The sequence below is a fragment of the Mauremys mutica genome, chromosome 1, assembly GCF_020497125.1.
Source record: "Mauremys mutica isolate MM-2020 ecotype Southern chromosome 1, ASM2049712v1, whole genome shotgun sequence".
Lineage (NCBI taxonomy): Eukaryota > Metazoa > Chordata > Testudines > Geoemydidae > Mauremys > Mauremys mutica.
Genome location: NC_059072.1, coordinates 47,510,813 through 47,774,119, shown reverse-complemented (window position 1 = coordinate 47,774,119; position 263,307 = coordinate 47,510,813). Strand labels below are relative to the sequence as shown.

General features: G+C 43.2%; 1 protein-coding gene across 4 annotated transcripts; it reads left to right on the top strand.

Moving 5' to 3' along the window:
* The first annotated feature begins 25,041 nt into the window (after nt 1–25,041).
* On the top strand, nt 25,042–258,046 carry ST7 (suppression of tumorigenicity 7). Of its 4 annotated transcripts, none has more exons than XM_045002252.1 (15): nt 25,042–25,232; nt 140,676–140,758; nt 152,427–152,586; nt 162,516–162,570; nt 163,130–163,245; nt 164,570–164,645; nt 166,914–167,068; nt 172,880–172,977; nt 203,986–204,100; nt 216,990–217,062; nt 218,654–218,756; nt 236,263–236,398; nt 243,513–243,605; nt 246,840–246,979; nt 257,715–258,046. In XM_045002252.1, the coding sequence occupies exons 1-15, from the start codon at nt 25,082–25,084 to the stop codon at nt 257,808–257,810; spliced, it is 1,650 nt and encodes a 549-aa protein (XP_044858187.1). In that variant the 5' UTR covers nt 25,042–25,081; the 3' UTR covers nt 257,811–258,046. The 4 variants fall into 4 exon arrangements, with proteins under 4 accessions (XP_044858187.1, XP_044858186.1, XP_044858189.1 ...); XM_045002251.1 differs by having other exon boundaries at nt 25,044–25,232; nt 236,263–236,413; XM_045002254.1 differs by lacking the exon at nt 25,042–25,232 and adding an exon at nt 26,064–26,082 and having other exon boundaries at nt 236,263–236,413.
* Nucleotides 258,047–263,307: the final 5,261 nt, after the last annotated feature.

Genomic DNA, 263,307 nt, shown 5'->3' with positions numbered 1-263,307 from the left:
CCCCTGGAGTGGCGCCGCTATAGCAGTAGATATATACCCCTGCCGACCCGTCTGCTCCTCAGTTCCTTCTTACCGCCCGTGACGGTCGTTGGAACAGTGGAGTGCGGCACTGCTGACCTCCACAGCCCTAGCTTCTCACTTGTTTCTCTAACATAGTTGTTGTATATAGTTCGATTAGTATAGTTAGATTTAGTTTACTAGTTTAGTTGTAGTTAGCAGATAGTTACTCGGGGAAATTGGGGAGCTAGCCCCTTCCTTTTTCCCCAACCCGGTGTGGGCCCATGCCCAAGGCACCGGGGTTTAAGCCGTGCTTGGCCTGCCAGAAGCCGATGCCGGTTGGAAATGCTCACGATTCTTGCCTGCGGTGCTTAGGAGAGTCTCACCTTCCAGATAAGTGCCGCATTTGCAAGTCTTTCACGCCGAGGACAAAAAAGGAGCGGGACTTTTGCTTGAAGCAGCTCCTAATGGAGTCCGCGCTTAGCCCTGCGGCACCGGCACCAGCCGCCCCGCAGTCAGCTTCGGTGCGGAGCGCGCCGGCGGTTCCAGTTCGTTCCGGTACCGAGGTCCAGCGGAAACAACAGCCGGCACCCCGGCACCGTTCCCTCTCTCCGTCGGGGCAACGCAAGGCGCCTAAGAAGCCATCTGCGCCTGGACCTGCTACCCGACCTCCGGCACCGACAGCGCAACAAGCTGGCGCTGTACCATTGACTCCGGCACCACAAGGGCCGTCGAGTCCGGTACCACCTTGCTCCCCGGTGCACACCACGGTCGAGCTCGCTCTCCCGTCGATGCCTGAGACCTTTTCGACGGCGAGAAAGCTTATAGCGTTGACAGAGCCAACGCATTCTCAACCCCCGGCACCGCCGGTGCGGGTTGTTAAATTGCGGGGTAAGCCGGCTATAATGAGGCCTCCTTCCCCTGACCAGCAGGACAGACGTTACTCCAGGTCCTGGTCCCAAAAACGTTCCCGTCGCTCCAGATCTCGACACCGCTCGCAGTCCCGGTACCGCTCTCCATCGCGGTACCGGACATACTCACGGAGACGATCCCGGTCCTGGTCTCCGGACAGGCGCCATCGGCACTGATCCGGCTCGCGGTACCGCTCCCGGTACCGGTCCTCCCGCAGCCGTTCCCACCATTGGGACTCGAGATCCCGGTCGACCTCCCGGCACTGGCATGGTAGATGGTCCCGGTCTCGCTCCCGGCACCACAAAGAGCGGCACCGTTCCCCGGCCAGAGACAGAACGGCGGCGGCGCAGTCGCACAGTCTTTCTGCACCGCCTTGGCCTTCGAGACAGCCATCCGTCTCTTCCCAGTCTGACAGTGCTGCTGACCAGCGCACCGAGCCCCAAGGCCAAGACCAAGGTCCTCCTCAATGGGCCTTCTGGACTCCATGGGCGTACCATGAGGCGCAAGGAGCCCCCTTTGCCACCCAGCACTCCAGGCCCTCTGACCACCGAGCGCCTGAGGCCACGATCAGCAGACCTCCTCCCACAACCGTGGAAGAGGGGCCGCTGACGTCCGTTGATGCTGAGCATCCCCCTGTCAGAGGCTCCACAACACCTCACTGAGCCCCCGCAGGACACCCTGGTCCCGGGCCTGTCATCCTCTTCCTCCCCGGATGAGGCGGTGGCAGGAGCGTCCGCCTCGGGCCCTCCTCCGATTGACCTTCGGGGCCCATCAGGACTTGTTGCGGAGGGTGGCTCAGAACATAAATCTGCCAATTGAGGAGGTGGCCGAAGATGACGACCCAGTCGTCAATATAATCTCGGCGGATGCGCCTCTTCGAGTGGCCCTGCCATTTATCCACACTATCCAGTGGAATGCGGAGACCGTATGGCAGTCGCCGGCTTCCATCCCTCCGACCGCCCGAGGGGTGGAAAGAAAGTACATGGTCCCGTCCAAGGGATACGAGTACCTCTATACGCACCCGGCTCCATGCTCGTTGGTGGTCCAATCGGTTAACGACCGTGAACGCCATTGCCAACAAGCGCCGGCGCCTAAGTCTAAGGAGGCGTGGCGCATGGACCTTTTGGGCCGTAAGGTCTACTCAGCCGGTGGCCTTCAGTTACGGGTTGCCAACCAACTGGCCCTCCTCAGCAGATACACCTTTAACACCTTGGTGTCTGTCGAAGTTCTCCGAGCTTGTGCCACAGGAGTCCCGTCCTGAGTTCACGGCCCTTGTGGAGGAGGGTAAGAAAGCGTCCCGATCGGCCCTCCAAGCCTCTCTGGACTCAGCAGATTCGGGAGCCAGGACCTTGGCCCCTAGGGTGACAATGAGGCGCATTTCGTGGTTCCAGGCCTCGACGCTGCCGCCGGAAGTCCAACATACCATTCAGGACTTGCCATTTGATGGCCAGGGTCTCTTCTCTGAGAAGACTGACTCAAGGCTGCAGACCCTTAAGGATGGGCGCTTCACGATGCGCTCCCTGGGCATGCACACCCCGGTTACCCAGAGGAGATCGTTCCGGCCACAGCCATACCGCCCGTACAACCAGCCCAGGCCGCGGCCGGATAATAGTTGCCGGGGCAATGTGAACCGGCTCAGACAGTCGGACAATCAGGGGCATCAGCCCCAACCGCCCTCGAAGCCCTCTTCGGGGCCAAAACAGAACATTTGATGGGACGCCTGAGGACGGCCCACCAGTTTCATCACCGGATCCTTCCCTGTTGTTTTCCAACTGCCTCTCCCAATTCCTACCGGCGTGGTCCCAGATAACATCAGACAGCTGGGTTCTTCGCACGATGCAATCTGGTTACCGCCTCCAGTTTGCTTCGCCCCCTCCCTCCCTCCCACCTACCCTACCCGTCCCTCTTCAGGAACCCCTCTCATGAGCAATTCCTCATGCAAGAGGTTGAGTCTCTGAGTTTGGGTGCCATAGAGGAGGTGCCGGAAGCCATGCGGGGCAGGGGTTTCTACTCCCGCTACTTCCTGATCCCCAAGGCGAAGGGAGGTCTGCGTCCAATCCTGGACCTCCGCGAGCTCAACAGATTTCTGATCAAGCTCAAGTTCCGCATGGTAACCCTGGGGACCATTATTCCCTCCCTGGATCCGGGAGACTGGTTTGCTGCCCTCAATATGAAGGACGCGTATTTCCATATCGCCATTTACCCGCCTCATCGACGCTACCTTCGTTTTGTCGTCAACCACCAGCACTACCAGTTTACGGTGCTTCCCTTCGGTCTCTCCACGGCACCGAGGGTCTTCACTAAGTGCATGGCGGTGGTCGCCGCGGCCCTCCGCCGTCGTCGGATACATGTCTACCCGTATCTCGACGACTGGCTGATCCGCGGTACGTCCCAGCAGCTCGTAACACAACAAATGTCCGTGATCATAGGGCTGTTTCAAAAGCTAGGCCTTATGATCAACGCCGAGAAGTCTACCTTGACTCCAACGCAGAGGATAGAGTTCATCGGCGCAGTCCTGGACTCCAATCCTGCCAGGGCCTGCCTCCCTCTGCCTCGGCACCAGTTCCTGGCTTCCATCATCCGAAGCCTGCAGTCCTTTCTGACGACAACGGTGCGCACCTGCCTCAGCCTCCTAGGCCACATGGCAGCATGCACTTTCGTGACCCTATATGCGAAGCTCCGCCTTCGCACCTTTCAAACTTGGCTGGCATCGGTTTACCGCCCTCACAGGGACTCTATAGACATGGTGGTCACGATCCCGAGGTCGACCCTCGCATCGCTCAACTGGTGGTTGGATCCAGAGGTGGTGTGTGCCGGGGTCCCGTTCCACACACACACCCCCGCCCCTCCATCACTCTGACCACGGACGCCTCGGCCATGGGGTGGGGTCCGCACCTCGGCAGCCTACACACCCAGGGCCTCTGGTCACCCCGCGAGCTGACCCTGCATATCAACATCAGGGAACTGTGAGCGGTTCGCTTGGCGTGTCAGACCTTTCGCTTCCACCTCCAAGGTCGCTGCGTGTCCGTCTTCACAGACAACACGACAGCGATGTTCTACATAAACAAGCAGGGCGGGGCACGTTCCTCCCTACTTTGCACGGAAGCGATGCAACTGTGGGACTTCTGCATAGCCCACTCCATACACCTGGTAGCATCGTTTCTTCTGGGAGTACAGAACACGCTGGCGGACCATCTCAGCAGGTCATTCCTCTTCCACGAGTGGTCGATTCGCCCCGATGTTATCCACACAGTTTTTTCCAAAGGTGGGGGTTTCCCCAAATAGACCTGTTTGTCTCCAAAGAGAACAGGAAATGTCACCAATTCTGCTCCTACCAGGGACGCTCCCAGGGCTCCCTATCGGACGCGTTCCTCCTGCCGTGGACAGACCACCTCCTGTATGCCTTCCCTCCATTCCCCCTCATACACCGGGTGCTACTCAAGCTCCGGAGGGACAGGGCCCGCCTCATTCTCATTGCTCCGGCTTGGCCGAGACAGCACTGGTACACCCTGCTGTTCGACCTCTCAGTGCGGGATCCCATTCCCCTCCCGTTATGGCCGGACCTCATAACACAGGACTTCGGCAGGCTTTGCCACCCGGACCTGCAGTCCCTTCACCTTATGGCTTGGTTCCTGAGTGGCTAACCCGAGCAGAGCGTGACTGTTCCACTGCAGTACAGCAGGTGCTGCTGGAAAGCAGGAAACCCTCCACTCGGTCGACTTACCTCGCCAAGTGGAAGCGTTTCGCACACTGGTGCATTCAGGAGGATATGAACCCTCTCCTGGTGCCTATTCCCAAGATATTGGACTACCTCTGGTCCCTCAAGGAGCAAGGCCTCACGGTCTCCTCCTTGAAGGTGCACCTGGTGGCTATTTCCGCCTTTAGGCCCAGCATAGGGGAACGATCCATCTTCTCCAATCAGATGGTTTCCCGCTTCCTTAAGGGGCTAGAACGTTTGTACCCACAGGTACGGCGCCCTACACCTACCTGGGATTTGAACTTGGTTTTAGCCAAGCTTATGGGACCCCCCTTTGAGCCTCTGGCCACGTGTTCCCTACTCTATTTGTCCTGGAAAACGGCCTTCCTCGTCGCTATTACTTCAGCGAGACGAGTTTCTGAACTTCGCGCCCTAACGGCTGACCCGCCGTATACCATCTTCCATAAGAACAAGGTGCAGCTTCAGCCACACCCCGCCTTCCTCCCGAAAGTGATGTCGGCTTTCCATGTGAACCAGGACATCTTCCTCCCGGTTTTCTTCCCGAAGCCGCATGCATCACGTCGGGAACAACAGCTTCATAGCCTCGACGTGCGTAGGTCCCTCGCTTTTTATATAGAGCGAACGAAACCCTTCCGGCGTTCGCCCCAGCTCTTTGTAGCGGTCGCAGATCGCATGAAGGGCAAGCCAGTCTCTGCTCAGCGAATTTCGTCCTGGGTGATGTCATGTATCAGGACATGCTACGAGCTTGCTCGGGTTCCAGCCAACCATTTCACCGCTCATTCTACAAGAGCGCAAGCCTCTTCTGCCGCCTTCCTGGCCCATGTCCCCATCCAGGACATCTGTCGGGCGGCTACATGGTCTTCCGTTCACACCTTTGCTTCCCACTACGCATTGGTGCAACAATCCAGAGACGATGCAGCCTTTGGCTCAGTGGTCTTGCATTCTGCCACGTCTCACTCCGACCCCACCGCCTAGGTAAGGCTTGGGAATCACCTAACTGGAATGCATATGAGCAATCACTCGAAGAAAAGACAGTTACTCGCCATTGTAACTGTTGTTCTTCGAGATGTGTTGCTCATATCCATTCTAGACCCGCCCTCCTTCCCCACTGTCGGAGTAGCCGGCAAGAAGGAACTGAGGAGCGGACAGGTCGGCAGGGGGTATATATCTAGCGCTATAGCGGCGCCACTCCAGGGGGCGCCCAGCCGACCCACCGAGTGTTGCTAGGGTAAAAATCTTCTGATGAGCGTGCACGCGGCGCGCGCACACCTAACTGGAATGGATATGAGCAACACATCTCGAAGAACAACAGTTACAACGGTGAGTAACCGTCTTTTGCTTTTTTTAAAAAGATGGTGCTATGTCAAGAATGGTATATTGAAAATCTAACTTTTTTAACCACTAAGGCCTGGTCTACACTGGGGGGCGGGGGTCGACGTAAGATATGCAACTTCAGCTACGAGAATAGCGTAGCTGAAGTCAACATATCTTAGGCTATGGCTACACTTAGTGCTGCACAGCGCTGCCACGGGAGCGCTCCCACAGCAGCGCTTTGAAGCGCGAGTGTGATCGGAGCACCAGCGCTGGAAGAGAGCTCTCCCAGCACTGTCCGTACTCCACCTCCCTATGGGGATTAACGTATAGCGCTGGGAGCCGTGCTCCCAGTGCTGGGGCTCTGATCACATTGGCGCTTTGCAGCGCCGCAACTTGCAGCGCTGGAGGGGGTGTTTTTTCACACCCTGCTGCAGCGCTGCAAATCTGCAAGTGTAGCCATGGCCTTAGTTCGATTTACCTCGCGTCTTCACGGCTCGGGGTCGATCAGTGCGGCACCCCTGTTAACTTTGCTTCTGCCTCTCTCACCGAGCTGGGAGAGCAATCGGGGATCGATTTATTGCATGCACACTACGTGTTATAAATTGATCCCCAATAGATAGATCGCTACCCGTCGATCCGGCGGGTAGCATAGACATACTCTGTTACAAATAATTGGATTTTTATAGCTGTTAAGCTTTACTTAAATTGTGGGAATTTTTGTAGAGAATAAGTGTGATGTGAATTAAGGCACTACTGGAAGATTCATAGATTCATAGACTCTAGGACTGGAAGGGACCTCGAGAGGTCATCGAGTCCAGTCCCCTGCCCTCATGGCAGGACCAAATATTGTCTAGACCATCCCGGATAGACATTTATCTAACCTACTCTTAAATATCTCCAGAGATGGAGATTCCACAACCTCCCTAGGCAATTTAATCCAGTGTTTAACCACCCTCACAGGAACTTTTTCCTAATGTCCAACCTAAACCTCCCTTGCTGCAGTTTAAGCCCATTGCTTCTTGTTCTATCCTTAGAGGCTAAGGTGAACAAGTTTTCTCCCTCCTCCTGATGACACCCTTTTAGATACCTGAAAACTGCTATCATGTCCCATCTCAGTCTTTTTTCCAAACTAAACAAACCCAATTCTTTCAGCCTTCCTTCATAGGTCATGTTCTCAAGATCTTTAATCATTCTTGTTGCTCTTCTCTGGACCCTCTCCAATTTCTCCACATCTTTCTTGAAATGCGGTGCCCAGAACTGGACACAATACTCCAGTTGAGGCCTAACCAGCTCAGAGTAGAGCAGAAGAATGACTTCTTGTGTCTTGCTCACAACACACCTGTTAATGCTTTTGAATCACGTTTGCTTTTTTTGCAACAGCATCACACTGACTCATATTTAGCTTGTGGTCCACTATAACCCCTAGATCCCTTTCTGCCGTACTCCTTCCTAAACAGTCTCTTCCCATTCTGTATGTGTGAACCAGATTGTTCCTTCCTAAGTGGAGCACTTTGCATTTGTCTTTGTTAAACTTCATCCTGTTTACCTCAGACCATTTCTTCAATTTGTCCAGATCATTTTGAATTATGACCCTGTCCTAAATGCTCAGATACAATGATGATGAGTGCAGTATCAAAACCTGAACAGAATTCTCATGTTTACAGCATGATCCATTCACTTACGTTTAAGTTGTAGTTCATGGCATAGTAAGAAAAGGATGATGAACGTAGGCTTATGCAAACTTTGTTTATATTTTATAGTAAAATGCTATTGTATTTGTACAGTAATCACAGTAGTGATTAAGATGGCACACCTTTCTGTGGAAGGCTATAAAACTGTTAGTAACTTCAAGAATTTGAGCTCTGCAACTCTACAGTCTCAATACTGTAAAGAGCTGATTTTCCTCAGCTGCATACTCTTTCAAAATTTAACTAATTAGTCACTTTTTTTAGTGTTTTGCCTACCTGAATACTATATTGAAAATGTATTGCAAACTAGCTATATTGTTCAATAAACACTGGCAGGATAACAGCTTATAGCAGCTGCAACTGAACAATGATTTATTGTATAACAAATCTGCAATCCTTTTTTAAGATCTATATACAAATTTTACAGCATTTTTTTTTCCTGACATACTTGCTGATTAGAAGAACCAGCCAAGGGAAGAATGGGGAGGTGACTGGATGGTTCAGGAGAATTGTTAGACTCCAGACCGTGTTTTTTTTTTTTTTTTTCTCCATTTCTAGGTCAGTGGTTTGTGTGGTCTAGGTCAGTGGTTTTCAAACTGCAGGTTGCAACCCAGTACTGGATCACGGAATGTAACTGTGTCATGGTGGCTCCGGTCAGCACTGCCGACCGGGCTGTTAAAAGTCCCTTCAGGGGTGCTACCCGGCTAAGGCAGGCTAGTCCCTACCTGTTCTGACACCGCGCTGCGCTCTGCAAGCAGCCAGCAGCAGGTCTGACTTCTAGGCGGGGGGTGGGGGTGGGGACCATGGGTCTCTGCATGCTGCCTGAGCACGGGCTCTGAACTCCCAGCCAATGGGAGCGGGGGGGGCCGGGCGGAGTGCCTGTGGGGGAAAGCCATGCAGAGCTGCTTGCACACCTCCATCTAGGAGCCCGACCTACTGCTGGATGCTTCTGGGTGCAGCACAGTCTGGAGCCTGCCTTAGCACCCCTCTGTGCTGCTGACTGGGAGCCATCTGAGGTAAGCCTGCACCCCAATTCCAAGCCCCAACCCTGGGCCCCCCCAACCCTGGAGCCCCTTCCTGCACTCCAAACCCCTCATCCCTGGCCCCAGCCCAGAGCCTGCAGCCCCAGCCCAGAGCCCTGACCCCCTCCTAGACCCCAACCTGCCCCAGCCCAGAGCCTCCTCCCACACCCTGAACCCCTCATTCCTGCAGCCCTCATCCCTACACTCCAACCCTCTGCCCCAACCCTGAGCCCCTCCCACACCCCAACCCCCTCATCCCCAGCTCCATTGGGTCATAGGCATCAACAGTTTACTTCAACTAGGTCGCCAGAAAAAAGTTTGAAAACCACTGGTCTAGGGCAACGAGCCTTGACTTTGTACTCACCTATCTGAAATCAGCTTTTGATCTCAGTTCAGTTCCTCGTACACAGACACAGGTAATCACACATAAAAATTGTACTTTTTGTTTGGGAAGACCCACCAAGGAGTGAATAACCACAGATAGTTTACTAGCACCTTGCCCTCTGATGTGGTCCCGCCAGGATCAGATATATTGGAGAGATCATGAGTAGGCAAAGCATTAGCCAATGCAGTCTTGCTGTGTGAATTTCAGACTCTGGCTGTTTCTCCAACACACTCATTTTTACTTTGGAATTTGCATGATTCAATTCCAACCATGTGGAATAACATTGTATGTTGATTCACACCTTCAGTTACACATTGTACCTAATATGCCATCAATGGGGTCTATGATGTCACTAACTGTAGCAGATATTTTAGTTGCTTTTCTCAAATGGGACAGATTCAGAATGTCTAAATTCTCTTCAGATTCTGCCACGTACCTGCAGGATGGCTTTGAATGGCACTTCACCTCTGTATCTTTCTCAGTATGTAAAATGGAGATAATACTTGGCTACCTCACAGGCTTTTGAATATTCATCAGAACAACACAAAAGTCTTGCGGGGGTGTGGTAATAGACTTATGTGCATTGTTCTTTTTCTCACAGGACTTCTACTTTTGGAATATAAAGAATCAAACTTGTTTTGTACTGTGCTGTATTAGAAACACTTGGAAGTGACTTGTAAAACAACCCATGTTCATGCTTTTTCCTTGGTTACATGCCACTTAGTGCAGTTTATGCAGCTCTGACATTATGCCATCTGCTGGTTGTACATTTATTTTTCACTTCCATTAAGAGCTCAGTGATATTTCTGTACAATCTACAGTAGGATAGTCCTTCCTCCAGTCACGTTTACCTTTATATGCATTAGTTTGTGTTCAGCTACACTAGACCTCTGGCCAATTCACAATGGCTCATTTTTTGTATGTCCTGCTTAAAATTGATGAGCATACATGATGGAATAATCTATGTATAATCCTAAATTGTACACTGTACTGTGCCAACAACCAGTCTTCATACTAATGATCCCATATCCCTAAGCCAGTCAGTGTGTGAAATGAGCATGTCATGCACATAGCTGGCAATAAGTAGATGCTGGCTTAACTTTGTTCCTTGTTTCTAGGCCAAGTGTGATGAATGCGGTAGTAGTAACTTCATACTTCAGAAATAAAAACTTATCTTAGCTGTATCGGGGAAAGGCTATGGAACCTTAGTAGGAAAGAGTGAAATTATTCTGAGTACCATAAAGCCAGTCTGCCTACAATCGTAGACTTGGTTTGGATTATTTGTTCAAAAAGCTTGCGTTTTTTCCTTGGAATGCAAGTGTCAAGGCTATACAATCAAAATGGGTAGTAATTAGGTGCAGGAATTACAAATGGAAGCTAACTGTCCATTCCCCCTCAGATTTCCCCTCACTGTTCTGTGTGGGGTGCAGGGAAAGAAGTAGTTTGCTTCTCCACTTCAGAAAAGCACCCAAAACGAAACATAACAGATGTGCTCTAATTCCCTAGCAGTGTGGTGGCTCTTGATCACTGCTACCACTGCCAATGTGGTACCCCATATGTGGAGAGGCTTCTGGATTTTGGTGGTGGGAACAGTGTCACACAGGTCCCTAGCCATGTGATGATTAGTGGGATGGAAAAAGAATATGATCAGATCCAAGTGTTATGGGACAAAGGAGAACCTGCACTTCAGACAAGTTTAAGTGAGGCTGGGGAGACTTAAAAAAAAAAAGTGTTAATTCCATTCTTGGCTACGAATTTGTATCTATAACTTAGTTTAGTCAGATAAAGCAACAAAATTTAAAGTATATTAATGGCTTTTCTCACACTTGTCTTTCCTTGCTAAGCTGAAACTATGCAGCTGCAAGTCCGTTCTTGTGGTGGTGTTTTTTTCCAAATGCTTGGGTCCAGAGGAGCATGCAAGATTTAGAATCTGAACAGTTCTAGTTTGAAATCACTCAGTGAAAAGAAATCAAATAATTCTCAGCTACCCTGTAGCTTGTTCATCTGTTGATAGAAGCAAAGTATGACTCATAAAATCATGGTGTTCAGTTGGATTTGTAATTTACTACTAAAAGAAATGAGCATTTCTGTTGGTGACTATATGGACTATTGTTAGAGCTCATTACTATTGCAATTCTTTAAGTTTCTGCTCAGTAAGAATTGCTAAGAATGCCTTTTTGTTTTGAAATATGTAATCTCCAATACTGAAATGTATAAATATTACTTTTAATTTTAGTAATGCTATCACATATTGAAGATTGTTTGTTTTAACAGAGAGACTAAAATGACTGACGCAAAATGGAATTATGTCCAAGTCAGGTAAACCACCATTGTGAGATGACCAACTGACAAGAAATAAGCCATAACCTCCAGTTTGCTTGTGCTTGTTACCTGAGCATTAGGGGCTAGAAACTGAAGTGTAATATGGGGAGGGATGTTTTGTTGAACCAACAACCTAAACTGTCTACTTAGTTCCATAATGACAGACTAATAGCCTTAAATACAGATCTGAGTACTACTAAAGTTGTAACTCAGTGCGTGAAATTTTAAAGGAAAGGACAAACCTGTAATCCAACCTAGAAGAAAAAATATCAGGTATGATGTCATTAGCATTTTTGTATGGTAACTAGTAAAGTGCACCATTCCAGTCCAATAGGTGTGCTGTTGACTTAGGCTATGGCTACACTAGAGACCTTACTGCTGTAGTGCCGCTAGTGCAGACACTCTAAGCCAACGGGTGGGAGCTCTCCTGTTGACTTAATTAATCCACTCCAATGAGTTGCTATGGCGGTGGGAGAAGCTCTCCCGCTGACATAGTGCTGTCCACACCAGCGCTTAGCTCGGTGTACCTTATGTCACTCATGAGGGTGGCTTATTGATACCCCTGAGTGACATAAATTGTATCAACCTAAGCCGTAGTATAGCCATAGCCTAAATTAGTGAGAGCATAATCAGGCCTCCAATGTCCTGGGCTTAGTGGAGGCAAGCAGGCATCTAACATAACAGCCATCCTTTTATAAAGCTGCTTGAAAATTTCATAAAAGCAGTGAATCAGGTTGGTCATTCAAACTTTCCTTCCCCTGTCCCCAAACACAGCTCTTTGTCATTTAAAAGTTTTATTTAAAATTTTCAGAGGCAGGAAAAGCTAAACTTCAACTAAAATAAGCTGAAAGTACTTCACTACTACTATTTTGAGCAGTACAGGAGGAAAGAAATGTGTTTAGAAACATCTCCCTCTATACCAGTTTGGTACTTCAGTGGCTCCTATTCTTAAAGAATTCATCTCTACCCTGGGCAATAATGCAGGAGAACTATCCCTGGGGAAGACATGAGGGAGGAAGGAGCGAGAGTGGAGGTGGACTGTGTTTTGAAGTGGATTATCTCCATCACGCCATACTCTTTGGCAAATGTGGCAAATTATCTGTAAATGAAAGAATTGAAGGGAGGAAATGCAGAGTGGGTATATGCTCCAGGTCAACCTGTCAAATTTGAGTCTTGGTGTGGGTTAAGGACACATTAACAGCAAAAAAAATTTGGCTGTTAAGTCTCTTTTTTACTGACCTGTCTTCTGTTGCAGTTGAGAGGGCTGAAGAGGAGGCAGTTGAAAGATGACAAAGTCAGAAACTTTTTCTACTTAGAGGTGTAAAAGGGTATTTGCTGTCAGTCTCCTAGACGAAAATATTTGAGCTGAGGAGTTATCTTGCACCAAATTACATGGTACAAAAGTAAGGTAGGCCCCTGCAACAATACTATATGGAGCCTTTGGTAGGAGCAATTATCTTATGATGGGGGTTGGATGAAACATCATTGAAGATGGTGGGCATAATAGCTTCCCTTTATACAAGATAAATATAAGCAGTTAAGCTACTTTTGAACTAAGATAGCTGAAACAATAGAAGCTGCTACCCAAAACACAGTCCATGCAAGGCCAGTTAGGAGTTAAGCTTAGTGAGTGGAGGAGTTTCTCTGAGACCTGAGCGTTTAGTTTTGGTGCAGCTGTGTGTCTGGGAACAGACCCAGCCAGAAACACTATAGAAGTACTGAGAAGGTAACAGGAAGCCAAGAACAGCCAGAGAAGCACTTGTAATGTGACCTTGAGAAAGAGAGAGCTCAGAAACAGCTTTTTGCATAGAATCCTCACTGGGAAAAAAAGGCATGGAATATTAAGCAAGGAAACTGTCTGCTGTTTGATTCCTACTGTGTTCAGGGAAACAGGACTTTGCATATATTTGGTCTACACTACAGAGAGTTAGGTAGACTCAAGGCAGCTTATGTCGACCTAAGTGTCTACACTAAAAATTGGCTCCTGCTGATGTAACCCCTGCTACACCGACTTAACTCCACCTCCATGAGAGGTGTAGAGTCAGCAGTAGCTAGGTTGGTGTAGTTAAGTCAATGCAGTGTCAGTATATACTTACATCAACTGTTACTGGCTTTCAGAAGCCATCCCACAATGCTCTGCACTAACAGTACAGTTGGTACAAATGCTCCTGGTGATGAGCACCACCGCTGCAAGGAGCATAGTATGGCCATGCAAAAGTGATTTAATTACATCAGCATCCAGCTTCTGAACTTAGGTTGACTTAATTTTGTAGTTTAGACATTCCCTGAGGGAGCCCTACATCAACTCAGTGGTTAGAGCACTTGCCTGCCAGACAACAGACCCCCTGCTCAAATCCTTTCTCCCTCTGATGCGGGAAGAGGGGGGGAGCAGCATATCCCACATCTTGGACAAGTGTGCTGAAAGTTACAAGATGGGCACCACCACCTCCTCTGGCCATTTTGTGTGGAGTAAAGCAAGTGCCTAACTCATTCTCTCAAGAAACACTTTAGGTGCCTAAGCTGCCTGATTCCAGGAGATGGGTTCCTGTTTGCGGATCTCTGACAGAGATAGGTGCCTCCCTGCAGCCTGGAATTAGGTGCCATCTCTTAGGTGTGGGGAGGGGGGGGGGAGTGCTTTAGGACACTTATCTCCCAGTGTTTCTGTTGACAGATGGAAAGTTAAGGTAAGTGCTATATGTGTTAATTGCAGGAATTTTGGAAAGAAAAGTCAAAGTGGGAGACATGCTTCACAATAGGTGTACTAAAGAAACTAGCAAGTCTTCACTAACTGAATAACCACACTGAACATATTATTCCACACAAAAAGATGAAATATTTAATGCCCGGAAAAGTCAGTGTCCCTTCTACCTTCCCCATCCTCTAAATTTCTTTCAGGAAAGTAAACTTTGGCTTCTCTCAGACTGATTTATTGTCCTTCCCTTCAACCTAAAATGGGAAGGGAGAAAATGCTTCTGGTTTCTCTCCAGTCTTTCAGCCATCTGTCTCTGCCTCCTTTCTCCCACAGCCTCAGTTGCCTTTGGGGATGCACTGAACGTGTGTGGAGATGCCAAATTCTGACTTGCCAAGAGCTCTTTTTGACCAAAGGCCAACCTTGCTTTCATTATTTCTTTATCAATCCTAAGCATGCACATTCCCATTGGCTTCATACAGCTCCTGGGTTTTATGGAGGGAACAGGCTTTCTTCATAAAATACTTCACAGAATACATGGCTCAGCATGATTGATAAGAAATATGTAAATGTTGCTGGCTAATATTTTGATGGGATGCTTTCAAGAAAACTTCAGTGTGCTTTAGTAAGTAATGTTGGGGGGTTCAGTGGTTGGCAGACCACCTACAGTTGACCTGAGAAATGTGAGTGCCCCAGGTGAAATTCCTTCTTGGTTCTAAAACAAAAAAGGATGAAAATATTACAATGTGTGTTTCAAGCCTGAAAGGTAAAGAAAAAAGCAAAACAAGTGTAAAGCCTTTTTCTGATTTAAGGATAACCTTACACTGCCTGAAAATATTTTATTCCATTTTGAACGTTTATTGCTCATTCTAATAACTCCTTTAAGTTGTGTTTGAATTGATTATTTCACTAACACTGCATAGGAGCTGGATCAAATTCCATTTTCCTGTCTTTTTCATGGCATTGCTTTTCTATAAAGATTTAAAACATAAGGCTTTCTTCCCCCTGCACCTTTGCCAACTTTCAAAGTGTGTTCTTGCTCACCTCCTTTGGCAAGGTCTCTAGTGACCTGGAAAGCCTTCAGTAGGTGTTTTGGTGGAGACTGGTCTGCTGTTCACTTTCTCCATCCTCCTCCAATTTAAACATGTCTTCAGTAAGTTAGGGATCCTGCTCCCTCTAATCGGACAGTCTCTCAGTCTGTCTCCGTTACCAGTTGCAATGCTGGGGATAAGATTGGCAACACTGCATTCTCCATTTGCCGAGTTATTTGTCAGATCAATATCATTACTCTGGCTTGCTTGAGAAGTAGGGAATGAACACAATTCTCCCTTTTTATGGTCTTCTCTGAAATGTGACACACTCGGTGTGTAAAAGCTCCCCTTGAATGAATACTGGCAGATTTTATACTACTACTATCCTCCTTTTCTAAAGCTTGAGATTGGGCCTGCAGTGCCATGAATATGAGTTTAAGATTCTGGGTGACAGAAAAATTCCAGACTGAACACTCAGTTTAGAAATCTGTATTAGGACTGTCGAGATTTAAAACAAATTAATTGCGCGATTAATCGCACTGTTAAACAATAGAATACCATTTATTTAAATATTTTTGATGTTTTCTACATTTAAGTATACTGATTTCAATTAAAACAGAAAAGTATACAGTGCTCATTTATATTTTTTATTACAAGTACTTGCACTGTAAAAAAAAAAAATTTTTCAATTCACCTAATACAAGTACTGTAGTGCACTCTTTCTATCATGAGTTGAACTTACAAATGTAGAATTATGTACAAAAAATAACTGCATTCAAAAATAAAACAATGTAAAACTTCAGAGCCTACAAGTGCACTCAGTCCTACTTCTTGTTCAGCCACTCACTAAGACAAACAAGTTTGTTTACATATACAGGAGATAATGCTGCCTACTTCTTGTTTGCAATGTCACCTGAAAGTAAGAACAGGCCTTCACATGGCATTGGTGTAGCCGGCATTGCAAGATATTTATGTGCCTGATGTGCTAAAGATTCATATGTGCCTTCATGCTTCAACCACCATTCCAGGGGATGTGTGTCCATGCTGATGATGGGTTCTGCTCGATAACAATCCAAAGCAGTGCAGACCGATGCATGTTCATTTTCTGAGTCAGATGCCACCAGCCAAAGATTGATTTTTTTGTTGGTTGGTCGGATTCTGTAGTTTCATCATCAGAATGTTGCTCTTTTAAGACTTTTGAAAGCATGCTCCACTCCTCGTCCCTCTCAGATTTTGGAAGGCACTTCAGATTCTTTGTGTTTTGTGAAATTGGCTGTGAAAGCATAGGCGCCAACTTTCTCCGTCCCCTGACTCCACCCCATCCCCACCCTTGGCCCCGCCCCATTCCAACTCCACCCCCAAAGTCCCCGCCCTAACTCTGCCCCCTCCCTGCACCTATTGGATCCCTTCCCCAAATCCCCGCCCTGGCCCCGCCTCTTCCCCCCGCCCCACGAATCAGCTGTTTCGCAGTGCAAGCACTGGGCTGGAGGGGGAGCAGGAGGATGCGGCGGCATGATCAAGGAGGAGGTGGAGGTAAGCTGGAGCAGAGCGGGGCTATGAGGAGCTGCTGGTGGGTGCTGAGCACCCACCAATTTTTTTCCGTGGGTGCTCCAGGCCCAGAGCACCCACAGAGTTGGCGCCTATGAGTTAAAGTGTTCTTAAAATTAACATGTGCTGGGTCATCATCCGTAACTGCTATAACATTAAATATATGGCAGAATGCAGGTAAAACAGAGCAGGGGACATAGAATTCTCCCCCAAAGGAGTTCAGTCACAAATTTAATTAACACTTTTTTAATGAGCGTCAACAGCATGGAAGCATGTTCTCTGGAATGGTGGCCGAAGCATGCAGGGGCATACGGATGTTTAGCGTATTTGGCACATAAATACCCTGCAATGCTAGCTACAAAAGTGCCATGCAAATGCCTGTTCTCACTTTCTGGTGACACTGTAAACAAGAAGTAGGCAGCATTATCTCCTGGATATGTAAACAAACTTGTTTGTCTTAGTGATTGGCTGACCAAGAAGTAGGACTGAGTGGACTTGTAGGCTGTGAAGTTTTACATTGTTTTGTTTGAGTGCAGTTATGTAACAATCTATATTTGTAAATTGCACTTTTATGAGAGAAATTGCACTAAAGTACTTGTATGAGGAGAATTGAAAAATACTATTTCTTCTTTTACAGTGCAAATATTTGTAATCAAGAATAATACTTTGATTTTCAATTACAACACAGAATATAATATGAAAATGTAGAAAAACATCCAAAATATGTAAATTTTCAATTGGTATTCTATCAGTGTGATTAAAACTGGGAATAATTTTTGTAATAGTGATTAATTTTTTGAGTTAATCGTGTGAGTTAACTGTGATTAATCGACAGCTCTAATCTGTACATTTAAACACTTGTTCAACTTACCTTGTTTTATCTCAGCAAAAATGCATTAAAAACTCAGCACTAAGTTTACGCTTCAGTCTATATCAGCATATTTTAAATTCCCTGGTGTGACAAAGTTCCTCCTCTACCTTGGTGGGTCCTGTGCTTATTGGCAGACTTGCACACCTCAGTGTTCTTCCCCACAGTCTGGGTCAACTCCTCATGTGTCTGATCAGGAGTTGGGACGTTTGGGGGGGAACCCGGGCCCACCCTCTACTTCAGGTTCTAGCCCAGGGCCCTGTGGATTGCAGCTGTCTATAGTGCCTCCTGGAACAGCTGCATGACAGCTACAACTCCCTGGGCTACTTCCCCATGGCCTCCTCCCAACACCTTCTTTATCCTCACCACAGGACCTTCCTCCTGGTGTATGATAACGCTTGTACTCCTTAGTCCTCCAGCAGCACTCCCTCTCAATCTCAGCTCCTTGTGCCTCTTGCTCCCAGCTCCTCACGTGCACTTCCTCTCCTCTGGCTCCCTCTCGCCTGACTGGAGTGAGCTCCTTTTTAAACCCAGGTGCCCTGATTAGCCTGCCTTGATTAGCTGCAGGTGTTCTAATCAGCCTGTCTGCCTTAATTGGTTCTAGCAGGTTCCTGATTACTCTAGTGCAGCCCCTACTCTGGTCACTCAGGGACCAGAAAACTACTCATCCAGTGACCAGTATATTTGCCTTCTACCAGACTCCTGTGTCACACTGGGTAATGCACATGTTCTACTCCAATACAGACTTTTGTGTCTCTGATATCAGACATTTGACTGATATGAGCTGAAAACTGTTGGTTACGTTACCCCACTAACTTTCCTCAAATGCTTGTGTGATGGGTTTGGTTACAGAAACCCCCTTGGGACTGTCATCTGATGTGCTAAAACTACCTCTGAGCCCATTTTCCCTGTCAGCTTGGGACTCCAGCACCCTATCTTGTTGAGCCAGACATGCAAGCCTGCTGCAACACAGACCCAGTGTCTGAACCTCGTCCCCAAAGCTGCAGGCTTTAACTGAAAACTACTCAGCAGGTACTCTTGTCTCCAGCACCCAGACACACAGCTCCCAATGGGATCCAAACTCCAAATCAATCCGTTTTACTCTGTATAAAGCTTATACAGGGTAAACTCAAACTATCTGCCCTCTATAACACCGGCCGAGAGAGATGCACAGCTGTTTGCTCCCCTAGGTATTAATCACTTACTCTGGGTTCAATAATAAAAGTGATTTTATTAAGGAAAAAAAAGTAGGATTTAAGTGGTTCCAAGTAATAACAGACAGAACAAAGTAAGTTACCAAGCAAAATAAAACAACACACATGTCTAAGCCTAATACAGTTAAGAAACTGAATACAGGTAAATCTCACCCTCAGAGATGTTCCCATAAGCTTCTTTCACAGACTAGACTCCTCCTTAGTCTCGGCGCCCAATCCTTTCCCCTGGTACAGTCCTTGTTCCAGCTCAGATGGTAGCTAAGGGATTTCTCATGACTGCTGCCTTTGTTCTGTTCCACCCCCTTCTATAGCTTTGGCCCAAGGCAGGAATCTTTTGTCTGTCTGTCTGTTCCCACCCTTCCTTTAAATGGAAAAGCACCAGGTTTAAGATGGATTCCAGTACCAGGTGACAGGATCACGTGTCACTGTAAGACCCCATTCTCCATTCTTTCAGGGTTGGCCTGCATGTACCCAGGAAGGTTTGCGAGTAAACAGACCCATTTACAACCAATTGTCCTGGTTAACAGGAGCCATCAAGATTCCATTAATGGCACACTTTGCACTTTGCATAGTTACAACAGGACTTTAGAATAATACTTCATATTTTTAGCTAGATACAAGAATGACACCTACATACAAATAGGATGAACACACACACTAGATTATAAACTTTGTAATGATACCTTACAAGAGACTTTTTGCATGAAGCATATTCCAGTTACATTATATTCACATTAATTAGCATATTTCCATAAAACACATGGAGTGCAACATCACAGCTTGAACTCCAGTTAGGATGATTTTAACAAACCATCACAGCTTCCACTGTCAGACTGTCTTCTCCCACTCACCCATTGATCCTTAATTGTTTGATTTGTATCTACATTAGATTAAAAAGTAATTTGGAGCAGACCTCTCTTACATATTTATTCAGTGCCATGTTGCATCTAAAGTGCTATAAATATTTACTAACCTTATTTATCAAGCTAATTGCTATGGGTAGATGAAAAATTAGGAGATAGAATTACTGAAAAAGAAATTAACTCTAGTACTACAGTTAATGGGCCATGTAACTCTTGCCCTGGACATGATCAATAATCAGATATAAATGTACACTGAGGTGAGCATCAAGATTTATTGACCCAGGAAGACAATTCCTGATGTTCACTGACACATGAAGCCAATGTATATGTTGTTTTCAGATACGTCTGAGGGGGGTGTTCAGAATGTCTGGCAATCTCTCTGGTCTGGCCAAGAATTTCTTAAGTGTCACATTTTTTAAAAATGTGACATTCTAAAGAGGATATAAATTAGAGGCCCAGAAAAAGCTATTGGCCTCTGAGCCAGTCAGAGAGCAGAGACTTCAAGGTTTACTGAAACGTTTGTAAAATTACATTAACATGGGTAGACTTAAACTACACATTTATTTTAAAATAACATTTGACAATAACTTTTTTCTTACATGCCAGGACCTGAGTTCAAGATTCAGTATTTCTGCTGAAAGAGCTGCTGACATCACTAACACCTAAATTGGACAAGAAAACTTTAATTTCCTGCCCTGTTTTAGATATTATAAAAGATCATCAACAATTTCAGGAGAAACAAACTCCTGAATTTAGGTTATGGCACATAAACTAGGAGTAGTTGGGTTATAAACTATTTGGGGCTGGAACGGGTGCATTTTCTGGTTGTGCACAGCATAAAGAAGTCTATTAGCACTTAAAATATTGGATAATTTGGGTCTAAGCAGGTAAGTAAAAAAAATATTTTCTGTTTATTTTTAAAATACATTTCTTTTATAATGAAGACTACAGTTGTATTCTGTTATGGCCTGACTGCCTCAATCACTTGGCTTCTGAACAATTTGTTTTTGCTTTTTAAAATGTCATTTCATTATTAGGATCCCTCTTCAATGGAAGACAAAATGGAAATATTGTGCGCGTAATGAGAGACTAGGAACTGAAGATTCAACATGTCTCTGAAGAGCATTTTAGTTCACCTTTCATGCAAAAATGCTCAGAATAGAGTCATTTGCACACATTATTATCTAATGAGCTAACTTTCTCCAAACCTCAGTGTTATTGGCAATAGTAATGTATTAATTTGTTCACGATTGTTTTCAGTCAGTCATGATCAAGCATAGCTTATAAGTATGTGTACTTAAAATGTAAAACAAGTTAAGCTATTTTATACATATGGGTAGATGTAATACCTGTTTTTGTTTCTTGTTTACCTTTCACTGCCTCCTGTATACGTATTCATTAGAGAGAGCGTGCTACCAGGAATCTGCAAAGTATTAATTATTAATAGAATTCTGGTGGAAATAGAAAGGGTCATACATAATTAAGTAGGAAGCAAGGTAAAAGACTACTTAAAATACACACTTAAAATGTTTTGATGTTCTGGCCTTTTTGGTATTGTGGAGAAAACAGAACTGAATGACCTAAAGAAGCCAAAACAATTCACTCTAGTTTTCAACTATAAGAATTAGAAAGATCAGAGGTTAATGTATAAACATTTTAAAATTCTTTACAATTAATCCTGACCAAAATCTTGGAATAATATCAGATAAGAGCTCTACATCATAGGATAGAAAACAATGATAGACAGTAAGACATATCTAGTGGGGTCCATCCAGGGTCCGTACAATTCATTATTTTAATTAATGACTTTGATAATGAAATGGCGAATAAGCTTATAAAATCTGCAGATGACACCAAACTGGGAGGGGTTGCAAGCACTTTGGGGGACAGGATTAGAATTCAAAACAACCTGGAAAAATTAGAGAATTGATCTGAAATCAACAAGATGAAATTCAATCAAGACAAGTGCAAAGTACTTCAAGTAGGAAGGAAAAAATAAATGTACAACCACAAAACGGGGAATAACTGGCTAGATGGCAGTACAGCTGAAAGTGAACTGGGGATTATAGTGGGCACAAACTAATATTCTGGGGTGCATAAGCAGGATTGTTATATGTAAGACACGGGAGGTAATTGTCCCACTCTACTCAGTACCGGTGAGGCTTTCGCTGGAGAACTATGCCCAATACTGGGTTTCCACACTTTAGGAAAGATGTGGACAAACTGGAGAGTTCCGTGAACAGCAACCAAAACGATAAAAGGTTTAGAAAACCTGATCTATAAGAAAAGGTTAAAAAAAAAAACTGAGCAAATTTTGACTTGAGAAATGACGACTCATAACAGTCTTCAAAAATGTTAAGTGCTGATATATAGAGACGGTGATCATCGTCATGTCCACTAAAGGTAGGTCAAGTAGTAATTGGCTTAATCTGCAGCTAGGGAGATTTAGGTTAGATATTAAGAAAAACTTTCCAATTATAAGGGTAGTTGAGCTCTTGAATTGACTTCCAAGGGCCATTGTAGAATCCCCATCAGTTTTTAAGATGAGGTTGAACAAATACCCGTCAGGGACGATCTAGGCTTACTTGGTTCTGCCTTAGTGGGGGGACTGAACTTGATGACCTCTTGAGATCCCTTTCATCCCTACATTTATGATCCTATGTTTAGTTCTGTAATACAAAGAATAATAGTTTCAAACTATGTAGGGGAAATTTATTTTAGTCAAAGAGTGCACTGTCTTTTATGATTACAAAGAGGACCAAGGTTTATTGCCACAAAATAAGAAATAACTGCGTTATTGGAATAATACTGATATTAGTTTGCAGACAAGCTTGTGGTGCCTTAATCTTCCTTTCCTTTTTAAAACCAAGAAAGAGAAGCTCAAACATTCAAAATGCAGTGCTGTTTTATATATAGATGGCTGCTTTTCATTTTCTGACTATAACCTAACTATAAACATGGATGTTGTAACAGACCTTTCCAAATTGATCATATTTTCTGATTAATGGCTTTGGTGATTCATTTAGTGCCACCCATCCCTCTGAATCACCGTCGCACCAATGCTCCAGTAGATTAATTTGGTCATCACGTGACATTGAAGCACCATTTTTGGATGAGACATAAAGATGATGTCCTAAACCCTTTTCATTGATTAAAAATCCCATGGCACTGTTTGAAAAAAAAAAATAGAGGTGTTGACCTTGATGTCTTGGCTTAACAAGGTGTAGGCCTGGCTTGACATGAGTCATGAAAAATGTAGGAGGCCTCATTTCTTGGAAGACAGGATTAGGGAGGTAAATAGATCAGCAGATTGAAAACAGAATATTTGTACTAAGATAGGAAAATGGGTCAGTGAGCTAGAAGACAGAACCTCTAAACCAGATAAGATAAGGGGAGGGACCACCCAGGGAACCACTTACAGAAAACAAAATAACAATTGTCAAGATAAGTCAGGAATGTAAGAATGAGGTAAAAGAGTAGGCCGAACGTGGACAGCGAGTGGACAAAGCACGCTATACAGGGACTGGTTCCTACACAGTAGCCGAGCCAATCCCAAAAGGTGTAAAGCAATTAATTGTGTAAATGTATATTAAGTGAGAGGGTTTCTGTGTAACTTTGGAGCTATAATGTACCCTGCATTCTCCCCCTGCATTTTCATCTGATTAACTTAGTGTTGTGTTGTTGTATGCCAAATAAAAATACCTGAGTGACATCTGAAGTCTGAGTTCTTGGGTAGTCGAGTGGAAAGAGATCTAGAAGAAAATCCCGGCACATGAGCTAATTGCAATCTGTTTACCAAAGCTTTATGCAATTTTATTTGGCCACTGAAGTATTCATAACCTACTGTCTTAGAGAAAAGTTTAACTTTTCTATTTCCTGTTGGAGTTGTCACTTTTCACCCATGAGGGCCACATTTCAGTGATATGTACATAAAGTAAACCTTGAGTACAGTTGGTATATCAGTTTGCTTGTAAAATTCTATGATTATTTCTATTCTGTTATTGCCCATATTGTACTAGGCACTGTCCCAACTCCAAGGAAGACATCATCCCAATCCAAAGGCATTAGTCTAATGAGACAAGCAATATACAGAGGAAAGAGGGGGGAAATCATAAATACATGCACCCTAATAATTCCTAGCTTATATGTATCACATACATCTTTTTAAAAAATAAGAATCAATTATGCCCAACAGTCTCTGCGTTCTGCCAGCACTACTAGTAGTAATTTCTTGTGTCATGGCAGAAATGTGTCTTAGAGACAAAATGGATGAGAAATGCACTTTATTAATGTAAAGAATGTTATTACTGTAGGGTTATGCTTGATCTACACCTTTATAAAACTCATTTATTTTTACTGTGGTAGTGCCTAAAGACTAGAGATTCTTATGGATCAAGACCCATTGGGCATTATTCAGACAAGTATAGACAGGTTGGGAAAAACAAGTAACAATGCATTTTTATTTTGACATTATTAACTTAGCAATAGTTTGCAAAGAACCTGATCCCATGTGAAATCATGGTGGGTTTGGAGCTCAGCTGGATTTGAGAACATCAGCCCAGGCTTTGGAATAACGTGGAAACCCGGGATGCAGTTGTTTTTTTACAACCCCATGTCCTTTATTACAGGTACCTCTGCTCCACTTTCATAAGGTAGCAAACAGGCTGCTACCATTGCCCCATGCCTCAGTGACTGATTTACAGACAACCCATCAACCTTAGCACATAGAACTAGGGAGCCAATGGGATTCTATTATAACTGTGCTAGAGATTATACTCTCAGAGATGCTTCCAAAACTCTCTTCCCCTTTCAAAAGGGTTGAACTGTCTGGGTGGGGGAAGGTATCTTCTTTTCTCTCTTCACCCTCATCCCCCAGAATCTGAGCCCTGAGAGGGTCTTTCCCCGTCTGCAGAGGTTAGGCCCTCCTCCCTACCCCTAATCTAGTGTGGAAGGTGGTGGTGGAGAGAAAATCCCTAAAAAGGTTCATTCTTTAGAGGTTCAGCTTTGTGCAGAATCCAACCACTATGCCAGCCAGTTTGCTACGAGCACCTGCAAATAGACCTCAGAGGCTGTTCAGTATCAGAGGGGTAGCCGTGTTAGTCTGGTTCTGTAAAAGCAGCAAAGAATCCTGTGGCACCTTATAGACTAACAGACGTTTTGCAGCATGAGCTTTCGTGGGTGAATACCCACTTCTTCGGATGCAAGAGGCTGTTCAGTTCATGTGGTTTTTCGGTGAAATCAGTTTAATTGGGACCACCCAGCTGCAGCTGTAAACTGGAGCACTACAGGCACAGGGAAAAAGGCAGACAGAGTTGGGGTGGGGCTATTTTGCGTATGTAGGGTTTTTAAAATATATTTTTCTTCATTATGTTGCGGCTGGAAGAGATGCCTGTATGGAAACCCTAGGGGAGGGGGGAGTCTACTTTGGGAGGCATGAATCATCCCATAAATACACACTGAGAGGTTGTGGCAGCAGAGAGCAGGGTTGGCTTTTTTTCTTCTTCAAAAACATGGCTGAAGCTGGGACAGGCTTTCTGGAGCAGCTCAAGTCCTGCATCGTCTGGTCATGGACTTACCTCTGGACCCTGTGGTTCTTCATCATGCTTTTCCTGGTCTACATCCTGAGGGTGCCTTTGAAAATCAATGACAATCTAACCACAGGTAAACCCTATTCTCCTCGGAAACCTCGCGGGCGCTTTCCCGCAGCCCCCCCCCCTTTCCCCCAAGTTAGTGCAACTTGTGCTGGAGAGAGGGACACGTCTTCAGGCTGAGCCCGTCCGCGAGCCGCGCAAGGGGCTCGCTGAGGAGCCGCAGGGCGGGGAGGCGGATTATATTGGAAAACTGAACCCACCCCCCCTCGCCCCAGTTCAGACTCCTGATCTCCCTTTGCAGCCTGGCACATGAGCCCTGGATTCCCCCTCCTCCCCCCTCGCCTGTTGCAGGCTCCTCAGGTGCCCTTTGGCTGCTGGCGCTGGAGGGGGGGGAGGGACTGCCCGCTGCCTAGACCCCCCCTTGCAGCTGGCTGCTCCCCAGCCTAGGCCAGGCGGGAGAGACGCGGGGCAGCCCTCGCTCTGCGTCTGTGCACGGAGCAGGGGCAGTTTATTGCCCTGCTCCGCCCGCCGCGACCGGGTTGCTGCAGCTGGCTGAGAACCTGCCCCTCCGATGGGGTTCAGAACCGCCCCCCCGCAGCGCTGCCTCCGGGAGCCCCAGGGCTGCCTGCCTGCCCCGGGCAAGCCCCCTGCCCCTCCCCCGCGTCTGCTGGCAGCTGGAACCAGCTTCTCCCGTCCCTGCGGCTCCTTCTCTCCGCCAGGGGCCGGGCAAGCGCGCGCTGCACGGGGCAGTGCCGGGTGCGCCTAGGGCTGCCCGCCGGGGCGTGGGAGGGTCCGCCGGGGGGCACAGCTGGGGAATAGCCACAGGCCGGAGAGCAGAGCCAAGCTTGCCTTGAGGAGAAGGACAGCCGGGTCCCTCTCCGGGGCACATGGTGCTGTGTATGTGGCAGGGGCATGGCTAGGTGCGTATGGGGCTGCCTCTCCAGCCAGAGAAGCGTTCCCATGAGGAGAGATTTATTCAAAGCTGAGGCTTTGCCCGGGAGAAGTGCAACAGCCCGAATCTCTCTTGCAGGAGGGTGCTGCTTTTAGCAAGTGGCTGCCCTACGTGAGGATCAGTGGGAGTCCGCCTCCCTGAACATCGCAGTGTAGTGCACTTGTGAGCCGCACAGCTCAGGGCTGATGCCATCCTAAAGGCACTTTTAAAAAGAAACTCGAAATCAGGTGTTCAAGCTGCTGAACATTGCAGAGCCTGTTTTAAAAGATCCGGTTACAAAAGTCAAATGTTATGATAAGCCAGTTCTAATCATGGTGGTTTTCCTAATATTTTGTTAAAGAAATTCATGGATATGGTGAGGCGATTTGGTTTAGCAGAGGAAAGAGTTTGGCCTGGTGGCTGATACAGAGCAAGGTTTGCATGTGTGGTGTGGTATGTATGAATCCTTAGTGGCATCTGCTTCCTGCCCACCAACCAGCAGTTCATCGCCCCAAATCCTATGTGAATTGGGAGATTGCTCCCAGAATATGGGGCATTGTGGAATATGAGAAAAAATCAAAAGTGAGTATTGGAGACAAATGGGGCTGTGTAAGTGGCATAACACTTAAGTGGCTACTGTAGCACTGCAATAAGTTTGTTTTAGGAAATCTTGTAAAGCATATTATATAGCCTTCATTGCTAAGGAAGTCCAAAACTGTGTATCAATAAGGCCCTATTAAATGTGTTAACACAATAACCTCCGTGGCTTACAATAGTATAAATAGTATAAATGTACTGGGAAAATTGACCTAATAAAATAATAGTGTTATTATATACACTAGTGTTATAGACTGCCTGACCCAGTGCCTGGGTGAGACTGGGGCATGGATGAGAGCTAGTTGGCTGAAACTCAGTCTAGAGTTGCTGGTAGCTTGAGGAAGCAACTGGAAGTTATAGTGAGGATTTGTCTTGATAGTGTGTGTCCACTTCTCACAGTCTGGGGTCTTGGATCCTGGGTCTCCAGTTGCTGTTAAATTGTCATCTAATAATTTTGTGGGCAGCTTTTTTTCCTTCTTTGTCTGGCTAGGAGACTGCATCCATTTCTTTCACATGTGAACCCTGGTTACTGTGATCCATCCCTTTCCCACTTCAAGACTAGATTACTGTAAAGCTACACTTTAAGACAATCCAGAAACTGAAGCTGGTGTAGAATGTGGTAGTCAGTTTATTAGGTCATGCAAGCTGCGAGCACACCACCAGTGGTCCATGATCAGCATGGGCTGCCCGGTGGAGTTTAACGTGCTGGTTTATAAAGGCAAAATGGCCAGGGATTTACCTACGTGAGAGACTGTTATTCTCCCCATGCCATATTGCTACATTTCCCATTAGTGAATGTATTTGAGCTGAAACCCCCTAAGTATTAGAGTGGGAGTTCTGGAAGAGCAGTCATCATGAGAGGCCCTCCACTTTGCAGCCTACTATCTTTCCTATTTCTCCTCACCCCTGTTGTCTGCAGTAGCCTGAATTGGTTGAACTAATGGGCATGCTGCAAGGCCTATTTATTTACCCAGGTTGTTGAGGAGGGTATAATGATGGCTGATGTGTTGGAGGGAGGAGGCTATTGGTTGAGCTTGATTTGCTGTAGTTGGTTATTTTATCTTTTGGTTTTGAGGTGAGGAACAACTGTTGATTTTACTTTTTCTTTGATTGTATTTTTAATTTTTGGCAAAGGTGCCTGAGGCCCTGAATAGACTCTTTTTAGTGTATATTTGTTATAAATTAAAATGTATAGTGTCAGCAGTGTGCTAGGCATTTACAGATATGGTCTCTGCTTTCAAGAGCTTACAGTCCTTTGAAGAATCAGGTCTAAGATGTAATGAGAAGCGATCTGATTGAATGGTGATATTTTACATACAGCAGGTTAGTTTTATCCTTTTGATTGGACTTGTGTGGGGGTGGGGAAGTGTGATAGGAAGGTTCTAACCTTTTATTATTTAACTTTCCTCTCCACTCTGTGACTGTGGGGCAGTCACAGACAATAAGGTGGAAGAGTGCCCAACCTGACATCTGGAGGACGGTCCACAATGCCTAGCCTCCTTTGGTGCAGAGCACATCCTCTGGTTATGGAACCTGGGCATCGAGCTCTGACGTCCGCATACAAGAGAGCGGTGGTGGGAAGTTAGAACTCTCTAGGATGGACTTAAGGGTGTAGCCAGAGAAAATCTTTTAAATTGAGAGTTTACTGCCCGTTCATAGGGAAGGAGCATTGAGTAACTGTGCTGCTCCAAGACCAGTCTGAGAATCACAATTCTACCCCAGCTTCCCCTAACTCCCCCCAGAGCAATCTGCTACTGTCCTATACCAATTTACTTCCCTGCTTTGCTAAGATACGCTGGCCAGTGGCATATTGGAGAGGCAGAGTCAAGGCTCTGCTGGTTTCTTGCACCTAGCCACCTGCTTCCTACCTGCCTCTATGGGACGGAGTATAGTGGCCCCATGGAGACTACTTTATCCCCCCTCTCCACACTGACCCACAGCCTGTTCACGGGACTATAGGGGGTACCTTATGGTGCATTATGATCTTGCTCTAAGTGAAAAATTACATATTTATTTTAGAAAATAGCAAAACCCTCTTAAAGTGTAGTTTTTAAAGAGAAGACATTTAATTAGATTGAAAGCTCTTTGGGATGGGGACTGTACAAAAAATAAACAACATACATTTGATGTAAAAAGGCAATATTTTTTCTGTACTACTATTAAGAAGAACTTGGGATATTGGGTACCCAGGCATAGATTCAGAGCCTTACACCTTTTTCCAATTCACTGGCCCAAATCAATAGTGGCCAAAAGCCATTAACTTCTGATGAATGGCTGGTCTCAGGCAGCCTTGCTGACCTCTCTGCTGATGATATTGTCAAGAATTGAATGGTTCTAGAGACTGAGCAGTCCTCTGTTGCAGAGAGACTGCTCATGGTTGGAACTGAGTCCCAGTGGTTGGGCAGCATTGAGAAGCTTGCCTCTACTGCCCAGGCTGTACGTATTCTGTGGATAAATAGGAAATTTCAGTTCCAGGGCTGTCGATCCTTAACCCTTGGATCATATGAATAATTGGTGGCATATTCAGGGATGGGGAAGGGAGTGGGACAAAAGGGAAATATATTTATAAAACATTCTTAGTTTCTTTGAGAGAAGCAGACTGGGCACTGTGGCGAGGGTGAAATCCTTGGCTTGATGTAAATTGTAAAAATAGAAATAAATAATGTGTGCATATATATAAGGCCTCTTAGCACTTTACAAATGCTATTCAAAGTTTTCAGCAGGCCTCAGGCAAAGATTAGAAACCAGGTCATTCTTTTGAATGAAAATGAGAAGTAAAAGATAGCAGAAAGGTTTCTAGAAGATCATCATTGTAGCAGAAGGTTCCCTGCCCATACTATTAAGCCTGGTATATGCCAAAAATCCCATTAGTTTACTGAACCAGCAGTAATTTACATAGTGTTAGCCAGTCTGAACTGGGGAGTCTTACCCATATTAAAGATAAAGCTGTATCTTTTCCCTCTTCAACTCTATCAACTGTGACTCTTTTATTTTTCCTGCATTTGAGGAAGGTAATTGTCTCCTCGAAAGCTGTAATACAACACAACAGCTTTTTGGGGAGTAGAAAGTGTGAGATATGCAAAACCCTTCCCTCTGGGAAGCTGAGAATATTATCTCCACAATGTTTGCCAGCCCCATTTGGTTTGAGAAGGAAATACATTGAGATCTGGCTTGATCCAAGGACTCCTACCTGCACACAGCAGATTCAAAGCACTACCGACTTCACATCATAGTGTAGAGTAAACAGGATTTAAAAAACATTAAGACCTCAGGTAGATAGCCTAAATGTGCCACTTCAACATGCATGCAGTTTGTTTTTTGGACACTTCCAATGAATTATTCTAATTATTTCATTCTTTTATTCTTGTTCACATATTTATAATGTTGGCAGAATTTGATTTTTATTTATTTATAATTTCAACTGATAATATTTATGTTAAGCATTTTTTGTTTATTTAAAAGTTCACAGTTGCACAAAATTATGGGATTTAAGCATTTGTTTTTTATTTTTATAGCTGTAAGTTTCCACAGTTGTGGGAAGTTATATGGGGATCAGGCAACCAGGTATCAGACAATAATTGTTTAATGACAGTAGATGTTGAAACTCAAAAAGTTAAAGCTTTATAACCACAAAAACTTAAATTTTTAACATCACATGTCTAAATATACAAAGTAAATATCCTTACATTGAATTCTAATCTGCTCTCAAACAGCATTTTTCTTCTTTGCCTATCTAAAATTTTAATTATTCATAGAAATATTTTTCCATCAACTTGTGTAAGGTGAAATCAACAATAACTGATAAAAATCTAATCCTCCCAAACCTACAATGATAACATGTATAAGATCGACTGTACTATATAGCAGTATCCAGCAGATATGTTTGAACACTTTTTATAGCATCTTCTCTATTTGGGAAAACTGTGGAGTCATATGAGAACTAATCAAATGTGTGTTGCTGCTACTTTTTTTTTTCTGAGATTGAAATATCTCATTCACTGTTCTGCTATTTCAGTTGAAATACGTTATTATAGCAGCCTTCAGATGAGTCACCGTGTTTTTCATTGAAATGACCCAGACACAACTGATGTGCCAGTATGAAGGCTAAAAATGGGAAAAGCCTTTCACAGCTGTGGCTTTTAAGGCAAACAGTAAAGAACCCTCTGCAGCCACAAGCAAGTCCTAAACTTTGCAATGAAAATTAGTTACAGTGGGAGAACAGTATGCAAAATTATACTTTATCTGTTCCCATATAGTACCACACAGCATTCTGATTAGAATATTAGCACAGTACATCTCAGTAAAGTGTATGTTAAATAGATTAAAAACTGGCTAACTTGTGGATCTCAAAAAGTAGTCAGCTGTCAATGGGGAACCGTCATCAAGTACTAGATTGGTACTAGACCTGATACTACTATTCCTCATTTTCATCAGTGATCTGAAAGTAAATATGAAAACACTCGGCACACTAGGCCCATATAGGAAAAAAAATTCAGGACATACCTCCAGTATGGAGGACTGTACTCTGGGAAGCAATGACTCTAAAAAGAATTTAGGGGTCATAGTGGACAAGTAACTCAATATGAGTTCCCAGTGCAAAGCTGTGGCAAAACTGGCTAATGTGATCCTTGGATGGATAAATGGGAGTAGGGAGGTGATTTTATCATTTTATCTCTATATACAGCATTGGTGAGTCTGATAGTAGACTACTGTGTCTGCTGTTCCAGTGTCCACGGTTTAAAAAGAATGTTGAAAAATTGGAGAAGGTACAGAAAAGAGCCATAAAATGATTTAAGGGCTGGAGAATATACCTGCCAGTGAGAGACAAGAGAGCTCAGTTTGTTTAGTTGATCAAACAGAAGACTGAGAAGTGACTCGATTACAGTGTAAGTGGAGAATATACTGAATACTAAGGAGCTCTTTAATCTATGGGAGAAAGACACAGCAAGAACTAGTGTCAGAAAGCTGAAGTCAGACACATTCAAACTAGAAATAAGGCATACATGTTTAAGAGTGAAGGTTGTACCCCTCCATACCCCTGTCCACGCCCCCCCCCCAAGGCTGTGACTCCTGGGGGGTGGGGGAGATGCGGGGGATGCAGACAGAGATAATAAGGACAAGGCTGGGGGTGGGGCTGGGGCTGGGAGCAGAGTCCTGGCTGAGGCTGAGGGCAGGGCCAGAGCAGAGCTGGGGGCGGAACAGGGCTGGGTGGTACTCCCTTCCCGCCCCTCATGGGGGCTGGCCTGAGCTCTGCTGCATCCCCCTGTATGTTCCTCTGTGCCCTCCTAGAGGGGTGCGCCCCACAGTTTGGGGGGATTAAGCACTGAAACAGACCGTGAAGGAAAGTGATGGATTCTCCGTCTTTTGATGTCTTCAAATCAAGACTGGATGCCTTTCTCAAAGATAAGACTACTTTTAATGAAACACAAGTTATTGGGCTCAATCCTGGGGTAACTTGATGAAATGTAATGACCTGTGATATACAGGAGGTCAGACTAGGTGATCTAATGGTCCCTTCTGGCTTTAAACTCTATGAATATCGAGTGTGGGATTATTTTCCTTTTGATGTGTATTCCGTATATACTCGATCATAAGCCGGTTTGTTTATAAACTGCCCCTCCCCCCCAAGATGGATAAGTAAAAATGGAAATTTTTTATAACCCGTTCATAAGCCGACCCTATAATTCAGGGGTCAGCAAACTTTGGCTCCCAGGCCATCAGGATGAGCCTCTGGTGGGCCGAGATGGTTTGTTTACCTCGAGCGTCCGCAGGCAGGGAGATAAACCTAAGTAAACAAAGTGTCTCGGCGCGCCAGCTGCTTACCTTGATGGGCCAGGACAGCAATTGGTGGGGAAATTTTTTCGGGGGGAGAAGCTGGGAGTCAGGGGAGTAACCTTTGTGACCACCCCCCACATGACCCCACCCCTAGCCCAGGACCCCCAGACTCTCGCCATCCCATCCCTTCCCACCTTATCTGGGGAGGGCCAGGGGAGGATGTCTCTGGCCTGGCTGGAGCTGCTCCGGGCGGTGTGGCCGCGGCATGTTCCAGTGGGTTGGGCCAGGCAGCACGGCTGCAGCGTGGGCTGGGTGGCATGGCCACAGCCTGCTTTGCGGGGCGCGGCTGAGCTGCATGGCTGCAGCCTGCCAGCCCTGGAGCTGCAGCTTCTTTGGAGGCTGAGGGGAGAGCAGCGTGGCCAGAAGTGGAGAGAGACTGGCCCCACCTCTTCCCTTCTGTCTCTGCTGGCTGTGCTGCCTCTCCTTGTGCCCTCTGTTGGGGGGAGGGGCTGTGTCCCACCTCTCCCTCTCTATACCCATTCATAAGCAGACCCCCTTCTCTGGTGCTTACCTTTTTTACTAAAACAATTCGGCTTATGAATGAGTATATATGGTATATTAGTACTCCTATCATTCTGGGGCTTTGTTGGGGCTGGCAATGCTGGTTAGTCTTGTTTTAAATTAGTAGGAAGTGCAATCTATGAATCCATGTCAGGCCTGATAGTCCTTTCAATTACACCATTTTTACATCAATGCAACTGCAATATTTTCAGTGGAGTTACTTCTTGCAGTGGGAATCGGGCCAATGATATAACACTACACCCATTCCATTTGATCTCAGTAAAATTTAAAAAACTAAATGCCAAAGTTAGATTTTTAAATTAATCATCAACAATAACCTTTGAACTACTGTAGCCATGACATGCTTTAACCAGGAAACAATACAGCATATTCAGGCTAGAATACTAAAAATAAAACAAGCATTTAAATAAGGAATGTGATGTTGTCTTAGTCCAAAATAAATAGAATACACTTGATTATTTTTATAAATAGTTTCCCTTCAAGTCAGCAGCTACAGTCAACATCAATGTGAATTGGATTGGGACACACCTTTTATACAAATGTACAACTTGTCCCCTCACACCAGCTATAACAGTTCTGCCCTTTATTCCTTTTCTGAAATAAATAGTGTTTAACTTTTGAGACTCAATTACTGATCACTGTATATTTCCTTTTGAGGGTATCAGAAAGATAGATTTAATTACTAGGGTATTAAACATCATTTGTTGCACTTGGCTTGTGACAAGACAGATAAGCAAACTCTTCAGAGGCTTTTGTGAGTCGCTGAAAGTAGAGAAGTCTAGAGATCTGACTTCCTAAAAATGGACATAACTATAGAAATTTTTTCAATATCACTTGTTCCACCTCCCCATTAATCTAATGTTTTGTCTGCATCTTATTACTGGGTACCTATCTCCATCCCAGCTGAGTGGAGGGAAAAACTCTAACCAGTGGAGAGCACTGTTACCCAGTTCAGCATCCAGCCATGAGAATGCTCCATAATCCCTGGCATACAGGGAAAAGGAAATTGTATCCTCATGAGAGAACCAGGCTCATGGGAGGCAGAGAGAAGATGCCTGTACATAGCAGACCAGAGGCTGCAGCCTGTGAGGAAATGTCAGGCTGCCTAGACAACTGGGTTAGGAACTGCTAAGTAATTTGCATTGGGTTTTTGCATCCTTTGATTCTGGCAGCATACATGGAATCTGAATATTCATAGGATTCCACTGAAGGCAACAGCTGAATGCTTGGGGCACCAGACATGTAGAGAGAACAGGTCTACCTCAACACTTATCGCAACACCCTGCAGTAGATGGGTTGGTTACTGCAGGGTTAAAAAGCAATAATAAAAACCCTGTCATGAGAGCTAGCCCATATTTGGGCCAGATTCAGCAATCAGAGCATTAGACTGGGACTTGGAAACCACAGCTTTGATACAGACTTCTGGTGTGCGCTTGGGAAAGTCACTTAGGGTGGAGTTCTGCCCCATTGAAGTCAATGGGAGTATGGGGCTAGGATTTCAGCTTCTATATGTATCTTCACTGCAGAGTTAACTCAGACTCTTATTCAGGTGTTGTCCCTAACCCCCTCCCATCCACACACACAACCCTCTCACCTGAGTTGGATGGCCCTTTCAGCCTGGGCTATCTGCCCCAGCTGGGGTATAGGTTAGAGCCTGGGTTCTGCTTTAAGTCGGGCTGGTAACCCACCCACTTTGCAGTGAGGATACAGGCTAACTCTCTTGAGTGCTGACAATCTTCCAATGCCTGTCCAGAAGAATAGGCAGGCTCTCCCACAATTCACTGAGAAAGAATCAAAGAGTGACTCATCTTGCAGCAGTGCAAAGAACGATGGGATATGCCCCCAGTAGTGCTAGTAACACATGCAGGGGAGTGCAGCACCAGTGAGGACTCAGTAATTTGGGTAGGGCTTTGCAGAGTGGCTGCTCACCCCTGGGCTAGGCTAACCTGGGTGTTCGGAGCCAGGTGCCAATCACCCAGGCTAAGTTTGCAGTGAACACATAATCTAAAACGTTCAGTGCCTCAGTTCTCCATCTGTGAAATGGGGACAACGGTACTTTCCTACATCACAGGGGTGTTGTAAGGATAGATACACAGAGTGAGGCACAGACACTACGGTGATGGGGTCCACGCAAGATAGATTCACTGGTATGTTCTGCTATATGTATGGCTCTGGTTGAGCAGCTGGAGTAGACCAGTGAATCTAGCCCTTTAAGTCTTTATGTTAAGTAATCCATTTTAAAAAAAATGAAAACAAATTGTGTCTGATTCTATAAGTGGTAATGTTGTGGGAGATGCATGTGGGCAAAATGGAGCCCTCCTCACAGTTTCTGAAAGCAAGAATATACTGATTTTTGGGGCATTATTTGTGAGTGAAAAATGTAGTTTCTAATCTCTGCCTCCCAGATTTATAGACAACAAAGGAAGGGTTAGCATAGCACAACACATAGCGCAGGGGCGGGCAAACTCTTTGGCCTGAGGGCCACATCAGGTTTCATAAATTGTATGGAGGGCTGGTTAGGGGAGGGGGTCGTAGCCTGGCCCCCACCTCCTATGTGCCTCCCTCCCCGGGACTCCTGTCCCATCCAACACCCCCTGTTCCTTGACGGCGCCTCTGGGACCCCTGCCCCATCCACCCCCCCTGCTCCCTGTCCCCTGACTGCCCCCGGACCCCCTGCTCCTGACTGCCCCTGCCACCCCATCCAACCCCTCCTCTCATTCCTGACGGCCCCCCGGGACCCCTGCCCCATCCAACCACCCCTTCTCCCTGTCCCCTGACTGCCCCCTGCCACCCCATCCAACCCCTCCTCCTTCCTGACTGCCCCCCAGGACCCCTGTTTCCCCTGGGGCCACCATCCATACCTCTGCCCCTTGACCACCATCCCGAACTCCCCTGCCCTCGATCCAACTCTCCCTGCCCCAGGAGCTCACAGCCCTGCCATCCGGAGCATTGCGCTGGCAGTGGAGCGTGCGATTTGAGGCTGTGGGCAAGGGGGAACAGCGGTGGAGGGGCCGGGGGCAAGAGCTCAGGGGCTGGACAGGACAGTCCTGCGGGCCGCATGTGGCCCGCGGCCCGTAGTTTGCCCATCCCTGACGTCGCGGGTACCCAAATGGGTTGACCTGAAGAAGAACTGTGTGTAGCTCAAAATCTGGTCTTTTTCACCAATAAAAGATACTCCTTCACCCACTTGTCACCCAGTAATCAGTCATATTATACAAGATTAAAATTATAGTAGAAAATGTAATTTATATCTACTCCTAAAACTACCTTTAAACTAGTGGCCACTTCGTGTTATCTACTGTGGCTAGGGTTGCCAGTTTTGGTTGGCAGTATTCCTGGTGATTTTATTATGACATAATCTTTAATTAAAGATTAATCTTTAATTCCCAGAGACTCCAGGCCAATCCTGGAGAGTTGGCAACCCTAACTGTGGGTGTTTTGGGCCCCTGGATCTACATAAGTGAAGATCTAGGCTGACATCCTGATTCTATTGAAGTCAATGGAGATTTTGCTATTAACGTAAATGGGGACAGGATTTCACTCTTAGGGATCTCTTCGCCTAGTTCAAGAATGATTCCCTCCAGGCAGTGTTTTTCAGAACTGTCCTGGAGCCCATTGCCAAGTGTGGGGGTGGGAGGGGAAGGACAGCAGAAACTACTCTGCCCACAGTACCTTCATGGAGGGGTAAGGCAGGGTTTTAGTGGTGTAGAAGGCCATCAGCTCTTGATCCGAATTAATTTCAAAATATATTGTCTGAGACTGCATCAAAAAGGTGTCTTGACTGTGTGGCCAGAGTGATCGTTACTGCTCATTCCAGTTCAAATCAAGACTATTAATAATTAGAATCTGAAACTATTAGTTTTAAAAAGCAGAAGGGAAAGGACTTTCAGTTTTGTATAACTTGAAGAAAAAAAAAAAAAGAGATCATGATCAGCCTGTTTTTCGTTGGGGGAGGATTGGGGTCTTTTGTTTCTATATTGACCAGATGGTCAGTAATAACTTAGCTCAATTTCAAAGCCTGCTTTCTTTTATGGTCTTGTTCTCATAATACTGTTATTGTGTGAATTATGGAAATGTGCTTATTATTGCAACAACCACAAATCTCGGGTGAAATCCTGATACCATTAAAGTCAATGGCAGAACACCCATTGATTTCAGTGGGGCCAGATTTCACCCCAACAATGAAATGGTGTTTTTTCTTTTTTAAGTTGAATTGCTTAATGTAAAGCGTTAACGATAGCTAAGGCTCCGTGTTTGTCATGGAAATCATGGATTCTGTGAACTCTGTGACTTCTGCAGAGGCTGGTGTGCCTGGCCCGGGGTCTGAGCTCGGCCGCTGCTGGGGCAATCTCGGGCTCCCCCGGCATAGGAGTTTGAGTGCGGGGGGTCTCATGGCTGGTGGTTGGAGTATGGGGCGGTGCTTACCTGGGGGGCTCCCCGGAAGGGCAACAGCAACTCCCCTCCCTCAGCTCCTAGCTCCACATGCTGCATCCGCCTGCAGGCACCGCCCCCACAGCTCCCATTGGCCTCGGTTCCCAGCCAATGGAGCTGCAGAACTGGGGATTGGGATGGAGCAGAGGCAGCATGTGGAGCTAGGAGCTGGGGTCCCTGCTTCCCAGGAGCTGGGTAGGGAGCCTGCCCCAGCCTCACTAACCCTTCCACCCCTGAGCACCTGTGGTGTGCCCCCCCAGGATGTGCCCCCCTGCCCAGCACCCAGGGTGCCCCACCCAGGCCGCGCCCCCCTCCCCAGCACCTGCAGCTCCCCTCCCCGTGCTGCGCCCCAGCACCCGTGGCACTCCAGAGCCAACCACCCCAAGTTTTAGTCAGGGGTATACAGTAAAAGTCATGGACTGGTGACGGGCCGTGAATTTTTGTTTTTACTGCCCATGACCTGTCCATTACTTTTACTAAAATTGCCCGTGACTAAAACGTAGCTTTAATGATATTCAAAGTGGTGCTATATCAATTTTAATCCTGCACAGAGAGCTTTTTAAAACAAGAAATCTAATCAGTTTATTTAGATTTTATTTAGATTTTATTTGTGATCTTGGCTCGGTTTTTTTGCAGATTGCATACATCTGATAGTATATGCAGCTAGTTTTGAACAACACTATTAATTACTTTTCTTTAATTTTGTTGTTTGTAATATTTTTATTAAAATGAAAATTGTTTTTTCTTTTTAAATAAACACTGATTTTTTTTCTGCATTTCTAATGAATCTGAAACAAACACCTTTTTGTTTATTGTTCACCACCATCTTCGATTATGTCAGTTACAGCTCTGGGAAGTGTTAGTTGTGCTGCAGAGCCTATAAGCAGTGTTTGCATATTAGGTGTTTTTGTTTGCTTGTCTTTGTCCTGCAAAAATGGTGGCAATTTGGATTGTTAATATTAAGTATAGATTAAGATTCAAGTGGATACTGCACACCAGATTTTAACAATTTTAAGGTATGTAAAATTTTGGGCATGATCAGTTTGGAAAGTGTCCTTTTAAGTTTTAAAGGAGAGACTATTGCCTGCAGAAATGAAGCATACTATTTGCAACATAGATTTCTGTTTCAAAGACATCAGATTAGGTCTACCTTAAAAAAATTAAAATTTGTCATCTGATAAGTGGATCATGTAGTGGTATAGTAGAAGACTTCTGACCTAGAAATTTAAATATTTCCTTTCAGAGTTTGTTAGTTTTGTTTTTAACTCAGAGATATGGTTTTTACAGTTATTTGGCAAAAAAAACTCTCAAATGAAAGCAGCTGTTAATGAAGTTCAAATCTAATGCAGAGATAGCAAAAATATTTTAAGGTGTTTAAGAAACTGGCTTTTTTCCAGAGGGGTTGTAATATGATGAATTGTCAATATTTCAGAAGAAACATGCAAACCAGGCTCTTTGAAGCACTGCATGATAAAATCTTGAACAGAGGTACTCTGGACTAGTCCTGACTGATGTATAAATGCTGAATTGTACTATAAGCTCTTAACTAAACTGCAAGATCATCTGGGCAGGGACCTTGGTTAAAATTTTCAGAATTGCCTAAACCCCATTTTCAAAACTGACGGTAGCGGGGTGGTCATCCATTCCTGCCTTAAAAAGCTTAAAACAGCCCGGGGAGAGGGCTGTGGCATGGAAGGAAAAGCTAGGCTGATTGGGGGAAGTAGCCACAGATGGGGCCACGCCCCAATCAGGCCACAGCTGGCCCTATAAGAGGGCTGAGGGCCAGAGATTGAGAGACTCTCTCTTAGCTTTGAGAAGGAGGGACCTGGCTGCAGGGAGCTGAGAGAGGGTACCTGGAGTGGAGTAGGGCTGGGGGAAGGCCAAGTGAGCTGGGGAGCTCCGGCTTGGAAACCCCCCAGGCTGAGGCCTAGTGAAAGGCCAATTGGGTACTGGGATTGAAGGGGGAAGCCCATGGGTAGGCAGAGGCAGCAGGTCCAACCCCCCCTTGCCTATGATGAGTGGCTTTTACACTGCAGTCTGCCCCAGTGAGTGGTGGCTAGGTGGTGACTGGCAGTAGCCCATGACTGAGGCAAGGTGGGGATAAAGGGTTGGGGGTTCCCCTGGGTGGGGATACCCTGAGACTTAGGGGGGTATTGCCAGGAGGCAGCACCCCAAAGACTGGGAGGGACATGGGGCCAGCGGCAGCAGGACACTGGCCTGCAAAGGGCGCTCCGGAGGCGGGAAATGCTAATTCCCTGAGATGATCAGCAGGAGGCACTGCAGCAGTGAGTCACGCACCACGACACTGACTTTAGGCACGTTGGACCATATGGAAAAGGTATTTAGGCACCTAAAGATGCAGATAGGTGCCCAGTAAGATTTTTCAAAAGCTATTATGCACCTAACTCCCATGTCTTTGAAAATTCTACAAACTGCCTATCTGTTTCTTGAGGTGCCTACATATTTTTGATTCTCAGTGGGACCTAGGCTCCTAAGTGTTTGTCAATTTTGAAAATGAAAGAGGCTCCTGAGTAAACTTTTCAGATGACTTATCTTTTGGTATGTTTAAAAATTGAATATGGCCTTATTTGCATAGATAAAATAAAAGTAATAGCTTTGCATAAATCGATGCAGTAAGTTTGCATATACAGAAGAAACAATAGCTTACACACAAAAGCACTATATATTAAACTAGCAAAAAGGGCTAACATGATACTTGAATGCATTAATACGAATATTGGTAGGAACAGGAGTAGGTAGCTAATATCACTTCTGCATACAGTACTGGTGAGGTCATTCATGGAATACTGTGCCCTGTTCTGGCATCCACACTTTAAAAGGGATGTTGAAAAGTTGGAGAGGGTACAGAGAAGAGTCATGAAAATGATTCACGGTTTGGAAAACAGACGGTACAAAGACTAATGGTGCTCGATCTATTTAGCTAATCAAATAAATGGTGAAGAGGTGACTTGACCACAGTGTATAATTACCTACACAGGAAGACAATATCTGATAGCAGAGGGTTCTTTAATCTAGCAGGCAAAGGTGTAACCAGAAACATGAGCTGGAAGTTGAAGACAGCAAAGTTCAAACTGGAAACAAGGCTCACACTTTTTAACAGTGAGCATAATCAGCTGTTGGGAACTCTCCAGCCCTTGGAGTCTTTAAATTGTGATTGGCTCTCTCTGTCTCTCTGAAACATATGCTGTAGTTCAACCACAAGTTGTTGGGCTGGAGGTCTCATAGATTCTAGGACTAGAAGGGACCTCGAGAGGTCATCTAGTCCAGTCCCCTGCCCTCATGGCAGGACCAAATACTGTCTAGACCATCCCGGATAGACATTTATCTAACCTACTCTTAAATATCTCCAGAGATGGAGATTCCACAACCGCCCTAGGCAATTTATTCCAGTGTTTAACCACCCTGACAGTTAGGAACTTTTTCCTAATGTCCAACCTAAACCTCCCTTGCTGCAGTTTAAGCCCATTGCTTCTTGTTCTATCCTTAGAGGCTAAGGTGAACAAGTTTTCTCCCTCCTCCTAATGACACCCTTTTAGATACCTGAAAACTGCTATCATGTCCCCTCTCAGTCTTCTCTTTTCCAAACTAAACAAACCCAATTCTTTCAGCCTTCCTTCATAGGTCATGTTCTCTAGACCTTTAATCATTCTTGTTGCTCTTCTCTGGACCCTCTCCAATTTCTCCACATCTTTCTTGAAATGCGGTGCCCAGAACTGGACACAATACTGCAGTTGAGGCCTAACAAGCCCAGAGTAGAGCGGAAGAATGACTTCTCGTGTCTTGCTCACAACACACCCGTTAATGCATCCCAGAATCACGTTTGCTTTTTTTGCAACAGCATCACACTGTTGACTCATATTTAGCTTGTGGTCCACTATAACCCCTAGATCCCTTTCTGCTGTACTCCTTCCTAGACATTCTCTTCCCATTTTGTATGTGTGAAACTGATTTTTCCTTCCTAAGTGGAGCACTTTGCATTTGTCTTTGTTAAACTTCATCCTGTTTACCTCAGACCATTTCTCCAATTAGTTAGGAATCACTGAGTGAAATATGGCCTGTGTTATGCAGATGGTGAGACTAGACTATCATTATCTTTGGCCTTAATATCTCTGAGTTTATGCAACATTAAGGCCCTGGCCATGCAGGCTCTTATGAACATGCTTAACTGGAGTACAAGGTATGTCACTCAAGTACCACATGCTTAAAACTGAGCACTTCTGTAAGAGTTTACAGGATTGAGGCCTCAGGTTACAAAATGATTTGAGAGATGAAGAAAATGCCATACTTAATGAGCTCAATCCATTTCATTTATCACAAGATGGAGAGGTGACTTGATTTCAGTGCATAAATACTTTCAAATGGAGAAAATACTGATTACTAAAGGGCTCTTTAATCTAGCAGATTAAGAGATAACAAGAACCAGTGGCTGAAAGCTCAAGCCATAAAAATTCAAATAAGAAATAAGGTACATATTTTTAATAATGAGGGTGATTCATCATTGGAACATACCACCAGGGGTAGTGGTGGATTTTCCATCTCTTAAAGTCTTCAAATCAAGACTGGATCCCTTTCTGAAAGATGCATGTTAGCCAAACACAAGTCATGCTTTAGTGAAACATAATTTACTGGGCTCAGTACAGGGTAACTGTGGGAAATTTAATGGCCTGTGACATCTGCTTGACTTTACACACGAGTCAATGAGACTAAGTTAAAATTAAGAATGTGCATAAGTATTTGCAGGAGTGAAACTTAAATAATTTGCAGGGTTGGGAAAACCTGTGGCATAGAACCCAGATCTCCTGAGTCCCAAGACAATCTTTTCCTACATTTTTCTGCTTGCCACCTGTAACACCTCTTGTCTTCTCAAAGGGGTTTGAGTATTTGATGAAGAATTTTGATGAAACTGTAGCTTGATTTCTCTAGCCAAGCTATGAGCTACTTGTGGAATATTATTACTCTGTTATTTGTTAGTGTACTTTTGAAGCCCTCTTCCACCTGTTTTTAAATTAGCTCCCAGTGGCATTGGAGGCCTCTACTAAAAGATTGTATTATAAGCTCTAGCTTGTCTTCTCAGGTCTGTAAAGTGCCATGTGCACCAATGATGCTGAATAAAAACTAATGAAGTACTGTTGCATTGTAAATTACCAGTAGAGACTAATTGGATTTTTTTTGTTTTGTTTGTTTCTTGGTCTTGTATTGCAGAAGGACACCCATTTTTAACACTGAAAAAATTAAGCTTAAACAAGGATAATGCATTTAATGGGAACAGTGTCACACTTTCAAAAGACAGAACTAACAAGTTGTTACTGTTAAGCCTGAGGAAAGGATAAAAATTCAAAGTCTGAATCAAAACTAGCCAGCTGCTAAGAGAAGACAAAGATTTATTATTGCCTCGTCTAAAGTGAAGATTTATCACTATGGTCAATTCAATGCTTAAGTGATTAAGTGCATTTAAATATAGCAATTAGAAGGATAAAAGTAACAGGGAAAAATGAAATTGTTTATAGTTGTCATAAGCAAGATTCCTTTTCTGCAAAGCTCTGCCAACTGCTACCGTGCAGTGTTGTAATTTCCAGCTCACTTTCCAGAAGTAAATTTGGCTTTGGAGTGAAATGTAAAGCCTATTGGCTTGTTCTGTTAGCATTTTGCTGCTGAGAATACAAACTAAGAGAGCAAATTAAAACGTGGAATAGCACTTGAATTATATGTAGATTTTCTTTTTTAAATTTTTTTAAAATCTTATAAGTTGTCTGTTTCACTTAAAATGCTGGTAATGTGAGAATGCTGCAAACGTTTGTCTTCACATAAACAAATGGCTTGGTGTCACTATGGATATATTTCATGCTGAGGATTTACTTTTTTTTATATCAGAGGGGTAGCCGTGTTAGTCTGGTTCTGTAGAAGCAGCAAAGAATCCTGTGGCACCTTATAGACTAACAGACGTTTTGCAGCATGAGCTTTCGTGGGTGAATACCCACTTCTTCGGATGCAAGAAGTGGGTATTCACCCACGAAAGCTCATGCTGCAAAACGTCTGTTAGTCTATAAGGTGCCACAGGATTCTTTGCTTTTTTTTATACTACAGGCCTGGCACGTGGTTATCTGATCTACTAATCCATGCCACCTTCCATGTGATATCAACCATTGCTATATTTGAATTAACATGATAGTGTTGATCCTAATCGGAGAGCTTCAACACAAATTGCAATTTAATACATAAGGCCTGATCAGCCCCTCTTCTTCCACAAATGAAGGGTAAAGCAGATCTTGGTTGGGTAGCATAGAAGGGGAAGAGTACCAGGACTTCAGTATACTAGTTTCTCTTCCCCTACACATGAAAACCCGTATGTGGGTGTTCTGTAGATTAAGATAGGGCAGAGCTGGGTGGGGTACAAGACAGACATCTGTTCTCTGTAGCAGTAAGCCTTATCCTCCCTGTCTTCTCCATACACCATTGTTCAAAAGGTCCTGTAAAGAAACTTGTGGTTGAAGTGTTGGTGACATCAGGTAAACAGCGATGACAGCCAGACATCTTTGGAGTGTGTCAGAGAGAGAGAGAGAGAGAGCATCAACCAGTGGAGAGGCATCATTGGAAGCATGGCTTTTAAAAAGCCATACTGTCCTACAGGGCAGTAAGAGATGCATGGAGCCCACTGTGGAAAATCTTGGCCCCCATTGAAGTTTTGTCTTCGACTTCAGTGGAGCCAGAATTTCATCCCTGATGTCCATGGATTAACCTTCCTTCCCCAAGGTAATAATGCTATGAAAACTCAATGAGAGGGAAATCATTAAATATCCAGTGCCCTGAGGGGTTTTACCAGCACAAAACTAATATGTCCCTAATTATTTAAATATAAGATGACAGATTGCCACGTATGGGACATAGACTGATTTTCCACTTCTTCTAGAACACTTCAAGATGAAATTTTGATCCCATTAAAGGCAATGTCAGAACTCCTTTTGACTACGATAGGGTCAGGATTTCATCCTTAGACTCTTTCATTCTCAGAGTCTCGTATGTGCAGAAATAACAGTGCAACTCATTTTGATCTTTGTTTTTTAAAACAAATGACTGGAAAATGACTGTTCAGTCACCTTTTTATGCAGCTTAATTTGATGTTTAAAAATTGAGCTCCAAAACAGTTCATTTAAATAAAGAAAACCCATCTTTTTTTTTAGTGGGGCACAGTTGCTCATACTGGAGGATATTTAGCTTAAACCCCAACACTTCAAACTAAGTATATGCCTATGTATTCTGTATCTAATCTTTCTGAATGCATCTGGAGCATAAGGCTGTACAGAAACTGAAAACCGGAGGCAATGCTGAATATGTGGTCTCCATTTCTTAAGTACCGTATGCTGAAAGAGCTGACTCGTTGGCATCTAAACCACAAAGTTTCTCTTTTTTATCCTTTCTAAAGGATTTCATAATCAGTGACTTCCCATATGGCCCTTGAAATTCTCACTGGCTTTTAAGATAAATTATCGTATCGGTTCAGCCGGTATAGCAAGCTTATCATCGAGACTATTAATTGTTGGTGTTGGTGTATATTGCATAAAGTTTCTAATATTGTTAGAAACAACAAACCCTCAGCTAAAACACCTTTTTGTGAGTGATTCAGATACTCTCTCTAGTTCTGCTCTTGAGCTATGTGCTAAAGCACAAATAAATCTATGGTTTTCAGCTATGATAAACTCTAAATCAAGCTGGCACTGGTTGATTCTGAATGGAATAACCCACTCATTAGATGATCATTAGTTTTATTTAAACTTCTGGATTCTTATACATTTTAGGTACTTCTGTGGCCCCCATCATCTTAGTGAGTGCTTCATAATCTTTAATCTATTTATGCTCCCAGTACCCCTGTGAGATAGGATTATCTCCATTTTGCACACAATACCCCAGTGTGTGCAACTTCTGCATCCCCACGGGATAATGTGTTCAGGGATGTGACACAAAATATGAACATTAGGCGTCCTTGACAGCATTCCTGTAGGTGTTTGTGTTCTCTATGGAACACTTGCAGGCTGCTCGAACCTTTGAGCAAGTCTCCACTCCTCAGCCTCCCACCCATTGGCAAAGCTTTCCCACTTGCTCGCTCAAATATTGTGCGAAACCCAACATGCAGTGATAATGGTTGGAACATTTTTTTTTCTCTTGCTTCCAACCTATTCTGTAAGCAGTGCCATCTGCCTTTCCAATGGCCAAATGCACACTTGGCTATCATTCTGAAACTACTCAGGCAACATATTCCTTCCTTCTGACCAAGCGGCCTGTGTATGGCTTCATTAGCCAGGGCATCAGGGGATAAACCGGGTCTCCCAGAATAGCTGGACCAACCTCCACACCATTAATATCTGCAGTGCTCCTGGGGGCAAACAGTACTTTCTTCATTAATTTAAATAATACTGAGTTCCAAAAGATCTTAGCATCATGGACCCTTTCAGACCACCTTGCATTTATGTCTGTAAACCTGCTGCTCAGTGGTGCAATAGGCAAAGTCAGGTGCAGAAGTTGTCTGGCTCTTGGAGCACCATGGAGAAATACCCCTTTTTGTTTATAAATGCTGTGCCTTGGCAGGGGTAGAGAAGCAAATAATAGGCACATGGGTTCCATCAGTTGCCCCAATACAGTGTGGGAACCCCATGCATGCAAAGTCATCAGTAACTTCCTGAGCATTACCCAGCTTTGTGACCTGGTTAGATAGCATCTTATCAATGGCATAGCAGAGAATGGCCCCAACAGTTGATCTCCCCATGCTAAATTGGTTGGCTACAGAATGGTAATGTTCTGGGGTGACCAACTTCCAGATGGCAATGGCGACCCATTTCTCCACGGGTATGCTGGTATGCTGTTGCTAAAGCTCCAGAGTCAGTTCTGCACAGATCTTAAAAAAGTTAGTCCCCCCTCTCCTGAAGTTTTCTCACCACTGTTGGTTATTCCAACTCTTCAGAATGATCCTCTCCCACCAATCCACACTGATTTCCCAGGCCCAGAAATGGCACTGAACACTGCGTAGGTGATCCAGGAATGGGTTCTCTTGTTCCAACAGCTCGGCACCCTCCTCATCTTCTGCCTTGTCCTGCTGCCACTGCTGCAGAGTAGCTTCTTGCTGCTGGAGGAGCTGCTGCTCCTGCCATAGAATATTCTCCTGTTCCCGCATCATCTGCTCGGTGGTGCAATAGGCAAAGTTCGGTGCAGAAGTTGTCTGGCTGTGAATGCTGTAATACAGCCCAAGCAACCTGTTTATATTCACGCTTGTCACTGTAACGGCATGGAGCATTGTTGAGTCCATGCTAGCTGACAGCAATTCAAAAATAGCATGAGCCAGTCCAGTAAGGAAGTGTGGGGTGGAGACAGAGGAATCATGGGATATTTAAAAAAAATTTTTTTACCTACCTGGCTTCCCACAATTCACAGCAAAAACAATCCCAGGATTCATGCTGCACAGCAAAAAAACAAAGGACCGTTGGATACCTCTGGCAAATGCTATGCACTTGGCTCACAGCAAAAATTGCTACTTTGTGTTCACAACATGCAAACTGAAAATGGTACAGGTATTTTGTGTGCATGCTATTGGTGTGATTTGCGTACTATGAATTATCTGATGCATCAAAAAGCTTTAGATTAAACTCTCTGTATAGACACAACCAGACAGACAAAGTGACTTGCCTAGAGACACACAGCATGTTTGTGGTGGAAGAGGAATTGAATCCTGGTGTCCTAAAGTCCAGGCTAGCACTCTGACCACTAGGCTATCCTTCCCTATCGTGTCCTCTCCAAGATATTTCCATCACTATGGTGTCTGGGTGCCAGATCCACAACGGAGACTTAGAGTCACTGTTGCAATGCCTACTGTTTAGGTGCCCTGCTGTCCAGTGGAATCCACAACTCTGGTAAGTGCCCAGGCTCCCTATACAATGCATGGAGAGAGTCAGGTGCCTAAGAAAAGGATTCACAGAAGCCAGCCAGTTGAGCAGGGAGCTGCCTTAGCAGGCCAGTAGGAAATGCCAAGAGGGGTGTGGCCTAAGCCTCCCCCTCAAAGGGAGTTAGATGCCTAGCTCTGGGCCACGGAGAGATGCCTTCCAGCTCTTCCCAGCCATGAACCCTCTCATGGAGTTAAGCACCTAAGGTGGGTCAGCTGTTTCTCACAAAAAAAAATTCCAAGGAGGCAGTGGCGGTCCTCTTATGCCTAATAACCCAGTGGTCATAGCACTCACCCAGAATGTAGGACAGGCAGGTTCAAATCCCCACTCTGCCTAATGTGGAGCAACGACTTGAACCCAGGTCTCCTACTTCCTAAGAGTGCCCTGACCACTGGGGTATAGGATATGCTGGAGTGGGCGTCTTTCAACCATTCCTGTAAAAGCTGGTCCACGGTGTATGAAATACTTCACTGGAGTAGGGACTGGAACTTGCATCTCCCCAGGTGAGTGCCCTAGCCACTCGCCTGTAGAGTCATACTCATGCTCTCTAGCCCAGTGAGAAGCCTCTGAGCAGCCTACTGGTTCAGGCTTCTCAGGCAGGGAAATGACTAGTTTGAGGAACCTGTTGTGAGTTAGGTATCAAGCAGCTCAGCAGTGTCAGTAACTGGGCGGCTTGTGCATGCCCAAAGGCAGAAATTTAGGAGATTCTGCCAGCAGAAATGTAGGTGCTTAGGGGCTTTAGGTGACTCCCGGGTTTGAATATATTGGTAGCACTTTATGGCTACTTCACAAACCCTCTGTCTGTGGTACAGTGTAAATAATGTGCATGCTGGGCTATAATACTTGCATATTAATTTTCTAAATGACTTAATAATACCTTACAGGATTGTTCCCTCCCCCTTAAATACTCTCTTAGTTATAAATCAATTTGCTCACCTCTGGGAAAGTTGCACTCAGCACAAGACTCAATATGAGGTAATTAATCATGGCTTTACATGCCTTCTTAGTACTTCACTGATACTGGGACCAGTTGAAGGCAATTAGGAACCTGGTTGAAATCAGAGCAACCACAGAACTGCTCTAAGTTACTGTGGCTGTGGCTGCCCTGTCACTAGGTGCCAATGTACCAGTCCGGGATCAGCTCCAGTGCAGTAGCACCCCATCCATGCTGCCTTTCTTAGCCACGTTCTGGTATGCTGTGAGGGGTGCTCTGTGCTATCCTGGGGAATCCTCCAAGCTGGGGGTAAATTCCCAGGTAGCTGTTTAAGCCAGCACTATGGCTCCTTTGCACCAGTGTAGCAGTGTAATAGTCACAGTGGGATCTTATCAGAGTTATCCCAATGTGTGCCACACAGGACTTTATAATGACTCATGAAGAACTGAAGCAGCTGTTTTTCCCCCCTTGAATACTCAATGCTTAGCTTGAGAAAACAGATTAGAACAGTTCTCTTTTAATGTGCGATCTGTATATATAGGCACTGGAATCAATAACACTGGAACAGGCAGAAATGAATAATAAATGTCAACCCAAAATATACCTGGTTTTGTTTTTACTGGTTTTTTTTTTCCAATGTGACAGAGCAGCATTGAGGGAAAATGGTGACAGGACCAATGCAATTTTTATGAAGCTTTTCTCACAAACATCTTTGTATTAATACCACAGCAAATTCTGTTGGTGGTAGGAAACTGTGATGCCTGCTCATGGACCTCCCCCTAGAGAAATTTCACAACGTAGCAACTGAAAACGTTGGCTTATCTGGGGAGAAAACTTCATAACATCTAAGTGCTCTGTACTTTTATGTAATAAAGGAGAAACCTGCTGGCAATAAAGTATTTCTTTAGCAGGTTGTTTGCTAAAGTTGTTCTGCTGTTCTGTGAAATGTTTCTGTGTCCCAACCCAAAATACAATATACTATAGCTCTGTTTCTATCTGGTTGCTTTGGATTTTTTTTAAATCTACATTTTTACCCCAAGGATCACTGGACATTTTTTTTTCTAGATGCCTTTTTTTAGGTAGTAGTTTAAGTGGGATTAACAATACTTCTGTAAACTTTATCTTTTGGCGCGCTAATTCATTTATAGGACTATAACATTCCTGTAATTGGTATATTAAATCTAACTACTTCTGTATAGACTAATAATAAATGTTAGGGGGCTTATTCCTTCACCCTCTCACTTTCCTGGTCCTTCTCGCATGAACAGAGACCAACAATATCCGAAGTCCAAAGGCGCAAACAATTCAATGTTTATTGGGGTGAACTTCCAGCAAGCATGATTCCAGTTTCCTTCCTCAGTGTCCCCCTTCCCAGCTCTGACACCACAGAGCCTTGCCTGTGTCCCTGTTCCTGGTCCCATTCCCCCCTTTAGCAAAACATGATCCCAATTCCCCCACCCCCATCCCCAGTCCCTGTTCCCATCCCCTCCTTACTTCCTGATTGACTGCAGACTATATAGTAAAACTTGAGTTCTGCTTAGCTATACCTTAACCAATCATTTTACTGAAATTTAACTAACCAATCCTAACATATTGTAACATGGTTATTTAACCAATTATATCCTACCACCTTAATTGGTTTACACCCAACAAAATTAATTATACAGCAGACAGAAACAATCACAGAACCAGACAGAGATTATACAGACAAACAATAGGGAAGTGAAGACTACAGTGATAGAACAATACAGAAATGAGGATTTCACATCCCAGCTATTGATAAGTGAGTTCTTGTCAGACAGGATGCTATCAAACTAAATTTCCTTTTACATCTTCTAGGCTCTTCCCTTTCTCTGGAGGTGATAGGAATATCAGGACAGGATTGTATTCCTAATAGCCCAATAGCACCTTATTTCAGTGTGACTAGTTTGAAATGTGAGGATGTGACCATACACTTCCCATTTTATGGCTGGCCTCTGCTGCTTAGCTGAAGAACCAGGCCTCAGACAGTCACAGTAACAAAAGGCCATTACACAGACAGACAGTGATATTTTTTAATTCTTTCTTTTATACCTCTGTAACTAGCTAAGTGATAAGAATACACCTAAATTCTTAAAAGTATAGACCTTTGCAAACAGGCCTGAATATCTATATCCTAACAATATACACTAGGTAAAACTATAAGGATAACCTTTTCAAAAGTGCATAAGTGATTTAGTCACCTTTTGAAAATGGGACTGCCACTTGCAAATTGTATCCATAATTACTATGTGTATATATCTAGAGTGTCACAGATTTATCTAAAAAAAAGTGTTTTTATATATATAGTGCGTGTATATATGTATTGTGTACTTTGAAGAAGTACACCTCTACTTCCATATAACGTGACCCGATATAACACGAATTCGGATGTAAAGAGGTGCTCTGGGAGGGCGGGGCTGTGCACTCCGGTGGATCAAAGCAAGTTCAATGTAATGTGGTTTCACCTATAATGCGGTAAGATTTTTTTGGCTCCCGAGGACAGCGTTATATCGAGGTAGAGGTGTATATGATCTCAGGTTAGAATTATAGTCCGCACTGATGATGCATTCTAAGTAGAGGGGAGTGAATACTGCAAAGAGAAAACAATGCACTAAAATATTTAGAATTTTTAAACAAATTTTCATGTACTCTGTTCCCTTTCTGTGAATATTCTGCTTCATTGGGAGGATTACTTGCTTACTTGCTGGTTACTTGATTACTTGATTACTTGCTGATTCAGGTAACAAATGCTAAGATCATATTACAGAATGTGAATTACAGAATGTGAATGTCTACAAATGAATTAAGAATGATTAATTAGGAGTATTCACATCTGAAGCCTGACTCTTAAGAGTTACACTCATCAGTTAAGGAACTGAAACAATGTGTGACCTCTCTCAAATCAAAGCAGCTTGCCTTTTGATACTTACTACAAATTGCTTGTGAAGAAGCTACAGCCCAAAGCTTATTCACAGAAATTATTTGTTGATGACATGAAATTGTTCAGATAAATTATTCATTACAAATGATTCACCCTTTTCTGAAGATGAACCAGATAAAATTAGAGTTCCAGTTCTGCAGATGTTTTGACCACGTACAATGATGATTAAAACCCAGATCAAACAGATTTTTAGTTATTTTCAGTTCCAAATGATTGTTGTACAGACATGAACCTTAATATAAAGCTTTGTTGGTTTTTAGGGAGTTTTCTTGTCTTTGCCCAATTCCCTTCAAAATCTTTGGTTCACACTGCAGGTTACATGCAAATTGTCTGGTTTATTTCATCTCAATGAGAGATTTTACATTTAGTGTACAATTGTGGGAACAAAAATAGTAATGGTTATATATGTTGTGAACACTAGAGGGCAACCTTTAAAAGATTCATATAAGTCAACATCATTGACTCCTGCAGTCTTTAAGAGGTAGCTGAGGAAGGATTGTAGGAGGTGTAGTTTAAAAAACAAGATTGTGTTCTGACATCATAAATTTAGAAGCACAGATAATGAAAACAAGCAATGGATATAGAGGGGATTTGCCATTGCATCTTCAGTTGTCCTTTCCTACTGAGTGAGAATAGTGTCAGACAATGGTGGATGTGCTGATTTCTGAAAAGAGTATATTAAGCAATACGTTTGTGAAGGTGCTGGGCTTTTCCTTTAATGCCTAAAAGGAGAGAAATTCTTGATTTTCATTTTGAGTATCACCAACAAATTGAAGATGCAGGGGTGGGGCATCTAATTAAACAGTGACCAGAATCTAGTTAGTGTTGTAATTCTGATTCTGGAAGAAGCTAAAGTCAGAAAAGACCTGGAGGAACTGCAAGAACTTCTGAGAGAAGAGCATTTTTAATGCTTCACAGCAGTATATGTACAAATACCACAACGATCAGCTAACAGCACACACTACCTGTGTTCTGAGAGATAAAATCCATTGGGCCTGATCCTCAGCTGCTGTAAATTTGTGTAGCTCTGTTGGCTCCAATGTAGCTATGCTGGTTTACTTTAGCTGAAGATCTGGCCCATAAAAGACAGGCCCAAGATTAACAGATTTGTTTTTTTTAAACTAAAGGAGCCTCTCTACAATAAGCACAGCCAATAAAGAAAATCTGCTATGTCAGAGAATCTGACATATTCCAGTCATTAGAGAGTAGTCAACAGTACATTGTTTGCTTAGTATTATTTGTATTACAACAGTGTTTCAGAGCACGAGTCGTAGACCAGCACCCCATCGTGCCTGGTGCTGTACACTTTTTCTTTATTACCATCTTTACCAAGAAAATGGTATCAATTAACTGCTTACTTCTGATAACATTTTTGTCATGGGCTGGAAAGAAACAAGTTGCCTTGCCATGATATTGATGCTATTGATGATGTATATCTTGCTAAAACTTACTGGGGATTCTGAAGGAGGGAAACTAAGGTAGGCACAGCTGTTGCAGAAGCAATAGGTGGGTGAAATTAATGAGTTGGTGGGAGAGGGAAAGAGTTGGAGTAACTGTATTTAAAAAAAAATGGTTTTAACACAGGTTACCAACTGTGGAAACAATCTATCAGTAATCACAATTCACCACCAGCCTAGCTGTTATAACATGAATAACACCCCCCCACACCTTGTATGTGGTGGTGGTGGTGGTTTGTGTGTGTGTACACAGATGAAGGTATCTGATTTCTTGTAAGAGGATCACCCCCCGAGAAGTACTCACCTGGGGAGATTTAAACTTAAGCACAGTATACATCTACAACACAGTTTTTTGTTGTTGTTTTGTTTTGTTTTTTTAATCAAACTCATACACATCATTGAATCAACTGAACTTAAATATCCCAGCACTATTTAACATAGAAAAAACATGTCTATTCAGTATCGTGGTTGCAGTGGTCTCAAACCATAATTGAAATGGGGCCAGTGCTAACAGTCTGTGTATGTCAAGCCAAGGAAGAGTCCTTGGAATTCAAGTTGACTATAACAAGACTTCTGTGTTTTCTTTTAGAGAATAGTTTTGAATTTGTTTAAATGATCAACAAAAACTCATACCATGTACAAAATGTTTAGGATTAAGTGTTCTCTCCCTGATGCTTAGATGATATAAGAAATTGCAATTGGTAGTGTTAGTTACATTAGCTTCCTGACTTTCCCAATTTACTATTCATTCAACTATAAACCATGGTGAGAAAATTAAGAAAATTAAGATCAAATTTATTTTTATTAGGTATTCTATTCTGACATTATTTCTAATGCCTAAAAACTCTCTAATCTGAATACCTAAAACTATGAATGACTAATGGGAAAACACAAATTGCACTAAGTTCACATTTTGCAAGAGAAACTTTTATATACCAGAAAAACAATGCCAAATAACTCTTATTGTACTGATACACATCCCAGGTCTTATCAAAGCCTCCTTCACTAACACACTTCCACAGGGCTTTTAAACACCTAGGAACTGCCAACACTCATCCCTTTTCTCTTCACAGAAAGCAAGTGTGTCAGGTTAGGATGTCAGCCTCTTCTGGGACTATTCAGGATGTCTCAGTTTTTCCCAAACACTTGTTCTACTACTCAAGTTCCAGTATAGAATCTCTCAAACTCTGATTTGATCTCCAGTTTTCAAATGGTTACCACCTGAAAAATTTAAATTCTTTTTTTAAAAGGGTCTATTAAATTTACTTTTCTAGTAATGAGTGCAAAGATAATAATAAAGGATTTTGTATTACTCGTAAATTGCACTATTGCCATTTTAAAAGAATAACCTAAATATAAAGCCATACCCCCTGGGTTTGCAGAAAGTGGGAGGACACATGGTTGCATTCTAGGGCTTGCAATTATTCATGTGATCATGAAAAAGCTATCACAAATAATGTAAAATGCGCTGTGTCTTTGAGGGCATTTGCTATATCATCTATTTTTATGGTACCTGGAATTTGGGTGTCTGTTTTCGTGGAAAGGGTGCTTTTATTCAAGATACATAGGCAGCAAGATTGGGTTTTAATCTCCATGCAAGTTAATATCTGGTAATTAACTATAATGTCAGTCAGTAGGTCCCAGGCAGAAAAAGATAATTTAACTTTTCCTGGGGAAGGTTAAGTTCTAAAAGCAATTACTCTTTTAGTCTAATAGCAATTAGTCTTTCAAACGTATCTGTGGTAGAATTTAGTTACTTTTCTGACCAAAATGTCAAACTAAAGCACAAGATTTTTGGGTTGGAATGATTTTCCTGATACTGTCATAGTTTGCACCTACAAAAAGATAGAATTATCATCGTGGAAGCCTTCCTTCCATGTTCAGAATGTTTTCTCTGCACAGATGGTAGACATGTAAAAATAAATGAGTCTGAAGTGTGATTAGAACATGGTCCTAACTCTACTGCTAATGGCCTTTTCTGTACATTCCAGGATTCTCAGCATCTTTCAGTCTTGATAAGTTTACATCAAGGAAGAAAACATTGGTGAATATCTCAACGAAGAGATGCTGTTACTGCAGTGAATAACTCCTCTTCATTAGCCTCTCATAATTGCAAAGAACTATTGGTTGCATAGCTGAAATAATAAAAATGACTTGTGCTGATTTTAGAACAAGTTTGGTATTGGAGGAAAAAGTTATCTCTTGTACAGACATTATGTAATATATCTTTAAATCCTGCAGGGTAATCTGAAAGCTGTTTTGGCTCTTTTTTGTATCTGAAGCAGAGTTTGTGTGCTTTCACCCAGGAAGTCATTATTCCTGGTATTTTTGGCTAGTGGATGCTTTTTGTATATATTAGGAGACTTGTGTTTAGGAAACTATCCATAGGAACCTAGGAATAGCCATATTGCAGTAGACCCAAGGTCTGTCTTGTCCAGTGTCCTGTCTCCAACACTGGCCAGCACCAAATAATTTAGAGGAAGGTGCAAGAAGCCTGCAATAGACAAATGTGGGGTAATCTGCCCCCCACCCCAAAGGTCTCATTGTGAGGCCTAACAGATAAGTCCTGAAGCATGAGGTTTGAATCCCTTCCAATAGTCTTCTTTTAGCATTGACTGTTATACTCTGGATGTTCTTATTATCCATCTAATCATCCAGTTCCTCTTTGAATGTTGCTAAATTGCTGGCCTCGTTGATATCCTGTGGTGATTGAATTCTACAGTTTAATCACATTTTGAGTGAAAAACATATTTCCTTTGGTCAGTTTTAAATTTGTCACTTTTAAATTGAATTGAATGTCTCCTTGTTCTTGCATTATGAGAATGGGGGCTTCTGTTCTCCCAGTCTACCTTCTCCAGACTATCCATTATTTTATATACTTTTATGTACTGTGGCAAACCAGGGAACTAATTAGGTTCAGCTGGCCCCAATTGCTGGAGACCTTTTTAAACCCTCCCTGGCAGGGAAACAGGTGGGGAGTGAGAGAAGCAGAGAAGCTGCCAGCGAGTAGGTGCAGCAAGACTCTGACCTCTTCCAGCAAGGAAGACTGCACTCTGTCCCCAGAAGGGGAGAAAAACAGCAAGGGACTGACTGAGAAAAGGATCAGCCAGACCCTGCGTGACCAGGAAGGACTTTGCTTTGCCCAAGCCTGTGTCTCCAAGGCAAAAAGGGACTGAGCCAGCCAAGGAGAAGCAGGTACTTTGCCACACGTGGTATCAGGAGTGGGATGTGATAGTGAATGAGGCTCTGTGGCAAGCCATCTCAGGGCAAAGTAAATCACAAAAAAAAAAAAATGGAGGACGTAGTGAAGGCGTTGATACAGGCCACTGCGGCTCAACAAGAGGCTACCAGAGTACAGGTGGCGGCCCAGCAAGAGTCAGTACGTGTCCAACAGGAGACAAACCAGCTGCTGATGAACCAGGCGGCACAAGATCGAGCCACTCTGAATGAAGTAGTGAACCAGTTGAAAGCCCTGGCCACGCTGACGCACGGGGCCCAGGGGACCCGGCTGCTACGGGCGAGCAACTATTTACAGAAGATGACAACAGACGACGATATAGAGGCATATCTCCTTGCATTCGAGAGGACAGCACTGCGGGAGGCCTGGCCCCAAGACCAGTGGGCAGGCCTCCTGGCTCCATTCCTGTGTGGGGAGACCCAGAAGGCCTACTTTGACTTGACCACAGAAGCAGCTATGGATTACCCCCAGCTGAAGGCGGAAATCCTGGCGAGGACAGGCGTGATGCCGGCCATAAGGGCCCAGCGCTTCCATGAGTGGAAGTACCGGGATGACAAAGCACCAAGGTCCCAGCTATTTGACTTGATACACCTTGCCCGGAAGTGGCTCCGCCCCGAGACCCATGGGCCGGAGAAGGTAGTGGAAATCCTGGTATTGGACAGGTACATGAGGGGGTTGCCGCCAGACATACGAGGGTGGGTCCGCCAAAATGATCCCTCCTCTTATGATGAACTAGTTGCTCTTGTAGAGAGACACTTAGCAGCCCAAGAACTTTCTCGGACCACCGAGGAAGGGAGGCGCCAGAATCGGAGACCAGTCTCTGCGCCGAGGCCCCGATTTGCCCTAGCGCCAGGCCGGACAATGGAGGGGAAGAAGGAGGCGGGAGAGCTTCCGGCAGTCCCGGAGAGGCTAGAGGTCTGGGGGAGAAAGACTCGGGGGATAAATCCCAGCAGCCTGAAAAATAGGGGGCTGCCCCGAGCGGGGTACCGATGCTATGCCTGTGGCGAACTGGGGCATATTGCTGCCCAATGCCCAAATCTAGGAGAGCCTATGCAATGTGAACTGGGAGATTTAGGGGGACCATGTGATCTAATAAGTCTGGTCGGGGTTGCGATGGTCCCTCATAGATACACTAGGCCCGTTAAGATGAATGGTATAGAGACCACAGCATTAATTGACTCAGGAAGTGCAATCACATTAGTCTCGGGGAAGCTGGTCAGGCAGGACCAACTATCCCGGGCCAAACTCTCGGGAATATCCTGTGTGCATGGGGATGTCAACTATTATCCAACCATCCCCATAAGCATAGAAGTTCTCGGAAACCCCACTAAGTTGACGGTGGGAGTAGTTCCGAAACTCCCTTACCCTGTCCTTATCGGACGAGACTTCCCGGGGTTTGATGGCCTACTCCCTGGGGACGAGGTAGAAGAAAATAATGATCCTGGGACCCAAGGTGTGGCCCAGATAGATGACCCTCCCCCAGCCTTCCATGAGTTTAGCCAGAATTTGTTCTCCCCGCCGGGGAAGTCCAGGAAGACTCGGAGGGAACGGAGGGCGGATAAAAGGAGGGGGACGAGGATCCTGATCCAGTACCAGAAGTCTACGCTGGCAGGGGAAAGAAGGGGCTCAGCTGACAGCGGGACTGGGTCGGCCATCAACAACCCTATCGTTGGACCTGGTTCCCCAGGGGCTTTCCCCGACGGGGAGACAGAGGTAGACCCCCCAGAATTTGGACAAATGGGGACCGCATGTGGGAATTTTGGTCAGGATCAGGCCAATGATCCCATATACCACAATATTCATAAGGAAGTAGTCGAGGTAAATGGGGTCCCTGTGGAGGGGAGAGTTAAGAGCCCAGGGCCATATTATATGATTAAGAAAGATCTACTAGATAGAGTAGTCCGGGTCCAAGAGCAAGTCATAGAACAACTCTTGGTCCCCCGGAAGCATCAGAGGGCGGTAATGGATCTGGCCCACAGTCATCTGTTCGGGGCCCATCTAGGGGTAGATAAGACCCTTGATCGGATTCTACAGAGGTTCTTTTGGCCTGGCATTTATGCGGCAGTCCGGCGATATTGTACCTCCTGTCCAGAATGCCAAATACATGGGCCCCGACCATACTTAAGGGCCCCTCTGGTACCTCTGCCAATTATCGAGGTTCCATTTAAGCGAATATCTATGGACACAGTAAGGCCATTAGAGAAGTCAGCCCAGGGCCATCAGTACATTCTGGTAGTGCTAGATTATGCCACCCAGTACCCCGAGGCCATACCCCTACGGAATACCATGTCCAAGACCATAGCCAAAGAATTAGTCCAGATTTTTTCCAGAGTAGGAATACCTAAGGAGATCCTGACGGACCAAGGGACCCCCTTTGTGTCTAAACTGATGAAGGACCTATGTACCATGCTCCACATACGGACCCTTAGAACATGGGTCTACTATCCCCAGACCGATGGCCTTGTCGAACGTTTTAATAGGACATTGAAAAACATGTTACGGAAAGTGATTAGTCGTGACGGGAAAGACTGGGATGCCCTGCTGCCTTATGTACTGTTTGCCGTACGGGAGGTTCATCAGGCTTCCACTGGATTCTCCCCCTTCGAGCTGTTATATGGTTGCCACCCCAGGGGCATACTGGACCTGGCTAAAGAAGACTGGGAAGAACAGCCAAACCCGGGGAGAAACGTTGTGGAACACGTGCTGCAGATGAAAGAATAGCCCGAGTCGCTCCCCTTGTGCGCGAACACATGGAGAAGGCCCAAGGGGCACAACGGACGTACTACAATCGTCGAGCAATGACCCGGAAGTTCCAAGTAGGGGACCGGGTGATGGTGCTCATACCCACAGCGGAGAGCAAGCTCCTGGCCAGGTGGCAGGGGCCATATGAGGTAATAGAAGCTATAGGAGAAGTCGACTATAAGGTCCGACAGCCAGGTCGCCGGAAGCTGGAGCAGATCTACCATATAAATCTGCTGAAACCTTGGCAGGATAGAGAAGCTCCGGTGGTTGCGCTGGGGGCACCATCCCCTAAAAGCAACCAGCCCGACCTGGTGGGAATATCCTCGGAGTTGACTCCGGAACAACGATCAGAAGTGATCAGCCTGATCAAACGCAACCAGGATGTGTTCTTGGAAAAGCCAGGCAGGACGACTGAGGTTCACCATCACATCTTCACAGAGCCTGGAGTGAAGGTGAACGTCAAGCCATACCGGATCCCGGAGGCCAAGAGAGAAGAGATTAGGGGAGAGGTCAGGAAGATGCTGACCTTAGGAGTCATCGAAGAATCTCATAGTCAATGGTCCAGTCCCGTGGTTTTAGTGCCTAAACTGGACGGCAGTATGAGGTTCTGCAATGACTTCCACAAGCTGAATGAGGTGTCCCGATTTGATGCATACCCTATACCCAGGATAGATGAGCTGATTGACTGATTGGGAAAGGCATGGTTTATGTCTACCCTTGACCTCACCAAGGACTATTGGCAGATCCCCCCTGGCCAAGGCCGACAAGGAGAAGACGGCCTTTGCAACTCCAGAAGGACTATATCAGTACACTGTTCTCCCCTTTGGGTAGCATGGGACCCCCGCTACTTTCCAACGGCTAATGGACAAACTGTTACGACCCCATGGAAAGTACGCGGCAGCCTATCTCGACGACGTCATCATATATAGCCCCGACTGGGAGACGCACATGGAGAAGGTAGAAGCAGTCCTGGACACCCTGAGGAAGGCAGGACTGACTGCAAATCCCTCCAAATGTTCGATCGGGTTAGCTGAGGCCAAGTACCTTGGGTATATAGTGGAGGGGCGTGGTGAAGCCCCAACTCAACAAGTTAGAAGCTATACAGAAGTGGCCCCGACCACTCCGGAAAAAACAGGTCAGAGCATTCCCGGGACTAGTGGGGTACTATAGACGGTTCATTCCCCACTTCGCCACCAGGGCATGCCCATTAACGGACCTAACCAAAGCTCAGGGCCCAGACATAGTAAAATGGTCTGCTGCAGCTGAAGCCGCTTTTGCAGATCTGAGGACGGCCCTCTGCACAGACCCCGTACTAGTAGCCCTGGACTGGGGGAAGGAGTTTATCCTACAAACGGATGCCTCTGAAGTAGGTTGGTGCTTTCACAAATGGTTGGAGATGATGAACACCCCGTCCACTTCCTCAGTAGGAAGCTCCTACCTAGGGAACGGAAATACGCCATAGTGGAGAAGGAATGCCTGGCAGTAAAATGGGCCATAGAAAGCCTCCACTACTATCTACTTGGGCGGAGGTTTACTCTGGTCACGGACCATGCCCCTTTGCAGTGGATGCACCAAAACAAGGACAAAAATGCGAGAGTAACAAGATGGTTTCTGTCGCTTCAACCCTTCCACTTCAAAGTACGACATAGGTCTGGAGCCCAACATGGCAATGCAGATGGCCTGTCGAGGGTGCACTGCTTTCCGACCCAAGTAGCCCAACCCCGTAGTGTTGAGCGGGGAGGCGGGGGGCATATGTGGCAAACCAGGGAACTAATTAGGTTCAGCTGGCCCCAATTGCTGGAGACCTTTTTAAACCCTCCCTGGCAGGGAAACGGGGGGAGTGAGAGAAGCAGAGAAGCTGCCAGTGAGTAGGTACAGCAAGACTCTGACCTCTTCCAGCAAGGAAGACTGCACTCTGTCCCCAGAAGGGGAGAAAAACAGCAAGGGACTGACTGAGAAAAGGATCAGCCAGACCCTGCGTGACCGGGAAGGACTTTGCTTTGCCCAAGCCTGTGTCTCCAAGGCAAAAAGGGACTGAGCCAGCCGAGGAGAAGCTGGTACTTTGCCACAATACTTTTATCATGTCCTCTCTTATTCATCAACTTAGTAAACCTGATCTTTTCCATATCTCCTCATATAAGACCTTTTCCCAGCCCGTATTCGTTTATTTTACCCCCTCTCATTCTATAATATTGGTTTTGAGAGAGGGCGACCAATACAGCACACAGAACTCTTGGTCAGGCCACGTCATCAATTTATATAATGGCATCATAATATTTTCCATCCCTTTCCTTATGCATCCTAATATCTTGTTTGCTTTTTTGACCACAGCTGCGCAATGAACAAAGATCTTCGTTAAGACGTGTACAATGATGCTCAGGTCCCTTTCCTGAGTTGACATGGTTAATTGAGACCCCTGTAAGGTGTATGGATAGTTGATGTTTTGAAAATGTGTGTTGAAATGCTTGATCCTTTTATATATGTAAGACCAAGATGAAATTTTTGATGTCATTTAAAAATATTCTGATTACAAAGAAATCCTATTGTTTAGAAATGTTTGACTAGAGAGTGTAATTCTATTCCAAATTTAGAACAGGATGAAGAGCCTTTGGGAAAGAAAATAGGGTCCAGCTTTTGCATTCTTAACCATAAAAGGAAAAACAGAGGCCAGAGATTTTAATTCTACAACTCTTCTAACCAAGATAAAAGATTATTTCCTAAAAATTGTCTCAGATTTAGTTATTTTCCATACATTAAAGTGGAGATTCTTTTAGCGCTCCATAGGTGTCTGAAATCCCAGACAGTCCCATGTATCTGATGTTGCTATGGAAAGCAGATATTACAGAAATATTAATATGAATAGTTGCTATTTGTACTCTGGTATGAAAGAATGAGATGATCCAGTATTACTGGTGGTGAGAAAGTAAGAATATCTTGTTGTTTTTGCTGACTGCAAATTGAGAATTTTTTCCACTTGGCAGAATTCTGTTTACTCAAATTGCTGGTTTGTTTTGAAGCCAACTGCAGGATATTTAAAGCAAAGTCTGATGAATTATAGATCTTCACATTTTTCCTCAGCAGGAGGCTGTTGAGAGAGCAGCAAAATATGATATGATGGACAACTGGTTACTTGAACTGCAGCAGCGCTTTCTCCTATCTTTCTGGGGAAAAAATGTACAGCCAGCTTTTTCAGATGTGGATCCTCAGCAAGTGTAAATAACCCTCGCTTCATTGACTTAACTGGACCTTAACTACACCAGTTTACACCAGCTGATGATCTGACCCATTGCTACCCGGCCATTTTAAGATTTGCTCACCTTGACAAGTGATCGCCTGTAGGAGAAATGAGGAGTGAGTGATTCCATTTGATTTAGGATTGTTGTGATGTGAAGATCTGTGTAATAGAACATTAGTAAACATTCTGTTTTATGCACTACCTCCTGATTCGATTACCTCATTCTGATAGGAAGTAGGAATTTGTCTCCCCCACTCCTTTTCTTCATGTACAATATGACAACTGTCTGTTTTAGGGGTTGTGTACGCTACAAAACTAAGTCGACTTAATCTGATTCAATCTCGAGCCTCTGAATTAAGTCAATTGTGCGTGGCCACACCATACTCATTTTCTCGATGGAGTATGCCCTCACTAGCCTGCATCAATGCACAAAGCAGTGCATCGTGGGTAGCTATTCCAAAGTGCAACTTGCTGCTCTGTGTTTTGGAAAGTTTGTGCAATGCCTCATGGGATCAAACATTGTCAGGGGAAAAATGGGAACATTGCATCAGCATCCCATGATGCACTGTGCTCAACAGCAAACAACCCAGTGGTTTTTGCACCTTAAACTGCCACACATATGCCATAACCCCAGAAGCACGGAGCCTACTCAGTTGTGCACTCTTGCTGTGAACATCTCAAACACCTCACGCCTTCTCCTGCAGTATTTCCAAAGGCAAAGTAGGATCTGCCGCGTAGAACATAGCGATGTCCTGCAAGCAACCCGCGATGGGGTTTCCTAATTGTGATGGGGCGATACATGGCACGCATATCCCCATCTTGGCACCAGACCACCTTGCCAAAGAGTACATAAACTGAAAGGAATACTTTTCAATGGTGTTGCAAGTGCTGGTGGATCAGAGGGGGCATTTCACTGACATTAATGTAGGATGGTCAGGAAAGGTTCATGACGTGTGCATCCTTAAGAACTCAGGTCTGTTAAAAAAGCTGCAATCTGGGACTTTCTTTCCAGACCACAAAATGTACATTGACAATGTTGAGATGCCTATAGTTGTCCTGGGGGACACAGTCTACCCCTTGCTCCCATGGCTCATGAAGCCATGCATCAGCTGTCTGGACAGCAGTAAGGAACGGCTAAAAGTCTATCTTTGTACACACGTTAATAGAATATTAAAGTACAAAATCAAGGCATTGGGGTGTGAGCGCAAAGGTGTTGATCATATTCTCTACCAAGGTGGGCCAACTGCGATGCGCTGTCAGTAGTGCTAATCAAGTGAGCTGATTTTCTCTGGTACCTGAGCATGTATAGCTCTTCATTCTCCAGAGAGAGCTGAAAGATCTGTCTGGTATAGTAGTTGATACAGGCAGTGCAGCCACAATTCTCAGTAGATGGGGGATAATAGGATAAATGGTGGCATTGCAGTGCCCCAGTATTTTGATTGCCTTTGGTGGCATTTCTTCTACTGGAATGTTTGCCCATTGTAGGCGCCATCTATCTACTTCAGCAGCAACCACAGCAGGCTATGCCACATCCAACAGATACATGCACAATGAGACAAAATGATTGTCACCATGTTCATCACTTTAATACTTTGTGGTCCTAATTCTTGTGAATATATTCTTTAACAAAGTCCATTTGCAAGTTAAGAACACTACCCCATAAAACACACTATGTAATCGTGTACTTGAACTAATTCCATTATTGATTTGTCAGAAGAGTCATCCAGGTATTTAGGCAACAGACGCCAACGTTTTCTGCATCTCTGACATAAATCTGCAATATGGTTGGTCAATTCAGCAGTCACAAAGTTTTCAGCTATCACTAAGTTGAGAGATGGCACAAAGATTGTCAGTAGAAATCTTCTGGATTTTCTGTAGAGTAGTTGCTGTGATGTCTCTGTCCACCTGCTCACCTTGGAGTCATTATAGGAATGTTCAGCTGTTCACAGATGTTAACTGATTTTGCTAAAGATGGATCTAAACGTGGTTTCATGGCTGTCTTGTTGGTATTTTAATACATGGAGAACTTTGTTCACTAACTGATTAGCAGCAAAAATGTCCAGATCTGTCTGCTGTAGTACTTTGGACATGGGAAGGACAACATTGAAATGATTTTCATGACAATAAATTGAATGCTGCTCATGGCATAGAACAATGTTTTCACTTTGAGTGCAGCCTTCTGATGTGCCATGATTTGTATTACCTGTTGGGCATCAGTAACACTTGGAAGTAGTTTCACACATACAACTGCACTGTCATGGCGCTTCACCCACTGCGTTTCACAAAGGAGCTTGAGTCTCAAGTGGACCACAGCTGGAGTTACCTTTTTTATTGTCTTGTGTAATACCCATTGCTGAGCAGATTGGGGGTGGGGAGTAAGTTTCCTGCATTGTGCCAATAGTGCTGCAGATTATCGGAAGTGTCACCGCATTTCTGATCAGCAAATTTAAGACATGATCGTAGCAATGTGTGTACATAGCTAGTAGGTATTTCTCTGACTTTTGCTTGAACGCTATGGTAAACGCCGCACATCATGCTTGCTTCATCATAGCCTTGTCTGTTATCATAGCCTTGTCTGGTTTATCTGAATCCAGAGCTATGGTAACTAATTTCTGTTTTCCAGGCAGTGTCAGAAAATAAATCCGTGGGGGACACAACACCTCTGTCTGATAAATGATTGGTACATGCAAGAGTATTTCCACTCAAAAATCCTTGTTTTTACTGAATTCAAAGCACATATCGGAATATAGCAATAGTCTAGAACACCCCAGAAAATATTTACCCAAAGTCGGAAATAAAAGTGGCACCGAGTGACAGCAGCAGGGTTGTGGTAGATAGCCTTCCTCCTAGTCTCTGGGGAGGTAGCGCTCAGACTCTAAACTTGCAGAAATCCTCTCAAAAGAACTTCTCCCAGGCTTCTCCAAAGTACACTCTCTAACTAATCTTTTTATAAGTAACTTAAAACAAAGTATAACTCAAAGTAGCTTTTAATAGGCTGACCATTTCTCTAGCAACAGCAAAGAACTCATAATATCTACTTATCAATAAAGCAACTCCAGGAAGAAACTTACAGACACAGGTACCCAAACGAAGGTCAGCTATTCACCCTCCCTTTTCCTTCTTATGAATCTGTGACATTGCAGCTGTGCAGATGTGTTTGTCTGTCTAAAGAAGGCCAAATTCTTTTTCGCTATGTGCTGTCCTCGCTCCCAGCGGATGGTGACTAAGTGTACAAAATGACTGCGATATATAAAGTCCAGTTCTCTCATAACATGTTCACAGAGAAATTCCAAACTGCCAGGTCCTGAAGAATTACAGAAGCTAAACTGGAGCTTGTTGTATCCTCAACATTGATGTAGATTAGAAAAACCTGACTTAGAATATCATAGCAAACAGCGTACAGGGATACTCAGCTGTTCCTTTTGGGATCTGGTAGATCATCAACAAGCACTGCAAAGATCTCAGCTCTCAAAACTTTGGAATAATTTGTTGAATTTGATGGGCCCACAGCAGCTATTATTTTATTTGGAATCTTCCAGCTCATGTATGATGTATTTCTGGGGGCGCTACAGAAATACAGTACAAATTAATAATAATCTATCAAATTATGAATTAGTTTTTGTGAACCCCATTTATGATTGTAACTTTCATGTGGATTAGAGCATCCATTCTGTAGCAAAGACTTAAATGCTTGATACATAAGAGAACATCTGAGAAGCTGTGACTATGGGTCATAAACATTCCCTATTGGAATAATAGGATTTCTACGAGCATCATCATTAACTATGAATATTTATCTATGCAAAAGCCAGACTGAAGCCTGGAATTTCCCCGGTGGACGCACATGAGTAAGGTGAACAGAAAGTGCTCTGAAAAGAGGTTCTTCTCTAAGCCAGGGAGGCCATTCCACTGCCAGAATCAAGAAAGCCAGGCCAGAAGGCAGGAAGGACTGCCAGTCTGAAGGAGTGTGACCAAACCCAGGACTTGCAGAAGGGATGAGATCAGACTAGGAGGAATTGCATTCAGGACTGTTGTTTGTTTTCCATGGATCTGTAACTCTAGTGCTATTTAAGAGTAAAGGTATTCGTGGTTAAGAAATTCTGTTGCTAAGCCTATCTTCATTGCTTTATTGCAATGTTGTTTCTGAAGGGTGTAACTAGGAAACCAAAGCTCTCACAGCCAGGTGGATCTGGAGGGACTGTATTGAAGCAACTGAAGGCTCGAAGGGCTATAACACTAATTCTGGGGTCTAGGTGGTTGGACTTCATAGTCCCACAGCCCCAAAAATGTGTCAGACACAGGATCTGCACCTGGGAGTGAGCCTGAGAAATTCAGAGCTAGGAACCATGACTAGTCACTATCTAGACCCAGGGGGCTTAGAAGCATATGACATTTAACTGGTCGGATGCAATCACAACAGATTGGTGTCTGTACGTAGAGCAGGACTGGAGCCAGGTTGTGTTTTCCTGGGACCATAGTGTTCTCAGTGATAAGACCCTGACTCTTCTATGTTTTTTTGGTTATAGAAGAATCTAATTATTAGGAGTTAAAATAGGATTTATAATGGACTCTCTTTGCAATCTTAACGATGGAGCTATCCCCATACAATTTTATATTATTATTTAATATCCTACTATCACACAAGAGTCTAAGAATGATCAGCCTTTGTGTCTTTCTTAGAATTGATCAAACACGCAAGACTAGACAACCAGGTAACCTCTGCAGGTTCAGCACATACGGTATGAATGTGTGTTGACCAGGATGGAACAGTAATTACTTTAAGCAGGGTGCAGTTTGTGGAAACGTAGGCTCTAATCTAGGCTAGAACAGGAGGCACATTCCAGGCCCAGTGTTCACTCTGTGGGTAATCCCATTCATTCCCTTCAACGGGACTGCTCACAATGGGAAGTACTAGGCTGGGTAGCAAGTGTTTGCAGGACCAGTCTCAGCTTTTAAAACAATCGGACAAGGTCTGACCCTGTCTGTTCTGCCTTGCCAAGCCAGTTTTAGAAACTGGTATAGCTGCAACTCTATTTTAATATAATTTGGAGACTGTGTTTAAAGGTTAACACAGGTTGGACCACAGTCTGTTTTTTTTTTTTGAATACCACTAGCACGTTTTGCCTGTATTTAATTGTGATGCTACAACATCTGGAAAGTCATTGAACTGTTCTTTGTGATGTTATTCTGTTACATCTGTTCTGAATGGTCTCTAACCTGCTCCCATTGTAGTAAATGGCAAAATTCCCATTGGCTTAACACAACAGAGGATCAGGGCCAATGTGTGTATAATTTTTGTTCCTTAAGGTAGGAGAGCTTATGAATATAGGGTCCCTTTTTTAAAATCTTTTTGAGTTTTTATTATTTTACATTCACAAAGTCCATATGTCATTTGTAAAAAAAATTAAGATTTTTCTTTAGCTGCATTTAATAATAAATTACATTTAGAATATTTAGCACCTTCCTTCAAGATCCTTAAGTACTCTACAGACGTGGGTCCACTCACCTACCAGCACACTGTTGCAGCCCCTTCTGGGATGTGTTGCAGCAGCCTTTTTATAACAGAACTCAGTAGTGTAAGAGAGGAAGTGAAGAATAACTTCAGCTGAAACTCCTTGTCCAAGTTCATGGACTATTTCAAAAGATCTTGGACTTTATTAAAGCTTATTGGACCAACTTCTAAAGATATTCCCTTACTTACCTTGTCTCACTCACATCCTGTGACCAACACGCTACAATACTGCAAACAAATTTTTGCTGACACTTCAAGAATAGACAGTTAGTTCTCCCCTTCCCCAATGTGGAACAGGACACTCAGACCTCTATTAATAATGCCATGAAAACAAAAATGAGCAAGGCCACTTATATTATCACATTTGCTGTGTTATTAAGCGTTTTAACTACAATAAATGTGATGAGCATTTAGGAATTAACAATGGATGGAGGCATTTATAAAGTCATAGATTTTTTGTCTCCTCTCCCTCCAGTCAGACTGTCCTGGGAATAGCTCTCACTTGGGACAATTGTTAGTAAGCCTTATTTGTGTGACTAGGCCTATTGGAGTCAATGAGAATCCTGCTGAGAGTAAGGTGAGCAGGATTTGGCCCCGATCCTCTTTTAGACGTCGTAGATTTTAAGACCTGAAAGGGCTGTTATCATCACACAGGCCACAACATTTAACCCAGTGATTCTGGGTCTAGCCAACAACTTGTGACTGAAGTACAGCATATCTTTTAGAAAGACGCCCAGTTTTTTAATGGTGCTTGTAACGGGGTCGCCTGTTGCCAGGTGCCACCCTGTGTTTCCCTAGCACCTGCTCCCTCTCTTCAAGACCTTTTAGGACTGTTGTATAGTCTTTTTCAGGGTTATCACTAGTCATTGCCTGAAACTGGGTCAGTAGCCCAATGTAATTCAAAATAGTCCTCAGTGTCCCAAACAGCAGGTCTGTCATAGCATCCCCACGCTGCATATCCATCTCCTATGCTCCTGCTGCTCACGGAGCCTTTCTTCCATCCAGCTGAAGCCTAGCTTTCTAGCTCCGGCTTCCTTCTCCCCTTCAGCACTCTCCCCATTCTGAGAGGAAAGGTGTCATAAATACTACTCTATTTCTGAGAGCTCCTTCCAATTAGCCAAGAGAGAGAGTAGTCTGTACCCTAAGCTACAGGCTCCTGACACTGGGCCATTTAAAGTGACCGTGTTCTGGGATCTTCCCATCCCACAACTAACACATGGGGCCACTTCCCCTCTCACATAGCCCCCGGAATGGGATGTCCTCAGGCCCCCACTCTTAGTCTTAAAGGGCCAGTGTACCCTGCTATAGTGGTACTTGAAAATACTAGAAAATATTACAATATAAAGAGATTAATTAGAACTTTACTACTCATAAGTTTTGAAGTAAAGAGTAAAGGACATTTACTGATTGAAAACCACTCCATTGAATTCAGTTCCTATTCTCCTCTCTATCACATTTCCTGCAGAAAGCTTGATAAATGATGGAAACGATGACTAAGACAGAGTACCGGTTTTAAGATCTATTATACTCCATTCCCAGGCATCAGTTCAAAAATAAATTGTGTGCTGAGAAAAATGTACGGTATGTTTCAATTTCAAAACAAAGTTGGGGGTGGGGGAATACTGAGCTTGAACTGAAAAGGAATAACAGAGGGATGATAGAAGAGGGTAGTTCATAGAAAACTAAAAGGACACAGACCTTGTTGCAGGGATACAATTTGTCCTACGTTCTTTATTCCTAACTCTCCCCAAAGTATAGCTTCTTGAAGTCTATGTAACTACACTTATTACAAGAAAAGGGGGTTAGAAAATGCTGTGTATGAGCAGTTTAGCTGAATTTTAATGTTTGAGGAACTTTTCATTTCCTGATGGTTTGTTTTCTTATTTTAACAGGGCTGACTCAATGTGGCATTAACATGGTTATTTTGTGTTTTTTTTTCCCCCCTACTTTGTGAGACTGAGCTAATGACATTTTACTGAGGATGGGGAGGAGGAGAATCAGAGTTTGAAGTTTACCTTGTAAGTGTGTCAAGTGAATGGCATAGTAGGAAATTTCAGTATGAGCATCTCTCTCTCTCTCATGCTAATGACCTCGCTCCGCCTTGCTTTTGGTCACTGTCACCCAGGCCCTTATTATTGCAGTCACAACCCTAATCCCTTGTACCTTGTAGGAATCAAATATGGTACCTCAGAGAGGTCATTCATATAGGCCTGTTTCCGAGCCCTGCAGCGTCCAATGGTAGACAATGGGTGATGCTTTCAAAAGCTTTTAGGATTAAGTTTCATTTTCAAAAGTGATTAGGGCACTAAGCTGCCTATGAGAATTAGGATCTTAAGTGCCTGTGTCATCATGGAAAAATGGGACTTAGGCTCCTGAGTCAACTAGATGGCCTTGAAAATGTTACCCTAGTTCATTAAATTAGTCGATGTTTAAAGACAAACTTGAAATGGAGTTATAACCTGTACTATTAAAACAGTAGAACAATAATAAGTGTATCATACATCCACATCAGGATGATTAGGAGGAAAGTAGATCTACTGTGTTTGTTGGTTATGGTTGTTTTCAGGCTTTGCCCAGTGGGACTTTAACCCCTTTCTTTGAATGAATCATAGAATATCAGGGTTGGAAGGGACCTCATGAGGTCATCTAGTCCAACCCCCTGCTCAAAGCAGGAACAATCCCCAGACAGATTTTTACCCCAGTTCCCTAAATGGCCCCCTCAAGGATTGAACTCCCAATCCTGGGTTTAGCAGGCCAATGCTCAAACCACTGAGCTATCCCTCCCCCCCAAGTAGTTGATTCTTTTAATTTATATAGTACCACTGGTATGTATAGCATTTTACAGATACAGCAGAAGATGGGGCTCCTTGTTCCAAAGATCTGTGGGCCCAATTCTATGAGTTGCTGACCAGTGTCTCCTCTCAGGGGAAGACAACTGTAAACAATAGGAAGGGAATACAGCTGTTGGGACAGTGACATTGTTTGCCAAGTATAGCAGATTGTGACATATAAGATGACGTGGTTTTATTCATATTCTAGTTGTTTGTTATGATCTTCTTGCTGTTTTACATTTTTTTAAAATAGTCCAATGCCCCAGCACCAGTAGATAGTGGTGGAAAGCTAGCTGAAATAAGCAAGCTTTGAACAGAGTTTTAAGCCTACCCTGACCAAGAGTAAAATACTGTGGAATGATACATGGGGAAATGAGACAGGATTTTCAGCACCGCTGACTCTGTAATATGCTTGGCCAAAGGTGGTGAATAGGTTAGGGCACTGGCCTGGGATGTGGGAGGCCCAGCTTCACATCCTTGCTCTGCCTAGTTCAAAGCAGGGTTTTTTATCCCAGATCACTCCAAATCAGGCAGAGCAGGGACTTAAGCCTGGATCGCCTTTCCACCGCATTATACACTCTCTCTCTTTGAACAGAATCTCCACGTTGGAACTTAGAAATCTTTCCAGTGAAGTGTCGTCATCAAAATTGGTGTGTTTCTGTGAAATGTTTTGATTTAGATGAAATCACTTTTTTTTTTATGGAAAGATGTTCCTTTGGAAATTTTCTCACCAGCTCTAGCAGTGATTTTGTATGCAGGAGATATAATGGGATATAGCTACCAGAATTATTATTTTAAAAACTTGATATAGCAGACTGAAGAAATAGTTACTTTAGGTCTGTACTGTGCAGGTTACTTGTTTGCTGCTCGAATGGTTATGACAAAATATGCACTGAGTTTACTGTAAGAAAAAGAATCCGTATCTTCATAAGGATGTTGTGCTAAAAGACAAATATTCACTTCAAAAACATGTAGAGAAAAAATAACCGTGTCAGTTGAGCTCAGAGATAAGCAGTAATACAGCATGCGCTTTGTCACATGTTGAGAAACTTGCTCTAAACTACACATCCATTGTGGAACTGCTTTATTTAAACCTTGGTGGGGCTGGCAGGACTCCAAACAAACATCACCACATTCTCTTCCCGTCACAAACACTAAGTAATGTATTTGACGTTTTTTAATTGTCAAATACATTGTTGAAGTACAAACATTTATTCTTGTTTAAAATTTGTGAGTTAACTCTGGGCTCGTGAAAGGGAGACATGCTGGGTTTAGCAAGGGACAACTAGCTTCCCCATGCAGCTCAGTCCTGACCTGCAACTCTCCTATACGTATTGGAGGCACTCTTGAATAACTGTACCCCTGTGTTATATTAAGGTGACATGGACAAATGGGTGAGTCTGTAAAACTCACCTTTACTTGTTAGATGATCTTAGAGGGTTAGATCACAGATCTTCAGAGGTGTTATACTAGTGTGGTGTTTCACTGTACCACTCAATTCACTGGGTATTAAGAATGAGTAGTAGTGTTTCTTTTATTTGACATAAGTAAAACCTGACACCTGCAGGTTTCTTCTTCTTGTCCCTCTTTTATAAATATCTTGCATCAAACATTTCCAGGTAGCGTTGTTGAAATCTGTTTGTGCCACTTCTGATGTCTTTGCCTTTCAATTGTCAGTTTTGCATCACTTGTGGTTGTAAAATTGCCCAGGAACGGTATAAAACCAAATACACTGCAGTTTTTGCAGCAATGTAACACTGAATTAAACAATTTGGATCTTTAATTCCTGTTGGTTGGCCTATTGTTCTGTTTTGAACATGATCACTTACTGGAAGTGGTGGAGCTTTGTTTTAAACTCACAGCCTGCAGCCTAACTAATAATGCAATATGTCAATAGACAGGGCAAGAGAACATCATTTTACTTTCTGGCCCCTTTATCCCCCTTCGACTAGAGATGAGCGCTAGCTGTGATGCCATGTACCATTTTTGGGAGCTGATCTTCACAGACTTAAGAACTTGTTCAGATCTGGATTTTTAGTTTAGCCCATCTCAACTTTTATCTTTGATTTCAATAGACTTGTTACATGTTAAACGTAAATATTATTCTATTAGACTCCAACTGAAAAGATGGCTCGTTGTTTTCCTATTAACATAATGAGTGTTGCAACTTGAGCTGCAGTATAGCTAACAAATAATGAGCAAAAAGGGGTTTATTTCTGCATACAAGATAGCTGCCTATAGAATCGCAGCACATTTATTGTTTCAGCCACTTTTGAAGGTCTGAGTTAGTGTATTTTTGTATATTTTCAATATTACAGTGCAACAGTGTTCCTTGCAGAGAGTTTCCCCTTTACTGTGGGAAAATTCCTCTGACACCCAGGCAATGACAGCTTCTCATAAAAGGAAGCTTTTGGGATGTTCTCATCCTATTCAGGATACAGTAATACAAATAATAATAACAGTACACCACTATCTTACTCCATTAGCCACCTTCCACGTGCACACACTTTTCTCTAGTCCATTTACTACGATGTAGTCTGTGACTTTATGGTAGCCTGTGTTTTGATTACTAGTGTCCTTGCTTACTGAGGCTCCTGCTCCTCAAATTACAGTTCCAGTTATGCTTTCACAGTCAAATGAAGACTTAGAAGGCGCTTGTATTGCAAATGCCAGAAAAACCCTAGCAGCAGCTAAGAGGCAATGGCCCATCTATGGCAGAACCATGAGATATCATTTGGGCCACAGCCACACAACAGTCCACCAATATTTGGGTCTTTCACTATCAGCATGGATCCTGGAACAATATTGGTACTGAGGTGATGCAACTGGAAATGCTCTCCTGTCATGAACTATGGAATCAGTTTGTCATAATCAAGACACTTTTATAATAGAAAACACATACAACTATAAATACAGACAAAGTCTTCCAAACAGCTGAGTCCCAGCATTATTTCCCAGGTTTACAGGGTCCACACCTGTCTCTACAGCACAGACATATCTCCTGGGTGAATATGATATTACAAGTAAATGTAGGGTTACGTTCTCTAGCAGAGCACCAACAGTTATTGTGACAACTGCAAATAAAAATGCCAGCAAGTGTGCAGTATGCGCCCACTCAGAGTGGTGTTTTGTGTGTCAGCAAGTGGCATTATCAGTGAACATTAATGTTGCCTTTCAACAGATGTTACTATCCATACTCTTACTCTTATTTTTAATGTTAGTTTAAAACAAAATGCAAATATCTCTTTATTTTCGGTATTTTTAAGGCATTGCCTTGTTAACTAATTTAAATTAACATTAACCCAAGCCTACAAATGGAAATGCAACATGATGAGGAATAGAGTTAGTTTGCTAGTCAAATACAAATTCATGTATGCCTCCCAAATCACTTCTCTGATAGAGAGTCAAGGTTTGAGGGTGTAATTAGGGCACAACTGGACTCATATGGAAATAAGTTGGAGTTAGATTGGGAATCTGAACAGTGAATTATACATTAAAAATCAGGGGAAGTTCTTGTGTTCACAACTGGACATCTATGGTCACTTTGCTTGTTGACATACTCACCTCTCCTATTTGGGGCCTTCCCCATTATAAGTAGGGCTGTCGATTAATCACAGTTAACTCACGCGATTAACTCAAAAAATTAATCGTGTTTAAAAAAATTAATTGTGATTAATCGCAGTTTTAATCACACTGTTAAACAATAGAATCCAATTGAAATTTATTAAATATTTTGGATGTTTCTTCTACATTTTCATATATATTGTATTCTGTGTTGTAATTGAAATCAAAGTGTATATTATTTTTATTACAAATATTTGCACTGTAAAGATGCTAAACAAAAGAAATAGTATTTTTCAATTGCCCTCATACAAGTACTATAGTGCAATCTCTTTGACATGGAAGTGTAACTTACTAATGTAGATTTATTATTTTTTTGGTACATAACTGCACTCACAAACAAAACAACGTAAAACTTCACAGCCTACAAGTCCACTTAGTCCTACTTCTTGTTCAGCCAATCGCTAAGACTAACAAGTTTGTTTACATTTACAGGAGATAATGCTGCTCTCTTCTTATTTATAATGTCATCAAAAAATGAGAAGAGGCATTTGCATGGCACTTTTGTAGCCGGCATTGCAAGGTATTTACGTGTCAGATATGCTAAACATTCATATGCCCCATCATGCTTCGGCCACCATTTCAGAGGACATGCTTCCATGTTGGTGACGCTCGTTTAAAAAAAAGAATGCGTTAATTAAATTTGTGACTGAAGTCCTTGGGGGAGAATTGTATGTCCCCTGTTCTGTTCTACCTGCATTCTGTCATATATTTCATGTTATAGGAATCTTGGATGATGACCCAGCACATGTTGTTCATTTTAAGAACACCTTTCACAGCAGATTTGGTGAAACGCATAGAAGGTACCAATGTGAGATTTCTAAAGATAGCTACAGCACTTGACCCAAGGTTTAAGAATCTGAAGTGCCTTCCAACATCTGAGCGGGATGAGGTGTGGAACATGCTTTCAGAAGTCTTAAAAGAGCAACACTCCGATGAGGAAACTACATAACCCTAACCACCAAAAAAGAAAATCAATCTTCTGCTGGTGGCATCCGACTCAGATAATGAAAATGAACATGTGTCAGTCCACACTGCTTTGGATTGTTATTGAGCAGAACCCATCATCAGCATGGACATATGTCCTCTGGAATGGTGGTCGAAGCACGAAGGAACATATGAATCTTTAGCGCATCTGGCACGTAAAATTTTTGCGACAGCGGCTACAACACTACCATGAGAATGAGAATGCCTGTTCTCACTGTCAGGTGACATTGTAAACAAGAAGTGTGGAGCATTATCTCCTGCAAATGTAAACAAACTTGTTTGTCTGAGCGATTGGCTGAATAAGAAGTAGGACTGAGTAGACTTGCAGGCTCTAAAGCTTTACATTGTTTTATTTTTGAATTCAATGTTTTTTGTACATAATTCTACATTTGTAAGTTCAATTTCATGATAAAGAGATTGTACTACAGTACTTGTATTACGTGAATTGAAAAATACTATTTTTGTTTTTTTACAGTGCAAATACTTGTAATCAAAAATAAATATAGAGAGCACTGTACACTTCGTATTCTGTGCTGTAACTGAAATAAATATATTTGAAAATTTAGAAAACATTGAAAAATATTTAAAAGAATGATATTCTATTATTAACAGTGTGATTAATCGCAATTAATTTTTTTAATCTCTTGACTGCCCTAGTTATAAATAATCAGTTTTGAACAGGTCTTTCCCCTCTGAGTTCAGCCAAGCAACCAAAGTAGCATAAAGATGACAAGAAGGCAGGAGTCCATTTGTACTACTATGTAGAGACAAAATTAGTCAGGAGCGTGTGCATTACCATGCTGGATCAGATGTGACTTGCCTAATGCTCTGTCTCCACTAGGGGCCAGTACCAGATGTGTCAGAGGAAGGTGCAATAATAATCCCTGTGATTACTTAAAGAGGATTTGAATAAAAAAATATTTTGAAGGTTCTCTCAGAGAGTTAAACCATTTTGTGACAATATATTTACTTTCCATGTTGTTTTTCTGTCATTTCCATTAGTTTAATACGGGATTGAAAATATTCTGTTGAACCAGAAGAACAGGCATTAATCTTTTCCCCAGAAGTTGGCTATACAGAAATCAAGCGACCCAGATATCCAGAATGGCTCTCCTGCTACCTGCCTTTCAACTGTGTTGATGCATAGTGGGTGCAGGTCCAAATCAGATGTAGATATAGTGAATAACCCCTGACACTTGGGCTTTGTTTTGGACCAAGCTCGTGGCCAAATCATATTCAGCCATGGTCAAATAGTATCAAATGCTGCTCAGTTATAGCCAGAGGGCTAAAGTAAGTAAATTTGGCTTCAAGGTGATATTAAACAGTGTCTTTAATTAACTCAGGACTGAAACTTATTATGGAGCCCCATCAAAAAGACACAAAAAGGGATGCTGTTTACAGGGCAGAAGTATAATAGCCCCATAATCTGATTGTGATGACTCTCCAGATTCACATGACCTGCTGTAAATGGATACCTGTTATGCTAGTTGATGAGATAGCTTTAAGCAAACAAACAATTTGGATCAGAAGGGCTGTAAATCCCTATGGCCTGCTGTAATTAAAGGGATATATGTCTGCCCTGCTTAAATTCATGTTAAGCAAGAAAGGGGAGACTTCAAAGAGTTGGGGAGGATTCTCTGTTGTGAAAGAGTTTTGCTGTGTTGTCGTGGTTTGTGTATGGCTGTCTCTGATCAGAGCATGAACTCTTGTGGCATCTATACAAATAGATTGTAAACAGCATGGGCTATCCCTTAAACTGTGTAAGCACTCGATACTAAGATTGCTCTGTGTTTTGGGAGAATGGTGTGTTCACCTTTTTCCCCCTTCTCTTTTATTTTTTTCCCCTTTTCCATTCTTACAAAGACGACAAGCCCACAAGACCGCGTGTAGCGTGACTGTAAAACACCAAGCAACACCTGCACTGCACTTAAGCAGAAAGACTATACTTGTTGGGAATAACATATCAGGAACTTTTTTATGAACTAAAGAACATTACAAAGGATGGCAAAGGCCTGGCATTGTTCCTGAAGGAAGGACGAGCATGAGAAGACCCAAACTGCTAACTAGACTTGTGGCTCCTAGCACATGTGAAAAGCTGCTGACTAGCTTGATGGCCATGAAAAAGAGAGGGGTGGGGAAGATCCACAACCAAAGATGGAATTTATCTAATTGTTTCTTCTTTTATTCTCTTCTTTTCTCTTCTTACTTTATATGTTTATCTGTTCTGTTGTCCCAGAATTCATTGTAATACAGTAGGATTTCAGAGTTACGGACACGGGAATGAAGATTGTTCGTAACTCTGAACAAAGCATTATGGGATGCTCCTCAGGGTGGACTGCTTGGAACGGGAGCTCAGAGCTGTGCCTGCAAACTTCAGCGTCTTCACCTCCTACCTGTAAGTGGCTGCCTACCCTGTGGCGGGGTGCAGGTGGACAGACAGGCAGTCCAGATGTCCCTACCTTTAAGATGCAATACAGGCACTGCACAGTATTTGCTTTTTATTTATTTTTTGTCTCCGCTGCTGCCTGATTGCTTACTTCAGTTGACCGGTCAGTCTGTAACTCTGGTGTTTGTATCTTTGAGGTTCTACTGTAGTGTGAGATTCTCTAATTAAATTGTGAAGTGACTACATGTTTTCAGAAAAGAATTAAAGTTCAACATCAAAATAAACTGTGTTTTAGAATACACTAAAAGCCAATGACTGTATGATCCAATTTTTTATCTAATAAAATACCACCAATTAACTGGAATTCCTCAGAACTCAAATGAAGAGGTATTTAGTGGGCCTGAGGCGAAAAGACTACTGAAAACAAAGCCAAAACATACACTTTTGCAGTTTTTCACAGCTTTTAGATGCCATGAACTCCTGAGAGTTCTCTAGAGTACTTCCAAAATAAAATCGGGTTGAGTCTTATTAAGTATATCTTTATCTTTTCCCTTGTAAGTACACTTTCTCTTAGCATGACTATATCCTCCTAGGTTTCTGTGTTATCCACTAAGGGGCAGATTTTCAAAAGCACCGAAGGGATTGAGGATCACAGATCCCATTGAAAGTCAATGAGACTTATGCTCTTAGATCTCTTAGGTGCTTTCGGGAAATCTCCCCCTTATTTCATATTTATTCGTGTTGGGTCTTGTAAATAATGAAAATAAATGTCATGACACTAATCTTCTTTAACTGAAACAAATACTAAGGCATATCAGACTTGTCGAGTCTCTTGGAGATATGTTACCATAGAGAATCGGTTACAAATGGCACTGTGTTGCTCACATTCACTGGAAAGAAACAGGACTTTGATTCTGCAATTTGAGCCATGCTGATGGATCCCCACACTGGTGTCAGCGGAGCACCATATGGACAAAAGGGTCTCCTGCACAGATCAGATTGCAGAATCGGGGCCCAGGAAAGTGCCAGGCTTTGGGTCACAATACCAAAGCCCTAAGGGAACCCTTTCTTTCCTGAGAAAAGCTAGGAAGATTGCACACTTGTGGTGTCCAGTTAAGATTTCAGGTAGAATGAAACCATTAAATCACTGTATTCAGTATTTAAAACAAACCAACCATCCCTTGAAAGATAGGGCCACAAAGGCAAGGTATAGGATTCCAAATTTTTCTCACTGTCCTCCTGCTATGTACAATAAGAGAGAGATCCTCAGCTGGTGTTGATTGTCCTACCTCCATTGAACTACGACAATTCACATTAGCTGAGGATCAGCCCCTGATAGTTTGGGGGCCAGATTATCAAGGTGTAATGTAAATTTACAAGGCCAGCATCACGCCTGTGTAACTTCCACTGAATGGAGTTTACACCAATTACACCAGAGAACAATTTTTCCCACTAAGCTTTCTTTTGACAGAAATTGTGTGTGTATAGTTGCATATACAGTGCATAATGTGTGTGTTGGATACATGTCCACGTTTTTAGGTGATTAGTGAATTTGGGTTCCTCTGTGTTTGGATGCTTTTCGTGAGGCACCTTAAATAGACACAATTTTCAGAGTACAGGTATTCAGCACATCTGAAAATCCGGCCCTTTTAAGATATCCCAAGTTGTTCAGCAAAACCAGGAGTCATTTTGAAAGTTTGGGAAAATACATATAAAACCACAGGTGAGGGGAAGATACCAGTGTTACAAACTTCAGAACCATGTGATAACTGAATTTATCATGCAGCTTTGACCGCCTCACCTGCTTCTACCCCTAATCCATCTCCTAGCTTCCAACAGCGACCATATTTTTAATGGTAGGATTAGAATGATTGTGAGGGCTACGTTTTAGGATGACCAGATGTCCCAATATTTAACCCTTTGTCCCGCGTCCCAATCAATGTGCGATCAGGATGCCATTTGTCCCAATATTCAGGTAAGGAAGCTAGTGGGAGGGAGGCGCTGACTCCATGGGTGCTCCAGGGTTGGAGCACCCACGGGGAAGAATTGCAGCCAAGCTCCCCTCTCCTCACCTCCTTCTTCCCCCCTCTCCCCAGCGCACCGCATCCCTGCTCCTTCCCCCATCCCAGCGCTTCCTGCTGCCTAACAGCTGTTTGGCGGCGCTTTCCAGGAGGGAGGGGGGAGGAGCGGGGATGCGGCGCGCTCAGAGGAGGAAGTGGAGAAGAGTCAGGGCTAGGGTGGGAACTTTGGGAATGGGGGTGGAGCAAGGGCGGATGCTTGGGTGGGAAGAGGAAGGGGGTGGGCGAGCACCCGCCCAGCAGAGGGAAAGTCAGCGCCATAGGGGTGAGTGGCGGGTGGGGGGTGGTGAAGAGGCGAGTGGCGGGTGGGGAGGGTGAAGAGGCGAGTGGGCAGGCGGGTGGGGGGGCGAGGAGGCGAGCGGTGGGTGGGAGACTGAGGAGGGATGCAGCAAGCCAGCAGGGGGCTGGGGGATGAAGAAGGGTGCGGTGGGTGGGCGAGCCAGGATGGGGCCGGACTGGGGGCAGAGTGGGGCCGGAGCCCCTGGGAGGAGCGGAGCCCCTGGGAGGAGCGGAGGTGGACTCTGGGCGGGGCTGGCAGCACCCCAATGTGTCATGATATTTTAGTGTTGTGATCTGGTCACCCTACTATGTTTGGGCATTTCAACACTGCAGAATTTGGAAAATGAGGAGATGCCTGCACATTTGGCATGAATCCCCCTTCACTGAAGGGGTGTTGAATTCGCAGAGATGTGAAGTTATGTTGATTGAATAGGGTGCTTCATCCCAGAACTCATAGAGCTATATTAAGTCAACTAAAACTAGTCTTTTCCTTTTTTATAAGGAAACAAGAGGAAATTTAAAAAAAAGACTGTTAATGTGCAGTCTTTCTGTGGGGCTTCCATAGGGCTCTGTCTTTGGTCCCCTTCTCTTCTCCCTCTACACTTTATCTCCTGACACAAATTCAACTGCCATCTCTGATGACTCAGAGATCCACTTCTCTACTCTAGACCTGTCTCTCTGTGTCCAGACTAAAATCTCAGCTTGCCTCTCTCACATCTCCTTGTGGATATCTAGCTGTAGGCTCAAACTTAACATGGCTAAAATGGAGCACCTGATCTCCTCCCACCCCCAAAGCCCTCCCTGATTGATCACTGTGGACAACCCACAGTGTCACTCAGGCCTGTAACCTAGGCATCATCTTCCACTCAGATCCCTACCGAAGGCCTCACATCCAGTCTATACTGAAATCTTGCAGATTTTTTTCAGCATAACATCTCTAAGATATGGCCTTTCTTATCCATCCACACAGCTAAAACTCTCGTCCATTCTTGCATCTTGATTACTGCATCAAACTTCTCTCTGGGCTAGATAAATGCAGTATTGCCCCACTCATATAATAGAATCAAGAAGTCATCAAGTGCAGCCCCTGTGCAGAGGCAGGGCTAAGTAAATCTAGATCATCCATGACAGGTGTTGGTCCAACCTCTTCTTAAAAACTTCCAATGATGGTGTGACGGATTGATGCTATCCTGTACTATCCTGAACAAACTGTATGGAATTAAGATAAACTTTATTTAATTAAGTTAAACACGCATTGAATTAGGGTAAACATCTTTTGAATTCATTGTATTACAAATGCAAATGTTTATGAACTATTGTGAGATTGTATGGAACTTCTTTAGCAGAAAGAGAAGATTAATGGAATCTCTGGAAGGTATGAGGAAGTTCAAAGGTATTTTTGGAGCAATACACGTGAAGCGGATTTCTTTAGGAAATACCTTGAGGTGAGAGGAATGCAAACTCTTCCCCCTCCAAAGCCAACCTTTTGAAGATACACGCTGGGAAGAGAGACATTTTGTATACTCCGTACCTGCTTCTGGAAGCTCCAGTTCAAAGACCCCTGAACCGTATAAAAAAGGAACTGAATATGTTAGGAGTGTTCTTGTTCTGAGTTGAGGCTTTGATGAACTAGTAACCACAAGGATGCCATTGGGGCAGGGTATTAAAAAACTGAACTTGCCAGAGCACATGTGAGAGTTGGGATGAGCTCTGGTAAATTTATTAGCATGCTCGTAGGTTCTTTCATTGTTTGTTTTTAATGCTTTGTACCTTAAGGATAACATAGACTTGCTTAGAAAGAACTCTGTGGTAACTTATATCTGTAGCATTACATTGTTATCTGTCTCTGAAGAGAAATCAAGCAGGCGTCCTGTCCCAACCACAGTGAAGGCAAGGAACTGTCCAGCCTGGGAATGCCCTTGTCAGAAGGGAAGAGAGGCAGCACCTGGGGAGGTGAAAGCCAAGATTGGGTGTTCTTGCTGGACCACTGAGAGGAAGTATGGGTGCAATTGCTCTGAATTGTAACAGACAGGGATTCCACAGCCTCCCTTGGAATTTAACTACACTTTTAGTTAGTTTTTCCTAATATCCAACCTTCACTTCCCTTGCAGCAGATTAAGCCCATTACTTCTTGTCCTACCTCCAGTGGACGTGTAGAACAATTGATCACTGTGCTCTTTACAACAGCCCTTAACTATTTGAGGACTGTTGTTAGGTCCCACCTCAGTCTTCTTTTCTTAAGACGAAATGTGCCTAGTTTTTTGTTGCTTTTCTCTGGATCTTCTCCATGTTATCCACTTTTTTCCTAAAGTGTGGCACCCAGAATTGGACACAATACTCCAGCTGAAGCCTTGCCAGGCCGGGTAGAGTGGGACAATTACCTCCCATGTCTTATATGTGATACTCCTGTTAATACACCCCAGAATATTAGCCATTTTCGCAATTGCATTACGTTGTTGACTTATATTCCATTTGTGATCCAGTATAACACCTAGAACTTTTCAGCAATACTACCACCTAGCAAGTTATTCTGCATTTTGTAGCTGTATATTTGACTTTTCCTTCCGAAGTGTAATACTTTGTACTTGTCTTTAATGAATTTCATTGTGTTGATTTCAGACCGATTCTCCAATTTGTCAAGGATGTTTTGAATTCTAATCCTGTTCTCCAAAGTGCTAGCAACCCCTCTCAGTTTGGTGTCACTCTATTATCCAAGTCATTAATGAATATATTGTTTGGTATTGGAACCAGTATAGACCTCTGCATGATCCCCCTAGATACACCTTCCCAGTTTGACAGCAAACCATGGATAGCTACTCCTTGTGTACATTCTTTCAACCACTTGTGCACTCGCTTTATAGTAATTTCTTCGAGACCACATTTCCCTAGTGTTCTTACAATAATATCATATAGGACTGTGTCAAAAGCTAAAATCAAGATATCTTATGTCTACTACTTCCCCTGCAACCACTACGCCAGTAACCCTGTCAAAGAAAGAAATTAGGTTGGTTTGGCATCATTTGTTCTTGACAAATTCATACTGGCTATTCCTTATAACCCTATGATCCTCTAGGTGTTTACAAATTGTTTAATAATTTGTTCCGGTATCTTTCCAGGTATCAAAGTTAGGTTGACTGGTCTATAATTCTCCTGGTCCTCTTCGTTCCCCTTTAAAAGACAGGTACTATGTTTACGCTTCTCCAGTCCTCTGGGACCATACCAGCCTTCCATGATTCTCAAAGGTAATTACAAATGGTTCCAGTATTGCTTCAGCTAGTTTCTTTAAATACCATAGGATGAATTTCATTGGTCTCAGCTGACTTGAATACATCTAAATTATCTAAATATGATTTAACCGGTTCTTTCTCTATTTTGGCTTGTGTTACTTCCCCCTTGTTGTTAACATTAACTGTGTTGAGTATCTGGTCTCCACTAACCTTTTTAGTGAAGAAAGAAGACGAAGTGGATATTCAGCCACGAAAGCTTATGCTCCAATATGTCTGTTAGTCTATAAAGTGCCACAGGACTCTTTTTGTTGCTTTTTACAGATCCAGACTAACACGGCTACCCCTCTGATACCATTAAACACCTCAGCCTTCTTGATGTCATCAGTTAGTAGCTCTCCTTCCCTACTAAGTAGAGGACCTAGGCTTTCCTTCATCTTTCTTGCTCCTAATGTGTTTAAAGAACACCTTCTTATTGCCTTTTATCTTCCTTGCTACGTGTAACCCATTTCCTGCCTGAGCCTTTCTGATTTTGTCCCTTCGTGCTAATTTTTGGCCACATGTCCACTTCTTATAGAATTTCTTTTTTAATTTTCAGGTCATTAAAGTGCTCCTATGGAGCCATATTTACCTTTTACTAATCTTCCTGTCTTTCCTTCACAATGGGATGGTTTGCAATTGGGCATCTAATATTGTATCCTTGAGAAACAGACGGATCTGCTGAACTTCATTATCCCTTTGATTTTCTTCCTAAGGGACCTTACCGACCAGTTCTCTGAGCTTTATTAAAGTCTGCTTTTTTGGAGTCCATTGTCCTTATTGTGCTGCTGTTACTGCTTCCTTTCCTTAGGATCATGAAATTGATCATTTCATGATGTTGGGGGTTTTGTGCTACATCTTTATTCAGGCCTAACAATGATCACTTTCACCCAAATTACCTCCCACCTTCAGATTTGCAACTAATTCCTCCTTGTTAGTTAGAATCAAGTCTAAAAATGGCTGTCCCCTGATTTACTTCCTCCACTGTCAGAAACAAAATGTTGTCCCCAATATCCATTCAGAATTCTGCTGTAGAGATCAGTTTCCTGATCTGTGGCTTTGACCATTTCACCCCTCTTTTTTTTTTTTTAATCGTCCATTGGCTCCCCCTTCTCTACTCTATCAACCATAAACTCCTTGAATTCACTTTCAGGGTCAATCGCCATCCGACCTATCTCTCATTCATGATCGTACCATCAAATCTAGCCCCCAGTTGGCCAATACTGCCAGCCTCCATTGTCCTCTTGTTAAATTTTTAAACAAGCACCTTCATGCTTTTTCCCATGCTGCACCTCATGCTTGGAAGGAGCACATCCACAAAGCTACCTCGCTAACCTCCTTCCAATCCCTCCTTGTTCTGTGTTTGTAGAGTGCCTAGTACCTTAGGATCCTAGCCATGACTGAGTAATTACAGTAACACAAATAAATAATAGTAATAATTAATGAGAGAAAGGCAGAGTGAAAGGTTATCCCACGGGTTGTTCTCTGCTTTCTCTGGAATCCTTGAGTCTATGAGGTCAGTTTCTGAACCACTCTATAAAGCTGCAAAGCCCTCCCCTTTTGAGATGAGCATGCCAGGGGAATCTTGCAGAATTTATGGAATAGTTTTCCTTTCCCACAGTTTCTCTTTTGGAAAAGGAGCATTAGACTCAAAAGGAAATGATTCCCTGGTGAAAAGAGCTAGATCACAATTTCCTGCTTGTACTGTTTTGAGAGAAAAATAATTAAACAAAGGAAAAACTTTGCAAAATGCTAATATTTTGCTATCCAACTTGTTTATTAAAAGCATGAGTGGGAAAATTGTGTTACATGCAGATTTAAACAACGTAAAATAAAAAAGAGTATATTATCCTATATTATCCTTCTGTAGTGACAAGTGGAGAAATAGATGATATCTGCTGATTCTTCTTTAAGGATGGGCTGTGAAAGCGGAGCATTTCCCTTTCTCTAAATAATGTGTGTGTGACAAAGAGAGCTCTCTAGATCCTAAATATCTGTATCCCCTCCCATTAGCATAGGCTCTTGGAGAAACTTATTGAAATGAATGAATATTGTAATAAACCAAGTGTTTGAACAGCACCTAGCACTTTGTGGGCATTACCAGAAGCAAATGATAATGCTAAGAACTGCAAAAACTTTCATTTGAGACTGCAAGACCTCATTGCAAATATTAATTTAGCCTTACAACACCTTTGTAAGGCAAGTAAGTATTGTCATACAGGGACTTTAAATAATTTACTCAGAATGAGTAAATGGCAAAATGGGAAATAGAAACCAGGAATTCTTAATCCCAGTAACCTAAATCTGACTACTAGATTACATCCCTATAAAAGCGATAAATGGTGAACACAACTCATAATGTTTCTTGAAAGAGTCAACCCATTAAGTGTTTTATATATAAGTACCTGTCAAAGGGTTTCAGAAGTGGTCTTTAGCAGTCTGTCACATACTACACTTGATCTTAGCCAAAAGGCAGTTCACTCAGAGTTACTAGTCAGTATTATATGAGATACTATCATTGATACCGTATGGGGCTGTTGGTGTTTCAACTATAATATATACATCAATGGAATGAAGCCTCAAAGGGGTGTTGCAAGTGCTCAAATGAGGTAATAGGAAGGATCTGATACATTATTAAGGTTTTGCCTCTACATTCGATATAATAGTGTGGAACAATCAACCTTGGTTATGAGTGCAAAAATATTTTTAAAAGATATTACATGTCAACGTTACAAAATATTTTGCTCATGTTAAGAGAAAGGAATAGATCTGAATTTAAAGGAATCGGGAGATCTGAATTCTGTGCCTCATTCTGGCATGACACATATTTCCTCTGTGAACTTGGCCTAGTCACTTAGTCAAAATTTTCACACTTGGGTGCCTCAAGTGAGGCATCTAAATCCATATTTAGGCCTGGTCTATACCAAGTTTTGTATAAACTGGCTGTGTATTAACTTAGGCTGGAAATTTGGAGAAGATTTCTAACTACCAGAGGAGTAGGGTGACCAGACAACAAGTGTAAAAAATCAGGACAGGGAGTGGGGGGTAATAGGTGCCTATATAAGAAAAAGCCCATAAAATTGGGACTGTCCCTATAAAATCGTGATCTCTGGTCACCCTACAGAGGAGTGAGGTTCTGGAACAGCCTTCCAGTAGGAGTTATGGGGGTGAACAACTTGACTGGTTTTAAGATGGAGCTTGGTAAATTTATGAATGGAGATTATATAAGGTGGTTGACTGCAACAGTAGGAGACTGGACTCAGGAGGTCCCTTCCCATCCTACGTTACTATGTTTCAGTAAGGGCTGTGATCATTTTATTAAATTAGCTATGCTGGCATGACTCCACCCAAGTGTGAATGTAGTTATATGCTATAAAAGTGTCTTATACCACTTAGTTTATTCCCTTCCTATATGGGAATTATACCAACATAAAAACCGTTATACATGACATGACTGCATCCACTTGAGGGGTGTTGTACTGCTTTAATTAGACTGGCTTGGTTAAAATGGTGCCACTGTGAAAGGAATGGATGGAGCCTTGGCTCTGCCTCCCTCAATGTGCCAGCAGCCAGTGCAGCTGTGCTGGCATGGCTGGGACCATACACTGTGTGAGACAGGACTGAAGCAAGGTACGTTTCCCCTTGGCGCAGGGGGAAATTGGAAGGCAGCTTGTGACTCTCTCTAAATCATAAATTGCTTCCCAGTCTGTTCCTGGGGCAGTGCAGCCCAATACACCGGGGTTGTGGCAAACAAAAAATGGCACCATCATATTTTTAAGCATGTTGAGTTTCTCTGATGGAAGGCGCTGTGTGTACAAAATATTATTATTGTTCCTCTGTTTCCCATTGTCTAAACCCTGCTGTTCACAGTGACATTTTATATGTTACAAATAGCAAGGCTCTGGGAATGATTAGTAACATTTAATTTGCAGAAGCTCAGAAATGATTTTTTTCATCTTTTTAAAGTGCTTTATGTAACGGGTGCCTTTTGTGTTTCCTTTACTCTTCGTCACTGGCAACATTTTTCAATCTTTGCTGGGTTTGCAGCTGCATGGGCTTGCTCAATGAGAGCCATTAAAAATGTTTTCCCCTTTGCCCCCTCCGGATAGCCATTCTTCACCCTCATGCCTACTAGACTCAAACCCATCAACTTACTGCTTCACTGCTCTCCCGAGCGCAGGCACTTTAGCTTGGCTTCGGAGAATTCTATAGCAAGCCTTTTGTCTGCAGTGAGATTAACAACAGTCAGGTTAGGTCTTTGTTTATGTTTGTTTTTACACTATCATTTTTCCCCCTAAATTGCTGAGTTGTTCCAGAAAGGAGTAATTCTAAATATTGGGAAGGGTTTTAAGTCATAAATCTGGACACTTTAAATAAATAAAGTGAAGTTGAAGAGGAAGAAAAAAAATTGCTCCTTTTGTTACTATCTTGATTTTGCAGCACAAGAACAGCATATTTTTTGTTTTTCATTTTTATGTGTGACTTCTTTGTCGTGGTTAGATCACTGCTGCAACATATTGTGATGGTAGCATCTAATAAAATTATTGAACACTTGATTACCACTCTTAAATCAAAATGATATGTGAAGTTTAGGTTAATTCCCGAGTTTAATCCTTCTGCTATGGAAAATACAATTTTGAGAGTTCATTTCTGATGGAAATACATTTTTTTATTCTTTTGTAAGTGCCATGCAATATATCTGGTAGGATGTTTGTCCCAGGAATCTTCGTTCTGTATGATGTGCTTGCAAGAAAACACTTTGGATTTGCAAAGTTAAGGCAATCGTAAATTCAACACAGAGATATTTTAATGCTCGTGTTAAATCATGGAGTAGGTTTTTTTTTTTTTTTATCATCAGGGAGGGAAATATATGTCTGGTTCTTTGTCTTCTGCATTTTGTGACAAAGGCAGCATTCCCATTTGAATTGCTCTGCTCTATTCAAGCCCCCTCTGAGCCTATGGTTAACAGCAGTCAGTCTTTGCAGTGTCCTGACGTCATCCAGTGTATGCCTAAGCTATGCTATTGTCTTACTGAGAGCAGGGGCTGTGGATTGCAGTATCTGGTGTCTGCTACCTATTTCTGCCTCACTGCATCACAGAAGGGACACTGACCTTCCCTTACCTCTTGGATTTAAAACAGCAGCTCCTGATTTTTGCTTCCTGAAGAAGACCTTTGCTTTGGTTGCAAGGAAAAGCTGTCTGCAGTGTGAAGCTTAGGAGAAGAGAATCTGGCAGCTTGATTTGGACTGCATTGTCTGGCTTCATGACCCCTGCTGTGTAGCAGTCTCATCCTTCTCTCACACACTCCCTCTCTCTCTCACTCTTTTTCTTTTTGCCTTCTTTAAATAGCAGCATCTGGGGCCAGCCATGTTTGGCACTGAATCTTCATGTAAGTAAATACATCCCACTTACATCCTTTTCTATTTAGAACAGGGCTTGTTGTATTAACATTGCATCCACAGTAGTTGCATTCCCTTTGCTGTAGGTTGTTAGCAAAAAGCTGAGGTTCTAGCCTGTTTACAAAGGGGCTAAAGATGCTGGGGGAAAGCATCTGCCAGTTCGATCTGTGTGTGCATCCTTGAGGCCAGCAGCGAGTCAGCTTAGGGCTGTCAGTGTTACTGAATCCAGGCCGCTGGAAGATGCAGAGAAAAATGCAATTTCACTTGAACGTGTCACTTGATAAAATCCCATCCTTCAATGATCTATTGTGGCAGAACCAGTAATGAATGTGTTACTCAGATGATAATGGGCATGTTTGAGGGAGTGAGAGGATGCTAAGGATTAGATCAGAAAGGGCTGAGAATAACAATTTGACCTGGGGAAAAAGCTGGTGGTGGAATTGTTCTCTGTATTTTCTTTTATTTATTTTTTTGGAGGGGGGGAGAGGGTTAAAGGGGGGGGTTGTGAAAAAGGAGTCTTTCTTAAATTCTTTTGAAATACGAGAAACCAAAACTGAATGGGCAGTTTGGGAGGAAGGCAAGAATTCTGAATATGGAGTTAACATTTCAAAATAACGGGTGATTTGTTTGTTTGTTTCTAATCTCTGTGCTTGAAACTTGGAACTGTGTCTTGTGCCTAAAAGCAGTGGAGACACATGTCACTGGAAACAAGCTAGATGTGTTTCAATGTAAAGAACAATTGGTAACCTAGCAGAAGGGATGGAAGATTGCTACTAGGACCTGATTTATAATAATATTATTGGTGACTGACATTGCAGTTACATAAAGACCTCTGGGTATGCAGTGATTGTCCTCTGGCTAATAAAAAATGTTTCATGGTTATCTACATATTTAATATTAATCTACATACTGTGTATCAAAAGCATATCTACTTTAGCAGATGATAACCCTAGTTCATTTTGAGTTTCATTTATTCTTAATATTCAGTGTGGTGCATTTCCAGTGTAGTTAGCATAGAACCCTGTTTGCAGCTGGCCATTAATCAGGAACGGTAACATGCTGGGCTACCTGGCGATCATGTAGTCTTAACCCTAAAGAACTTCATTCTTTCCAAAGGTTAATTGGTCCCATTGATTCACTGTGGCAGCTTCCTACCTCCTGACACAATCCCTGATCAAGGTCAGGAAAAAAAGAAAAAAACAGAATTTGCTCTTTGATTTCTTATGTTTTTCAAGTAATTTTTCCTGTGTTACTGACTTTAATTTCTGTTGCTGTTAGGATGACCAGATGTCCCCATTTTATAGGGACAGTCCTGATATTTGGTGCTTTGTCTTATATAGGCACCCATTACACCTCCACCCCATCCCAGTTTTTCACACTTGCATACAGCAACACTAGATAGCCTATTTGGAGATCCCAATCACAGGTATAGAAACAAAATGCCTAATATTTGAGTTGAGTATAATCACAACACGTCAGGAATTCAGAGGCACAACTTGTGTGTGTGCAAATATGCACATTAACATACATTACAAAAAAAAGATCCGTGGTGTTTTGGTATTTTCTTTCAGAGAATGTGTGCCACATAGTTGCAAATTTATAGTAAATCCTATTATTCATTTTGATGGGCCTCTTTTATTTTATAAAGTATATAATAAATGACTAGCTTATTATCTGTTCCACAGGACTTTTTGATAAAGTCACCCATGTGCTATCTGGTTTGCTCTGACAACAGCTGTGGTTGCTTTTGTTTCCATGGTGCCCAGATTATTGAATATAAAAACGGGTGATTTGAGCTAGTATAACAACCACCACTTACTGCGCAGAATGGCCTGTCAGGGCTGACGTATATTACTTGTCTAAAATAAAAAAAATAAAAATTGGTCGTTGCAGTGAATTTCAGGCTGCAGAGCTGAACATGGGTTGTGCATTGCCCCACCCCTGCTAGCAAAGCGCACTCACCAGCAGGTGACTTTCAGAATGAAAGCCAATCAAGTCAGGCATTGCGGGGTCTTTCATCTATCTCTTCTTTCTGAGCCATCATCTTCCTTGTTTTTAAATTTTTCTTTTCCCCCGTGTTTCTGTCTTTGGCCTTCTCTACATCAGGGCACAAGGACCTGGTCTGAGACATCAGTGTTATGGTTGGAATTGGAAAGGACCTACTGTCACCTAGTCTGAGCTCCTGAATCATGATGGGAGGATAGTTCAGATTATTCCTAAAGCGTCCCTATGGTCGATTGTGCAGTGTAGCCTTGTATAGTGGACTTGGTCGTGTTGTTACAAAGAATAGTAATAATCATAGAACAAACTTAAAAAAAAAAAGTACTGAAGACCAATTTTTTAAAAGTCTAATTTAACCAAATATCAGATTAAGCCTCTTTTGCCTTTTATTTTAATTTTTCTTCCTGAATCCTAAAGTCAGTGAGTGACAGCAGTCTAGCTACCAGGCTATAGAATTTTCTGTCTTGATAGAACAATATTGTTTGGCTCATTATACTTGCATTATGTTTAAAAAAAAAAAATCCAGCACCACCACAACCTTGAGAACAATACAGAAGCCAGCCCTGCCATCTGTCCAAAAAGCATGAAATTGACAGTAAGATTTTTATCACAGCTGTATATATGGTAATAGAGTTAAGAATTATAGCTTTCATATTTCATCTTGATAACATGATTCTCTCTCTCTCTCTTTTTTTTTTTAAATATTGAGGATTTTATTTTAACAGATGTGTATATAAGAAGCAAACTCTGGGCTTTAAAACCCTATGTCTGCCCACCTTCAATATGATTGTCCTTTGGCTTTAAAAGTCAAATGTAGTGTCCTATTCTGTGATTTCTGACAGTAGTCAGCAGCTCAATAAAAGACGATATGAGCATAATTGCAGAAACACAGGCATGTTCTTATCTGCTCATGAAGGAAGGAAAAGAAAGACAAACATAAGGCTAGGCTCATTATGTTGCTTGTAAAGATGGGAAACAACCATGTAATAACAATTATTATTAGTTATATAAGAGTACAGCCTTAAGCAAAAATCACATGACCGGCTCACGCAAACAGTTAAAAAATATTTTAATGTGAGCACCACATTCTCCTGGCAGTTGTTTTCACTATTTCCCATTAGTTGCCTCGAATGCTTTGTGCTTATCTGTTTTCAGCCATATGGCACCATGTTATTATATACAGCAGGGGTGCAAACTCCCATCCTGTGACCCTATCCAGCCGACTGGATGGATTTATCTGGTGGTGGTTGTTTGTTTATTAGTATTGCCGTGACTGTTTCAGATTCTGCAGAATGCAAAATGTTCTTTGATAAAAAGTTGGTGTTAATCCTATTGCTATGAATAAAATCTTTTTATACATGAAATGAAGTGGTGCTCTTATAGACAGAACTATCTCTGAAAATTTGTGAACAGCCCCCATGCCTATCAATCAACCCTGAAACCTAAGTGACCTATTAAGAGACCGCTTTTCCAATAACATGGCTATGCAATAGTGTGTCTGATTTGCAGATGCAGAAGCTACACTTGTGCATGCAAATAAAATAATTAAACAGTTGAAAATAGACAAATAAGGAAAGGACAGAAATAGCAGTGACCCTAACTTGCCCTATATCATTTTTCCCCACTGCAGAATACTGAATGTAACAGTAACTTTCCTAAGTAAAACATTAGCTCCCACTCTTACCCCCGTGACCTGCACATGGATGGTCCACTCTGCACATGGTTCATTACCATGCCTAAGTAGGAGTGGGGCCAGCTGGCTTTGCAGCAGCAGTCCCCACATTTCCCCTGAGATGAGCTGTTTGTTTGGTGAGAGGGAGCAGGCATCCCCCACTGCTTGCAGTATAATACCTCCCCATCATCCCCTTTGCAGGGGCTGATGGGGGCGCTCGTCTTGAGTGCAGCTGCAGCCAGGGGAGGCCCTGACAACATGGCTCAGTTGAATCTGTGCTGTAAGGAAAAAGAGAGGGATAATATGGGATGATGAGGCCCTAGGACCAGCATAGAGGTACTGGGATACCTAGGATCTGCACCATGTGTGAGCCGGACACTCTAGGCAGAACAGTTCAGGAGTAAAATTCATAAAAAAGAATTTTAAACTACCTCCCCCTTCAGCCCTCTTCCATGGGTTCTCATGTGGGAGGGGGCTGGTCAGACCCTTAGTTATATTTCAGAGGGGCCACCTTCTAGACCCAGTTTTCTGGACATCTTCCCATTGTCATCAGTGGGAGATTTGCTGTGGATGGAGGGTAATATAGGTCACTAACTTTGTAACCCCAGCCCATACACCATAATCAAATATGAACTTTGAAACTCTTCACAAAATGTATTTGACTTCCCTGGTCTTTGGCTAATATAATGTATACTATGTGGAGCTGTAATGCAGGAGAGCTCATTCAAATTTACAAAGACAGTATTTGGACATCAAGTTTGCTGTACAATAAAACAAGTGTATTGTGAAACTGAAGGGAAATGGAGACAAAGGAGTCAAACTTTCCTTTCACATCCAGTTAAATACCATCCACGAAATTTGCCATACAGGTGGCTAAACTAGTGTCTTGCTTTAAATTCTGAATCTTCCAGAATGCATATAAATTTGAGAAATGTGTCTGTGGTCACAAAACTGTAGGTACGTGGTGACTTTTAACAGCACTTTCAGTATTCCTCACTCAGGCATTCATTCATTTATTTATTCATTCATTCATTCATTCATTCATTCAGTGTTTCATTTTATGAGTCAAAAGACTCCACACGTGGCTGTGGAAGAATGAGACCATATTTTCAGTACTGGTGTTGCTTTATGGTGGTAGTGATATTATAACATATTGGTCACACTACACTGAATGTTTCGTAGAAAGGGAAAGTTATAATGGAAAGTTATCGTTCCAAATTGAACCATTGAGGGAAAAAAAAACAGGAGTACTTGTGGAAAAGTTCATCATGGCTCCTCATCTGGCCAACTAGCAGTCCCCACTCTGGAAAAATAAGAGAGAGGGGTAGAGACAGGAAAGCTGACCTGGGAACACATGAGACAAATAGACCAGGTGTGTGAGGATATGACTGGTCCTTCCAGCATGACTGGGGGATTTCTCCCTTTATTGGGTAAACTGCTGGACATTCAGAGAAGCTAAGTCAAGGGGGCTGAGGACAGATCAAAGCTGAGAAGACAGGAAAGTTTTGTCCAGGGAAGTTAAAGAGCACTAGGAGAAGTTACTCTGACTTTGAGTTTTATTGTAATCAAGTTCGCAATTCAGTGTTTCTGTGCCTGTGCATTCCACTCAAATCTCTTCCCGTCAGAGTGCAGTAAGTGTGGAGGTTCCACTGAGATAATTGATTTTATAGGTAGACTCTCATAACAAAGAATCAGTGACAGATGAACAGGAGACCTTACTGTTAGACATTGAGAGGTCTTTATCACCTTAAAATGGACAATCTACATGAAGTTGTCAAATACCTGGGAGGAGGAAAACCAAGCATGGTACTCTAATTAGATGACGAGTTGATCACTTAGGGCTTGTCTACACTTACCGGGGGATCCGATGCATTGGTGGTCAATTTAGCGGGTCTAGTGAAGTGTGGCTGATTTTTGTTTATATCAGCGTGTGAGCAGAGTGGTTCAGGGGCCCAGAGAAACCCCTTTGGATGTATTACTGTGCCTGATGGATCTGCAGCAAAGTATCATTTCTTCATCTGGCCGAGCCAAGACAGCAGTGATGTATCATCCACAGCTAAATTTTACAGGCAATAACAACAGGACTATGGAGTGATAATATCCGGGCTGAAAAGAGGCAATAATTGGAAGTTTGAAGTGCCCGAGATAGGTGGATGTATAGAAGATCCTAAAGGTAGTCCGGCATCTTGCTTGAGTGCATGAACCTTGTTTATTTTAATGAGATGGAACATCAGCAAAAGTTGGGATGCTCAGGCAGAGCCCGTTCAGGAAAATGAGTGCTATTTAGCAGAGTGAGGCAGGCAGCTTGAGCAATCCTGAGCCAGCCACACCACAGAAAGGGGAAGCAGGCAAGGAAGAGAAAACATGTCTTTGGAGACTAGAAGACAGGAAAAGCGCCATTCTGGAGCCAGCCACTCCAGTGGCCTCAGATCTATCTAGGTACTTATCTGGCTCACTTCACAATGATATCTGAGTGCCTCCGATTAATGACTGTTGATTCTTGCAGTACTCCTGTGAGGCAGTGAGTATTAGCCCTGTTCTATGGGCAGGGAACTAAGGCACAGAGTAACTTGCCCAAGGTCACAAAGAAGTCTGTGGCTGAGCTGGGAACTGAATCCCGCTCTCCTGGCTCCCAGGGTAGTACCCTGTCCACTAACTAGACCATCCTTCCTATTTCATTGGTAAAGATAGTCCAGTCGCAAGGGTTGCTGTGAGGCAGTTGAAGGGAAAAAGCGTATTACCCCTCGGTCAATTAAAACCACTTGCTGAATTTCTGGGAATGGGAAAAAATCTTGACTTGAAGGAAGATTCCTCTTTTTATTTTTTTATTTTTAGAGGGAGGGCTTGAAGTACAACTCAGTTTGCCCAATCATAGTACATGATTTGTGACAGCAGATAGAATTCCTTGTAAGGAAATAGCTATTGGAGAGGCCTGTGATTTGTTTAAATGTCATAAAAGAAGTTTTGAATTTAGAGAATGAAAGAGGACCATTTCCAGTCCATATGTTCAAAGGGTAGGAGTAGTACTTAGGCGCAAAATCAAACAGTCGTAAACTCTGGTCTGTTTAATCTGCAGAAGCAGAAAAGGAGGATAGATCTTTTAGCCTGAGAACAGGCAGGAGGATATTCTAGTCCCTTTGAGCTGCATGACCCAGATAGAATGTGCAGTACATACACAGCCTGCGTCACCCTGTCTGAGCCAGGAGTGGAAGCAAAGGGGATTCGTGTAATTTCAGAACAATTAATAGTAGCTCTGTACCCAGCTAATAATATAGCCACAGAACCTTCCAAACCCTCTGCTTTCTCTGAGCTGGGATACCCTGCTTGACCTCTCTCACTTGACCCTGGAGCAGCAAGGGACAGTTTCACAAAATGCTGTGAGAAGAGCATACAGCACTTGTGAATCAAACAAAGGGAATATATGAGGATGGACAAAAATGAGCAGATATCCACCCAGTTTGCTGGAACTACTGTTATAACATCATTTCCTAGACCCCAATCTGGGAAGGTCAAAAGCCATAATGAAATCCTTTCCTGATAGAAAGGATAAAACCATTGTGCTTCCAGTGATTTGTAGACAGAAAAAGCCTGGGACATTAAGACTCTATATTGATTTATGGAGAGTTAATGTATAAAACTATACAGATAGACATTTTCTACCCAGAATCCAATTTAGGACAGTGGAAAATGAATGGCTTTACTGTACTTGATCAAGGTAAAGCTTATCCCTAGGAGTTTGAGTGAAGGTGCTCATAAGCATTTGTAACACCACAGGAAAGATGAGTGGACTTTTGCATTCCTTTGAGTTGATAAATGCTCCCTATCTGCTTTCCAATATTGCATGGACAAGTATTTGGTGGTTTCCAAGATGATCTATGAATCCCATTTTTAGAGGACATTCTGGTGTACAGCAAGGGTATTGAGCAGTATATGAGAAATGAAAGGAAAGTGCTTATCAGATTGCAAGACTCTAGAATAAAATTAAAACCTGGTAAGTGTGACCCCTTTGAGAGAGAAGTCCAGTATCTGGGAAGTGACCTACTCTATCACATGAAGGGTACTGAGGTGATTCTCAAGGCATGGCTGAAGTTCAGTTTGAAGCAGAAGAAACCAGAACCAATGCAAGAGATATACAAAAGCCGGTGAGTTTCCTGACGTTGTGGGTTCACTGGGGACTCTTTTCATATTGTGCAGTCCTTATATCACCTTTGCAAAGGACCTAATGAATAGGGAAAGAGCCAGAAGAGAGAGAAAAAATGGACCCTTGTCACTTACCTTCTGTGCGGAAAGTCTATAGACCAGGAAGCCACCAGGAGGTTTTGAAGAGATTATTGGACAATTTGTCTATCCCCTCGCGCTAACCTATCCCATGTTCAACCAGCTATTCATTTTCCACATTGATGCTTTGGCCTAAGTGCCAGGGCCATATTGTGTTGTGAATAATTTGCCTCTGGGTCATGATGTCAGGCAGAAAAGAACTATCACTTGCATTCATGGAAGTAAGAATTCTTGGCTTTGAAATATGTTGTTACTGACCAATTTAGGGACTACCTGTAGATGGCCAAGTGTGGAGCACATGCAATTACAATAACACATTGTATGTTATGACTACTGCAAATGTTGCAGGGTGTCAGTGAAAATAGTGGGTTTCAAAGCTCCCATACCACACCCATCCTTCCACAAGGGAAGTCAATTGAACAATTTAGCAGAACACTGTTAGCAATCTTATGAACATTGACTGGAGAACCAAAGTCAAACTGGAAGGGCTATCTACACCAAAGAGTGCATGCTTATGTTTATTCTCCATTTTCCTTGCTGTAAGGATGGTCTTCAGTGTGACCCATAGATAACCTTTTCTAACTAGGTACAGAGTAAGCAGATAACAATTATATTAGCTATGCAGCTGGATGGAGGGAACAAGTGAATAGAGCCTATGAAAATCTGCAAGAAGGAAAGCTGGAAAGTCTGAGTAGTCAGATGGATAAAACTCAAGCACCAAGGCAAAAAAGGAAGATATTGGAAGCAAGGAATTCAGTGGGATGTCAAATGAATAAAATAAGTTTGATACAGACACGCCTTTAGTACACTATCTTGAAAATCAGTTACAGCTACCACTCCCTAGCAGAACTGCCAGGCGCTGCTCCAGTCCATGGGGATATATAGTTTCAGTGCTCAGGAGACTGAATTACATATATGAGCAGCTATCCGTGATTAGGCATTGGAGAGAGCAGTGCCAGCAGAAATGGGCATTCAGAAATCTTTACCTAGTGCCTGATTGGGAGTTCTGTTCGTGGATGTGGATTGGCTGCCTGGGCTCCTGGATTATACTAGTTGAACCTGATTGTCAGTGCATTTGTCTTTTATATGGAGACTACTAGTCACAGCATGCAGTACTTTATCTGGATCCAAGAAGATTTCATCTTGATCAAGATGGTGCATTGCATGCTTGATGACTGCAGTCTCTGTGGGCCCCAACTCTATTAGAGATGCAAGTGGCTGCAGGTTGCCTTTGGTCACCCCTATTATAGGGTTTACAAATAATTGAGCTGCTGGTGTTTTAGTTATGTGTTAGCTCCAATTAATTATTTCCTTTGTAAAATCCAATGCACAAAGACAGGAAGAAAACTATGTTAAATTTTGGTTCTACCATCTTTATGGGTATCCCATTAAACACAGTCTTCCTGTGAACACAAATAAATCTGACTTTTTTTTATAATCCAGAATGTCAAATCAGTCACCTCAAAGTTTGAGAAAGTCAGTGCTGCTAGCCACAGAGATTCAAATGCAAATTTTTACATTCTTACTCTACCTGGGTGAAAACAACATATTCTTTTATTCACTTTTAGGTCACTGCTTCAAAACCATTCACTAGGAAGAAACTCCCTAGGATTTACATCCACCAGCTAACCTGGGTTAAAACTGCAACAGATTTATCTTTACTAGGATTGTAACAGAGTTTAGTTAAGATGGATTAAAAGTACACCATTCTCCCAAGTGAAGGTGAAGCCTGAAAATCACTGCCTTGTGGTGCACTATTGTATGACTGATGTGAAATATGGGTCTTAGCTGCTTTCCTACAAATATCCACTTGACAAAACCATCATCTCTGGAAATCCTTATCAGCCTATGTAGAGAGGCCAAGGATTTGAATGCACATGAGAATGAACTACCCACTCATCTCTAAAAGTGGTCTTTTCAGAATGGGTTGAAGCATGTTGTCGGCAACATGAGGAGGCAGATACTGCTATCCATGCAGAACCTGTTCTGTAGTTAAAGTTCAGTACCCCATGCTGTCAATCTCTCGTGAGCTGGAACATAATTTTTAAAAGTCAGTTTTTATTGGTGACCGGTTGATCAATAATCCTGATGGTGTCAATGATTGGACTAATCTTTGCTCACTGACTGAAATTTGACAACTAATCCCATTTCTGCTTCAGAAGTCAAAAAAGTAACTTCCTAATGGGCAGAGGGGAAAAAAACCCTCATGCCTTAGGCCTTGTCTACGCTATCGGGGGAGATCGATCTAAGTTAAGCAACTTCAGCTATGTCGCGTAGCTGAAGTCAACGTACTTAGATCTACTTACCATGGGGTCCACACTACGCTATGTCGATGAGAGACGCTCTCCCGTCAACTCCCCTTACGCTTCTCATTCAGGTGGAGTACAGGAGTCGACGGGAGAGCGATCTACAGTCGATTTTAGCGGGTCTTCACTAGACCCGCTAAAATCAACCACTGATGCATCATTTGCCACTCTTCGATCCCCTGGTAAGTGTAGACAAGCCCTTAGACTCAGACCAAAGTGTTGGGCCGTGCTCCTTGTGCTGCATCATATGAGAGCCCTTAGAAGTGATTTGATATGTTGAAAGAAGAGAATGAAGAGGCCCAGTGAGGTAACAGCGGATTTTATCAATGAATATATTTCAAAGTGAAAACTAATCTGTATAAAATTGTGATTGACAATCATCCCAACACTTTTTATTTATATCAGTCCAGACTGATATAAATAAACAATGGATAGCTAGGGAGAAATCTGAGGTGTGACAAAAGCATGTTAGGTCACTTATGTGGGATGGTGGAATAACTGCTTGGGATCTGATTATCCCAGCTTGTTTGTTTGATTCTTTTGTGTTAGCAGTTTTTTAAAAAAAGGGAGTGGAGCAATAGCCACTAACTAGCACAAGTAGAATAAGCTTTCTCTTTTCTTTAAAAGCCTGTTTTTTCTAAGCCTTTGCATATCAGCCAAGTTAAATGATGTTGGGCTGAAGTCTGGTAATGTTTTCAACTTTCATACAAATTATTTCAACAAATTACTGCAAAATGCTGTACCTACAGTACCGATCAGCACAGACAGATTTAGATGTGACTGATGTAGTACAGTGAAACCTGTCCTAAGAGCACAACAAGGTTCAACAAAAATTGGTTGATTAACAGACAATCTTCTCATAAGAGTGGAGTAGAATTGTACTCAGTGCATGTGGTGATTTTTTGGGCTGGTCTCTTAAGACAGGAGGTTGACTGAGAAGGTTGATCTCTTCTACAGGATTCAGTGTCATTCCCATTGCCTTAAACACTGTCTGAGTTCACTATGGGCTTGTCTGCATGCAGAGCTGCACTGGTTAGCAGAAGGTGTGACTTTAAACCAGTACAGTTAAACCAGTGCCAAAAACTGTATGGACACTTTAAACCAGGTTTAGCTTAAATTGACTAGGAAAAAGTTTAAAGTAAACCCTAAGAAGCCACTCAAACTGAAATAAGAGTGGCCACAGAGGGGGTTGCCCTAGTTTAACTACAGCACTGTTCCAAAGCCCATTGAAGTAAAGAGACTCCAATTGACTTCAATGGGCTTTGGATCAGACCCTGGTTCACTTGCACTGACAATGTGCCTGGAGACGAACCTGCCTTCCATTAGCCAAATCCACCTTGGGCAAGACCAAACCCTAACTAAAGAGTTCTTGAAGAAACACTTTCTTTCTTTAAACCTAAATTAAATCAGTTGAACGGGGCTCCTATTTCTCTAGCCCCTGAATGCCACTAAGTGAGTTCCAAACAGCTTTTTTCTAGAGGGAGCAGCAAGCAGAAGCCTCTGTATGAAGCTGGAAAATGTGGAGGAAAATATAGCAACTTCTTTTTTTGTTCATATGTTTTACTCAAAGAGTAATTGATGGCAGGAAGAACACCTTCCAGCATCATGGTACCTGCAAGGAAAATGGAGATCGCCTTACTGTTTCTTGGAGCAAATAGGAACATGGACTAAAAAACATTGCGAGTGAGACAAACTGGATTATAGATGGGTTTTGTAAATTGCTTGTGGTGTGGATATCTTCAATGGCTATTGCACAAGTAACAGACAAGTTTGGGAGGTGTTCTGAGTGAGCTTTATGTTGAATTTTCTATTCTCTGGTCCACGTAAAAATAACAGCACAGATTTACTATTTGCTTATTTCTGAAAAATCTTTGTGAGATGAGAGTGCATCTTTCACTGATAAAACACCAGTTTTCTAACTCCTGTTGTAACGTCGTATGTTCCAAACAAAACAGCAGCTTGTGTTGCTACTCTCTTTTGTACTCCTTCACGTGCAAGGCCATGTTTATATCTCTGTCTGTTACCTTTGATAGAAACATGTGGCTTGAAGTTCATATCTACCAAAGGTGAGCTACATTTTCTAAGCACAACAAAGTAATTTAAATCAATAACTTTGATTTCTTTGGTCTTGTGGCGTGAAGTCAGGCCTTTGATGTTACTTGCGCGGAGTTAAGCTTTTTTATGTAGAGCACATGGTAGAAAAGATTTCCAAGACTGATGCTAGTTTATTTGAATTGCTCCAGCAATGGATGTGGGCTTTCTTCCCTCAGGAGCTAGCTCATGGAATGACACAGTTACATTTCTATTGGTCCACATAACAGGCACAGCCGGCAGTGTTTATATTATGCCCCCAGATGATTGTTGTTATTATTACCTCTTCGTACTGAGGTGGCACCTAAGAGCGCCAGTCATGGACCAGGACCCCATTGTGCTAGGTGCTGTACAAACACAGAACAGATGGTCCCTACCCCAGAGACCTTGCAATCTATGTACTGTGTTGTGTATAATTATCAAACTAGAGCTGGTTTGGAAACTTTTACACTTTTGATGAAATTTGGGAAAAAAATTTAAAAAAAAACTTTCTGACAAGCTCTAAATCCAAACCAAACCAAAAAATACCAGTGACTGGCAGGCAACTGAGCTGTGGAGACTTAAGCAGGCATTTGGGAGAGCAAGCTCACGCTGGAGAAGGAGCAGCAGAGTGAGGGAGCTACATTCCTTGAGACTCCTCTGCAGGCCTGGCCGGAGCAGGGGTATTTAGAATTTGGAAGACCTGGCCTCAGTGCTGCTGAATAGGCTGTAAAGCTGCAGGCATATGCAAGAAGGGGATGAAAGGAGGAGTGGTAATAGAGGCAGGCGTGAGCATGGTTGATGATGGTGTTCTTGATCCTTTCTTGGTGAAAAGACCCCTATAAATATTTTAAATACTTATAAATTAAAAAGAAAGAAAAGAAAAGTGCCAGAGATACTACTGAAAGGGTGCTAACGTTAGTCAGTTTTTGAAAGAAAATTCAAGTTGGCATTGCCCCTTTCACAAATGTATAGATCTATATGGAAGAGTATTTGCCACAGTAAATGTTGCCAAATAGCCTTAGATGATTTACATGAACAAGCGGGGCGAGCCCCTTGAAAGCCAGCAGCTCTGTAAAGCCGCATGGCAATCCAGTGCACAGTGTCTACAGAGCAGGCTTGCTTGTCTGCAAAGCAGGCAGGGATTCTCTTTGCACTTCCGGGTCAGAACAAGGGGTACTACTGGGGTGGAGCGAAGGAAACAAAAGAGTGAGGTAGCCCTGTAGCTAATGGTGGGAGGCGGAGAGTTGTAACCATGACACCAACACTACCTATCCATCTTATCTTCTCGCCACTTTGGTGGGGATGCTCTCCTCCATCCTGGATTTTATACTCATCGATTTCCCTGTTTTACACATCTCTCTCTATCCTGACTATCCTCTTTATTCAACTAAAACACCAATTTAAGAGCCTTGCATTTTCTTTTTCACCAAGATGGTATCCTCTGTGCAACTGGGAACAATCTGTGCTAAAAATGAATGGGCACAAGCCCAAGACTGTAGATTCACTTGCAAGATGATCCTCCTTCTGTGTTACTTCAAACTAAATTCATATTGGGGCGTACGTGCGTACGTTTGCATGAGAATGAGCATACCCAAATGGAATTGCAGAATAAGAAAAAAAAAAAGAAACGGCCTAGTGATGTTTTGTTTTAGCCTGGCTTGCTCTTAATCCTGGTAGCCATTCAGCCTGGATGATAGCAGTAAGCCTGAGTACCAGCTGTGCCTTGCCATGTGCTGCTGTGTTATTTCCAGCTCCTGTGAAAATGAGGCATTTCCATTTAATTTGCATTTTTCTCTTTTTATCGAACAAACAAATGAGCACAGCAAATGCATTTATGTCCCCATTAGTGATGCCTCCCCTTCATTCAGCTACATATACTGTATGACCCCTTACAATCCATTGCTTTCTTTACATTTTCTAATATCGTGTAGTTAAAAGAAAATGACAAGACATCCTGTAGTCAGTCAATGGAATATCCCCAGTTATTGATTAGATCTCCTGCAGTTTTCAGCTGTGCTTTTGGCATTTGTGTTCTGAATGCAGATTCTCGGTCACAACCCCATTCACCAATCCAGAGCCATTACTGGGAAGCGGATCTACTGAACACTAAGACAGCTCTGCTGGAAAGTGCCTTTGTATTAGGAGTTTATCAAAAGATCCCAGTATTTGATTTGCCTTTGTTTTTGCCCAGAACTTTACATTTAAGGGACTAGTGCATTTTGCCTTCTGAAACAATTGTTACCCTTCCCTTACTATGATATGGTCAACTACTAGAGGTTTCCTGCCTAATCTTTTATTCTCTTCCCTCTTCTCCCTTTGGTGCCACCTGACTGCCTCCATTGAGAATATCAGCCCCTATTGTGAATACACGCGGCCTCCCTTTACCCATATTCACATCCTTCAGCCTGGAATGCATCCAGATAGCCAATAGCTACGCTAGTCCCACATGAAGCACTCAGAGTGAGATGAAACAGAAATCTGTGGTTTGAGATTGATCTAGCAAAACATCAGATAAATGCCAAATGGGCTAGGATGAACAGAAGGAGAATCAGCCCTTCTGTGACTGCTATGCGTCGCACAGCTGAATCTGATGATGTTGTCCTTTCTCCTTCTGTCTCACATACCTTCTGCAGCAGTTCCTAGTAGCTTCACTCATGCCCTTGAGAACTTCCTGCCACATTTGATTTCTTCACATCACAGGACAACAGAGAACTACCAAAATATTGCTCTCCCCTATTGAGAGAGGCTAGCATAGAAAGCAGATACTCCCCCCGCCCTCAGTGGTCTGATGCCCTGATATATACCTTCCTTCTTCTGACTCTGCTAGCCAAGTCTGCAAGGAAAATCAAGACAGATTAGCTCGTTGATCTTGGTAGCATCACAGCAGTTTGGTTTCCTCATCTTTGAGAGATTTCAGCCTGCAGACAATGGATTCACTGTATGTGGAGGATCTCCTCACTCAGTAACTGATTAGGGACCAAAGACAGCAAATCAACTCTACCATCCCAGAGACTGTACAAAAGAGCAGTCTATAAAACATAACTAGCTGCTTGCAGAAGCTGGGACAGCTTCCACTTACTTCATACTGGAAGAGGTTCTACACCTGGAGTGTGAAGAACCTTGTCCCAAGAATGTAACTTGCCGGATCCAGATCTGAAGAAACTTTCAGTTATGAACTACCTGGACTTTCCTGTTCACTAGCTTTTGCAAGGTCTTAAATCTTAACTCCAAGTGGCAGAATCTGATGTTCTCAAGATATCTAGGGGACAAGGTCACCAAGCATCTCATTATTTCCAGATTCTTAAGATCTGTTTCCAGGCTCAGACTGTGTTCCAAATTCTACTTGTAACATTATATTTTTATTCTGGATTTTTTGCATCATACCTTTCTATCTAAGAATCTTGGTGCTCTATTTTCTGTTACAACCAGGTTGCATGCCAGATAAGTCACCTTGGTATGAAGAGTGAGGCTAATTAAGTGAAATAACTATGAAGGAGGCATTTTTCCATCTTATGGTGGACAAAGTAGTTTTAGGGACAGCAACCAAACCTATGGCAAAGATCAGTTTGGTTACCTATTTGCCTCGAAAAGCATCTTTATCCTTGTGATTGAAGTATAGGCACCCTATGGAATGCAACTTCATTTTCTAGATGGCAGGTGGGCTTGCAAGTATTTCCTGAGTCAAACTGAACCCATTCAGAAATTAGATGCCTTATTTGTCCTTGTCTAGAGCCACTGGTAAGGAACTAGAGCCATGAAAATAAGTATATCTCATTGGATATGGTGACTATTTCAGAAGCTTAGAGAAAAGCCAAACTCCTTCCTCTGTGACTCAAGCCCACTCTATGGGTTGCATGGCAGAACTCTGGGCAGAAGGGAGTTTCATCTTATGATGCGATCTGCAGAGCAGTCATTTGGTAAGTGCTATCTTCTGTATGTGACCAGATAGAGATGTACCTGTCAACTGATGTGGCCTTTTTTGATCTGGCCTTGCAGGCTCCATTGGCCACTCATATTTTATATCTTTAACCCACCCATTTCTAATCTAGTACCATTCGCTAATTCCCAATAGTGCCCCTGGACTGGTTAGTGAGGCTGAATATATTGGACATTGTAGTTTCTTACTTGAAAATTAGTCTTCTTATAGCATACCCATCTCCCTAGCCTGGAGGATCCATCCCTTGTTAGCATAGCTTTCTGATTTTGATAGGTAGGTGGGTATGTAAGTACATTTGCTTTAGAATCATTTTTTGGATTATTTTGCCAGGCATCTCCATAAGAGTGTTTGGCTCCATTAAAAGTTTTCAGCAAGGCTTGCCTTTATTTTCGGTAGGTGGTTATCCCAGTAAGGCTTCCAGATTAGTGGTGTGTGTGCTAGCAGAAGATCACTTTAATAGGTAAGGAATAGAATTGCCATCTTTATTATCAATTCATTACTAGAAGCTCTTTAGCCTAAATACATTTCTGTCCAATGCAATGTTTCTTCCAATTCCAGTAACAAGTTCCTTCTGCTTAGACCAAAATTTAAAAGCTGTTTAGGAGCAACTACTTATCTTGAGCTGTAGCAGCATTGGCAGAATATAGCTGCTCTGCCTGCAGTTGCCATGAGGAGCCAAAGCCGTGGCAAGATTTTATGCTGCAGTTATTTATATAACCATTTGTATCCCATGTTTGTGATGACAGTGACTGTATCATTCAGGAATAAGATCCCATGCACATTTTGATTTAAAAATAAAATGATAAAATATCTTGCCTTTTATCTGATATCCTTAATACATTATCCTATCACAAAACATTTCAGAGAGGGTCGACTGTAAACTAAAAGGAAAAGAAAGTTTTTTATGGAGTGATATAAAGAGAAGAACTGAGTGAAGTGTACAGATTTGGGTAAATTTAAATGGAAAGAGGGGGGTCTGTCCTGCCTTAAATAGTTTTTCAAACAAATATGTGTTAGATGTAAGTCCACCAAATTTTGGTACCTGAGTAATCAGTACACACGTTTTATTTGTGTATCATACTTTGATTGCAGTTATCCTTTCATATTCAAGGACAAAGTCCCTTCTTGTCATTGATTTGGTTCTATTGTTTCAAGAGAAAAGAGTGAATACAGATGTTTTTGTTTTGTTTTTAATTGCATGAATTTCAGTCTTAAATGTATACTTTTCATTTTTTAAATGTATTAAGCCTACATTTAACAAACATGTATATTTTACATTCTTTGACAACATTCTTCCTGGGCATTAAATGATTTGAAAACAATCTAAATCATTAAACTCCCTGTGTGCAGTGTCTTGGTTCAAATTATAGTTCTAAATGACATCATAAATTTTATACATTAGCATTAGGCATAGGCCTGAAATGTAATATATTGTAACTCACCTCTTCCTTGTCAGCTGAGCTAAGGAAAAGAAATATCTCCTGAGTGAAATTAGTCAGAGTTACTTCCTGGAAAGCTGTTAATGAGGCAAAAAATGTCTGTCGTGCTGTCTGATAATTATTCACATTTCCATTGGATTATTAATGCCGAGACTAATGGGCTAAGTTTATCCCTGGCATAATTTCACTGATTTCAGTGGAGTTATTTCAAGGATGAATTTGTCCCCATTTGGGCTTGAGGAAAAACACACTTTATTCTTATGCTGCCATACTCCATTCAGCTGAACACTGCTGTTGGAATCTATACAGCAAGTTAACTTGGAATATGGCCCTGACAATTTGAAGTAAAGAAGCTGTATCCTTCAAGGTGATATGTAACCTTGACCCCACCTACATCTTTGTTTAGGCATAGAACATTTGTCCTAGGCATGATTTAAATTTGTCTTCTGTATGTGTTTTTCCCCCTTGAGAAAAGAACAATACTTTTATCTTCATAGGAATCAAAGCATATTCATACAATTGCCATTATAGTCAAGTTCCTTTGAAGGTGGGTGCTTATAATTCTGTTTAATGTATAGGTTCTTCTGTATACACCTCTACCCCGATATAATGCGACCCGATATAACACAAATTCGGATATACTGCGGTAAAGCAGTGCTCCGTGCGGGGGGGGCTGCACACTCTGGTGGATCAAAGCAAGTTCAATATAACGCAGTTTCACCTATAACGCGGTAAGATTTTTTGGCTCCCGAGGACAGCGTTACATCAAGGCAGAGGTGTATTTTATATGGAATTGATTGGAATTGTTCATTGTAATTTCTGCTAGTTTCACTGCAGAACTTTTTACAATACTAGAATTGGCACTTTACTGTAAAAAAGGGAGATAATGGACCAGGTCCCATCTGCTCAAAGAGCTTCACCTTTCTACATAGGAGGAAATGTGGCTGCATCTGCCACATTTTACATCTTTCCTTGTACTGTCACTACTTATACTATAATCACCCAACATAACTATCCTTTTTACTGTTTTACTGTCTCTTATAGATTTGCAGAATATGATTAGCATGTTGAACAGTAGGACATATTGGAATGCAGTGAGCCAAATTTTGAGCTCAGTTCAACAGATGTAAATCCAAAGCTTCAGAGGAGTTAACCTAGATTGACATTTGGTTTAGATTACTGATTATAAAATTAGAAAGAGCCACTGTGATCAACTAGTCTGACCTCCTGTATAACACAGACCAGAAGACATCCCTGAATTAATTTGTGTTTGAACTAAAGCAGCTATTTAAGAAAAACATCCAATCTTGATTTAACAAATGCCAGTTATGGAGAATCCACCACCATACCTAGGAAGGTATTCCAAAGCTTAATTATCCTCACTGTTAAAAATGTGTGTCTTATTTCCGGTGTAACCAAGAATGGAATCTGGCCTCTTGTCTTTTTTTTTTATCATTACTACAGATATTATGAAGATTAAAAGGATCTAATAGTGAACGTTACATATACTCACTGAAAGATGCAGAGGGAGTGGCATTTTCCATGGCTTTGAGCCCATTTGCCATCATAAGATGGTTCCATGTATGTAATCTGATGGCTTTTAAATAAAAGTCCATTCCTAAGTGACAATTCTCTGTTTTCAGCCTGGGTCAGAAGGTACTATTATAGGTTTTGGGGCCCTATATAGTGTGTTGTAGGGGTGGAAGAAAAGAATTTCTGCTGGATCAAGGAAACTATATAACAAAGGAATCTGAATGTGTTATTACCAGTGGGAGATTTTGAAGACTTATATGGGAGTAGAAGGCTTCTGTGCTGAGCACTCACCAGTAACAGAGTGTCTGAATGTTGCCATGGATATAGCAGCAACAGATGTAGTCATGGACATTATTGCCAAGAAGCTTAAAAGGAAAAAGGGAAGGGGATGAGCTTGGAAAAACAGTGTCATATAGTAAAGGTCATATGAAGAACACCTGAGAATGCAGTCTCTCTCCTCTGACAAAAGACACAGACTTGTACTGGTTATGCCATTTTTCCAGTATAATTATAAACAACTACAAATGCTATAGCAATATTTATAGCTAAATGCCATGCTATAGCAGCACAAAAATCACAGAAAAAACTAACCCAACAAAGGTCACAAAACCAACCATAGAGGAAAGAAATCAGTAGGGTTGTTTAACACTCTGTTGTTTTACAGCCAAGCTAATACTTAACAAATTTTCGTATCTAGGGGATAGAAGTGTTTACCTTTTCCCTATCCCCACTTATATACAGCAGTCATAGGAACATCTCTAAGTCAGTTTGCTAGAGTACATTGTGTCCTACAAGCACAGAGTCAGTGCTGATTAGCAAAGGGTATTAATGAGTGGAACAGTTGACAGACACTTCTTGTCAGAGTCCAGATTTATCATCTCTGTGACACACATGTAATCTCTACTGTTCCATGGAGCAAAAATCCTGCAGTTAGTCAAGAACCTGAGACTTCCAGAGTATTTTATGCTGCTGAAGAGTTACCAGACCAATTCCCTATTTGTTACCTAAGCTATCCCCTTATGATCACCTTTTTAAAATGCACTTCTTTTGAACCGTGCTTTAATTTTTGCAGCCTGGAAAATAAAAACTGGAAAATGTGTCAGCATTATTATTAAAAATCATGGCTACAGATGGAGATGGTGCTTTGCAAACAGTTGGAAAGTCATCTTAACAACCTTCACGAATAGACATTTTAATGTGTCTTTTTAGTGAAAGTAGACATTGAAGACATTCATCCAGGGGCGCTTCCAGCTCACTTTTGTGAGTGCAGGTTCCAGCTTGGAAGTAAAATTGGATGTGACATTATGCGTACCAGGCCTGATATGATTTGGATATAGGCCTCAATAGATTTAACATTCAACTGTTACTTCTGATAGTCATCATACAGTATTGTACATTTACTTCTGGAAAGTTTCGGATAAGCTATGAGCTTTAATAAAAAGGTTGAGGGTGAAATCCTTGCCCCATTGAAGTCCAATGAGAGTTTTGCCATTGACTTAATGGAGCCAAGATTTCACCCTAAGTCTCTTAGCATGTTATATTTGTTAAGATGTCTATACTTCATTATCTATTAAGGAGGTTTTGTGAGATGATGGCTGTGTAATGATTTAGTAGCTTTTTTGTTTCATGCAGCATACAGTTATTGGATTTTGATTTTTGGTACTTCACTTGTTGGGTGCTCAACCTGAAACCTTAAAGGGGATGGATATTCTGATGGTGTGTCCACTCCTCATCCCTTTCTGAAAATCAGGCCCTTTTAAGGTGTCTTAGTTTGAGCTCCCAAAATCACTAGTCGCTTTTGAAAATCTTGGCCCATATTTTTCACTTACTGAACTTAGAAGAAATATTTTCTCATCCAAATTTGCTGTTGAACTTGCCCTGTTAATAATTTATTTAGCAAACTACATTTTTATATCCAATTCAGATTGTTCCAGATAGCAGCAAAGTTATAAACTCAGGCAGCTTTAGTAAATATTGACTTGGCATTTCCCTATTCCCTTTGGGAACAAATGAAAGAAGTAGTACAGTAAGTGCTAAGATTAATACATCTCAAATACTTGCAATTGCTCTTGTATAATCCTTCATAATCTTGACTGCTGTAGTTACTGGTACTTTTTACCTGGGCCTAGTAATAATGGACAGAGTTGGAATTATTTGTAGGCAATATCATTATTTTTAACTTTAAAAGGGACCTGTTAGAAAAGAACATTGAGTTTGTGCCTTGTTTTTAGTCCCTTTCAATTAACCATCCCATAGATTTCCCAAAAGTACAGCATGAAAGCCAGAAAAGGGCAGTGGAAAAAATCCTGTTTAAAAACAAACAACCAAAAACCTTTTGAGGCCTTTGTTCAGCATCATAAATAAGCAAAAAGAGCATAAACCCAAGCCATGGGTTTGATTGCAGTACAACGCCACTATATCCTCAACATGAGAGAGGAGGGAGAACAGTCACCATGGGGTCAGCCCAGCATTCTAAGAGAAGATGAGAACACCTTGCAAGGAGGTGGACACCTAGAAGGCAAAATGAATTAGAAATAGATCCCTGCGTGCAGCCTGTACCACTAATGAAACACAGAGTTCCATTAGCCCTGGTGGAGCTGTTGAGGAAGGAACTGGCAGGTCTGTGAAGAAAAAGCATTACACTATTCCAACTAGCACAGAGTAGATCAGCAGCCTAGTAGTGGTGAGAAAACCTTCAGGTAAACTGAGGAGCTGCATTAGGAGTGCATTAGCTGCACTTAATAGAGTATTGAAAAGAAGTTGCTACCCATGAGCAGGATATGCTGCCTGATTTATGCAAAGTAAATGTGTTCACTGTTTGTAGTGTCAAGAATGGTTTCTGGCATACTGAGCTACATGAACCATCCAGCCACCTGCCAACCATTGCCACACGTTTGGGCAGGTAGTGCTGCATAGAGTGGTGCAAGTAGAATTTATTTCTTACCGGTACGTTGCACACAGGCGACTCGTAGGAGGGACACAAAGCGGGGACACACTAGCTAAAGGGGGGCATGTGACCCCCCCGTGACTCTGCCTTGCCTGGGCCCCCCACGCTGTCCTTGTCCCCTCCCCATCCTACATTACCGGGAGGCTCTGTCCTCCCACTGTGCCAAATACAGATTTCTGAACTGCAGATCTCTGGAACTACAGCAGCAAAAGGAGCAGAACATGCTGGCAGCTCTGCCGTCTCCGGCTGTACTGTCCCCAGCCCCATCCTCTGGCGGAGCTGTACAGAACCCAGACAGGAGATGCAGCTGCGTGGAAGGGCTGGGGGTGGTTCAGCTGTGCTGGAGGGTGGTCCCATGTTCTGCTCCTGTGACTTTCCAGTATGGCGTCCCGGCATACCGGACCGTACTGCCCTACTTGCACCACTGGCTGCATATGAATGCCTAGGGGCATAAGCCCAGCCCCAGAGGTGTTCCAGTGTAAACTGAACCAGGCACCAAAGGGATACCCCAATAGGAAGATTGTAGCTGATGCGGTTCTTGTCATAAGTGAAAGAGATGACAAGGAAGAGGCAATGCAGGACCCTGATATCAAGCTGTGACCACTCCAAACAGGTACCAGGAGGAATGGCATATGAGGCTGAATGCAGACAAGCTGAAGTGAGGAAAACTGAGGGACTCTGGCCAGACCCCAAGAAATTGGAAGCCATTAAGGAAATGCCCAGACCACAGCATGTGAAGGGAGTGCAGCAATTTATAAGGATTGCCAACGTTCCAGATTCTGCCCACACCTATCAAAAGCCTATGGAACCTTGAGACAGCTCATATACCATGATACAGTGTGGGAATGGTCAGAGATCAGGAGCAGGTAGTTAAAAGAGTAAAGAAAATCATAAGCAAGGCACCAGTTGTGCGGAGAAGTGAGTGCTACAGTGTGATGCCGCAGAAGGAGGCCTAGGAGCAGCACGGATGCAAAGCCTGCAGCCCATAGCATTTGCTAATAGAGCCCTGGCAGACATAGAAAGGGGTATGCTCAGATACAAAAGGAGCTCCTGTTTGTGCTCTTTGGGATGCAATAGTTGCATCCGTTCACCTTTGGGCACCAGGTGGACGTGCAGTCTGATCACAAACGGTTAGAAAACATCATGAAGAAGCCACTGCTGAGTGCACCTGAGTGACTACAACACATGTTACGGAGAGTCCAGCACTATGAAGTGAGGATATGGTACTGCCCAGGAAAGTCACCACTGGTGACATACACTGAGCAGGAGGTAGTCTGTCAACATGCTACAATACCGTCACGTTTCTCTACGCAGCTCCAGGCAATCCAACAAAGCGCAGAACAGGATGGATGCTACAGGCAGTAAAACAATTTGTACTCTAGGATTGGCCAGATTGCAAGGAACAAGTGCAACAGGAAGTTGCCCCCTACAGCCAGGTGAGGGATGAACTGTGTGTGCAAAACAGGATTTTGTTTAAAGGTCATCAAGCATCATCCCAGCAGATTGAAGAGCTGATATAATGATACAGATGCACACATCACATCTGTGCATTCCTGAGATGAATCAGGTAGTGTATCAACTGGGCAGTGCCCAACCGAGAGCACCTATGGAACTGTAGGAGGTGTGTAAAAGGTATAGTGATCAACAACAGCATGAGACTTGACAGCCTCCTGAAGTCCCGACCTTGGAAAAAGTTGCAACAGATCCGTACTCTTTTATTGATGGGAACTGCATGATCATAGTAGATTACTACTTCAATTTCTGGAAGGTAGACTATCTGGAGGACTCTAAGGCAAGAACTGTGATCTACTAAGGGCATGTCTACACTTGCCATTTAAAGCGGGAAAAAGTCCCTTTTTTGCGCAAAAACCGTGGGACCGTCTACACTTGCCAGTGACTTTTTGTGGTGAAAGAAAACCACATCCATGAGAGGCGTACAGCGCTTACCGGTGATGCTTTTGCGGCACATGTTCTTCCTGTTTACAGAGCATTTAGAGCAGTGCCTCGGTGACCTCTCTGTCCAGGTAAACAGACATCCACCCCTCCCCCTGTAAATCCAGGGAACTTTGAAACTCCCCTTCCTGTTTTCTTGGCAAGTACTCACTTATCATCTGGCCAGGTGACAATGCCTGCTCCAAGGAGCAAACAATCCCCTGCTTGGAGCAATGCTGAGCTACTGGAGCTGATCAGTGTTTGGGGAGAGGAGGCTGTGCAGGAACCAAAGGTGCCCCACGATCACCACCCCTCTCCGACAAGACCTATCATCAAAATGGAGAGAGCTGCACTGTGGGATAGCTGCCCTGCTCTCATCCGCCATAGAAGTGCTGCAAATGCAAACAATCTCTGACGCCTGTGGAAGTAAGTGAGTACACAAACCAGTGCTTTTCTTTCACCGGTTCACTATCACCGTTGAAACTGACAGTGCAAAAACTCTGCAAGTGTAGACGCAGCCAAAGTGCCGGTGCTTTTTGTAAGGGAAGGCATACCTGACGTGCTGAGTTCAGACAATAGGCCACAGTACATGGCAGCACAGTTCAAACGTTTCAGTGCCAAATGAGAATTTGAGCACAAGACATGTTCCTTGGTAGCCCACAAAGCATTGGGAAGGCAGAATCAGCAGTAAAAACAGGCAAGTGGCTGATGGCAAAGGCAAAACAGACAGGAAGGGATCGCTACCTGGCATTGTTGGACCATTGTAATTCACTTTCCCAGGGACTGGATAGCTCAGTACAGGGACTCATGGGCTAGAGAACTAGGACTCTGCTTCCCATGAGGAGTAGTCTGCTGCAGCCCAGTGGAGGAACAATGGACTGTACACAGAAGCATTTAAGAGACCACCAAGGTAGACATGCAGCTCACTACAACAAAGGAGCCAAGTTTGCGGATGATACCAAGCTGGGTGGGGTTGCGGGTGCTTTGGAGGATAAGATTATAATTCAAAATGATCTGGACAAAATGGAGAAATGGTCTGAAGTAAATAGGATGAAATTCAATAAGGACAAATGCAAAGTACTCCATTTAGAAAGGAACAATCAGTTGCACACATACAAAATGGGAAATGACTGCCTAGGAAGGAGTACTGCGGAAAGGGATCTGGGGGTCATAGTGGATCACAAGCTAAATATGAGTCAACAGTGTAACACGGTTGCAAAAAAAATGAACATCATTCTGGGATGTATTAGCAGGAGTGTTGTAAGCAAGACATGAGAAGTAACTTCTTCAGCTGTACTCCGTGCTGATTAGGCCTCAACTGGAGTATTGTGTCCATTTCTGGACACCACATTTCAGGAAAGATGTGGACAAATTGGCGGAAGTCCAGAGAAGAGCAACAAAAATGATTAAAGGTCTAGAAAATATGACTTATGAGGGAAGATTGAAAAAATTTGAGTTTGTTTAGTCTGGAGAAGAGAAGACTGAGGAGGGACATGATAACAATTTTCAGGAATGTAAAAGGTTGTTACAAGGAGGAGGGAGAAAAATTGTTCTTAACCTCTGAGGATAGGACAAGAAGCAATGAATGGGCTTAAATTGCAGCAAGGGCGGTTTAGATTGGACATTAGGAAAAACTTCCTAACTGTCAGGGTGGTTAAAACTGGAATAAATTGCCTAGGGAGGTTGTGGAATCTCCATCATTGGAGATTTTTAAGAGCAGGTTGGACAAACACCTCTCAGGGGTGGTCTAGATAATACTTAGTCCTGCCATGAGTGCAGGGGACTGGACTAGATGACCTCTCAAGGTCCCTTCCAGTCCTATGATTCTCTAAGCATGGAGCTCTCACTTTTAATAAGGTGCCTTGGAAAAAACTATGAGGTGAATGGCCAGTTCCCTGTAGTTGCAATGTGATAAATAATGGTTTGGAAAAGGCAGCAAAATACACAGATAATTAATTAGTTCAGCAAATGATTTTTTTAAGATGACAATTTAATCAGTAAAATATACTGCTGGAGCAGTGCTTTAAAATCAAACAGAATTAAACAAGATGATAAACAATGGAATCAGTTCTGAAACAGGTTTGGCTGTCAGTTCTCTGTGTATGGGTGCTAGAGGATTATTATTGTCACGCAGCAGTTCTTGGATGATGTTCTCTTTTGTGTTGATGTGTCTACTAAACCGCTAATCGTAATTGCTCTGCGGGAGAAAAAGATAGAATCCAACAACTGTGTATTCGGCTGGAACCGTTTAATTACCCTGATGCATACCTTACTATTAAATGATAACACAATACCAGAAATGAGATTGGTGAAATGGCATTACCTAGTATGAGGATTATCTTGTAAATACTATACAATCATAGTCAAGGAAATTGAGCTAACAGCAGACTTGGAATCAGCAGACATGGGGTGAAATCCTGGCCCCTTTGAAATGAATGGCAAAACTCCCCTTGACATCAGTGGGGCTAGGATTTCACCCCTGGTATCTACTCCTAGATCAGCCACCAATTCAGTGTTTGCAAGTCTTTTTCCATGTGTCAGTTTCCTCCTCTAAACTGGGGATGTTGGTGCAAACACACCTTTGCATAGTGCTAGGAGAAGCATTCTGAATGCCAAGTAGTATTATTATTCATGTAGGAAAGTCAGCAGTAAATTGAGAGAACAAAGTTTAATTGGAAAAAGTGCCCCCGGGAGAAGTCGTGATCAGAACTATTCATACTTCCCGGTCTACCTGGTCTACTCATACTACCCGGACTATGCCCAGTCTATGCAGGCACTGACATCTGCTTTGCTTTTTGAATCTCATTCCTTTGTATTAGGTAAGGTGCCACCAATCACACGAACCAGTAGAAGTATGGGGGGGTAGGGAGGTAAGAGTTAAAAACAGATTTAAAATGGACTTCAAATGAAAAACGAAGGCAGCAATCAAGCAAGCAGTGAGAGGTTTTGGTTGGCAAGCATTAGTGAGTTCAATCCATTCCCATGTGTTGTTTCTATTCCTGTCTTGTGATAAAAATACTAGCTATCCATGTGCTTCAGTCCCAGTGAACAAACAATGCATTCTGTTTTGCATCAATATTTCATGCAGTATGATGAAGTGAAAGAAAAAACCCCATACATATCAGGCATATCTAGTGATTCCCAAGAGTTTCCCAGACTCACTTGCAAGGCATATATTGCTTGCCCTGCCTTTCCTGGTAAAGTGCCGTTTATAAATTACCAATAGTTATTGGACTTGTAACACCGAAACCACTGTCATTAGGCAGCGTCCTGGCTGCTGCTGTGAATCCAACATTTCAAGTTTCCAACCAAACTTGAAACTCTTGTTTTGATGTGTAAAGTTAGAAAATAAAATAATCTAAACCTCAGACATGGAAGTCAGGAGTTCAGGCTTCTGCTCCCAACTTGTCACTTAACCTCTCTGTGTCTTTATTTCAAAATAGACATAATAGTACTGGATCTCAAGTTGGCAAGAGGTTTAATTAATCTTTGTGAAGTGCTTGGAGAGCTTAAGATGGAAAGTGTTTTAGAAGTGCAAAGTATGGCACGGTATTAATAACATTAGTCAAAATGTGCTCCTGTGATTATGTGTTTTACAGCCTAGTGCCCTGTAATCCAGTTTCAAATGCTAAATGACTAGCAATGCAGCAGTGATTACAGTGGCCCCTGTAACCACAAATAGCTGCAAAACCTTTCCTAGTTTCTAGTTGTCCACAGTTTTAAACCCTTTGAGTCCCAAGCCAAGATGAACGAATAGGGGTTGGGTAGGGAGTGAGGTGCATGAAAATTCCTCACTTCTAGAAGAGGCCTGGAGAATGGAAACTTTGGAGAACTACTGGGCTATCATATTTTTTTAGGCATCTAAGGTCTGATCCTGCAAGGTACTGAATACCCTCTGCCACTGATGTCAGGGGGAGTTGAGGGCATTCAGCCCCTCAGAAGCCCAATCCTGACCCCATTTTAAGCCCATGGTTTGACACTGATTTCAAAGGGAACAAAATTGGACCCTTACAGGGATACTGTTCATTTGAAATCTAGTCAACTTAGAAAATAGTGAAACATAGTAGCTGGTCCTATCCCTGCCCATGAGTGCCCCTTCTAACTTTTGTTGTCTTACAATTAGGCTTTATCTCCCCTGTTGCTGTATGAAAGACTCAAACAAACTGGGGAAACTGATCTGCAGACTATGAGGAAACATTGAAACTGGCTATAGACTGTGAATTATAGATGTGCAAAGGAAACAGACTGAATAAGCTAATGAAAAATAAAGTCTTCGGTCTTCATTTATAGTTATCATAGGGGTTACTTGCACAAAATAGTACAGCAAGTAAAAGCTCTTCAAACAGAGGTGTGATTTTTAAGATGACAATGCCCGTTAACTTGGCAAAGTACAGTAAATCATTGTGCATTCACTGATGCTACTCTTCAGGGAAGTTTAACTTATTTAAATGAACACCAAAATATGGCTTTGATCGTGAAAACAGTTTCTCACGTGTATAAAGTAACCAATATTTGTAAGTGCTTGTAAGATGGGCCTATATGTTTACCTTGTAGCAGCTCTCAGTGTTCTGTTTGTATGAATTAAAACAAGCAAACAACATAAAATGGGAACCCCGAGCTTAAACTAACATTGTTCAGTGCTGGGCACAGGGATTTAGCTGCTCAGCTGTCGTTACCATTAATTGGAATTGTATAGCTAAATCCCTGTGCTGAAAATCTGTTCTCCAGGGTCTGTCTTAACACTCATCAGCCAGGAAACTGTGTCACCATGACTGCCCTCGACTGCATCCCCAAGAGTATCGTGTTGAAGAAGGCAGGGGAGTGGGACGGACTGGCAGTGATAAGGGATGAATGTCATTTAAAAAAAATGTTTTAATTATCAATCTTTTGGGGTTAGAAAATGGTTTAGTGTAAACCGTGCTGTGTTTCATTCATTGAATCACATGCGACAAAAATTAACTTACATAATGTGCAGCAGTTCTCTTATCACCATGTTGTTTACAAAATGAACTCTTTCAGTGCAGTTGTGTGTCCTGAGGGCTGGATTCTGATGTCTGGAGTCTGAGACCTTACTCCACAGGTAATCTCTCTGAATTGAACGACTACATGGGGACAAAGGCCCTATACAACGTACGTCAGGGTAGCAGAATTGGACCTCCAGTCCCTCCCCCGCCCCCAGTCCTGCTTTCTAATGAAAGAACAGGTTCCGGTTACTCCCAGATTCTGTCCAGCACAGCTGTGAAGCTAAATCACATGTTGCTGGGCTGCAGAAATGTTCTCGTTACAGTTTGATGAAAACAGATACCCTTGGAAAAAGTAAAGCCCATTTGAAAACTCTACGACAGGACTAAACAAAGAAGGAATAGATCTCTAAACACCATGTATCTGGAAATTAAGTGAAGGCAAATAAAAAGATGGTGTTCAATGCTACTAAAGTTTTTTCAATCATATGATTTTTCAGTTCCTATTAACCTTTAACATGTCTCCAGAGCTCATTGACATGAGACCATAAAATATTGCCCTTTTTAAAAAAAACAACACCTTGCTTGCAGCACTGCCTCGGCTGTCTCATTCTTGGGTTAATTGGCTGTTACTGGTAACTGCTGCAGGGAGTGACTATGCTTTCTAGCATCCAGGACTAGAAAGTCAATGTCAGCCGTGTCATTTTTAATTATTGTTTCTTAATTCTACTTCTCAGTGATCCCTATTATTTTATTTTTAAAGACAAGGTTTGCAATGTGTAGTGACTCCTCTGAATGATTGGCTGGAACAGCTGCTCTTTCCTTCCATGTTCCCGTTGCTGTTCAGTAACCAGTTAAGCAGCCCTGAGTGTGAAGCCAGCCAAGCCTTTGAGAAATCAATTACACATTTTCCTTTTGCACTAGAGCAATTATTTCCCTGCATGTTTAAATGGTGGCAGTTTTTCTTTCTCCTTAAAACAAAGAAAACAACTCCCTCCCTCACCCCGAAAATAAAATCTAACCATTCATCTCACTGCTTGCTCTAGTTCATTTCTTGTCTTTTGTGAGGAATCAAAGGAAACTTCATGTTAGGAACAGCTTTGAAAAATATTCCATTGAGAAACAATGAATTATTCTGTGTCTGTATCATGATTTGTCTTTTTTATTCTGTAGATGATAAGGCTATTTACATGAAATCAAGATCAGTGTTTGTTAAGAGTTCACCTACTTTTGCAGCTTCTCTATTTGAAGTCGTGGTATCAAGCCACAGGCGGGTACATGGAGTTGTCCCTACCTATGCTAGCTGTCCATTTAGCCTAGTGGTTCTCAAACATTTGTACTGGTGACCCCTTTCACATAGCAATCCTCTGCGTGCAACCTCCCCCCCCCCACCTTATGAATTAAAAACACTTCTTTGTATATTTAACACCATTATAAATGCTGGAGGCAAAGCAGCGTTTGGGGTGGAGGCTGACAGCTTGTGACCCTCCATGTAATAACCTCGTGACCCTCTGAGGGGTCCTGACCCCCAGTTTGAGACCCCCTGATTTAGCCCATAGTTTTCTATATGATTGTCACATATAGAGAAAGGACTCTTATGCCATGTAAGGCGTCAGGACAGCTGATAATGAATTGTTATGAAATGGAGGCTCTTTTCTTCTGTTTTTGGTTCTAAAATACATACAGAATTTTTGCATTATAGTCCTATGTTTTCCTGTAGCAGTGCATGTTACATTTAGGTAGACTAGGAGAATATCTTCACTCTGTTCTGTTTTTTAAATTACATTGAGAAGTGAATCTAAATTGAAGCAGATGACAGCCAGAATGAATAATTTAGAATGCAGGGCAGAGCTGTGGAAGGAACTTTAATGGAGGAAAGCAAGTGGGTTTACGTCACAGAGACTCAGGCGAGAAGAGCCATAAAAACCGTGAAGTATTGGAGAAAGAGAAAATGGTTACGGTATGTTCAAGGATTTTGTGCTTGGAAAATAAAACTCATTCATATAACTTACACATTATAGATTTGCCATAAGGAGAGAAGTAGGTACACATTTGTGGGGTTTAGTAGACAAATTGCCTAGTGTGTACAAGATGATTCAGTTTTCAACAAACAGGCTATTACAGAACATCTAAATCAGTCCATTTGGGGGCAGAGCCTGGAGCGCCTTCTTTGCCATGCTCACTCAGCTGTTTGGTGCTAAACATGGTATTAAGAATTGGATACAGTAGCAAGGAAAATAGATTTATCTATTCAGAGAGCAAGAGGAAGAGAGTCAGGGGTTGACGCTAAAACAAAACTAGAAAGTAATGACTATAAGACAAGAACCCCAGGGGGTTGGTTTTCTTGATCCAAGCTCCTCCGTAGGGATCTGGAGGAAATCACTTGATACTATAAAAATAAAATTTCACAAAAAAGAATCATGTCACTTTAATTTCCAACCAAATTAACCTGTGCATTTGCTTGTTGGTGAGTCCCAAACACATATAACATTGAGGACTTATCTGGACACTTTAGTGAGGCGGCCGCTCCTTACCGTCTCTGCCGCTGGTCCTTGGTGCACCACAGACTTGATTAGGTTTCTTTGAGGGAAGTGTGACTTCCCCCCACTGCCCCAAATCCATGCGGTCAGACTGCTGTAACTTGGAAGGATGTTGTGTTTAAATTATTCGTGGCATTTCTGTGCTATATGTGTATCTGCAGTTTAGCCTCAGTGTCATTCATTTTACCCTCTACCTTCCCCTGCAACGCACATTGAGTGGACACTATTCATATACATTTGCCATTTTCAATGTGCCAAAAAAAAATTGTTACATTTTCATTGTGTGAGATCCTGGCACCCCAACATATGTAGATGTCTTTGGCTTTACCTCTCTGCTGAGTGGTATCAAAGTTTCAGCCTTGGTAACATTAGCACAGAATATAGTATGCAGACAGTTTGTCTTTCCTAATTCATATTCTGTCCCTGTAAATAAGCTTCCTAGAAGTGATTTTTGTTTGTGTTTCTGTTTTTCCTTTGTAGCATCATTTCCTGTCTGTAAAACATAAAATGAAAAAGTGTATATAATTTTGGAAAATCAATAAAGAATTTAGAATCTAAGAGACCAAGATAGATTCAAAACTGCTGTTAGACTTCTGGCTGGCGTTTGCAGCACAAACTATTCAAGACTATTAAATTAACCTGGGAAAACTCCCAGGTGAAAAAACCTGCTTGAGGGAATTGCTAATGACTCCCTGTTATTTAGATAATAATCCTTAGTGCACTTCCAGTAGCAACAAGACTGAAATAGTTTGTACAGATGATTTCTCAGCAGACTAAAACCAACATTTTGGAGAAGTCTACAAAACCCTTGCAGGAGTCTCTGATTGAAGAGATTCATTTTCCTGGCATAGGCACTTAGCTAAAGCTGTCAAAGTAGAAAAGGGAAGAATGTATTTAATTAGTTTAGAAAGCAAGGCCCTGATCATGCAAAGATTTAAGCAAGGAAAAATTACTGGGGAGAAAAATGAATCATGGGTAATCTTTGGAAGGAATGAATGCAATTTTTTTCTCTTATCAGTGTGTGTTTGCAGGAGTAAGCAAATCTTTCCGCATTACATGTCAGCTAAACATATTTTGAATACAGCTATAAAACAGTAATCATCTCTTGATTCTGTTTCAAGCCTGCAAAGCATCTCATCTGACTGCCTTTGGCTACTGCTGTCGACACTGGCATTCTCTCTGCTGTAGCTCTCTTGTGAGCCTTAGCCCATATACAGATCTCACACTCTTCCCTTGGGCTCTTTCAGATTAAGTTCCTTCCAGGCAGCATGACTTTAGCAAGCTAAGAAGATCTTTAGCAGTATCTTCTCCCTGCTGATGACACTGCTCATGTTCAGTGCTCACATTGGGATCCGCCTGCTCAATTGCAATTCTCTGCTGGGGGGGAATGTCACATGCAATCTGAGTAGCTCTTTCACCATCTCCATTTCTCCTTGATAGGGCATCTCCGTTTTGGACCTCAGACTAATGAGAGCTTCCTTCCCAAGTCTAGTTTCAGCTCTTCAAAAAAATTAAACAACAGTGAGTAGTAAGACAGTGTAATAGGGTGTATTGGCCCTTTGAAAGAGACCCAAACCCCGTGTAGTTTGTTACAGGTAGATATTACTGTTCTTTCTCTTCAGGGCTCTTTAGGTCTGAAAAATGGTGTTAGCAGTTTTCAAAGCAGGTTTCTACCCGTATCACCTTCACATGTCCTCTAGTTCCTCTTTCCTCCTCCTAACTTAACCCAGGCCCGCAAGCTTTTCTCATAGAACACCATGGGCTAGAACAGGGATCGGCAACCTTTGGCATACAGCTCGCCAGGGTAAGCACCCTGGTGGGCCGGGCCGGTTTGTTTACTGGACGTTTCCGCAGGTTCGGCCGATCGCGGCTCCCACTGGCTGCAGTTCGCCGCTCCGTGCCAATGGGGGCTGCGGGAAGCGGCATGGGCCGGGGGGTGTGCTGGCTGTCACTTCCCGCTGCCCTCATTGGCCCAGAACGGCGAACTGCGGCCAGTGGGAGCCGCGATCGGCCGAACCTGCGGACATGGCAGGTAAACAAACCGTCCCGGCCTGCCAGGGTGCTTACCCTGGTGATCCACGTGCCAAAGGTTGCCGATCCCTGGTATAGGCTATCCTGCCCCTTGGGTACATTGATAGGCATTGTCTATTTAGAAGTGCTGATTGAAATATCAGTCTGAATACAATCAGCTGTTTTCTGTTTTACACTATGAGATTCCTCTCCTTGGGATTGGAAGAGGTAATACCTGGAAGATTTTCCCTCTCCAGGTTTAATGAAAATGCAGTCAAGGTATAATGAGTAATGAGCAATAATGGTTTTGTTGGTCATTTAAATGCTCGAATGCAGAGCACTTAGACACACTTAGCAAGTTTAAAAGTCCAAGATTTCTGAGCAGACTGGCAGTCTGAAAAGCATTCAGCCATACTCCTAGGGTTTGCTTTCATATTGGCATTTCAGAAGGCCCCATTAGGACAGGAGCCTCTGAACAGTTATTTTGGGAAGTGTGTGTGTGTGTGTGTGTGTGTGTGTGTGTGTGTGTGTGAGTGTGAGTGTGTATGAGTGAGTGAGTGAGGTGGGGGTTCTCCGCTTTTAAAAATAACTGAAGGGTTTTTCCCCCGGACTTCCCAGAAACATTCACCTCTGTGCTAAGACCACAGGTGGGAAGTTTTAGCCTCAAAGAGAATTTTTCAGAATGTTCTGAGTATGTAAACACCAAGGGCAGGAGAAGAAGGGAGATTATAGTGGAAATCCCAGGTCAGTTGTTACTATAAGTGGTCACTAGCAGGGGGCAGATTCACACAGACTGATTGGGGGCCTTCTGCAGTACTACCAAAGAAGAGGTTCTCTGACCTGTTGTTTTTCTGCTACTACCTTCTATGGCCCATTTTCTGAACTGATGGGCACCTGCAGCTCCCATTAGCTTCACTCGGTGTTGTGGGTGCTCAGTAATTATGAAAATCAGGCCCCTAGGGACTGGAAGTCAGTTCTCCTGGGTTTTATTCCAATCTCTGCCACTGACTCACTGTATGACTGGGCAAATTTTCAAAAGTGTGCACTAATTTTAGGCACCCAATTTGAGACATTGTGGGCCTGACTTTTAAGAAGCTCTGAGCTCCCACAGCTGCTCAAGGCAGGGTCCAGGGAGGCTGCACAGGAGCATGTGGGCAAGTTTTACTCCCACTTATGTTCCCTGCTCGCCCATACAGCCCTTAGTGTTGTTAAACTCTTTGCGATCCTAAATGGAAGATACTATAGAAGTGCAAATGCTTATTACTAATCAAACATTACGGTGGAATGCTGACCTCTCTGTGCCATATCATATTTACCGCACATTTCCAGCAACTAGTGCAAGAATGACAGTCATCAAGTTGCTAATCTCACAGAAACATTCTAAAAAAAATCAGTTTTCCACATTGCAAGACCTGTGCTTCAGCTATAATTAATTATCTGCAGCCTGGTATGGAATGCCATGCAGAACATCTCCCCACTGCTTGATTTGTAACAGGTGGTATGTACAGAAATACTGGTTATAATTAGTCCTGTAACATTTATATTCATGGCACATGACTCTCACCTTACCTACTGCCAGTGCCCTGTTTGCTTAACTAATATGGCATTGCATGTTTCATTTCTGAATCCAAGCTATTCAGTTAGAGAAGGAGAGAGAGAGAGAAAGAATAATTGGTGGATAATATTAAGTGCTTGGATTAGCACATTTGTGCAGCGTTTCTCAGAACATTGACATTTGCTGCAGGCCGAGTGAGAATTCTGTGTGGTGCTGAGGCAGCCCTATTTAGGTGTCCTCTTGTTCAGCTGCTTTCTGTTCCTTCTTGCATTCAAAATGTCAGCTGCCTCCGAACACATTCAATAATTTTTTAAAAAGAAAAGGAAAATTGAACAGGACAGTCAGTATTGCACTCAACCCTCTCCTGAATTTAACCAGGATTTATTTTTAGAACAAAAGCATCAAATAGTCAGTAAGCAAAATACTATATGTATTCAGCTGCCTTTTCCTCTGGAAGATTACTAAAGTCTAAATCAGAAAGCTAAATCAAAATCTTTGTTAATGTTTTTAGCAGCCCCTCCCCCATATAATTTAAATAATGCAACGAGGAAGTGCACTTTATATATTTTTCCCTCCCTCATGTGATAATATTGTTCCAGTATTTAGGCAGGGCTTTTTTATCCCAATGCACTTTAAGGATGATGGCCCTGGTCCTGCAGTGAGCTCCCATGTAGGCACAGGAATCCACTCACATAGAGCTCATTGCAGGATTGGGGCCTACATCAAAAGATCATTTCATCCATCACTGAAATGCAGCCATCTCGGGGGTGAAATGCAGTAACGTTACTCTACAGTTTTAGGACAGAAGTGAAGTATGCCTTATCCCGTTGAACTTGCTGGTGGAATGTAGGCAGGCAGAATGTAATTCCCCAAGTTGGCACTTGCCATGGGGATTCTGGTTAATAACCTTCTTACAATGGGAAATGCAGGTTCTTTGAGTGTGTTGTCTGTATGGAGCCCACTGGAGATGCACATATGCCTCGAGTGCAAGGCCAGGGTTGTTGTTTTTTTTACTAGCAATGTCTAGCAGGGCAACATATCTGTCCTGAGCCTCTTCTGTTACCTGCACAATTTAGGGCTCTCACCCCCTACCTTCTCTTTTGGTACTCAGGAAGTAAGGCACCCAACTTTACCCCTTCATGGGCTCAGGGCTAACACCCCTTCCTGGTGGATGCAGGGCTCTACGGGTCTGTGGGACCTTTTCCCAGTGAAAGAGCCTTACACAGGAATATCCTTAACTTCTATTTATTAAGAGTTATCAAAACAGAATACACACACTAAGCATACAACGCTCACCACTCCCAAGTGCGCAGGCGATCTTCCTCCTACTGGCCAGGCAAGCTTCGCTTGCTGCATGGCATGGTCATGCAGAGTATTCTGGCAGCTTTGATCGTGAGCTGTGCGGGGTCCTGGAAGTGAGTTTTCTCTCATTTCTTCTTGGACCCCAATTTTTATAATGAAACTTGAGTCCTGTCTATTTGTAAGTTAACCAGTCATGTTTACTAAACTATTACGAAACAATTCTTTAATCAGTCCTAACATTGCAAAACAATTCTTTAACCAATCAGACCCCCACCACTTTAGTTGTTTCAAATCTTGCAAAATTAGTTATGCAACAGACAGAAACAATAGCGATAAACAACGATAGAGAAGTAGGGACCATAAAGGCAAAACAAGAGAGAAGTAGGGACCATAAAGGCAAAACGATAGAGAAGTAGGGACCATAAAGGCAAAACAAGAGAGAAGTATAGATTTCACAGTCACAACTGTTGGTAAGTGGTTTCTTTCCAGACAGTGTTAGCAAACAAAGTTTTCTTTAAACATCTTAAGATCTGTTGCTTTATCTGGTGATGGTGGGTACTATTAGGACAGGAGTGCCTTCTTAACAGGCCAGTATTACATTGTTTTGGTGCAATTTAGATGGAACCTGAGGATGTGACTCTCTGCAACTTATCTCAAGTTGTTTTTACTGCAGAAAAAGGCCCCGACCTTACAATTCAGACTCCTGTATAAGCTCCCCTATGAGGGCATAAAAGGCAGGGCAGCTGCAGCCCTTCCTCAGTCCTCTCTTATTGCCCATGGCAGCAAGACAGAACCAGGGGAATCTCCAACCACTAGTTCATGGGTCGGCAACCTTTCAGAAGTGCTGTGCCGAGTCTTCATTTATTCACTCTAATTTAAGGTTCGCGTGCCAGTAATACATTTTAATCTTTTTAGAAGGTCTCTTTCTATAAGTCTATAATATATAACTAAACTATTGCTGTATGTAAAGTAAATAAGGTTTTTAAAATGTTTAAGAAGCTTCATTTAAAATTAAATTAAAATGCAGAGCCCCCTGGACCGGTGGCCAGGACTGGTTGCCTACCCCTGCACTAGTTCTTAACTCAGGATAATCTTCTGCAAAATCTTCTGCAAATCATCAGAACCACTTCTGATCTCTTGCGTCAGTTGCCAGGAACCAATCACCAGGTGTCTGGACCAAACTTCACTGTCCAGACTCTATATACAGGGCTCTTCTAATGGTGGACTCCATACCTGCAGAGTTCAAGCCCTTTCCATGCTGTTATGGATTAAGCCCTCTGAAAGATGGGCACAGTAAGTGTCTCTGCTGTCTGAGGGAATCGCAAATTCCAAGCAGATGCTTAGTCTGTTTATCCTTCTCCATAAGGATCATGAGAAACAAGGCTGAAATGTCACCTTTTGGAACAGATCATGACAGTCTCATGAAAAAAAAAACTGGTTGTTTGGCTTCTTTTTCTTTATGCAGTTGACAGCACTTTGTGTGTGGTCATTTTCATTGATCCCCTTGCAGTCAGTTAGTGTCCCCTGTTGTTCCTATGAGTTTTTCACACAACAACAGGTGAAAATTAAAGATTTTTAAAAATGGGAATATGTGATTAATACAAAAATCACAAAACTTGGCTGGAGGGCAGGGATACCACTTTTCACTCATTATTAAAATGAACTGGATTTTAAGTTGGTGGGGTTTTGGTTACCAAGGGTAATCAGGACTGAAGAATCGGTGCCCCCTAACTCCATTACTGACCGAAAGGGAAGAATGTCAGTTATTGAATCACCAACTTCACTTAATGCGGCACCAATATTGTGCAGGTGTTTGTTGGAGGTCCCCACCCAACAACTACCTCACCCAGTTCTGCTTAGATGGTTTGATCCAGCAGGATTATAGAAGGAATGGAATTGCTGTAAGCTAAACTTGTGGGGTGAAAAAATGTTACACTCTTCACAAGAGAAACTCCTGTTCCTTTTTATCTCCCCAGCCCATCCAGTCTGTGTATGTAACTGTATCTCTCTATCTATATCTATATATGAATTGAGTTTATTCAGTTTATTTTAACAATAAAAACACATTCCTCTCTGAGTCTTTACGACTGTATAAAGGCCCCTTTGCTGGATGTTTGTTAAACCTCCAAAGATGTTTAGGGACTTAGTTATATAGATTATCACTGTGTTAGAATTATAAAACAATACCGGGATGGTCAGGACTTGAATACTCACTGCAAATAGATTGCAGTGTTGTAAGTTTCATTTATTCATGCCACACTTTTGCAGGGAGGTATTTGCGGTTTGTGTTCTGTTGAGCCTTCCACTATATCTTTTTGTAGAGTCTCCGATTCTAAGGCCAGAAGGGACCACTGTGATCATCAATTATTTCTTCCTGTATAGACTGTAGTGCAGGTCATAGAATTTCAAAAAAATAATTCCTAGAGCAGATCTCCGAGAAAAACATCCAATCTTGATTTTAAAATTGTCAGTGCTGGAGAATCCACCACGAACGTTGGTAAATTGTTCCAATAGTTAATTACTGTAAATGTTAAAAATGTATGCCTTATTTTCACTGTGAATTTGTCTAGCTTCAGCTTCCAGCCATTGGGTTGTATTATACATTTCTCTGCTAGATTCAGTTATTATTGAAATATTAAATATTTGTTCCCCATGTAGGTCTCCTATAGACTGTAATCAAATCATCCCCTAGCCCTCTCTCTGTTAAGCTAAATAGATTGATCTCCTTGAGTCTATCATTATAAGGCAGGTTTTCTAATCATTTAATCAGTCTTGTGGCTCTTCTCTCCAATTTGTCAACATCCTTTGGACATCAGAATTGGACACAGTGTTGCAGCAATCACTCAGTGCCAAATATAGAGGTAAAATAATCTCTTTACTCCTATTCAACATTTCCCTATTTATGCATCCCAGGATCTCATTAGCTCTTTTTGGCCCCTGCATCACAGTGGGAGCTCATATTCAGCAGATTATCTACCCCTACACCCAAGTCTTTTTCCGAGTCACTGCTTCCCAGCATAGAGCCCACCATCCTGTAAGTGTGGCCTACATAATTTTTCCCAGATGTACACTTTTACATTTAGCCATATTAGAACACACATTGTTTAAAGCACATTGCAATCTGGAATGTTTTCAGTTAGATATCCTGTATGTGTACCGCACTTACCCATATCCCTGTTACACAAAACAGGATTGTCATCAGGACCTGAGTGCAAACTTCAGTGATATCTGAAGAGCTACCATAGAAACCTCCCAATCATCAAAAGCGTTTGATACCCTTGAAACCTCCACATAACCTGTGTTATATTGTCATGGTCAAAGTTAGTGCTAAACCTTCCCTGAAAATTCCCAGAAATGTAGGAAATGTGGTAATAGATTTCCTCATACTGTAGCACCTTTCCATTTGGTACAAATTACTATAAGACTATCTCAACAGAGTATCTTAAAAGGTGGGGCATTAATTATAGGAATAATGAATCACACTTGATGAAAAAATAATTTTCCTACTTTCAATGCCACATTACCCAGTGCACCAATATTGAAAAAATATTACTACACTTTCCTGTTCTAAAAAACCAAAACGAGGAGTCCTTGTGGCACTCATTTTCCCCATAACAAACAGCAGACATTATGTAAGCAGGAAGCACAGATATATTTTCAGTAATAGGATAATGACATTAGCTGCTATGCATCCTGGGCAGGTCTCCATGAACTTGCTGCCTCTTCTTATTTTAATGTTGTTCACAATCATCTCACAATTTCTTAGATACCAAGGTGAACAGCATCTTTGCAATTCCTAAAATATAGAGGTTGGATACAGGAAGATTCTTGAGGTTAGAACATAGATTCCTTGAACAAGAGCAGGGAATGTTACAAACACATTCTGCTCAGCCAGTGCAAGGAGACACCTAATAGTGCTCAGGCACAGCCTATCTTAGGTGCCATGTTGATGTTGACAGTTGAGTGGATCAATATTTTTCATTTTAAGATTTTTTTTCATTTTTTTTAAACAAAAATGGCTTTTCAGTCAAAACAGACATTTTCTGTTTTGGAATATCTGTTTTTGACAAAATTTGTAGATTTTTTTTTTACAACAACAACAAAATATGCTAATTTTTTGGCAACTGAAAAGTTTGGACCAGACAGGTGACACTTTTCAATTAAACCAAAAATTTTTGTCTGACTAGCTGAAAGTTTTCAGTTTTTGGTTGCTGAAAACTAAACAATTTTCAGTGTTTGTTTTTATGATGAATACCTGAAACATTTTGTAGAAAAAAATTCAACAACAATGAAAAATGTTTTGTTTTCATCAACATTTTTGTTTTTTTTTGGAGGGATGGAAAATGCCCTAACCAGCTCTAGTTCTCAGCCAGTTAGTAGGTCACCACACAGTTTGGGGTGGGAGGGATGCATGAGGGGAGAAATCTCAGGCTCCTTCCCCCTTTCTCTAAACCAGGGGTAGGCAACCTCTGGCACGGGTGCCGAAGGCGGCACACAAGCTGATTTTCAGCAGCACTCACACTGCCTGGGTCCTGGCCACCCGTCCGGGAGCTCTGCATTTTAATTTAATTTTAAATGAAGCTTCTTAAACATTTTAAAAACCTTATTTACTTGATATACAACAATAGTTTAGTTATATATTATAGACCTATAGAAAAAGACCTTCTAAAAATGTTATAATTATTACTGGCACGCGAAACCTTAAATCAGAGTGAATAAATGAAGACTCGGCACAGCACTCCTGAAAGGTTGCCGACCCCTGGTCTAAACCATTTCACTAAGATTTTGCAACAGGAATACTCTGTGCCTGCCCCCTCGTTCTCCCTGTCACAGGGGTGGGATAGCCTTTTCTGGGAGTTAGACTTTGCCTACCAGTGCCTAATTAGTTGCTTCCCAGGTGATTGATTTGAGATGAGGGATCAGGTGATAGCTTCTTGGTCCCCTGGTCCTTGGATAAAAGGCCAACCAGCAAGTCTTATGTGAGAGAGGTCCTCTGTCTCTTTCTGTCTCTCTAAGGGGCAGGAAGACGACTAGATATATGCACAAGATTATTGAAAGGGGCCACCACTTGACCCCAGAGTTCAGAGGTCTTCCTACAATGCAGGAGTCTGTGAGACTTTTTGTCCTTTGTTGATGTTTCACAAATGCCAGCAGTTGGTCAGTGTCTGAGTTATCACCCAGCAATGAGGGTTGCCTATTCTAATCTTAATTATCTAAGGCATTGAAGCTGCTCCTCATAGCAAACCTTTAATGAAAGGTGCTTTTTGAACTAATAATGAACATAATGATCCTTCCAGCTGCAAGTGCAAAATCAAATGGAATCAATACAGCCTTGGTTTAGCATGTCAGAAAAGGGCAAAACCTATTCTAGCTGTAGGTTGAACTGTGCTGATCTGGTGCTTAGAACAAAAGCCATTAATTGTCTTAAGTGACTCCAGATAATGATGTTTAGTAATTGGCTTTCATTTTAGTACAGCTTTAAAAGGCTAAACCTCATAAACCTATGTAAAGCCTCAGTCTAAGGTATAGTAAAGGTAATAGGCACATTAGATTTAACAAACACCATATAGCCTATCTATATTTTTCCAAAATTTGCTGCAGTACTTAGTATCATTTCATCTAATTAGCCCACTGTGCAAAGAAATAAACTGAGATAGCATTCCAGTTATAGCATAAGTGGGATTGCTTTGTGAGAGAATATTTAGCAAGATGCAAATTTATCTGGCTCATGATGTGTGCTGTAGCTTTCCTTCCAGAGAGCTGGATTTTCTCTTGCTGTACATACTGTAGTGCTTTCTCTTACAAGAGGAAGGAGCATGATGCATGTCTAAAAGGAAATAGAGAATGCGGATAAATGATAATATTCAGAAACCACATTACCAGCACAGTGCATCAAGGCTTCTCATTTTCGAGCAGTGTGATGTCAGAACTTATCCTACTTTTCTCCGACTGATGTGTACATGATTATAGAAGGGGACCACAACTTGACCCAACAGTTAAGATGTCTTTCTGCAATACATGTTCTGATCATGCATGCAAGCAGTTTCAGTCTGAGGAGTTTTGTAGTGCTGCATAGTGAAGAAAGGAAATCCCCAGTCACAACCACACTGGAACACTTCCTCATGCAGTATTGCACTAAAGTACAACTAAGACAACAGAGAAGTCCTGGATGTCTTAAAATGGTATAGATCTGAAATGCTGACAGGGTCTTATATGAGTTTGCAAACAAAAAAAATTAATTATAAAGAAGTTAAGGTTGAAAGTGTGTTGCAGTAGAGTCCAGCTAACAAGCAGAAACAATATTATACTTTACACAAATTCTCCAGTTGAAAATCCCCCCAACCACGAGACTGGCTGGAGAGGAATGGAATCAGTTTGTCACAGCCATATCACCCTTCATCACTCATTCTCATTCCATCCATCTTACACCAGCTGCTCATTACTACTGTTGTTGTTATTTGTGTTACTAGCAGTCCCACCTGAGATCAGAGCATTGTGCTAGACCAAGGTGGGCAAACTTTTTGGCCTGAGGGCCACATTGGGGTTGCAAAACTGTATGGAGGGCTGGGTAGGGAAGGCTGTGCCTCCCCAAACAGCCTGGGCCCCGCCCCCTATCTGCCCCCTCCCACTTCCCCAGGGGCGGCTCTAGACATTTCGCCGCCCCAAGCACGGGGCGCTCACCGAAGCCGCGGGACCAGTGGACCCTCCGCAGGGACGCCTGCGGGAGGTCCACCGGAGCCCTGCCTGCTGCCCTCCCGGCGACCGGCAGAGCGCCCCCCGCGGCATGCCGCCCCAAGCACGCGCTTGGCGTCCTGGGGCCTGGAGCCGCCCCTGCACTTCCCACCCCGACTGCCCCCCTCAGAACCTCCAATCTATCCAACCCCCCTGCTCCTTGTCCCCTAACTGCCCCCTCCCGGGACCCCCCGCCCCAACCGCCCCCCAAGACCCCACCCCCATCCACCCCACCCCTGCTCCCAATCCCCTGACTGCCCCGACCCCTATCCACATCCCCACCCTCTGACAGGCTCCCCGGGACTCCCACCCTTATCTAACCCCCCTGTTCCACATCCCCTGACTGTCCCCCCTGAACCTGTGCCCAATCCAACCACCCGCTGCTCCCTGCCCCTTATCCAACCCCACCTGCTCCCTGTCCCCTTACTGGCCCCTGGACCCCCCTGCCCCTTATCTAGCCCCCTGCCCCTTTACCATGCCGCTCACAGCAGCATGTCTGGCAGCCGCGCCACACGGCCAGAGCTAAACACGCTGCCGCTCTGCTCAGCAGGAGTGCGCAGCCCTGCCGCCCAGAGCACTGCCCACGCGGTGGCGTGGCTGTGGGGGAGGGAGGACAATGGGGGAGGGGCCGGGGGCTAGCCTCCTCGGCCAGGAGCTCAAGGGCCAGGCAGGATGGTTCCGCAGGCCGGATGTGGCCAGCAGGCTGTAGTTTGCCCACCTCTGTGTATGCTAAACACATACAAAAACAGAGTAAGAGATAGTCCCTGCCCTAAGGAGCTTACTACTGAAAGAGACAAGACAGACAAAGGGAGGGGGAAGATACAAAGGCACAGAAGAAAGATGAAGTGACTTGCCCAAGGTCACACAGTAGGTCAGTGGCAGAGTTGGGAATGAAACCCAGGTTCAAAGTGCCGCCCAGCAGCTGTTATCCCCATCTAGAGTGATCAGATGTCCAGATTTTATAGGGACAGTCCCAATATTCAGGGCTTTGTCTTATATAGGTGCCTATTACGCCCACCCCCACCCTCGGGCCTTCATTTTTCACACTTGCTATCTGGTCACCCTATTAATCCCCAGAAAATGACTTATTTTGGGTTTGTTCTTGAATATGAGAAAACCTCAAAGTATGAAACATGGATTTTTTAATGGCGGTGCCATTTCAGTTGGATTGTACATGGTTTCTTGCTGCCAGTACATTAGCCAGTCTGAATGCTCTGACTGACCCACCCTTCCATTCACTTTACAATTAGCAGTAGCTGTGCAATGAACTCATGTCACCATGGTATTGTGAAGACCAGTGGTAATGTCCCTGATCTTTTGCAGCATGGTGCCCATGCTACAGCAGATCTGCATCACAATAGCTGCTTTCATGCAGTATGAACTGATCTCTCTCTCCATATCTGTATACTCAAAATCCATAAACCACGGAACTCAAGATTCCTTTAAATACCCGTTACCATAAATAAAGACTCATTAAAGGACTGAAAAATATTTAACTATTTTTAAAATGTTTTAAAAATACTTGGAAGTGTAGAAACATTAACATGTTTGTAATTGCCGAGAGCCACATACTCTACTTGAGTTTTGATAGCCTGGGTTGGCCTTATGCATATTTGACACCAGAGAATAATTTGCTGGCTTCATCACCTCCCCCAAAATGCTGAAAGGGAAAAACTATCAGTGGAGTAGTGAAAGGTGTATGCTTCAAACCAGGATGTTTTCTTACTCAATTAGTCAGCATTAGTACAGGTCCAGTGCTTTGATAATGTAAAACTCTGTGTAGGTTGCCAGATATTATTCACGTGAAGCTAGAGGCTGCTTTTATGCCACATTTTGCCTCATCATTTTTCTCAGCAGGGCCCTGATCCACAACCACTGAAGTCCACAGGAGTCTTTTCCATTAACTCCCGTGGCCATTGGAACAGGCCTCAGATATCTGAATCTGACTCTGATTCAGGCCTTTTGCGCTAGCATGATGGTAGGTGGCTGAACTAAGTAAATGGGCATCCGGATTTTCCTGTGCACCGCACAGAGATGCTAATTGTTTCCCGTAGAAGCAAACGTGATCATTTCCAAGGCACTGACATTTTCAAGTTTTGATTATTAATTTACACCAAGAGACCTTAGAGCAGGAAGCTACTTAAAATTTGCAAGAATTTGGTTACATTTGAAACACACACTAGCTCTGTTAAACTTTTAGGTGTTTTTTTTTCTTCTTTGGTAATTTCTTTAGAATATTTGGAGAAGTAAAACCTCTTAATAGCTTCCGAGGGAAAACCCCTATAATAGGACTAGGGTTTTTCCTGGTGCACACCCTAATGCATGGTTAACCTCCTTTTCCTCCTTTATTTATATTTGAGGGGAAGAAGGGCTATGATACTCATACACACCCTCCAATCTGACCTAAGCACACTTGTCCCAAATGAGTTATGGCCCTTCTAAAGATGGTTAGGGGGAGGACAGTTTGAAAGGGTAGACATGAAATGGCTCACTTAAAACTCAAGAACTTGTGGCTTTCCTCACTCTGAAGCAGGAATTTTGAACATTGGTTTGTCTGAGTGGGGCCCTTGAACTTTCACCTACTCCTTCATTCACCATTGTTGCACTCCGACCCTGTCTGTGAGCCCTATGTTGCAGTAATAACTTTAAATCTAAGGGTTATAACTTTTGAGACTGCAGTTATGGAGGGTCCAACAAGCTGCATTAAGATTGAGTTGAGTATTAGACATACATCGGGGATTCAGCCTCTTTGATATGTATGCAAAAAACAATGTATCCTCCACAAACATGCAGTTTGCTCTTTCAGTACAAAATACATTTTCAGTGAATTTATGAGTAAAGCTGTTAATTAGCCTGAGTTAAAATTAATTTTAAAATGGGTCATTTAAAGTATCTAGTAATCTGTGTTAGATCCTTTCCCCCCTAATGATTTGAATAATAGAATAACTACAGCCTGCAATATATTCAGTTATTTCCACAAACACACTAAAAATATTTCAGCCATCTACAAAAGCCTTTGGAAGCAATTGGGATTTAACAATAATTAAAGCGAATAGGCTCTTTAGGAAAATCAGGCAGTTGAATATAGAAAAGCTAAATCCCAGCTTCCACTAATGTTCAGGCAGAACTCCTGTTGACTTCAAGGAGAGCACAGTCTGACCACATGTTTTCTCCTGTATTTAGTCTGATGGATGTGGAAATACAGGTTTCACACTGGAAAACAATTTGCTTTAATAATGAAACATATGGGGGGATTAATACTTTGTGGCAGAATAATTGGCATGGGTTAATAGTTGTATTACTCTTTCAATTGAAGAAAAAAGCAAAGTGACTGAACAGACATAGGCCAGATAATCAGCTGGTGTAAATCAGCATAGCTCCAGTAAATGAATGGAACTATGCCAGTTTGCATCAGCTGAGAATGTGGCCCACATATTCTGAATGTCTTGTAGCCCTTTTTGTAGCAGCAATGGTATTGGGGTATGTCTACACTGGCAGAGTTACAGCACCGCTCAGAGAGCGCTAAAGGGAAACTGCTGTTGTGTGTTCACACTGTCAGCTGCCTGCACAATAGCATGTTCACACTTGTGGCACTTGCAGCGGTATTTGGAGCGGTGCACTCTGGGCAGCTATCCCACAGAGCATCTCTTCCTCTTCTGCTGCTAAGAGTTGTGGGAAGGCAGAGGGGGCCATGGGGCGTACTGGGTCCTGTCCGAATGCCTCATGATGCATTGCTTCACATCCCAGCAATCCCTGTGCTTCTGTCCGTATTTGGCGCCATCTTTCAACGGTTTGTGTACTGCGCACCATACCTCTTTGGTCTGCTGCTTGCTCTCACTAACACGTCACGAGTGGCAGTGGAGTTATTCCTTAAACTACAAAGGCAAGAGGAGTGCGACACTGACCTTGCCCCGCATAGTAGCTACGACGTGAGATTGCTTGTGGCATTCACAGAGGTGCTGACCACAGTGGAATGTTGCTTTTGGGCTCGGGAAACAAGTACTGAGTGGTGGGATCACACTGTCATGCACAGTAGTGGCTGCAGAACTTTCAGATGAGGAAAGCACACGTTCATAGGAATGTGTGATGAGCTTGTCCCAGCCCTGCAACGCAAGGGCACGAGAATGAGAGCTTCCCTGTAATTGGAAAAGTGTGTGGCGATTGCACTGTGGAAGCTGGCTACTCCAGATTGCTACCAATCGGTTGCTAACCAGTTCGGAGTGGGAAAGTTGACGGTTGGACTTGTGTTGACAGAAGTGTGCAGGGCCATAAATTGCATCCTGCTCCGAAAGACTGTGACTCTGTGCAACATGCGTGACACTATGGATGGCTTTGCACAAGTGGGCTTCCCTAACTGTGGCGGGGCGATAGATGGCACACATATTCCAATTCTGGCACCAGACCACCTAGCCACCGAGTACATTAATTGGAAGGGGTGTTTCTCTATGGTTCTCCAGGTGCCTGGTGGATCACTGTGGGCATTTCCCGGACATTAACGCAGGCTGGTCCGGAAAGGTGCATGATGCATGCATCTTACGAAACACTGGCCTGTTCAGGAAGCTGCAAGTGGGAACTTTCTTCCAGGACCAGAAGATCACCGTAGGGGAAGTTGAAATACCCATTGTGATCCAGGGAGACCCTGCCTACCCCTTAATGCCGTGGGTTATGAAGTCATACACGGAGCAACTTGATATCAGCAAGGAGCGGTTCAACAACAGGCTGAGCAAGTGCAGAATGACTGTTGAGTGTGCTTTTGGCCATTTAAAGGCCTGCTGGCGCTGCCTATACAGGAGGCTGGACCTGGCTGATGATAGTATTCCTATGCTTATAGCCGTGTGCTGTATGCTCCATAATATTTGTGAAGGGAAGGGTGAAAGCTTCACTCAGGGCTGGACCACTGGGGCTCAGAGCTTGGGGGCTGAATTTGAACAGCCAGAGACTAGGGCTATTAAAGGGATGCAGCATGGGGCCATAAGGATCACAGATGACTTGAGGCAGGAATTTGAAGCTGAAATCCACTAATATTTGTTGCTATGCTCGGGAGTGCAGTGTTTGTAGTGCAAGGAGGTGATTGTGATTGGTGCAGACGATGCACTGTGAAGGTTTAAGAAAATTGCCTGTTGCTTTGCAGGGCTCTATTTGCTTTCAGTTAATAGAATAAAGATTGCTTTCAAACCAACACAATTCTTTTATTAGAAAACAAACAGCCAGAGGAGAGAGACAAACAAAAAAACACATCAGCACTGTGGTGAATGGGGGAAGGGAGAGTCCCAGGAGGAAGTGGGGTCCCGAGACGGTTAAAGATTTGTGTATGTCTAGGTATCATATGTAACCTTGTCTTTTGGAGTACAGTGGAGTGGGTACTGCACTTCAGCAGGGCTAAACTGCAGAGGGATGGGTATTGAGTACAGTGGGTACTGAGAGTCCACAGGGCTGGACTGTGACAGGGCAGGAGTGGAATGCAGCAGGTACAGACTGGAGCCAGGAGGTTGATAAGAGTGTGCTGGCGGTGTCTGGGGGGCACATGGGATAGAGTTTTGCGACAGAGGCCACGGGGAGGGCGGGCGCAGAGCTGCTTGGTTTGTAGTGCTAGTAGCACCTGGAACATGTCTGCTTGGCATTCCATAACTTTTAAGAGCCGCTCTGTGGCTTTGTTCTGGCACGCCGCATTCTCCTTTTGGTTCCTCTTCTGGCTGTCCCACCACTCCTTCAATTGTTGTTTTTCAGCTGCGGAGTGCATCATAACCTCACGCAGAAACTCCTCTTTAATTCTTCGTGGCTGCTTTCTAATTCTACACAGCCGTTCAGCCGGCGATAACAAAGAGGAAGGCTGGGCTCCCAAGGTCATATCTGGGAGGGGGAGGGATAGCTCAGTGGTTTGAGCATTGGCTTGCTAAACCCAGGGTTGGGAGTTCAATCCTTGAGGGGGCCATTTAGGGAACTGGGGTTTAAAAAAAAAAAGGCTAGGGATTTGTCCTGCTTTGAGCAGGGGGTTGGACTAGATGACCTCCTGAGGTCTCTTCCAACCCTGATAATCTATGAGAGGGAGTGGGGAGAAGTAGAGCAGTGGCACACCGGGGGGAGCAGACAGAGTGGAGGTGAGCTAGCATGGGAGGTCATGGGGGCCCCCCAGGAAGCAATGGAGAAGGGAAATGCTGCACACCCAGGGGAGGAGGCTGGGAATTTGGGGAAGAGGTTTAGAAGGGGTGGAGTTGGAGAGAGGCCAGGGGGCGTGAAAAAAAAGGGGGGGGGGCGGCCAAAATTTTTTTTGCTTGGGGCAGCAAAAATCCTAGAGCCGGCCCTGGCTGCTCCTCTGCCCTACTCCATGGAGAGGCAATCTAGAGATTAACTGGACAGAGGAGCTTGAACAGTCCTCGAGGTGGACACATTTTCCCTGATGTAGCGTTCATTCAGTGTGGTTGATAATGATAAGACCTGGGTGACTGTGCTTAACTCATCTGCTCTCAAGACAGAAAATGCTCATTTTTGCAACAGTGCCCTCTCACAACTCAACAGAAAATGCTGCTTTCAGTGATATGGACAGAATCAATATTCCACCAAGATTCCAAATGGGCCCTGTATCAGTGTCCCAGTTTGTAAAGCTGGAAGGCACCATAACTTTAGTGTTTTGGTAAATCACTCAGTCTTTGTCATTAAAACACTGGGAAATCAAATCCCACTTGGGCCATGTTTCTGATTTAATATGACAAACTCTAACGTTTCGTGCCCCGTTAGGTTACTCCTGCACACCGGAACTGAAGGGGAAGCACCTCAATAAAGTCTGCTGCTGTTCACCCACTGAAGTCATCATTGGCATTGTAGCAAAGTAATGACTGGCACACATGTACAGCAATATCCCAGCAGATGTTTTTTTGCAGGAATATATTAGCCTAAGAAGTGCAGTAGATTTAGTTGGCAGACTATAATTTTATCAGTGACACCATCAGGGTTCCAGTTTGATTATGTCTCAAGCTTACATTTGCACTCCAGAATGAGGAACATTTTCTTCAAAAGGATGTGTGGGTGGTTTGAATAGAGCAAAGCTATTACAGTCTTTGCATTTCTCTTTCTTCTCAGTATAGCTTGGGGGTAGATGTAGCAAGCACTAATGTTTCATAGTTAGTTTGTATTTGAAAAGAAATAAGGTGCGATGGAAATCCTGAATATTGCATCTGTTCCTCAACTGGTGTAAATAAGGATAGCTCCCATTTAAGACAATGAAATCAGTGAAAGTAGGTGAATTTACACCAGCTAAGTTTTGGCTCACTATTGCTTCCAGTTTGTTTGAGGGGTAAAACTAACACTAACTAAAAAGGACGGGGTCTGGTTCTTGACTCCACCCTGCCAATTTGGTGCTAGTGTAAATTCAGTAGAATGAAAAATCACACATACACACTCTTTAACAATTTCTAGTTCCTTCAGGAAAAAAATATGAGAAAAGATGCGTGCAGAAACAACACAAAGCTGCGGCATGGCAGAGTTTCAAGTTCTATGTGATTCTTTTCTGGAAGACAATCCTGTTTCTTACTGAATATTGAAAATTAACCACGTGCCAATGAGAATTAATATCATACCTTCGTTATCTCCTCTCCATATTTCAGTTTAAGTTTGTTTAGCTTCAAGGATCATTCTTAAAGACACAGAAAAGAACCCACCGGCCTCCCCATGCCTTCAATCAGGGTTTTAAATGGCAGTTTTATAGTTAGATACAAGTCTGTTAGGTGTGTTCAGAAAACAAAACAATAAAGTGTACAGTGCTGGGCGTCGCCTGGGCAATATCTCTGACTGCCCATCAAGTCTGAACCTGTGTAAGTCATGGGCTAGATCACTTTGGGTGGTGCAGAGAGATGCAGTGTCCTCCGGTGAGGATCATAACACTCTGGGATTGGAAGGATTTGTATGTAAAATCTGAAAGAAATTAATAGGGATCAAACCAACAGGATTCCATACAGGCTATTCCAGAGCCCTGTATAATTGAATAGGGAATGATTTCATTGCTAGAGAGTTGGGTTGGTTTGTTGGTTTGTCCAATTCTAAAGCAGAGCTATAATTCTGTATTAAATTCTGTAGGATGGTCCAACAAAAAACTATAGAAAGTTGATTATTTTCTCTCAGATTCTATAGGATTTCTCCGTAAGGGACTGAGGGGGAGCAGCTGGTGATTCTACTGACAGTGCTGTTGGAGGGCTTCATAGAAGGCCAGTTAGCCTACCAGGGCTGAATTCATTCTTCCGTGGCTACGCTGGCCATGACTCCTCCCCAACCAGCATGCCTGGTTTTGGGGGCTGTGCTAGCCCTTGGCAGGGCCCCCAGTGATTCCAGAATGAACTAGACTGGTAAAGCTAGTGGGTTTTTCTCCCTAGTCAATCCATCTGCCATCACTGTAGTATCCGAGCAACTCACAATCTTTGATGTATTTTCCCCTCCCAGCACCCCTGTGAGAGAGGGAAGTGTTGTCATCACCATTCTACAGATGAGGTGCTGAGGGACAGAGAGACTAAGGGCCAGATTTTTAAAGATCTTTAGATGCCTAAATATGTGGATAGGTGCTTAGTAGAATTTTCAAAAAATGGGAGTTAGCCACCTACATGCTTTTGAAAGCCCATTTGGCACCTATCTGCATCTTTAGGTACCTACCTACCTTTAAAACATCTGTCCCCATATGGCTCGTCTGAGGTCACAAGTCTGAAGCAGAGCAGGGAGTTGAACCCAGGTTCAGATTGATTCATGATTCCCCATGATAGGTTAGGCAGATGAAAGATACTGTATTGTCTGCCTTAACTACGCTGTTGGCATTTAGCTTTTCAAGAGCTTTAAAATGCAGTGATGGCATTGTGCAGTGCGGAGTGGAAAAGGCCAAGTGAGTATGTAAGTGATTTGTAACTCCTTGTGATGAACTCTGGTGTGAAAATGAATTCCTGTATGTAGAACATTGGGCTGCATCTTATCATGTGTGGGCAAACTAATACAGATGTGCTTTATATGATTTTATTTTTAAGGTGAGCAAGTACCATAATTTATTCAAAGTGGGGGTGGAGTTGGTGGGGAAGCCGAAGGAGAGAACCTGTCCTGCTGTTGTACTCATGATTTCCTCTCTTTCTCTTTCAGTGAGTATGTTTTTGAACACATTAACCCCCAAGTTCTATGTTGCCTTGACAGGCACTTCTTCATTAATCTCAGGTCTTATTTTGGTAAGTATTAGATACAATTATTTTTATTTAACAAATTTCTTGTTATCCACAGTGTGATGGACACTGTCATGATTCGTAGGGGCATCATTTGGATCTGTCTTTTGTTCCTCTTTTATGTTTGTGCAGTCCAAGAAATTCTTAGTATTTTTTTTCCAAAACAAATGCTTCAGTGTCATTTCTTTTTAAGGAAAGAATAACTGCCAGCAGCCCAGCACTTATGAGCAATCCTATAATAATTCAAAAATGAGTTTTCATGTCAAGGGTTGCCATAAACAAATATAACAAAAATAAAAGCCTCCCTTAGAGGGGAGAGAGAGATTCAGAGGTGTGTTCTTTTTAAACTGTTAAAGCTGGTGATGGCTGTGGTAGAAGTATCTCATTAGAAAAAGTGGGGGAATTGATACTGGTAATGAACTCAATTTCATTGTCTTGTTTACAAGGGATGATTATTAAAACAGAGAAAAACATATTTTAAAATATATATATAGTAGGGCTGTCAAGCGATTAAAAAAATTAATCGTGATTAATTGCGGGATTAAAAAAACTAATTGCACGATTAATCGCACTGTTAGACAATCATATAATACCAGTTATTTAAATATTTTTGGATGTTTACTACATTTTCAAATATATTGATTTCAATTACAACACAGAATACAAAGTGTACAGTGCTCATTTTATATTTATTTTTTATTACAAATATTTGCATGGTAAAAAAACAAAAGAAATAGTATTTTTCAATTCACCAAATACAAGTAGTGTAGTGCAATCTCTTTATCATGAAAGTTGAACTTACAAATGTAGAATTATGTACCAAAAAAACCTGCATTCAAAAATAAAACAATGTAAAATTTTACAGCCTGCAAGTCCACTCAGTCTACTTCTTGTTCAGCCAATCACTCACAAACAAGTTTGTTTATATTTGCAGAGATAATGCTGCATGCATCTTGTTTACAATGTACCTGAAAGTGAGAACAGGCATTCGCATGGCACTGTTGTAGCTGGCATCACAAGATATTTACGTGCCAGATGTGCTAAAGATTCGTATGTCCCTTCGTGCTTCAGCCACCATTCCAGGAGACATGCGTCCATGCTGATGACGGGTTCTGCTCAATAACAATCCAAAGCAGCTTTCTTTTTTGGTGGTTTAGGTTCTGTAGTTTCTGCATCAGAGTGTTGCTCTTTTAAGACTTCTGAGAGCATGCCCCACACCTCATGCCTCTCAGATTTTGGAAGGCACTTCAGATTCTTAAACCTTGGGTCAAGTGCTGTAGCTATTTTTAGAAATCTCACATTGGTACCTTTTGGTGTTTTGTCAAATCTGCAGTGAAAGTGTTCTTAAAATGAACAACATGTGCTGAGTCATCATCTGAGACTGCTATTACATGAAATATGTGGCAGAATGTTGGTAAAACAGAGCAGGGGACATACAATTCTCCCCCAAGGAGTTCAGTCACAAATTTAATGCATTTTTTTAACAAGCGTCACCAACATGGAAGCATGTCCTCTGGAATGGTGGCCGAAGCACGAAGGGGTATATGAATGTTTAGCATATCTGGCATGTAAATACCTTGCAATGCCAGCTACAAAAGTGCCTTGCAAATGCCTCTTCTCACTTTCTGGTGACATTGTAAATAAGAAGAGGGCAGCATTATCTCCTGTAAATGTAAACAAACTTGTTTGTCTGAGCAATTGGCTGAACAAGAAGTAGGACTGAGTGGACTTGTAGGCTCTGAAGTTTTACATTGTTTTGTTTTTGAGTGCAGTTATGTAACAAAAAAAATTCAACATTTGTAAGTTGCACTTTCACGACAGTGAGATTGCACTACATTACTTGTATGAGGTGAATTGAAAAATGCTATTTCTTTGTTTATAATTTTTACAGTGCAAATATTTATAATAAAAAAATATACACTTTGATTTCAGTTACAACACAGAATACAATATATATGAAAATGTAGAAAAACATCCATAATATTTAATAAATTTCAATAGGTATTCTATTGTTTAACAGTGCAATTAAAATTGTGATTAATCGTGGTTTTTTTAATCGTGATAATTGTTTGAGTTAATCACGTGAGTTAACTGTGATTAATCGATAGCCCTAATATATATTGGATATCTTGATAATGTCCTTTTATAATATACATGCTCTTTTAAACCTCTCAGACCCTGGTCTTGCAAACATGTATGCTGGGGTTGGCCTTAACACCAGCATAGGACTAAGTTTCCAAACCAGTGTATCTGTTCACAAGAACTCAATCACATTGGCCACATTCACGGAAATAAAATGAGAAGAAGTGTTGAATCCTCAGGGTGTACAGTATCATAGTTATTATTATGCTGGTTTTCAACCTTGATGCTGGGAGCTAGTTTGCTACTTAAACAAGCAAGGTTTGTCTTATATTTTTATTGCTGCTCAGTCATTGTCCAGTCCTTTGTTTAAAAATAAATCACACATTTATTAACTTTCTGATTACCATAGTTATGGTCTCTCCATTTGTAGAGTGCTTACAGGAAGCTCTGCATTACAGCAATAACCTGAAACAGACATTATGACCCCTATGCCCCTCCTCACCCTATGTTGCTTGGTGCTGCAGTAAAATAACAATGCAAAAATACTGTTATCTAAGCTGATATAATGCATTATAATCATGTGAGTTTGGATTCAGATCTGTATTTTAAAGTTTGAGCCCATCTATAGAAGAAATGTGATTCTAGATGTGTACCCAGCACTTCCACTATCTCATCCTTATTCTTCCCCAGTCTGTCACAGCCTGGTACACGGGGAACCAGCAGATTTCAAGTAAAACATCAGGTGTGCTGCAGCTGTTCAGAGAGCTGCCTTGCTTCAGTGTTTACAAGCAACTGAAGACAATTACTTAATGACTGCACCTTGGGCATTGTTCAAACTGCTTGAGCTGAGCCCCAAAGCACAGAACAGCTCTTCAGAGAAATCACTTCGGAATATGGTTGGAGAGGTTCAGCGGTCACATTCAGACCAGGTGTTAGCTAGTGCAGCTCCTTTGAAAAGAATACATTCAAGGGAAGGTGCTGTGTATTAAATTCAATACCCTTGGAAGTTAAACATATTAACCGCCACTAACCAGCAGGGCTAGGAAGGGCGGGAGAAATATAGTGGCTCCACTGGCATAGCTCTGTGCTTGGTGATGGGGAAAGAGGAGTGAAGGCAGTCAGAAGAAGTAGCAGGAGGGACTGGCTGTCCCTTTGGAAAATTCTGATGGAACTTAATAGGAAGGAAACCAACAGAGTTCTATAGAAATTCCTTCTCAATCAATGCAATTTAGTAGAGTGAGATCTTATATATAGGTTTGCCTAGCCATCCTGTAGAATTCTATAGCAAGGCTGTATTCAATTCTATAGGAGGGTTGAAAAACTATAGAAGGGTTCTCCTTTTCTGTTACATTTTATGTGGCTTTTCTAAAATAGGTGACTCTAAGGAATGGGCGCTAGTGGGAGAATTGCAAGAAGGAAGTGGGTCTCTACCTGCGGGATATATGTCTGACTTGTGTGAAATGTTGGGGAGTGATGAATGAGAGGCAGCAAGAAGCATTCAGGTCCATGATTTGTGGAGGAACAAAAAAGGCAGCATTAGAAAGAACCAGAGGGATGCAGGTCTCTAAGTCGGGTAGTGCTGGAGCCTAGGCAGCAATGTAAGGTGGTGGTTGGGAAGCCTAGAAAGGTGGTGGGTGGGAAGCCTATTTATCCATGACTCACCAAGAGACACTGTAACTAGTTACAGCACAATCAGAGTCTCTGGCATGGGGGCAGAGCATTCCCATTGGCAGGACCCCACCCATGGAAACTGTGCAAGAGGAGATTAGACTGTGTGAGCTAAATGTTAGATCTACTCCAATAACGGAATCTCTCTGTATGACCGGCCCACAATGAGCAAGTTGGAGGAAATAGAGAAGAGGGAGGGGGAGAGGTATAAGAAAGATGGGGAGCAGAGGTGTACCCTCAGTACTGCCTTTAATTGTCTGGTGACTAGGTACCACAGCTTTGCATGCCTGAGAGACACTTGAGATAAGTAAATTGATTAGACAGGTAAAAGCCAGGGAGTCAACATTATAGACAAGCTTTGACTGGGAGGAGGGTCAACGAACTGGGTGATGGGAAGGGAATTCAGCAGAGGAAAGCTGTGGTAAAAGTGATCTGTGGTCAATCAAGACAGCTGTGGGAAGTTGTTGAGAAGTAGTACTAGGAGAACACTGGTCCATTTAGCCTGGTAACTTCACCTTTTCTAACTACTCTAGCATTTCTAACAATAGGCCCAGCAATATGGTAAACTATCTAACTATCACCAAGCATAATATAGACTATTTCACAATAAGTGCAATTCCAGAACACCCATTCTTAGTACTATATTAAAAATGAAAATCTTCAAATGAAGATTAAATGAAAATCTTTTCTAAAACAAATATTCTCTTGTCATATCTAAATTACTGTGATTTTTGTCCTGCTAGTTGTGCTTATGTTCTTTGGAATTTTCCACCATATGGTCTGCTTTGGCAGATTTCGTCCCACTGTGAATTGGCTGTAATTACTAAACAGAAGGAGAAATCACAGCTATGGCAGAATTTTAGAAGAGTGGCAAGTGATGGTATAGAAGACACCTCACTCATCTCGTTTCCAATATATAGCAATGACTCCTAGTGGTGTTCAGCTTTGGGGAATAGAGTGTTATATGCTAATCTCAGGTTGCTCATATGTAACGTGGTACTTTCCCCTGTCATTTTCCCTCTCTTTTCCTCTTACTCCTTGGGTGGAATTCTGGCCCCCCTGAAGTCAAAGTGTGTTTTGGCAGTGACTTCAGTGGAGCCATGATTTCACCACTTCTTTCCAGTCTGCATAGCTCAGGAAAGTAAAGAAGACTCCTTTATTTCTGTTACAACCAACCTCGCCATTAGTTGTCTACATTACATAATTTAAAATGAACAACTCAGGTGGCACAAATTAATTCCATCCTTGCTTCTGTCCCTTACAGGTCATTCATGGGATAAAATCAGGGCCTAAATAAAGCCCCTAACTGCACCACACATACAAGCATATCAGGGAACTTGGTTTCAACCCAGATGTCTCCAGCTTGGTTCCAATTTGTAGTGTAGCAGAAATCACTTAAGAAAGAAAATTTCTGAAGAGATGATATTTTGTTTTTCTAATTCTGTCTCAGGCTGCAGACTAGACTCCCATACATCCTGAGCAAAGCACTGGAACACCAGGATCTGCTGTTTCAATGAAGCAGATGTACACATTTTCAAAGGTGCTGTGCACCTTACGTTCTCACTGATTTCAGTCGGAACTGGGGTTACTAGGCACCTTTGAAAATAAACCCACTATCTGCTACAAATGAGGGAGTAACATTTTGAAAAACACATAAATGACTTAGGAACCTTAGTCCCATTTTCAAGGGACTTAGGCATTTAGAGTCATTGGGGCTAGGGTGGTGTTTATGCAATGTATACAGTACTTAATTTGAGTCCAGGGCTAAGCCCCAGCACCTCTACACTTGGCAGTTCATAGCCCTGGTGTCTCTGGGCTTGCCACGTCGGTTATGAAAGTAAAAAAATTGCCTAGAATTCAGAATTCACAAAAATCAGGATGCATTTATGTTCTTAGCTGTCTGCAACCAACTGCCCAGCTTGACAAATGCTTGTGAACCTGGTTCTGTGTGTTTGCACAGCCTTGTCTCCTCTCCTCTCCTCCATGGGTTCCTTTTCTCTCCTATTCTTCCCTTTTGATTTCTTCAAGGGGAGCAGTTTCTGGGACTTGGAGTTGTCAGAAAGCACTGTGAAGTAACTCCTTTCAGCAGTCTCCATGTAATAAAGTCCTCCCACCTAGGAAGTGCCACCTAGAGCTCAGTGAATAATGGATTTATCAGTTCTCTGGCTTTGTGCACTGTAGGATGTAGAACCGCATATTCGTTGACCTCCTGTTTTATGTAAATTGCCAGCCCGTATTTTGGGTGCTAATTGCTGGCTATGAGTTTATAGCCATTGATTTTGTGAGTTAGGACACTCACCTAGGATGTGGGAGACTGAAGTTCAAATCACTCTTCTTATTTATACAAAGTGGAACAGCCCCAGTGAGGAGATTGAGAAACCCCCACACCAGAATATCCCATAGCCCAGTGGCTTGGACACTGTCCTGCAGTATAGAAGATCCAACTTCAAATCCCTTCTCCACATCAGGCAGAGGGAAGAAATAAATCTGGATTTCCTACATCTTAGGTGAGTGCCCCACCCATTGGGCTAACCCTGATAAATGAAGTGGCAGTACCACCACCATCTCTTTTTCCTCTGTCCATTTTGTGACTGTAGTCCTCCTTTTCAGTTCCAAACAAAATGTTTCATTTCAACATTGCCAAAACCTTTGGATTTTTTTTTGTGATGAACTTGATACAAACCCCTGAATAGTTTCGGTCAACCCAAATCTGCATTTTTCGGGGAATAAACTATTAGTCTGAAAAAATTCTCCCGTTGCTCTGGTGCCACCTTTTCCATATTGTACTGTGATCCTCAATGTTTTCTAGCTACGAGGCTAGGAATTATGGGACACCTCTATTGCTCATTCAGTAGAAGATGGTGGAAGATGACGATCTACACGCAGTCCACCCTGTTAAGTGGGAAACCATGACTAACATCATAAAACTGGTGACCAAACATCGATTGTCAACATCCTGGTCCAAAGAGCAACAAAATAAGCCTACCTTTTCAGGGCCAATTTAAAAGGTAGATTGCACGTGGGGTAAAGGTCTGCCAGTTGAACGTTGAAGGCCTCTCACTGTCCAAGTGTGACTACCTGGAGAAAATGCTGAAGACAACCAACATCAATGTCCTCACCCTCCAGGAGACACATGTTGCAAACAAAGAAAAAGCCTGTTGCTACAAAATCAATGGCTATCAATTCATAGCCAGCAATTACTGTACAAAATATGGGGTGGCAATTTACATAAAACAGGAGATCAATGAATATGTGGCTCTACCTCCTACAGCGCACAAAGAAACAGCTATGATATCCTTGCGCATCGGCAAGCTAATCATCATTCATGTATAAACCATCTGGTGCATAGTGGCCTCAACCAACTCTGCAAAATGCACAGGACCCTGCTGCATTTGTGCACAACTGTAATAGTCACCACACAGAATGGGCCTGTGCAGCAAACAATATTGCAGGTGAAGAACTGATATACTGGGTGCTGGCAAATTATATGCTTCTCCTTTTTTATACAAAACCGTGAGACACTTTCTACTTTTCAAGGTGGTGCAGAGGATACTGCTCTGACCTGATGTTCATCTCTAAAGATGATACAGGCACACCGATACCCCATTGCGGATCACCCTCAATGACTTCCCGAAGAGCCAGAACAGACCAGTACTGACCCCAAATCCCAATTCTCTACTCAAAACTGGCACCGTGCTGGAACTTCATAAAAGCAGACTGGGCCACTTTCAGTATGACTGTGGACAGGACAATCTCCCATATTTTCCCAGTGCCAAAGACTTTGACTGTTTTATTGTGCTCCTCATCTCTGGTGTAAAGAAGAAGATCCCCCGAAGCCACATGTCATTGAACACTCCTTGGCTCTCTGCAGTCCAGCAAGAGCTCCTCCACAAATCTGATGAGTGTGGAGACCCAGAAATTGGAATCTCTGGATGCAGCAAGACAGAAATGGTGACTTCAATGTGTAGAAGGTCTAAACTTCACACACTCAAGCAGACGCACCTGAAATCTGCTTGAGACACCTGGGGGCTGCAAATCCCCCACAGGCCACTAGGCTGCAGGTGAAAGCCAACGCCATCATGCAAAACTTTTGTGGACATCAGAACAACCAGTGGACAAACAGTATCTCAGATAAGTCCAGCATCAGCGTTGGCAGGTGATGTCCAAACGCGCTCCATTGTCCCAATGGACATTGATGCAGTCATTGCAGCCACAAAATTGGGAAAAGTGGCAGGAAAAGATGGTATCTCTCCTGAGTTCCTATATAACCTTGGCCCACTCGCATGGAAATGGAGGATGCAGCATTCTGGAGTCTGGTGAAATCCCCCCATATGGAGAGAAGTCAAGGTCATTGCACTCATAAAGCCTGGAGAACCTGAAGATCACTCTTCTAGTTATAGGCCAATCTTCCTTTTGAGCACCACCTGCAAGGTGATGCAGTGTATGGTGCTGAACCGATTCAGGCCCACTGTGGATGCCAGTCTACCTAAGGAGCAAGCTGATTTTCAACATAACAGATTATGCTGCAACCAGTCCTGGCCCACACTACAAACATTCAGGGCTTGGCTACACTTGCAGGTGTGCAGCGCTGGGAGTTACAGCTGTCTTCGTACAGCTGTGTAGTGAAAGCGCTGCAGTGTGGCCACATTTGCAGCGGTGTTGGGAGTGGTGCATTATGGGCAGCTATCCCAGCGTTCAAGTGGCTGCAACGTGCTTTTCAAAAGAGGGGGGTGGGGTGGAGTGTGACAGGGAGCGTGGGGGAGAGAGAGAGAGAGTGAATTTTTGGATCCGACACTGTGTCAGCTCCCTGCCTTGCAAAATCTGACCATTTCCCCGATGCCTCATTCACTCTTAAATGCAAACAGCCTGCAGACCAGATAAGCAGATTCTCTGACGGACTCCCTTTCCCCTCCTCCCCCTCCCCGCCATGCTGTTTCTCTCCTAAAGCAAACACTAGCTGTAGACATTCATGCCCCTGCCTGCCTCATTCACAGCAAACAGGAGCTGTGTTTGTTTTTTAGATAAGCAGCTCCGGGAGCCCCCGAGTTCACAACAAAACAAAGAGAGGCATCATAACAAAACAAAGAGTTCTTTAGTTAAAAGCATTATGGGAAAATTCTGCTGGAGGCCAGTCACAGCGCTTTTGGTGGCCACACTGGCGGAGCAGCGCTGCATCACCAGCGCTGCAATAGTTATACCCGAGGCAGAGCAGGAGTACAGCCAGCGCTGCAGCCAGGGAGATGCAGCGCTGTATGTGCCTTGCAAGTGTGGATGGTGTGTAAGTTGCAGCGCTGTAAACCCACCACCAGCGCTGCAACTCTCCAGTGTAGCCAAGCCCTAAGACTGGATTCCAATGAAAACTAAAGATCAGTACTGCTTTCATTGATCTGTCAGAGGCATATGACAGAGTCTGGAAGGGATGGTCTGCTACTGAAACTGGCCAAAGTGATTCCCCATGTGCAGAATCTCAGGTTGCTGTACACCATGCTTAGTGGCTGAAGGATCCGTGTATACCTTGCAGGCCAAACCAACAAGCTGCTCGCTTTGTATAATGGGCCAAAAAAAGGCTCTGCACTTGCTCCAACACTCCTCAAGGTGTACACGAGCGATTTGCTTGAAACAATAGTGCAGAAGTTTGCATATGCTGATGATTTGGCACTCACAACTCAGGCCTGAAGCTTTAAAGAACTGTTACATCTGACCTTAAGATCGTGGAATGCTTCCAAAAGTGGTGGCTAAGACCAAATCTGAGGAAATTGGTTGTCTCTATTTTCCACTTTGATGGTAGAATCACACAAAACACTCTAACAGTTGAGTTCTCTGGTGAAACTGTGCATTATGGCCCAAAGCCAGCATATCTTGGTGTCATTCTTGACTGCACACTGACCTTTCATGACCACCTCGAGAAAGTAGCCTCTGAAGCAAAGACTCGCATCAACATTACTCAAGAGTCAGCAGGAACAAGCTGCCCTGGTCCTACAAACATCAGCCTTTGCCCTGGTGTATTCAGTTTCAGAGTACTGTGCACCATGTAGACAAGAAGCTGCCATACCCAACTTGTGGATATGCAGCTGAATCAGACCATATGAATCATCATGGGAACTTTAAGATCAACATCTCTACCATGGCTTTCTGAATTAGCAAACATCAGAGCTCCATCGAAATATAGCCACAGCATGAGAACTTAAATGCAATGAAGACTGTCCAGAACTTCCCATCCGGCAGGTTATGGATAATATACTCCAACAATGCCAGAAATTGCAAAAATCATTGTGGACCATACGTGACCACTTCATGTCTCTGGATCTGGCCAGGAAATGGCAAAGCGTCTGGACCTTACCTATCGTTCCAGACAAGCACCTTATTACTGAACCAACAAGCCGCCCTCCCTGTTTCGACCTGTCATATAGACTTTGGTTCACATTGAACTGCATCTGAACAAACCATGGAAGAGGCGACTTGATACACAAGTAGAAAATCAGACTTCCCTTTGTACGATGGTGGTGAGAACATCCAAACTATCAAACACATCATAACGCAGCATCCTAAATATAGATTCAAAGGTGAATTGGATGATATCCACAATGTCAGAGAGGAGGCATTGAAATGGCTTAGGGACCTACAACTGCATCTGTAGAATGTTGTTCTGCAGATGCCATACACACGCACGCACAAGAGAGAGCTCAGTAGAGTGTCATCTGGAGTGGGAGCATTCTCCTGCTGCACCAAAGGAGTGGTTGTTCATTTTCCCATGAGGACACATGAGGACTGGGGAAGAAGCATTACTTATCTGACAGATGGGATGGAGCGGGAGCAACTCAGTACTATGATGACCTGAAGGGTTATCTGTAGGAAATAATGTGGGGTCTGAGTTGAGGGGACTATAGTTGGTAGTAGGGAAAGGCTTGGGAGGGAAGGTGTTGAGTGAATCTGAACTACCATGTAGAAACTGAACCTCCAAGTGGCCCTGCAGAGATTGGTTTAGTGCCAGCCCTCTGTGAACAGAACCTGCGGGTTATCTTGAGTTACATATGTGAACTTAGCCCTGCAGTTTTTCAATAAATCCACTTACTAACTCATAGGGGAAAATAAGGATTAATAATGGGCTGATATTTTGTACAGGGTTTTGTAAGCGGTTTCAGGTATTGGGAAGGACTATACTCAGAAATATAGAAACACTACAAAAAAAGAAAAAAAAAGGCCATTCATGCACAGTTTCCAACCTAATCAATACAAGGAAGTACTGCAAATTTTTCAAGAACCCTTTACCTGAATCATCTTCAGCCCTGTTACTAGACAGAAGTTTGGCTGCTTAAATCAAATATTACCTCAGAACCCTCTGAGATTCTCTCATTACTAATGTGTGTGTTTATAATTTTTTCAGTCAGAAAGAATTTTTACATTTATCTGAAAGAGTCTTCATTTTCAGAGCTGATTTTGTTTCCAGCAACACACACACCACTCCTGTCAGAATATAATTTTTATTTTTATTATTAAAATATCAGGTGTGTGTGTGTGTGTATATATATATATATAAAATATACAATTGTCCTGACAATGAAATCTATTAGTCAGTGAGATAATCTCCCAAGGGAAACTGGAGATTATAATACAAGGACCAATCCTGCATTGGCAGGGGATTCATTAGTGGTTCTGTAAATATGTGTGGGGAGGGAGGTATTGATTAGATAGTAGGAAAGCCAGAGTCTGTTTATTTTCATCTCTTTCCTTTTATGGCCTCTGAGAAATGCTGAGTGATAAATAAGAAATGTTAAGAATGGATAAATAAATGCTAAGAAATGTAAAGTAAAATCTAAATAGATGTGAGAGCATTAATAAAAATCATACTAATTAGACTCCATAGAGAACATGGAGAGACAAAATATATGCACTGGTAATGTGATATCCTTTGCTTCTGTTCTAGATATTTGAGTGGTGGTATTTTCGCAAGTATGGGACATCATTCATTGAGCAGGTCTCTGTGAGCCACTTGCGCCCTCTGCTGGGTGGGGTGGACAATAACTCCCCCAACAACTCTAACACAAGCAATGGGGACTCTGATTCAAACCGACAGAGTGTTTCAGGTAAGAAAATTCCTGTCTGCTGCAAACAATTAACTGTGAATGTCACTCTTTTTCTCTCCTGTTTAACTGAAAGAAGTTGGTGGCTTTTTACTATGCTTCCACTGCAGAAGAATGATAAAATATCCCCTTTGCTCACACTGAACATAGTTCTTGCTGGACGTTCATTCAAAATCTTCACTTTAAATTTTAATTGGTCTGCCCTCATTGTGTTCAGAAATTAAGTCATAGATCACTCGTAAAAATGATGGCTTTTACTGTTTGTTAATGCTGTACGCCTGCGCCCAGGAAAAGCAGAGTGAAAACCAGCTGTATATACAGACGTCTGTTTTATTTGTTTGGTGTGCTTTGGTATTTAAATTGGATTAAAATTTGGGTGAAATAATGTGAAAACAACTGCAGTTCACTTTGTATGGTGAAAAGCCGACCTCTGAGTTTTTAAAATTCAAATGTCTTGAAGTCAGTTCATAGGGAGTAAAGCAGAATTGATTGTTTATCTAAGGAATTTATCCAAGGAGAATGAAATATCTGTGATTATTAGTGAATGAAATATTAGTGATTAAGTTCCTGATACTGAAAAGAATTTCTCACATGTGTAGAGTTAGGTATGTACTTAAGTCTTTGCAGGATCAGGGCCTAAGAAGATGATGCCTGAAAGTCAAATTGTGTCCACGTCTAAATAGCACCACAGGGGAACTAGAGGAAGTAAGACATCCCTTGTACCCCAGAAATACATGCGCGTGTGTGCGCGCACACACACACACACCCCTTTCCTACATCTCCACCGAAGGCATGGAGGGGTAAGCCAGGTCTTTATACCTATCATGAAATGTTGGCCTCATTGAAGTCAATACTCCCATTGAAATCAATAGAGCCAGGATTTCACGTTCAGTGGGTGCAGATGGCTGGAGAACAGGTGAATGGAACAGGGGGTAACGATCTTCTGCTAGTGTAGACCAGCAGCAGAATGGAGCAGAATTGTACCTTCGTGAGGTACTGCAGAAGTAGTGCAGCTATGTGCCACCCTTACATAAGATAGGTTGTAAACCACAATCTTACCCTCAACCATGACCATGTAAGGCTAACTGTAAAATTATCTTGTTTTCCAATAAGAGAAATTGACTAATTGCCCAGAGGTAATTATGTCTTCCTAAATGCTGATTGCTTGGATTCTATTAGCATAAACCAAAGACAGACATTTCCCCTATACTTCTGAAGTTTCTTAGAAATGACACACATTCTTTTTACATTATTGTTGCAAAAGGCAAAGCAATTCTTTTTTCTTTTACAGAAATGCTTGGTTTAATGAGTCCATTATCAAGAAAATCACAGAAAGATCTCAAGAACACTCATCTGCTTTGGCATTATATTATTTTTAACTTAATGTGAATAGTTCATAAGCACTGTTTGCTTTTCATTTTAGTAAGAAGTGGCTCTCTGTGGTCTGCAATAGCTTAGAGGCTGGTTCTGTTCCTGGCTCTGGCGCAGATTTGCTGTGTGACTTTGGGCAAGTCATATTCAGCTAGATTTTTGAAAGAGGCCTCTGTTTTTTGATGCCTACTGTGAGACACCTTGTGCTTGGTTTTCTGAGATGCTAAGCACCTGCAGCTCCCATTAACTTCAGTGGGAGTGCTGGGTGCTGCAACTCAAATCCATGGTGTCTCAGCACCCAAAAACTGAGGTCCTCAAATTCAGTGATTACTTCTGAAAATTTTGGCCTGAACTGTGTTGTGTCTCTCTAATAATAGCTGTATTATCTCTCTGTACCCCTGTTGTTTCTGAAGTGCTTTGAGATCCTTACATGAAAGGTCTAGATGTGAAAATTGTTATTTATTTATTTATATTCTTCTGGACACAGGGGCATTTATTTGCTCTGTACTCATATGAAGACAGCATTAGCACAGAAGAAATAAGCCCTGTAAAGTAGTGATGAAAAGGAGGGTTGTGATATAGTTATGGTATTGGACTTGAATTTAGAAGATTGGTCTCCAATTCCTGGCTCTAGCACAGGGGTCTCAAACTCAAATGACCCCGAGGGCCGCATGAGGACTAGTGCATTGGCCCGAGGGCCGCATCACTGACACGCCCCCTTGCTGCCCCTGGCCCCACCCCCAATCCACCCCTTCCATGAGGCCCCGCCCCTGCCCTGTCTCTTCTCCACCTCCTCCCCTAAGCGCGCGCAGTTTTAATAAATATATACACTCAGTAATGCACCTCACTCAAAGGACAAAACATGCACTTAGATTTACTGCCTAAGGCTCTGGGAGGGAGTTTGGGTGGGGGAGGGGGTCTGGATGCAGGCTCTGTGCTCGATGCAGGCTCCAGGCTGCGGCAGGGGGTGGGGGTGCAGGCTTTGGGACGGAGTTTGGGGATAGGAGGGAGTGCAGGGGTGAGGGCTGTGGGGCTGAGGGCGAGGGGTACATGATGCAGGAGGGGGCTCAGGGCTAGGGAAGAGGGTTGGGCTGTGGGGTGAGGGCTGTGGATGAGGGGTTCATGATGCGAGGGGGCTCAGGGCTAGGGAAGAGGTTTGGAGTGTGGGGTGAGGGCTGTGGATGAGGGGTTCATGATTTGGGGGCGCTCAGGGCTGGGGCAGAGGATTAGGGTGCGGGGGGATGAGGGGTTCATGATGTGGGGGCGCTCAGGGCTGGGGCAGAGGATTAGGGTGTGGGGGGATGAGGGCTCTGGCTGGGGCTGAGGATTAGGGTGCAGGGGGATGAGGGGTTCATGATGTGGGGGTGCTCAGGGCTGGGGCTGAGGATTAGGGTGCGGGGGGAATGAGGGCTCTGGCTGGGGCTGAGGGTTTGGGGTTGGAGAGGCTCAGGGTAAGGGAAGCCTGCCTTGCCAGTACTGGTGGAGGGCAGGCACTAGGACCCTGCACCCTAATCCTCAGACCCAGCCAGAGCCCTCATCCCCCCACACCCTAATCCTCAGCCCCAGCCAGAGCCCTCATCCCCCCACACCCTAATCCTCTGCCCCAGCCCTGAGCGCCCCCACATCCTGAACCCCTCATCCCCCCGCACCCTAATCCTCTGCCCCAGCCCTGAGCGCCCCCACATCATGAACCCCTCATCCCCCGCACCCTAATCCTCAGCCCCAGCCAGAGCCCTCATTCCCCCGCACCCTAATCCGCAGCCCCAGCCCTGAGCACCCCCACATCATGAACCCCTCATCCCCCTGCACCCTAATCCTCAGCCCCAGCCAGAGCCCTCATCCCCCCGCACCCTAATCCTCTGCCCCAGCCCTGAGCGCTTCCCTTCCCCCCCCCAGCCCGGCCCCGGCGGGTCCCGCTTCCCTTCCCCCGGCCCGGCCCCGGCGGGTCCCGCTTCCCTCCCCCACCCCCCGGCCCGGCCCGGGCCCGGGCCCGGGCCCCGGCGGGTCCCGCTTCCCCCCCCCCCCTTACCCGAGCGCGTCTCCGGCGGTCCCGCTCAGAGCCGCGTGGTGAGGGGGCGGGGCTGGGAGCTCCACGCCGAGCGCAGCGCTCAGCCCAGAGCTCCCAGCCCCGCCCCCTCCCCACGCGGCTCGGAGCGGGCGGGGCTCAGGCGCTCGGACGGAGACTCGGCGCTCTATGCGCCGAGGCTCCAGGAGAGGGGCGGAGGCGGGAGCCTCCGCTTTTCTCTTGGGGGGCCCTGCGGAGCTCCCCTGGGGAGCTCCGCGGGCCGCAGGGAAGAGCTCCGCGGGCCGCATGCGGCCCGCGGGCCGCATGTTTGAGACCCCTGCTCTAGCACATACTTCTGGTCTGTGCAGATCACTTAAAGGCTAATTTTCAGAAGTGCTCAGCACCTGCAGCTACCACTGTCTCCAGTCGGAGTTGTGGGTACTCAGCACTTCTGAAAATCAGGGTCTTAATCTCTCTGTGCTTCATTTCCTCATCTGTAAAATGGGGATAGTAGAACTTGCCTATTTTATGGGACTGTTCTGAGGATAAATACATTATTGCTTCCAGGTGCTTGGATACTCAAGTGACAGGGACAGTATAGGTATATAGACAGAATACCAGGGGGGCCAATATAGTCTCTTTCTTAGAGACTGTTGAGGAATAAGATCCTACAGAAATGACACTATGGTCTATGCTTCCCTTGATTCATCAAAATCCGTGTCTCTGTTTCCCAGTTAATATTTTTATGTAGGTAAATGTGTGACTTTTGAAGACATGTAACTGCTTTTTGTTAAGAAAACTGCAGATCCCTTCACACATATATAATTGTTTTAGCCCCATCTTGCCGTTCAACACATATGTGTTAGGCCTTGTCTACACTGGTGGCGGCATGTAAGGTACAGGCACTACATATGTAGCAGCATGCCACAGTGACAAGCAGGCTGAGTCCACACTGCGTTTTGTAGCTACACGTCAGTGAAAGGCTCTAGCAGTGGGTAGACAGTGAGGAAAGGCTCTTGCAGCTTGGAGCCTTTCCCCACTGGCTCCCCCACTGCCAGAGTCCTTCCCCGCTGCTGGAGCTTTTCCCTGTGGCCGGGAAGCAGCAGGACATTATGCTGCTAAAAACCGCAGTGTAGATGGGAGTGGCACTGCTTGGGCACATGGAGAACCGTGTAGGGTACATATGCGAAGTTTCTGGCATCTCTGTACTCCACTCACCTAAGCCACATCTCACCATCTCCACTGCTCTTTATACCCATGCTAGGGGGCATGCAATGTATGTACTCTATGCACTGCTGTAAGGAGTGTGCAGTGTAGACATACACTTAATATTAGAAACTCATTTAGCTTTCATTAGGGTTGTGTCTCTAGAATCAGTTCAGATTTCATTAAATTTATCTCCTCTTCAGTATGTCAGAATTAAAGAATCGAGGAAAAGTCTGTGAAAATGAAAAAAATAAATAAACGAGAAAGGGTATTTGTTTAGATCTGCTACTTTTATGTCAGTAATCTCCATCATGTTTCTTGTTAAATATCAGTAGAGTGTTTTTCACTCCTGCTCATCTAGGTTTATCAGAAATTCAACGGCATTCCCAAGTTAAATACGTTTGGTAACCTCAGCAATCTTGGTCTCCACTGGACATTTTCTACATTATGTAACCTGCACATAGCTTAGCGAAGTTCAGCAGCTGACATTCCCATCTCAGGAGAGTTAAAAGGCTTACGCAGCAGCAGTGTTGTACTGTGGACCAGGGTTGGACTGTATTGACAGAGAGCATGGGAAAGTGCAGCACATGCCTGTATGTGTCAATGCTTTTAACCACACTTCAGCAAGTCCAAAATATACTCAAAATTTTATAACAGACGCTCTCAAACCTCTTGCCAAGATTTTCTGCTGTAAGGAAATAGCTGAAAGAGCTCTTGCATTTCAATTTGTATGCATAGAAGTGCTGTGTGACAATCACTTGGTCTCTCTCTGCCTCAGTTCCCTACCTATTGAATGGGGACAATGGCCCTACCCTGCTTCACAGGGGATATTGTGAAGATAAATACATGCAAGACCGTGAGGTGCTCAGATAGTGTGGTGATGGGGTCAGATAATTATCTAAGATAGATAGAATATTCCATCAGAACCACTTCTACCTTTGAGTCCTCTTTCAGGAATTCGATAACATCTATGAGCCTGGGTGCTGCACTTTAGGAAGGACATGGATAAATTGGAGAGAGTCCAGAGGAGAGAAACAAAAATGATAAAAAAAAGTTTAGAAAATCTGACCTATGAGGAAAGGTTAAAAAAACTGGAGATATCTAGTCTTGGGAAAAGAAGACTGGGGGGACCTGATGACAGGCTTCAAATATGTTAAGGGCTGTTATCAAGAGGACGGTGATCAATTGTTCTCCATGTCCACTGAAAGTAGGCATAATCTGCAGCCAGGGAGATTTCGGTCAGATATTAGGAAAAACTTTCTAACTATAAGGGCAGGTAAGCCCTGGCATGAGCTTTCAAGAGATGTTGTGAAATCCCCATCATTGGAGGTTTATTGAGAACAGGTTGGACAAATATCTGTCAGGGATGCTCTAGTTTATTTGGTTCTGCCTCATCTTAGGGGTCTGGATTTGATGATCTCTCAAGATCCCTTCCATCCTATATTTCTATGATTCTATGACTGTACATCAGATCCTGTGAATTCCTTAATAATGCCATCATATAATCCCTCTGGAACAACTACATGGTGTTCGTATCTTCCAAAAGAAATCAGTACTCTGAACTTCACTGTAGAATGAGTGCCTGAAAAGACAGAATACTCTTCAATAAGATCTATCTAGTTATTCAGTAATTGGAACACTACTGTGATCTATCAATATCCTATAATATGATGTAAGAGATATGCTTTCCAGACTATTATAAATCAAAATAGGGATATTCCTTCTAATTTCTAAATCTAAATGACTGAAGATGTCTGTTCTATGTTCGATTCTCCTCTGTTTTCTTATGCTGGCATTTGTTTACTGGAGTGTAGCAAATATCCTTGTCATCAGAATACTAGGACTACAGCTGCTCTGTTCAGACTCTGTTATGAGCAGATGCAAAGATAGAAACAAAAAAAGGGAGCATCTTCTATAACCAGCCAAACTAGTGCCCAGCTGCTCCCAGGATAGGGGAGACTGGAAAGGCAGTAAAACACCATTTTTCCCAATTTGCACCACCCTAACCAGGTGTTCTGACTTCTTATGCACCCAAGGATTTAGTCCAATAACTTTAAAGTTAAGCAATCAAGCAAAAAGAATGACATCACAGTCATCAAGCCAGTGTTAACTGCCTTCTTTCCTATTTATGGCAATCAGAGTAACCGGACCATTTAATTATTCTTCAGGGACTGAGATGTCTGATTTTACCTTAATAAGTACTATAGTTTGAAAAATCATATTTTGTATTAATCACCAGAGACAAGCTTGGCAAACAACCACCCTCTCCAGCTATACTAGAGGATGGTTGGACACCGTTCAAACACCTCTGTTGTTGCAGGTGTATAGTCTTCTAACCTTAGCTGGCTGCTGTAGTGATTTAGACATGAACAGGGAAGCATTTATCTTCTTATAGTGTTGTCTTTATTGTAGTAAGTTGCAATGTTTTGCTATCAGAAAGTAATATTGAGGTGAGAATTTTATTGCAATAAGATCTTTCCTTTTTAACAACTGCCATTGCTTTTCCTATCCCTTTCTTTTTTTTCTAAAGAGACATTGTGAGCCTGCTTAGGCCCCAAATCGTGCTTTCCTTAGAAGTGATGTAATCTAATGGAAGAGACTGCTTTGGACATTAAGTACCTAAAATATAGTAGAAATCCTCCACTCCATCACCAAGGGCCAAATTCGAGTTCAGATGCTTCTGCAGTGTGGAACCACAGCTGGAGACAATACAGCTCAGCAGGGCTGTGGAGAACCTACTCCTATCCTGAGGAAGGGAGGTGTTACATTTGGAAGGACTTCATCCAGGAGACCAAATAAGGACTCCATGCCAGCCATTCCCTCTTGCTGCCTAGGAGGACCCAGTCCTCTGATTTGGCTGAGCTCTGCTCAGCACAGAACCCAGAGGGATGAGAGTGTAATGGCAAATGTAGTCATGTAACACCTTTATGCTGCCCTCCAATGCCAGGGCACACAAAAGGCCAGTATGGAGGAGCCTAGGGGTTAAACCAGGATCTGTTCAAGGCTGCTCTAAAGTTACACCTGTCTGTTTTTAAACAGAAATATTTCATTAAATGTGAACCATATTTTATGAGTATTAGAACACCCACTAGAAATATAGAGGAACAATAATTAAATTAATCCCAGGCCAGTGGTCCAGAGATATCCAACATTCTTGCAGAAGTAACAATGCACTCCCCCGATTGGCGTTCTATCAATGATCTCAACTTCCGTACTGCCTACTGCCTCTTCGGCAACAATGTAATGAACCTAAATACCATACCTGCCTGAAACAAGACTACTTGTGGCTAACAACTCATTGATAATGAAACAGGAAGAAAGTAAAAAGTGCTCTCCTGCAACCATGTTTTTCTCCACCTGTGTTTTTGCTCCCTCCAAACTCCTGCCTTTTGCCACATCACTATGGGTACGTCTAGACTATCTGCCATATCGGCAGGTAGCGATCGATTTCTTGGGGATCGATATATCGCATCTCATCTAGACGCGATATATCGATCCCCGAAAGCACTCCCGTCGACTCCGGAACTCCACCAGTGCAAATGGCGGTAGCGGAATCGACAGGGGGAGCCACGGACGTCGATCCCGTGCCGTGAGGACGAGAGGTAAATCGATCTAAGATACTTCGACTTCAGCTACGCTATTCACGTAGCTGAAGTTGCGTATCTTAGATCGATCCCCCCCCTAGTGTAGACCAGCCCTATGTTTTACACATATGTTATCTAATTTAGGGCTGACCCTGAGAGCTGTTGACATCTGCAACTCTATTTTTCAGACTGCCAAAGGAATTACTGCAAATTTATGCAAGATGCTTTCTCTCCCTGCCAGTCCAACACCACTTCTCAATCAGGCCTGGACATAGCAATGGAGAATATGAAAAGAGCACTGCTTGACTCCCATTCTATATTTCTATTTCTCATTGTTGTATGCAGTGTTGTTGTAGCCCTGTCGCTCCCAGGATATTAGAGAGACAAGCTGGGTGAGGTAATATCTTTTATTGGACCAACTTTTGTTTTGTCTCTCTCACCAACAGAAGTTGGTCCAGTAAAAAGATATTACCTCACCCAGCTTGTCTCTCTGTTTCTCATTGTGACAGACTAGGGTATTCATTATGTCTCAGGATCAGGCCTATGTATTATAAAATTCATAGATTAGATACCTTGTCAACTTATCATCATAGTGTAGACCTTTGCTGCAGTGAGGTCCTGGTGAGTTAACATGATGCCATTGACATTTCATAGTAGAAAATTTTCAGGTTGACATTTGGTTGTGATGAAAAGCAGCCTGATAAAATGTCAGTGATGCAATATTGCTGGCAAAACAAGGCACGACAAGTTCTTGCAGTGACTTGCGTGATGTATATTACAATAAAGGGTCTGCAGCAAAATTATGTGCTACCATACAGTGCATGTCTGAATCTTTTTTGGTTGCAAATATTGGGTCTGATTCTGGTCTCACTTTCATTGGTGTAAATCAGGAGTGATTCTGTTTCAATCAGGGAGTTCCACTGGTATAGAATTTGTGCAAGTGAAACCAGAATCAGGCTTTTGTATTTGGGAAGCTGTAGGAATTAATGCTATTAATCTTGTAAGATCTGTTCTAAATGGTATTATTGTTGGGGATTTTCTTGAGTCTCCCTGCCTGTGAGATGGATTTGGATATGAACGTGGGGAACTTGTAATCTTATTGTATTTTTGTATAAGAGGAGCAAAACATATGAAACTCTTTTAGTGTTCCCAAGCCTTTGCCGTGAACTTTCCTCTGCCAATCAATCTTAGCATCCCTTGTCAATCGTGGGATGGTTATAACTCAAGCAAGGTCAGCAGCTGGTGCCAGAGGTTTTTTTTTTTATATAATTTCAAATGCTGAGGAGGAATTAAAGCAGCCAATTGTAGTTGAGATTCTCACTGATTTATAACAGTAACTAGACAATGAAGTTTGCCTCTAGAAATAATAAGTCCATAGGGACATGATTAATTACAGGATTTTTCAACACAATAATCCCAGATATGATCCTCCCCCACTGCCCCACACTCATTATGGTAAATGTGAAACCTGGCAGTAATCAAAACAGTCATTTTAATCTTCCGTTTGAAACTTTGTTAGGGATTGTTTTCTTGAATGATATAATTTGTTAACCCTAAATTATAAGGAAATCATTGAAAGGGATAGAGTGAGAAGATACATTTACCTGTATCTTCATGCCTTTAATTTGCTATTTGGTTGTATAGGAAATAAAAGCAGACCACCACAACTTCTTAGAGGGTAATTGATGTTTCTGATGAATGTCAGTGTTAAGGTTGTAATTTTGGGGAGTTTCATTAATGTATATTTTTGTTTCTCCTTGTGACAGAATGCAAAGTGTGGCGAAATCCATTAAACCTATTCAGAGGAGCTGAGTATAACCGGTAAGTGTCACAGGAGTCTGTTGTGCAGTAGCATAGCCCTGAGAAGCGCACAGAGAACGTTCTAAACACCAAGCAAAATACCTTTTGGACAGCATTCAGCTATGCCTCTACTTGGTAAATGTTTTTGAATGGGAAGGAATTTAGCTCCATTTTCAAGAGCCCAGTAATATAGTTAGAACACCTACAAATCTAAATGTTTTAAAAGGGTCTGGTATTTGTTAACAATACAGTGGCAGTTCCGTTCAAATTGATTGTAATAGAGTAATTGAGTGGGTTGTAGTTAGCTTCTATGGGTCTTAACTTTTCAATACGTCTGTATTCATTTCCAATGTGTATTTTTCAAGATACTGATTAGCCTATGTGAAACGACTGTAGCTCCTTCAAAGGACAAGAAAATGCACAAAATGTAGAGAACAATTATACATTGGTAGGGAGGCGGACTGGATAAACTAATAGGTCATGTCCATCTCTCATTTCTAGGATTCCCCTTTGGTATAGATTTGCTGTATGTGTGTCTTCTGATGTACCAAAATGTCTGACTTTGTTGGTGCCTTTACAGATATACGTGGGTGACAGGAAGAGAACCTTTGACCTACTATGATATGAATCTTTCAGCGCAGGATCATCAAACGTTCTTTACATGTGACACAGATCATTTACGGCCTGCAGATGCCAGTAAGAAAATGCACTTTTTCTGAGTGTTTAATGGTAGTTTTAGTCTGGGGTTAGCAGAAATTTGTCTCAGGGATCAACTTTCTTCAAACAGACTAGCAAAGGCAAGGGCTTGATCATATTTCAGTGATGCTCCTCTGGGTAAAAAATTGGGAATTTGTGGAGTCACATTATTAATGTGTAGATTTCAAACAAGTAATCATTTACTTATGTGCCATTTATTGCTTGAGAGACACTTCACTATATTTTGTACTGTCTGTCACTAAAGCCATTCACGTTTACAAAGACTCAGGTTTCCCTCCTACTTCCAGCAATGGTTTCTGACATATACAGAGGTAAAACAAGTTGTTATACCATCTGGTGCAATGCTGATTTATACATTCTGGGTCAAATTCAGCCCTCATTTACACAGGAGCTACACCCATGTAAGTGAAGTAGAACTCAGCCCTATGTTTTACTGGCCCACTGAAACTGGAAGCTGTAGGGAGCAATGGAAACTGGAAATTATAACCTGCTTTGATTCAAGAGATTCTAATTGTGTTAAATATTTATTGAATAATGCATTAGATAATACTTTGCAATGCAAAACAATGATTTACAGATCCTGAGCCCTGCCCCATGGTCTCTCTGCCTCATGCTCAGTCCCAAGCTCTTACCCTGAGAGGAGTCATGCTGAAGAGCACCATCTCCATCAGGGGCCAGGCAGTTCTGGGACTCCCAGGATCCATCCTCCTTCTACATCTCCACTTCCCCAGGAAGCACCAAAAGCTCAGATCCAATCCTCCCACCCTCCTGCGGACTGGGGGCTCCCAGTGCCCCTCGGCACCGGAAGGACTGCCAAGGGGTGTGTGTGTGTGCGAGAGAGAGAGAAATGGCCAAGCAGGTGCATGGAGTGGCATTCAAATTTGACCTGGCCGCTCCTCTGTCATGAGGGATTCCTTGCTAGGCCTAATTTACAGTTCTGGTCGGGGCAGCTGGGCCCCCCTGAAACTCCCCTTGTTGCACCCCTCCTGGGAGGAAGAGAGTCCCTATGCTTTCTCCCTCCCCTTTAGTGCAACAGTGCAGCTTTATGCGTGATCTAGCCCTAGTCCAGATTTAGCTGTAAACAAAGGTTTAATTAAATGAAAGATTAACCATAGGGATTGAGGAGAGCAACTGAAATTGATTATGTGTCTTTTGAGTGACTGACTGAACCTCCTGGTTTGTGAAACGCTCAGCAGTGAGTCAAACTGAAAGCAATTAATCGAGTTGTTGTTGTGCAGTCAATTCTCCCTGTTAATGCTGCAGTGACTGACATGCCACCGTTTTGCTTTGTTTTAATGAATAGTAATGCAAAAAGCCTGGAGAGAGAGAAACCCGCAAGCCAGAATTTCTGCAGCACACGAAGCCTTGGAGTTGAATGAGTAAGTGACAATAACATAAGAATTATTTCATGTCATTTAAAAATCCACTGGATAATATCTTAGGGCACTGATTTTTGAAAAAAAAATTATTCTTAATTACAGGCCTGTCACAGAAAGACCAAGACACTGTGAGGAAAGCCAAAGCTGTATGTTGTAATAGCTCTGCATTTATAAAAGTGGACCTTATAGTATAGGTGCTGGGGAAAAGTTGCAGGGGACAAGTTCCAGGAACCCATAATGGATTTCCTAATATATGATCATTTCCTCCTTATCTGTTTGTGTGGCATAGCGTGGCCCCTTTGGCACTTGTTGATGCAGCAGTTGTAGGCCCAATGCAAAGGCCAATGAGATGTCAATGAGCATGTTGAAGTATTAAACATATTGCCTCATGATGAATGATGAGTGTATTTGATAGAGGAGAGGTGGCACCAGATAGTTCCCTATTGGAGTTGGGGATAGGGTGACCAGGTGTCCAGTTTTCGACTGGAACACTTGGTCGAAAAGGGACCAGGGTGGCTCTGGTCAGCACAGCCAACCGGGCCGTTAGAAGTCCGGTTGGTGGTGCTGCGGCGCTAAGGCAAGCTAGTCCCTACCCATCCTGGCTGGCACCGCGCTGCGCCCCGGAAGTGGGCAGCAGGTCTGGCTCCTAGGTGGAGGGGCCATAGGGCTCCGCGCGCTCACCTCCCTCCCCCCGAGCACCGGCTCCACACTGGGGAGCTGGGGTGGGGTTCCTGCGGGCAAGAGCAGGAACCCCACCCCAGAGCGTGTGGAGCCTCCTGGCCCCCGCGTTTAGGAGCCGGACCTGCTGCTGGCTGCTTCTGGGGCATGCGAAGCGCAGTACTAGGACAGGCAGGGAGCCACCTGAGGTAAGCCCACACCCCAACCCTGAACCCCCTACCCCAGCCCTGAGCCCTGGCCCCCCAAAGCCAGAGCACCCTCCTGTACCCCAAACCCCTCATCCCCAGCCCCAGCCCAGAGCCTGCACCTCCCCTGCACCCCAACTCTCTTCCCCAGCTCAGAGCTCCCTCCCACACTCCAAATCCCTTGGACCCACCTCCCAGCTTGGAGGTCCCTCCTGCACCCCAAACCCCTCATTCCCAGCCCTACCCCAGAGCCAGTACCTCAGCCCAGAGTCCTCATCCCCTCCCACACCCCAGCCCCCTTCCTCAACCTGCAGCCCCTTCTCATACTCCAAATCCCTCATTTCTGGCCCCACCCTGAAGCCTGCACCCCCAGTTAGAGCCTTCACCCCAACCCCCTGCCCCAGCCCAGTGAAAGTGAGTGAGGATGGTGGAGAGCGAGCCACTGAGGGAGGGGGAATGGAGTGAGTGGGAGGCATGGCCTGGGAAGGGGAAGGGCAGGGGCGGGGCCTCAGGGAAGGGGTGGAGGTAGGCTTTCAGCTTTATTTATTTATCTATTTTATTTGATATCATGTAAGAAACATGCAAGTCTATAGGATTTTTATTGTCCATGAGTCCACTATTAATTTTTTTTAATGAAAAATCATGGATTTCTATGATCCCACAATCAGTTCATTTCAATGAGGCTTTCTTGGCATGACAAGCAATACAAGTGCTATAAAAGTGTATAAAAAGAGAATGACTCCACTCAGGTATCTGCCAGAAGTAGTTTTACATTCCAGGCTAAGGTAAACTGACTGCATATTAATCAGGGAAAAATAACCTAGTGATTGATCCCTTGTTTTCTCTTTGGTTATTGTTCTCTGATTTTTCTAACTATATAAAACAATGAACAAATAAAATATTATCATATGATTGGGTGAACATGGCTTTCTATTGTATTTACCTTTGTATTTTTTCTTATTTTATTGTAATTGGTTCAGTTCTTTGTTTCTTTTCATACAGCAAAAACATTTAATTTTAAAAAGATCAAAGATGTCCCATATAATATGCTGACAATAATAATACTTAGAACTAAAGATCTCATGTGAGTTGATGATGATGATGTTAGTGCCAGATCTGACCACCCTTATTTACATAAAGCAGTACTTGTACTTCACGAGCAACTTCATTAGTTTCGTTGGGACTACTCCAGTAGTTAAATATTCTTCTGAATAAGTCAGAATGTAGAATCTGGCCACTAATGTAGTTACTGTACACAGATTTGTCAAAAAGGAACCTGAACAAAACAGAATTTCTTATATATTTGATATATCCTTGCCAGTCCGCATGTGTTTGTGTTTGATAGCTAGGGATTGACTTTGCTGTCTCATGAATTATTGCTTTTTGTCATTGATCTCATTGACAGGTGTGCCACTGCTTATATTCTCTTGGCTGAAGAGGAAGCAACAACTATTGTGGAGGCAGAGAAGCTGTTTAAGCAGGCTCTGAAAGCAGGAGAGGGCTGCTACAGGCGTAGCCAGCAGTTACAGCATCATGGAGCCCAGTATGAAGCCCAACACAGTAAGCCTCTTTGGAATTTCTTCAATAATTCTAGAGAGTAAGAGGAGAATTTCTTCAGCCTGCTAGGAATCTTTTTATTCAGGCTTGACTTTCTCCTTTCCCTTGCGCGTAGTTTAGTTATTTATACCTATGTGAAGTGAGAGTAAAATGACATTGTTCGCTTCACACAAGTGTTTGTGAGTACTCAAAGTACAAGGCAATGGAGAATTGGGAACATCTCTAACAATTATTGGAATTTGGTCTGAGTCTTTATATTCTCTTTCAGTTCTTTTTGCCTGGTTTTCTCATAATCTCAGCAATGATACGAGTAAAAATATAAGTCATCACTCAGGCTGCGATTCTGTCACAGAGATCGTGGAAGTTATGGATTCTGTGACTTTCCACGACCTCTGTGACTTCCGCAGCTGCAGCGGCCAGTGCAGCTGGCCACGGGGCACACAAAGAGCTGGCCGCAGGGTCAGCCGTAGCAGCCAGTGTGACTGGCCCTGGGGCTGCTCCAGCAGCAGCAGCTGTGGCTGGCCCCAGGGTGTGGCCTAACAGCAGTCCTGGGGGCGGTCCCAGTCGTGGGTGGTCCCTGGGATCAGCTGCCCAGGGCCACCCAAGCAGCAACGGTCCTGGGGGTGGCCGGAGCAGCAGCCCCAGGGAGCCCCCTGTCAGAGTCTACCCTCACTTGAAACTGGGGGGTTTCAAGGTGAGGACCCGCATGTCTTCCCCCACCCCAAAATCCTCGGGTCGGTCTCCCCTTTGCTGCCACCACCTCGGTCAATTACGTGGGCCGGGACACCCCTGTTTTCCCCCTGTCTCCCTCCAAAGACACTCCCTGGGGAACACAGATCAATTCACAGAGGAGGAACCTCCCCCCTCCCCTCTCTGCCCGGAGATAAGCTGTCTCACCACCGAGAGAGAATGTCTTAGCCCCTCCCCCTATATCCACAGTAGAAGGGATTTAATCAAATCTTTATAGAAAGAATTTATTAAAAGAAAAACAAGAAAATACAGAATCTCTATGAGTCCAAGCTGGACACTCATAGGGTATAACCTTGCTAAGTTCTGGAGAGAATCCTCTCTCTTTCTCAGTACAACAAAAACAGGCAGAATTAAGAATAATCAATAACAAACACACAGAATTGCAAACATAGGATTATTAGATAATGACACAAAGTATCTTTCTAATACTCACTATCTTGACTAGAAGAAATTAGTTCAGAAAGGTAGAAACTTGTAGACTTGATTAAAACATCTGGACTCTTGTAACTCCAAACGGCTAAAAACAAAACACACAGCAACAGAGAGAAAAAGTTCCCTCCTAGGAATTTCAAATTCTCTTCCCTGATTGGTCCTCAGGCCAGGTGCGTACCAGGTACTATTTTTAACCCTTTACTAACTATTCATGACACCCCCGAGCATTGGTCCTGGGAGCAGCCCCAAGAGTGCCTATGCAGCAGTGGTCCCGGGGGCAGATGGAGCAGTGGCTCCAGGGAGCACCCGAGCATTGGTCCCAGGAGCGGCCACGGGGATCACCCGAGTCGCAGCGCCCCACGGGCAGCCCTGGAGGCCATCATGAGAGCGATCCCTGGGGGCCACGGAGCAGTGGGCCACTAGGGCCAGACAGCCGCCACCACCACTGGAGCAGGGGCCCCCCAGAGCAGCATGGCCCAGGAGCAGAAATTTAGTAATGGGTATTTGTAGTAAAAGTCATGGACAGGTCACGGGCCGTGATATTTTGTTTATTGCCCATGACCTGTCCATGACTTTTACTAAAAATACTCATAACTAAATCTTAGTCTTAGTCATCATTTGTTGTTTGAATGTGTCCCAGTTACAGCTGGAAATGGGCAGTGCATATCAGAAAACTAGACAGCCACTGTAGCCTGCATTTTCAAAAATGACTAGGGATTTTGGGTGCCCAAATGTAAAACACCTTAAAGAGACCTGATGCCGAGAAAAGCAGGTCTGTTTAAAGCGACTCAAATGAGACTCCCAAAATCACTAGACAGTCTGAAAATTTAGGGCTACTAGGTGGCTGCTAAGGGACAAATGAATATACTTGGTGGTAGGTCTGGGAGATCATGTCTAGATGGACTGAGTGCTCTGCAAGTTGTATCCATTTCTCAGTCTTTCACCAGCTGTAAAAGCCAGTACATAACAACTTAGCTTTATATGGTATATAGGGTAAGGCTATTGAGGAGACACATTCATTAAATTGACATTGGGAAAGTTAGAATGGATAGATTAAGAGAGATCCCCATATGGGCTGAACAGAAACACAAAACAAAACAGGAAAATAAGTCAAACACTGGAGTAATAGGTAGCATTGATTAAACTTTTAGATAATTTTTTGATTACTAATTTATTGACTAAGTTTGATAAAGCAGATTTAGTGGATATGACAGACACATGATGTTTGTTAGGTGCTTCATATACCTATATCTATCTATCTATCTATCTATCTATCTATCTATCTATCTATCTATGTCACTGCCAGCTAATGAACAAAAGATTGTGAAGCCACCAGATCTAAATTATTCTTGTCCTACTAAGGAGGTGAAGGAGAAAGCCAGCGAACAGCATAAATACAAGTACGGACATATATGTATGCATATATGGAACGCGAATTCATAGTGTTAGGCAACTTCACATATTGGAAGATTGCCTATAGAACTCAAACATAGTGGAATTTTTGACAGACCTCTATGATCTTTGGTCCCAAAAGCACAAACAAGTCTATACCTGAAAACATGAACTTTTTAAAAGTTTATGATATTATTTTATATCCTTATTGGATATATAATAGTATTTAGAATGATACATTCTCAATGATTTCACATTTTTTGAGAAAATAGGTACGTATAGTACTTGACCTCTCCAAACATCTTTCAGGCACCAGCAGATTTATGGTTCCCCATGGAATCTTGATTCTGCTCCTGTATGCATCTATTCTGTGCTCTGAGTAAGGCAGAAGTTATGTGGAAAATATAATATTTGATCATGTAATTAAAGACTGTCATAATGCGTGTGAAGAAGGGACCCCAATCAAGACACTGTAAATCTGGCATTTCCTAACTTTCAAGTGCTTGCCTTTGCCACCTAAATAAAATGGGGTGGCAGTTTCTATGTAAGTTTCTATGTTATTTTAAAGGAAAAAATAAAAATGAATTCTATTAAATACAACTGTAACTGTTCCTGAGGAACAAAAGCCAGAGAGAGGCTATGACAATTATTAACAGTTTCCATTCAGCTTTTGCTGAGATATAATTTCATGGAACAAAAAACAAAAAAAATGACACTTCTGTAGCCTGAGGGCATTCCCCCTGTGGAACATCAAAGGTCTACTGCAAATAATGGCTTCTCAAAAAAAGGTCACAAGGTCCTTTATCAGAGAAAGTGTTAAGCATACTAAATGTAAGGGTCCTTACCCATTCCCCCTATAATAGATAAAAGTATGACTGGACCAACTCTCAGCTTCTAAAAATTGCAGTACGAAGAGATAAGCAATATGTTCTATATGGGGAATCAAGGAGTTCATCTGGTTAAGCAGCTCATTAATTTCCCTACATGTATTCCCCCCATTCCACTGACAACAGATGAGTTTGGGTCTTCGTAGACAGTATGGCCTTGTGATGAAGGGACAAGTCTGAGAGTCAGACTACCACTAGCTTCCTGTTTGACCTTGAACAAGTCATTTAATTTCTCTGGCTGTGTCTACACTAACAATTTTCTTAAGATTTCCCATCTTTGCACTACCACATTTGGTAGCAATGGTGTGAAAGCAAAGCATAGACAGGCCACCACATTTTAGTCACTGTGTCATCTCACTGTACTCAGAGTAAGTCTAAATGGCATAGTAGTTCAAATGCTGGCAGTCACCAGGGCTGTCTGTCTATACTAGCATTCTCACTGTTGATACCACCAATGGAGTCGAACCAGCAATAGTGCTGGTAGGAAGTTTTAGAAAAATTGCTAGTGCAGACAAAGCCAAAATGACTCACTTTTCCCCATATTTAAATGTGTCGATGATACTTTACCTCACAGGAGTGTTGTGAGATTCAATTCATTATTGAGTGAGATAAAGGTGAAGGCCTATGCACCACTTAATTCCTACTTAAAATCTACTTTAGTGACTGATGTCTAAACAGTGTGCTGACCCTTTGCACAAGGGTGAGTTTCACTGCTAAGTATTTATTTATTACTTTGTTGCCAAACCTTCATGACGCTGTTGGGGTGGGAAGGAGTGGACATGTTAGTCTTTCACAAGTGGGATCCATGATGTTCCTTCTTAAACCCTAGCAAATGCCTACATTTATGTGCATGTGTACATACATTCATGCACACACAATATTTAATGTTCTAAACAATAAAGCTCTGTTTTTTAAAAGTGACTATTGATTCTGGGTGCCCAAGCTGACACACCATGAAAGGGTCTGAATTTTAGAAAGTGCTGTAAACCCTTCCTTTAAAGGGCCTTTTAGATGTACCCCAAATCACTAGTCACTTTTGAAAATCTTGGCTTAAAGGGTTATCTTGATGTCATAATGAGAAAATACACATGACCATTTCTTCAATCAGTATAACTCTTAAGGAGTCCCAGTTTGACAGATATGCCCTATTAGTTGCACCATATATAGATGTTGAAAACAGATGTAACTAATGAGTCTTTTATTAAATATATAGGACTCAGTATAGAGATAAGTATTTTATAAAATAATATAAAATACAGCTGAAGAAATTCCTCCTTCTGCATTATTTATTTTCTCTTCTAAAGTCAGACCTTTCAACCTGTTGCTTAATCTATTTGAAAAGTATAATCACAGCTTTAAAATAATTTGTAGGTACTTGGAATGTTTTCAGCACACATCTTGTTCTTATTATTAAAGACTTGAAAATGTTAGGACTATTGTCTCAAAATCTTTAAAGGCTGCATGTTCTACATGAAGATAATCTCTAGCAGGTGTGTTATATTTTCTTTATATGGTAATTTTATAGACGATTAACTATATGCACATTTCCTGTTGGTCCAAAAGCATGTTAGAAGGACATATTATAATTATAGTCAGAGAATGATTCTTGGTTCTCACAGAAAGAATAAGAAAAGAATCTAATGGCTTATCTTCCATGAGAGCCATTGCTGCAGCTAGTTACTTTTTGGTGCCTTCTTTGTTATCAGAGCATTTTCTCTTCCATAATATTGTCATATCTGGAATCTGTTAATGTCACGAGCAATGGGGCAACAGTAATGTAAAGCAGAAATTCAAAATTAACTGCCTTTCCTTATAATGAATGTATAGTGTTTAACCCATACAAAGCCTAATGCAGAAGGTGACATTCACTTTTATAGCCGCTCTGCAGCAGCCTATTATCTTTATCAAGTATTGACTGCTATACTAGTTGATAAATAGGCAAGTAGAGTAATTTGTTGCTAACTGTAACACTGCATTTGTTTTATGTATTAATTGACAACCCTTCCCCTTCTTTGATTGTTTTATGCTGTAGTATTCTCATGTTTAGAAGACTTCTATAACTTGAGGGCTGACTGTACTCCATAGTCATGGGACCAAATGATGGTCTTATTAATACCAATGTATATCTGGAGTAACTCTGTTGACTTCAGAGGAGTTATACCAGACCTAGGCCAGTGTAACCAACAACAGAATTTAGCCCCATGTTCTTCGTTGCATTTACTATAGTGTCCTTGTTGATCAAAAATGATAAAAATGCAGAGGGACAGCTACAGTTTATACTATGTGGGCATGTTAAATGGACCTTTGCTTTATGTATTCTTTTTTAATCTTTTTTTCTTTTTCCCTTCTCCAGGACGAGATACTAATGTGTTAGTATACATTAAGCGGAGGCTGGCAATGTGTGCAAGAAAGCTGGGAAGGACCAGGGAAGCTGTAAAAATGATGAGAGATGTGAGTCTGGATTTGTATTTATAGCTACGATTTAGTCATGGAGGTCACGGCAGTCACGGATTCCATGAGTTTACCGCACCTCTGTGACTTCTTCCGCTTCAGCTGTCAGCAGCTGAAGCTGGGGCTGGAGGCGGGACTGTGCGTCCCTGCCCTGCTGCAGCTGGGGCTGGATGGCTGGAACCAGGACCCTGCAGCCCCTGACCTGTGGCTTGGGGGGTTGGAGGAGGGGGCTGCAGATGGTCTGTGCACCCCTTTCCCGCAGCTGCGGCCAGCTCGGGAGCAGGAACTGTGCGCTCCCCGTGGCTGCACCCCCTGGTTGCGCTCAAGCCCCGCGGTTTCCATGAATTTTTGTTTAGCGCCCATGACTCTGTCTGTGACTTTTACTAAAAATAACCCTGACACAATCTTAGCCTTATTTATAGTTGCATGTAACTATGTCCTTTGAAAGCAACAGCATAGAAATGATGTTCAGTTTGCTTGCAGATTACACGTATAGCTGGCAATAAGAATGCTGCTGATAGGTTTTTGTGTCTAATTTATATATAAACTATGTTAAAAGAAGATTATTAAGGTTGCAAGGTAAAGTAAGGAAAATGCTAGGAAATGCCAGGATTCAGGTTGCTTGTACAATCTTAAACCAGCCCCCTTGTTCACATGCATTATGATGCAGTCTTTAATTACATTATCACATACTATTTTTCCACAGGATCCCTGCCTCATTCAGTCCATAGAATGGATGATGTTGATTTAATGAGCTGTTCAATACATGAGCTTTATTCATATTGGTCAATGTGTGGCCCATGCCTTATTTACTACACACCATTCAAACCCTGCTTTGAAAACAGAATTTTTATCTCCTCATGGTCATTTCTCTAGCATTCATCACTATAGGATTTGAGTGCTTCACAAACAATTAATTTAGTTTCACAATACCTCTGTAAAGTAAGTGGTATTATTACCCCCATTTTACAGATGGGAAACTGAGGCACAGAGCTATTATGATCAAAAATATCCATAATGTTGGATGCCTAATTTGAGAGATGTAGCTACTGATTTTCCAGAGTACTTAGTATTATATAGCCCCTTATATGTCCTTAGCACTGCTCCCATTGACTTCATGTGCAGGTGTGAGTGCTCAGCACTTCTTCAAATCAGACCCCAGGATCTCAAGTCAGGTGCCCAGAAAATGAGGAACACACAGTTACTGACAACCTGTGAAAAGTTTGGTTTAAGTGACTTGCCCAGCATCACATAGGAATTCTGCGGCAAAGGCAGGGATAGAATCTAGTTCTCCAGGGCAAAATTCAACTGCCTTAACCATGAGATCATTCTCTCTCTTCTTCCAATCCCTGGTCTCATTCACTACACACCTTCCAACTTCTGCAAAAAATGGAAGTGGGTGTCCTACAGACAACAATCCCCTTCCCTACACAAGCTGATTCATCCCCAGAGCAGGTCCATGCCAAACTGGGAGGGATTGCAACTGCTTTGGAGGATAGGTTCATATTTCAAAATGATCTGGACAAATTGGAGAAATGGTCTGATGTAAACAGGATGAAGTTTAATAAAGACAAATGCAAAGTGCTCCACTTAGGAAGGAACAATCAGTTTCACACATACAAAATGTGAAGAGACTGTCTAGGAAGGAGTACGGCAGAAAGGGATCTAGGGGTTATAGTGGATCACAAGCGAAATATGAGTCAACAATGTGATGCTGTTGCAAAAAAAGCAAAGGTGATTCTGGGATGCATTCACAGGTGTGTTGCGAGCAAGACACGAGAAGTCATTCTTCCGCTCTACTCTGTGCTGGTTAGGCCTCAACTGCAATATTGTGTCCAGTTCTGGGCACCGCATTTCAAGAAGGATGTGGAGAAATTGGAGAGGGTCCAAAGAAGAGCAACAAGAATGATTAAAGGTCTAGAGAACATGACCTATGAAGGAAGGTTGAAAGAACTGGGTTTGTTTAGTTTGGAAAAGAGAAGACTGAGAGGGGACATGATAGCAGTTTTCAGGTATCTAAAAGGATGTCATAAGGAGGAGGAAGAAAACTTGTTCATCTTAGCCTCTAAGGGTAGAACAAGAAGCAATGGGCTTAAACTGCAGCAAGGAAGGTTTAGGTTGGACATTAGGAAAAAGTTCCTAACTGTCAGGGTGGTTAAACACTGCAATAAATTGCCTAGGGAGGTTGCGGAATCTCCATCTCTGGAGATATTTAAGAGTAGGTTAGATAAATGTCTATCAGGGATGGTCTAGACCAGTGCTTCTGAAAGTGGTGGTCCACGGACCGGTACCCCGCGAGCCATCGGCTGCCGGTCTGTGGCGAGTTTCCTCATAAGAGCGTCAAATAGGATAATAATATGGCACCGGTCCCTGGCACATTGGAAAAAAAAATTGCCGGTCCCCCACATCAGATAGTTTGAGAAGCACTGGTCTAGACCAGGGGTCGTCAACCTCTGGCACACGGCTCCCCAGGGTAAGCATCCTGATGGGCCGGGCCAGTTTGTTTATCTTCCGCGTCGGCAGGTTCGGCGGACCACGGCTCCCACTGGCTGTGGTTTGCCGTCCCAGGCCAATGGGGGTGGTGGGAAGCGCCTGGCCCACAGCGCTTCCCGCTGCCCCCATTGGCCTGGAACAGCGAACCGCAGCCAGTGGGAGCCGTGGTCCGCCAAACCTGCCAACGAGGCAGATAAACAAACTGGCCTGGCCCGCCAAGGTGCTTACCCGCGTGCCAGAGGTTGCCAACCCCTGGTCTAGACAGTATTTGATCCTGCCATGAGGGCAGGGGACTGGACTCGATGACCTCTCGAGGTCCCTTCCAGCCCTACAATCTATGAATCTATGCTGTGCACTGAATGACACAGGGGTCCTGTTGAAAATGTAATTAAATTGTGTATCATAAGGCATGTGAACAAGGGTGCTGAATTAAGATTGCATGGGCAATGAAAATTTCCTATGTTTAAAAAAAAATTAAAATTGAAAAAAACAAACATTCCATCCTGTGGATGGATCATCATCATTATCATCAGATATACAGCATAATCCTCTATCTCTTGAGCTAAAGGAGTGACCAGTAACAGTAGTAGGTTGTCATTCTTTAAGTGAACCAGTTCCAGAGGGGGATGAGACACTTTGCCAAAAGGTTTCACAGATAATTGCTAGATGGCAAAGGAATATTGAAACTCAGGAATGCAGGTTCTACAGTGAAGTGTGCTCAGTGGTTGCAGACTCTTTTGCCCTTGTGTCCCGCAGCCTTTCTGTATCCCCTTTGTCTCCTATTCCCCACCTCTTTCCCTAGCTCCTGCTATCCTCCTGGGTTCCTCCCTGCTCAGTGCTTAAAGATCACGATGGGTTGCAGGCCCAGGAAACAACACTTATAAAAAGGGAGATGGGTCACTGAGGGTGCACATTTTAAATACCACCTGGGAGAAAACCCCCTTTGATTGGCTACTTTCCCTACTTGCCCACAGGAGAGCAGCAAATCGGAGATGCTATAGGAAGCAGGCAGAGTTCTCTCCCTCTCCTCTCAGGAGAGGGCACCATTGTCACAGGATAGGAGGGCAGAGGAGGCAGCAGAAAGCCCAGCAGCTCAGGGTTGCTCTGCTCCCTCCTCCCCTTCTGTGTGCAATGGGTTGGCGCCGCTGTTCCTTTCCCCCTTGTCTCTCCTTGTTGGCAGCACCTGGCTGGGGAAAGCAGGGTGAAGAACCCCAATAGTTTCAGGAGGCGCAGAGATGAGGCTGTAATAGGCAAGGTGGGCGACAGAATTGATGTGGGAGCAGCATTGATGGAGGGCTGTGGAGGGGCAGAACTGATGTGGGAGCACAACTGATGTCTAGGTTGGAGGGGGGAGAACTGATGTGGGGACAGAATTGATGGTGGCTGGGGCAATATTGACTTGGCGGTTGAGGGACAGATTAATTGCTGAACAGGAGGACAGGTAGATGTTGGGGTGATGATAGACCCCACATACATTTTTTTTCAGGCCAGTTTAATTACTGTCCCCATCCCTTGCTCCTCCCCACCCTCCGTTCTTCACCCTTCTGCATTCAAATCAGGCTGTTTCCTCCTTCCCCTCCATGCTCCCTGGGTGCCAGCAGGAGGAGCATTGAGAGCAGGGGAGAGAGAGTTTTTCTGTGCTGTCACTTCCTGTGCCTGGTGACACAGTCGCCTCAGGCTTCCAGGAAGAGCAACTGCAGGGAAATACAGCTCAGCCCAAGCAGTCGAAGGATGGAGTGTTCTCAACTGGTCTTTGGGGATCGCACATTGCGCAGTCCAGTTGACACACAGGAGCTCTGGGGGAATGGAGAGTGCTCACCTCAGTCAGGATGGAATCTTTGGACAATTTAGCTGCTCAGATCTAGCAAGTCTCTGCTGAGCATCTGCAATTTTTTCAGAGGACTGTAACTTGGCCAAATTTGGGGAAGTTTTCATGGGGATGGCAAGAGGCTCATCCCTGTTACCAAGGCAACCTCTTGCCAAATTTTATGTCTATACTCCAAAACAGGAAAGCAGTAGAGCTTCTCATTGAAATGATTGTACAATCATTTAATATGGGCAAACCAATTTATTTATCCCTCATATCATTCTCAGACATGAAATGGCGAAACCGTTTTAGCTGCAACTGTCAAAAAACAAACGAAACAATTCAGCCTGAGGCAGACACCCATCATGAAAATTTCAGCCCAAACATTAAAGTTTTGCAAAAGGGAATAAAATAGAAAGTGTTGAGTAACCTTAACTACCCATGCTACTGTCATGGGGTTCAGGATGCAGTCCACACCAGTAAGGGGTTATGTCACTGTTTGTCTTGCAACTAGGATGATCAGATGTCCCGTTTTACAGGGACAGTCCCGATATTTGGGGCTTTGTCTTATAAAGGCGCCTATTACCCACTCCCTGTCCTGATTTTTCACACTTATTGTCTGGTCACCTTACTTGCAAGTTTGGGTGTCTTACATTGCTTTGCTGCTGTAGCTCCCAGCCTGGGAGCTATACACAGCTAGCCTACAAGCATGCCAATCACACTGAATGTCTCTCTCTTTGCTAGATGTAATTCTAATCCCTGCAGCCTGTTTACAGCCCCACTCTGGCTTCCACCAGCCTTGGTTACTATTTGCAGGGTGACCCCATCACACTCCCAGTCCCGAATTTTCCTCAAACCGCGGGCCCTGAAGTGTCCAGCCCTCTCCTGGAACACTCAGAGAAATAAGATTTGTTTGCTCCTTTAAAAGACAAAAGCATATCAGTGCTTATTAATTTAACTAAAGCAGATACACCCTTCCCTTCAAACACAACAGTGAGCTGGTTTATAGTAAAAATAAAACAAATTTATTAACAATAGGTCATAGGTTAAGTGATGCCAAGTAAAAGAAATAAAAGTAGAGATGGTTACAAGTAAATAAAAGTGAAAACACGCATCTGAAAGTCTGAAACTTACTCTAGCAAGGTACAGAATTTGTTCAATGTGGTGTCTTTCATCAATCTTCCTTCTTCCCAGGCATGGCTGACTTTCCCTCAGTCAGGACCTTCCACAGAAGTACAAGAGGCTGCGTGTTAAGGCATACATTTTATGACAATATTAATCATCAATTTGTATGGGCTTTCATGAACACCTCACTTGATATACTTTATAGTACAGTAATATTGTAGACAATCAGTTGATTCAATTGCTTATCACTAAGGCTGAGAATCTGTCATGGAGGTCACAGAAGTAATGAATTCCGTGATTTTCCATGACCTCCGTGACTTCTGCAGCAGCAGCAGTTTGGATGTGTGGGAGGGGACTCGGGGCTAAGAGCAGGGCATTTGGTGGTGCGGGGTGCCGCTTACATCCAGGTGGGGGGCTCCCCAGCTCCCACTGGCGTGGCCCTGCAGCTCCTAGCCCCAAGTTTTAGTTAGGGATATATAGTAAAAGTCATGGACGGTTCACAGGCTGTGATTTTTTGTTTACTGCCTGTGAGCTGTCCATGACTTTTTCTCAAAATACCCATGACTAAAACGTAGCCTTACTTATCACTTGAGGTTCAGTTTATAGCCAAGATAAAGTTTTTCTTCCCTGCTGGAAGTTGTCTCCTCCCCCTCTTGTTAGATTGATAGCTTTGTTTACCTAATATGTTAATAGATTGTCGTTGTCTCTGCCTGATGACTAAGCTGGTCAGAGAAGCAAATATATATTCTTTGTCTAGGGCAGACCTGTTTACCAACTCCCCCTGACATGCCTGGCTTAAACACATTTTAGTCATCATTACAGCATATATCCATAACTCTTAATACACATTGCAGACATCCTTCATGCAAGAATCTTAATGATCAATGGTTTGTTAGTTTTCCAGTGACATTACATGACACCTTTTAGATACAGATTATAACCATAGTGAGCTGAGGTACAGGTACAGGCCAGCTGAAATTTATTACCTGATCTAATGAGCCCCTTGCCTTCTGGCATTGGAATGCTTTAAGGGTCACAGCCACCTGTAATGTTGATAATTTGTAACATTTATCTAATAACTATACAATGCAACTATTAACACTCACTACCTCCACCCTCCAAGATTTACCATATAGTCAGTTAGAAAGAGGAGAATGGTGAAAGATATTGAGATGAATGAAATGACTTTCAGATTTGAGGAGATATGATGTAATATTGGCTGCTGAAGAAATAGTGCAAAATATGAACCAAAATACCTTGTTTCTAACAAATTTAGAGACAAAGGAATTTTCAGCCCCTTCCATTTCCACCTACAATTCATTTCATGAGCATATCAGAAATGCAATACTTTAGGCACTGGTGTATATCAACTTTTTGTTGATAGGTAAGACTGGCAAAGTATTTGTATATCCACCCTTGTTCACACATGGATTAGGAAGAAGTATAGAAAATATATTGATATTTGTCAACATATCTTACATAAGAACAGCCATACTGGGTCAGATCAATGGTCCCATCTAGCCTAGTATCCTGTCTTCTGACAGTGGTCAATGCCAGGTGCATCAGAGGGAATGAACAGAACAGGTAATCATCAGGTGATCCATCCCTGTCACCCAGACTTAGCTTATGGCAAACAGAGGTTAGGGACACGTCAGAGCATAGTTTTGCATCCCTGCCCATTCTGGCTAATAGCCAGCGATGGACCTATCCTCCATGAACTTTTCTAGTTCTTTTTTGAACTCTGTTATCCTCTTGGCCTTCACAACATCCTCTGGGAAAGAATACCACAGGCTGACTGTGCGTTGTGTGAAGAAATACTTCCTTTTGTTTGTTTTAAACCAGCTACCTATTAATTTCATTTGGTGACCCCCTAGTTCTTGTGTTATATGAAGGAGTAAATAACACTTCCTTATTTACTTCTTCCACACCAGTCATGATTTTATAGACCTCTATCATATCCCCCCTTAGCTGAAAAGTCCCAGTCTTATTAATCTCTCCTCATATGGAAGCCGTTCCATACCCCTAATCATTTTTGTTGCCCTTTTCTGAACCTTTTTCAATTCCAGTATATCTTTTTTGAGATGGGGTGACCACATCCGCATGCAATATTCAAGATGTGGGGATGCCATGGATTTATATAGAGGCAATATGATATTTTCTGTCTTATTATCTATCCCATTCCTAATGATTCCCAATATTCTGTTAAGCTTTTTTGATGGCTGCTGCACATTGAGTGGATGTTTTCAGAGAATTATCCGTAATGACTCCAAGATCGCTTTCTTGAGTGGTAACAGCTAATTTGGATCCCATCATTTATATATATATAGTTGGGATTATGTTTTCCAATGTGTATTACTTTGCATTTATCGACATTGAATTTCATCTGCCATTTTGTTTCCCAGTCATCCAGTTTTCTGATAACCCTTTGTAACTCTTTGCAGTCTGCTTTGGACTTAACTATCTTGAGTAGTTTTGTATCATCTGCAAATTTTGCCACCTCATGTTTACCCCTTTTTCAAGATCATTTATGGCTATGTTAAGCAATACTGGTCCCAATATAGACCCCCGGGGGACACCACTATTTACATCTCTCCATTCTAAAAACTGATCATTTATTCCTACCCTTTGATTCCTGTCTTTTAACCAGTTATTGATCCATTAGAGGACCTTCCCTCTTATCCCATGACAGTTTATTTTGCTTAAGAGCCTTTGGTGAGGGACCTTGTCAAAGGCTTTCTGAAAATCTAAATACATCGTATCCACTGGACCACCCTTGTCCACATGCTTGTTGACCTCCTGAAAGAATTCTAGTAGATTGGTTTCAGAGTAGCAGCCATGTTAGTCTGTATCCGCAAAAAGAACAGAAGTACTTGTGGCACCTTAAAGACTAACAAATTTATTTTAGCACGAGCTTTCGTGAAGTGAGCTGCAGCTCACAAAAGCTCATGCTAAAATAAATTTGTTAGTCTTTAAGGTGCCACAAGTACTTCTGTTCTTTTTTCTAGTAGATTGGTGAGGCATGATTTCCCTTTATCAAAACAGTGTTGACTCTTCCCCAACAAATTGTGTTCATCTATATGTCTGATAATTCTGTTCTGTACTATAGTTTCAATCAATTTGCCTGATACTGAAGTTAGGCTTACCAGCCTGTAATTGCCAGGATTGCCTATGGAGCCTTTTTTAAAAATTGGCGTCACTTTAGCTGTCCTCCAGCCATTTGGTACAGAAGCTGATTTAAATTATAGTTTACATACCACAGTTAGTAGTTCTGCAGTTTCACATCTGAGTTCCTTCAGAACTCTTCTGTGAATACCATCTGGTCCTGTTGACTTATTACTGTTTAATTTACCAGTTTGTTCCAAAACCTCCTCTAATGACACCTCAATCTGGGATAGTTCCTCAATTCTCACAAGTTCCTTGTGTGTGTTGCCACAACATGATAAGGGAAGTTACCTTTAATCATCCATTTCCATGAGAAAGGATTTAGTGTGAGAGACAGAACAATATGTAACTAATTTGGATTATATTTTGTGGCTAATGTTATATTTGTGGAATAAATTGTAGATTGATAAAATAAGATCTAAGATGGACCACAAGAGAACACTAAGACAGGAGGACTTGGACTTGAAGTCCTACATGTTAGACATTTTAAATATTGAAATTACCCTTTCTTCAGTAAGAGCTTTATGCTATAGAATAAGGACTAGAAGAATAAGAAGGGATGGAGATAGAACTAAACTTCAAACCTGGACAAATTTTATTGCACTTTCCCTCTTACAGACATTGGGTTAGATTCTCAGACCTAGGTTTTGCCACCTTTACACTTCCCTGACTGTGGGGATTTTGGGCCTTGAGCCAGTCTCGAGACACACTGTAAAGCAACAGCCATCCCCAGGTCATGACCCTCATACATGCTGGTCAAGAATGAGAGTGGCTCTGTGCCACTGAGGGTTCCCCTTTACACAAAGTCATTTAAGCCAGATTTACAGCTGCTTTGCTCCACCTATGTTAGAGCAGAAGGTCTAGCCCTTTGTTTTTTAAGTGGATGAATGAGCCTTGTCATTTCTTCATGGGAGACATGAACAATATTTTTATGAAGGAGTTCTAAGAACTTTAATATGTTATTGATGGGGTATATGTGATTGATGAGGGTGGCGGGTGGAATTATTCACCCTAAAGGAATATTAAGAATATGTTGTCTGGGGATTGCAGAATGTCATTGTCATAGGAGAGAGGCTGAAGGCCCTATTTGTGTTGGAATAACTGAAAACAGATTTCTTAAGACATGGAACACGAAGGAGATAAAGTTTTAAGAGGTGCATGATGCCATCTGGAAAACATGACTGGGACGTAGTGAGTCTTTGCCATTTTGAGAAAATAAAAGGGTATTGGCTGTTAAATTTCTTACACATATGAGGGACATCTTGATAATATTACTGGTGTATTACACTGTGTTACTTGACTACTATGCACAACAGAAGACTGAGGTTCTGTTTGAGTGACCTTTCTGGAATACACCCAGAAAATGAATGGTTATTGATTTAAATAGGATTTGTGGTTTATATATTTGGTCATTGAGAGTGGAAAGAATGTGTTACATAATACTGAATTTAAGATGTTTCAGTTTTATACATATGAAGAAGTTATTTTATTGTTGTTATGGACTATATCATCCTCTCCACTTATGATCTGATTAATCTGGTAATACTATTGTGTCACAGACTAAACCAGGGGTCTCAACAGTGGAGGGTCCGCTGGTCCCGCGACTCCGGTGGACCTACCAAAGCCACGGGACCTGCGGACCACGGGACCAGCGGACCCTCCGCAGGCACGCCTGCGGGAGGTTCACCGGAGCCGCCTGCCGCCCTCCCGGCGACCGGCAGAGCACCCCCTGCAGCATGCCGCCGTGCTTGGGGCGGCGAAATGTCTAAAGCTGCCCCTGGGTCTCAAACACCCCCCCTGCACACCTCCACCTCAACTCCCTGCCCTGAGCTCTCACCGCACCCTGCACCCTTTCTGCACCCCCTTGGGCAGCATTGCGGTAGGGACTTCGGGGAAGGGGTTGGAATGGGGCAGGGAAGGGGTGGGAAGAGGCAGGGCCTAATGGAAGGGGTGGAGTGGGGATGGGGCCAGAAGCAGCGAGGGGTGTGTGTCAGTGATGGAGCCCGCGGATCAATGCACTAGTCCTCATCATCATAGAATCATAGAATCTCAGGGCTGGAAGGGACCTCAGGAGGTCATCTAGTCCAACCCCCTGCTCAAAGCAGGACCAAACCCAACTAAATCATCCCAGCCAGGGCTTTGTCAAGCCTGACCTTAAAAACCTCTAAGGAAGGAGATTCCACTACCTCCCTAGGTAACCCATTCCAGTTCTTCACCACCCTACTAGTGAAAAAGTTTTTCCTAATGTCCAACCTAAACCTCCCCCTCATGTGGCCCTCGTGGTCATTTGAGTTTGAGACCCTTGGACTAAACTGAAGAGCCTGAGTTATTTTTTTGGTGATGATATGCTGCTTTAATCTGGTACACATAGCTGTGTTGACTTTATCAGCATTACCAAGTAACACATAATTTGTATGGAAGTGTATGCAGGTGTTGCTTTTATTTAGACATCTGCCAATAATTAATAATTTATTATGATTCTGATATAGAAACCAGAAGCCTGTCATTTTTCTAGACACAATGTGCTCAATTCTGATCTCACATAGGCCAGTGTACATATGGAATAACTCCATTACAGTCAATTGAGCTACTCCAAATGTATTCCAATCTGTGTAGAATATGGCCCAATATGTATAGAGTGGATGAGAGATCTTACCAGCCATAATGAAGGCCACAGTCTGAAACTTTAGTTTTATTTGTTGTGCTGCTTGAGTAAAGAAGATTTAAGTGTTCTGAGAGAGATTTAGTTTGGTTTGGCAAGCACAGAGATGATTATGTCTGATCCTCTTCAGTGTCCCAGGCTGTGGCCATGCCTAGAAAGACTGTTATAATCTCGTAGAAAGGCTAGTGCAGAAACATACATGTTGGACAATTCAGGACATCTTTTCATGTCAACTACTTTGCACTGAAGCACTTTCTTTCTTTTGCTCAGTCTCTTGCCCTGAAATGAATACACTGGTTTTGGACTGCAGCCCTGTCTGTAATCAGAACACTTCAGGGTGGGCAAGGCAGTTATATACTGGGTGATGGATACGGGAGTAGTGATCACCAGCATTATTGACTTAGAAAAGTGGATCAATATAATGAGGTGGATCATCTCCTTTGGGTGGGTCACTGAAATTCATTAAAAATCGATGAGATTTTAGGACATACCATGTAGGAAAGTGAATGGGCTAATTTTGCTAAATTAATTCAAGCATTCTACGATTGAGCTGGAGAATATTTGGACCTTGGTAAAAACTTTCACTGGAGGATAATTTATGATCATTAAAGTAAAACAGCTTTAAAGAGGGGGAATCATATAGAAGTCATGCCAGTGACTGGTAGGCTGAAGCAAACAAAGTGACAGGCCCAAACGAACCAAGGGCCGTACATTGAGTCTTCTTTAAGAGATAAAACAAAACAAAACCTCCCCAACAGGACATTTCTGTTCCATTCCTTCAGGTGTCAGCACTGACCCTCCCCAGAGGTTTTGCTTTATGGCTTTAATGCAAGTAATGGGGTTTGGCCTGTTTCAGGGATCTGGAGTTAGCATGGCTCCTCCACAGGGATTTCTGCTACACAGTTCTTTCCCCCTTCTCCCTCCCAAAATTAAAAGAGGTAAGGTAATAATTGGAGATATACCAATCTCCTAGAACTGGAAGGGACCTTGAAAGGTCATCAAGTCCAACCCCCTGCCTTCACTAGCAGGACCAATTTTTGCCCCAGATCCCTAAGTGGCCCCCTCAAGGATTGAACTCACAACCCTGGGCTTAGCAGGCCAATGCTCAAACCACTGAGCTATCCCTCCCCCCCTTAAGTACATCAGCGGAAACAAAGGCCATGGTTTCGCAGCTCTTTTAGCTTCCTGAAAATCTCTCCCTTTTGTGAGGGAAAGGAGCTTCTTAAATCCCTTCCTAGCATCCCTTGCCAAGCTCTGAACTACAAATCCATGAGTGCTGAGGGAAGATCCAGAACCCTCTGCATTTGGAGCTCTGATCTCTTGTCCTGAATGGGGCAGCAGTCAGACTTCCTCACAAACCCCAAAAGACCTCCTGAGACCTCTTCTGCCGCCTCAGTGACTGTTGAGTTCTCAGGCCGCTGCCTACTTACTTCTTACAGAAACATTGAAATGGGAAGGTGCTGGCCCTGGAGATTATCTTTATTAGCCTTAAGAGGCTGGTACATCCCATTACAGTGATATTTTCTAATTTAATCTCGACTTTGGACCTGCTGCTTCAAAATAGACTGAATATGATAATGTGAATCTTGTTGTATGAGAAAGTGTGTTGAGTGGACACCAGTAGGGATGGTTTTGGTTAAATCATAGAATCATAGAATCTCAGGGTTGGAAGGGACCTCAGGAGGTCATCTAGTCCAACCCCCTGCTCAAAGCAGGACCAAACCCAACTAAATCATCCCAGCCAGGGCTTTGTCAAGCCTGACCTTAAAAACCTCTAAGGAAGGAGATTCCACTACCTCCCTAGGTAACCCATTCCAGTGCTTCACCACCCTACTAGTGAAAAAGTTTTTCCTAATATCCAACCTAAACCTCCCCCTCTGCAACTTGAGACCATTACTCCTTGTTCTGTCATCTTCTACCACTGAGAACAGTCTAGATCCATCCTCTTTGGAACCCCCTTTCAGGTAGTTGAAAGCAGCTATCAAATCCCCCCTCATTCTTCTCTTCTGCAGACTAAACAATCCCAGTTCCCTCAGCCTCTCCTCATAAGTCATGTGCTCCAGCCCCCTAATCATTTTTGTTGCCCTCCGCTGGACTCTCTCCAATTTATCCACATCCTTCTTGTAGTGTGGGGCCCAAAACTGGACACAGTACTCCAAATGAGGCCTCACCAGTGCTGAGTAGAGGGGGATGATCACATCCCTTGATCTGCTGGAAATGCCCCTACTTATACAACCCAAAATGCCATTAGCCTTCTTGGCAACAAGGGCACACTGTTGACTCATATTCAGCTTTTCGTCCACCGTAACCCCTAGGTCCTTTTCTGCAGAACTGCTACCCAGCCATTCGGTCCCTAGTCTGTAGCAGTGCATGGGATTCTTCCGTCCTAAGTGCAGGACTCTGCACTTGTCCTTGTTGAACCTCATCATATTTCTTTTGGCCCAATCCTCTAATTTGTCTAGGTCCCTCTGTATCCTATCCCTACCCTCCAGCGTATCAACCACTCCTCCCAGTTTAGTGTCATCTGCAAACTTGCTAAGGGTGCAGTCCACACCATCCTCCAGATCGTTAATGAAGATATTGAACAAAACCGGCCCCAGCACCGACCCTTGGGGCACTCCACTTGATACCGGCTGCCATCTAGACATGGAACCATTGATCACTACCCGTTGAGCCCGACCATCTAGCCAGTTTTCTATCCACCTTACCGTCCATTCATCCAGCCCAGACTTCTTTAACTTGCTGGCAAGAATACTGTGGGAGACTGTATCAAAAGCTTTGCTAAAATCCAGAAATAGTACATCCACTGCTTTCCCCTCATCCACAGAGCCGGTTATCTTGTCATAGAAGGCAATTAGGTTAGTCAGGCATGACTTGCCCTTGGTGAATCCATGCTGACTGTTCCTGATCACTTTCCCCTCCTTTAAGTGGTTCAGGATTGATTCCTTGAGGACCTGTTCCATGATTTTTCCAGGGACTGAGGTGAGACTGACTGGCCTGTAGTTCCCTGGATCTTCCTTCTTCCCTTTTTTAAAGATGGGCACTACATTAGCTTTTTTCCAGTCATCCGGGACCTCCCCCGATCGCCATGATTTTTCAAAGATAATGGCCAATGGCTCTGCAATCTCATCGGCCAACTCCTTTAGCACCCTCGGATGCAGCGCATCCGGCCCCATGGACTTGTGCTCGTCCAGCTTTCCTAAATAGCCCCGAACTACTTCTTTCTCCACAGAGAGCTGGTCACCTCCTCCCCATACCGTGCTGCAGAGTGCAGCAGTCTGGGAGCTGACCTTGTCTGTGAAGACAGAGGCAAAAAAAGCATTGAGTACACTAGCTTTCTCCACATCCTCTGTCACTAGGTTCCCTCCCTCATTCAGCAAGGGGCCCACACTTTCCTTGACTTTCTTCCTGTTGCTAACATACCTAAAGAAACCCTTCTTGTTACTCCTAACATCTCCGGCTAGCTGCAACTCCAAGTGTGATTTGGCCTTTCTGATTTCACACCTGCATGCCTGAACAATACTTTTATACTCCTCCCTGGTTATTTGTCCAATCTTCCACTTCTTGTAAGCTGTTCTTTTGTGTTTAAGACGAGCAAGGATTTCACTGTTAAGCCAAGCTGGTCGCCTGCCATATTTACTTCTCTTCCTACACATCGGGATGGTTTGTTCCTGCAACCTCAATAAGGTTTCTTTGAAATACAGCCAGCTTTCCTCGACTCCTTTCCCCGTCATGTTATTCTCCCAGGGGACCTTGCCCATCAGTTCCCTGAGGGAGTCAAAGTCTGCTTTTCTGAAGTCTAAAAATAAGGAAAAATAAGATTTCCTCTGAACCATAACCCAAATCTGGAAATGAACACAAACCAACATTATTTTTAAGGTTCTAAAATAATTATATGAGCTTTTTTTCACTTGGGGACCACCTAGCAGCTGGGAGTTCAGCAGTTTTGAAAATCAGCCACCTATGTAGGTGTCCACATATTGTCTCAGCAGCCTAACTTCAGGTCCCTAGTTTTGAAAATCTTGGTCACGGTAATTTCATTCACTTCTGGAAAGATGCAGTGTGTGTGTGTGTGTGTGTGTGTGCGCACACTGACAGTATTAAGTATGCATTTTTCAATGCTTGTCTGTAGGTACCAATCAGCCTTAAGGATTTAAAGTGGCTTAACTTCTTAGAGAGGTGCATAGTTGTCAAATGTGTGTGATTAGCTGTTTTAAACCATTAGGCTGCCCTAAATAGTTAAGGTGATTTTAAAGGTTATGTCATCTGAAGGCTTTGAAGTGGCACCGTGCCATATCCCATAGTATTTAATGCTATGGAAAGGTTGGGAGGGGTACCGTATTTTTCCGTGTATAAGACTATACTTTTTCCTAAAATACTTAGACTAAAAATTGAGGGTAGTCTTATACACGGAAGTAAGCCCCCTGTTCCCTGCCTTCTGACCCCCCCAACCCCTATCCACCCCCCCATCCCTGAACTCCCCTGCCCTCTCTCCAACACCCTCTCCCTGCCCCCTTACCGCGCTGCCTGCATGTGGCTGGATCCGGCGAAGCGGGACCGGGGAAGCGGGGCCGGGCGGCAGGCGAAGCGGGACCGGGTAAGCGGGGCCGGGCGGCAGGCGAAGCGGGACTGGGTAAGCGGGGCCGGGCGGGTGGCCGGCGAAGCAGGGACGGCGAAGCGGGACCGGGTAAGCGGGGCCGGGCGGCAGGCGAAGCGGGACTGGGTAAGCGGGGCCGGGCGGGTGGCCGGCGAAGCAGGGACGGGGAAGCGGGGCCGGGCGGGCAGCAAAGCGGGGACGGGTAAGCGGGGCCGGGCGGCAGGCGAAGCGGGACCGAGTAAGCGGGGCCGGGCGGGTGGCCGGCGAAGCAGGGACGGGTAAGCGGGGCCGGGCGGCAGGCGAAGCGGGACCGGGGAAGCGGGGCCGGGCGGCCGGCCGGCGAAGCGGGGACGGGGAAGTGGGGCCGGGCGGGCGGCCGGCGAAGCGGGGATGGGGAAGCGGGGCCGGGCGGGGGGACGGGGAAGCGGGGACGGGGAAGCAGGGCCGGGCGGGGGGACGGGGAAGCGGGGCCGGGCGGGCGGCCGGCGAAGCGGGGACGGGGAAGCGGGGCCGGGCGGCCGGCGAAGCGGGACCGGCGAAGCGGGGAGCCGGGTGGCTGGGGATGCAGGGAGCTGGGGAGCCGGGCGGCTGGGGAGCCGGGCGCCGGGCGGCTGGGGACGCGGGGAGCCGGGCGGCCGGGGACGCGGGGAGCCGGGGAACCGCGCAGCTGGGGATGCGGGGCTGGGGAGCCGGGGAGCGGGCGGCTGCGGACACGGTGGGTCGGGGACGCTGGGAGCCGGGGCCGGGGGGCCGGTGGCTGGGGACGCAGGGCTGGGCGGCCGGTGAGCGGGTGGCTGGGGACGCGGGGAGCTGGGCGGCTGGGGAGCCGGGGGGTCGGGGCCGCGGGGCCAGGGCAGGAGCCGGGTGGCCGGGGCCGCGGGGCCAGGGCAGGAGCCGGGCGGCCAGGGACGCGGGGCCAGGGCAGGAGCCGGGCGGCTGGGGAGGGATGCGGCAGGAGCCGGGCAGGGCCGCCGCCGGAGACCAGCCGGGGCACATGGCCCTCCTCGGCCCCTCTACCCCTACCTCGGCGTTCTCTTCCTGTGCCTGAGCGGCAAAGTCGGGGGGGGGGGGGACAGCTGAAGCGCGGCTGGAGCGGCAAAGAAAACAAAACAAAACAAAAAACCTGAATTTGGGGTTAGAAAAGTTGGGGACGTCTTATACATGGGGGCGTCTTATACACGGAAAAATACGGTATTTTCTTTGATCTCTGACATTAGTTTGTGTGAGTGTTTCTGCTGGGGTACCCTCAGCACTGGCGTGACACACTTTTGTTGATAGAACTGAGCTGCATTTGTTAGCCTTTGAATTCCCCTTTTCTTACAATTAAAGGCTCAATACATTGAAGTGTTGAGCACTCTCAGCTGCCATTGGAGTGTTCAGTATCTTGTAGCATCCAGGGGAGCAAACAGAGTTGTAGTTATTGATAAAGCCAGTATGGTCCCTATCAGCTTAAGAACATAACCTTAATTGCTGCTTGCAAGTGTAGCCATTGCCTACCTCTCCCATACAGTTATGGGCTGAGGCAGGAACTTGTCAGTGAAATTCTTTGGCCCATGTTTTTCAGGGTGTCAGATTAAATGGCCATAACTAGATGGTCATAATTAGGTCAGACTTGATGGTCAAAACTACATTGATTTCACTGAGGTCAGAATTTCACCCTATGAATCTACGAATTCCAAGTACAGTGATTGCCATAAAAACCACAGCATTTTCCAGCATCTACTGCAAAGTGGTATCTGTGATACCTAATTCCTATTTTAAGTAGAGGAAAATACTGTGATATAGCAGATGGTAAATGCTGATTTTAATGTTAAGATCACAGATTTCTAGTAATATAAAAAATTATAAGATACTAGTTATCACTTCACTGCAGCTGCCTAAAATAGTGCAGATTCTACTTTCCAACACTCAGAAAAGTAAAAGCAGCAAAGAATCCTGTGGCACCTTATAGACTAACAGACGTTTTAGAGCATGAGCTTTCGTGGGTGAATACCCACTTCGTCGGATGCAAGACAAAGTGGGTATTCACCCACGAAAGCTCATGCTCTAAAACGTCTGTTAGTCTATAAGGTGCCACAGAATTCTTTGCTGCTTTTACAGATCCAGACTAACACGGCTACCCCTCTGATACTTCAGAAAAGTAAAAAAGTTTACTGAATGCTATCTAAGTCCACCATTCGTGTCTTTAATGTTAAAAGATATGCTGAAAGTTGTTTTATCCAGGTGGCTACAACAAGTGATTGCCCTTTATACACATGTTGAAAATGTATGTTTGTCCAAAAGAAGATTGTATTTCTAAAGAGTTTTCTTGGTAGCACCTACTACCAAGTTGGATGGATAGATATATGTGTATGACTCCTTATATGCTCAGCAGATTTATATATATATAACTCTGCTGAGCACATAAGGAGTCATATAAAACCTATATAGCACAAAGAACTGTACCTGCTTCTTTATCACAAAAAGATGCATAATGGATAGACCCCATGGCTTCCACCATGGTGGTTCTGTTACGATAATCCCCAGTCTCCTAGAGCTTATGCACATCTTCATTCTTACACTCCTCTCTGTCCATTTTCTTAAACTTCTGCAAATGGGGTTTGTGAAGATCATTTATTTGTGCTGTTCCATGTCTCTGGAACTTCCTAGCCTTTTGTGAGCCAGTACATTATTTCCTCTCTTTTAAATTTGACTTTAAAATCTTCCTCTCTTCTCTATCATTTAACTGACTTTCTCTAGAAAGTACTTGTTATGCTGTGGATAAAGCAAAGTCTAATTTTGGGAGGAAGGGATATTGAGGATAGTGATAAATGACTCTGCTTTCATGCTTTGTAATTTTACTAATCATTGGTGGAAAAAAGACTTTATGGTTATAAGTTATTTACTGTTATTCTATTTGTCGCTCTTGTATGAAGCTGCGATTACAAAAATATTAAACATACATCTGTTACAATTTGGCTTCCACTGGTTTTATGCAATATATCCCTTTAAAACTTCTTTTTATTCTTTAAACGTGTGAATTTTTCGCACTGACCCACCAGACAGTGTCTAGACTATGGCATTATTGTAATTATATTTTTAAAAGGACACAGATCAAACTCTGAAAGGTTTGAACAGCCCTTTTAATCCTCCAGGTTAGCTAAGAAAGGACATAATGGCTGAAAGTTCAAAGATAGTTCTAGAGAGGTCTCAAATCCAATGACTTTCTTCCTCTGTTGTATAGTTTGAGATTGTAATTGTTAACCTTGAGCCACACACACAATACAATACAATACCCCTATACATAAATATAATGTTACATGATTGGACTTGGCAATAGACAGGAAATGGAGAAATGAAGCTGAAATTCCATATTTAATCCATCCCATAATCTCCCTCCTAAGTATTGGGGTCTTTAAAGTGGTGGTTTCTCAGTACCAATAGGGCAGGGCAGTTAACAGGTGACAGAAGACAGAATGCTACCATTTCAGATACCATTGCTCGTAACAGCATTACTAGGAGCTGGGATGGATGGAATTTCAGGTTTTCTTTGAATTTAACTGCAATTTTTTTCAGTTTAAGCCAAAACCTTAAAATTATTTTAGTGTTCATAAATATGCTTAATTGAACACAGTGCTCTAAATGTGTTTTTGTTTGTTGTTTTATTGGGAGCATATATATATAAACCACAAATAATAATGGCATATAGTGCATTATAAAATATATATGCATGTACATTGATAGTGCAAATAGAGGCTTATGAGAATAAATGTGTCAACACCAAGTTATATACAAGATCATTTATCCACTTCCACGTTCCCCTGAGTCCCAAGGACTAGATGTAGGGCATATACTGTAACTTAAAACTGATTTCTGCATGAATAATGTATCATTGCTAATTGATGTATGGGAATAATATCATCACAGGGAGAAAATTGGACACAAAATCTATGGCTGCATTCCTCGAGAACATTCAAAAATTATATCTAAATGTAGAAAAATTGATGAGTGAAATATTCTGAGGGAAGGCTGTCCGCCTTCCATAACCATCCTGGTAGAGATAAAATTTGTTCTTTATTCAATAAATCAAGAGGGGATTTCCATGCACAGAAAAGCATTTTTGTATGAATCAACACCCTAGCACATCCATCACAGAAATCATCGAACCTACACACTGCAATATGGCTTGGGGTGAGACCGGAAATGTGACTCCAAGGAATAATGAGAAGACATGCAGTAATTTAAAATTTGTTTCCAGAATTCTTCTGTCAGTTTGTAGTCCTAAAGTACTAATTTCATATTTAAGATATTTTAAAATAAGTATTAATTATCTGGTAGTGCTAATATTTACATATATTTATAGTAAAGCTAATGAACATCCTAATGAAAACCTATTTCACTTTCTATACATGCACATATGTTTGTGCCCAAACATCCAAATCAAATATAACATGGACTAATTACATTATCCAATCTTAATTTTATCACTAGGAGATGCTTTTGACTAGTTTAAATTCAAAAGAAAATCCCAAATTAGCTACAGTTACCACATTATGTATATATTTATACCATAAAATGGCCCATCTTAACATTTTAGTTTAGAGTGATGCTTTTATAGATATATTGGGCCAGTTCCTCTGCTGGCATAAACAGGCCTAGCTAAGTGGAGCTGGGCCCATTTACACCATCTGAGGATCCAACCCATTCTGTTGTGCTAAGGAACTGAGGGTTTTACATAGAAATTGTTAACTTGCGCTGACCAGTGTTTAATAAGCTGCATTGACTTTAATAAGAGCTTTTTGTTTGCTAAAGATACATAAGGGGAAGAATCCTTGTTAAAGCTTGAAGCATGTTTTACTGGAGTCTAGTCAGTAGCTTGGTACAAGAGGTAATGGTACTTCTGTTTTTTCCTCTGAGATGAGGTGGTGCAGTGGTTGCCAGTAAAGAAGAAGCATTTATCTTGTCATAGCTTGAATCTTTTAAAAGAGAGCTTAGGGAAGAGAGTTGAAAAATAGTAAACTGGATAATTTGATAAACAAAGATCTGTGATATCACTGAAAATAAATCTATTGATTTAGGGCTAGACCTGTATCTGTTAGTCACAGCCCAGAATAAGCATGTAAAAAACATGGAGCCATACTGGCCAGGGGCAGGGGAGTGTTCTGCCTCTGTGACCATGCTGTACAGAGGGAACTTGGCCAATATTACATCCTTTTATGGTCTTCAGCCCACTGCCCCTTGGGAGCTGCTCCCACCCCGTAGTTGGTGTAGGGGAGGAGGGAACAGGACCTCCTTATTGCCCCTCAGAGCAATACAGAATTTGGCCTTTAGTGAGCAGGACTGATTTTAGGGGTGGGTGAACAGGGGGATTGTTCTGGATATCAACTTCTGGGGAGGTGCCACACTGCTGTGCCGCTTGGCCTTTTCTTTTTCTGTCTTCTCTGGTGATTGGTTGTCTGTTTGTTTATATTGCTTGGCCGCTGAGAGGGTGAGGGAGTGGGGTGCCGAAAATGTTTTCCACCCTGGCTGGCAAAACACCTAGGGCTGGCCCTGCTAGTGAGCATCTAGCACTATTGTGTTTCAATCTATAGCAAGGTTTGTATTCCATGGTGTTGATTAAAGGCACACTTTAATTGCTGACCTATCTTTATAATGTTTCCATCAAGGTGGTTTTACTTTCTGGCATTCATTCTATGACTGAAAAGAATTTAAAATAAAAAAGCAATAACTTGGAACTTACTGTGAGACTCACACAACAGGTGAACACATTATCTAGCAAAACATGTTTTCTGGTTTGTTTGCAGTGAATCTTGGGGTAAGCTGAGTGGCTAATTGTACAGGTTTTTATTGTTGTAGCTGCTGCATAAATTGATTTCATGGTAACTGTTTTGCACTTCTTCACCTAAGCCCTTTCCTTGATGGAATCTGTGTTAACACTGTCAATTTGTAGGTCTGTCAGTCCAGATAGCGCCCTTTACTGTGTTGCTGTACGATGCAAGGTTTTCTCACTGCGACAGAACCTAATTAAAAAAAAATCAATGGTTGATGTCAGCAAGAAGTAAAGTGAACCACAACAAGGAGAATGTTACTGGACATAATACATCTATAATTGGCTGCAGCTTTTCATTTTGTTCCCTAACAAAGAGACAGCTAGTCTAATAACCATTATTCAGTCTCGGGGAACTGGGGTGATCACTCTTAATTCTTCAGAAGGGCATGTTTGTAACATGCTCTGTGTGAGCTTTACATCATTATTTACTTTGGGCCAGATTCTGCGTCCTTACTCCAGTTGAGTAGTATCACCATGTAATAGTCACCGTGCCTTAACAACCATGTAAAAGAAGCAGTGAGAGGTAAAAAGGCATCTTTTAAAAAGTGGAAGTCAAATCCTAGTGAGGTAAATAGAAAGGAGCATAAACACTGCCTAATTAAGTGTAAAAATGTAATAAGAAAAGCCAAAAAGGAGTTTGAAGAATGGCTACCAAAAACTCAGAAGGTAATAACAAAATGTTTTTTAAGTAAATCAGAAGCAAGAAGCCTGCTAAACAACCAGGGGGACCCCGGACTATCAAGATACAAAAGGAGCGCTTAAAGACAATAAAGTAATTGCAGAGAAACTAAATGAACTATTTGCTTCAGTCTTCACAGCTGAGGATGTTAGGGAGATTCCCAAACCTGAGCCGTCCTTTGTAGGTGACAAATCTGAGGAATTGTCATAGATTGAAGTGTCACTAGAGGAGGTTTTGGAATTAATTGATAAACTTAATGGTAACAAGTCACCGGGACCAGATGGCATTCACCCAAGAGTTCTGAAAGAACTCAAATGTGAAATTGCGGAACTATTAACTAGGGTTTGTAACCTGTCCTTTAAATCAGCTTCTATACCCAATGACTGGAAGATAGCTAATGTAACACCAATATTTAAAAAGGGCTCTAGAGGTGATCCCGGCAATTACAGACCAGTAAGTCTAACGTCAGTACCGGACAAATTAGTTGAAACAATAGTAAAGAATAAAATTGTCAGACACATAGAAGAACATACATTTTTGGGCAAAAGTCAATGTGGTTTCTGTAAAGGGAAATCATATCTTACTAATCTATTAGAATTCTTTGAAGGGCTCAACAAACATTTGGATGGGGGATCCAGTGGACATAGTGTATTTAGATTTCCAGAAAGCTTTTGACAAGATCCCTCACCAAAGACTCTTAAGTAAATTAAGTTGTTGTGGGATAAGAGGGAAGATTCTTTCATGGATTGAGAACTGGTTAAAAGACAGGGAACAAAGGGTAGGAATAAATGGTAAATTTTCAGAATGGAGAGGGGTAACTGGTGGCGTTCCCCAAGGATCAGTCATAGGACCAATCCTATTCAACTTATTCATAAATGATCTGGAGAAAGGGATAAACAGTGAGGTGGCAAAGTTTGCAGATGATACTAAACTGCTCAAGATAGTTAAGACCAAAGCAGACTGTGAAGAACTTCAAAAAGATCTCACAAAACTAAGTGATTGGGTAACAAAATGGCAAATGAAATTTAATGTGGATAAATGTAAAGTAATACACATTGGAAAAAATAACCCCAACTATACATACAATATTTTGGGGGCTAATTTAGCTACAACTAATCAGGAAAGAGATCTTGGAGTCATCGTGGATAGTTCTCTGAAGACATCCACACAGTGTGCAGCGGCAGTCAAAAAAGCAAACAGGATGTTAGGAATCATTAAAAAAGGGATGGAGAATATCTTATTGCCCTTATATAAATCCATGGTATGCCCACATCTTGAATACTGCGTACAGATGTGGTCTCCTCATCTTAAAAAAAGATGTACTGGCATTAGAAAAGGTTCAGAGAAGGGCAACTAAAATGATTAGGGATTTGGAATTGGTCCCATATGGGGAGAGATTAAAGAGGCTAGAACTTTTCAGCTTGGAAAAGAGGAGACTAAGGGGAGATATGATAGAGGTATATAAAATCATGAGTGGTGTGGAGAAAGTGAATATGGAAGTTATTTACTTGTTCCCATAATATAAGAACTAGGGCCACCAAATGAAATTAATAGGCATCAGGTTTAAAACAAATAAAAGGAAGTTCTTCTTCACACAGTGCACAGTCAACCTGTGGAACCCCTTGCCTGAGGAGGTTGTGAAGGCTAGGACTGTAGCAGCCTTTAAAAGAGAGCTAGATAAATTCATGGAGGTTAAGTCCATTAATGGCTATTAGCCAAGATGAGTAAGGAATGGTGTCCCTAGCCTCTGTTTGTCAGAGGGTGGAAATGGATCGCAGGAAAGAGATCACTTGATCATTACCTGTTAGGTTCACTCCCTCTGGAACACCTGGCATTGGTCACTGTCGGCAGACAGGATACTGGGCTGGATGGACCTTTGGTCTGACGCAGTATGGCCGTTCTTATGTTCTGTGAAATACTCAGTTTTGAGTTAGGGAGACAGCTTCTGGCCTTCGCATTTTACTGGTTATATTTGCTTTGTGGCAGACAGGAAAAACGTAAAAGGTTTCTAATGCAGGTGGCTGAGGAGAATTGTAACTGCACCTTACATCACTCAGGTTTTTAGGCCGTAGCCATGCCTTTACTGACAGTAGCCACTTCCTTGTAGCGCCTTACAGGGCAGGAATTATAAATTAGAACTCCTTTCACACTTGACTACATACTGACTGTTACTTCAGTCCTCACTCTACCTCTTCTGAAGTGAGTTTCCTTATCTCTGGAGTGTGCTGTAATATTAATTCCTCACTAACAGCCACTTAAACCAATCCAGGCTGTTTTAAGTAAAGCGAAATCTATTAAAAATAACAAGAAAATCACAAATAAAATAAACTTTCTGTGGAGCATGAACACAACTAGACTAAACACTGCAGAAAGCCGCCTTAGGACCACATGCGTAAAGGCTCTAGGTCTGGACTCTCAGTGCCCTCACTCTTTTGTATAATGGAAGGATTGATCTGTTTTTCATCACAATGCTGCTTCATTCTATACCCATGTCCATCATTACTAGGACAAGGTTAGATAAAGTTATTGTTCCTATTCTGCACAAATTAAAGTCTCGCCCAGAATAATGATATTTTCAAATTACTGTGCACTTTTCAAACTAAACTTTAAAAAGTTATTAGTATAAAAATAAGCGTGGTACGCTCTGAATTTAACAACTGCAACTACATCCTTCTGAGGTTTACCCACAATCACAATACAGTGTCAGTCTTTATTATATATTTTAAATAGTGAAAAATGGAATCCCCTTTTGTATTAAAATTTCTCTCCACCTGTGTTGGAATCTGTTGTAATATTAATTTATACAATTTTAGAAGTGTCTTTCTTTCTAATGTGCTGTAGCTATCAGGTGTAATAATGAAAAATAATGTGCAGTTCTAACCTTTCCATCAATTTTATAAAAGATTTTAAAAAGCACCCACTGTAAATATTACTTTTGAAAAATCCCAATACTGAATTTTATTATATACATTTTACACTGTCTGTAACTGGTAGAAGCAGTTAAGAATCACAAAGAGGATAAGAGACAAGTCTGGTAGAATCTAATCTGAATCCTTAACTGAAAACTCTGATTATCTGAAATTGCACCTGAAATTATTTGTTCCTGATGAGCATCAGTTGTATTGAGAACTCTTTTGTACATCAAGACCCCCACTTATCCAGATAAACCAAAGCCTCTTGCTCAATTTGGCAAAATGTAGTCAGTAATCAAACAAGAAGGTGATTCATGCAATCTGCCCAGTTTTGTTCTTGTTTTCCTCAGGATCAACTCCTGTTGTTGAAACTGTAGGAGTTTTACTACCATAGCTCAGAGTTTATTACCCTGTATGGATTACCCCTCATAAATCCAATGAGCTCATTAAATACCTGTATCTGTGATTGTGACTCTCTAACCAAAAGCTCATGTGATCACAGTTGTACAAATATCAACAAACAAAACACTGCCCTCTTCACCTTCTGTATAATGCTCCAACCACAGCAAGGACAGTGCAGTGCAGGGAGGCAGAACAATGCCAATTTACCACTTCACTCCCACTTAATCCTAGGGTGACCAGATAGCAAGTGTGAAAAATCGGGACAGGGGGTGGGAAGCTATAGGAGCCTGTATTTAAAAAAAGCCCCAAATATCAGGACTGTCCCTATAAAATCAGGACATCTGGTCACCCTACTTAATCCTCAAATACAGTTTAGGTAGTTTATGCTTGGCCCTCTGCACAGGGGTGAGTTTCATCCTGTGAGCTTGGCACTTCTATTTGTCTATTAGCAGCCTCTTCCTGAATGGAGTTAATTCCCTGTTCTAGACTTTTTCATACTCTTCCACCATTTTGCTTATAGACTGGTATATTTTTGCTTGTATGCCGATTTGGGAGATTATAATTAGTTGGCTCTTTCCAGTTTCTTTAATTATATCTTCAAAGGAGGATTAATTCATTTCCTCAGATTTTTCAGACATAGTTTATAGTTTTTACTCTGTTTTCCCATTTTAAGTTTGAGCTTGTGGGCTGACTTCACATCATCTCATTAGTATTTCTCTTCTTAGGCCCCTATGGAGAAAAGTGTTAACATTCATCTGCAAATTTCGGATGTTTGTTTATAATTAACTTAGTTTGGTTTACCAACAAGTGTATAATTGGCATCAGTGCCTTAGTACCTTATATCATACATTTAATCTATTACAAATTACTAGTACAGTACCTTCTTGTAGAACTCCCGAGAGCCTCTCCATCAATTGGAGTTTGAGCCTTGGCTCCAGATAAACTCCCCTGAGAGCAGGACTAAAGGGCAGTGTAACAGGGCGGTACTCACCCCTGCCACACCTCCTGCTGGTTGGTCCCAGAATGTCCCTCAGTCCAGCCCTGGAGCGCCCTCGGCAGGCTGGTGACCCGCCTGTTCTCTGGCCCCGGCGTCCCTCCCTGGACCCGGTGCCCGCTATCTATAATTGGGTCTCCCCCTCCCAGGGGAACCCCGCGCTACTATCCCCGCCTTGCCTCAGTAGTGGCTACTGACAGTCATGGTCTAGCCCCACACCCTGGGGCAGACTGCAGTATCAGCCCACTCATCACAGGCAAAGGGGGTTTGGACCTGCTGCTTCGTCCTACCCCTGGGCTGCCCCCTGCAACCCACAGTACCTATAGGCCCTTTGCTAGGCCACAGCCTGGGGCTGTCCAGGCTGGAGCTTCCCCAGCTCCTCAGCCTGTTCCCAGCCCTGCTTCACCCTAGGTGCCTTCTCAGCTCCCTAAGCAGCTAGGCCCTTCTCTCTCTGGAGCAGAGAGAGACTCTGCCTGGGCTCTGGCTTTCCTGCCTCTTATAATCCCCAGGGCTTCAGTTTGGGGCGTGGCCCCAGCTGCAGCCACTTTCCCCATCAGCCCAGCCTCCAGCCACAGCTCTCAGGCCCTGCCAGGCTGCTTTGTCAAAGCCCTCAGAGCCGGAGCAGGGTCCACCCTGCTACACCCCCTCCCCCTCAAGAACCGCTCCACCGGGGGAGGCAGGGTGCTCTACCGGCCCAGGCTTCTCCTTAGCTGGACCCGCAGGGAGTCTCTTTCTCTCCGCAGGCCCTCGATTTCTCGGAGAAGCCTGTCCACTTCCCTCAGGTTCTGGGTCCTCACCGCAGACCTCCCCGGTCCCCTGTGGGTTTCCCCACGCGTTTGGGTCCCCATGTCGGCCCTCCCGGCCGTTGTCTGGGTCCCCCGCTCACGGCGAGGCTTTACCGGCCCGTCCCCCCTTTTCCCCAGGGGCCCTTGCTCCCTGATAGGGGACGGAGTATGGGAGAGGAAGCATGCTCGCTGCCTCTCCCCTGCCTCAGCCCCTGTGTTGTGGGCTTTGGCCCGGGCTTTGGGAGGCTTATGAGGGCACAGTCTTTTTATGTGTCCCTGCTCCCCACACGCCCAACAAGTTCGGAGGCCCCCTGTTAACTTCACAGGGGGCACTCGAGTCTGGTAGGGACACTCCCTCCTGAAATGCCCCCATCGCCCACAGGCGAAACAGCCTTTAGGCCCCGGCACTGGCCTCCAGACCAAGGTGCCTGGCCCCTGTTGAGGTCCATGTGCCCTGGGCCGACCCTGAGCGGCCGGTCCCAGAGTGCCCGGCCCCGGACTCGGGGCCCGGGCGGCCGGTCCTACAGGGGTCTCAGCCTCGAGGAAGTCCTCCACAAGGCTAACGGCCGTTTTCAACGTTTGCGGCCGGTGCCGCAATACCCACGCCCTCGCGGAGGCCGGGAGGATGTGCAGGAACTGTTCAAGCACTATCTGCTCTGTGATGTCCGCGGGAGCTCTATGCTCCGGCTGCAGCCATCGAGTCGCCACATCCTTTAACTCCTGGGCCACAGCCCGGGGCCGGACACCCGGAGGGTAAAGCCTTCCCCGAAACTGTCGACGATAGGCCTCCGGGGTTACCTCAAAGCTGTCCAAGATGGCCGCCTTCAGCCGAGCGTAAACCCGGGCCTCATCGTCGGGGAGGTCCCGGTAGGCCCTCTGAGCCGGCCCCGTCAAATAGGGGGCGAGGATGGTCGCCCACTGGTCCGATGGCCACCCGGCGACGGCCGCCACCCGTTCGAATGTCACCAGGTATGCGTCGGGGTCGTCCTCGGGCCCCATCTTGGTCAGCCGCACAGGCGGCGCAGGGGGTGCAGATGAAGCAGCGCCCCCTGGTGCGATGCCACCGGGGCTCGGCCACAGGGTGGCGAGTTGCTGGAGCCATTCGTGCTGTAGGTCCTGATACTGGGCCTCCACGGTCTGCAGCCACTGCTGCTGGAGGACCCCCAGCTGGTCTATGAGCTGCTCCTGCTGCTGCCGCTGGCTTTCGGCCAGGAATGTAACGAGAGCCTCTGTCGCCATGCTTTAAGGCCGTTGTCCTCTGGGCAACTGTCCCGCAGTTCTTGCCCTGGCCCTTTGTATCAGGGGCGGTTCTAACGGTCCCTGGTCAGGAGCCACTGTAACAGGGCGGTACTCACCCCTGCCACGCCTCCTGCTGGTTGGTCCCAGAATGTCCCTCAGTCCAGCCCTGGAGCGCCCTCGGCAGGCTGGTGACCCGCCTGTTCTCTGGCCCCGGCGTCCCTCCCTGGACCCGGTGCCCGCTATCTATAATTGGGTCTCCCCCTCCCAGGGGAACCCCGCGCTACTATCCCCGCCTTGCCTCAGTAGTGGCTACTGACAGTCATGGTCTAGCCCCACACCCTGGGGCAGACTGCAGTATCAGCCCACTCATCACAGGCAAAGGGGGTTTGGACCTGCTGCTTCGTCCTACCCCTGGGCTGCCCTCTGCAACCCACAGTACCTATAGGCCCTTTGCTAGGCCACAGCCTGGGGCTGTCCAGGCTGGAGCTTCCCCAGCTCCTCAGCCTGTTCCCAGCCCTGCTTCACCCTAGGTGCCTTCTCAGCTCCCTAAGCAGCTAGGCCCTTCTCTCTCTGGAGCAGAGAGAGACTCTGCCTGGGCTCTGGCTTTCCTGCCTCTTATAATCCCCAGGGCTTCAGTTTGGGGCGTGGCCCCAGCTGCAGCCACTTTCCCCATCAGCCCAGCCTCCAGCCACAGCTCTCAGGCCCTGCCAGGCTGCTTTGTCAAAGCCCTCAGAGCCGGAGCAGGGTCCACCCTGCTACAGGCAGGGGGCTGCAAAGGTTGGTGGAGATCATCTTTACATCCCCCAACCCTGGAGCTGGCAGTGGGCCAGTTCAGTTCTGGTACACATTTGAGCATCTTCAGAGATGCTCTAACTTACACTTTGTTTCCATCGCCCCCCAAGAAACCCTTTCAGCAGATGGGGATCAATAGAACTCAAGGATGCACCCAGGGCCGGCTCCATGCACCAGCAAAGGAAGCAGGTGCCTGGGGTGGCCAATAGAAAGGGGCGGCAGTCTGTCCGTTGTTGGGGCGGCACGTCCGGGTCTTCGGCAGCAATTCAGCAGCGAGTCCTTCACTCCCTCTCTTTCACTTCGGTGGCACTTCAACGGCAGCTCAATCGGGGTTTTTTTGTTTTGTTTTTTTTCTTCGCCGCTTGGGACAGCAAAAAGCTGGAGCTGGCCCTGGATGCACCTATCACACCGTTTGCTTTGGGGAGCAATGGAGCTAAAAAGGGCTGGCAATAATTTAGCTACCCTAGCTTTAGGCCGGTTAGAGAGCCTACCATGCTGGAGCTTTGCACCAGCACAAAACAACCACAGTGAGGGCCCAGATCCCTTAAATACTACAATTTTTAGAGTAACACTTTAATATTTAAAAAAATGACACTTCTTTAATTGGTTCATTTTCTAACTGAGCAATAAAACAGAGAAATTAATTTGCACTGAAGTTCCTAAGAGATGTAGAATCATATGGCAAGCAGAATAAAGGATGTTAGTTATTTATCAAGTTCACTTGACTGGCAGACAGTTGGTACTACACACAGCAGAATTTGGCCAGCATTCTGACAATCTCTGATCTTCCTAAAGGACCAATTCATCAAATCAGTCCACTTCAGCCACAACTTAGCACCTACTAAAATAATGTCTGAGCCTCTTTCCTAAACAAGGTATCATTCAATTTGTTATAAGATATGGAGTCTTAAGCCATGGTAGTATTAAATTAGTATTAAATTAGTATTAAGGCCATATCTCATCTCTACTTTGGGTCAAGCATTTTTTAAGCTGGATTGGCCGAAAACATGTTTAACTTCCATTGTTAGTACTATGCGCAATTCGGTTGAGATTATATATATATATATATATATATATATATACACTAAATAATAATAATAATAAACAACTATGAAGAGTAGTAGAGGTATAGGTTTTTCTCATTTTATTATACTTTAATTTTTTCTATGTATTTTCTTTGTTTTCCCCTATATCCATCAGGGGAGTTAATACTAAAATATACAATCTACTGAGCTAAAGGCACTTGTTTAATTTAATCTTCCTCTACAATAGAATAATACTCCCTCACTTTTTAAAAAGGCAGCAAGTCATTGAAAGGGAGTTGTCTATTCAGATAACCCTCTTCTTGGACTAATTAAACCATATGCAAGGCATGTTGTTTCCAAGGTTCTTGATCCAAATGGGAGTTTTTCCAATGGCATTAAAGGACACTGTATGAGGCCCAAGAGCAGTGGGGTTGAATGATTTTAATTAGACATTTCAGTAAATTTTGAATGAAAATCCGCATTCCGTATAAATCGTTCAACCCTTTTTTTTATTACTGTTTTTAGTTAATGAAGGAGTTTCCTCTGCTAAGCATGTTCAACATCCATGAAAACCTGCTAGAAGCTCTGTTGGAGTTACAAGCATATGCAGATGTTCAGGCAGTTTTGGCAAAATATGATGGTAAGTCCAACTATATATATGTATACATATTGTACACACACACACACACACACAAACCTATGTGAAATGAACACTGATTGTTTGCAAAGTAAAACTTTCAAAAGTTAGGAAATGCCAGAATTTAGATTGTTTGTGCACCTTTAATTGGGATCCCTTGTGAATATGCTTTATGATACAGATTTTTTTGATACATGATCACATACTGTATTTTCCACAGGACCCCTGTGTCATTCAGTGTACAGGTGGAACAGCGCTCTCTTAAATGAGCAGTTCTTCAATATTTTGTTTTCTCCTGTTTGTTCAATGTGTCACCGCAGGCCTTATTTACTGCAGACTATTCAAAGCTCGCTTTGAAAACAGAATTAATAATTTCCCCATATACGTTCCTTGGTGTTCATTACTACAGTATCTGAGTGCTTCACAAGCATGAATTGATGTATCTTTCCATCACTTCTGTGAGGTGGGGGAATGGCATAATCCCCATTTTACAGACACCACGCTGAGGCACAGAGGGATTAAGGTAATTAAATTTCCACTACTTTTGGGTACCCAATTTGAAACATCTAGAACCCGATTTTTCAGAGTACATCATGTTACATAACACTTTCTATGTTCAAAGCACACCTCCCATTGTCTTCAGTTGCAGCTGTGAGTGCTCAGCACTTCTGCAAATCAGACCCCAGCATGTCAAGTCAGGCAGGCACTCAGAAAATGAGGAGCACAGTTAGTGAGTACGTGTGAAAAGTTTGGTTTAAGTGACTTGCACAGCACCACACAGACACTTGGTGGCAGAGGCAGGGATAGAATCCAGTTTTCCAGGGCAGCATTCAACTGCCTTAACAATGAGACAGTTCATCCTCGTCATGCAGTCCCCTGCCTCATTCACTACATGCCTTTCAATTAAAGAAAGGATGGTCCAGTGGTTGGGGCGTTAGCCTAGGACTTGGGGCAGTCAGATTCAATTCCCTGCTCCACCACAGGTTTCCTGTGTGATCTTGGGAAGTCATTTCATCAATCTGTGTCTCAGTTCCCCAGTGGAGATAAATGCACTTCTCTACCTCACTGGGACATTGTGAGGGTAAATACATTAAAGATTTTCAGGCATTCAGATACTACAGTGGTGGGGGCCATTTAATAATAATACTACACACTTGCACCAAATGAAGCAGGGATCCCACGGACAACAGTCTCCTTTACTACACAACACTGAGTCATTTCTAGAGCAGGTCCAGTCTGTGCACTGAATGGAAAAAATAGTACGTGATCATGTAATTAAAGACTGTGTTATAATGGATGTGCCCCAGGGGGCCAAATTCTGGTACCTCCTGAGTGCCTCTGAGTTCTTGACTTTGCAGCCTTAGTGATATTTTGTATGTAATTTCTCAAGTTTGTTTTTTCAGTTTTCTTTTTTATAAAAATTTCATCCTGTGACCTCATATTGAAACTCACCTGGGTCAGCCTGGTTGGAACCTTAGACTACCACACAGATCCACTACACAGTCTTCTGTGTGGACAGCACTAGAGGGTGATGAGACACACTTTGCCAGTGGGTTTCACAGATATTTGCTAATAGCAAAAGAATGGTGAGACTCAGGAGTTTTGGGTTCCATTCCAATCTTGGCAGGGGAGAGTTCTGTAGTGGGTACAGAGCCTTTTACTTGTTCTACCCAAACGTGCCCCCTTCTGCTCCATCCCATTCGACGTATCTCTGTTCCAGTCCTGTCTCTTCTTCACCCCTGACTGACTCCTCATCCCACTCCCATTCTTCTTGCCTACCCAGCCTCAGTCTTCACTCCTCAGATTTCTCATTCCAATCCCAGTCTCCTTGCCAGTCAGTCCCAGCCCCTCCTCCCATCTGATACGTTTCTCCCCTTCCCAATCCCCATTAACCCCCAGTCCTAGTCTCCCTGCACAGGCTCTCAGTATCCCCTCCCTCCTTCCCTGGCTCCTTATCTCATTCTCTCCCCTTCCAGACCCTTTGTTCCTGTCTCTTTGCCCAGCCACTGTCAGTTCCCTCCGCCCCCCGCCCCCACATCCCATTGTCAGATCTGCTTCCCCACACACTCTTTTTCCTAGTCTCAGTCGCCCTAGTTTAATAGTCCCTCAATCTCCTTGTCCAATCTCAATGTTTTCCCCTGCGGCCAGCTGGCTCCCGGTCCCCCACCATTTCTCTCACCAGCTCCCAGTCCTCCCACCCACAGCTCCCAGTCCCAGCCTCCCTTCTCACCCCCGCTCTCTGGCTCCAAGTCCCAGCCTTTCCAACCTCCCAATCCCCTTCTCCTTGCCCAGCCAATCCTATTTTCTCCCCTCCACAGTTGTCAGGCTCATCAGAGTTCTTATCACAATCTATTCCTTTCTCTCTTCCCTGGTCTGGCTTTTGTCCCCTCGCATTCAAATCAGATGGCTTCCTCCGCCATGCTACTTGGGCAGGGGGACCATTGAGAGCATAGGAGGAACAAGCTCCCTGCTCCCAGTTCCAGTGCCCAGACTCACCCAGTTTTCATGTAGCAGCTGTGAGGAGATGCAGCATGCTCAGGCATGCTGCAGTCTGGTCATATGTAGGAGCTATGAGGGAATGGAGCATACTCAGTTGCTCTGTGGAGATGTAGCATCTGCAGTCTGCTTAGCGCTAGGAGCTGTGAGAGGCTCAAATATGCTCACTCAGGATGGAACCTCTGAAGAGTTTAGCTGCTGTAATTGAAGAAGATGCTACTGAGCATGTGCGAACAGTGAGTTTTCAAAGGATTATAACTTTGGCGAATTTTCACAGGGGCCACAAAAATCACATCCCTGACACAAAGGTAGGCTTAAAAGAGTTATATTTTTATCAGTAAATGTCAATTTCACTGTACACACACAAAGTGACAAAAAATATTTCCGTCAATAATAATCCAAATGGACAGATGGACAAAGTAAGACAAATGCTGCCTGAGAACTTACTAGAGTTTGATTTAAGGATATTTACTTTGCATATTTTGACATGTGATGTTGACAATTTGCAGGTTTAACTGTTATGAAGCTTTAACTCTTTGAATCTCAATATCTGCTGTCATTAAATAATTATTGTCTGATCCTCACACCCCCACGCCCAATGTCCCACAATTGTGGAAATGTAAGTTGATAAAAATCATAAAAAATGCTCAAAACCCAAAATGTTGCACAACGGTGAAAATTTAAATCAACTCAAATTGAAAAAATAATGCTTAAAAATAAACATTGATATTCTCTGTCCAAATCATAAAAAAATAAAAATTGAATTCTGCCAAGCTTACACCAAAGCCCCCCTCCTGCCAAATGTCCCTGCTCTATAGCATGGGGGCACTAAAGCTATTCAAAGCAAAGGCTGCCTGAGGCAGACACCCAACTTGTAAAATTTCAGCCCAAACACTTAACTTCTGGCAAAGTTATAAGCCACTAAAAATAGGCTCTTATCATGAGAGGTGTCCGGCAACCATAATAAATAGGCGGCACTACCAGCCCTGACTATAATATGTGTGTTTTCAATGCTTAATCACCACCTTGCAGTTGAATCACTGTAAGCAGTGCTCAAAATGTCCCACCACTCTTTGAATGTCACACCAGTGCACATCTAGTAGTACTAATTACCCTGGGAGAGGTGTTTATTGGGTATAATTTGGTTGGGAGCAGTGCGGTGGAAAAGAAACATCTACCAAAAGGATAATCTTTTTACTCAAAGATCTTTCTTTTGCTTTCCCCTCTTTCAGAAATTCCTATCACTCAGACATAGGCCCCATTCCCATAATATCTCAGCACCTTATGCTCCAGGGGTCGGCAACCTTTCAGAAGTGCTGTGCCGAGTCTTCATTTATTCACTCTGATTTAAGGTTTTGCATGCCAGTAATACATTTTAACGTTTTTAGAAGGTCTCTTTCTATAAGTCTATAATATATAACTAAACTATTGTTGTATGTAAAGTAAATAAGGTTTCTAAAATGTTTGTTTCATTTAAAATTAAATTAAAATGCAGAGCCCCCCCGGACCAGTGGCCAGGACCCGGGCAGTGTGAGTGCCACTGAAAATCAGCTCGCGTGCCGCCTTCGGCACACGTGCCATAGGTTGCCTACCCCTGTTATACTCTTTAATGCATATGAGTAACCTTGTAACCTTGTGGATTTTAAAGCACTTAGAAGAGTTGAGCTTGAAACTGAAAGCTGTTCTAACCCTGGCAGTCTGCTATAATTTATCCTCACAAGACCCCTCTGAGGTAGGGAAGTCCTATTATTCCCATTACCATACTCGGGTCTGTGGCAGAATAGGGAATTAAACCAGAATCTCCCAAATCTCAGGCTAGCATTCTAACCACTGAGACATCCTTCCTCTCTGTTCGGTCATACTAAGGGCCTGATCCTGGGCAGTGCTGAGCACTTCCTGAGTGGCAGTGTTTACCTTCAACTCTCCCTGAAGCCAGTAGGACTTGAGGGTGCCATCATCTTCTAGAAAACACTTGGAACATTCCAAAATTAGGCTGTACATTTAAAAGAAAAGTATATGTGGATGGTAAAAGCCTATAGGGAAATTTGATGCAGACCCTTTCCCCTGTCTGTGTGGACCCACACATTATACATTTTGCTGTATATAAAGGCATATGTGTATATTTAACACACGCACACAAGGACTCAGCAAACAAGTTTAACCAGCATAACTCTTAGAATTCATGAGTCTCTAAAGACCCTTTTTAGAGGAGTCTCAGCTCATTTTAGAACTCATCAGCTTTATGTGTCGTAAGATTTATTGGAACATAAAACAATGAACTCATTTATACTTCCCTATCTGCAGTTTCTATTGGTCCCATTCCACTGTCTTTATTCAGCTAAGACCAAACCTGATTTATTGTATTTTGATAACACATGAACAAATTATTTCCGAGAGCAGTCTCTCCCTCACCCCTGGCTAAAAACTTGGATCGCATTCTTTAAAATGTCAGTCTTTGCGAGGAGACATACTACTTTACCAATGACCATGTGTTGAATTTGTTTATATTATGTACCTGGCAACAGAGATGATGTCCATACTCATTATTCACGGAAAATGTGCCTCATTAGTGGCAAGATATGCACTGTTGCTGAGCTACATCATTATGGTTTCAGAGTTCAGTGTCTGTCAATAGAGTGCAGATGACCTAAACACTATTGAATCCTAAAAGGATTTTTGGCTCTGGCTCGACACACATCTATGTTATTTACAGCAAAAATACTTATGGCTGCTGAAGGGACTAGTCTTCTGAAAAAATAAGCAGCTAGGATTCATAGTAAATAAAACCTCTATGCCCCTCTTGCCTTACTTTTAAACTGGTTGTTTTCCAAGGGAGCAGTCCTGTTTTTATGGTGCTGAGAGCAAATGATTTATTAACCTCAGTGGGCTGCCAGTTCTTTCTAGGTTGCCGTTGGCTGGTAACCTGCGCAGTGTGTGAACACAGAGATCTTTGAGACAGTTGAAAGTTAGACTTCAAAAGGGTGGATACTCTTTTACTTAGTTATGTAAATGTTCTCTTTTCTCTCTCTCTCTCTCTCTCTCTCTCTTTCTCTCTCTTTTTTTTTTTTTTTTTGGTCAAGGGACAGTTTTTTTTTCCAGTTTAGGATTACTGAAAATGTGAGCTTTCTGGTTTCCAGAGGAACATATTCATAAATAACTGTCTCATTCTCCTTTCACTTACACCGTGGTTATATACGAGTAACGCCACTGAAGTTGATGGAGATATATTGGTGTAAGATCAGAATTAGTGACAGGAGAATTCAGCCCATCGTACTGATAGAAAAACATACTTCTAAATATTTATGATCTCATTCTGATCTAACCTATGCCAGTTTTCCTCTGGCATAACTATTTAATTCAATGGAGTTGCTCCAAATTTACACTGCTGTGAAATCAAAATCAAGGCTTTAGAATAAATTGTATATAGAATTTGAGTTTTCTTTATAGAAGAATGTGCATGGAGCATGATTGTTGATCATGTTCTTGTTTGGGCCTAACCCTGTAGTCCTGACACTGTGTTACTTGAGTGAAACTCCCATTGAAGTCACTGAATGCAAGGACTGCAGGTTTTGGCTTTTTATGTTAGTGAATCCAAACACTCTTTAAAATAATAACAACTGTTTAGGGATGCTTTTTTCTGTTCCTATATAATTTCTCTTCATCCTTACAGCCACGAAAGCAGCTCTGTGAACTGAGTAAATTCCACCAATGTTGAACTTGAAGGCATTCCAATAGTAAGAATTTTTGGTACACCTCTACCTTGATATAACACTGTCCTTGGGAGCCAAAAAATCTTACCGCGTTATAGGTGAAACCACGTTATATCGAACTTGGTTTGATCTGCCGGAGTACGCAGCCCCACTCCCCTAGAGCACTGCTTTACCGCGTTATATCCAAATTCGTGTTATATCAGGTCGCGTTATATCGGGATAGAGGAGTATCAGTAAAACAGGTTACCAGAAAGCCCCCAGCACAAAACCCCCAATGACACTGACTCTGTTCCTCAAGGACACAGTTTCACTGTTATTCCACATTTCTTTTCCACAGCTTCACTTTATTAGCTCCTCTCAGTTCTCAACATTAAGAGCAATCATCATATCAAGTTTTTCTGTTTGGTAGAAGATAACCTGACCTGGCTAGATACCTCTGCTTTCTCAGTATGGTTGCCCCAATGCAAAAGGGTTTTTATTATTCCTAATTCTCTGCCGGGGTGAAAACATAACATGAACAATAGAGAAAGAAACTGCATTCTAATGTTGCATCCTTTTGTTTCCTTTGAAAGAGAGAAAGTGGTTATTTATTAACATTCTTATTGTCAAGGTCAAACCCAAGCTTGCTGCACCCTTCTGCCAGTGATGTATGTTAGAGAAGATCTCCACAGTGGGGAACAGCAACATCAAGAGAATGAACAAAATCTTTTCTCCATCAAATTATCTTCTTGGACTCTATCAATCTTATTTAAGGACTGATTTCCTCCCTTTATTTCAATATTGCTTCTCACTCAACTAGGTATGCAACAGCTGTGCCTGTCCATTCATATTATCTGGTCCAGTTTTGCCTTTGATTCCTGTGGCCTATTTCTGTTTGTCTTCTATCTGCAAAGAAGATGCAGGACAAAATCACAGGGAAATGGACAAAGACCTAAACTAGCTGTGCAGAGCTTCTTCATTATCCTCATCTAGGGAGGAGTGGTTCATTTGCTCAAGAAATTATTAAATCATACTCTGCAAATCAAAGGAGTTGAATTGCTTGATCAAAGTATTTATCAGTTTCTGAAACTGAAACATGAGCTTTATAGGAAATGTTTATAATCAGCAAGTCAACCTCGGAAAAGTTTGTTCAAACAAACAATGCAAATGCTATTGTTCCACTGTAACTGTCCTCTGTTTTCATTCTCTCGTAGTTATAGTAAAAAAATTCTCCTTTTGTGCTGAAATTCATACTCTACCTTATCATAGGGCCAGGGTCTGTCCCTTAGAGTTTTGTTCAACTGTAGGCTATTCACACAAGTGTGGCAGGAAACCTGCACTGCCTGAGTATTAAACAAACTAACAGAAAAACAGGACTACTGCATGCTACATATAAAATGAAAATACCCTGTTAGATCATCTCGTTCATCCTCCTGCCAGTGCAGGATTATTCCCTACAGTATATTTTCTAGTACTTTGTCCAGTATAGCTTAAAATGACTCAAGTGATGACCACTAACCACTTCTCGTGGGAGATTGTATTGCAGTCTAATTGCTTCTCTGTCAAGATGTTTTCTTCCTGATATTCAACCTACATTTCCTTTTGGTTAATTTCATCCCATTATTCTAGCTTTTAACCCCTTGGAACAGCTTCAACAATTCTTCTCTTTCCATGATGATTACATCGCCCCTTTGTCATCACTGAGTCAGGCTACACATGTTTACTGTTGCTCATTTAGTCTTTCCTCATAAATCAATCCCTCTAGCCCTTTTATCACCTGTGAAGAACATGGGAATTATCTGCATTGATTTCTGTTAATGTTTATATATATATAATCTCTGGAGTTGGTGGCTAGTGTATGATGTCTAAAAAGTGACTAAGGGGTAAATCCTTACCCAAAACAGTGGCTGTAGACAGAATTCAGTTGACTGGTGCTCACATGGACAATACCAGGAATCCAATTAGACTACTTCCAATCCCGTGTAGGTGAAATGCAAAAAATAGTTTGGTCAAGTTCAGAAGTCCTGCTCAGAACCTTAGAAGATCTTGAGGCAGAACCTTTCAAAGGACCTTTGAAATAAAAAAGACAGCCTGTTGCTTAAGAGAGAAACACTAACTGGGGGTTCAGGCTGTCCAAGATACAGCAGTTGTAAGGGTAGCCTGTCTTGTCTAGCCCCAATGCATTGGGGGTACCTGGCTTAAGCAGAATGTACTTAAATTGGCAAGAGAAGGCTAAGTTTGAGATGAGACAAGATATGTTTAGTTTTTAGTTATTTTAACCCTTTTCTCTTTGCTTGTGATTTTCCTATGGATAAATAAATCATACTCTCTTCCAAACCAGGCATTTTCTGTCATTGCTTTTAGGAGCTGGTCACAGCTCCCAGAGATAATTCAATAGCAGGAGTCAATTGGGTAGTTGGCCATGCTCAAGGTAAATGTTGTTGGTAGACAAGGGGTGGTATAGTTTGGTGATCCCATCTAAAAGTAAGCAGGACCATGGGGTTGCACCCTGAGAGTTGTTCAGGTATAGGCCCATCACTATAAAGAAGTGCCCTCAGAGAGATTGAGAGAGATCACTGGTGCAGCAAACCTCTGAACCATAACACCATCCTTAATCATTTTTGTTGCTCTTCTCATAATTGCTTCCAGGTTTTTGACATATCTTCGGTTTTGTATTGAGGTGTACGTAAATGAATCCACTACTCTAGGTGTAATCTTTCCAGTTCCATATAGAAAGGGACTAGCATCTCCCTTGACTGACATGATCTCTTTGTTTATGCAACCCAGAATTATGGCCCTCTAGCAGCAGTGCACTTAAGCCCATACTTAGGTCCCTTTAACTTCAGTAGGCCTGCTCGCATGAGTTAAGCACATAGCCCCAGTTCAATAGAGCACTTACCTAACATGGGATTTTTTTGGTCATAAGTAGAATAACGTATTAGTTATCAATAAACACAAAATTCAGCTAAAGTGACTGCTCATGCAACACACCCATCTTTCAGCAGCCCAGTGTCAACATTTAGGTGCTCTTGATGACTTGGATGGAGATGATTCCATTTTTTCCTCTCCATATTTACCATTTCCAATTGTAACTGCTATTTTGGTGGGAATAACAGATCACGTGGCAGCGCCTGGCACATTCTGCGTTCTACCACAATACAGTTAATAATAATCATCAGCATCATCATAATATGGACACAATGCTATGGGCCCAGCTCCTTGCCAACTTGTTAAATATCGAAAGAAACATCTTGTGAAGCAAGCCACCATTAAGAATTCACTTTCTCAGGCCTCTCTTTACCTGAGGTACTACATGCCACAGAAGGTTAGTCCAAGGAAAATAATCACAAATTAAGTATACCTTCTAGAGACAAGAGCAGTAAAGAATGAAATCCTTCTTTGGATTCATACGTCAGAGCTTATTAGGGAAAAATATCCTCAAGGTTTTGACACTTGGATAGCAGTTGCATATTTCAGCAAGCTAAATTTAATTTGTAACCAGCCATAATTCTACTCTGCTTCTATCTCAATGTGAGGATCCCAAGTAGGAACTAAAACCTCCATTGGGTAATATTCAAAGTTGTATAATGTGGTCTGCTTTAGAACAGGCAAAATAAAACAACAACAAAAAGGCATGACTCTACATAGAGAAATCTGCAGAACAACACACACATGTACATTTGTCTGTATTGCTTCATTTTCCATTCCTGAAAAGCGTTTCAGTGGGAGAATGAGCCACCCGTCAAAGATACAATAACCATTCAGATATTTGCAGCTTGGTCATTAACCTACAATGTCACCACACGTCATAATTTAGATCCCAAGGCTTCTGCTGACCACTAGACAGTAATGGATGATCTAACATGAGAAAATGGTCTGGGAACCCTATCTTTTGGAGATTTTTGTGTTGTGTGATTTTAATGGTTCCAGCACAATAGGTTACGCATTAGTTAGACCTAATGTATGAAAATCTCCCTTTGCATACTGAAGTTCTGGTCTCTTTTGCTGCTTGGCACATCCAAGCGGTTTAATTCTTCGATAGACGAAAATGAGAAGGCAACTTTTTCTTGCATTCAAATTGCTTTTTGCTGAAATTTCACATCCCTCCCTCAAGAGCCTCTCCCTTCCTTCTGTTTTTCAGTCTAATTAAAATGGTTAAAGTTGATTGAAAAAGACAGGAGAGATGTCACTGCACCAGCCAAGGAATTCTGGGGTTTGCTGCTTCACCACACCAGGAAGAAGTGGAAGAGCTCTGTCTTCCACTCCCTGTTACTTTAACCCCCCTGCTTTATGGGAAGGAGCATGCTGCCTACAAAAATATATTTCTAGGGATTTCAAGCTAGTAGAGTCCTCATGTCCTGGTTTACTGGTGTCAAACACTTTTAGGCCCTGATCCTGCATCCATGGAAGTCAACAGCCAAGCTCCCACTGTCTTCAGTGGTACAGGATTAGGCTCTAACTGATGGATGCTTCTGAGTTTAGCATAGGCAGATATTCCCCATGTTGTGATGCTGGATTGATGGCTGTAAGAGCTCGGAGAAACCCTTTTCACAAAAGAAAAAAAATTATATCTGCTACTTCAAAACTCATAAAAAGCTGTAAGTAGATCAGAACTCTGAAACAATAATTTTCCATTTTTAACTCTGCTCCCAGAAAGACACTCTGCTTTTCACTCCTTTTGTGATTTGATGAGTAACTTTATGTTGCTGAAAGGCTGAAATCGGTGTGATCCAAAAAAGATCAATTCCATTTCTTGAAAGCATGCAAAGTTCTTAACTCCTAATGTCAAGAACAGCCTGGCATAAATATGGTCATTGGAACAGCACATAAATATATTCACCTCACTGCAATGATGGATGGATGTATCTGCAGCTAACTTCAATAATAGCATAGTAATGTCCATATCTCTCATTCCAAACTGCCGTGCATATTGTTGATTTTAATTACTAGTCACTATAATTACATAGTTTATTGACATTATAGTTTGACCTGGTTTGTGGAAACATACAACGTTAACTCCACAAGTAGTACCTGTAGCATTAATACATTAAAAATGACAATGTAAAGAATTAACAGTTCAAAAGTACCTAAGTCATGAAATCCTGCTCTAACAGAACAATGTTCCCTTGAGTTGCAAACTGATCATGAATAAGTAAAGTAAAGAGTGGTGTCCAGTGAGGCATGATTTATCAATCCTCACTCACCTTCTTCTCTTAAGAGCCCTCTCTTGCAACGTGCTAAGCGTTTCCTCTGAAGCGCTAAGTGCCCTTTACTCCAGTTGACCTCAGTAGAAGTTGAGGGCATTCAGCACACCTCAAGCATCTCTCAGCACCTCACATAACTTGGTCCTTAGTGCTACTTCCTAGTGTCCTCCATTATTCAGTATATCAAGAATAGAATGAGTAAGAGTTACAGGTTTTTAGAACTATGCTCCAGAGCTTAGAATCATAGAATATCAGGGTTGGAAGAGACCTCAGGAGGTCATCTAGTCCAACCCCCTGCTCTAAGCAGGACCAATCCCCAACTAAATCATCCCAGCCAGGGTTTTGTCAAGCCTGACCTTAAAAACCTCTAAGGAAGAAGTTTCCACCACCTCCCTAGGTAACCCATTCCAGTGCTTCACCACCCTCCTAGCTTCCCCAATTCTTGCTTAGAACCATAGTCCCACTGTAATTATATAAAGTATATTTATTTTAGTGGAGAATATATAGTATACAAATGTTAATTAAGCTATAATTGTAATGCTTTTACAGGGAATAGTGCTTCCTACAGTGAATAGTCCCATTGCTTTAATGAGCTCTATTTGTGGTAGTAGGCATTATTTTCAGTGATACAACAACTGTTTACAGGAGTAGAGCCTTAATTTCTTTCTCACTCAGCTGTTATCTTAAATTTAGCCTAAATGGTAAACAGTTTAAATGACAGTTTGTAATATCTGCCTGAGAGAGCTAGGTAACGTAGTGTAGAATTAATTTCTGCTTTTATTACAGTGGAAGCTATTGGGCCATATTCATTTGTACCCTCCAGATCTTTGTGCCACTCTGGTGATGAAAAGTAGCCATAAACCTGACTGAAATAACTGTGTAAGCCAGGTTTATAGGTGACTTGTGTCACTGGAGCAGAACATACCAGTTATTATGGCCCAGTGTTTCCACAAGCGGCAAAACATATTACATTGCTGTTAATATTTAAATGCAGTAAATTAGTAAATGTTGGCTTGACTTTCATAGTCATAATTACTAAAAGAAAGGAAGGGAATAAAACACAGTAGATAGACACCCACCAGCTGTTTCTGGATATAGATGTGTTTCCTAATCTACTGAAAGAATTTACCTTTTCTAGGTTGCATATGTGTTTGTATATGAATGTAATGAATTCTTTAATTCAATCCCTGTAGTATCAGAAAAAGATCACTCTGAATTTGTTTGCTAATTAGATCATTTAATGACTACATGGCACAATCAGATTATTGTTAATTCAGGGTTTAAAAATATGATAATTCTTATTTGGGTGGCATTTTCAAAAGCACCTGAGTGACTTAAGAGCATAACTTAGTGCTCCTAAATCACTCGGGTGTTTTTGATATCCCACTATTCATTAATTTAGATATCATGCTGTACTGAAGAATTATTCCAGCATTTATTTTCTCTTTCTGCAAATGTTCAAGGGTTTCAATATTTATTTATTATGTACTTTCCTTTCAACAGATATAAGCTTACCAAAATCAGCAACGATATGCTACACAGCTGCACTGCTTAAAGCCAGAGCTGTCTCTGACAAGTAAGTCCATAAAAACTTCTGACCAGCAAAATTCCTTACTGTAAACTCACTAACGTTTAACTGCAAATTTCTCTTCAGTGACCTGGTGTGGTCCCGCACCCTGAAAACCTGATGTCCTAGCAGGAGAAATTTTAGCCTGTGGCAAATTTAGAGTATGTTTTTTATAAAGAGGAATTTTCACTAATTATCAAATATTGTACCTCACCAATGGTTAAAAAAGGGAAAAAAATTACTTCAATGAAATTACTTTATTTTAATTTTTATTTATACTATCTGGCTGAGCAATGGCTTCTTGGATAGTATTATAATGAAAATGCAGCTGGGAGGTGCTGTGTGGCTGGTCATCTTCACCTTGTATCAAACAGAACCAAGAAAGGTAAAATAACATGACTGTACTAATAGCAATTTTCTTCGACAAGTACTATCATAGCAGTGTTCATCTACTTGATTTTAGGCAGGTAGATTTAGCACTTACTGTGTAAGGATTCCTGACAGGTCAATGGAAATAGATGGTATACGTGTTTTTAAAGACACAAATGTTTGCTTATTCCTGATACGGTTTTCTCTTAGGACACAGCCCTCCAAGGTTCTGAGCACTCCTATGTGGTGCTGAGTGTCATCGACTCCTCCTGAAGTCAGCTGGAGTTGAGAATGTTCAGCCCTTTGCAAGAACGCTCAGCACCTTGCAGGATCAAGCCCTAAGAGCCAGATTCTGCTCTTGGATGCGTGCACATGAATCCCAAGCTGGAGGAGTTGTGTATACGTATCTTGGGGGGGAATGTGGCCCTAAAGTTGGAAAGCAAGCGGAGTGGAAAGCCGCTTTCTTTCCTGATGTCAGACAGTTTGCTTTTAAGTGAATGTGCACTTCAAGATCTAAGTAATTTTCTTTCATTCTTTTTATCCTGTAGATCGCCAGTACCTACTGCAACATCTTTCCTCCCTACACAGCGACTCCAGCTTGGGAGGGCAGGGCTAAGGTTGTCACAGCTTTCCCTGTGGTGTCTGCCTGCCAAGTACAGCTCTGGAGTTAGCCGTGGGGTGTGAGGTGAGAAAGAGATTGCATGGTCTGGTTTTTCATTCACTGGGGCAGATGATTTGCCCACAGTTTGGGCATCCAACCCTCGCTGGTACAACTGAAAGTAGATCACCCGCTACTGCTGCTGTACCATGCTTTAATCCCAACCTGACCCAGGGGCATTGGGTTGGGAACCTCCCTAAAATCTCCCCAAATATCTTTTTAATAGAAACACGCTAACAATTACTTAACATTATTTTCTATTTTTTGGAAACTTCTGCCTTGATAAACGCCCCAAGTAAGGTACTATAGAAAATTTAGATTAGCAGCATAGAAAGAATTGACTGTTTGAACTTACTTCCTGCCATGATTAGATGCAAACATGCTTTCCACTTCTGCAGGGATTTTCATTGGCCTTGATGTAATAGGTCATTCAGAGTTTCCATTTACTATGGAAGTTTGGAGAGCATAGGAAATTGTCTCAGCCTGGTTACACCGGCTCTTGGTCTAGATTTCTTTCTGGCTTTTACTTGCTAGCATTTCTGACCTAATGTATTTGTTTCTTTGCTTTTGCAGATTTTCTCCAGAGGCTGCCTCAAGGCGAGGGCTGAGTACAGCAGAGATGAATGCAGTAGAAGCTATTCACAGAGCAGTAGAATTTAATCCACATGTGCCAAAAGTGAGTATGGAGAAATCACTGTCATAAATTTTAACAAAACAGGAGACATATCCTTTGGTTTTAAAGAGGTAGAGTAGCACATGGTGGTTGTGGGAAAGAGAGCAGATGGGGAGGGTGAAGGGGCTAATGTTTGTACCCTGCTATACGCATGTGGGGAGCATTTGAAATTTCTCATTAGATACCATAGGAAACAGACATGTCACCTAATATTAGGTCTTGAAACTTTAAGTATTAACTGATAAAAGTCTGTCAGTGTGAATATCAACAAAATACTGGACATTGACAATAGGCACCCTGATGCCACATTGATGAACACATTAGAAGTATCCATATAGATAGATTATTCCTTAAATAATTGTATACAATGACAATAATAGAAAAAGATCTTCAAGTTGAATAAATGGTTGTCTGTATTTCTTGGATCACACATAGGATGTATTTTCAGCATGCTGCAAAGGGACTTATGTTCACATTTCCTGTTATGCTTCATATAAATTGTATTTGTAACTCTTCATGCAATGCCCCACCATTAAAACTCCAGACTATTTAGGGCTTGCTCATTCGTAAATGAAAAATCACAGAAAGGACAATGTTAAAGGTGGAAAGGATTTTTTTTATAATTCCCTCATTCCCTCTCTAACTATACATCACAGCAGTAAGACTCCTGGCTTCTGAGCCCTAATAGCGAATGCTGCTGCTTATTTTCTCACCTGATCCTCAGCACTATGCAGGACCACTGTTTGCAGTGGCAGACAAAAGGAAGATGCTGTGTGAACCAGGAGACTGTGTGAACATTGGCTGATGGATACAGTTGAGCACCAAATCCTCAGCACTTCTTCTATGCCCTTGTCCCTGAGGGGTAGGAGATAACCCCATGTGCACACACTGCTCCTCTCACTGCAGGAAGGTCCCTTCCCAGTACTGTGCAGAGATTAAATACTTTCCCTGTAAGGTCGATGTACTTTTTGCCTTCTCCCACTGACTAACCACTAACCAGCTTGATTCCTTCTAGCAATGCCAGCCTCCATTGTAACAACCAGGAAGCATGTTTTACTGGTCAGTCATTCCATCTCTAGTGGCAGTAAAAGGAGAAGATGATAATACCTTACATTTGCAATCCCAAGGCATTTTACAAATGTAAACCCATATAGAAACTCTAGACAGGAATCACTTAACCTGCCACTGAAATGCAGCCATCTCTGGGGTACAATGCAGCAGTTGTTTTGACAGCCCACAACAACACTTCACGGTAGATTAGGAGAGAAAAATGAACAATATTATGTTCATTTGAAAGAGTAGGATGGTTAATTTAAGTAAACAGAACATAAATCAAGTTGGAATCTGATCGAGACACCATAATTAACACCCTCAATCTTATGAAAAATGCTGTAGGATCTTTAATATTCCCAAATGGTCGTGAATATTATTAATTGTTTATTTGTATTACCATAGTGCCAGAAGTCCTAGTCATGGACCAGGACCCCACTGTACAAGGTGCCGCACAAACACAAAAAAAAAGACAGTCCCTGCCCCAGAGAGCATAGTCTTGAATTTCTTTTTTTCTTATCTCAGCTGAAAGAAGCCAGTCATTTTATAGCATACTGTAAAGGTCCAAGCAGAATAGTGTATTGCTATATTTTTCAGAATATACTTGGAATGGAAACTTAAACTCCAAAATGGTGGGGCAGTTTTGCACTGCTGAGACTTATGGATCTGGGTATGGGAGAATTCCCCGCCATGTAGGCAAATCTTTGGATGGCTTTAGAACCTGGGTAGCAGCACCTTTCGCATCCCATTCCTAACTGCTGGTGCAAGGGCCCAGCCAAGGAAAAGGCGAAATGGCTGAGTCCCTTATTGCCTGACAATCCCTGGTGGCCCTAATTCATGTTGCTATTCTAATTTAGAATCCGGGGGATCACAAAGGTGGCTTAAGGTCACCTTTGCGCACATGGACGCACATGAATATCCAAGCTATGCTGAATGCTCCATGGCCACACTTAAAGAGCAGGAATCTAATTTAATGATCATCTTAGAAAAAGGAATAGAAAATGGAACATGCATCAGTTATCACGTTTGTGATGTAATAAAAGGGAGTAACCGGTGCATCAAAACACCCAATGTAACATTAAAACTCTAATGTGTAATATAGCTTAACATACAGTATCACTGTAATTTCATGCACACATACTGTGCTGCATTAGCTAAAAGGTTATCAAGGGAGATTTAGGTTTGATATTCGGAAAAACTTTCTGAAAGGGTAGTTGAGCTCTAGAATAGGCTTCCAAAATGGTTGTGGAACCCCCATCATTGGAGGTTTTTAAGAACACACTGGACAAACACCTGTCTGAGATGGTCTAGGTTCACTTGGTCCTACCTCAGCGCAAGGGCTGGACTCAATGACCTCTCAAGTCCCCTTTCACCACCTATATATCTATGATTCCATGAATCATGTAGCAATAATATGTTAGCAGTAATAATGTTATGCAAATAATATGAATATACACCATCATATTCAGCCTTAATTCTGACTGAAATAGCATCACATATCCTCTTAATGAAATTTAGCAGCTTGCAGCACAGGAAAGCTAACAATGCCACATTGCTAATATGTGTTGCAATTGGCCTCATAGCTTCTGCAGGATTTCAGTAATGAGTCTCTCCCTCTTTAGAATAAGAAAAAAATAAGTTGTACCGATGACACCAAAAACTGAGTAATTGTTTGAAGTCTTTGGAAAGTAATCTGCTGAATATGAGCTTCCAAGTACAGTATTGTGGCGAAAATGGCTAATGCAATCCTTGGATGCATAAACAAGGGAATTTCGAATAGAGATGATATTTTACCTCTGCATTTGGCACTGGTGAAACCTATATTGGAATGTTACGTCCAGCTCTGGTGTCCACAATTTAAAAGTGTGTTGATACATTGGAGAAGGTTCAGAGAAGAGCCACAAGAACAATGAAAGGATTGGAAAAATTGTGATCGATTAAAAGAGCTCAGTGTATTTAGTTTAACAAAGAGAAGACCAAGGGGTGACTTGATTACAGCATTTAAGTACCAATATGGGAAACAAATATTGATAATGGGCTCTTCGGCAGATAAAGGTATAAGAAGCTCCAGTGGCTGGAAGTTGAAGCTGGACAAATCCAGACAGGAAATAAGGTGAACATTTTTAACAGAGAGCAATTAACTTTTGGAACAATTTACTAAGGGTTGTGGTGAATTCTCCATCACTGGACATTTTAAAATCAAGATTGGATGTTTGTCTAAGAGAGATTTTCTAGTTCAAACAGGAATTATTTTGGGGAAGTTCTGTGGCCTGTGTTACACAGGAGGTCAGACTAGATGATCACAATGGTCCCTTCTGGCCTTGAATTCTATGAATCTAGACAAGTTCCCAGCTGCACCATTGAGAGTAGGCAGGGAACAACATTACTAAGGATGGAAGGTCCTCTGCAGTTCTTTGTTTTCACAATTTCCAGCTCAGATACTTGCAACCTATCATCCTCGGGCCTGGTCTACACTGAGGGGGGAGGGGCGATGTAAGATTCGCAACTTCAGCTACGGGAATACTGTAGCTGAAGTCGACGTATCTTATTCCGACTTACCTCCCGTCCTCACGGCGCAGGATCGACGGCCGCGGTCCCCCGTTGACTCCACTACCGCCGCTCGCTCTGGTGGAGTTCCGGAGTCGATGGGGAGTGCATTCAGGGATCAATATATCGCATCTTGACGAGACACAATATATCGATCCCCGATATATCGATCGCTACCCGCCGATACGGCGGGTAGTCTGGACGTACCCTCAGAGCCAGTGCATATCCCAGAATGTTTTCTTCATCTTAGAATTAAAGTCTGAACTAGCAAAATGAGATTCAAAAGAGAACTCTCAAGGAAACAGGAAAAGATGGGAACGGTGCTGGAACATGGTGCGGGAGATTGCTGAGTTAGACATAGAAGATATGGGGTGTCCAGTATCCACCTGTAACCTGGTACAGCTTTATTTATGACAGACATTGAGTTCCCATATGCACTCATGCACTCCTCCATGTTCTATTTTTTTTTCCCTGAGAGAGGTAAAGTCTTTGCATGGGATACAAATACATTCAAGGCTGGCCTTGTAATTCTCCTAAAGTCCTTAAAATGAAACATTTTAAATAGTCCCAAATCCCAGTGCTTATGTACCAGGGGAGACATGCCGCTGCTTCTGTACCTAATTTGTACTGCACCATTCCAAAGTTATTTTTAGCATTTCTGTAATATAAAGAAATTCATATGAGAAAAGGCAAATACAGTGACTCTTTCCCTGAGAATCATTTCCATTAGGTAAACTCATCTGCTGTCCCTTACAAGTGGATTTGAACACAAAGTCACTGATTTTTCTTGGGCCCTTTGGGAATAAGGAAAATGGAAATGGCTAGCAAGCTTAGGCTGGCCACAGAACTTTGTGTTTCATATCAGCTTAGCAGTCATGAACCTCTCTAATCTCCAGTATCTGTTGGCAGCTTGACAAAATCTGAATCTTTCTATTTGGAAAGGAGGTACATTCTTTAAACATCACTGATGAAAAATGCACATAGATTTTCACCTCTGTTGTTGTCACTGAGGTGCACCTAATTTCACTGATGTTAAGTGACTTCACATCACCCTGGGTTTTCCTTTGTAAAGAGCCAACATCACTGGAGGTTCCTTTTTCAAAGTTCCTTTTTCAAAGAGGGGCGATGTAAGATTCGCAACTTCAGCTACGGGAATACCGTATGGCTTAAGGCAGGGGTGGGCAAACTATGGCCCACATCTGTCCCACCAGCCATTTTAATCCAGCCCTCAAGCTCCTGCTGAGGTGGGGTCTAGGGCTTGCCCCGCTCCCACGCTCCAGCCAGGGAGCAGGGTTGGGAGCCTCTCCGTGCAGCTCCCAGAAGCAGCCGCATGTCTCCCCTCCAGCTCCTACATTTAGGGGCAGCCAGGGGGCTCTGTGCGCTGCCCCTGCCCCAAGCACCGATCCCACAGCTACCATTGGCCAGGAACTGCGGCCAGTTTGAGCTGCAGGGGTGGCGCCTGCGGACAGGCAGCACACAGAGCGGCCTAGCTGCGCCTCAGCATAGGAGCTGGAGCGGGGACATGCCGCTGCTTCCGGGAGCTGCTTGAGGTAAGCGCCACCCTTAGCCTGCACCCCTGAGCCCTTCTCATGCCCCAACCACTGCCTCAGCCCTGATCCCCCTCCTGCCCTCGAAACCCATTGATCCCAGCCTGGAGCACCTTCCTGCACCCCAAACCCCTCATCCCCAGCCCCACCCCAGAGCCTGCACCCCCAGCCAGAGCCCTCACCCCCCCCACACACACACCACCTCCCTGTCCCAGTCTGGAGCCCCCTCCTGCACCCTGAACTCATTTCTGGACCCACCCCAGAGCCCACACCCCCAGCCAGAGCCCTCACCCCCCTCCTGCACCTCAACCCCAATTTTGTGAGCATTCATAGCCTGACATACAATTTCCATACTCAGATGTGGCCCTTGGGCCAAAAAGTTTGCTCACCCCTGGCTTAAGGTCGCTCATAAAACAGTGTGCATTGCTGGAAGGCTTTTTCTATGTTAATAGTTATTCTTGGCACTGAGCACCTCCTCCATTTTTTTTGTGTTTCAGTGACAATTTCACTTTCCTCTTACACCCACCACCAGCCCAATGGTGCCTGAGGCACTGGTGACATTTTTTTGCTGAGTCCAGCAAAGTGGTTCAGACAGACACAGACACACACACACACACACAAAGTGAGGGAAGTTTGACAGTCTCCTTATACTTGAGCTGACATGGGGTCTGTAAGAAGGAACAGGCTGGGCAAGCAGAGACTTTTCAGTTAGTACGAGAGAGAGAGCAGGTGAGGAGGCAGTGTCAACACCAGGAGATGAAGTCAGGACAGGGAACAAAGAAAGCCAAGTGCCGTATAAATGATGATAATAACTGATGACATCAAAGCTGAATTGGCAAGTCCTGTGCTGGGAATCTTGTCCTAAAGATCTGATATATTGGATCATATCATTGTTATCCTCATCTTCCTTCCCCACTTCCCTTTTATTCTTTGTACCTCTCACCTCTTGAATAAGAGATGGTCAAAACATTTAAAATTTCAACAAAGTATTTGCGATTTTTTTAATGTTTCGCAGAAAAACATTATTTTTCAACCAGCTCGTATAATGGTTGAAATTCTTCTGCATTCTCTTTTAAATTAGGTTGCAAGGACTGTTTCTGCTACCTAGCACCGTAGAGTGCTGTTGCTGATGGGGCCTTTTGGTGCTTCCGAACTACATATAAAACATAAGGCTTTTCCTTTTCTAAAAATAGTTGTATCTCCAGTTTCTTGCAGGCATCATTGAATCAGTGGGGCTGCAGGAGGGATTTGAGTGGAAAAGGGTAATGTCACTAGGGACTAGCTTAGAGAGAGTGCTCCATGCTTAAGGAGTGGCATGGAAGAATACATGGAAACAGTTTATGTGTGTGTGTAAAATACAGACACACATACACAAAGATTTTATAGGCACTCACTTGGAATTACTTACCTGACTCAGTACACTCATCTGTAAGGCAGCCATCCCAAATTCGTGCTCATAAAATATCACACCTGTCTCTGAGGTGTTCCTTATTCATGGAACACCCTTTCTGAACTGATCTGCAAGGCCACTACCCTCTGTGCATTCAAATCCCTCCTGAAGCTCCACTTCTCCTGTGACACTATAAGAAATTAGCCATCCAATAATGGCAGGAGAAGAGCAAATAGAGGATCGTCTATGTAACTAACTAGAAAAATAACATGAGAAGTCTGGCTTACACAGAATTGCCCTAGTTTTTACAAGTCAGGTTTTAATCGATTTAAGATTGTCCACACCAATATAACTAAACCAATTTAAAAATTGATTTTACTTGAACTTGTGTTGACAAGTCCTTAGCGAAATATGGCCAGTCATCACCTGAATATCCCTTCCCCCTTCTCTTTTCTGATTGTCTTTTTAATTTGTCTTCAGAGCAGAGACAATGCCTCCCTGTCTGTGCAGCACCTAGTACATTGTAGAAATAAATAATACAAATAATATGCCACACAAGAAATTCATATATTCTGCGTATATCATGTATATTACAGAAAAGCTGTTCCAGAAACATTTTAGAGAGATTTTAAACAATTTAATGCAACTTTTTAAAAAATTTCTTCACCCATAAAGTTGGACTTCTTAATTACTATCAGTCCAATTCTACAGGCATCAGAGGGAGTCATGATAAATTGCAAGATTACCTAAAATAGCTTTTCTGTGCCTGTAAATATCACAACTTTAAAGTCCAGTATCTTGGAACTTACTAAGGATAATGCTATACATCTCACTGGGATGGTATAAAGCTCTTATATTGTAGCTTACATGATTGTAAGACTTTACTGTCACTGGTGCAGGACTGAATATTGCCTGTTATGGGACTCAGGTGTAATTTTACAGGGAAATTGCACATTTGGAAGAAAGGAAGAAACATTTCTCAGTTAGATTGTTTGGGGTTTTGTTTTTTTTTTAATTTTGGGGAGGGTGGGGGGTTATAAGAAGACAGCTGTTTGAAGCTGCTCAGCCAGTTGGAATGTTAGAAGTTGTCCCAATAGAGGAGGATTAGTGGTCAGAGTACATCTCTGCAATCAAATAAATTATATATATTCATTCATGTTAACGAAGTAGCAAGAGTCTGTACGTGACTTCGTGATTACACTATATGTGTACATCGAAATGAAGTTAATCATGAACTGAAAGCTCTTTGGAAAAGGTGCCCTCTCTATCTATGTGTTTGTGCAGCACTTAGCACAAAGGGGCCCTGATTCTAATTAGGTCTACAGGCATTACAACAATACAAATAATAATTTGCATTTTAGCCTCACTGATTGAGAGGTACACTTCCATATGTATACATGGTGGATTACGCATTGCTAGACAAAATATGGCATCATTAAATAACAATGCAAACCCAGACCAAGCTGGGAAAGGCACACTATTTCAATGCTTGATTTCACTTTCAGTTGCTGATTTTAGTAAATGTTGTTTACATTTATATTATGGTAGCACTAAAGGCCAACCAATTCAGGGTCCCATTGTCCTAGGCCAGGGGTCGGCAACCGGTGGCTCGCGGCTCGCCAGGGTAAGCACTCTGGCGGGCCGGCCCGGTTTGTTTATCTGCCGCGTCATCAAGTTCGGCCGATCGCGGCTCCCACTGGCCGCGGTTCGCGGTCCCAGGCCAATGCGGGAGGCAGGAAGCGGCGCGAGCCGAGGGATGTTCTGGCCGCAGCTTCCTGCCTCCCGCATTGGCCTGGGACCGCGAACCGCGGCCAGTGGGAGCCGCGATCGGCCGAACTTGCCGACGCGGCAGATAAACAAACCGGGCCGGCCCGCCAGGGTGCTTACCCTGGCGAGCCGCGAGCCACCGGTTGCCGACCCCTGTCCTAGGCGCTGCAGAGACATAGAAAATGACAGTCCCTGCCCCAAACCGCTTGCAATCTAAAAGACAAGACATAACAGCTGCATGAGATAACAGGTTGGTCGAGGTGCAGGTGGGAAGTCAGAGTAAGAAAAACAGTAGGATGGCTGTTGAGTTTTATAGGTGGGGCTGGTAGCACCATCTGTTGTTAAGATTGCTTGACAGCTCCCATTATGACACCCTTTTTTAGTTGCTCATAATTTGCTGAAATTTTCCATGCCAGTTTTCTGCCTTAGGCCGAATTTTGTTGGAAAGTTTCAGCCAAAATGTTTCAGCCATTTTTGAGAACGAGGCTAAAGAATAATACATGGTTTTTCAATGTTAAAAAAAACCTCTGGCTACCTTTCCTTTGATAATATCTCGTGTCCCCATGCTGTGGAGCAGGGTCTTGAAATTTGGCATGGGGTATGGCCTTTGAGTCATGGATGTGCCTTTTGCTTTTCCTGTTAGTCTTCCCAAATTTGGCCAAATTATAAGCCTCTGAAAAAATCACAGTTCACACATGCTCAATGGAGACTTCTTAGAGTTTAGAGGTTAAAATCTCCAGAGATTCTGTCTTCAGTGGGCATGCTTGAGCCTCTCACCGCTCATGGTGCTGAGCAGACTGCGCATGTGCCATCCCTACAGTAAGTGAGAGATGTTCTCTCTCTCTCCCTGGGCTAGATGGATGCAGTCAGACTTTCCCTGGGTTTGGCTGCTCTAGGCTGGGGCTGGGCACCAGTACAGAGAGCAGGGAGCCCGTCTCTCCTGTGCTTTCAGTGGTCCCCTTGCTGGCAACCAGGCACCATGGAGAAGTAACAGCCAGACTGGGAGAAGGGAAAGGAATAGATTGGGACAAGGAGCCTGGTGAGGCTGGTACTGAAATGGGTGGCAAGAGAGCTGTGACTGGAAGTTGGAGATGGGACTAGGTGGACAAGGAGACTGGGGCTGAGGACTGGAACTAGGAGCCTCAAGAGGGGAGGGGAAGCTGGAATAAACTGGGAAAGGAGATTGGGAATAAACTGGGAAAGGGAGAGAGACTGGGACATGGTGAGGGAAAGAGGAGGCGAGTTTGAGAGCCAGTTGGAAAGGTGGGAGGGGAACACTAGGATCAGATGAAACGCTGAGGGGAGGAGGAAGACTGGACAAGGATATTAGGACTAGCAACAAGTGGGTTGGGATGGGGAGAGTGGAGACAGATCTGATGACGAGCTGGGGTGTGGAGGGAGAACTGGGACTCGTGGAGTAAAGAGACTGTGGCATGTCAATAAAACAAAACTTTTCACAAGAGGCCACTAGCATAACATATATATAACATAACATAAGAGTGGCCATATTGGGTCAGACCAAGGGGCCATCTAGCCCAGTATCCTGTCTACCGACAGTGGCCAATGCCAGGTATCCCAGAGGGAATGAACAAAATCATCAAGTGATCCATCCCCTATCATTCCCAGCTTCTGACAAACAGAGGCTAGGGACACTAATGGCATACTGGTCTGTATTAGTAGGAGTATTACCAGCAGATCGAGGGAAGTGATTATTCCCCTCTATTCGGCACTGGTGAGGCCACACCTGGAGTATCATGTCCAGTTTTGGTCCCCACACTACAGAAGGGATGTGGACAAATTGGAGACAGTCCAGTGGAGGGAAACGAAAATGATTAAGGGGCTGGGGCACATCACCTACAAGGAGAGGGTGAGGGAACTGGGGTTATTTAGTCTGCAGAAGAGAAGAGTGAGGGGGGATTTGATAGCAGCCTTCAACTACCTGAAGGGGGGTTCTAAAGAGGATGGAGCTCGGCTGTTCTCAGTGGTGGCAGATGACAGAATAAGAAGCAATGGTCTCAAGTTGCAGTGGGGGAGGTCTAAATTGGATATTAGGAAACACTGTTTCACTAGGAGGGTGGTGAAGCACTGGAATGGTTTACCTAGGGAGGTGGTAGAATCTCCATCCTTAGAGGTTTTTAAGGCCCGGCTTGACAAAGCCCTGGCTGGGATTATTTAGTTGCTGTTGGTCCTGCTTTGAGCAAGGGGTTGAACGAGATGACCACCTGAGGTCTCTTTCAACCCTAATCTTCTATGATTCTATGACCATCCCTGCCCATCATGGCTAATAGTCATTGATGGGCCTATCCTCCATGAACTTATCTAGACTAAACTTGTGCACCTCATATTCTGGGTGCCTGACTTGAGACTCAGGTCTGATTCAATGGGATGTCAATGGACGCTGTGATTTGACTATATATAATACTAAGTGCTCTGAAAACCAGGCCCCACCTGTCTCAAATTGAGCACCCAAAATTAGTGGACACTTCTGGGTAAGTTTTGACCTTATTCTCTCTGTGCCTCAGCTCCCCCATCTGTAAAATGGGATTATAGCTCTCCTTCAACTCACTGGGATGTTGTGATGCTAAATTAATGTTGGTGAAGCACTTGGATACTATAGTCATGAGTGTTATGGGAATACCATGAGGAAATTAATAATTCTCTCCTCAGACCAGGGTTTGAATAGTCTGCACTAATTAAGGCCTGGGGCTACATATTGAACAAAGAGGATAAATCAAACTATTGTTGAGCACCATCCATTCCATGCACTGAATAAAGCTGGCATCCTGTGGAAAAACTAGTATGTGCTCGTGTAATTAGAGACTATCATAATGCATATGCACAAGAGGGCCAAATAAAAGTTGCACAGGGAACCTTAATTCTGGCATTTCCTAACTTTTTAGTGCATGAATTTGCAATGTTAATAATGTTCTTTTAACATTAGATTTTTTTCTGTAATAGTGATAATAAGATTTATCTTCAGCAAAATGGCCACACAGCCCGTAGGACACAACAAAATGCAGCACTTCTTGACACAGGAATCAGTTGTAGAGACTAAGACAGGAAATGCAGCCAGGTACAGCAGCATCAGTCCTGTATTTATTTTCCAATGGCTAGACTGTAGCAGGGCTATAAGGACGAGTAAGATTCTGCACAGCCACACTGGGATGTGGAAGGGAGTAAAGTCCATACAGCTTTGTAGGACCTGCCTAGATATTGGGTCCAGCATGGTGGGGGGGGTAGGGGCTACGTGCCTGATTTCCCCATCCACCCACCCTCAAATCCTATGATAGTGATAGGCACAAGGAACTCAATGTATTTAGCTTCACAAAGAGAAGGTTAACGGGTGACTTGATCACTGTCTATAAGTGCCACCATGGGCAACAAATATTTGACAATGGGCTCTTCAGCCTAGCAGATAGGGGTATAACAAGATCCAAAGTTCAAAGCTAGACAAATTCACACTGGAAATAAGGTACACATTTGCAATAGTGAGGATAATTAATCATTGGAATAGCTTCCCAAAGGCTGTGGTGGATTCTCCATCACTGGCAATTTTTAAATCAATAGGATGTTTTTCTAAAACATATGCTGTAGTTCATATAGGAATTATTTTGGGGAAGGTCTGTGGCCTGTGTTTTACAGGAGTTCAGGCTAGATGACCACAGGGGGGCCTAAGTTATTTCTTGTTATTAGCTAAAATAGATAAGGTATCCTAAATCCTCCCTCAGCCATCACTGAGGTTCTACATCGGTGATTAATTTGTCCTTTAAAATAGTATTGGAGACAGTGGATCGTGTGCTGGACCTCATCACTGCTCATATGTCAGGTTCAGCTATATCTGTTTCCCCCAGTGACAGCTGTCTCTTTGATATGTTGCCTATTTAGCCTGTTAATCGACTTTTCATCTGCATTTGGAACTGCTTCTAGTGTAGTGTAGTGTCAGACTGTTGATAGACCCTCAAAGCTGGGTGGCTTTTTTTTTTTCATTTACTAACTTTTGATCTTGTGTTGATCCCTGGAGCCAGGATCCCAGTGAAGCTGGGCAAAGAACTGTAATTCTGTTTTACAGGGAAGTTCAAAACTTTGGGAGGGGGTGGTTCTGAATTGGAATGAAATCAAATTTCAAAATCTCAAAATTTTTCATGAAACAGAATTGCCATTCTCCACCCAGCTTTCATCTTGACATTAATCCGGGACCTGTTCCTGCATGACCTCCATATGGGGAACTTCCATTGAAACATTGGCAGTTCTGTGCACAGAGGGTGGAACTGACCCCACTGCAGAGGACCGGAACAAGACCTGTTCTGAGGGCTTAATAGGATTTCAGTCATGTTCAGCTCTTTCCACTCCTTCTGCAATCCTTGTCCTTCTAGACCAAAGCCAGGGTAGGTGTCTGCATTCCCAGCCCCTTTTAACTCGACAAGAACCTCTGGGTGTGGGGTGGCTTGATTCTCTTTTTGAAGGCAGATGTCCAGTGTGACACACAACACTGTTTCTTCAAAAGCAAGATACTTAAATAGTAGAGTAAAAGCACAGAGTAAAAGGAGATTTACAAACAAAACAAAGTTAACCACATATCTCTCTTGTCTAGGATTGATCTTTGCTATAAGCTTACCAGCCAGGCTTTCTACCTTCAGTTTCATCAGAGAGAGCATGTTTCTAGTCCATCATGCTGGGCTCCCTTGTCATGCATCTCTGGCTTATGTTTGATCAACGCTTTGTCATCAGCTTATTCCCCTGGTGAATGCATTTCTCTACTCCCACCAAAACCAGTCTGCTTGTTACCTGGGGTTCTTTCAACACAAAGCTCTTGGTAACTTTTACTCTGTGCGAGGTGGTGTCAGGAAATAAATCAGGGGAGACATGGACGTCCGACTGATAAATGGCTGACACAAACAGGACAACACAAGAGTGCTTTCACTTAAAGCTAAACTTTACTAGTCTCAAGCTCTTACACACGTCCGCAACAAGATTAGTAAAACACCCCCAGCCCTTAATAATTACCAAAGCTGAGTGTGGCTCTCGAGTGACACCGCGGCAGCTCATCTGCCGGTGAGGAACACAAGATGCATCCAGAGGGAGAGACCAGTCCCAAAGAGTCCCCAAACGAGTCCCACTATCTCAAGCTTTTTCCCCTTATTTATACACTAGTAATAGAATGACATGTCCCTTAAAGAAACCTTGTTAAGTAAGCAGTTTCAAGCAGGAGGTTCCTTCTGATTATTGATTAACCAGGTGTGGGTTTTTCCAGAGTCTGCAGCTCTGAGACCCCAATAGACATTCCTGCTCTTTTAAAATGCACGTATCAGCAACTTTAACACAATTCTTATCAGGAAGGACGCGGGGTCAAGCTGCCCCTTCCATAGCACCCCAAAACCCCTCCCCTCCTGCCTTGGTCAAGCTGAGTTTGCTGAATGGCCAATTTACAGCTTGCTGACTAGGTTGCTTTTTAACAATAAGCCATAGTGGTTTTAAGCACTTTACTGGTTTGCCAAAGTCTCCCCGTACATGCTCACCGCTCCAAAGTTCCGATATAGGCCATCAAATAGCTCCATGTATTATAACAGCTCTTAAACCAAGACTTTATTGCTTTCTCTATCTGTGAGGATAGAGCACAGACAACCCCCAAACAAAATACATATGCAGGTGTGGGATACAGAAATCATATTTTGGTAACAGATCGTAATATTCCATTAAAACAGGAATATCTGTCATCTGAGTATCACAGTAACCTTTCTACCATCCCACATTAGCATGGCCATACCAAATTCACAATCCATTTTCATAAATTTCACAGTCATAGCATTTAAAAAATCTGGAATTTCACGGTTTCAGATATTTAAATCTTAAATTACATCGGTTGTAACAAAGCATGAATATGTATTTTAAAATGGTAAAATATAAACATATAAAGCCCTTTAGTCAACATTTCTCAAACTGTGGTCCCGACACTAGAGGGGGTCAGAAGGCTGTTGTAAAGGCGTCATGGTATTACCACCCTTACTTCCATGCTGCCTTCAGAGCTGGGTGGCCGGAGAGTGGCGGCTGCTGGCTGGGCACCCAGCTCTGAAGGCAGCGCCCTGCCAGGAGCAGCACAGAAGTGAGGATGGCATATTATGGTGCCCAGCTCTGAAGGCAGCGCAGAAGTAAGGGTGGCAATACTGCAACCCTCTAAAATAGCCTTGGGGTCTTTTGGGTCAGGACACCCAATTTGAGAAACACTGCCTATAGCATAGGGTAAAAGTACACAAAAGACCAGATTTCCCAAGGAAGACCAGATTTCATGGTCTGTGATGTGTTTTTCACGGCCATGAATTTGGTAGGGCCCTATATATTAGCAATAGCAGTAGTATAGCTGGTCTGAAAATTTCAAAGTTTTTGAAATTGTGTCAAAGAACATGGAGGAAATTGTGCAGAAATGTTTGCAATTTTTCTCATACCCATGTTCTCGCATGGTTCTCCTCCTGTCTCCCTTACTGCTTTTTCAGGGACTCCTCTGGCAGCTCCTGTCCTCCTTTCTCTGCAGGTTTCTCTTTTAGTATGTTCCTCTTCTCCCCCTGCACCTTATGTCTTGCCTACCTTCTCTGCTCACCTGGTTTCTACAATCCTCTACATATGGATGATTCAGAAGTCTATATCTCAGTGCTTGCTTTGTCCCATTCCATCTAGTCACACACATCTGCCTCTCCTACATATTGCCTTGGAGGGCCTACTGCCAGCTCACGCTCAACACGACCAAAACAGAGCTCAATCATTTACCTCCTACAACCGTCACTTTTCTGCCTTTCTCCTTTCTTTCTATCGCTCAGGCTTGCAATCTTGGGGTCTCCTCTAATTCCCTTCTCCTTCTCTCCACACATCCAGCCTGCCTAAATCTGGTGGTTTCTTTTAACATAATCTTACTAAAATCTCCCTTTCTTTCTATCCTGATGGCTAATGTGCTTGTGAAGCCATTGTTATTTCCCTCTTCCTTCATGATAGCCAAATCACTCGCTTCTAATCCATCCAAACACTGAAGCCAACATTATCCTTGCCTTTGGATCTGACCATGTCACCCCACCAGGGGCGGCTCTAGCAATTTCGCCGCCCCAAGCAAGGCAGCACGCCGCGGGGGGCGCTCTGGCGGTCGCTGGTCCCGCGGCTCCAGTGGAGCATCCACAGGCACGCCTGCGGGAGGTCCACCAGAGCCGCGGGACCAGCGGACCCTCCACAGGCACGCCTGCGGGAGGTCCACCGGAGCTGCCTGCCGCCCTCCCGGCACCCCACTCTTTAAATCAGCCCACCGGCCATTGCCTGTTGTATCAAGTGTAAAGTTCGCATCCTAGCCTTCAAGAGCCTGCCTATCTCCACTTCAGTCTAGAACTGGAATCTTGTCTCCCATTGGTGTTCATTATTCTCCCTCACCCACATCACTCTGGCCCTGATGACACCTTCATTTCCTTCTGCCACTCCCATCTTCATACTTTCTTCTACGCCGCTCTTTATGTATGGAATACACTCCCTGTATCCATGTGCTAGCTCCCTCTGCCACGAACATGCACACACACACATTTTTATTAAAGTATATCTAAAGATTCCCTTCTTCTACAACACCCACAAATAGAAAAAAATGGAAAATATTAGATTAAGAGGGTCGGGAGGATAATAGATTTCTCCAAAGTATCTCCCTCCTCTAGATCTCCCAATGGATCTTGTCTTTGTTCAAGACTGTAAACTTTCTGTGCAGAGCACTTTCTTGATAACTGAATCATACAGGGCTGAGCACATTGTTGGCACTTGCAGAAGAAGAAACTCACCCTTTTGTAGTGCAATGTTATTACTGCTCTGCATCCTAGAAGTAGCACTTTGGTTGTTTATTCTTTTGCTTTCATCGTGACCAGACAAGTCACTGGGGAATCAGAATCGGGTCTCAAAGAAGAACAAGTCATTGTTTAATAACAAGCTCAACTTGTCATCCTGATCTAAGTTTCATTAAGGCATTGTAACTGATGCTTGGAGAGAAGGGTAGGTCAGAGTTCCCCTTTTCCCCAGTGCTAAAAACACTGGGTTAATTCAGAAGACCAAGAAGCAGGTTGTGGAAAGTTTTGTCTTCTTCCCTGAAGGTGAACCCAGGTCCTGGCACAGAGCCACTTTGCTCTACAGCAAAGAAGAAAGAGTAAGTTACTTGAAGTGGGCTGTGTAAAGACAGGGAAAAACTACCTGTCATCCCTTTCATGGTAAAGCAGGCTGGGAAAGAAGAGGAGTCTGGGTCCTTTAAAATACAGATACCTCTCTCTCTCTCTCTCTCTAAGAATTGTTAGGCAGATAGAACCAAGGCAGAAGGAGTCATGTGCTGGTCTGAGAGTCACCCAGCAGATGGAACCTATGGGGAATGTAGATAGAGGCTCAGAGAAGCTCATCCATTTGGACAGATTTGGGGGCTTTAACTACTGCTGTATCATGGACATTCTTGGGATTTCTGTCACTTTGTATGTTGGGGAACTTGTCTGTGTGTTAGACATTGGTACGTTCCATGTTGCAATAAACAACTTGGCCTACATTTTCTGAAGTGATTTTGGATGCCCAGCGTGAATGGTGAGCACCCATCCTCTGGAAATCAGGTTGTTTTCAGGTGTTTCATGTTGGGCACCCAAAAATTGAGGCACCCAAAATCACTGTCCATTTCTGTGCTCCTTTATCCCACCACGGAATTAGAAGCATCCGGACACTGGTGCAAACTTTACCACATTCATATCCTTGATAATACACTGATTGTAAGGAAATAGTTTTATGAAGGCCTTGTGTATGAGCTAAAATTATTGCCCATTTCTTTGGAGAGAGGCTAGATTCTTTAAGCACCTCATTACTTTCTCACATCATTTCTTGTATTATAAATACTTTAATTCAAAAGCTGTTGTAATTCTGTTGTGTGAGGGGTTTTTTAAATTTCTCTTTCCCTTTGATAAGAGAGACATCTCATTTTGAAATTCTCTGTGGTGCCCAGTACAGCTGAAGAGCACAACATTAATCATCTGGTGGCATATTTTAGTGTTTGGGATAATTCAATAATTATCTTCAAGTGCAGTTTGTGATGTTACATATTTGATGAAACAGTTAGGAATAAAAGTACTTTAGAGAAATAGAGCTTTCAGTGTGCATTGAGGAATTGCAAGCAGCTACTGTGTTTATTATTACTGTGAAATAATTGCATTCTCTCTTTCTGTTGCAGTATCTACTAGAAATGAAAAGCTTAATACTGCCCCCTGAACATATTCTGAAGAGAGGGGACAGTGAAGCAATAGCATATGCTTTCTTTCACCTTCAGCACTGGAAAAGGGTAGAGGGGGCACTGAATCTCTTACATTGTACGTGGGAAGGCAGTAAGTAATTATCTTTCTCAGAAACATTTTACAGGGATTGAAACAATATAACCACATATTTCCATGAAGTATTATGAGTAAATAATCATTTATACGATGCAGCTCTTTCCATCTAAGGCCCTCATAGCACTTCAAACCATTAATGAACTAAACTTCACAGTACCTCTGGGTGGTAGATATGTATTCTTGTTTCATTCTGTAGATGAGTCAAGTTGCCTTTCTTCAGGCCACGCAGAGAAGTTTTTGGCAAAGTTGGCAAGAGAACACAGGAGTCCTGATTCCCAGCCTCCTGCTCACGCCAGTAACCACTCCCTTTGTGGAAAATTAAAAGTTAACAAACCCTGTCAATGGCCTCTAATGAATTTTGGACCCTCAAATTCTGTGCTAATTACAAAGCCAAATATTGCCTAGGAAATATACCGCTAACAATGAGGAGACTTTTATGATAAGTTTGTATGAGCTATAATATTGTTGTTCAACAGAACTACGTAGGTTTTTTGTTGAGTCTTATTGACACAGACCTCACATACAGCCCCTTTGTGTTGCTACAGAGAGGCAAAGGGACTGTAAAACTATCCTAACTGGACAGCTGAGGGTTCCCCAACATGTGTGGAATCCCCTTATAACACTTCCTTCCCACTCTGCCTCTGGTGTAAGGAGCAATAGGGTGCAGTGCCAGTGCCACTGTGCTCTGGTGATCCCCAGCTGGCATAATGTCAGAGGAACCCTGAAGTTTGCGGAACTCAGTGAGTTTTGGGAGCATAAGGAATGTAGGATCATGCCCCATGGAACTATGTCTCCAAATTCAGGGCCAGGATTAACAGGGGCGGCTCCAGGCCCCAGCACGCCAAGCGTGTGCTTGGGGCGGCATGCCGCCAGGGGTGCTCTGCCGGTCGCCTGGTGGGACCAGCGGACCCTCCGCAGGCACGCCTGCGGGAGGTCCACCGGAGCCGTGGGCCAGCGACCAGCAGAGCGCCTCCTGCGGCATGCCGCCATGCTTGGGGCGGTGAAATGTCTAGAGCCACCCCTGAGGATTAATATACTATAGTATTCCCCCCAGGGACTGCATTACGGTGACTAATCTGGAGTTCAGTTTTACCTTTACCATTGTCAGTTTGCAAATACAAACTTCCTTCATTTAACTAGGGGGAAGAAAGCAAAGCCTTGTGCTTAAGGCACAGCACCGAAGACTCAGGAGATCTGGGTTCTACTTGCTGTGTGACACTGAGCAAAATCACTTATCTTCTGTACCTCATTTTGCTCACCCGTAAAATGGGGATGATAATTTATTTCTTCACAGAGGTCTTGTGGAGCTTAGTTCATTAATATTTGAGAGCCTGATACTGAAGACACTATAAAATACAAAGAGTATTATCATGATTAAACCAAATAAATCAACATAATGTTTTGTATTCAGTAAGCTCTATTCTTTCCACCCTGGTGATAATACATTTGAAATATTTTGTGTGTTTTCAATAACTGTGTTGAATTTTAATTTTGTAAAGGGTTTTCACCTTTATAACCACTTGAAAAAGAACCCCCAGGAAATTAAAAAGAAAAGTGGTGTTTAGAATGACCTTTGGTGAGATTGTCTATAGTGACTTTTTTTTCTGTAATCACCGTTCACTTCCCCTTTTCTGCTCTGCTCTTTTCTGATTTCCCTCATCTTTGCAGCCTCCCTATGTTCCATTCTTTCTGTCCTGTTTTTTTCTCTACATTATGTCTTCATTCAGACCTCACCTTTAAAGTACACCTTTCCCACCATGCCTATCACACTGATAATCCACCAAAGAAATACGTTTTACACAAGCTTAATAAAAGTCAATCATCCTCTCATAAACCATTGGCCTGAATTTTGTCTAATCTAGATTGTACAGTAAACTCTTTGGGAAAGGGATGCATCTGTGTCTATGTATTGTAACACTCCCTGCAAACTGGTGATGCTCAATAAATAATTCGGTTTCCTTGCTGTGTGTGGTTTGCTCCATTGTGTTTGCCCCACATGTCTCACACACACACACACATGCATGCACTTCAGTATTCTACTTGTTCTCTCACTACTTACTTATTTATCCCCAGATCAGTCCCCTCCATTGTTTCCTTTGTCATCTCCTATTCCTTCCCAATGGCTCACTTTTGACAGTGTCTCTTCCAGAGCTGCCCAGAGGATTCAGGGGGCCTGGGGTATTTGGCGGCGGGGGGCCCCCGCGGCCGAATTGCCGCCAAAGACCCAGCTCTTAGGTGGCGGGTCCCGGGCTGGATGGCCCCCCCCCCCCCCCCCCCGCCGCCGAATTGCCGCCGAACACCCTGAGCAGAAGAAGCTCCGGGGGCCCGGGCCCCGCGAGAGTTTTCTGGGGCCCCCGGAGCAAATGAAGGACCCCACTCTAGGGGCCCTGAAAAACTCTCGTGGGGGCCTCTGTGGGGCCTGGGGCAAATTGCCCCACCACACCACACCACCCCCCCGGGTGGCCCTGGTCTTTTTCTCTTCTATTCTGTATTGTTTCTTCTCCTCCACTCACCATTTCATAGCAATTGTGTTCAGAAAGGCATTACCACAAGATCATATAATTGCTCATAGTAATCTCTTGCTCGGGTTCCTATTGAAGCATTCTTTGCTGTGTAACAATGGGACCTCTTACTACAGTTTGACTATTTTCTCTTTTTCTTCCCTCCACCGCTACTTGAAAATGTATTTTATCCTACACATGGGTCAATCCAAATAATGGCCACTCATTTCCAACTTCTTCTCAAAGGAACAGCTGTAATCCGTTCTGCATAGCTATTTCAGAGAAATGGAAACAATGGGCCAGATCCTGAGGGCCTTATTCAAATTTTTACTCCTTCCTCACTCAGGCAGATTCCCATTTATTTTAATAGGATTTTGCCTAAGTAAAAACTGAGTCAGAAGCTCAGTGTTTGGCCCTATATTAGTATCTTTCAGTTGCATCTCTCTTCTCTAATTAATATTCTTTATAGATGTTGTAAATTAAACATTTTATTATATTGTGTTATATCATTCTGTCAATTTCATGTCACTTATATGCAAACAGCGTCCTTGACATCTCTGTTCTACCAAAATTTAAACTCATATAAATCAATGCAGAGGAATAAAAACTTAACTGGGTCCTAATTCTTCCTAGCACTATGTATCCATTGAGTGCAGCAATGAGTGCAGTACTTGATCACTTGCTGATGCTCTCTGTACTGATATCTATCTACATAGCAATAATATCTTAAAATTATAGCATGCCATTAAGTTACTTAAACTACCAGCCCCTGTCACTTTACCAGCTTATATGTAGAAAGTTAATGCCTAAAAATGCATATTACTAAATTTTATCTGGGTGGGACTTGGACAAAGTTGAGTGCTAGCATTTCTTAAAGTAAATTACTTCGTGGTACATTTTCACATTTGCTTCTGGGAGGAAAGCAGATTGTTCCTTCTATGGCAAGCTCTAACTGAAACATATCTAGAAAACCTCATTGGCCTAGCAGTCAGGAGGATTTGTGGTATTTTTAACCACAAAATAATTGTCGTTCCCCCCCCCCCCACACACACACACTGCACTCCGCAATTCAGAAAAGAGTTAGTTTAAAAAAATAATAATAATAATCGCATTGGAATATTGGTCATTTCCTGGCATTGTTTCAGTTTTCCACCAATCAAAATGCACTTCCATTTGCAATAAAACTCAAAAGCCCATATGATGCTTGTTTTGTTTGGCTTGATGCAGATATTATATGCAGAAAAGTCCTTAATTGCAAATATGTCTGAGTTTCAAAGGTTTCCAAGATGAATGACTCCCACCCACCACCACCACCACCACCACCACTCAGGAATCAAACCAAATACTTACTTACACCACACTCCCTCTTGTTTAATATGCAGCTGGTGTTCAGTTTTATTAGGCTTCTGATTTGACAAGTTGGGGAAAGACAAAGCAGACATGTGACTGGTGGTCAGACCACTGACACTATGTATCCAAGTGCATCTGTTGGGTCAACTCCAAGGGGAGAAAAGTAGGCTACTGCTCCAATCATATCCAGCAGGAAGACATACTGTGCAAATCAGTGGAAAGAAAGGGAAGTTGGCACAGCCCCCGAGACCCTGCCCAAACGCTATCTCCTGTGCCCCATGCCAGCCGTGTGAGGTTTACTACAGCTGCAGGCCTACTCTAATCTCCACAGGGAAGAAAGGGGCAAGATTTATGAGAGGCTAGTTGGGAGAGTATGTTAAAGTATTTGTTTGAGATTCCTGCTCCCTTCAGCTGCTGCTCAGGTCCAAACCACAGAGCAATTCCATGGCCCAAATTGCCTGATTTCCTCAGTGTTGGTTGTGGTAGTGCAGAGATCCCACATATAGGAATGAAGAGTCAAAGGGTCAGGATTTGGTCCAATGAGGGGTTATTTCATGTGCAAACTAACACACCCTTTACTTGCTCCCAGGAAAAAAACCACATGGAATCTGGGCTTAAAATAAAATATAGTTAGTTAATTCATAGAATCACAAAAATGTAGGGCTCGAAGGGACCTTGAGAGGTCATGTAGGCCAGCCCCCTGCACTGAGGCAAGACCAAATAAACTAGACCATCCCTGGCAAGTCTTTTCTAACCTGTTCTTAGAAACCGCCCATGATGGGGATTCCACAATCTCCCTTGGAATCCTATTCCAGAATTTAACTACCCTTCTAGTTAGAAAGTTTTTCTTAATATCTAACCTAAATCTCCCTTGCTGCAGATTACGCCCACTACTCTGTCCTACCTTCAGTGGACATGTGGTCTGACCCCTGGTCACATCTGTTGTGAGGTGAATTGTCTTTCCCCACCTAGACAATTGATCACTGTCCTTTTTATAACAGCTCTTAATATATATGAAGACTGTTATAAGGTCTCCCCTCAGTCTCTTTTCTCAAGACTAAACAGGCCAAGTTTTTTTACCCTTTCCTCATAGCTCAGGTTTTCTAAATCTTTTATCACTTTTATTGCTCTTCTCCGGACTATCTCCAGTTTGTCCACTTCTTTCCTAAAGTGTGAGGCCTCACCAGTGCTATGTAGAGCACTTTGAAAGCATCTGGAAGATGAAAAAGCGCTTTATGTCTTGCTGTGTATTAAAGCATTCACATGGGTTTATATTTAAAAAGGTCTTGAGATAAAACCACCCATCAATCAAAGTACATTTTGTTTAAACAGTGTTATTGTAGTTTCAATTTCGGTTCATTACTTCCTGAAGGAGATCTTGTAATATAAATTGTTAAAGTAAATCACATTAAACATTTTCCTAGAAGCTGGTCCTGCTTAGAGAGGTTTCTAGTTTCTTTCAGAGTGGGTCTGACGTGGGTTGCAGTGTTGTGCAGGGAGAGCTATCTTTTATATTTTCCAGCAGTGCCATGCTAGTCTTTCCTCATATTAAAATCGCTGATTGAAACAGCATGAATCTTTCATTTCTGAAAAGCTCAGGACCAGAGAATTTTTAATATTTTAATCTCTAAGAAATTTCTGTTACTTCAGGAAAATTGATAACATTTTTTACCTCAGCAAACCGTAAATGGACAGGATCTCTCCTAGAGTTTAGAAAGGTTTATATGCTCTTTGGCAAGACATTATTACCTTTGAGCGATATAACTATAGTGTAGATTGACTGCATTCCAGAGGCTGGAATCACATACATAATGTTTTTATTTTTCAATAATATTCAGACACCAGAATAAAACCCATATGTTAGCTAAAGCTGGTTACAGTGGAACACCGTCATTCTTCATTGAGAGCATTCTTTCTTATTTATTACTATTTTAAACAAATACACTGAAAATACAGTGTAGGATGTAATCACAATTATTTTAAATGTATTTACAACTGAAAATATTGTGGTACATAGCAATCATTCATTCTTAATACAATTCCTCATTGCCCTGTGTGAGATATATCATGGAGCACTGCTCTGTGTGTGTGTGCGTCTGTGTGTGTGTGTTCTGCACCTACAGCATATAGTACTTACAGGACATCTGTTGAGGAAAAATTGCTTCAATGAATGATGTTCATAGGAATAGTGAGAATAACATGTTGATGACATCTTAACAGTGGGACTAGCATATAGGATAATAGAAAAGGATGGATTGATTGCAAAACTATAATTCAGTCAAGGGTTCTGATGGTTCCATAAACCACAGGAGTATAACTCAGGTGGCCTATGACATCATCAGAATACAGATTTAGCAATCAATTTGCCTCCCTGTCTGTTATTATTTTAGATTTCAATGTTACATATATTTTAAAAAATACAAAAGATCAAGTCACAGATTAAATAATACTTGAATGCTCATACTGGAAACCTTGCTTGATCTGCTACATTTTAAAAGAATGCATTACTGGAATCTGGTTTTAATCATTCTTTAATAAACTGAGATTGCCAAATGAACAAATACAACCCAAATTATCATGTTGGAAGCATGGAGATATCTCCTGACTGGCAGAATGTTTGTTACATGTTTTGTTGCAGGTGTATCCTGGGCTATTCATTGGGGCATCATACTGCTTTCTTCCTGCATGCAAAACTCCCACTAAAGTCAGTGGAAATTTTGGGTGATCAGAAAAATGCCAAGTATTGGGCCCAAATTGGTAGCACTGTTTTGAGGTTCTCTCTGTAAATAAAGTAGGGCTGCTGTGCCATAGCTACTCTTCTTTCCCCCCCCCCCCCCGAATCTCAAAAGTCTTGGAAACTCTAAAAATGCTAAGTCAAAATTTTCAAATTTAAATATCTAAATTTAGGTATCTGACACCCTGATCATGCAAGCAGATAGTTATGTGGTCGACTTGACTCTTGTAAAGTGGTCCCACTGACTCCAATGAGACTATAGATGTGAGTAAAAATTCAATATGTGGATAAGTGTTTGCCGGATTGAGGACTAAATGCATATTTAGATGGTTAAATAAGTATTTTGTGTCCTGATAGTAGGCATACAAATCTAAAAATTTTGTATTTAGTGCTTAGTTTGTTTTTGCTTTTCAAAATTGTTAATACATGTAAAGTGCCTTGCTGAATATGTCATGCACATACTGCACTCACAATGAACTGTCCAATGTGTTATTTTTGTCTTTTTCAGCTTTCAGAATGATCCCCTATCCTTTGGAAAAAGGACACCTTTTTTACCCCTACCCCATCTGTACAGAAACAGCAGACAGAGAACTACTTCCATGTAAGTCTGAATTTTTTCTCTTTTTTATCCCTGCTTCTTGGCACCAAAGGGTTGTTTATCACAGTTCTTCAATACTGGCCTCCGCTGATGATTCTTAAATTGGGTTCACTGGATTAGAATGATTGGCTGACAGTGAATCTTGAGAGTTCACTTGATTGTTAAAATGGTAATTCATAGCTACAGCTCATAAAGTTTTAGGTATCTTTATTGATGTAAAAAAAGAAAGAAAATCACATTACCTTGGGGATGTCCTTCTTTTAAAAATCTATTGTTTCTTTCTTGCCAAGACAGATAAAGTATGTTTGTTCCTTTATCTAGGATATCATGCCATCAAACTAAAAATACAGTCATCCTGCCCTGTAGTCCTAGTGCAGGAAACCACTATCTAAATTCAAGGCAGTTTTGCCTTCCCAAGACTGCAGGATTGAGCCTGCATAAGGACCATTAACCAAGTACCACGTTATTGTGACCTCTTGTAAGAGAGCTATTGTAAGAGACGCCTAGTCACAAAAAGGATTTTCTTCATGTAATGATGCGTGTGATTCTTATAAAAATATTGTGAAATTATACCAGTCATTTATTATTATGACTTTGTAAAGCGCCAAGAGTGTTCTAAATACTGTGCAAGATACAGATATAAAGATGGTCCCCTGCCCTTGAAGAGTTTTACAGTCGAAGTCAATGGGACTGTTTGCCGTGCATAAAGTTAAACACGAGTTACTCTTTTCAGTATCAGGCCTAACTGGTCAGTCCTGGAAATGTCACACACTCAGAACTTGGTTCCAGCACTGTTTCCCATTGAAGTCAATGGGACTTGGTTGGAGAGCACAGATGCGGGGATGTTTGCAGGATCAGGTTCCGAAAGGCGGACATAAGATGTACTGGGGCAGGGCCAGATCCAGGTTTTCTGCTGCCCCAAGTGGCCAAAAAAAAAAAAAAGCCACGGCAGCGCAATCGCGCAGCTCCACTTTTCAGCGGCAGTTCGGTAGCAGGTCCTTCGTTCCAACAGGGACTGAGGGACCCGCCACCGAATTGCCGCCGAAGACCCGGACGTGCCACCCCAGTAGCGGCCGGAATGCCTCCCCTTGATATTGGCCGCCCTAAGCACCTGCTTCGTTAGTTGGTGCCTGGAGCCGGCCCTGCACTGGGGAACTCAAAAAAGGGAGTAAATTTAAATTATTTTTTGAAAAACAAATGAAGATGTGCTTGTGTTCGTTTGCGTTTGTGTCTCTTCTGGAATAGGTCTGTCTTTTATAACAACTCCAGTTTGGGCTAAGTTATGTTTAACCACTCTTAATAAATCTATCTGGGTGGACTGTAGGGAGGGGTAATATAGCAAGAGTCCCCTCATTGTCAGGCCCTTTTTTCACAACACGTTCTCTCTGATATTGCACAGTAATCCTTGGCAACCGGCTCTATCTCCCCACCCCATTATAATCACCCTAATTATAACAATACCTCTTAGGACTCTCTGAATACTTTACTCCAAGGGATACTGTTAAATGGAGGGTGGAGTGTCAGAGAAATTTGGGAATGACAAAATGATACAGAATAGTCAGCATTCTCCTTTCTAGGTGCAAAATTAATTGCTGTTGTCAGATGGTAGAAGCAAGGGACTCTTTAATACCGTATATTGATGGTAATGTTTTGCTCTGATGATTGTGAGAAATGCCTTTTGCTGTCAAATCTCTTGGGTTTGAGAAGAGAAGGTTTTCACATACTGTGAGAGACCCAGGTTGCGTAGAGGTCTTTTACACCACATGCCTGTCTAAACCTTTAATTGCTTATATTTTAAAGGTAACTTTCGGTAGGTAATTTGAAGGGAGAGTCTCTGCTGAAATGATATCATAGCTCTGGGGTTTGCGTGAGGAACAGTTTGCTTAAAATGAAAGAGAGATTGAAAAGATTAACCCTGGCTAAGTACAAACATCAACCAAACCTAATTTTTGCTTTAACTGATTAATGAACTACAACAATAGATTGGATATTTCAGTCAAAGACAGAAGTGGGAGCCTGCATTTGAATGCATGTGCAGTTGTAATCTGCAATTTGATACTTACATATGTGATTTAAATGAAATTATCTAACCGTATTTCTCCTGAAAACAGTTTGCTGATTTTTTTAAGGGAACAAGATTTGCAGGCCCCAAACTCTAACACACTTGAAATTGCTATTTTTATTTTAACCATTCAAAGATGCCTTATGGTCCCATCAGATGAGAGCTGCAACAGTCCAAACTGGATGTTGTGCTGTCCTGTAACATGCTGCTTGACTGCGCTGTTTCTGTGACCCGGCAGGTGCAAAATAAGCAGGCTTTGAGCAGGATTCTTGCAAATATTCAGCCATACCTACCCATAAAAATGGAGAAGGCAGGCAGAGTAGAAGAATGGTGTGATATGTATGTATACAACCATGACATTTAAAATTAAAAAACAAGCTGGTACGGCAAGTCTAACTTTAGATCTACCAGCTGGGAGAGTATCCTTTTCAGAGAAAAACTATTGTCATTTCAAAGTCAAGCACTGATCCTGACTAGAACTTAAAAGTAGGGATGGAATGGGAGACACAGTTCGACAAAACAAGAACTGGCCAGAACATTTGCCATACTGGCCAGATCTCCCAACCTGAATCTGAGCCATCATAAATGGTTTGATTAAGTGAAACTTTCCTCCAGGCAAGTTCCATTCTCAGCTCTGGGATGCTTCTTCCCCCAAGAGCATATCGTGGGTCTCTTCAGGCCAAAGCCAGAAACTTTTCTGTTTCCCTTTTAGTTTGTATACTTGTTGTTGGATTTTTTTTATCCCTCATATACATCATATGGTGGTTTGTGAAGCGGTTTCTTTCCCTGTCTTTATTTCAGCAAGTTTCCCTAGCTTGCATAAATTGCATTAGTTAATGCACATCAGCACCTAAAAAAATAAATGTATTATTAATATGGTGACGAAGATGCAGAAGGAACAGGGAAGCAAACAGCTAGTGGTGGAATGGAATGGAAGGGAGGCTATGCTGGGAGGAGTCAAGGAAGGCACAGAAGATTATAGTGGAAGGAAGAGTCTGTTAAAGGGTACGGAAATGGGAAGAGGAGTCTCAAATGATTCTGGCGTTCAGAACCTTTAGATGTGTCTTCCCGCTAAACCAAACTTCGGAACCTTTGTGGCTTCTTTGTAACTGCTTAACCCTCGTGAGAAGGTATTTTACCTACACCATGTTTTTCCTTTCTGCTTTCCTCTGCAGCATTTCATGAAGTTTCAGTTTATCCCAAGAAAGAGCTTCCTTTCTTTATACTCTTCACTGCTGGATTATGTTCCTTCACAGCCATGCTAGCCCTCCTGACACATCAGTTCCCGGAGCTTATGGGGGTCTTCGCAAAAGCTGTGAGTATTCATTGACACTCCTTGGTTTCTGGGCAAATACAAACACAAAACAAAAAGGGAAATGCACAAATAAAATGGCGCTGAGCTAGACATTGCTGGACATGAAGTGTCTGGATATTTGTTAGTACAAAAGGAGCATCCAGGGATCTATCACTGAACAGGAGAACATTTAGAAATCATTTAAGGAGCTAATCAGTAAAATACACTCCAGTCTTTCCTCTCTGGATTAGCTGACTCTGTTGTTGGTCTTAGTTTCTTGTGGCTCTGCCAAAAAGGAGGGGGATATCTGCGTTTTTGTGGATAATCCAATAAAGTAAACTAATAACAGATTGCAGAGCCCCAGCCTGTTCAGAAAAATAAATTGTAAGCCTGTGCGAGGTTGTGATAACGACACAGTACTTCCCAGTGTAAGACAGGGACGGCACAAACTCTAAGTAGTACCAGAAAAAATGTGGTTCAGTGTTAACCAAATCAAATTGCAGTGTCCTTTTCTGAAACTGCAACAAATGAGACAGCCTCAGTATTTGTGTCCAGACCTCTTATTCCGCTCTCTATTCGATGCATCTGCTGAGGGCACTACTAATTCTGCTTTTCTGGCCACTGAGCTTTAATATGGGGAAAACAAGTTGTACTCCAACTTGCTTTTTTCCTTGTAAAGTCTAAGAGCATCACTACTCTGATTTCTGCAGCCACAGGGGGCATGTGGAAAATTCACTTCCCAGCAAAGTTCCAGCAAGACCATTACTCCCTCCTCCAAGAAATGCTGAGAACCCAGAGCAGTAATTTATTATTTAATGTACTTCTTATTGTGGAGCTCGGTGGGTCCAAAATACCCTCTTGGCCTTCTTGTTATTTCCAAATGATGTTAAAGTTCCTCTGCACTCATTTAGGGGTTTTTTTCTGCGAGTGGAGGAGGCTGTGATAGAGCTCTCAAAGTATCCCAAGGCTCATTCATTAGCAGCTTTCTCAATACCTTATATCCTTCTGAGCAGGAAGGATTGTCCAGGGACCCCTTTTGGAGTCAACCAGCTACTCCATCAGCCAGGCTGGTCAAATACTCAGTGCTTTAATCCCAAGCACTAGTAGTAGTTTGTGTCTGTTATCGCAATGGCTCTTGCATTAAGAATTCGTGTGTCTGCAGGCGAAGAGGATGGATGACTTGATCAGTTGGGGTAAAAGCTAACGTCTGTCAACAGAAAAAATACAATAACCTGCTTGAAATAGTCCTTTCTGCATTTAGCTGTGAGTGTATCTATAGGTGTACAGAGGATGGCATGTAGTATTATTACTGTTGTTGTTGTTGTTTGTTGTTATTATTATGGACATGGAACATGACCTCATCCTGCTAAGTGCTGTACAAACACAGAACAAAAAGATGGTCCCTGACTCAGAGTTTACTCGACGTATAAGACAAGAGACAAAAGATGGATACAGACAGACAGTACAAGGGAACAATGAGACAAAATTGGTCCGCGTGATAGGCTCTGGTATAAACACACCAGTTACCATAGTGATTTATTATTTGTATCACCAAAGTGCCTAGAACCAGATTTTGTAGGCATCACAGCAAAGGACTTTTAAGGCTGGTTAGGTGTATGAGTAAGGGAGGTAAGTCTTCCTAGGAAACTTCCTTCATAGAATAAAAAGAAAAAGCAATGTCTCCGAAGCACAGATGTTGCTTCCAGTGTGTTTTGTTCATTCAATATGCAGTATGCCGGTATTAGCAGTCAGTGGGCCAAATTCCACCTTTCCGTGTATCCTGTGCAACCCCATTGGCTGTCCGCCTCATGATTTATTTAAGAGCAAAGCGTTTAAATTGTCTGAGCACCTCAAGCAATGAGCCTGCTACAGGTAATGAGGTGCTGGAATCAGACAAACCTGATTGCGAACTTTCATGGGCTCCACTTGGCATTTTTTGTGTGATGGGTGCAATCAAATGGGATGTGGGGGGAGGTGTTAATATTTACATTTGTGATGTACTAGCAGTTGTTTCCTCAAATAGCTCTCGCTTTGGGCACCAAAGTCACTTTGGGAATACAATGTAACCAAGAGCATCTATTCCTTTGAGATGTGCATGTAGCTTCCATTGATGTTAATGGAATAGAAGCCTCGGGGCTCAGTATGTGACTGCATCCTGTATCTGAGAATAGAGTGGAGCACAATAAATGAACACAAACAAAACTAAATTAATGCCATGTTATTAACCCTGTATGAAACAGGCATTGTCACTGACCTCTGTGTACATCTCTGAAGCTACATGGCACCTTTGCTATGTTAAGTAACATTCATAGGGATTTAGCTATGTGGCTATCTTAATAAGCAAACACAGACAGCAGCTGGCTTTTAATTGTGAATGGGCAGAGTGAAAATCAGGCCAGTGTGGTGAAAGCCTATGACCTTCGTCCATTGACTGATCAAGAGGCTTAGACTCCGATGTCTCATTTTTGTTGTCTACTAAAAAGGTGGGGTAGCCAAACTGTGTGAAACCTAAGGCCTTGTCTACACTGCCACTTACAGCACTGAAACTTTCTTCGCTCAGGGATGTGAAAAAACACTCCCTTGAGCACTGCAAGTTTCAGTGCTGTAAAGTGGCAGTGTAGACAACGTTACAGCGCTGAGAGCCGTGCTCCCAGTGCTGGGAGCCATTCCCCTCGCAGAGGTGGTTTTATTACAGCGCTTGGAGAGCTCTCTCCCAGTGCTGGAGCCACAACTACACAGCCACGTTAAAGCGCTGCGCTTTAACGTCAGCTGTGTAGACATACCCTAAGAAGTGTAATGACAGACATCCCTTTGCTATGCAGTGATATCAAGGCTCAGTGGAACAGATCTCTAGCAAGCCACAGCTGTGCCCTTTCCCCTTTTAAGGGAATTAATTTTGAACATAGCTATAAAGCTGAATGTTCTGAATATCATTTTGGTTGTGTGTGTGGAATTAATATTCTTGTCTGATTGACATGCTGTGGTTTAACCAACATCACGGGATGTACTGTAACTATTGCAAAACTACAAGAATAAGTCCTAATTTTAGAGGGCTAAATTATTCTTCTACTTACATCTGTCAATCCCAAGAGCACTGCACAAATGTAACTGAGAGGCATCTTGGACCAATTTAAAAATTAAATCCAAGTTCATATTACTGCCAGTTCAGGTTTAGCAATTTACAAAATACGGTGTACTTCAATTAAACTGAATATAGCATGTGTGGAGCTATTTGCATTTGTTAAGCACCTACTTGGGGAACAAATATTTGATAATGGGCTCTCTTCAGTCTAGCTGGCATAGGTATAACAAGATTGAATGGCTGGAAGCTGAAGCTAGACAAATTCACACTTGAAATAAGGTACAAATTTTTAACAATGACAGTAATTAACCATTGCAACAACTTACCAAGGGTTGTGGTGGATTCTTCTTCGCTGGCAATTTTTAAATCAAGAGTGGATGTTTTTTCTGAACAATATGCTGTAGGTCAAGCAGGAATTATTTCAGGGAAGTTCTATGGCCTGTGTTATGCAGGAAGTTAGCCTACATGATCTAACGATCCCTTCTGGCCTTACATTCTATGAATCTATGAAACTTGCCAGCACAGCCACTGGTCCCCAGTCTAGGCTACTGACACTTTGAAGCTCGTACAAGTCTGTGAATACTATTCATTCTGTCCTTGCAGTGCTTGGGAGAGACAGTCCCTGGTGTAGACACCTGCTTCATCTCATGAATGAACTTGCAGTAGGTCTTGGTGGTAAAAAAATAAACCCTCCTGTCTGGGTAGAGAAAAGGAACAAGGTGTACTTGAGGGGGGAAATGCTAGAGGAAATCGAGGTGGAACAGAGAGGGCAGAGTACTACCTTGAAGCAATGTATTTTATTATTCTAGACTGCTGGTTTCAGCCAAAGCTGAAATCTAATTGGTCCTAAACTCTCTGTGAATTCACCATAAGACTAAAACAGGGTTTCTTAAACAGGGGTTGCCGCTTGTGTAGGGAAAGCCCCTGGCAGGCCAGGCCGGTGTGTTTACCAGCCCAGGGGCGGCTCTAGCAATTTGGCCGCCCCAAGCACGGTGGCATGCTGCAGGGGGCACACTGCCGGTCGCCGGTCGCCGGTCCCGCAGCTCCCGTGGACCTCCCGCAGGCATGACTGCGGAAGGTCCGCTGGAGCCGCCTGCTGCCCTGCCGGCAAAAGGCCGCCCCAAGCGCGCGCTTGGAGCGCTGGGGTCTGGAGCCGGCCCTGCACCGGCCCCATCCACAGGTCCGGCCGATCTCCCATTGTCCTGGAGCAGCGATCCACGGCTAGTGGGAGCTGCGATCGGCCAAACCCTGGACTAAAATAACTTATTTAACAATGAAATATCACAGTTTCTACAAGAGGAGTCCTTGATCAGTCCCATTCAGGGCAAACTAAGTGGTCCATAAACAGTAACACTCCAAAAGATACAAATTAAAAGCTGAATCAGACCCTGGATTTTTACTGTTTCTTAGCTGATCGTATCAGAACCTTTGATCCTGGAGTCAAGGCAATGTAAGGATTTTAGAGCATCCCCAAGAAGGAATGAGTATGAGGCTCCCTATGAAATGTCTGCATCCACTTTGTGCAGCTGGAGGGCTGGCTTTTATGCAGCTTGCATGGTTAAGTAGGCTTAGAGTGTCCAGATGTCATATAGTGATGCTTATAAGTGCCTGTAATAATAATGATATGACAGGCAGAGGTACATGTCTGTAGCTTCTCTTTTCAGGCTCTCTCTTTTCTCACTCCTCCACTTCCATTCTATAATGAAAGTCACTTTCCTCCCTCTCCTCCCCTCCCCAATCTCCTTCTTTGGCCTCCCATCTCTTACTACATCAAACACATGGTCCCTGTTCACAATCAAGGCCCTAACAATCTCACCAGTTTACATCACCCATCTCTCTCCCTCAGACTCTTCTGCTCATTTCATACACTCCTACAAAGCCCTTCATTTTACTGCTGTCTTCACTTTGTATCCCACTTCTCAGTTCACACTTTCTCTCCTGCTTTCCCCTGCGTTTGGTAGTTCCTCACTCCCAGCCTGCCAATCCCCCTTCTCTTTTCTCCTCCTCCCTCCGGAAAACCCTCTTTTTCCAGGAATCTTGCCACCCTGCTTGCAGAGCATCTCTCCTCACTTGCCCTTTTCTGAGTGGTTTTGTCGTGTGTGTGTGTGTGTGTGTGTGTGTTTTCCCCCTTTTCTCTCTTCTATCTCAAGCCCCACTCCTGAAACTGGATCCTCTAATACAGAGTTCTTGAGGAGTTCCATTCACCTGACTGGGTCTCTGTAAGGGTCTTTGCTAAGATTCAATATCAGGCTCTGGTGTTTTTGCTCTATAGGGGCAAGGTTGATGTCCTAATTTGTTTTTGCAAGCATCATATCCATTTGTGGTGCTATTTAAATTATTTTTATTAATAACAATACACAATAAATAACCTGCCAGCTATGCTAGAATGGCCCCTCCCTCCAGCTGTCACCCCCAGGTGCATGTGCTAAGATTACTGGGAAGCCAGCCCACAAGAACTCCCTGGTGGAAGCAGGAGTTCTAGAGTCCAGATCAGGGCAGAGACACAAGTGTGCTGTTTAGAATAGGAGGAAGCTGTTGTTGAAGAGGGTGAGCTATTGATGAGAGAAGAATGCGGATCTTGGGTTTAACTCCACCCTCCTTCAGGGAGACACCAATATCCTGATTTTTAAATTGGCACTAGAACTATCTATAAAACCTCAGACATAAATAATTAACACAAGCCAGCTGCTTAGAAATACAAACGGACTGCAGTGCTGCTTCTCCTGTCAATCTGCTCCTGGAATTGCAATACAAGGTGTCCTCATAAGAAAATAAAGGGAGAGATCCAAGCTGGGGTGGCATAAAGGGACCTTAAAAGCCCTGGATGCTGCCAAGAGAGAACACCCTCAGTGCAGAAAGCTGCCTTCCAGGGACCCTCTCATGAGCCCCATGGAGCAGGGTGGGGCTGGGCAGAGTGTTGGAGATGGGGCTGCAGCGCAGAAAGTTGAGCAGACTGTGCAATCCTGCAGCCTAAGAGCAGCCAGGGCAGGCTTCCAGATGTTAAATGGGCCCCCAGCGCTGTCTGTGCTCCACCAGGGGCTGCAGAGCTGCCCAGAAGTGGGAGGGTGCAAGGGTGGCTTAAAGTCACCATAGTTCCCTTCTCCCCCTGAGCTGTGCCTCTAAGAGGTGCAGCACAGAATCTCAACCACAGGATTTGCCGTACCACACCAGACCATTGATCCATCGAATCCATTAACCTGCCTTTGACAGTAAACATTGCCTGATGATTCAGGAGAAGGTGACAATTCCCCAACATGCATGTAGCCAATTGTGTGATTCTCTGCCTGGGGGTGGGGATGGCTTTTTCTCACATGGGAAACGTTGTTAAATATGATGGATTTGATAGATCAGGAATAGTTAACCTTCAAATAGCAACATGTTTTAGCATTTTCACTTGGTTATGGAAGAACATATTTCTAGCCTGCATTTTTGGCAGTCTTATGAGACACAGGCAGGAAGTTTCCTTAAGGAGCTGGTAGTGTGCCAGGTAGTAAAGTTAAAATGCCATGTAAAGGAGCACTGCTTCAAATGGCTGCCTTGCTAATGGAAGAAACGATGCAGTAATTTTCTGATGATTTTCACTAGCCCTTCTAATTAAAACATTTTGGAGGGTGCTCAAGAGATGAACGCAAGCAGCACACGTTTTTTGATTGCACCACTTGGGATAAATTTGTCAGCGTGTAATGTAGATGCTTTTTTATGCTTTTGTTTTCTTTCATGCTGCACAAAGAATCCATAAGTCAGTCATTGAAAAAGCCAAGTGCTTGCATGACTCCATGGCATACAAACATTTCTTAGATGAAAATGAGAGTGACATTTAATTGGCGAAATCAGTGTTTGTTAAAGTGACACCATCAACTGAACATTTTTGCCTGAAAATGTTGTGGCTACAATAGTTACCCCGAAGATTATTAAAATGAAGGAAGATGGAGAAAAATATTTTTCTCTCTTTATTCAGATCCTTTGTGTGTTTGAAATCACTTTGCACATGGTCAGTTTCTCTATTCCCCATATAATCAGTGAGGTGCATCTTGCAAGGAGACCCCTTATCTACCTGGAGCTCCATTGATTGCAAGCGTCTGTCCATGCCTGTCTAATCACAGGACCAGAGCTGTCATTAGTCAATTTCTTGTTGCTGAAAAGGCTCATATAAACATGAGCTGGGAAGCAGTCAAGAAGCCCTTCTAAACATTTTTCCTTGATTTTTTTTAATTTAATACTGTTTCAAGGGTGCTGTCAGAAAGCAGAATTCTTTCTAAGTCAGTCACATTTAAATATTCAAATTGACAGAGTTTCTTTCCAAAAATATAAAAGTAAAAACAGCTTCTGCCAATCTCACATCAATAATTATGCTCTTTTATTGCTGGTCCTGCTTCGTTTGCTGTCTCAATGGGAGAAACTGTCAGTGTCAACAGGAAAGGCCAAAAGCATAAACAACCTACAGGATGCAGCCAGGAGTTCTCCAGGGTACCTCAGTGTGGTATGAAAGTGGATTGCACAGCTGCCAATGATGGTTGAGAACATGAGCACTAAAAGCTTTCCAAGGGTTGCACACTGTGCTCTAGTTCAACAGATTAAGTATTGGCTACTGGGGCTTCCACCAAATGTTTGGAATGCAGTAAGGTGAGAGGAGCTGGCATGTTTTTACAGTGTTTGTGGCTGGAATTTGGGTTCCTTATTTCATCTGGGGAGAGGAACCGATCAGAAACACTGAACACACTGAGCGGACTTCCCTGAAGGTTAGTGGTTAGAGCTCCAAGATGCTGTAAGGGAGGCCTGAGTTTGGAAACTCGCTCCTTGTGGCTCATGGGTTGAGATTATTGGAGCAGGAGCTGGGTATTACAGAAGGAAGGCTCGGGGACCCTCACTCTTACTGATTAATTTGAGTGCTGTGAGCTGGTAGAAGTCTCTTAGCAAGTGACCCTCGTGGGACCCCACAAATCCAGGAGTGAAATCCTGACCCCATTGAAGTCAGTGGGAGTTTTGCCAGTGACTTCAGTATAATCTGGATTTCACCCCATACATTTAAATATAATATTTTCTAGATCGCTGTCACTTGCCACACTTTCTCCACTAGTGTAGTACGTCAGTGTACTTCTAGATACAGGTAAATTGCTAAGTTTCAGCTACAGGATACATCTAAAGTTACTTCAGAAACAAAAGTACTGTGAATACCAAAAACCAAAAAATTAAATGCCTCTAATTTCTTTGATTTAAAAAATTAATCAAATTTAATTTACAGCAGTTATCGCATTTACTTTCCTCTCGTTATTTGGGATGCTTCAGGTGCAAATTAAAAACAAAGTTTGAAGTTTACTGTAGTGAGATTTTGCATTTTCCAGGAGGGGTAGGGGAGAGGGCATATTCATTTGCGTCAAATAGTTGTTCACAAAAGAGGAAATACAATGTGGACAGAATCACCCCACAAAGTGCTAAGGCATTTTGGATATTTCCAATGACCTCTCTGACAGAAGCTTTGATACCACATTTGGTCAGCACTGGTCTATATAACTCAGCTTGACCTTCACAGCCACACCTGCCTGGCACAGTCTCCTCGCTTCATTGGAGTGAGACAAAGGCCATGTCTGTGACTCTGTCTTGTCACTAGTCGCTGATATCATCCATAATGCACAAGTTGTTCCTTGGGTAATGTCTTTTCTAGGAGAATCTTTGAGAAGGTACACCCTCAAATATGATGCAGACCAAGTACTTATGACATTTATTAATACAGTTAAAATATATACAGCATATATGTTTTCAGTTAAAATAAACTCTTCACAAAACACTGTCTGATAAACATGAAACTGCTTGCAGCTATTTTACTGCCTGATACCTTAAAGGGATTGTAATCTTTGGCTAAATGATATCAAACATATTTCTGGGAGCCACAATATCTTCAAGGCAAAAATCACACAGTAGTGGAAACATAAAAAATAGAGATATGTCTCAACCAAAAGACTGGACCTGTACATGTTATATTCTGTACTGTAGCCTTTAATTGAGTTGAGTTTACTGTAGGTAACCTGGGTTTCAGCAGCATCCTCCAATTCAGCAGCATTCAGACTGATCTCATTTTAAAAAAATCAAAACACACAGAGTGGCATTTGAATTTGCCGTATACAAACATATATGTTCTGCTCTCATCAGGGGAGATGGGACTATGGCAGAATACAGCCAAGCAAAGCACACGGATTGCAGTTCTCTCTCATGTCAGAGTTAGCGTGTGCTGTGCTCATCACATATGACACATTCTGAAACATGAAACTGCTTGCAGATATTTGCATGAGATAATAGATCACCCACCATGTCTCTCTAAGATCATGGGACCAGCATGCTACAACAACACATCCTGCAGATATTTGCTAATTGATACCATAAAAGAACTATATTCTTTGGCAACGTTATGTCAACCAGCATATGTCTGGAAGCAACATTGTTCTTAATCTAGGATGGCTGACTTTGCATATGTGTAATGTCTGCACAGATACAATATACCATAATAGACTATCTAGTCCAGGCACCTATAGGGGGCCCATCACATCTGTACGTAATACAGATTGAAGTAAATATGTAGCACAATTAATATACATGGGGTAACATTCTCAAGATATGGAATTCCTCAGTTCTGAGGTACTCAGCTTGAGGCACTTCAATGGGGCTTAATTTTCAGAAAATGTTTAGCACCCACCCTTTGAAAGTCAGACCCTTTTAAGGTAGCTCCTTCTATTTTCAAATCCCTCCCCCCACGCCCCCCGGCCATGATAAAATGGTAACTATTCATCTGATCTGGCCATGACAGCCTCTCATAGCAGTAATACACAGGCCATGTCTACTCTACAGACCTGTATTGGTATAACTATGTTGCTCAAGGGTGTGAGAAATCCACACCCTGAGTGACATGGTTATACTGACCCCACCGTGCAGACAGCTCTATGTCGACAGGAGAGCTTCTCCCATCAACAGAGCTACAGCGGCTCAACCTTTGGTGTTGGATCTAGGGGTGCTGCTGCACTCATTCATTTGGAGTAGTAATAACAAACACCAAATACATGGTTTCCATCATCAGCACCTCCACCAAAAACCTGTTCCAGCCCTCCCGGGTGCAGGTGCACCAGTGCTGCTGCAACACAGTACGTGAAGACAAGCTCACAGATACTTCTCTCAAACTATTACATTCTTTTTACTAAAGGAAATAGCAAGTCAAGATAAATTCTAGAAGAGAAAGCCAAGGGGGCCTGAATATGCCTAGATAATATTTAACCATTATGGGTCTGATTCTGAAGGCAAAATTGTGTTCCCGTAGTTAGTTGAATGTGCCTGTTTGTGCCCATGTACGAGAGACTCCTCTTTACTTCAGTGGGTTTTGGATCAAGCCTACAGTGGCTTCTATCTGGGCATGGATGTAAGATTCTAGATTTATGCCTTTATTGTGCATTAACTCGTTAGTAATATCTAGACAAATGGAACACTTGCTTTATTTACTACAAAACTGAGAAATGAGCAATGTACATCTGAGAGCAAAATTGGGCCAAAAGACTTTAAAAACAAATGATTCAATTAGTGTCACCCAGAGGATTTTCTTGGAGGGTCTACAACACCTCAATTGCACAGCTTTCTGTTACAGTCTGTTGTCTCCATGATTTTGATCTACCTGTATATCTGATTTCTTTGCAGTTCCTCAGCACTCTCTTCGCCCCTTTAAATTTTGTGATGGAAAAAGTAGAAAGTATCCTGCCCTCAAGTCTGTGGCACCAGCTGACAAGGATCTGAGGGAAAACACCACACTGATTGACTGCCATGGCATCTTCTGTGACAACTTTTTGTTGACCACAAGAAAGCATGATAAAAAAGGGAAACAGTTCTAAGACTTAAAAACTCTTCATGGATTGTCTGTTCTCATATAAAAACTGTTTTTGTTGTACAAAATACATTGCTGTTAGGTTTTATCATATTTTGCTTTCAGAAAAGAAAAAGATCTTAAAAATAAATTTTTGTGTATTGCAGCATTGCAGAGGGGTTTTTTTCTATTTCTTCCAACACCAGAAGGTACTTTATGTCCCTGAAAATCCATAATGCATCCATTTCAGCTCAAATACAGCTTGACTTTCTGTTCAAATAATGAAACAGTACTAGTTACTTTTTAAAAGCTATGCTATCACTATCTTCTCCTATAGAGTTTAATTAGGGCGAAACTCACCCATGTGCAGAAACCCCACTGTGGTGTTTAGATGTTGCTTGTAATGATTAGAACTGGGAGCACTGGCTGTTGGGAGTCTGAAGGGACAGGAAACAGGAAGGTGGGGGAGGAGTTGAGGAGGCAGAGTGAGAGTTACAGAGGATGCAGCAGCAGCTTGGTAAAGAGGTTTCCACTTTAAAAATAAAGTCCTGTTGAAGTTTGTTAGTACCTTGCCTGGTTGATACAACATTTTGGCAATGAGGATGGATCTTCTGCCTCTGAACCCAACTGCACCCTTTCTGCAAAGCCCAGGTGAGCCTCCAATTGCTTTTACTGCCTGGATCCATATGTTTGAGACTTACCTGCTTGCAATCAGTGCTACAGAGATTTCTGAAGTAAGAAAGCCTGCTCTGCTAATCCACTGCCTTGGAGCAGAAGGGCAGCATATATTTTACACTTTTCCCCTTGCAGATGATAAATATGAGACTGCACTCACTGCATTAAAGAACTTTTTTGTGCCCAAAGTGAATGTAGTAGCTAATCAGTACAGATTTCGCCAGTGTGAGCAGAAACCAGGGGAGATTATAATGCAGTATATAGCTTCCCTGAGGAGTCTGATTGTAACTTGCGACTTTGGGAATATGACAGATGACATGATTAGAGACCAGCTCATTGAGAAAACAACCATACTTCATGTAAGAGAACACTTACTTCTAGAACCACAACTTACACTAGAAAAAGCAATAACCATTGCTACTCAGATTGAGTCAGCTACAGCTGAAGCCAAAATAATGAGCAGGGATACAGGAGGCACAGTCCAGGCTGTGACTCCTTTGCAGAAAAGTTCACTATCGCTGCAGACAAACAATTGCAGGAGGAAAACTAATGAAAAGCCACTGATTCAGCAAATTTAAAATACAGGAAAAGCTTTCGCTGTGGATCCCCACAACACCTTGCAAGCTACACAGGATGTCCATCAAAAGTAGCTCAGTGCAATCATTGCAAAAAGATTGGGCATTTTGCTAAAGTACGTCGCAGTAGCCAGTTCAATGAACAGGTGCATGTAGTTACAATACCAGATGTTACTGTGCTGAGTGTGGACAAAACCACTACTGCACATATTCCAGAACAGATAAAGTGCACTGTAAACGTTTCCACCATACCCTCAGGCAAATCACACTCTGTTCAGCTAATGTTGGACACTGGCTCAGCAGTATCTATGCTACCTGATTCCATCTATTTGCATTACTTTAAAGATGTGCCTCTTACTGACCCCCAACTTCAGTTGGTGTGCTATCTGAAAAACCAAATTCCAGTACATGGCTGCCTGCAAGCAATAGTTACTTTTGGTGATTGCTGTGTAACTTCAGAGTTCTACATTGTCCACAAAGGCACTCCTATCCTTGGCAGAGATTTATTGGGTGCTTTAAATCTCAGGGTAGTTAATGGACAAATTGATCTTCCTCAGCAAAGCACTCTTGCGGTACCCAACACCAGGTTGAGGAGAAACTCGGCTGTGCTTATGGGTTTCTGCATAAAGTTACAATGCGGAATAATGTGATGCCTGTATGACAGAAATTACGGTACTTACCATTTTCAGTCAGGGAAGCTGTTTCAGAGGAACTTAGAAAACTTGTTCAAAAGGACATTATTGAAGAGATTAACTCCTCGGAATGGGTTTCACCTATAGTGGTGACGCAGAAGAAGGGTGGAGGCATTCGCCTTTGTGTGGACTTAAGGGAGCCAAATAAAGTTATTGTGATTGACAGCCATCCTCTTCCTCACATAGAAGAAGTATTTGCAGAACTCCATGGTGCCTAGATGTTTTCTACTCTTGATTTGCAGAGCGCATACCACCAGGTTATGTTGCATGAAGATATCAGAGACCTCACAGCATTTATTACACATAAGGGATTATTTCATTTTAAACATGTTCCATACGGTCTTGCATCAGCCCCAAGTGCCTTCCAAAAAATGTCATTGATTCTGAAGAATCAACATGGAGTTCAGTGCTATTTGGATGATATTATCATGTTTGGAAATACTACTGAGGAGCATGACAATAACCTGCAGTCTGTACTAAACTGCATCAGCAAAGCAGGCCTCAAGCTCAATAGGTCCAAATGCAAATTTAGACAAACTGAACTGTCCTTTCTGGGGCATATAATTTCATAGGCTGGACTACAACCTGACCCAGATCATATCCTGGCAATTTCAAATGCTCCTCCTCCAACAGATTTGCAAACCTTACGTTCCTTCTTGGGTCTTACCTACCTCCTGGTATGCAAAATTCATTCCCAATTATGCTTCTGTCATTGAACCGTTACGAGAATTACTACGGAGAAGTTCAACCTTAGTGTGGACGACGGATGCACAAGCTAGTTTTGAAACAGTGAAAGACCTGATTGTACATAGTCCAGTACTTGCACTATTCTGTCCTGCATTGCCCACAATTGTAACTACTGATGCTTCTGATTATGGACTTGGGGCTGTCCTCACACAACTTCAGGAGGACAACACAGAGAGGACTGTTGCATTTGCTTCAAGGACACTGAGTAATGCTGAGAGAAAATATTCTACAGTCGAAAAAGAAGCACTGGCTTGTGTCTGGGCTACTGAAAAATGGAGAACTTCCCTGTGGGGCCGCACGTTCAAGTTGCGCACAGACCACAGCCCTTTGACGATGTTGCTCACCACGAAAAGACTGGGAAGAGCAGGATATTGTATTGCTAGATGGTCTGCAAAACTACTCTCTTTCAATTATGAACTGGAATATAAGCCTGGAAACCAAAATGTGGTAGCTGATTGCCTTTCTTGCCTGCCTTTGCCTTCACCAGATGGCCCACCGGAGGATGAGGATGTAGTAGTTGCGCTTATTACAAACACTCTTACTGCAGTTACAGGAGAACAATTTCAAGCTGCTTGTTCAGCGTGTCCAATTCAACAAAAACTATGGGAATTTCTGACAAAGAGATGGCCCAGTAACCCTAAAAACCTTGATCCAGTTTTGCTGCCTTTTTTTAAAGTTTGGGATGATCTTTCTTTGCTCAAAAAAAACAGGAGTACTTGTGGCACCTTAAAGACTAACAAATTTATTTTAGCATGAGCTTTCGTGAGCTAAAGCTCACTTCTTCGGATGTGCATCCGAAGAAGTGAGCTTTAGCTCATGAAAGCTCATGCTAAAATAAATTTGTTAGTCTTTAAGGTGCCACAAGTACTCCTGTTTTTTTTGCGGATACAGACTAACACGGCTGCTACTCTGAAACCTTTCTTTGCTCATGGCTGTGTGCTACAAGGTACACACTGGGTACTTGTGCCAGAAGAATTACATTCAAAAATCATACACCTGGCACACGATACTCATCAAGGAATTGTCAGAACCAAACGACGACTACGGGATCTGTATTGGTGGCCAGGGATGGACTCTCAAACTAAAGCACTCATAAAATCCTGTGTCACTTGCCAAATGCATGATAAGACAGCAGTGACATGTACCCCTCCATTACAGCCTGTTCCTCTTCCTGAATCTGCATGGAAAAAAGTGGCAATTGACATTGTAGGACCCTTTGATACTGCTCCAATTGACGTCTTTATGCCATCACTTTAATAGACTATTTCAGTAAATGGCCTGAGGTAGCGTTTACATCACAAATCTCTTCTGCTACAGTAATTAAGTTCCTCTCTTCAGTTTTTAGCAGGGAAGGTAACCCCAAAGAACTGGTTTCCGATAATGGTCGTCAGTTTACTTCCCTGGAGTTTGAAACCTTCCTAGCAGAGAGGAACATTTTACACAGAAGGTCATTCCTATATTACCTTCAAGCCAATGGGGAAATCAAACAGTTTAACAGAGGTTTGAAAGAGAGTTTGCAAACGGCTAAACTGGAAGGGCGATTGTGGATGCCCTTCGCTACTGATTTCTTGCAAGCATACCGGGCTACACGACATGCCACAACGCAAAGATCACCTGCTGAGTTACTGCATGGGAAACAGATGAATACTAAACTGAACATTGCTGGATTGTTAAAGGCACGACCTGAGGCCCCAACCGAGGATGATGTGAGAAAAACAGTTGAACAAAACCAAGCAAAGTATAAGGCTTTCACAGACAAGTGACGGGGTGCTAAGGAACCAAAGTTTGAGTGTCGTTCCTTCATTAGAATACAAAAACCTGCAATTTTACACAAAGGGGACCATAAATTCACAGCGCCTCTTAAAATCATAGAGAAGAAGGGACCTTACACCTACCGACTTTCTGATGGGCGTGTATGGAATGCTTCTTGTCTTGCACCTGCCTATGCACCAAGAGGAGATTATGCCAATGCCCAGTCTGCATTGGATGACTTCACCGTAGTATCATCACAAGACATTACATTGGAACCAGGACTTGAGAGATGGCCTGTCAGACCCAGACAACCACCTGTCTGGACTAGAGACTATGTTATATAGTATCTACAGTGTTTTCAGTGTAATATTTCTGCCAATAGTATAGTGTCTTGTTTCTTATTTGTTCCTGTGGTTCGAACAACGTTTATTATAATTGGGAGAGTTTCTTAGGAGAGGAGGGAATGTGGTGTTTAGATGTTGCTTGTAATTATTAGAACTGGGAGCACTGGCTGTTGGGAGTCTGAAAGGACAGGAAACAGGAAGAAGGGGGGAGGAGTTGAGGAGGCAGAGTGAGAGTTACAGAGTGTGCAGCAGCAGCAGCTTGGTAAAGAGGTTTCCACTTTAAAAATAAAGTCCTGTTGAAGTTTGTTAGTACCCTGCCTGGTTGATGCAACACCCACACAATGCTTATGGACCACTTACTTAAGCTCTCAATATTGAGTCTGAATGTTGCATTGGACTTCTGGACCAGTGCACGGGACTGGATTTCACCCTTAGTCCACATCTTTGAAAACTGGATTCCAATTTGGAGATTTCATTTCATTACTCCAGCTTTTCCAGCTTTAGTTTTCTGTCCATAGAGTCAAGCACCTTCAAAAACTTTTTGTTGTATTAGCTGGCTGCAGGAGAGCACTCCGCAATTAGTGGTGGAAGACAGTGAGAAACTTGCATGTAATGATTAGTCCAGGGGTTGGCAACCTTTCAGAA

Coding starts and splice junctions, on each gene's coding strand:
- ST7 (XM_045002251.1), top strand. CDS start 25,082: ATGGCTGAAGCTGGGACAGGCTTTCTGGAGCAGCTCAAGTCCTGCATC. Junction 152,587..162,515: donor AAACCGACAGAGTGTTTCAG/GTAAGAAAATTC, acceptor TCCTTGTGACAG/AATGCAAAGTGTGGCGAAAT. Junction 246,980..257,714: donor TGGGGGTCTTCGCAAAAGCT/GTGAGTATTCAT, acceptor ATTTCTTTGCAG/TTCCTCAGCACTCTCTTCGC.